The sequence below is a fragment of the Poecilia mexicana genome, unplaced genomic scaffold (genome assembly GCF_051168715.1).
Source record: "Poecilia mexicana isolate PSO_F unplaced genomic scaffold, ASM5116871v1 scaffold_14, whole genome shotgun sequence".
Lineage (NCBI taxonomy): Eukaryota > Metazoa > Chordata > Actinopteri > Cyprinodontiformes > Poeciliidae > Poecilia > Poecilia mexicana.
The window spans coordinates 4,012,242-4,219,050 of record NW_028263383.1 but is presented as its reverse complement, the minus strand read 5'-3'; the positions used below and the strand labels follow the sequence as shown (position 1 = coordinate 4,219,050).

The following is a 206,809-nucleotide window of genomic DNA, read 5'->3' as shown; positions in this document are numbered from 1 at the left end:
CAGGTTTACTCCAGTATCAACGCTTTATTACAGTTTTCTTGAAAACTATTACCAGTTAATGTTTTATAACTCCACCAAACTGTAGTAGAGTGATAAAGGAAAAGTACAAATATATAAGGAAAAATAATTCACTCTTATTTACAAAGCAGAGATCTATGATTTCCACTCAACAGTGTTTTCTAGACATTTGCAAGAATCAGAACAACAAGCAGATATTTGTTACAAGCGCTCTGATTCTGTTCAGTCTGTTCTAACAAGGCAACAAACATTACTATCTAATACACCAGGGTTAACACTTGGAGGTGTCACATTTCAGATTTTCCCCAGAGATCTGGGAACCGGCATCTCCAGCTCAGATAACCAGCATTGTAACTTTTCGATTAGAATGTTGACAAAGACCAAACCTTGAACTCCATCCTCATTTCTATGCGATATCTCTGGCATCTCTGAACCCTCACTAAAAACCAGCAAGAAATACAGTAGGCTCACACATAAAGCTAGCTGCATGCACTTTTGACCCTTCTTCACAGTCCAGTCTGGTAAATCCACTAAGCTTCAATTTGTCTGTGATGACACATTTGTCCACTGGGAACAAAAACACATGTTAGTTGTTCATGCTCCAGCCTCCTTCACAAACTTTGCAACAAGCTCACCAATAGCTAATCCATACACAAACACGGATTCATACACACAACAAAATCCTCTGTTGGGGCCTTTAAAGGCGACGGATGCCGTGTGGCATTGAAACGTCAGGTGGCATAAACCTGTCTGTGCTCTACTACCCACACAGGACCTGGACCTGTCACCTGGAAGATGAGTCATCATAACCTACGATTAATAACCTGTGTGGCTGCACACAGGTGATGACACATCACATCAGTGGCACATCGCTTCATGTGTTTAATAGTCTTCACTTTGTACCAAGATGCCCTATGGGTGTTTACTAGAACTCTGCTTCTGGTAAAGTTTCATTTTCTAACAAGTATAATTACTCAACACATTCTGTAAATTCAAAGTAAACACGGAAATAAATGTTCATATGCTCAAGGAATATGTTTTTTTCCTACAATAAAATATCCTCAGAAGGCAGTTGCAATCATATCAGAATTTTTACATGTCTTGTAAAATGCCATGAGATGACATGCTCTAATTTAACGCACAAAATGTTAAAATGCATGTGAAGGAAAAACTAATCAACAAAATTGTATTTTATAAAACATATGTTACAAAGTAATTATGCCTTATAGATAATTCTGGCTTTACTCTTAAGGTTGAAAACCTATTGTCAGGATTAATGTTTGCATTTTCTTCTGACATCTTGTGAATGTTTTCTAACAGGCCAAAAAAAAAAAAACAACAACAACAACACCCTGCACCTACTATTTTCTAAATGCACTATCTAAAGCAAATACCAAAAAGTATTTTGCAAAGATCGACATTACACTATAATGCTTTTTATGCACCAGTTAATAAAAGACGTATTTATTTTAAGCGCTGTTGATAGTACAAGTCCTAAAATCGTGTATTTAGGACTCAGTCGCTGGTCTCTCAGTCTGGCTCCGCCTCTTTGGTTGAGTGTGGTGCGAAGCGGCAGCTGCAGTGGTAGCTGGGCCCTCCCTCTTTCCCTGCAGATAAGTATTCGCAGCCCCGCTATCCCAGGCATGGATGTCGGTTGCAGCGAGACATGGCAGTGCGACATTATACTCTCGACATTAATCTCTCTACGCCAGGTAAGATGCTTGGAAAAAGACTCCAGAAATTGCGTGTTTATTCAGTTTACGGCCCCTGTAGCCAAGCAGCGTGTTAGCTAGCCGGCTGAACAGCTAATATTGACTCGCTAGTTTGTAATTGCCCTTCAAAACTGCAGGTTGGGAGTGATTTAGACGGAATTCAGCTCAAGCATGTTCGGTAAATTTTGGTTTGAAGGGTAAAGTTAACGTGGATAAACATTTTTACGTTTATGTGCTGCTGCTTGTTCACTTGAATGTTATGTGGGATTTTCTCGCAAATTTGCAAGGCACTAGTGAGCGGCTCGATGCTTGTCTTGCTAACAATGTGAATAAAGCATGTTCAATTCTGCGCTGTCGCAGAGGAAATAGTCCCTCTTCCGCCATTTTTGTAGTTTTGCTTGTGAAGGCTGAACTGACCCCAAACCCTCGCCGTTTAAAAAACATTTACAAGTACCAATGTCGCAACAACTGACCATATTTAAAAGTAAAAATAATAACCTGCCATTGTGCTATTATTGATGGAAATTTTTTAATTAAAGATATTAGAAATATTTTCCCCCCAGATTTTTTAATATATTTTATTAAAGTACATTTAGGAGACCCTTTTACATAATTTGATAAAAACTACGCATGGTATTTTATAGATAAAATACAAATTATGTACAATTATTCTTAAAGCAGTGCTTCTCAATTCCAGTCATCAGGCCCCCCTGCTCTGCATGTTTTAGATGTGCCTCTATACCAGAACAGCTGATTCAAATGATTGCATGACCATCAAGTACTGCAGAAACCTGTTAATCACCCAAATATTCAATCCAGGTGTGTGGCAGAAGGGAAACACTTAAAACATAGCCCTACAGCTGGCTTATGCCCAGCAACTGAAAACATGCACCATGAAATAAATTTTTATAAGTGAGTTAGTTATAAAATGAGGAAGGCATACATTTAAAACTGCAAAAAAAAAAAAAAACAATTTATTCTCTTCTCTCCGTAACTGCTTACCTGTAATTGAAAAGTCTATCTGACAAAAAGGTCATTATCGATTCAGATGTGACTTTATTAATCGTACTAATGTGCCAGACTGCTATAATTTTTTTCCATCTTTCTGTTTCTGTTCGTCTCCAGTCGACTCGGCCTCTGTAGTGCCTGGTCTGCTGTCCATATTTCATGAGCAGGAGCTGACAGAGACTATCCATGACACAAATGGGCATGGATATCTAGCTACATTTGTCGGCAAGAATGGGCGGTAAGGAAAGCAAGAAGAATATACGACACTGACGTTGAAGTATCCAGAGCTTTCTAATCTTCCAATTTTAAACCAAAAACAAGTTGGCAGCAATTTATTTTAACATTGTCAGAGTTTAATTAGCTCAGTTAGTCTAGTGAAGTTGAATGAAGTTTTATTCCTCTTACTTTTCAACATGCTTTTCTTTGGTGCCATCTGGTGGCCAAAAGTAGGAAGTCTAGCTTGAATACACAACTTACTCTGCTGCTTTATTGTGACTGCCTGAGGTATTGTCATTGTGTTGCTTTGAATATTTAGTTAAGATAAAAGAAATGCTATTATTGTTAAATAATCTTGATAAATGAGCTTTCCAACGATGTGCAGTAATTGGCTGTGTTTGACAGTCATTTATGTCTCAGTTCTAAATCTTGCAATAAGAAGTTTAACTCCCACTTAAAGTGGTTCTGACTTGGCTGTCAGTTTAGACTGATTCTTTCTCAGAACCATCTAGGAACGCCCAGGTTAAATACTTGAACTGTTTTAGTTACTGGGTGTTTGATCAACTTTTTAATCAGAATTGAAAAGTACAATTTAGAGTATCCTCTGTGAATGAAATCCTTGACTCTGAAGAGGATTTAGTGATGTTTGAGTCCTCCTCTTCTAGAGGGTATGTTCATAAATTGAAAGGTAAACTGAGAGGACTTTGTTTTAGATTTATTTTAAATATTTTCTTAAACCGATTGCATTAGTGGTAAGCAAGGTTGGTCCAGTGTGAATGTTTGAACTTAAACCTTCAGGCTACCGTCTCTGTTGGAAGAGTGATGGGGTTAGATGTTGTAGTTTTATGTTATGGGTGGAGTATCATTTCACCAATAAAAGGTTTTATAAGTTTGCTTTATTAAATCTTGTTTACCAGGCTCGTCGTTCTGCGTGTGCACTCCCATGGGCTGGTCACCGTCGATCTGCAGTGTCACGAAGATGATAACATTGCACAGCTAGACAATGTAAGTGATCAAAATGAAAAACACGTGGAGTTTTCAATATTATTGTATTTCAAGCTTGTCGTGGCATACAGTTTTAAAATGCAAGACTTGATGGGAAGAACAGCTATGCACAGACATTTATTTATTTTTTTTTTCATTTCCTCCACAGCTTTTAAATGCACTGGAAAATAAGTTAAAAGTTCTGTTAAATGGAAATATTACAAGGATTAAAAGGTGAGGGTCCTGGTTCTCATGATGTGTTTCCATTTGGGATGTTTGAAGACTTTATTTCATCAAGGATCTGTCATTATTTTTCATTTTCCCTCCAGGCTTCCAGCCTTAGTACGAGGAGCAAAAGTTGACCGATACTGGCCCACAGCTGATGGCAGGCTGGTGGAGTATGACGTTGATGAAGTGGTTTACGAAGAAGATTCTGCATACCAAAACATAAAGATATTGCACTCACGGCAGTATGGAAATATCTTAGTCCTTGATGGAGATGTCAGTAAGTATTTATATAATAAACTAGTACACACAAGAAAGCTCATTTAGACGTCTGACTCTTTTTAAAAATATTAACAGAAGGCAACAAAGGGGACAAATAGACGGCTTGTGTTATATTTATGTTCATTAATAAAAATATTTTTTATTGTGGACAAATGTGGCCATTATTAACTTCAGCTTCACTCAGGACAGCTTTACACAAAATTGCATCTTGTTATTAATTGTATGTAACTGATGTGTTAATGTTGCTGCAGACCTGGCAGAAAGTGATTTGGCGTACACACAAGCCATCACAGGTAATGGAAGAGAGAATTATGCAGGGAAGGAGGTGCTGATATTAGGAGGAGGAGATGGAGGCATCCTTGCTGAGTTGGTCAAACAAAAGCCAAAGATGGTCACCATGGTGGAGATATCCTTTTGAAATTTTTTCTGACTTTAACACCCTATATGAAAGTAAGTCGACATCTTAACCTGACTCCTCCTTGACGAGGCATGCACATTGACCAGAAGGTGATCGATGGGTGCAAGATGTACATGAGGAGGACTTGTGGCAATACCCTGGACACCCTGAGGGGCGACTGTTACCAAGTGAGTGCTGGGAAATTAATGATCTATTGGGGAAAATTCATTGCCATCTCACAACTGTGACGCAAAATAGTTTGGTACAAGTAATGTTTTATTTGCTTCTCTAGTTTAAATATTCTTTTTAGCATTGTTTAATAACTTTGAATAGAAATTTTCAACGATAATGTATTTATTGCTGTTTGTATAAAACCAGAAATTCTGACTGAAGTACTTTACAATAAGTTATCTGTAGAGCAAATTGCGAATGTTGAATACCTCAAAGTAAATGTCAAAGATTTTACCGTAGTCAACATGTGTTGTGCATTGCAGATTCTGATTGAAGACTGTGTCCCCTTGCTGAAGAAGTATGTCCAGGAAGGAAGAACATTTGATTATGTAATTAATGACCTCACTGCAATCCCAATATCTACTTCACCAGAAGAAGGTTCCTGCATATCCATTAATCCATTGCACACGCTGTGGCTACTTACGCATAATATAGAAAAGTCGGTGTTTAGTCTTTTCTCTGAAACTGTGTGCTCTCTGCAGACTCTATGTGGGAATTTCTACGTCTCATCTTAGATCTGTCAGTGCGTGTCCTGCACCCCAAGGGGAAATACTTTACACAGGTCAGTTGGGTTTTTTTTGCAGTATCTGCACAGTTTAGAGTGAAGCAGTCAAGCTTATCAGAGTCTGAAAGCTTTGTCAAAAGATGTACCATCTTAAGAGAAACTGGCAAATTTGCTCCAAATGACAAAATGTATGTCTAAAGACTTTTCTGTTTGTTGCGATTAGGGCTGAAACGATTCCTCGAATGATTCGAGTACCTCGATTACTAAAATTCCTCGAGGAAAATGTACCTGCCTCGAAGCTTCGTTAATTTATGTTTTATTAGTTAGCGCACCGTGTTCTGGCCGGGACTTCATTTGCGTTGCGCGGAGCTCTCACTTCCGCCTCTGAGTTGTTGACAAAAGCTAAGTCTCAGCGGCATAAAGTCCAATCTTCAAGATTGGCCCGTGGGGATTTTATTGATTGATGATAATGCCCGACTTTTTATCGTTTTTGGGGAACCAATAAGCATCCTTAAAATGACTGGGGGAATGCCTGGAGTACGGCAGCATTTCTCCTCCGGGGCTGCTGGTTGAAAGCGAACGGCGGGAAGAGCGCTGAGGTGAGCGGATAGACTGAGCAGGGCGGGCGGCTGAGTAGCTGATGCTTACCGTGTAAATGTAGCTTTACCGACGAACCGCACAATAAATTTCATATCCCGGACTAAAGAAACGGGTGGCGGAGCGCATCGTACATGGCTGGTAGATGAGTTTCTGAGTGTGACCAGTGAAGGTGTCGTAAATATCCCGTATTGCTTCCCCCCGTGTTCGTCCCCCGGTTTAACGGTTCGTCAGTCCGCTGGTCTATTTCCTCCCCTCCACCCCATCTTGCGTTCGTTCATTCGCCCTCTCCTCCCACTCCAGGCGGCATTTCCCGTATTTTCAAACCCAAAGCGTGACAGGTTAGGTGGCAAGGTGAGTTTAATTAATCTATTAAACTCACTGAAGATGAATACATAAACTAAAAGCTGGATTGTAGACATTTTTTATAAGCATATTTGTGAGCCTGCCTCTTTGTTATTAAATTCAATATAATTTCAGATTTTTCTATAACTTTTCTTCTGGTTAACTTAGAAAGTGAGCTATTATTGTTACAGGTTAGTTTTCTAAACTACAAAAAAGCAACTGTTAGGGATGCTCAAATATGAAAAATTGGACTGATATTGATATCTGATAGTAACACCGGTATTATGCCAGATTTACCAATATTTCATTTTAGAATTTTTTTTATCCGATTACTCGATTAATCGTAAGAATAATCGATAGATTACTCGATTACTAAAATATTCGTTTACAACAGCCCTAGTTGCGATTAACAATTGGAAAACAATACACAGTAAACATGTTTGACAAAAACCAACCAGCCAACTTTCAAGCATAATGGTGATGATTCAGGGTTGTTTAAAATCATATTAACACAATGCAGTCTAATCAGAGGCTTCAGACTTTAACCCAAAATGATCAGTTACTAATTTGTTCCAATGTATGTTGACTTCATGCTTTTTTTTTTTTTTTTTTTTTTTTTTTTTTTTACCCCCTCCCTTAAGCACAGTCAGGCAATTTTGCAAATGAAGTATAACTTCAAAGAGTAATACTTCAAAGTAGGGATGCATAAAATTTTACTGATATATTTCACAACCTTTTCGACAGCTTGAGAAAGACCACACACAATTATTCACCACTGTTTCTCCTTTTCAGTTAAACTCCCACAATCCTCCTCTTCATCACCAATACCGTCATATGACGAAACAAATAACATAACCAAACGCCTCCATTCAAATGGCAACAAGATGGAAATATCAGTTGCTAATATCGGCCCAATTTTATTTATCAGATCAATTCCGATAAATTGAAAAATGACTGATATATCAGCTGATACCGATATAGAATGCGGTTAATTTTTTTTTTTTTTTATGTGTGCATTATAACTTTTTTCCATTTTTATTCCATCAGGGTAACAGCGTGAATCTGAAAGAGGCGCTGAGTCTATATGAAGAACAGCTGGGAAAGCTCTCATGTCCTGTAGATTTCCAAAAAGAAGTGGTGTGCGTACCCTCCTACCTGGAGCAGTATCCTTCATTTTTACCGCCCAGTCATGGGTTTAAATCATGACATGCAGATCAACGCGTCATAAAAACAGTAGTATCATAAAGACTCTGTTTGTGGCCCTTAATAATCTTTTCAGATGGGTTTTCTACACTGCGTGGAAGAAGTGAAGACTTCCAGTTTTCTGAGCAGCTGGAATGCGAACGTTTGAATTCCCTTCTGCTTTTCACTTAGGCTTGAATGTGTGGTCTGACTGAACATGACATGAACACGGAAGGCTTGGAAAACGATTATTAAATAGTTACTGACTTGTTCGTAAGGTTTGTTGCACCAACCGTTAATGTAGATCTTAAAGTGTATCTGTTAACTGCCAACGTGCTGAGGGACTGTTTCTTGGGTGATTTATTGTGACTGGATCCAACTTTCAGGATCTTCTTGGATATAAACAGAAGATCCTGTTTACTCTTAACTGATTGAAAACATCATTGCTGTGTATGTTTATTTTCTTGAGTTAATACAATGAGTTTCGTCAGAGTCTGAAGGAATTAGGCTGTTTGAGGTCGAGACCTCATCTTAATGCTCTGTTCCTAAGCTTGATCATCCCAGTGAAGTAAAACATGGAGGAAATAGGCAGACCTCGGTGTGTCCATTGCGAACGCAGCAAACTTCTGTTTTGTGATGGTGAAACACTCCACCCTATTTTAAGCCGGTTAATGTGAAAAGGAACATGCAAAGGTTGCTGTAAATTCAGTCTATTATTTGAAGGTGCACATGAATAATTATCAATGCCATTGAATCCTGCTCCTTAGGTTTTGATTTATCACTGTTTGCTGCAACTATTTTTGTGTTAATGGATTTGACCTTGACTTGCATGTCTTCTGAAGAAACTTTTACAATTTATAAACACTGATCTGGTACACTGACAATGTTGTAACTTTGCCCACCATATGTGTGTGAATCTGATGTAAGTTTAAGCTTTTTTTTTTTTTTCCTCCTTTTGTTTCTGCCACTGAAATACGATGCAGCTCTTTCAGTCTGTATCAAGGCAGTGTGGTTCATCCTGATGAGTGCTAAGTGTTGTAGTCCAGGTGTGTTAAAGGGAAATTATTCCTCATTGTTGCCATCTGTGCATGTGCTGGTTTTGATCTGTTTTTAGCACCTTTGATTTCTCCTGATTAAGTATACTGGGTGCATGCTGAAGACTGTGAATGTAGCTTGCATAGATATACAGAACACAGCACATTAGATGGACCCTCTGGGACATTTATTTATTCAAACAAACTCACCAAATGCTGTTCTGATAAACTGTTTGACCATCTGCAATTAGTTTTGAGGAAAATGGCTTGTTTTTTTTTTGCCCCCTTATGTTTCATATGTATAGCAAAAATACCAAATGTTTGGAGCTGTAGAGTAAATATGTTGCAGCACACATTGCATTGTAACAACTGGGTGCTTCACTGCTTGCATTTATGTAAAGAAATGCTGAAATAAACATAAAAATGGATATAAGCCTCTTAAAGCCAAGTCGTGCTTCTGTCTTGGCTGCAGCTCTTGCAGACAGGAAATTTCCAATGTCATCCTACTTTGCTAAGCTTCTGTTGTGCTTCAGTTTTCTTCTGTTACTTTCAGTGAAATTGTAATTTAATATGCACAGAGAAATCGTTTGGTGTGTTTGCAGCTGGTGTTAAGGTTAGCCTGAGGACGGCATCACGCTCCAGATGGCTCCGTCACACAAAAGGTCTGAAGCATAATACGGTTTCTCAGCAGACAGACTTAAGTTGGATCCAACAAAACTTAAACAGAAAGCTTGTCTGAAACTTTAAACTTTATAGACAATTCTGGGGTTTACTATGTTTTTCTATTATTTGATTAACAAGTGGATAAAGGGAGATTTGAGTGATTTATCCACTATGTTTCAGTGTTGATTTACAGCAGCAGAATAAAAAAATTGTGAAGTCAGTTGACCAACATGACTTGGATTGACCTTTTTTGGCAAATATTTTACTTTGGGCATTCATATTTCAACTGTTTAATATGAGAACTTTTTGGATACGTGTGGGATTTTAAAATGTGCTGCTATTGGATTATCTAAACTAAAGGCATATCTCAGTGTCAGTTCTTAGATTTGAAAAGGGAACTCCATAAATCACAAATACTTCAATGACAAAAGAAATGTAGTCTATTTATTGCTATATGAACTTTAATTTGCTTTTTGAAAGCAACAGATGCAAGATCATTAAATCTAAGATACACATTAAAATGTTATATGAAGGTAAATAAATATGTATATTAAAGATTATGTAAAAAGCACAAAAAATAGCTTTAGTGTTTTAAAAAAATATATTCAACTTTAGACTTAGAATTTCTTAGAAATCAGTCAACTAATACATGTGACGGAAATGAACAATACATATTTTCTGGTAAATTACATTTTATACAGGCAGTTAACGGGCTGCTCTCTGGGTCAGGACCCCCGTCGACTCCGGAGCTGCTGTCTGTTGATCTCGTTGAGAACCACATCTGTCCTCGGTTCTTCGTCAGCTGTAATTATTCTGTCTTCAAGTGGATTTCCTGCAATGTACATGTTGGTAAATAATAGTTATTAAACCTATCCACAATTATAAAGATAGACAGGTAAAGATAGACAGAAGGCAATACTTCATCTCTTATCCAGCAGCTTATTTCTTCAAATTTGAAGTACAAGCAGAATCCTGTTCATACATATTCAACACATAATGATCATGTTGAACTGCCACCTGAATCTTGGAGCTACTCCTATTTTTTGCTAGTATACCATACTGGACCTACTGGTCATGTCTGGTACCTTTCTCCAGAGGTCATGCTCAGTGACTATCCATAGGACAATGATTCAAAACAATAAAATTATTGCCAATAACAATGGTAAATATGATTTAATGTACAATTGTTTTCCAGACAGAATGACCTCAGATTAATAATTATTTAATTCTGTGTGCGATTATTCAGCAGTAATATTTATTTTCAGGTATTTTACACATCCTTGGAAGGAATGCCAATGCATGTGGCGTGTTGGGTCAGTCAAGACCTATCACAGAAGGCATAACGTTGTTAAAGTAGGAATTCTTGCTTACCAATGCCGTTCATCTGCCCTGATGGCGTACTGGGCAGAAAAGTGGATCTGGATGGCCGACTGCTTTGTGAGGACGTAAAGGAGGTCAGAGGAGACTTCTTTGCGGTTTTCTGTGTTGCAGTGCGACTCCATTCTAAAAGAATTACGACATAAAAGAAAATGCAATATATAAGAATAAAAAAGGTATTTTATTATCTTTAAAAAAATGCATTGAAAACTAGCTTACGAGTCTTAGATACAGGTGCACATTTTCATCAGACTCACCTGAGTTTTCTGGGAGTCTCATACTGCCGCAGCACAGGTAGGTCCTCCACTGCCTTCTGACGGTTTCTTTCGCCGCACAGTGGAACACAAATATGAAGAATCCTGCAAAATGCAAGAAAAATCTTTGGGGATCAGCAAAGTTTTTAACTTACTCTTTTGGATACAGGACAGGTGTAGGGTTCAACAACTCACCTTGCAGGGAATTAAAGATGGCAAAGAGGTACATAAATGCCAGATTAACAGGACCCCACGCAAAAAAGGCAAATCCCCACGTGAGACCTAGGAGGAGGGTGATCCCGATCACGCTGCGTGCGTCCTGCGCCGTGCTGCGGTGCTTGTTGTTATGAGGATTCTGTTTTTTTATCCGGTGCAACTGGACTAAGACCACACCAAACATGATGATGTTGAAGATGAAAATCACACCGAAGTAGGCCACAACTGTCACGTAGAAAGCGATGTCGTTTCTTATCCAGCAGCTGCAAGACAACAAGGAGGAAGAGTGAATAAGCTACTCATTATTAGTGATTTCATATGGAAGTTTAAACAGGGTTTTAAAGGGTCTAAACCTTAATAAATTAGAGAAGTATTGTAAAGAGGAGAGGACACAATTCTTCCTTAATAATGTAGCTTTGGGCCTTATTTGTGTATCATGAACTGAGATTTTAAATCCAATGATGATAATGTAATTTTGGACTCCTGAGATCAAATTTGACTCATTTTAACTTTTTAAAGACCAGATCATTTTTATTCATTATGCCCTGACACATAAAAGCTACACTTGAAAGTGGCATGCTTTATTTTCCTGTGATTGTAGCTGTGAGTAAAACCCACTTTCAGCTTACTCAACTTACAAGTCGTCACTTGTTCCATCTGAAAACTTTCCATAGGACATGAGGCCGTAGTTGTTTTTGTCAATCGCAATCACAATGATGACCACTAGCATTGGGACTCCCCAGCCCACCAGCGAGAACTTCAGCATGTAGTGGGATATGTTGTCATTGAAGACTTTCACGAGCGCGTAGTACATGTGGACCCCCTCGAGCCCCATCCAGGTGAAGGAAACCAGTAGGAAGTAGTGAAGGAACCAGGCCGTGGAAATGCAGAGGCCCACGGCTTTGGGATAAAGAGCCAGCCAGGCGTCCACCAGGAAGACCAGGTTGAGCAGCAGAAGAGCCAGGCAAAGCTGGATCAGAATTTTGGATGGGATGTCTTTACGCAGCTTTCTGTTGGGGTGAAAGGATTTAGACGTCAATCACTGATACATAAGTTGTTAAAAGTTGTTTTACATGCTAAAATTCTTTTACCTTTCCGCATTTTCTTCAAATCAAACCGCTATTGTCAGTGTGATTTACTGAGATTTGACGTCAGACTAATGCTAATGGATTTGCTCTCCCAAATAAAAATCTGAAAACTTACACGTTGGCATTTAGCATCTTTCAACCCTGTCGAGAAAAGTCGAGCTCATCCCACTTCCCCATGCTGGAGATTTTAGTTTAATAATAACAATAAATAAAGTTATCTTTAAAACTAATTACACAGGTGACATCAAGACCCAACAGTAGAGTAAGACGGTAATAAAATTAATCTGGTTGTGTGTGTTGTTATTGTGTCCTGCAAACTTTGCTTTAATTCTACTTTTTTCTATTTAATCATAAAAAATCATAGTTAGGCAGAAAGAGAGTCATGGAACAGGAAGAGCAGGTTTCCTGAAGAAAGGGGAAGTTTCCAGCCCGCATGTGTTTAAAAATAGTTCAGTGCTCATTTCAAAGCATTAAAGGTTTAAAGAATAACATCTAAACATTTTGAGTAATTGGATAAAACCCAGAGTAAAATACTTAAATTAATAATGATAACTTATAATTAAGCCAATAATTAATATTGGTTTAACCAATGGTTGATATTGGTTTGATTATAAGAATATTTACACTTACTGTTATAGTACTTACGGGTGAAACAAGTAACTGTAACATGGTATCAAAATAATTAGATTTCCATTAATGTCTGTAACAACTCACATTATGATTATAATAAGAGTAACTAATAAGATATGGTTATTATAAAATTATAAATGAATGCTAAATCAGAGAAACTAAAAGGTTATAAATATGATTTTGACATTGAACTTGAAATGGAGTGAAATGTGTAACTGTAATTAAAGGTCACTGATGTTGTGTTGGAGGTAGATGGTAGGTGAAAGGTCAGGGGAAAAGAGGAACTGATAGGAGAGCAGAGGTGACCAAGGCCGTATTGCTAAACTTTAAACTTTCCTAAGAAAAGGTTAGATGCAAGAGGACTGTTGAGCAACCCTGGGACATTAGAACAGACATCATGTCTCCAAAACGGTGATGGATATGAGATCATCGGTCCAAGCAGTCAGCCAATGAGACAGGCACAGCAACAAAGCTAGCCAATGCAAATGCACCAAAAGGGTGGATAAACCCTTTATAAGGTGAGTGCAAAAGAGGAGTCTTTGGTTGGATCCTTTAGGCAGCTTCGAGCCAAGATCGAGATGGACAAAGAACTCTGCAGCTAAAGAAGAGCCGGGGCCACAGAGCCGAAGACTGTTCTGCACATGTGGACCAACCCGTTAGCCCGGCAACATGTGGCTTCAAATTGCACTTCTCTCACCAGCTGGGTTCGGGACTCTAAAGACCAAGGCAAAGATGAAGATGAAGATAAAGATGAAGATGAAGATAAAGACAAGGCAAAGAACAAAGGCAAAGATGAAGAACTGGTTTATTCTTTCCATGAGACCAACTCGTCTACATCTCAGTGGACCAGAAAGATCGTGAGACGAGAAGAAAAGAGCTACAGAGCTGCAAGACAAGAAGCTGAGGACCGCTACGCGCATGAGGAAGTCACCGTGAGGCCCGAGACCTGCCGCTCTAAGTCAGTACTCTTCCTGTACTGGGAGCCCCCTGCTGCTGCAACACCTTTCTAATCATCAGGCCAGTTCTGTGGTTCAAGATGCCAAACTACGTTCGTCTCTCTCAAAGTTTCCCTTTTTTAGTTCACAGTGTCAGCATTAGGGAAAGACAGGCTAGATTTTTGATTTTACTTATTTGATTATTTCTGTTACTGATTTAAGCTGTACTGACCCTTGCAAAATTGCCTTACTAATAAATAATTAGCATTAAGAAAATCTAAAAGATGTTGTGGACATTCAATTAATGAGCTACCTTAAAGGTCTTTGATGGTTGTAAAATAGCTATGAAGTTTGATTCTGGGAGGAAAAAGTGGAAAATGTTTTATAGGTTGCTTTTAGCCAAAACAACACCCTTGGGACTGGCTCGAGTCACTAAAACCTACCTGGTCAGTAACAAGTTTAATAAAGTTGTAATAAAGAGAAAGAGCGACCGTTAACAGGTGTGCTCTGTGAAACTAGCTGATTGCGGGCTGCTCGATCTGGCTAATTCACAGGGTGAAAAAGGGTGGGACATCTGGAGGCAGAGGTCGTTAGAAGCCAGGCTAGTCTTTCTCGCGGCCAGCAACCTCTTACACCCTCAGGGGGTATAAATAAATTTAAATCTTAACATTTTGGGCAAAACCTTTATGCGGAATAGTTTTTGAAAGATTAAAGCCTCTTTTAGCGGATTAAAAAAAAAAAATTTAAAGGCACTTGGAGCCTTTGTTTACAGAGCGAGCCGAGGTCACGTGGCAGCTGGACCCCCCGGTGGGTCCGTCGGGTTCTAGGTTAAACAGAATGTCCTCTATATTCTCATCTGTAGTAATACTCAGGAGTTAGAGGCTTCCCGGACCCGTTAGACGGAGAGCTGGGAAGCACATCTCCCTCCTCTCAGAATGGGAAGTAGAGAGACAGAGAAGAGGGGAGGGGGATGTTGCACGACAACAACCCTAAACTAAAAACCCTGTAACATACATTTACAAGGCCTTGTACTGGGTTAAACAATGTATCAACTCACCCAAATGCCAAGTAAGTGAGGAGAGTTACGGACAGGAAGATGGCAGAAAGTCCACAACCTATATATGTGATGAAGGTGAGGATGGTGGCCTGAGCACGACTGGTAACAGTCTCTCTGGAAATGTCCTTAAAGTAAAATCAATCAAATAGAAGACATCAGAATGACATGTCTGCTATTGTTATTAGACACACAGAGGTGTGAAATCTGCAACAGGTAATTGTGCTTACCAGTAAAATAGCAAAGCTGGTTAAATGGTTGCAGCCACAAACTGTCTCATTGTCGTTGGTTTCTTTGACAAAGCAGCCATCTGAGTTCCAGCCACCTGCACCTTCTGCAGGAACAACAACAGTTTCAAAAATGCAGCCTAATCTCAGTTTTTAAGCATGTGTGTTTATATTTTTAACTTACTGTTATATGTAAAGTCCCAGTAAACACACACTGCCACAAAATTAGCCTGTAGTTTGGAAAAAGAAGCAAGGTTTCAGTTTCAAAAATAAGTATTGTTTAGCTTAAGTCTGGAAAAAATAAGTATTCAGCAGCTTTTCATTCAAATATCCACCTGATCTCCTTTCAAAGTTTGTTGCTAATGAGCCTGTGAAAAATATCGAGCATTTCCTGTTAGAATTAGACTTACTGGAACAGGTTCCGTGTTTCTCAGGCGAATTACAACACTTTCCTGTAATCCTTTGATTGATAGATTGGCCACGCTTGCTCCCAAGATCCCACTGTTAAGTTTGCGTTGTCCTAATGAGTCATCCTGTGTTTTCATGCAGAGACGCATCAAATCGTTAGTTTGTGGGACAAATTCCACTGCACATTTAGTATATTATTCGCCAGCAATTTATTTTTTATTTTATTTGATATCAATGACACAGGTTGACTGTATAGACCTTAAAGACTGAGCTCTTCTGGTAGAAATTGAACTGGAGCCTGGAGACCAGCTTTTGTTCCTCAGCGGTTAGATTTTGAGTGAGTGAAGGAGGAAGAGTAATAGAGCCCTGAGGGATGGAGGAGTCCTTTAATGCGCTCCTTTTCAACCTTGGATTCCCCCGAACCTGCAGCACATAGGGGAACATACAGGGTGGAGAATAGATCTTTCTCAAGAATATATTTTTCACAATACAACAAAGCTATAATTTCACCAACAGAACCTAAAACGTGTAAATGTGTGAAAAGTCTTACAGAAGAGAATATAATTCAGTGCTTGGCAAAAGTGTGCTACACCTGAGTTATTATTTATGATTTTTCTCAAGCTTTTAAGGAAAAATATGCCTTTACTTGAGGGACCACAGTCTCACCTGTACATTAGTTGGATCTAAGATGGAAAAAATTGTCTCCTGAAAGTTGGCGCCATCTGCTGGTTTCACAGAGACAGCCAAAGAAGGGTACAGCAGATTCTCAGCGGTGTTTCCAATCACCAACTTTAATCCCACCGTGTCAACAATCCCAATAATCCTGTTGGAACAAAGGAACTGGTTAGTGTCATGCAGAATGATTGATCTATTTAACTATTAACAACATTTTACAAATAAAAAACGTATGATCATATGGGAAAAGTTGAATAAGTGAGAGTAACCTGTCAGAGGAGCTCGACAGCTTGTCAGGTGAAGCGTCCAACAGATTGCTGACGATGTTGACGGAGACGTCTCCCAGCTCCTTGCTGACAGTCGGGCCTGCCAGAAGCTTCTCCAGCTGTGACACCAGCTGATCTATCTGCGCTGCGGTCAGTTTTGACACGTCTTGAGCCAGTGCAAGAAGGTCTTTGGCTTGGCTTTCAGCTGCAGTGAACAAAATAGAAGAGAGGTTATGTTCTGAAAAATGATCACTGTTATCTTCCCAGAAACCAAAGGAGCAAACACAGAAAGAACATATGTTAATTAGTTATTAGTTGAAAGACTATTTTTGTCTGAGCAATCTAGATGTTGCAAAAACCAAATAATTCTAATCATTATATACATTACACCGTCATCTACAGTGCAACACGGTGGTGGCACCCTTATGTAGTGGGATTTTTTTTTTTTATTAGCAAGATCTTTTGACATTTATCAGAAATGAAAATACATTTTGAAAAGGACCAGAAAAGCACAAAACAATGACCACTCTGAAGATGTTAAAGTTTGCATATTTGGACTGGTTGAGTCAAAGCCCAAATGCAAGTTAAAATAAAAGTTAATGGTACAACATGAGCTGGAAAAAAAAATTATGTGGCAACAAACCTGATCCATTTCCTGTTGAACTCACTGAGGTGGTCACAGAAACAAATCCACTTGTTGTGCTTCTAGTTGTGTTTGATGACGGTTTCCCTCCAGCAGCAGTTGTGGGCACTGATGGGGCCCGTGTTGTGTTCTGTTGTGTGTTTGGGGTTGTTGTTGGAGTCAATGTGTTGTTGTTTGGTTGTACTGTTGGTTTCACTGTTGTCACATTCGTAATGATTGTCACATTTGGGCCAATTGTCGAGTTTATAGGAATTGTGGCATTTTGGCTAAGTGTCACATTTGGGCTAGCTGTTGTATTTAGGCTAGTAACATTTGGGCTAGCTGTTGTATTTAGGCTAGTAACATTTGGGCTAGCTGTTGTATTTAGGCTAGTAACATTTGGGCTAGCTGTTGTATTTAAGCTAGTAACATTTGGGCTAGCTGTTGTATTTAAGCTAGTAACATTTGGGCTAGCTGTTGTATTTAAGCTAGTAACATTTGGGCTAGCTGTTGTATTTAGGCTAGTCACGTTGGGACTATTTGTCACATTTGGGCTAGTTGTGGTAGATACAACACATTGCTCTTTCAAATGTACAACAACATTTTCTCCAGTTTGGCTGCAATGAAAAAGAAGTAAATCACTGTATTATTTGAAAGCATAGTTTCCATGGGATATGTTTCAGAAACAACCATGCAAAGATAACAGTAATACTGAGTTGGTAATTTTGTAAAACTTTACTTGTAGCCGAAAGTGAGATCATACGAACCATGTGAGGAGGTTAGATTCCTCTATTTCGGCACAAAAGTCATCTGGGCTTATCTCACTATCAGTATAATTGAACTGGAAGTTGAGTGAGTTGGCATTAACTTCTGCGCTTCCACAAATTGCTGCAACACAAAGCAACAGCTACATTAAATACACAGGTTATTTTTAACCTGAGTCAAACTGTAGTGAATAGATGGAGATACTTACCTGCTCGTCTCACTTGCCCGTCATACTGGATATTTTCTTCAAGCAGAAATACATTTAAAACAGCTTCTGCCACTGAACAAATTGAGACTTCCCGTGCAAAACCTAATATCACTCTGCAACTCAGCCTTCAATAAAAAGAAAAGAATAAAACAGTTTTTAAAAGGTTTCCAACACATGAGCATACAGGTGACTCTAAGGAAATTAGTATATCACTGAAAAGCTAAGTTACTTCAGTAATTCAATTCATTTGCACAAATGTTGACTTTCTGTTAAATATTTCCCAATTCTTTGCTAGAGCCTTCTTTTACACAGATTACTGCAATAAATTAGAATATGTGTTCAGATAAGGCTCATTTGTGAGCCGGAAAAACAAAACAAACTTTAGGCAGGTATTAAACATAACTTATATAATACCCACACTTTTGTATTGAAAATGTTTATTATTGGTCTGATGTAATATTCTAACCCTAAATATCATCTTTTTCTAAAAAATAAAGGCTTGAAAACATCAGTCTACGAGTAATTAATCTATAAAATCTGCTTTATTTTGTGCTTTGCTGAGTGACCTAAATTTAGAGTTTAAGTGATTTGCAGGCCAATCAACACATTTATATTAGTGTCATCAAATCAACTACATTTTGCAGTGTGGGCAGGTGACTAGTCTTGCTATAAAATGAAGGTATGTTAATAAAGCTTAGACTTACTTTGTTCCACTCATTTCACAGTCCACACTGGCACTCTGAAATTGTACAACGCGATATTAATAAACATGCACAAAAATTTAAATTATACATGTGATCTATTCATTTTGCATTGTTGGATACTTTTAAGTATTTATTATTCTGTGATACTTGTTGATTGTTATATTTTAGTTTCTTAAAATTATACCTGATAAATTTAGCACAACCTAACACTTTAGTGATGCTTATACAATTGTTTAGTCAGGAGAAATTCAGAACTTGACTTTTTGGTAGTATTATTGAACTTTGGCTTCTACTTACCCTGTATTCAGACGCAACCGTGGCCAATGATTGACATGTAACACTGCAACAAAACATTAAAAACATAACTTCAAATGTCAGTCAGCATGACTATGTTTTTCTGTTTTTGATTTTTATTGTTCTAAATAAATAAATAGATAATTTTGTCTTTGCGAACTGAAAATAAAACTTACAGAAAAAGTATTGTTACAAATCAAAAAGCAAAACATACTTTGTACTGATGGAGCAGTTTGGTCGTTGTGCCAGAGTTGAAATCTGTAAATGTAAGTAAATATTATCGTCTGATACATCACGAGTGTGTTGCAAGAGTGATTAATAAAAAAGGAGGTTACCAGAGATGAAAGAGATGAAGAGTTCATTGTTGGGTCTTGTAGTGAAATGGAAAAAGTGTAGAACGCATCTGAAAACAAAAACACGAATTACATCGTAAATTTTGTATTGATTTTGATAACAATTTTGACTGATGAAATACTAACCAGATCTGTTGCAGTAGGAAGGGCAGCTACAACTGTTCTCTAAAAATGAAAGAAGAAAAAATACATAAAAATCTAAATACTCTATGCATTTTAAATATATTTTAAATAAATACCTCACCTGTCACACAGTCTGTTAAGTTTATTGGTGGAATGACATATGCAGGCCCAGACTCCACACTGATAAAAGACAAACATCACATTTTGTTAAATTTGTTCATTTAACTTTATATGCTTATACCAGCTCTTTGCATATTTTAGAAATAAAAATATTCCGCCACTGCACGACACAGAAAGAACATTTTGGCTTTTTTAATGAAATTTCTTGATTTCTTCTTTTATTCAATGAGTCAAAGATTTGCACATTGAAAATAAATATTTTAGGTTCAGGACATCTGTAAAGATGATTCATCTGTTAATCTCAAATGCAGGAAAACATCAGGATGTTAATTTAGATTCAACACTGAAATCTGTAAAAGTGTCAGAGGACCTGAGGGTCTTTCTTTCCACATCAGTGTAGGAAAGTATGAGCCTGTTACTGGTATCAATATCAAGCACATACATTTATGCTTGATATTCCAGAAAAATCAAAATTTTATTTTTTTAAAGACATTTTCTGAATTATCAAGCCCAGTGAAGTCTTTGAAGTATGTGTGTCGATTTTGATGAATTTCCACTTAATTGTGCATGATTGTCGTGATCAGTTGCGTGGAATTGTTCTCCAGCAGGACTGCAACACATTGCTGTCGTAAACATGCTTAGCAGATACCAAACCCTTACCATGACGCGCCCAGTGGACCAGAATATATGCAGCTGTTTGGCTCCTCTAAGTTACCGCCGCACTTGTTTTGAAGCTGATCTGTTCAGAAAGATCAAGACTTTGTTACAAATGAGAAGCTTCTGAGGTTGGTAAAAAGTCCGATGTATTACTCACTCTGTTCGTCTATCCTGTTTCCCACCACATGGATGTCGGAGGAACGTTTGCTGGCTGCACAGAGCGTTTGGAGGATACAGCATGATGGTATTTTGTGACTCAGCCCAAGCATGATGGTGCACTTGGTATGACTGAAACATATCATCAGTTTTATCGAAAACAAGAATGGACATATGCATGTGTCAAATATGAGAGCTATGTTATTTCACTTACCTTATAGCAGTTTTTGTAGAGCAGGACACTTCCATTCCCTGTTAAAACACAAACCGGACCCTGTTATTCAATACTTCTACTCACCGTAAGACCTATTGCTGCATGTGATTATTAACTTACTTGAAAAACCAAAGCCGTGTCATTGCTAAAAAAGAAAAATAATAATAATATTAACACTGTAACAAAAGAGATGTAAGAATAATGCAAAAAAGTGCTGCCTAATTCAGCTGACAGTTATTTTGGAGAACATGTCACTTTGAATTACAGCCATTTATTTTTTTTTACAATTCATTACAAATGAAACATATACTGTTCTATGAATGCTAGAATATTAATAGATTATTTTCCCGAATCACTTAAGCTCATTTTTCATACCTGCTTTGCGTCAAACTGTCGCTGTTCTGGGGGACGGCACGCTTCCTCCTTGACAGTCCTGAAGGTGAGGCTTGAGGATTCAGTCTTAGAATAGTTGACTGGGTTAACTCAGGCAATAAAGTTGACAGGCTGGTGATCAAATGTGACAAGATGGGACTTGGTGTAGTTGTGGCTGGACTGTTGCTTTGTGACGCTGTAGTTGTTGTCACTGTGGTTGGAGTGTTGCTTCTTAGAGCTGTAGTTGTTGGAGTTGTTGGACTGTTGCTTCTTAGCGCTGGAGTTGTTGGAGTTGTTGGACTGTTGCTTCTTAGCGCTGTAGTTGTTGGAGTTGTTGGAGTTGTCGGACCGTTGCTTCTTAGCGCTGTAGTTGTTGGAGTTGTTGGACTTGTCGGACCGTTGCTTCTTAGCGCTGTAGTTGTTGGAGTTGTTGGAGTTGTCGGAGTTGTCGGACCGTTGCTTCTTAGCGCTGTAGTTGTTGGAGTTGTTGGAGTTGTCGGAGTTGTCGGACCGTTGCTTCTTAGCGCTGTAGTTGTTGTAACTGTGGTAGGAGTGTTGCTTCTTAGCGCTGTAGTTGCTGGACCGTTGCTTCTTAGCACTGTAGTTGTTGGAGTTGTTGGACTGTTGCTTCTTAGGTCTGTAGTTGTTGCAGTAGAGGTTGGAGTATTGCTTGTTAGGTCTGTAGTTGTTGCAGTAGCAGCTGTAGTGTTGCTTTGTGCTGCTGTAGTTCCTGCAGCAGTAGTTGTCATGTTGCTTTGTGCTGCTGTAGTTCCTGCAGCAGTAGTTGTCATGTTGCTTTGTGCTGCTGTAGTTCCTGCAGCAGTAGTTGTCATGTTGCTTTGTGTCGCTGTAGTTCCTGCAGCAGTAGTTGTCATGTTGCTTTGTGTCGCAGTAGTTCCTGCAGCAGTAGTTGTCATGTTGCTTTGTGCTGCTGTAGTTCCTGCAGCAGTAGTTGTCATGTTGCTTTGTGCTGCTGTAGTTCCTGCAGCAGTAGTTGTCATGTTGCTTTTTGATGCGGTAGTTGATGCAGCTGTTGATGTTATGTTGCCATCAGATGCTGTGGTTCCTTCTGCTGTAACTGTTGTGTTGCTGATTGATGCCTTTGATGTTGTCGCTGTTGTTTTGTTGTCATTCAATGTCGTCGTTGCTGCAACTGTGGTTGTTGCATTGTCGTGTAACACTGTTGCCGAAGCTGGTGTTGTGACGTTTTCAGTTACTGGTGTTGCTGTTGCAGCTGTAGTTGTGATGTTACTATTTATCACTGCTTCCATTGTTGTTGTGTCGTTGCCATTTATCGTTGTTGCAGCCGTAGTTGTTATGTTGAACTGTAACACTGTTGAACTATAGTTTTGCGGTAAAGTGTAAAATGCTGTTGTTGATTTATAAGTCTGTGTTGTTGCCACTTGTTCTGTCACATTTGCAGTTTGCTGAGATGTGGGTGCAGTAGTTGTTGCTCCTGCGATTGGAAACAAGCAGTGCCCCAGCTCATTTCGGAAAACCTGGCCAAGCTGAAAGAAAATAACCATGATCACATTTACTTACAGGATTCAGATGTCAAAATTCATAATCGGATTTTGGCCTCCAATTATTTTCCTTACATACCCAGGCAATGATGTCGGATTCATTCTTACTCGGTCCAGTGACATCCACGTTGACATCGAGGAAATAAAACACTACTATAAAAAAAAGTCAAATGACATTTAGAAGAATAATGTCAAAATCCATTTCGTAATGGCTGATTAGTATATTCCAAAAGAGATGTTCCTTCCCAAAGCCCCTTTGGGTAAAATATTTTTCTACGTTTGTACTGTTGGTGAGATATATCTGTCATTTGTTTACCTGGGGTCTGTGCGGTGGTTGCAGAAGTAGGAGTGATGGATGAAGCAGCAGAAGATTGACTATCAGGAACTTCAGCTGATTGGAAAAAATGGAAAATCTGTTAAAATGCATGATCAAATACAAGACGATAACCTCAAACATTATTGCTGTTGCAAAGATCAACTGCTGAGTTATCTTTTAAGTAATCTGAGTAATTTGATTCATAAAATAATTCACCGTGTTTGTATTACAATGACATAATTTGACCACTTACCCACCTTTGGGTTTGTTTCTCTGTTATACAGCTACATGTATTACAGCTGCGTCATATTTTTGCTGAGGAGTTGAATTTACCTGCTGTAGTTGTAGAAGTGTGAAAAGTAGAGGAAGCAGCTTGGGAGCTTGGAACAACAGATGTTTCACCCGCTGAAGAATAAAAAACTATTAATTTAATTTTTGTTTTCAGTTTGTGATCTTTGTCCTCTGTATTAAGTTGTCTTAATATGACAGTTTAATTTGTTGTTTAATATGCAGGATCTTTATTTTCTCCATCATTCTGTCTGTAAATATGAATCAATAGAGGTATAAAGAAATATTGTGGGAATTTAAAGTTTGCATTGTAAAAGTGATGGTAATTCCAATTATCCTTGTTTTGTCTTCAGCACTGTTGTTTTCAGTTCTGTCTTATTTCTGATTTTAGGTTGTACAAGCCGTAGCGTTTTATTTACCTGAGGTTTGTGGAGCTGTTGTTGATGTGGCGATGCTGGAGGGAGCAGTGGAGGTTAGTTGACCAAAAGCTTGACCTGATTAGAGAAATAAAACAGTAAGGAGTTAGTTGTATCTTTTGAGTTAGTCTGGTTGGGTTTTTCCAATGAGACATTCAGGCACCAGTCATTCACACCTTGTCTGTTTGCCCTAAATGGAGCAGTATTAAAGAGTTACATCACACCAATCACTAAAAAATATCACACAATAGCCTCAGTCTTAGTCACAGGTACAGGAAGAAACTTTCTGATCAAGAAAAGTTGCGCAACGACTGCTTCAAAAATTGCAAGATAACAGGCTGCAGTCCAGAGGTGTTGAGATATTCTTTGAGTCAGCCTGGAATCAATGTTGATAAACAGGTTACAGTATGAAAGGAAAGGAATTTAAGACTCAGGTACGATGAACTACGAGGAATGCAGACATGGTCGGTTATTAGTGGAGGTGGATTCAATGCTCTGTCACTTTGTTTGCCAATAACCTTTGTTCAAGTCTTCAGTCATACTGCGGGTGATGTCAGAGCTCACCTGATAGGAGGACAATAAGTAGATGTATCTTCAGCCACATTGCATATGTAACACAAGAACCAGGTTTCTTCAGTCTGTGAAATAATTTACAGTTAGTACGTATGTAATGGAAAGCTTTGATTAAAGCTAGACATCAGCTAGACATCTCTTCGTGACAAGAAACACCAAACAACAATAAAATCCCTGACAAGCTTATCTTTAAATTTCATCAGTCTGTCTGATCTTTGTCACAGAAGCAATACCGCATGAGACGCAAACTCAAAAGCCTTATGTAACACAACAAACACTCTTATTCAACCATATCAGTCAGAAGTGGAAGCATAAATATTGGTATCAAAAGATTGATGTCACTACATTCACCTCTTAGTATTTGTTATATGTTTGCTGCATGTTGCACTGAGATTTTGGGAGTTTTTTTCTTTGTAGTGAGAAACACCGCCTGTTTCTGTTTGCAGGGTCTGCAAGTTTGTGCTATGATTAAACTGAACTCAGACGTTCGTATATTTGCCCCTTTGCAGAACAATTTTAATATCACCCTTAAAGGGACGTGCAAATGAGTTCATTGATCAACCACACCTGAATTTGTCCACACAGTCTGGGTTTTTTTTTTTTTTCAACTTTTACAATGATACTCACAGTACAAAGAAGAAACTATTAGTAACTAATCTGGCGCTTTGCATGTGGTGATTACCAGTTTGGAAACGTTTATGCCTGAGCTTCAACCTCCTTATAAATGTCTTTAGATGTCGCCTTAATGTTTCCACATCAATTTCTTTCTTCATGACAGTATTAATTATGTCCATGTTGATCTAGGACTCGTTTTACTATGGATAATAACACTCCATTATTAGCTTAGGCCAACATCTAACACTTTTATCTGTGGGACAAAGACGTCGTACCCTTCCAGAACTGTCTGAAAGCTCGAAATCTCAATGGTGTTTATATCTGAGGGATCAGGTTAATCTGGCACCATTGGGAATCTGGAAATTGTACTTAAGGATAAATCAGATTGGTGGAGGTCCTAAAGTTCTCTTCCTGAAATGTTGCCATATTTATTTTATTATGCCAAACAAGGAATCTGTATTTTAGAGGTGTCGCTCTAAAATACATCCGCAGAGTGATTCTGTTTGATTTGAATGTTGTTAACCCGTTAAATTCATAAAGCCATCACACTGTCAACTGGGCTTTCCTATATACGTCTAAATTAAAGCACATGAATTTGAAATTCTATCAAAGAGACGTCTCTTTTGTTATTTTGTTATTGTGAAATAGAAATTCTTCTTACTAACCTGAAACAGGAATGGTTTAGTCTCCTTTAGTATCAGACAGTGTGGGGGAAATGGTTTCAAATGTTTGAACCAAAAATCTACTGACTTGCTAAACGCTTTTATAGTCCAAGAAAAAATGTCTCTGTGTTTAAAGTGATGAAAATAACAGTACGAGTGGAACAGCATAATTAATCTATGATGTTTATCTTGAAAGAGGACTCAATGACTTTGTTGTTCAATTCTTTAATATTTCCTTATACTGTTTCTAGCAGGAGCAGTGGGTCACTGTAGAAAAACTGCAGTTTCTACAGTAACTAATTTTCCCTGTTAGCTAAATTAAAACATATTAGGAGTCAGTAAAATGAATAATTTGTATTTTATCAAATGAAAAAATTAGTACAGTCTTTAAAGAACACTTACTAAATGTTTCATGGTGGCATCTAAACAAATGTAGAAACTACAACTTTGTTAAAAATACATTTGATTTTGGAACAAAACTTTTTACATTTTAATGTAAACTCAGAAGCATAAACCAATTCAGAATTTCTAAGTTTAAATTACTCTTAATTTTCCTGATTTTGAAACACATCATATCTTTTTAAAAATATTTTAATGCTGGTTTGGTTAAAACAATTTTATACATATGATTTTTAAAAAATGTTACCGATAAAACTTCCTTTAAGATGTTGGCTTTTGAGTATCGGCCGATGTTGTGGATTAGTATCGGGGACAAAAATAAAAAAAGTAAAAACACCCTGACACGGACATCAGTAATGGAAAGCAAACAGAGTTTGTTGTATATTATATTGTGTAGAAGTTTCCATTAATATGGTGCTCTGTTGCTCAGATTAGACTCCGTCACAGAAAGCTATGAAGCTGTATTATTATTCTTCAGTGAACCAAGTAAAGATTACTTGAAATCTGATGCCTCCATTTGCTGTGTAAGTTTTATTGCAAGCAATTCGATCTGGCTGAGAATTGGAAAGGGAAATCATTTGTGAAGCTTTGTGAACGAAGCTAATAAATGGAGCATGAAGGCATTATATTTCTGTTAAAATTCTAATTATTGCTTTTCAAAATATACAATTATCTTAGCTATGTTAAACCCAGTAAAGTCACCTGTTGACATTTTTCTCAGATAGAAGAACTGAAATTAGCTCAGGACCGAGTTTGAATCCTCAAAGAGCCATGGCTTTCTGGCTGGATAACGAACATTATTCAACATTCGAGATAAAATATTAATGTCTAGACTTTGAACAAATTTTCCAGTCTTTTGTGGATTGCTTAGATAATCAGAATGACGGCGGAGATCTTGTGAAAATCTTTAAACATAGTATCAAGTCTATTTTTTGGTTTGGGTTCAGCACAGTTGGTATTGGCTAGTAACCTCATTTGAAAGATATATGTGTTAACGTACTTGTTTTGAATGACATGTATCAGTACATAAAACACAAAAAGATGCATTGAAAAACTACTTATATGTTTATAAGTGCATGATTTAGACTTAAGATGAGCTGGTTCTACTCAAAAAGCGTACAACACCACCACCAGAACTTTTACCTGACAGAAGAGCCCAATGTGTGCTGGCAAAAAAGTCTGCCCAAATGAACTGATGGAGCTCCCATAATGTCTTCATTTCCATGGAACATAACTTCCCACAGCAGAATCCAAGGAAAGCTAAACCACAAAGCTAACCACAAACATTTTCCTGGCTGAAACAGACCCGACTCCAGCTGCTGGCGGCGTGTTCCTCTACTGTGATTTTCTCATGCAGAATCCAGACACGCCTTCAAAACGTCAGTCCCAGCAAGTGGACGTCAGCTATATTCGTTTTAGCTCAAGCGTGTGTCACTCAACAATGAAGAAAGTATTAAAAGGAACTTCTTGTTTGTGCACCAGATCTTAGATCTCTCTAAACCAGAAATATGTATTGTACACCAACAGGTTTCCTGAAGGGTTTCTGAAAGGCAAGAGACCTGCGTTTCTATTTTTGTTTGGCATTTAAGGTGTGCCTCAGGGTGTGTCCTCACCTTCTCAGTGTTCTCTTTGATAGACGTAAAACAAAAGGCGTCTCCAAGGTAACACTGCGGACCTCAAAGTGCCCTGGCTTTGAAACATTTAGCGCTGCAGGAAAATGTCAGGGACCGCTGTGTCTGTCATGGTATGAATGAGGTGATCGTCACTGTTGCAGAATTATCACTTACATGACATTGATTCATATTTGTGGCTTCTAGAGCTGCATTTAAACTAACACATCCTTGAGCAAAGCAGCACACTGAAGCGTAGGCGGTTGGTGTAAGGTGTGTTACAGAAGTAGCTGAACTTGGACATTTCCAACTGGTTCCAAAATTAACTATAAAAGAATCATATCAAGCTAGGCAGTTTTATTGTGGTTAAACAGCACACATACATTGTTATACAGAAACAATGCTTTTTCTTCTTTGACAAATACAATAAATCAAAGATAATGGAAATTATAGTACATGGCGTCCTTCCCAGCGCAGCAGGGAGTTTGTGTTTGTGTGTGTTTGTTCAGTAAAAAGAAAACATAAATAGGTCTTTTATTGTAAGGTAAGCTATACATGTTGAGTTGAACAAATATTTTTAGAATATTAGTGTTGTCCAGATCAGGTCCAGGTTTTTAAATTTACATTCAACTTGAACTGCTAATGGCCTATAGCACAGAGATGTGAATCATGACTGGAAAAATTAATTCCTGATACAAGCGGCTGAAGTAATGCTCCCGTCAGAGACAAGGTGCAGAGGTCTGTAAAATGAGGGGAGCTCAGAGGAGAGACCCAGTTTACCAGATCTTTTACTCCCAATACCCGATGTCTGATAAACTACAGAGTATGGATGGATAAATGATTTGTGGAAATAGTTCTGGAGTTTTTTTTTATTTATTTTTTTCCACCATTTTGCTTTGAATACAACAAAAACCTGTCTTATATTATTTATCTATTTCATTAGCTACTTAAAATGCTATCTTTGTGGCTTAACTGGTTAGTAACCCAAAGCATAATTCACTTCCTCAAGATAGCTCTAAAGATTTCCATGTTTTTGTAATATATTGCGAAATGCCAGATAAGCCTTGCTCTTGCAGTGCAGCAGAGCCGTCTTGTTTTCCCTGCATCACCGCTTCCGTCCACCAGAGGTCCCAAAGGAGCTCACCTGCTCATGCTCTCGTTCACCTGCTTTTGGGATTCAGCCTTCGCCAGATTGTGTTTTGGCATTCAACCAAGTGTTCCAGACTGGTTTTGTAATGCCTGTTTCTCAGGACTCTGGTTTTATTTTCCATTTAATCCATGCTTTTATTTGCAGGACAACCTGTCAACACGCAGTAATACCTTTAAGCTCCGGTTTTGAATCCATCTGAAAAGCCCCATCTGTCTGTCTGTTATTGTGAGTGTTTTGGATCTTTTCACAGTTTTTTGCACAACCCACCTTTATAGGTACAACTGCGACATAAAAATATGCTTCGGATAAATATGTTTATTGGTCAGGTAATACTGGTGGTGGTGTAGATATGCCTTTCTTTACTTGCTGCCTGTAGCAAAAAAGGTTTTCGTCGTTTAGACAGCAGGTTCTTTTGGGTACTCCAGCGTCCTCCCACATTCCAAAAACATGAACGTTAGGTTATTTGGTTGCTCTAAAACTGTCCTTAGGCATGAATGTGTGGTTGTATGGGTCTGTTCTGACCTGTGATGGACATGGGAGTACAATGAGGTTGAGAAAAAAATCACCAGAAGTGTTTCCAGGAAAGCCGTCGACAAAGATGACATTGCGTTTAGCACACAGCTAAGTTCCAAGTAATGTTGAAACACTGCTTTTGTCTTTTTGGTCATAACTATTTTATAAAAAGAAGAGTAAACTGATATAACGATCGGCCAGAAAGTAGCCTGACACATACAGTATTTAAAACTGTAGATTTATTTGTAAATTGCTTTGTACAGGTTCCCATTTCACTGAAGTGGCTTGTCTAATTTGAAATATCGTCTTGGTTTAATGAAGTCAGTCAAATATTTACGGTACTGTGATGAGATGTCCTTTTTGTAGAGCAAAACTGCCCCGCCTTGGCACACGCAGGCAACCATCTTCTTTATACATTACAAGTCAGAACACATGAAAATAGAAAAGAAAATTGCCTCATGCCAAATTATTCTCGGAAATAAAACACAACCACAACAACAACAACAACAACAAAAAAAGAAATAGAAATGGTTAAGACTTTTTTCCAATTCACGCTTTTTGAAGACACATATGAACATTCGGAAAGTTGCGGCTACAGATGCAGACAAATTCCCTGGCACCCTAGGTAAGGATTTGTAAGGAATCTTGAAATAACGCAGCGGATTTCAATCGATCAATTTTTAATTGAATTAAAAGCTACATTTTTCTAAAAGTGTCAGTCTGACTTATTTTCTGCAATCAAAGATTTACTTCACGTTTTTTTACACACCTTTGTGAAGGATACCAATATACAAGGTCGGCACTGAATTTGCTGCAACAGCTGATCTCGGCTTTTTGAATTTGAGACATCATAAAAGATATTAATGCTCAGCATCAAACACTGTGCAAACAAAAAGTCATCATGGCAGGATAGACCAGCATTTATGGTACTTAATAAGTCTTTTTAACAAACGTCCTAAGCATACAAACTCCAGTAAATGATGTTGAAGAGCAGATAAGCCATGGGGAAGATGACTCTAGAGTACGAGTCGATCATGTAGCTGTTGCTCCTGATGAAGCTCAGGTTGTATTTCAGTGTGTTCCTGCGACGGAGCCTGGTTCCCTCTGTGGGTGCAGAAACGGTGGAATTTCGAGACTGGGTGTTTCTGTCTGTGTTCGGGGTGATGGAGACCTCTGGGAAAGAAGCCAGGTCAATGTCGTTGTCGTGGAAACACCCATCAAAGGCCATGGCTTGGGTGGTGTCGAAGTTACTGGGGATCTGCAGTGAAAGGAAACCAGAGCGAACAACACGAGGATCAAAACAATTACAAAAGTTTTGAGAAGACGCGATGGGAGAACTGAAAATTGAGGGGGACCTTAGCATTCTTCAGCTTCTTCATCTCCTCCACCGTGGTGAAATAGTTGACAGCGGCGTATTCGATGACGGACAAAAAGACGAACAGGAAGCTTGCCCACAAGTAGATGTCTACGGCTTTGACGTAAGACACTTGTGGCATAGAGGCAGAGACACCAGTGATGATGGTGGACATGGTCAAAACAGTGGTGATGCCTGCACACACACGCATACACACACACACACACACACACACACACACACACACACACACACACACACGTGTTAAGACAGAAATAACATGAGTGTGCAAAAAAGAAAATATTTATGGATTATATGTACAACTTCATATGTACATGTGCAACTGAAACCCAATAGGTTGCATTTTGAAACTATCAATGCTTTTAAGTAAAAATTGTAATTAATTAATACTGAATCATTACTTAGGTAATTTCATTCATATTAGTACAGCTCTGTGGATATTTTGCTGTTTTGGACACTCAATAAGTTGTGGTGCATTAAAATCTAAGTAAACAGACAGTTTCTGGCACCAACAAGGATGTTAAAGTTACTTAAATCTCCTTCCAGAACCCTTCTCATTCCCAGTTTGAATTTCATCAAGTTGTCTTTATCATCTTCAACATCTAAATTGCCAAATGCATTGAGTTTACAATAAAGCAGAGATAAAATATGCAAGAAAACACTAAAAACCATCAGAAAGGGCTAGTCAATATACAAATCAACCTTCTGTTTCCCTCCTCTTCTTTACATTAAATCACAAGAAAAGTGATTTCCTTTGTGAATTTAACTGATCTTTGCAAAAGGTGTTTTTCCATAGATTGTGGTTCTACGTTTTCTCTTTACCCAATGAGACACGAGCAGGTACGGCTCTCCTATCTATCCAGAAAGACACCCATGACAGCATCACCATCAGCATGGTCGGAAAGTATGTCTGAAGCATGAAGAAGAAAATGTGCCTCCTTAGGATGAAGTTTATGTAGAGTCGATTGTACCAACCTGAAACAGTGCAAAAATGCAGAGCAAAGCAACCATCAGGGGAGGAAAGGAAAAAATGTGCCACCATAATTCTGAAAAACTAAAATATACATGTTGAATCTTTAGGCAACAATTTAAATGTTTGTGAGGCAGATGCCCTTCATTGGAGTGTCATCCATAGCTATCTCTGCAGTTATGCTGCTGGAGGTCGTACTGACCACTTTGCTGCGTTCTCCCCCTACTCCAATTATGCACAATCTGCAGTTGGTGTTGCCACTAACTTCTCTACATAGATGCTACAGCAGATCCAATGTTTTTGTATTCGGCTGCGACACCTTGCTTGGGATGTGGCGCATCAGCAGTTCCTGAAAAAACGTTTATAATTGCTCGCTACGGATGACAGATCTACAGATCTGTGTGTAGGGACTACTGCAAAGTCAACGACTCAGCTGGATATAAAAGAATGTGCTACATGCTAATTCAGGAGAAAGGATTACTGCAAAAGAAATTGACACAATCAACTGGGCTTCCTTAGAAAACTCCACAAAACAGAACCTGAATTCAGGAATTCGGTACTTTGAGATGAGTTTCCATATAACTCACCTGAACTGATGAAAATCAACATTGTTTAGATATTTACATCAATAATTTTCAACAAAGATCCATTAAATAAGTATTTTATGATCTCAAAGTTACAGCAACTCAGTACCTATTAGCATAGAACAATATTGATAGAAAAATAATCATTGGGGTGCTGTTTAGTGTCAGTTTTCCCACAGAGAGCTATGGAAATCAATATTTTTTCTTTTACCCGAGGGCTACGATGAGGCTTGCTGTATCCATTCATTATTCTATTTCATCTATACAGTTTTAACTCAATGTAATATTTGTTTTTGTGGACCTTCCAAGAAGATTGAAACCCAAACATGTCCTTAAGGGAATCGCTACTGAGAGCTTGAAAAAAAAAAAAAAAAGATGCTTGGCAAGATACATCGAGAAAAAATAAATAAATAAAACCATTACAGGAGCTCTCTGATTGTCTCTAAAGTGGACACAGCTCAGAGAGCCCCAGCCTCACATACCAGTGCTGCTGTAGAAGGCAAGCCCAAAGGAAGGCTGGAAGTCTTCAATAAAAAACTGAGAGAGCACTATCTCATCAGTCCTTAATGAATCGTTCCCGTTCTTCCAGTAGAGCATTAGGTCGTTCTCATTGTAAGCATCTTAAAGAGAGGAGAGAAGGAAGAGTGGGAGGAGAGCTTCACGTTTGGCCTCTCTTAGAAAAAAACACATGGCTGTTTTTCTCAGAGGAAAGGAGAGATTGTTTTAAGCTGGATGCTCTGCCTTTCCTCTGAGATCAAGCTCCATGATGTGAATGCATGGCAATGAAAAGACAATCATCTACAGTGTTTTGCAAAAGTATTCATTCCCCTCCAAGTTGTTCACATTTCATCAAGCTACACCCACAATCCCAATGGGAATTTTAAGTAATAACAAGTACATCTTAGTGAAGTAGAAGGAAAATGATACACTGCAGCTTATCCGGATGAACAGACATATTTTAGCAAGTTTCACAGTTCTGTCATACTGCTTACATTTTCAGATGAAAGACTGAAGAATTAATCAAAGTTTTGAAGATTGCTAAATGACCTAGCCAAGCTTTTAACTTCTCACTGGTCTTCTATGGTCTTCATGGTTTTTTTTTCGTTCACTAATATTTACTAATAGTCCTCAGATTACTTCAGAGAACAACTGGTTTGAGAGGTGACAGCGTAAAGGAAGCAGAAGCACTTTACACTGACGTTTAATGCCGTGTGCTTTTTCTTCCACTTCTCAATCATGCACTACTTTTTGTTGGTCCGTAAAATAACGTCAGTAAACTACAGCGCAGGTTGTGGTTGTAATGTGACAAAATGCAAGAAGTGTGCGAGTGCAAGGCACAGCGGCACAGAAGAAACAAAACAAACCAACATAGTCTTATTTACGCCAAAAAATAAAAGTTAGTTAGAGTTTACTTTCCGATTCCGTTCCACTGCTATATGAACCGAAACAGCGGCACATTCTCCGGTCCACATCTTTCAATGCAAAACTACGTAAATGCTTTACTAAAGGCTGTAGAATACTTTTATCATTAAAATAACTAATAACAGTGGAATCATGTTTGACTGTGAACGGCATTAGATGTCCAAGACGTTCCCTCGACTTCTGGTAGATACTCACAGCTCTCCAGCTCCAGAGAGCAGTTCTGTGTGTCCAGAGGAAAACTACTGAAGTCCATCGAGCACAGTGCGGTCACAGTGATCCTAAAACACAACTTAAAGTTACATAAACACCCACATCATTCAAATCACTCAGTCTGATCAACCTTGTTCACCCAAAAGCAAAAAGGAAAAACATTGCATGTGATTTTATCTGTAGCAACTTTCAATGACACTTTGTGAGAGAATGCCATATTTTTGATGTCTGCAGATGAAACTGATATTATCAATTCTGTGAGAGCTAATTTTCTACCTTCTCATGGTCCTCTTACTCTCGGCGCACTACTTCCAGCTTGTCTCATATTTTGTCCCCAAAAAAATGTCATAAAATTTGTCTCAAAATATTGAACAGCCAGCCTAAGTCAATCGATTGATCCTCAAGTCCTTGGGGGAAATATTAAGTAGACTGGTGAGAGGAGGAGAAGACCATGAGTAAAATAAATTTTATGATAAGTAAAGAAGAATAACAAAGGCAACTTGTGTGCCTGGGTAGTTCTTAATGAGAGTAAGTAGTCAATGTTTTGGTCTTTTTGGATCAATCAGGTGCCACAGTCTGGCACTAAGAGTCAAATAGCCCATCTATGAATCAGAATCTTTACCTATGCCAGTATGTATGCAAAAAGGGGGATATGTTGTTGCCCAGTCAGGGTGAATAAGCAGCAAGAAGCAACAGCAGGATGAATATATAGTTTATGATATAAAGTTTCCATCTAAATAGTGAGAAAAGGGTTGCTATCCAATGACTACAAGTCTTTTTACCTCACACTGTAGAGAATATTTCCATCCGGAAAAACCCTCAGCATGATGTTCTCCATAGTAGTGTCATGGATAAACGAACGTTTTGAATGGACAAAGAACACGTCTGGAACCCAAATTTTCTTGACGAGACGTGCGTCGAAGGTTCGACTTTTGTTGCTGCTGGAGGGGAAAGCCAGCCGATCGTCCTGCCAGTAATGCCTCAAGTAGAGGGTCATGGTGAAGTCCTGAAGAAGAGCGAAGAATAGTGAAAGAGAAAAAAATAAGTAAACAGCAGTCGGGCTGAACAGTTTGTGTAAACTAGAGGAATGACAGAAGTGCGTACCATGTTTACTTCAGATATGCTGTCGATGCTCTCCACCTGGACGTCTATTCCAACTGGAAGAGCAGAACCTGAAGAAATGTGGAAATAAGAAAAAGATTTGAGACAAAATATTCTCCAAATTATCTGCCTTTTCATTCCACAAAGTTATGTATGTCAATGAATAAATATTTTATAACAGACTCTGTATTAATAGTAAATCAAGTTTCTATTTGGGTCATCTGACTAAAATGAAACCCAAATCAATTTACTATTGGATGAAAAAAATAAGAGCGATGCTCATAAATACTAAAACTGCATATGAGTTATTTGAGAGGTTATTTTACCTTCTGTGGTAAAATTACCTCAACAAGTAAAGTTTATTTGTATTGCACATATTAGTAATGAGGCAGTACAAAGTGTTTTTTTTATAAGATGAATCCTCAACACAATAAACAATAATGACAACATAAAGCAACAAAAAAGTAACAAATCTTTGTCATCACGTACAGGAATGAAGACTAGAATTAACCAACATACCAGTTATTATTAACCAAAAGTGACTCTGATTTTTAGGTTTGATTTGAAAGAATTCGGTGTTTCAGCATTTTTGCAATTTTCTGGAGTTTTTTTTTTTTTTTTCCAGATTAGGAGAGGCTAAGAACTGAATGCTGTTTTTAATTTGGCTCTGGTCCTGGGGATTCAGAGTACATTTGAACAAGAAGCCCTCGATGTTCTCGAAGGTTGATGAAACAACAGTTTTTTCCATCTATTTTGTTGCTAAGCCATTCTGTGATTTATAAACTAACAGAAGTATTCAAGGACTTCAGAATTAGGGTGATTGGGATGAAGACGAAACTTTTAAACGGTTGTGTTTTGTTAGATTTGTCTCAATCTTATTCATAAATAGGATTGCCTGCATTCATCATCCAGCAGATTTGTCATCAACATGTTTTAGCAGGACCTTAGCTGCTGTAAAGGCCCAGAATCTGAAGGATGATGCATGAGTGTAGAATGTGTGACCTATTTTCCAGTACAAAATGTGTTTTCTGAAACTTGCTTAATCTGAGGAATGTACTACAAGATCCTCTCAAAAAATATTTGAAGAGTTATAGAGTTACAACTTGCATGGATTAAAATTGTTTTTTCTTTTGTTTAGTTTATGTTCCGTAGCTGTCTATTTCAGTTGGAGTTCTCCCATAATCCTGCATGCACCAAGAAAAAAAAAATAATAATCAGTGCTTATAACAATCCCATCAGTAAGACTTTCACTTCACATGACCTGAGTAAACCCTGGACAACAGCAGGAGCAAATGCTAAATGTACAGAGAGGCAGGAAAACAAACAGGACTGGATGAACTACAGCTGGTTTAACTCCATATGTCAGAAATACAACAGGGATGGAAAAACTACATAAAAGACATAAAATACTGCAAAAAAAACCCTTTGCATTACAGCTGTAGTTTCTTATTATGATGCTTGTTAAGTTATCATCCAGTAGCAGAACATGTGCAACATACTGTATGATGTGCAATTTGCACATGCACCTCTAAAAGTGCCATTACCTAATGAGGGTAAATACTCAGGGTACAACTGCAATCTAATAGTGGAATGGATTATATTTAGACAGAGGGGGGTCCACACACTAAGGTAATTTTTTATCAGCTTCAACGACCTGCAGCTGAAAAAATAAAGTACAAACTAAATGGAAATAAAGTATTATGACAGAAATTTGACAAAGTGACAGCGTTACATGGGAGCTTTATCACTATAATTATTATCAACATAATAGTCTGGTCCCTATTGTGTTTCTACTCTCAAATGCTTGATGGACTGTTACAGGTCTTAGCTATTTTTTCTTTAGTTCGTGCATAAAATCCTGAAGTTGCAAATACTCAAGAGTCACAATATATATATACGTTTTGATAAAAGTGATTCAAAATCATTTTCAAAAGAAACAAAAAGGGTTTCACATGTTTGTTTTATTTTAAAAAAAGACATGCAATGTTGCTGTTTTCCATTTTCTTGGTGTATTTTAATCAATAAGATTGAAATATGATTATCCCTTGTTTAAATATTCTTACATTATCTTGTCAAGTTTAGTGAGCGCACCCAGATCTGCTTTAGAATAAAAGTTGCTCCATGTTTGTGGTCCTAACTTCTACACAAGCTTTAAAAAAAATCATTGCTGATAAAACATAAAAACTTGGAGTTGCACCCAACCGTTTTTGTTTAAAGAAGTTTTTTTGTTTTTTTTTAATCACAAAAAGTGACTATCTGGATCAGTCGCACATCAGAGGCCACACAAGATCATTCCAAGGGCAGAAAATGCCCCCCATGTTCACACTAAATGCAAAATGAATCTACGTAGCAATAATAATATTGCTACTTAATAGCAATATTACGTAGCAATATTGCTACGTAATATTACGTAGCAATATTACGTATTACGAGAGAGAGAGAGAGAGAGAGATGTGCCGATCAGGTTTCTTCCTCCCGATACCGATACCGATCACCCATGAGGGCCGATCACCGATACCGATCACCGATACCGATCACATAATTATTATTATTATTATTATTTTTTAATCATAAACACTACTGGTTACATTATGGGGAAAAAGGAACCATGAATTCACCTTAACTTAGACAAAAACTTGTTTTTAATAACTTTTTTCAAGAAGAAAACTAAACAAAACAGGCATTGTGCAAATTGTACTGCTATTGATAATACTACCTTTAACAGACTGATAACATATGAAGGCTCTGAAGAGGCTAAATAACGCAAAGAGCCAAAATAAAACCTCTCAACATTGCCGAAAAAAATTCAAGTATAAAACTTAACATTCAAAGGCAAAAACAGGTTCCATTACAATAAACAATCCAGAGTTACTGAATGAAAACTTCCTGTTAGCATGGCGGCTAGCTGATTACTGCTAGCTCTGATTGGCTGTTTCTGACTGAGCGGAGTAATTATGCAGAACAGAATCTGTTTCATGTTAGGACAGCGAAAGTTTTAATACGTATGTAAAATGTATTTTTTTAGGTTAGATGCTGCAGCTTTAAGCAGGTTCGGTGTGAGAGTCACTACCAGGTGGAGCAGAAGCGGCGCTCCGTCTGTGAAATATTACTACCTGTAGTAGCAGCGGTTCAACAGGAGAGCAGAACCAGCGTCTTACATCGCAGCTCGAAGACTTAAATAATTTTGCGGGTTATTTGTTTAGCTTTCTGACCGTCATGCTAATCCGGGTGAGTGTTTGTAGCTGTGCGCTGCTTTACCTGCTGTCTGATCCTCCGTATGTCTTTTTTACTGCAGTGAGCCTCGATGTAGCCAATCTCCGTCAAGTATGGCATTGTTTTTATGTCGTATTAGCTTCGTTGTGTTGATGCATTTTGACCTGCTTCAATTTTCCGCCGCAACACGCAAACTTCCCCATTCACTCAGTGCGTTATAGTTACACATCGCTTTGGATTTGTTGCTGCGCGTTTGCGCAGAGTGAAGGAAAGAGGAGACCAGCTGCACAGGCAGGTTGGAAATGAGATGCAGGTGATCGGTATCGGCAACAAGAGCCAATGATCGCCGATCACCGATCATGCACTTTTTCACGAAAATCGGCCCGATTATGATCGGTGACCGATCGATCGGCACACCTCTAATATATATATATATATATATATATATATATATATATATATATATATATATATATATATATATATATATATATATATATATATATATATCATTATTGAACTCAGTCGGTTAGTTTAGGGGGAGAAACTTTGCAAAGTTTTTTGTGTTTTGCTGATTTGCTTCCATGATTCTAACACACCTGAGCAGCTCTGCACAGCAGCAGCAGGTCTCCTTCGCTGCCGCACAGGTGAAAACCCAGCTAGCTTCTTAGCGCTCATGTTGCGTTTAAAGGCGGCTCGGAGGATACTTGTTATTTTAGGAGGATTCATTGGTGAAATTCAGAATAACGTCACACTTACTGGAAATGTTTAGTTTTGTTCAAGTAACTTACTGGCTTTTAAAATGGGAATCTAGAAAACATGTCATTATTTCTTTGTTTTCATTTTTGTGTAAGTTGATTTTAAAAAACTGAATAAAATGTACGGTAATCACTTTTGAAACATAATGTTTTTCTTAATCCTGGAGGCTGAGTAAATCAGAGCATTTTAATGTAATAGTAAAATACAGTAAATAAAATGCAGTGTTATAGACCATATAGAAATTGTCCATTTGAACTTGTAGTAATCCATACAATGAGGGAATAGTATTATCACAGAAATGTATATTTACCTTGTTTACAACATGGACACATTCATTGCTATATTCCAGTATTTTTACTGTGCCAAAATACATTGTGAATGAAAAAAGTGAACTATCCTTAAAAGTGTAGAAAGGCGCAGAATTAGGAACACAGTTCAGATTATTTTCTCTGCACCGCTGTAGTCTGGTGTCTGGGACCAGACAATCCCAGGGACCAGACAATCTAGGTCAACAAGGTTTTTTGTGTTAGGCGCTGCTTGTTATGGTAGACAAGCACAATAACCCACATAGTCGACTACATTATCTGGAAAACAAATATTTATTAAAACAGAACAAGAACAATACATTTAAATGTTGAGCGGACCAGTTAAAATGTGTAGCTCCAAAGCAGCTTTTTGTTTGCTTTTAACAGTGGAACTACTTAAGAGTAATATATAAATAGACAGAACTATATTAATTAAGCCGAACTTTCTTACCTCCAAAGCCTGGACGCATGGCAAAATCATGATCTTCAATCCTTAGTAGCTGCTCAGATTTAATTAGCAGGGACTTTGTGCTGTCCAGCTTTTTCATCTTAAGATCCACCCGTCTAGAAAAATAAAAAGATTAAAAAAAAAGATCAAATGACAGATCAGTCAGTCAATCTCTAACAAAAACACACTCTAAGCAGAAGCAACATCTGGCTGGGAGAGCGAGTGGCGGCTAATTGCTCTTTAGCCCTGATTAAAACCGAGAGCCTTGGCCCAAATAAAATCAGTTACATTCAGGGTACTGGCACTTGTAATTGGGTCAAACATAATGTGGGAACGCTCTTTTATCTGCCTCCTGAGGTGATTAGTGTCTTCCTAGAAACAATCCAAAGCTGGCTTTGATAACATGCACAACAACGTCTTTGTGCAGAAATACATTTAAAAATACCTCCGGAGTCACATATTTCACTGCCAGTTCTGACCTCGATTTACCTGCATAGTACTGATGGTGTCACTGGGATCCATTATGCGAGCAAAATCTGAGATAACTACCATTCGGAAGAGAGTGGATAATTTAAGTTGTACCTGGAAAAATAAGACGAATCTTACCCTCCATGCTTTGCTTTAGTGTTCTCCCCAACATAGACCTCTTTGTGCCGTTTCTTGTTTGCAAAAGTGCTGCTGTTGAGCTGAGTGACGGGCCACAGCCAGGCCAAAACCATCAGTCTCAAGGCCAGGAGGGCCAGTCTCATGATTGAGCAGGGGCTTCAGATGCGAGAGGAACCCAAACGTCCCTCCCAGTATTTCAGTGTCTCAACCAGACACGGCCGTCCCGGTCTCCTAGTGACACGTCCATGTCCCAGGTGCACTCATTCTGTCCTGCCGGGCAAACACGAGGTCATATCTACCTTATCTTTTACTCTCATGTCCCATAACATGGTGAACATCGGTGGAGATATCCAGCAGCTCAGCGCCAGTGCACAAGCATCCTCCTGGCTGAGTTTGCCTGTCACAGTGCCATCCCTCTGCTTATGTGTCCTGACGCAACATGTTGCTCCGACTCCCCCGCTGCCCACACCCACCCCTCTGATTTAAAACCAAATATCAATTTGTTCCTATAATGACAAAGGAATACCATTAATTCCTCCCTAATCTTCTTTTCTGTGGGTGGTGAAATCTTTCAGTAACCTACAAACTGGAGGCAGTGCAGGGCGGGGGAAGCGCATAACACAAACACCAGTTTCATCATCGTCCAGGCCAGATGAAAATAAAAACCCTGTAGCCTAGTTTTTATACGTTGCAGGATTTTCCGACACTAAGTTGCGCTTGGCTGCGGTGAGAGGACGCAAATGATCCTATCAAGAGGAGTCAGATGTGAGCATATGTCTGCAGTGGCTTCAGTAAACACTGAACTTATGGCCTCTGGTTGTTTAGCATGTAAGCCTGATCATATGATCCCACAACTGTTCTCGCTTCATCTCGGATCAGAGAATTGAAGGATGTTCAACTGGAGACCTCTTTTAACATAGCTTTGTTACTTTTTGAGTTTGGAGGGGAAAAGATTAGAAAGCAAGATTCAGCAAAATGGAAGCAAACACACACACACAAAAAAAAACATCAGCTTCCTTCCTGGTGACAGAGTGAGAAAGATAAAACCACAGAGCATTTGGATTAATGTACATTAAAAAATCTGCTGTCCAATTTGCCCCACTTAGAGTTCCCAACCACAGTTGGAGATTTTTGTTTAGCTTGTGCAGCACTCATTAAAAACAGCAGTGATGCACACAGTGTATTAGCAGGTCTACCTGTTGGATGATGTTGTGCTTTAAAATTTCAGTTCATATTACAAAGGTTTACACTCTGCGGTGCTTTTTCTTGAGTAAACACATAAAGAAAAATGTGATTAAACAACACAAATCCCAACAAGGGTCACCACATATTTGTGACATTTGTACAAGCAAAACATTACGCATGTGGTGGCAGCAAGTTTGTGGTTATGTAAATGCATGAAGAGATGAGTATGAGAGACACAGTGAGACAATTTACAATCCATGAGAGTAAAAGCTTCATGATAAAGATTTAATGTGGAAAAATTTCAAGAAAATATATATGAAAGAAATTTTGAAAAAGCGAATGAAACAGAGCTGCAGCTCCACTGATATAACTCAGCATTGTTGGCGTGGCACTAGTAGCATGCTCCCTTTAATCTGGGATTAAAGTTGAATGAGGGCAGAGATGAGCAACGCCATCTTCAAGAACCAAGCACGTGGATCTTGGTACACTCAAACATGTGACCCTGCAGCTGCAGGACAGCTGTTCACATTTGACCTGACATCTCATCTCTGTCCCCTAGAGGTCATCAAAGGAGTATTAAAAAGGAGACCACCAGATCTAATATTTACAAATATGTTTTTTTTTTTTATCTATCTATCCATCCATCATCTAGTTGTGCTCCCATTTAGGGTCAGGAATATCTGGAGGCTATCTCAACTGTCACAGGACAGGAAACAGATGTCAGGGCAAATGATTGCTGCAGCATTTTTTTAAAGGATGTAATTGATTAAACTATATTTAAAAGTTCATGGAAAGTATTAGGACACAATGCAGGCAGTGTCAAATTAGTATATTTTTCAAAAAAGGATTATCATGTTGTTTTCCTTTTTCACTTTGGTTACCAAAAAAAACACAATTTTCTAATTTTATCCCCACCAAAACTGATATCTTCTATTTCTCTCCTTACTCACTAAATATACACTGTATTTGCTTTAGCTTAGCTGCTATGGTGTGAACTCATTTTGAGGACACAAAAGAAAGAAGGTGTTTGTAGCAGACTACTTCAGAAGAGGTGTGAAGTGTTGTGCCCTGCGCCAAGAAGCTGGTTAAACTTTTACCTTCTGGGTTAATTAGTCCATGTTTCATTAGTGTTAGGAAGGATGTAAAGTGGAATCACACAGAAACAGCTCACTGCACACCGGCGTGTTTTCACACACACCGCTGTGAAAGACTGTTACAGGTTTAACACCTCCGTGGAAAGTGACTGGCATGGCAGAAACGCAAGGACTTATCCTCATGCTGCTACTTTTCTCAGGGAAGTTTTTGTTGACAAATTCGAAAGGTATGTATTTTTTTATGACATCCTTTAATTATGAACAAAGCTACGTAAGCAGTGTTTTAACACTGGTTAAATAAATCAAATAAATCACCAGGTAAAAGACAAAGATGCACACAATTGCATTCGTGTTGTCCAGTTATTGCAATAGTGCTATAATTTTCAGAACAAAAATAAAACACAGAAATACTGTTTTGTTCTTAGTGAAAAAGCAAGTTCCTCCATTGTTCAAACTTATGAAATATTGAGTAAAAACAGCAAAAAAACAAAAAAAAAACATAAAATATCTTTAAAAAGTTGTGATTGAGATTCTAATCAAAGGAACTTGTAGTACCCCTTTTTTTGCATTGTTGTGTCATAAACACAGGACGAATGCTCAGACTTAGCTATCAAAATTATACACTTTCTAGTTTTTTTCAGCAAATTGTGAACACATCGAATCTTGCTTTAATCTCTTTAATAATTGTATGTTTTCAGTCTTGTTACCAGACTTGAATGTCACTTGCATCGTCCACGACGACTGTGTCCTGCCATGCAGCTTTAGACCCACAGGCACAGTGGTGATCCACTGGTACAAGCAGCAAATCCCTGTTCACAGCTACTACTACCACAAAGATCAGTTTGGACTCCAAAACAAGCACTTTAGCGGCAGAACGTCGCTCTTCAACTCCCACATCCCTCAAGGCAATGCCTCGCTTCTTCTAAGGAGAGTTAAAGTTCAGGACAAGGGCAGGTACAAGTGCTACACGAGCACACGCAAAGGCAACCAGGAGATGTTTGTCAATTTGGAGCTAAAAGGTTTGTACGGCTTGTGATGAAATTATGTTGCCTGTTTCAGTGTCTTTTTCTGTTGTAAATAGTTTAAAGATTGATAAAATCAACTTTATAAAGGGTCACAATGATTAATTACCTCAAAGCCTCTGTGTAGGCAGAATATTTTGCACTTTTTCCCCACAATTATTTCATCAGTTTTGTTGTGTTAGAGAGTTTGTCAATAACTACCCAAACTCTGGATTACCAAAAGAGAGGCATTATATATAAATTAAAGTTCTATATAGAATATGTGCTAAAACACTGGAGAGCTGATTTTCACTTCAAATTGATGTGGAGGGAAGGTGTAGTGGAAAGCCAACAGTGTGTGTAAAGTTCATGTTGGTTGTCTGCCCCATTAACCCACTGCAAAAGTAGAGAACAAGGGCATTGAAGTGCAGCAGAAAAGCACCATTAAGAGGCGATTAGACTAAAAACAGTTGTTCTGTTGAAAGCCAGCGCTGCTGCCATGAAACATATCACTAAGCTCTAAGAATAGATTAAATCTTTGTCCGCCCTTCTCTGTCTTTCTGCTCGCATTAAAACAACATCCTGGTTATTTCTGGCTGCCCCTTCCACAAACTGCACCATACAACCTGAAAGCTTAGACTGTTTTCTTCCACTTCTCACCTAGCTCCCATCCAGTCGGTAACCATGGAGATGAGCGATGAGACGGTCGCTTGCACCTCTCACAACATTTACCCCATGCCGCAGGTAATGTGGGCCACGGAGCCCCCCTCAGCTCAGGAGGCTGTGGAAAATTCCACCATCAGGACCACAGATCACAAGGGCCTGTTCACTGTGGAGAGCATGCTGAGAATTGTGGGTAACCTATCCGACCGCACGTATTTTTGCTCTTTCATGTCAGCCGACAGAAACCAGGTGTGGACAGCTTCTCGGAAGAACCAAGGTGCACCCTGTAAACTTTACCATAGATTAGACATAAAGAAACATTTTTTATATAAATGACAGGCCAATAACACCACGTTTCCTTTTGAATTCAGAAAATATAACTCACGAAGAGGGACAGCCCCTGTCCATCTCATGCATGGCTCCGCACAGTCTTGAGAATTTCTCCCTCACGTGGACCATCTCCTCTCTCGCGGAGCAGACTCTGATCTTAAAATACGACAACAGAACAGGACACATGGTCAACCTGTGGGAGGGTCAAGCTGTCCTTGACCTGGACCAGCTTCTGCAGGGAGATGGGTCACTCCTGCTCAACAGGCCAGACAGTATGGAACACTCTGGAACGTACACCTGCACCTTCTCAGGTTTGCAGAGCAGGCACGTCGTGCAGACCAAGGTCAACATCACTGTTGCATTAATCAGTGAGTTTGAGATTTTTTTTTTTCTCTGCGTTCAGATTGTTAATATCATTTATGTACCACAGTCAATGAGCAGAGGCATCTGAGTAAAAGAAATGTGTATTTCAGGTGTGGACAAAAAGAGCCAGCAGAGGTCGTGGTGGAGCACTGCAGCATCCGCAGCTTTCTTCTTGTTCACAGTTATTGTAGCTCTACCTCGGTGTGCTAGACAAAGAGGTATGTAAGCTCACAATTAATAACACCTTAGTGGATTCAACTCTAAAGTGTCTCCCAAACCTGAGACTGATATCATTAGTACCAAATACATGAGCTTTATATTATGTTATAATGTCATTCCCGCATCAAAGACATACCTGGAGTGTTGCTTTAATTCCTTCATACATGTTTGAGTTTTCCTTCAATCTCCCATGACAACCATTTGGGGCTGTCTAAATATTTGCTCATACAAAGTGCCTTCTGTTTACCCAAAGCTCCTTCTTGAAGCTTCAGTCTAATAAAACACCTCTATCCCATGTCTCCCCAACACAGCTGCTCCACTAGACTAGTGGCAGCAGCAATTAGCAAACACCTAGTGGAACTGCATGTCTGCTGAGCTCATCATAAGTACTGCATTGCTCCTATGGTTGTACACAACAAAATGGAGGAGCATTGGTGTGCTGAAGGGGGAGTGCAGAAAAGAGCAAGAGCTTCTTAAAGACACAGAGGTCAATTTCAAAGCATCAAATTGTGTTTTGTTTGATATATAACATTTTTTTTATAACAACTGAAGGTAGCGTGGACTTGATTGTGCTATAAAATGGCACTTTGTGCCTGCAAAAATATATAATACCACCCCTTTAATAAATTTGGTGCTGATTCAAAAGTTGGATCTGGATCATTAGAAAAATACATACTACTGACTACTGTGTTTGGAGAAGAAATAAGTAATTGTGAAATTGTCACTATTGTTGGAAACACAGTGGAACTGTGAGGTTAGTGTTTGTGTCAAATAAAAATTTTAATGAATGTAATTTTCAAGATGAATGAAGTATTACTGGATGTTTGCTCTTGACCCTCGTATTTAATTGTTATCTGTTAATTAATTTGAAATTGGACCGAGTGACTATTGTTGAAAATAGACTAATCTGTCTATCTGTCAGGTCAGTCTTGAAAAGAGACCTTGTGTCTCAGTGAGATTTTACTGTATAGATGAAGGTGAAATTAAAAAATAAATAAATAAATGGCCGTATTGATATACTGCACTGGAAAGGTACAATAAGCCTGTCTTCAAATCTTGCTTTAGGAGTGAAGCCAAGTGTGTCTGTTGAGTCAATCAACTTGGAAAATAGCATATATTTGACCACAAGGTGTCACTGTCTGTATCAAAACCTTGTCATAAAACAGATGTTTTACTTTGAGGGAAAAACTGCAAAGTAACTTCCAGTTTAAAAAACAATAATGTGTGCTTACTGATCCAAGTTCAACGTTTCAAACTTGAATATTATATTAAATATTAAATGTTAAAAACAAGAGCTCATGTACTTTTTTTTATTTTTATATATATTTTTTGCTTTGTTTTATTTTGTTTGTTTGTTGTTTTTTTTAATATAGCACTGGAGGCCAGAAAAGTCTCGCACACATTAAATGGAGCTGGGCTTGTTGAAGATGGACTTCGGCTTTGCAAAGATCTAAACTCCTTGACTTCATGCAAAGTAGAACAACCTGGTGCTGGACACAATAGACAGGCAGCACATTTTGAAGCACATGAGGAACAACTAAGTGATGTCCACAGAGCAGAAAGCTGCAATGGGACTTCAGGGACAGATTCTGACCATGAAAAAGAGGAAAACCCACAAGAATCCCCTGCTGAAGAACACGAGGTTCCACTGTCTGAATGCTTTGAAAAGAATGGTATAAAAAACACTGGGCCTCAGCTTTATTTAACAGAAACAAGACCCACACTTCAGATTTGAAGCATACTGGCATCTGGTTGTAAAGAAACAAGAAGGCTTATTTCAAAGAAATCCATCCAGTTGAGACAGATGGGAGTATTTATTGTTGTACCTTTCAGTTTATAGTAAATGTCTGACAGTGTGACATTATGTGATCAAAATTTGTACTTTTTCCTGTACTCTATAAAATAAAGATAACCATCTATTGCTTTTTGAGTATGGTGCTAAAAGTATTGTTAAAAAAACAATACTTTTTTTTTCTTGTGATAGAGGCTTTTTTAAAAAAAAAATAAATAAAAAAAAATAAAAAATGTGGCATGCTTTTGAATTTTAACCTCCTTTACTGTTGATACTATAAAATTCAATCCAATACAAGAGGTCACCTAATTAAAGTACAAATGTGTCTTGGGTGCATCGTGCCTGTTTGATCCTCTTTAATCAAACTTTGGTTCGTTTGCCTAGAAAGTCCAGTTTCGTTGGTGCAGGTATGAATGCGTAATTGAACTCTAATGCAAACTAAAAAAAAAAAAGCAAACCTTGGTCTGCTTAAAAACCTTTCGGTTCAATTGAAGTGAAATCTAGCTAGCGCCGTTGAAATACATTGGTTAATGCCAAGCGGACCGGAAATCGCTCCAAAAACAGGAAGCACAGCACAGGGCATTCTGGGTAAATACAACCAAAACAATAGCCTTCCACCATTACCGGGAAAATGGCTCGTGGTCAGACATGGAGTGAAGAGGAGGTGAAGGCCCTCATAAAAATATGGGCGGACGAAAATGTATTGCAGTTACTGCTGACCACTCACAAAAACAAACAGGTTTTTAAGCTAATTAGTGGGGACATGGAGGCTTTGGGATTCCCCCGCACAGCTTCACAGTGCCGCACCAAGGTAAAGAAACTTCGCCAACAATACGTGAAAATACGCAACATGCTTAGGAACAATGGCAGTACTGGCGACGCGAAGGAGCAGTTTCCTTGGTATGATGAACTAGATGCCATGCTTGGCAATCTGCCGACAAGCAGCCAATATGTTTTGGAGTCCTGCAAGGAAGAGCCTCTGTCGCCGTCCAGCCTGGAGCTGAGCGACTCCGAATCCACAGAGCAGGATCAAGACTCAGAAAAAATGGGTAAGTGTGTAACTAAACTAAGTGATACTCTTTTAGAAAAACTATTATGATATTAACTTTAAACTCTATTAGAAACCAGCAGTTACATATTGCCAGTTTTGCGGTTGTTTGTCCGATGAACACAGAATCATGAATAAATATAACTGTGGTGATTTGTTTGTAACATTTTTAATCAAGCAGATAAAAGAGCTGCCGACATTAAAGCTGAAGAGACGCCCATCACAATCTCCCTGCTGGATGAAGAAAGGAGCCGACCAAAAGTGACTGTACCCGGGGCTCAGAAAAGAAAGAAAAATACAAAGACTGATAAGTTTGAGAAAATGTTTGAGAGCTACATGGATGAGAAGAGAAAAATGGATGAGGCTGAATGCGAAAGAATGAAGCAGGAACAAGCCTCTTTTGAGGAGTTCTTAAAAATGCAGCAACAAGCTGAAGAAAGACGTTTCCAGTTGATGCAAGAGCAGCAGAAGGCCAACAGCAAGATGTTCTTTCAGATGATGACTAGTTTCCTTCATGCTGCAACGCCCCAATCCATGACACCATCTACCCTGCAGCAGTCAATGACCCCTCCTCCAGTCACACCTCCATTGTGGCCCTCTGCACATACTCTCACTGACGACTCACCTTTGTTCAATGGCCACCAGCAAAACACAGCAGGTAGCTCCCACACTGTAGTTGCACCAGCCCAAACCCCACAGGAGCCAAACATGGCAACCACATCTCAGCATTCAGCATCTTCTGATTCAGGTGATGCCAACAAAGATGTCTTGGAGTTTGGTTCATAATATTGAGAAAAGGCCTAATTACTAATTTGTGATGGTATCAGTTAACTGTTTTATTATATGTCAAAACTGTTTGAATGACTCATGTAAAAGTTATTCAAAGATGCATATTTTGTTGTTCAGAAGAATGTAAACAAAAAGGTTGAACATTCAACGTTGGACTATTTTATCCCAATAAAAATAAAGGATGAACAAGTTGTCTTTATTTTTCTTACAAAACTGCAACATGTAAGCACATGTCTGATACAAAGTTACCAAACTATCTTTTGAAATCTAAAATAGTACAAAATTGTGTTAAAACAAGAGCAAATAACACTCATTTACAAAACCATTACTGTGCCAAGTATGCACACAGAGCATCCCTAATTTGCTCCCCATTGTTCGCTGGAGGGCCAATCTCTGAATCCACAAAGTCATCCACATCATCTGCAGGTTCTTCATCTACCCACTCCTCGTTGGCAGTTTCACAATAATTATGTAGAACGCAACAGGCTGATATTATGTGGCTAACAAAGGAAATGTGGGCATCACACCTCTTGAGAAGGCACCTCCAGCGGCCCCTCAGTCGTCCAAACGCCCTTTCAACAGTCATTCTAGCCTGACGGAGTCGATAGTTGAAGTTTACCTGTGGTTGTGTTAAACCGTTCCCCTCTGGAAATGGTTTCACCAGCCAAGGCAGTAGTGGGTATGCAGCATCTCCGAGAATGTGTAGGGGTACGTCCACATTGTTCAGTCTTTCTGTCCAACCCGGGAACAGTGTCCCATTTTCACCTCTACTATACAAGGAAGAATTGATTAAAACCCTTGCATCACTAACTTTTCCTGGACAGCCCACATTAATATCCCAGAATTTCATTTTGTTGTCTACCACACCTTGCAGAATAACAGAGTAGACGTTTTTCCTGTTGTAATAGTCAAGAGGATTCTCATCTGGTGCCATAATGCCTATATGAGTCCCATCAATTGCACCCGCAACCTGGGGTAATGCCCATCGATCCCTGAAGCCCTGGACAATTACCATAAGCTCTGCCTCAGAAGGGGGTTTTATATACAGAGGTTTCATTACCACGTTAATAGCAGAAACAACCTGTTGTGTGACACTACAGGCTGTAGAAATGCCAATGCCAAACAGGTGGGAGATGGCGCGATACTCCAGATTTGTTGCAAGCCTCCACAGACATATTGCAACCCGCAGCTCAACAGGAAGTGGACTACGAAAGTTTGTGTGCTGTCGGGTCAAACTTGGTCGGAGGATGTCACAAAGATGCAGAAAGGAGGTTTTTGTCATTCTGAAGTTCTTTTGCCAATCCACTTCATCCCAGGATCTGCTAACGTCTTCCCACCAAGTTGAAGGGCGCGGTTGAACCCATATGGCCCTACAGGGAAAAAAATACAAAAGAAATAGGTAGTAAATCCCTGTAGTATTATTGATACAACAAAAGAAAATCATTTCACATTAATTTGAAGGTTTTACTTGGCAAATAACACATTCAAATCATTCATCCATTATTTGAACACATTTATCCTTGCAGGATTGCCAAGGGATCTGGTGACTATCTTCAGTGGCCAGTAAGCGAGCAGTGTACAAATTAAGTCAATAAATTCAATTCAGTTACAACAAATTACATCTGGAGGGACTTCACAAAAAGTATTTCTCAATTTAGTCACTATACATTCCAATTAATCCTACTTAACAGAAAATTAAGCTCAGTTAATTGCTAAAATTAGTTTCCAAAGTTTCCACGGAAACCTCAAATAGACGTGAGAACACGACATTCAAATTTGCTGTTGAATGTTTTGTGTATTGTTTCCACATGACATCACCCCTCTTCCATCAAGATGGTCTGTCGCCATCTTGATAGTATAGAAGCAGTTTTCTACTTCATTGATTGCAGGGAAGAGAACTGCAATGCTTGGATACTTTTGGATTCAAGGATGTAAAAACAAAGACGATAAAAGAGTAAAGAGAAGTTTTCATTACTTCCTGTGAAAGTGAGAAAACTTTGCTACTAAGCATCGACAAATGTGTTTGGCTAATGTGCAGAAGAAATACATACCCAAGGCCATCTAATAGCCTGTAGCACATATTTGCTCTGATCACGCTATTAGCGAAAAGGATATTTTCAAATGCTTTTAAGAATAACCAAAACTAGAGGTGCACCAATTTCACCAGGCAATTTATCGGCACCAATTTTCTTAATTTTGGGAGATCAACAATCTTCTCCGTCTCACTAAAAAACTAAAATCAATCACTGTCCTCTTCTGTGAAGGAGGTTTTACTGATATACCTTCTGCACATTTACAGTTAACAATTATCACCTCACTTTTAACAACTTGCTTGCTTTATTATGATATTTGATATTTCAGACAAAAAGAAAGTGGATATCAGCCAGAATCGGAATGGGCTTTTTAAAAATCGGCAAACAGCCAGAAAACTGCAATCGGTGCACCCCTAACCAAAACTCTAATCTCTGTTTGTCAAAAGTATATTGAACAGCTTGTTCAACATAAAGGATAATATTAATGGATTGTTACGCTCTTAAAATGCAACCACACATAGCAATTCTCGTCACAGTCGATCATATCACTCTCCTCTTCATTGTGTGGTGGTCGGCAAACAAACATGACTGACTAGTTTATAAGATGTGTTATTGATCGACACTGATCTGGTTCTCCCGAACAACAGAGAAAAGCCTTAAAAACAAAGTTACGCCTTGGTAATGCTCCTCCTTTTTAAAGTTATTTACAAACCAAAATGGGCCGTTTCCGGGGTTGCGTACTTCCGGCCCGGTGTAGCGGAAACTATCTTTTGTTTGATGTTGGATAACAGACTCAACAAGTTATTTTTGATATGTGTAACGTTATTGAGCAACAATTTTAACAAAATTACTCATATCTTGTACCTTTGTTGACGTCTGTGTAAGGTGGACATGATCATCACTACCATGAGGTTGGATGCACGTCGCCTCATGCGGAGCCGTTTCATCCGCCTTACGTGAAAAGCAGCCTTCTGCATGGTCTTCTGCCTCATCTTCCCCTCATTCTGAGCCCATTGTAGAAAAATGTTTGTTTGGCACATTTGCCAACGGCTATACAGAAATCCTAAAACCGCCAGAATCTGATGCCACTCCATTTTTGATCACAAACAAAGAAAGTTGCGCGCAGCGTCTTCTTCGGGGGTTTTTGTGTGGTCTCCTTCAGTAGTTCTTGATGCAGCGCCTCCAGAGGCGAAGGAGTAAAGAGGTTGACACAGTGCTGTGTGAATGCGAACCGCACCAGCTGAAAATGTGACCGATATTGCAATTTAAGGGTGTATTCACAGTCCGCAATAGAACCGTCTATATACTGGAAGATGCTGCATGAACAGGACACGAACCTTAGCATCTATCTAAACCAATTGAGTGGTTAAAATCAGAGAATAATATGTTAGAATGATCCATTTGGACTTAAACTAATTTAAAATCTATGACAAGATTAAAAATTTAGGTTTGCAGAAGCACTCCATCCAATTCAAACATCAATTTAAAGTGACAAACTGAAAAGATTTAAAGTAAGTGAATATTGCTGCAAAGCAGTGATTGCACATGTCAGGGTCACAGTTTGCGTCAATAGTGAAGCATCTATAATGTGTCTGTTCTGTTCTGCAGCAGTTATACAACAGTTATTACACATTTAAAAATTGGGCACAGATCGTCACAATAAACAAAACAAATTAAATGGTCTTCACAAACAAACGATGGCAGCCCTGTAATTACAATGTCTTTGGTTTAGCAAAGACTCAAACAGCTTGTTTTGCGGTTCCAAGCTGACCTTAGCCAATCTCCTTCTTAAACTGAGATTGGCCATCTAAATTTAATCTGTAAGCATCTCTGACATGGGTCACGTTATGCTAATTAAGCCATGAGCAGATGTAAGAACTGCTTTGTCAAAGCATGCATCCTTCAGTGACAGTTTTCCAACTGCATGAGGATGGAAAAGAGAGCTGTAGTTGAAACAAATAGTAAAAAAAATAAATCAGTAAGACTTAAGTACATTTTAAAGAAGACTAACAAAACTTTCCCATAAGTTCTATTGTTCTTTTGTGTGTGTGCATGTGTGTGTGTGTGTGTGTGGATGAGTGGCACACATTAAACTTGTTGCTCTATGACTCAGATTTCCCTACAATTACGAGAGGCGATCATACAACCCCGTCTGCAATCTAACACAAATCTCCCCACACACTCCTTTCTTCTCTTCCTTCCTTCCCCCCTTCTGCTCTGAGTTCTTTTACAAATGGTTTTAGTTTGCATATTTAAAAAGCTCATGAAACAGTCTGATCAAGATCTGTCTGGCAACTTTCAAATCATGGCATCTTTCAATGTTTTTGGACAGGAAGTTGTGTAACATTCCAAAGCTATGTGACAATTAAACCTTTGTTTTAGCAATAAATTTAGTGTCCCGGTACATTTTTTGCTCTCGTGAAGCTGTAAAGACTGCACGGCTGGTCAGGGTTGAGAGTGTGTGTGTTTTAATGACAAAGACCCCGGCTCTGTATCTGGAAGTAATCATCTCGTCAAGGCTGCGCTCCACAACCCCCTCCCTATGATGTAATTGGAGTTTTTTTTTTTTTGCATTATGGTTCAGGGAGGTTTTAGGGGATTTTTCTAAAAGTTACTTTTCATTCATTCTGCTTGCTTGTTGTAACCAAAAGAAGATAAGAGGAGGTTAAATGAGAAGGTTTGCTTCATGTTGTATATTCCTCTGGTGTTTTTTGGGTGTTTATACCCTCCGTCTGTAGTCTGGGGGAGCGAGGTTGGCCCTGATTCAAACACAGCAACGGGGGCCTCTACCCGCCTCCATACATACTGCTGAAACAACAGTCTAACATCAAGAATTGCAGACACCTTTACCTCATTTAAACACAATGTGGGAGGGCTCCACTGCGTGGTGAAGGTCTGGCAAAGTCTAACTTGTCTGCGGATTAAAAATACTCAGAAACTGTTGACAGGAGATTTGGTTTAGATAGGGAAATTTGAAAACGACGGATGGACTCTGTCACAAGACGTGTGCACATTTGCAGTAATTCACTCAGTGTCTCTGTGCTGGAATATGATCTAACAGTCACATGATATTGATCAGTGCGAGGTCAGAGGTCAGAGCTAGATGTTTAGAGGAACAACATCTCTTGGTAGGAGAGATTAAACGTTGGTACCTCCTAAAAGTCTCTACATATTTTGATAATGCTACTTCTCAGTCCATTTCTTCCTGTTTATTTTTGTTGTGGTTTGTGAGTGATTCCCTGCACAACCAGAGAGGGGCAGCAGCTGTGCCTACTCCAGGAAAGTAAACACACCCGCTGTCCCCCCTCTCGCTCCTCTCTTGGAGAGGAAAATCTCAGCAGAGAGTTGAAGGTGGGAGGGGAAAGGGTCTCCTGTCTGATCCTTTGTCATGGGAAGACTTTCCTCTGCTGCTTCAGAGCAGAGAGGCAGGCAGAAAGAGGACCTGAGCGTCAAAACTTATAACCGGCCAGCAGAGGATTTTAAACTATGTAACCTGGGCAGAAAACAGAGGTCAGTGATTTTTTCTTTTTTTTTTTTACCCCTTTTCATTATATGTAAATTCATTATTTTCTGATAAATCTATTTGATTGGGACAGTGATGCTCCTGGAAAGTGACGGAGTTGTATCAGATTTCATGTTGGGCTGCTCTGCTCTGCACTGTTTATGTTAGTGCGAGGTTCACAGCTGCCACCAAATGTGTTTGGAATGTAAAACACTGCAGAAAAAATGAGCTGAATTTGATTATGGCATAAATTAGCCACAGGGTTAGGGTTCAGACATTTTTGCAAGAAATGTACAAAAGGTCACAAACAATGAATTTTGCTCCAATTTGATGATTAAAAAAATCTTCATTGTTTCTCCTTCATGACCACTGGACTTTGCGCAAGAAGAAGATAACTATATAAAAACATGCGACTAAGCAGTGTTGTGGAGATTTATTGAGATTACATTGCATGCAGTTAAATTATAAACATTTCACAAATGAATATTTATATGTTTATTTAATTTCAAATTAATTTGGAACATCAAATAAAAAACTATTGCATTTTCTACATACTTATTTGGTCAAATACTTAAATATGACAATGACACAAATCTGTTTGTCCACTCAACTCTTCTGTGCCAATAGTACTAAGCGCGTTTGTTCTTATGTATCAGGTATTTGATTTGAAAGTTTTAGTTTCACTAAACAACAATTTGTTACTTTGTGTCACTTTTATTTCTGGAAACTGTGTATTAAATCACATTAAACACATCAGAATTTTGTGGATAGTTTCAGATTTTCTTTTTTTTTGTAAAGGCATTACTGATTGTTGGCATTTCTGTTTGAGAAACATCACACAGGTAACAGGAAGAACAGCATGTATAAAATGTTTTCTGTCCTTCCTGCGTTAAGCTGTTATTAATTATTTATGTAAGGAACGGAGACAACATCATGCCATGTGTGCAAGAAAGCAGTCACAGGTTCTTACTATTATTGTAAAGACAAAAATTAATTGTCCTCAGGTGAGAAATTAGTGCTGTTAGCACACCTTGCATCACAAATACAACAGTGTCCATGTAGAATGTCAAACCTTATTTTAACTCTGAGATTTACAAAAGTTTGCCACATTTCTAAATTCACCATGCTCCACAACGTTGTTGTAATAGGTCAAGGCTTCCTGTAGTTTGGTAAAAGTCTCACTGTCTCTTGCTTTTTAGAGTGAGCTAAGGACAAAACTGAGAAGGACATAAAGAACACAATTTACTTTTGAATATCTTCATAATTTTTTTTTACCTTCTCTAACTTTGGTTCTCTGATAGTGAAAATGGCTAACTTTGAGTCTTCTTTCTTTAATAAGAAGATCCACAAAAAAGTGTTTCTGTTTAAAGTTGTGTCATTCACAATTGATCCAGCTCTGTTGACCAGTTCTTTATTTTAAATTATAGAAACTAAGTTGCAGTTGTGTATTTATTTGCTGTGTGTCTTAGAGATGCACACACAAGTTCCTGTTTTGGTACTCGGAGTGAGGTGGAGAACAGGCACAAGGGGAGGAGGACAGTGTGTGTTTATTTGATATATGAACATGGCATATATAAAGAAAGATGTTGTGCAGCAAATATTGTTCAAAATCGTCTCAGTTGTCTATACTGCCTTCATGTAAATGTCTAGGACACTGTGGTCTAAGGGAAACAGAGAGACATGCTTCATTACAAGAAAGTGACAAGGGACTAAGATAAAATGATGAGTCTGAACCAAAAAAACAGATCTGTATCTGCATGACAAAGTAAAAGTGATGTCTGCTTGAAAGATATCTCATTCAAGTCTCAAGCAAAAGCATATCAGTTTACTTTAACTATTTAAAAGAAACAGATTCACAAGATCCGACTCTCTGCAGAGTGCCTTAAACCCAACACTTTTGGAGTTTCTGCGATCTGGTAGTGACTCTGTATGGTCCGTTCACTAACTGCAAAAGTGCTTATGCATTTTCAACTTCCAAAGTTTTTCCATCTGTTATTCTTTTCTTAGCATGGAATTGTAATTGTAAGACAATTATTGAGAAATGCAAATCGACTGCGGTTTGGGCTTTGCTCAATGTAAAAATACTTTTCTTCCCACACATTAGATGAAAGCTGTCTTATCAAAGGGGCATTTCTCAAACTCTGTACATGTGCACCACCCTGCTGACCTGAAATGTGAGTGACGGACCAAACACCCTCTGCCTGTGATTTGAAAGGGGTGAATGGGGGGAGTTCACCCCCTCTCTCTTTTTCTTGGAGGTCTGGAGAATGAACTCATGCTGACTGGATGCTTGACGGTGTAAGAGGATACCCTGTTTCCTGTTGGCGCTCTCTCCAGACAGCAAGACCAGAAACTCCTCTCAGATCAGCCATCTCTTGTCTCTCTGTGTGCTGTGTGTGAGTGAATGCCTGTCTGTGGATTCAGGAGCAAGTCATGTCTGACTTATTCAAAATAATGGTCTTGGGTCTCTGGAACTAATTACATTGTCATTTACTAAAAAACTCAAAGCTGAAATGATGTGGTGATGGATTTCTCACTCACATATGACCAAAAGTTGTCATTTGTATTTTTTAAGGATACCTGAAATAACATTCTCTGCCAGTTTTACTGCAAAAACCATAATGTTACTAGTGTCACTAATTAAAATCTAGGAGTGAAGTAAAACAACCAAGAAGACAATAAATTGCATAATTGTCAGCAGACCAATTAAAACAGCTTTTCGAGATTTTATTGGGAAAACAGGCTAGACCAAAAAGTAAACCCTGTTTTAATACTCAGGCCTTTGGAAAGTTTTTTTTCCCCTTTTTCCTCTAAAATATGCACATCTGGAATATCAGATGGACTTCAGGCAATAGTTTTTCTAGTATTTTCAAAGGCAAATCGATGGGGGGGGGATTGTTTCGTATATTCCCTCCATTGATAAAACAATGTTGTTGATCAGTATTGCAGAAATAGTGTTGAAACAAGTCAATAAGTAATTAGAAAATGATTAACCTCAATTTTTGAGTGGGTTAAGGTATTTTGTTGCACTCTAAGGTTTTTAAGAGCTTCATAAGGTTTTTCACTTCACAGATATTATGGTAAAGTGATGTTTAGTAAATGTCTCTCATGTGAACTGAAATATATGTTGATGCAACATCAGCATGCACATCATTAGCGACAGACGTGCATGTCAAGAGTGCAGATTAGTGTTGGTATGCCTCGACTGCCAGCAAGCATTTGCGGTAACTAGTAATGAGGATTTTTCACTGCGATGGAATTTCGCACCACTTTTCTCTGTGAAATGGAGGGCTTTTGAGCATGAATGCCCTGTTTAGATTTTGACTCGGCCAATCCAAAATCTTTGACTGATGTCCAGACATTCTCCTTCAGGATTTTCAGAAAGCAAAATTCTTGGTTCAGGTCATCAGGCCATGTCTACCTGTCCGTATGACATCCATTTTCTGAAATGCCGTCTTCACTTCCAAAACCATTAACATTCGTCTCAACAATCTATACATTTGTTCCCCCAACTGTGTTGGAGGTCATCAAGAGAAATGTGAGATGAGCTTTTGTGTTCTTTTTGGTAAACAGATACTTTTGTCTTGGCTGCAATTTCTGCTCAACCTGTTATTGTTTAGCAAAAGGCTGAAGTTAGCTGAAAGTGTTTCAGATGTTGATGAACTCTTGAAGTAAATTACTCCAGGGAAGTTTCATTACTGCTCTGTGTTTTGTGGATTTGTGGATAATGGTTCAATAACATCCCAAAGCCTTAGAAATAGATTTGTAACCAATTCCAGCTTGATAAAAGTAATCAATCTTATTTTATATTATGTTGGCTTTCTAATGTCTATTAGATTTTGAAACTTTTAAATCTTCTTTGTGTTGTCGGACAGCTTGTTAGTGAGTTTGTTATCAAGACTGGTTGAGGTTAATTGGTTTAAATAAAAAAAACAGATATATCACAGGTTTATTTAATGATGATAATAACCACTTTTCATTTAGGGACAAATTGGAATGAGAATTGTTTTTTAGTAAAATAAACATTTCTTTATGTATTGGCTTGAGTTATCTATATCTGATACTGAAACTGTTCAATCATCTGAAACATACATAACAATCAAAATTAAAGAAATCTGTAAAGGTAAATGGTTTTTACAGCACTATAAATGCACACGCTCACAAATATTTTTAAGTTATAGAGAAACAAACTACGTTTAATGACCATCAGCAATCGTCTGCCATAATCCTGGCCGAGTATTTGGCTTTGCTCTGAATTGGTAGAGCTCATTTCAAATGTCTGGTTTTTAGGTTTTCACGAGCCATAAAATGCCTATTAGGTTGAGTTCAGCTCCCTTTCCACAAGCATTAACATCTTTTAGCCATTCCATCCAGTGCTTGTGTTGAGTGTATATTTATTCCACTCTGGAAAAAGAAGAAATGCATAATTAAAATGACCAAATTGCTGGGATTTTTAAGGTGACGATGAGTGCATGTAAACGTCTGAAACAAAGGTGTCAAACTGATTAACACTTTGCCAAGAAAATCTTGTCTTATATCCTTACCTAACAGCTTTGACTCAGTAGTACAATAATATCCATTCCTGTCTGTTGTTCTTTCACCCTGCATTGAGACTTTTCTGTCTTTTCATTCACAGGTCTCATACTTCGCTCTGATTCATCCGAACGGGCAGGTCATTGTGATGAACAGTATGCTTCCTCAAAGGAGCGCCGTCGCCACATTGGGCTACGCTTCTGGTAAGACAAATGACAGAAATCGTATTTGTAATCAATCATTTGAAACAGTGACTCTCTATCTGAAAATAAAATCTAATAGTTAACATCCAGCAAGGTGACACCAATTACAAAGATATGGCTTGTAAGTTGGAATTTCTCAACAGGTTGTTAGTACTGTCTCAGAAAAAGTTCAATTGTTGCTCAGGAATGAGACCTTTAGATGAGTTTAAGCTGATAAACACTCTCATGCTCTATATATTTGATACATATGATACACAGTATGTTTTTTAAGAGTTCAATACATTATATGGGGCAGCAGATCTCTTCTGTCATTAGCAGTAAAACCTAAAACTAATTTCTGAAACCCATGTTTGAGGAGAGGCTAAGAATTTCAATAAGATCAAATGAACTAGGAATAACTTATAGTGTATGTTCAGCGTCTTGCCATGCTGACTCAGACACTATCATCACTTTGCTTGGCTTGGTATTTGACTCTCCTCTGGATATTATTTGCAGTCGAGACTATGATGTATTCTGCCCTGTCTCACGAGCATTCTTCCATTTTTAGAAGAGACCAGACCAATGACTGAGCCAGTGTTTGTATTGGCCTCAGAACTGCAGCGTACATTCTTCAGTGGTTTCCCCCTCTTCTTACCAAGCACACAAGATAGCAGATCATGTAGCTCAGCTTCTGCTTTGTAGGTTAAAGACATTTAATATGGCTGACTATATAAAGTAGAGAGACTGTTTATGTTGAGTCCAAAAAGGGGCAGGATCTCATGCTTTGTCGAACCTCTGTTTTCTTCAGACTGTTTGAAGATTGAGCACAGCAGTGGCAGCTCTGTAGGGGGGACACTGCTGAGGGGCTCTCGATCTAAAGCTGAGCTTCAGGAACTGATGGAGACTCTGCAGCGCAGAAAAAGTGCTCTGGAGGCCAGCTTGAGGGCAGCTGAATGCAGTCGCAAGTACCTTAGCGTACCTTCATCTGTTGCTGGCCAACCCAGCAGGCCACTGTCCATCCTCAGCAACACAGAGAGACCTCCATCCGCCTCCAGAAACTTTTCCTACATCAACAGCAACAGCGTGCCTCCATCGCCACGTCAGGGTGACCGCCAGTTTAGCACCAATGGTTTGTTTCGTCATTCCTACTCTCGCCACCAGTCACAAGACAGTCTGCTGCTTTCTAATGCACCTGACGGAAATTCTCTGCTGTCCTCGTATGGGGAGCCAGTGCCTCGTTCTCCCAGGGTCAAGAGCGGGGCAGCCAGTATGCCATCCAGTCCCCGGATGAGCCGCAGACTCAGCTCTCAAAGCAAAGCCGTTGGAGAGTCAAGGCAGAGGAAATACTCCACCGGTTCCCTCAACAACCTGGGGATGCATAGCCGTTCTTTGCCACGACTTCACAACGCGGCAGATCCCCCCGTTTTGTCGCTGCCCTCTCGTCACTCAGTGGGCTCCCACAGGGTGGTGGTCTCAGCGGGACAGCGGCGCAGTCTTTCCTCCCTTGAGCAGCCGCCAGATGTGACAGTGCCTGCAAGCATGCCCAGCACATCCAGGAGGTCCAGCCTTGCTTCACTGAGCTCCCTAGGTATAGAGATTGACGGAACGGGATTGGATCTGGGCTTAGGAGAAAGGAGGTTGTCATTTGGGAAAAGTGGGCTAAGTCCAGGACAAAGGGTGGGCAGCATCAGTTCTCTGAATGGCAAAGAAGAGCTGAGAGACTATCACCAGCATCAGAGAGATGAGCGACTCAGGGAGCAGAAAGTGCAGAAATTGGTGAGTTGTTCTTTTCTCACTTTTTCTTTGGTTAACTGTAACGATTGATTGATTACAAATACACCAAATCTCCTGTGTGCAGGAATGCCAGCGTCTAGAAACCATCTTAAGCCTGTGCACTGAATTGGGACAGGTGGTGAGAGAGCCGACGGGCTCAGCTGTTTCTGATCTGCAAAAGATCAATAAGGAGCTGGAGAAGCTGCAGGTGTCGGACGATGAGTCTGTGTTTTCTGACTCCCCTAGCAGCACTGCTCCAGACACCTGTTTTGGGGCCAAAGCCAGAGATCTTCAGCTTCCCGAGGAGCAGCAGGCCATCCAGCGTCAGCAGGGAAACTACAGGTCTCACTCACCTGCTATAAGTCTGAACAGCAGCGCCCCTTCTCCTTCTACGCACCACAGAGCCAAAGTAAGCAGCATCACAGAATAAAGATGGAGCATATGGAAACAGTCAACAGTTTGTGGCATTAAATAAACCCCCAGTTGTGCGTGTAGATTCAGCCTTTCTACAGCATAACCAAATGTCCATTGATGACACAGTCAAAATGTTATTTGTTCTGAAGTCACTTCACTGGTACTCAGAGGAAGATCTGTTACTGTAACCTGCTATTTCCTGTTCCAGAATGATGAGAGAAACCCTCACTGCAGTAAAAACCCTGTTGTAAAAAAAAAAAAAAGTAATGAGGCTCTCCCTCTTCTGTGGAATGTGGATAATCTGAGTGCTGACATTCTGTTTATCTGTGTCTGTTTACCTTTTTGCCATATCTCAGTTTTTCTCAGTACCAAAGGTACCAAACAAGGTTTCCAAGAAACTATGAACTATGAAAAAAGCACACTATTATTACATTATTTTAAATACACACAAATTTTGTTGATCGAAACTGGAAAGCTGGAAATGTGTATAGCCCTCAGAGCTCTGCTTTGTGGTATTTTCCACATAATTTCTATGCATAATTTCATTCACTAAAGTCTTTTTTAAGTACTCTAAGACTCTACACTTAGCAATTTGCACAGTTCCTGTTTATGTAAGTTGGAAAGACGTATAAACATGGAAATCAGAGTTGCCCAAGACTCCTCAGGCTTTGAAGTGACTACAATCTGACCTCATTTTTATTCCACCACCTTTTTTGGAGACGTTAAACTGGAAAGCCTCACCGCTTTTTATCAAAAATAAATAAACGTGTTTAAACCACAAATAAAAATAAGCTACCCATATACCAAATTATGAGAAGGATTTTTTTGCTGCCAAAGAGGCCACCTTTTCCATTCTACATTTTCTCTTTCAGTTTTTCCACTCTGGAGCCGTAACCTAGCAGTGTCTGGTTTTAATGAAGAAGTTCAAGTTTTGTTGAACCATTCAAACTCCTGAAGGAGTGGGGGGGGGACAGGAAATGACTTGATCCCGCAGTGAATTATAGTGTGCATGTGTTTGTGTGTATGTTCGTTCAGCTGTGCACGGATGTGCACGAGGAGAATGCAAGACTGCATGCACAGCAAAGACATGCACTTTTCCAGATGTTTATAGCATCTATCAAAGCGATAGAGACGAGAAATTGAAATGTACATAACGCAGGTAATCCTTTTTTATCTTAGAGGTGCATAGTTTTGTTTAGATATGGCTCTCATAAAATTCTGAATCTGAGTTCAGTCTAGATTTGTATGTTTTGCTTGAGTTGTGACACTGTTTTATAGTCTCCAAATAACCAATCTCCATTGCTAACATTCCTCAGAGTAGTGTGTGCCGGACAAAATGCTGCTTACAGCACATCTGACAAAACTATAAATCAGGAAGACTTGCTAAACATACAAGTGTCCCATGAGAAAATAACCCACCTGGCTCCTATAAACAAGAATAATTAAATTCTGAGACAGCTTGCTTAAATTCAAATGAGTGTGACTGAATATTTAAGAGATGTTGCTTGATGGTGCAAGATGTGGGAGTGCCTTGGCATGCCTTGCATTGCCCAGCTCCAATAGCGATTTCCATTGCACAAAGTGGAAAAGAATCCTGCCCTTGTTGCCAGTGATCCATTTTTGGATGACTTAGACAGCAGCTGCTGTTGTGTAACTGAATACAACCCAAAGCCAACCTCTGACAAATGATTGCAAAAGCATAAACACAGAAAACTATCTCTTATCTTGTTTAAAACTTTTTTTTTTTATTGTGATGGTGATGACATTTTGAACAGCTTCAGTTGTGTGTTTACATTTGAAGCCGGTGATTTATTTCCATTCTCGGTGTCGTTACAGGCCTTGGAGAGCATGCAGTTGAAACAGGAAGTATCTCATTTAGAGGAAGAGAGAATCCAGGTTCTGAACAACATCGAAGAGCTGGAGCAGAAGATCAAAGACCTGGACAACCAGATGGAGGAGTCTTTGCGCGAGGTACAGCCAGCACAGAAAGCACAGGCACAGAACCGACATCTCCATGACTCTTTTCTTAAGATTGATGATTAAGACGAGCTGATGATTTCTTTGGCTTTTCCTATTTTACTCTGCATCTACCTACTCAGACTCAAACTGAACTAGATGTGTTTAGCCTTAAGAATCAGTTGCAGTTACAAAGCATTAAGAGCTTTCCATCAATTTTCTTTTTTAGTTTTTTTTTTTAATTTAGGGAATGTAACTCTTCTGACAACTTACATATTTTTGAAGAACAGAGGGTTATGTACAATGCAAGAAATCGCCAGGTGCCGTCGTCCATCTGGTTTAATGTTTGATGTTTTGTGCATTCAGAGAAGATATTCTGCATAACTGGTTCTGATGATGGGTTATTTGAGCTACTGTTGCCTTTCCATCATTTCAGTCCATTCACCTGTGATCTTTGACATCAACAAGGCGTTTTCATCCAAAATGAAGAAATGGTTGTGGGTGGAAATCCCAGCAGATCAGCAGTGTCTGAAATCCTCAGACTAGCCAGTCTGACACCAACTATGAGTCTGGGGATCATATTCTCCTAGGCATATGTTTCATTTGGTAAACATTTATAGAAATGCTATATAAATCTATATTACAAAAAATGTGTAAGTAATCAAAAGCATATTTTCCAAAATGCTGTCAGCTTATTTTATTTTTTTACTAACAACCCATATGATGGCAAAGCCATGTCCAGTTACCAAGGTGACTAACAAATAAATTCATATCCGTGACTCCTACCTATGTCTGACTCTTCCTGCAGATGGAGGTGGAGTGCGCCCTGCTGGACGGAGAACAGGAGTCTGAGATGACCCAGCTGCAGAGGGAAAAGGAGCTACTGGACGAACTCAAAGAAAAAATGCAAAGTATCGAGAGGACAAGCAAGCCTGAAAAATCTCAGGTGGAGATGCACAAAAAGTGTTTTAAATAAATTAACCGTTGTAATATTTTTGGTGGACAGATAAGTATATTTATGGTTGTTTTATTATAAATTCATTGCACAGTAGTAATAGTTCGGAAATAGAAAGCAAGCATGAGCAGGTTTTGTTGTGAACATAAAGCCACAGCAACAGACCATTGGGAATCGGTCCAGTTAAACCACAACATCCTAAAAAAAAGGTTCTGTTACATTCCTTTGAAACTAAATTAACTGAGCTTTCCAAAGTAAATGATAAAAGCCCTAATTCAAAGGAGGGATTAGCACAATTATCACAGCAGCTGAGAAACCTTCTAGAGCTCTCACCAACTGTCCAAATAAGGAAGCATAAGCTTTTCCAATTGAGGCCATAAAAATATAGTCCAGTTTAAACAGCCCAAGAGACAATGGTTGGCTGAAATGCCTCTTACGCACCTGAACTAACACAAAGCCCAAACACTACAGTTCTCATTTTTCACATTGGTCTCCTGCCCTTCCATTCCTTTCCCAATGCGTCTGTTTTAGAGTTATTACTCTCCTTCCTGACCTTGTTCTGACTAATCCCGGATCATGTTGTTTCTAATCATTTCATTCTCATCAGTTTAGTATGACTGAACTGTGCGATATATTCCACATCTGCATACGTCTCTGATGTCACCCAGGAAAGTGAGGAGCAGACAAAAACCTCAGAGGATTCGGAATTTCAAAAGCTGGAGAGAGAAATCAAGCAGGAAGAGGAAAACGAGAGTCAAAGCCAAGAGCTGCTGCGGGACATCGCCGAGTATCAGCGTCTTAGCATCACGCGCAAGGTAGAAGCAAACTTGTTGAGTTTTTCACGTAGCACAGGTCAGGGGTCTCAAACTCAATTTACCCGGGGGCCTCTGGAGGCAGAGTCTGGGTGAGGCTGGGCCGCATAAAGGATTCCACAAAAAACATTTAAAAAATATCCTCAAATGTCATCAACATTTAATTATTTCTCCAATACATGAACTGCAGGCTTTGGCTTTGACAAAGACATGATGAGGGTGTGAAAAAAATTTAGTTTATTCCACTTGGCGTCGCTTTTGTTCTACATTTAGGGTTGGCACCCGACCCGTAAAATACAAAACCGTCCCGTAATTGGCTGTTAAATGTAGCATTTCGTATGGAACCGATACAGGACAACAATTTATTCCGTCTTTTACAAATATGTATCTATAATAACTCAAAAGGTGTCACCGAGTACTTTATATAGTAGGCTGCCCCAGTCATTGTTTAACTCCCGGTGTTGGTGTTGCGGTATTGTGCCCAACTGCTTTCTGGGTAACACACACTAACTGACACGCTGCCGCAGTACATATATAGGGACTGGTCCTTTATTTTAATTTCTGAAAGGTGGCAGCCCGATCTAGGTTTCATAGAAGTCTTTAGCCAGCTGGCAACTATGGAGAACGTCTCGACGTGTGGCGTCACCTACTTATCACAACAGCGCGGCGGATGAGTCGCCTTTCTCTGTGTTTGATCGTGGCATTTGTTAATGTTAGAAAGTACCGGAATGGCGACTGAAAAAAAACGCAACTGGTACCGGACTGTTCCATCATCCGCCACACTATTGTTACAAGCATAGTGTGCGTGAGGTCAGTGTAGCTTAGCCTAGCACCGAATGTCAGCCATGACGAGGAACGGCAGGCGGGACTTCCTTCAGAGGTCTGCTCACCCTGCGGGCCGCACTAATGTTATACCTTCATATCACGGCGGGGGCCACGAGGCATCGTCCTGCGAGCTGACCTCTGACGTAGCATGTTGACACTGTTGCGGCTTTCGCTTCTCTACAGGTTCCTGTTTTAAAGAGCTGTTGATGTGAAGTCAAGAATGAAAGCTAGCTTTTGCTCAAAATGGCTAACCTCCTCAAAGTCACAAGCAGTTTCTGATGATGGTTTACAATGAAAATAGCTCAATGGAAATGTTGTTTTTTTTAGCTTATAATTGCCTTTCTGTGTTTGTTATTAATCGTTCTGCAAGTTTTGTATAAAAGCCTCACAGTTGTGAGCTCAGTTGCTAAACAATGTTTGGCATAGTGTAGTTACAACAAGCCTGCAAAACCAAGGACATAAGAAATGAGCTAAATATGACTAAGTTAAATGTGAAAGTGTGACAACAGGATGTTTGATTAGAATTTTAAGTGAAGTAATTTGTAAAAGTTATTATGTCTTGGCTTCAACCTTTTTGCATTTGTGTGACCAAACAAAAAATTTTGTACATACGTAAGTATATCTTATTGGAGTTGAAATAGGTAAACGGCTCATGGTCAGGTTTATTCAAGTCCCAAAGGCCAAATAATATTACAGCAAATGCATATAAAAAATATATTAAAAAATCAAAGTTAAGGTTAGAAATGAAAATTAGGAAAGTGTGGTAGTAATTTGCATTGAGCCCTCCTTGGTCAGTACTTTTTGTAGAACCACACATAGTGAAATGGATTTTGGTTCATGCCTCTCCCACCTTTGCACATCTAGAGATTTTTTGTCCATTATTCTTTGCAGAATAACAGTCAAACTGGATGGACTGGACTTTTCACTTCACGGTTATGTAGTCGTTTGTAGTGGTTTGTTACATAAAATCCTGATAAATTATTGAGGTTTGTGTTCATAATGGGCTAAAGTGCAGTAAAGGTAAGAGGGTGTAAACATTTTTGTAAGGCAATGCATTTACAAGGCACCGTCTGCTCTGACTTTGCTGCTAATTCTTCAACCTACACTACATCTCTCAGCCACACCGCTAATATATTTTTTCCTGCACTTTGATAAAGTCAGCAGATATTTTATACTGATGCCACCCTGTTGATTTTTTTCCCCCACAGGAAAGAATCATGACTCTGAAGAAACAGTCCTCTCAGATCACTTTACAGGCTCAGCAAGAGAAAGAAAACTTCCAGAGAGAGAAAAACAACTTGCTTGTCATGCTTCAAAAGGTAAAGAAAAAAACAACCTCTGCATGCTGACAACGCAAATGTTTCATTTTAATGAAATAAACACTATGTGGCATCTGCAGGAGAGAGACAAGCTGCTGTCTTTGGAAGGAAAGTACGTGGAGTTGTCTGAGGGCCAAACTTTGACCAACAACCCTGTTGCCATCAAAGAGGTAGGAGCCGGTTACAGTAACGCTGCAGCACTTTCAGAATAATTTCCTGTTTTGCAATTGCTCTCATTTGTGTGATCGCTGCAGCACTTGAACTCCCTGAAGGAGAGGAGAAGAAGTAGCAAAGAAAGCTCTTCCCATCCTATCGAAAGCATTCCTCATAAGAGAGGCCAGCAGCTCCTCGGCTCCTACGGCAGATCTCTGGGACGCACGCTTCCTCCCAAGGTCTGCTATCTAAACCAATCAAAAAAAAACATAAAGGTGTAAAAAGTTAAATAGAGTGCATAGTGATGTTAAAAGGCGATATTCTTCAAAGTTAAAGTTAACTGCAGTATACTTGACCGAAGAGTAAAATGCAAAATGACATTGATAATTCAGATTCCAGGCTTTAGAGGAGGGGGTTTTATAGCCTTATCGTTTTTAGCCAGACAACTCCCTTGAGACGGATCCACCCAAAGCAGGAATTCTCACTTCCACTCTTGCTTGCGACGTCCATTGAGATCAGGAGAACTTCCAGGAGTTGGGCTCCAATGTGTGGACCTAAACGTGTTGTGTGCTTTCATATTGTTCCTCAGGCACATCTGCCTTTATCCCAAAGCTCCAGCTGTGGCAGTGTCATTCCACAAGGCTTCAGCTTCTCCCCCCGGGAAGTGAACGCCCGTCGACTGCCCAAGGGTGAGTCAGAGTGACACAAATGCATCTTGTTCCAAATAAATCCTAGCAATAGTTGTAGTCAGTTATATTGCCCCGAAGGTCTACGTGTGACTGGATTCATAGTTTTGGGATCACAGAATGCTTATTCTCCTTGAAATAGTCTGCTTTTTCGCATGTTACAACTACAACCTTGCAATTTTTTCATTTGATTTTTTTACACAATGAAATGTTGTGCATCATTTTTTTTTGTGAATAGAAAATGATGAAGGAATTACAAAGGTGTTTATAAACAGGATCCTGATTAGGCCAGCAACATCTCGAGCTTTGATCATCGAGCACTGTTCAAATTATCATTCAAAAATAGAAAAGAAAGTGTGGCACACCTGCCTACCCATCAAGACAAGGATGACGTACATGACAACATAAAAACGGGCATAGGTATTTTTTGAAGTCCCTGTTTTAGCTGTAGTTACCATTTGCTGCCAGGGCTTCATTGCCATGTCGTTGTTTCAGCAGGAAACAGCCATACTCACATGAACGACGACAGACAGAGGCAGAGTGATTTTTGCAGCCGGATGGTCTCTGAGCCCAACGTGTTCCTGGATTCCTTCTCGTACCCGGACAACAGCCAGGCATCGGACACCGTCAGTGTGGACAGTTCGGACAGCCTGGAGACCAGCTTCTCTGCGTGTTCACCGGACAACATCTCCAGGTTAGAGCGGAGCCGCTGCGATGGAAGATGGGAGCTCTTTTACATCAATTTTAACTAAAGAGCCAATAGGAGAGTCATTGTAATTTAACAAAAGGATGTGTTTAAAGAGAGTGAGAAGTTCTCCAAGTGAGCCTTTGTGAGGGTTTTATTGCAGTGTTTGAAAGAAGAAGGAGAAATTATCTTGCTGGGTGAAAGCTAAAGGCTAATTAGAGAGGATTTGAACTTTATGAAGGAGCATAAAAGAAATAATAAAGCAGAGAGAGAATAAGAAACTCGAGAAAGATGGCTATTTATGTGGTGGCTCTGAAATTCAGTAGCTTTGTTTTCTGAATCACCCAGCGTGCAAAATCCTGTGTTTCTGAAATTCAGTTGCTTTAGTGACATTCTTTCCTTTACCAAAGATCGTGAAAGCAAAAAAGCTACAGTTAAGCACGATTTGAAGCTACAGTTAAGCACGATTTGAAGCTACAGTTAAGCACGAAATTATTAATTTAGATTGGATAAGAGAGAGGTGTCTCTCTATGGATAATAAGACAACATCAAAGGAATGTTAGGGAAACATTGTTTTATTTAGATTTAGAAGAAATAAAACTAATAAATTGAATAGGCAATAATGAAATTAACATTTATGATAGCCAATACCCAATGATCAATGCAAATCAATGGAAAAATCTTTTTTTTTTTTGGGAGAAATTCTGTTTCTTTTGTGTTGAACTGCACGCTTCTTCTCCTAGTGCCAGCACTTCCAACATGGCAAAGATTGAGGAAATGGAGCGTTTACTCCGAGAGGCCCAGGCTGAGAAGCTGAGACTCCTCGAGCACAGGGTAAACGGAAAGACCCGAACCGAAACGAGGTGTCCACATGCGAAAAAGCACGCGATTTATTTTCCAGCCGGGTTGTGCAGGAGCGGGAGATGGAGATGCGTAGGCAGGCCCTGGAGGAAGAGAGGAGGAGGAGAGAGGAGCTGGAGAAACGTCTGCAGGAGGAAACGAGCAGGAGACAGAAACTTGTGGAAAGAGAAGTGAAGCTCAGGGAAAAACAGAGATCGCAGGTGATTCACATTCTCGACATTGATACGTCGCAAAAGGGGTCCGATTAATATTTTCAGAAACTTTCTCTGTAGTCTCGGCTGCTGACTCGCTACCTCCCCGTGAGAAAAGATGACTTTGACCTTCATGGCCACATCGAAGCAGCCGGGCACAACCCAGACGCCTGCTTCCACCTGGCCATCACCGACAAAACCTGCCGAGGATTCCTGGTCAAAATGGGCGGAAAGATCAAGACGTGGAAGAAACGCTGGTTTGTCTTCGACCAGAATCGGAGGACGCTCACATATTACGCAGGTAGGGACTTCTGTGTCTAGGGGGAAACTCTGAAGACACAAAGCTTTCATCATGCTTCTGTTCATGTGCTTTGCTGCAGACAAACATGAGAACAAGATGAAGGGAGTCATTTACTTCCAGGCCATTGAGGAGGTGTACTACGATCACTTAAAGAATGCACACAAGGTACGTGAGCAAATGTGCATGTGTCTTCATCCATAGTGAGGGCCAAAATCCAGCAAATAAATAGATCTGTTAAAGAAACATTTTTTGCACGTGTAAAATATTAAACTAATTTTAAAAAATAGATAAAACTGGATCTATATCAATTTAGATGTGTCAAAAGTTGATGAAGCACAAAATTAAATATTTGAGTTGAACACATGTAACGATCATATTATTTTTATTGCTTTGTGCCACAATTGCTCATGAAATTATTTAAATCGTCAGTGTGGCTCAATAAGGAGAACTTTGCATCTGATTGGTCAAGCTCAGACCAATCACCTTAACTGTTACTGTTTCTCCCCTTCTTACTGATCCACCATGTTTAGGTCCAATTTTTATAATTCTCTTTTGAAAAATGTTTAAATTATTAAAATTGAAAATAAAACCATCATATTGCAAAAACTATTCGGTCTCCCTCACACAATATCGTGTTTTAATTAAAGATTTATATATGCAGCTATTTGATTAATTAATTAATTTACCATGGATGAGAAATATATTTATTTAATGTTTTTATTTCCTCTTTATTTAAATTACCAGTAACTTATTTATTTGTTGGAAAGCAACGCTTTTGGCCCTCAGTACTTCCCGTCAGATCCCATTTCCTTGAACTATCTCACATCTGTTTGTCCTCTTCTTTTCTCACTCCCATCCCTCTCTCCTCCTCCCTCCACATATTCCCGAAACCCCACCCACCACTGCCCATCAGAGCCCCAATCCTTCTCTGACTTTCAGTGTGAAGACCCACGATCGCGTGTACTACATGGTGGCTCCGTCTCCTGAGGCCATGCGTATCTGGATGGACGTTATCGTGACGGGCGCTGAAGGACACATGCACTTCATGGTGTAGCACACCCGCTTTCACTTTTATTTTCTTTGCCGTTGGGTCAAGCAAGTTTCAGTCCTCTGCACATGTCAGAATAATGGCAAACACGTGTGGATCAGAGACGGATTTTACCTAAACAGTTTCTGTGTTTATGATCACAGAAATTTACAAATGAGCAGAAAGGAAATCTGCTCTCATGTGCAGGCTTTATTATGCAGCTGTGTATAAAAGTCAAAAAGTGTTTGGTCTCAGAAGTAAGCTATGTGGGCTGTTTTAATCCAGTTGTTTGTGTTTTGTGAGCACCTGAAGTATCTCTTAATCTCACAGCAGGTAATTTTCTTTTTTTTTCTCAATCAGGGAAGCTTCTAAATGACGGAACCTTACATATGCCCTGATGGGTTGGTCCCAGAACAAATTAGTTTCCTATTAAAAACAGTATTTTATCAACATTGGATGATTTTAATAAATACAGGTTTTTGCATTCAGTGTTTTTGTGTAAAAGTTGTAAACCGTCCCTGTTTTCACATCACTTTCAAAGATAATCCTCAACATATTTTAGTTTTCCACCCTTTCTGAAAATTCCTTTAAAGCTTTACTTTGTACATTATGAGGAAAATACATTATCAGCAAATAAATAGTGTCCAAAAGTCGTGTTTTCAACAAACAGTAAACGTGGAACAACACAGTACCTCATCTGTTATATGAAAAGGTTCCAGCTGGTAGCTTGTTAAAGTATAATACTTTCCATTTAGTTTTTGTTAAAGTGTTTTGACTTTCTTATCTTTTAGAGATTCAGGTAAAAATAAAATTTAAAAAAAGTTGAACAGTGCTTCCAACAGGCTGCTAAAGATCTGATTTTCTGAGAAGTTTTCTGTTGTGCCTTAAACACAAGGCACCTAAAAGAAATTCACCCAATTTAATTTAGGTAAAAAAAAAATTTTAGGATTTTTTCACCTAAATTTTACGGTTTTGAAAGTCTTTCTTTTTGTGGTTTAGTAAGGAAACAAACTAAAAGCACTATTTTGAAAATCTTAGGTACAAAATAAACAGGGAAGAAAATAATCCTCCATGCCAGTTTTGAATGCTACACAAAAGGCTTACATTGAATACTTACAGGAGGCTGAACACAAATACACACCACACTTTTCAGATTGTTTCTCATGAGACAATTTAAACAGCATGTTCCATTTTTCTTCCACTTCACAGTTACATCCTATGTTGTGTTTGTGAATTCTGACAAAAGGACTAGAAATTTGTGTTTGTTATGTGACAAAATATGAAAAAAGTCCAAGGTATGAATCCTTTTTAAAGGTATTGCATATAAAGAAAGGAGGACTCACCAAAGATCTTTGCACAACACAGCCCTTTTCTACTTCTGATGGTACTTTTCAGTGTTTCTACGTCACAGCATCACAGCCAGACTTATCCTGGGCATCTTATCTGCCCATCCACTTTCTCTGAGTGGTCACAAAACACACCTTCTGTTCAGCTGAAGATTATGAATCAGAATTTTTGTTATACTTGTTTCAACTGCTGCTTTCAGACGACCAACATAAGCTGACCTTGTCTGCTTACCTTATGACAGGATTGAATGTCCACTGTTGTTTTGTTTTATTCTTTTGCACCTCTTTCATTACCAAAGAAGCATTTTTTTATTTTTGATCGCAGAAATCGGAATAATGAAAAAAAAAAAAAAGATGATAAGGAATTATTTAGAAATGCTGACTAGACATGAAGCCATGAAGCGGCTACAGTCATAGTAGCGCTTTGTTTTATGCTGTTCAGCTAGCTCCCTCTGTCTGCAGCAGAGGCTCTCATGACGAGGCCATGTTGTGCAGCAGTGATGCTGGATGTTCCTGCGTCACCCATGTGTTATTAACACTAATGCATTTCTCTGCGTTTCACCAGCAGAGGTCCTCAGCACAGAGTGATTGCACAAGAATGACGTAATGCTCTGCCTTGAAAGCCCAGTCATTTATATTAAAGAACATATGCTTTATCATCAGTATTTCTTTATGCCATGTAAGCAGTTGATCACATGTACACCATGTTTAAGAATAGCTTTTGTGTAGGTTTTTTTTTTTTTTTTTTTTGGCATTTTTGTGTATTCATAAACGGATTGCCATAGTGAGAAATGCTTGACCAGCTGATGGTTAACAGACTGCAGGGTTCGCTGTTTATCCTGTGCTGATTAAGTGTTAATTAACTCCTGCAGAGGGCAGATCAGAGAGCTGATAATGTTGTTCCCTTCAATATCAGTCACTTTAACATCTCATTCTTATCCAAGCCTTGAAACACAACAAACTATAGCATTCATATATTTTGTTATTTTTTTTGTATTGTGTATATAAACACGTTGCAATTGTAGCTAATGCAATAATTCAGGTTTTTATACTCAACTTGTGTCACGAATAAATACTTCTGACCACAAAGATTTGATGTCTTTATTACGCTTTTGGCTATAGCACATTTTAGCAAATAGAGTATTTTTTTTTTCACTAAACTGAAGCATATATCAGTTTAGTGACCTATTTTTGTAAATATTTCTATGTGAAAAACAAGAATCAATAGTTCTGTTGTGCACTGTTATATGTATCAAGTTCTTCTTTAGAGACTTTATCTCACTATTATTGACTCACTTTACTATAATACCCAGCTCAAACTATCTTTAAAATAAATTCAAATGAAATATAACATTTACAAAACATACAAAATAAATTACTTAAGAAATTACCTAAGTAATATACATTACTATTTGTAACAATATTATATTATCAATAAAATAAAAACAAATTGATATAGATATTATGTTTGTTTTGCAGCAATAAACCAATATCTTTTAAATTAAGGTATTCTGTAAAATACTAAATATTAAAAAGAGTTAAATGACAAAAAGTTAATCAGTATAACTTTTCTTTTCATCTCATCACTGTAAGTAGACAATGTGCATGTGCTCATTAGGGTAGTCATGTTTTGAACTCCTCCCTCCATAATTTGCAGCCTTTCAATTGGTTGACCTAGTGAGGTTGGCATGGAAACACAGACTAAAGCATGCTAAATTAAATCCTAAAGAAGCACGTAGACCCTCCAGAGGCAGAAACAGACACAAACACATCCAGACCACAGAAAACCCGTGTGCCCCCAGAGCATTTTTCAGTGCTTTAATTTGTGTAACATATTTAGGGCAAAGGGGTTGGCCTTCAAAGATGGCACGAATGTAGTTAAGCAATCTCACTCCTGTAAATACAGTGAGTGAAGCATAAAAGTTTTCTGGGTCTGTGGTTATGCTGCATGGCAGGATGTCACATTATAACTTACAGGCATGAAGGCCACATTACGGCAGAATCATGTGAACGAATCCTGACAAAAGGCAGCATTCACTGAATGTGTGTTTTCCTGCAGGAGTCACACCAACAGTCGTTTTAGATAAAACAAAGTCATGATATAATTTGCCACAATGTTCCACAGAGTAAGTCCTTATTACCAGTCCGAATTCCTGTGCAAAACACATGAATCATCGCACATCTGCAATCGGTTTGTTTTTAAAAACCCTGTAATCCTGAAACACAGGTGTTACCTAGAAGCTGCAGAGCGTGTTGCGGCAGAGCCTGCAGGTAGAGCCGTTCTTTGTCTCGGGGAGATGCAGGCTGTACCGGCGCCTGATGTGGAGAACTCCTCGTGTTCTTCTCAGACCGATGGCGGGCCTTCTATTCTCAGCTCGCAGCCTTTGGCTTTATGAAGCAAACAGAGGTCTTCTTGTAAATGTAGGAAACATTTAACCTTTGTTTTTTTTTTTGCTTTTTTTTGCTTTTTATTTTTTTAACATCAAAAGTTTTCAAATATCGCCCCATGACTAGATTCAGGTCCCTCATTTAAAAGGATAGTTCAGGGGGTAAGATTATGTCAAAAGGTTCATATTTTACCTGAAGGAGATAACTAGTTTCATTTTGTACAAATTCAGATTAGATGGGTTGAGGCTGAAACTGACAGTGGAAAATAGCAGGAAACAAGACCAAAGCACATTTCTATGGTGCAAATGCAACTCTGATCTCTTAAACCTTACAGTGGTTTCTTCTGACGTAATTTTATTGTCATTTAAACTTAATGTTTCAAATAGATAGTTATTTATAAGGAAGTCAGTAAATAGTTTCACAGGAAATGATGGAAGGAGACGTTGCGCCACCTATGATTTTCCTCTGTGAATCATGTAGTGAGAATGAAGCAGCTAAAGAATTTCCAAGAAGTTGTTGACAATTAAAAAAATATATCCAGTTTAAATTTTACAATGTTTCAATATTCTTATACTAGTTTGTTTCGTTAGACAGTTACCTCAACCATAATGATAGTTAAAAAAAAAAAACATGTTGGAAGCTTACTTCCCACCTCTCTCCACTCCAGCACTATTTACCTTGTAAATAACCATCAGCTTTTATGTAAACTATCTCATGCAAGCACAAGGACGGTTTAGAAATGTACAAAGTAGAATTTGCATGAGCTGACATATCTTTTTAGAGATCACTGCTTTCTGCCTGTGTATGAAATGTAGTACATTTATCTCTACTTCTGACATTAAACGCACTGTATTTGTGAACATGCAGTCCCTCTTGTTTTCTGTCTTGATACAATAGCGTGCTCTTTCTGAGTTTGGCTTCACTCCCACATCAGGCACCAGTGACAAACTAAATGCACCATCGTACAAAATGACACTAAGAGAGTTATCTACAGAACCTCCTTTATAAATCCTGATCTATTCCTTTAGTGGGGGCAGCTTTGGGGACGATCAGACCACTTACTCTTGCCTTTTTGGAAATTTCTGAATAATTCCACGCTCCTTCCTAGCTGTAATGAAATTAAAATCTTATCTAAAGCAGAAGAGTTATTCAGCAAATCCATTTTCTTCCAAGAATAGCATTGACACACATTCCCAAGTCCTTTTTGCTGATAATAAGGTATGCATGTTAAGTGCTTTTCCCTTGCAGCTGATTGGCTGATCCGAGCTGACATTCACAGGCTCGCTATTCAGGTCAGTGAGCTTGGAGTGCGAACGATGTTGGAGCGGTGCTCCTGTGGGGGTAATCCGAGTGAGTAACAGAGAGGCAGGAAAATGGGCTAATTCCTGTTCCGCTCTAAGGCTGCGCAAAGGACAGGATGCAACGGCTCACTCATATTGTTTTATTGATTAAATAAGAAACAGAACAACACAGATGCTTCTCTACACAGAGATATTGTTCTCATCTGAGAATAACTGAGTTTAAAGTAGACATGTGCCAGTGTTATGAGCTGGAGATCTCATCTCGCCACTCCCTCTGTCTCAAATGTCCACGTCGCCATTCATAATGGCCTCATAATGTCCTTTTCTCTGGAAAGAGCGATTTCCGCTCACGACCACAACAGCAGTTCACAGTAAGATCTCAGAATTTTACATATGAGCAGGCAGGCTGTACAGTCCAATGTCTTGTCCAAAAATAATGGCACATTTATTTTTTTTGCTACATCAATCTGTAAAGAGATGTGGAATGTGAGTTTCGTTGTTGCAATCATTTTATACTGATCTGACATAAAGTAAAAAAAAAAAAAAAAGTAGAAGGGGCTGGTAGCTGGAAGGAGAGTCAAAAAGAATAAAAAGCACAGAAGGTTCCTACAAAAAGTGGGAGTAACAAAAGTTAAAAGCAGTGTAGAAAAGACTGAAGAAAATCTGAGTCTGTAGGAAAAGCACCCTTGAGAAAGGCACTCGCCCTGTTTGTGTGTCTGTGACCCCCACATGTCCTTTCCTCTAGCTGTTCATCAGCCAGGTGTCCAGGTGTGACCACTGAGCGCGTGTCCGACCAGCTCAGCACCAAAGATCCAGATTGTTGCTCCAGCTCCCCGTAGAGATGTTCGCTTGTGCTTGAATGCTGTCTGACCCATTTCTTTGATACTTCTTGGTGTGTTAAAGTAAAGAAAGAGTTACAGTATTGAAATGTGGATTAAAAATGATGATTTACATTATTAATCGTTTCCGTCCAGTGTGTTTTTTTGTTGTTTATTTTACTTTCTTATCTGCGTGCTGCTTCCTGCAGTGGCAGGTTTATTACCAGCCCTGCGGACGGGCACCTTGGACACAGGGATCTTTGTACGAGGGGGCTCTTTCGTCTGAGAGACCTGCGATGCAGTGTGAGACCCGCTGCCGTGCTTCAGAGGGATTTTTGAGTCACGCGCTGAACTTGTAGGAACTTTTGCTTGCTGAGGCTGCTGATGCTCCTCCTGGAGCTGTTTTGAGATCAGCCCAATTGCCTCCGGTGAGCTGATTTTATCTTTTCCCCCTGCATTATGTGAGTTGAAATAGTGTTTCTCTTCTAGCACAGGTGAAGTGAGGTCCTTGCTTGGTTCGTCATGCTGGTTTTCCCGAACAGGCTGCCTGCTGACTTTTCCTCCACCAACCACAGGTATTTTACTTAAGCCCATTGCTTTTGACTGTGGCGTCTTCTTTTCTTTGGGGGGAAGCTCGTGGTGCTGTTCTTTTGTTTTTGACGGCACACCTTGGTTCCTCTGTCCCCCTTCTCCATCCAGACTATCAGTCGATGCCTGCACAGAACCCCTAACCTTAGCAGAGGACGGTGTATCTATCTGACACGACACAGGGGGAGGAGGACAGGAAGCAAGTTTGAGCTCAGGAGTTTTAGTCTGGGAAACGGGGGCGAGTGTGGCTTTCGGTGGAGAAACAGGGAAAGACTGAGGGTGGGGGGCGTCTACAGATGATGCCACGGGGGTTTGAGATCCAGAAAATTTGGATGTGGCAGGTGCAGGGGGAGTTTTAGATACAAAAACTGGGATTTCATCAGAGGAAGTGGCAACTTTAGACAAAGATTCCTGCATGTTCACATGAGCAGACAGACCTTTAGAAACAGAAACTGGGATCTCAGCAGGAACCTTAACTAAAGAGTCCTGCGGTTTAGCTAGACCAGATGGATCCTCAGATACAGAAACTGGGACTTTAGGAGGGGCAGAGCAAACTTTAGGCTGAGAAGTTTCAACGTGAGTTGGAGCAGAAAGTTCTTTGGACCCAGGAATTGATGTAACAGCAGGAGAAACTTTCATCTGCTCCACGGCAGATGGAGTCAGTGATGATAATGAAGCAACATGAGTGGGGGCAGCTGCTGTTGCAGGCTGAGCTGGGGGCATCTTATCTAAAGAAAGTGATGTTATGGAGGCTTTGGTCGTGGGAGGAAGTTTGCCTAATGAAGCTGAAGACGGAGCTGGGGCAGATGCAGAGCTGAGCTGGGTTTTAATTGTAGCAGTGAAGGTTGAATAAGGGCCAGGATCAGAAACTGTTTTATTAAGGTCCAGATGGTTAGGGGTCAGGGTGGACTTGGATGTCGAGCCAGAAGTTGTGGTTAACGTAGAGGTGGATGTGATCTGTGAGGAAAGGATTGGCGCAGAAGATGAGGATGTAGTTGCAATCGTACAAGTTGCCAATGATGTGAAGGGGACGATGGAAGTTCCCACCGCTGAACTTTGAGAGGGTTTGAAAAAAGTGGACTTGTCCTCGTTAAAACTACAACTGGAGGGAGGTTGGGTGACGGAGACGGGAGGACTGTGAGGTACTGGGACAGGTTTAGGTGATACAGACACACGATCAGGTTTACTTACAGATGCAGAATTTTGAGGAGCCCGCACAATCTCTGGAGCCAGTTTGTCAGCTGTACTAGTCAAACTTGGACTGAATGAAGAAGCTTTGCCTACAGGGGCTGATGCATATGGAGGAGGTGCGGTTGTGGCAGAGATGGAGCTCATTGTGGACTGAGTCGTCTTGGGAAAGGAAGATGTCACGGATGTTGAGGGAACAGTTGAGGACTTTGCTGAAGTGGGAGCAGAGGATTGTTTACCTTGCATGCTGGCAGGAGCACAGTCAGAACTCAATTCGACCGAGTGAGAACTCAAAGAAGAAGAAGAGACGGCTACGGACGAGGCTTTTACAGTAGCCGCACTGCTGACTGTTGAGGAGGTTGTAGGAGAGGAGGAGAGGGTAGATTTGAAGAAAGGAGATGTAGATGATGGAGGGATGTCAGCACTGATGGCACTGCTAACTTTACCCCACTCTGCTTCCACATCAGCCATGATGTCTCCACCCCCTGAGATTGAGTCAAAGGTCAGGAGAGAGGAGATATCTGCCAGCAGTGAGCTCAGGCTGTTATCACCTGGTACCAGTGGGGGCTCGGGGGTAAGCAACGGGGACACGTGCTCGTATGTCGTACTCACGTTCTCGGCAGATGTCACCTGGGCAGCTGAGGTCTTTGTCGGGGTCGTGGCTGAGCTCTGGACAGGTCCTGTGCTCTCGGTTTCAGGGCTGTCCAGAGCACGAGGGTGGCATTTGGGTGTGAGTGTCATGTCCTCTTTTATGATTTCCACGCTGTTAGTGCGAGAAGACTGGAGAAGTGGGCTCGGAGGGGCTTCCTCTTTGTCCTCCTTATCCTTCGATCGGAGCTTGACGTTGCTGAAGAGGCCCTTAAGACCACGACGTTGCCGAGCCACAGGCTGCGACACTGTGTGCACTCTTCGGTCCCCCGCTCCCCTTTTCCCACCCCTCAGCAGTGAGAGGAAACCAAGGGACTTGGCCGAGCTGGCTGAAGAGATGGAGGTGCGAGCAGGGGCAGTAGCCAGAACGCCATCTTCACCGAGCGCTTCCTCCTCTGGCTGCTCCCCATCTTCTTGTTTCACGTCTTTTCCATTTTCCTTATCCTGCTCCTGCTCTGAATCTTGAGCGGGAGTCTCGTATAATCCCTCTGAGGTTTTACTCCTGATAACAGGTGACTTGTTGTTTCCGTCTCCTTTGTTTCTGATGGAAAAAATGCTACCTGGTTTACGTTTTCCAAACAGTTTGAATCCTTTTCTGATTTTTCCAGAAGGCTGCGATTCATTAGGCGGGGGGTCCGTGTTTTCTGTCTGTACATCCATCTTCTCTGTAAATCTCCCCCCACCTATTTCTGTATCCTATTGTCGCTTGGTGGAGTTATTATTCCAGAGCTTGAAGACTGAGCATTTATATCCAGCGCTTTATCTCCGTTTGTAGTCGTACACTATCTGCTGCTCTCACTGCGTTTCTTTATCAGCCTCCTGTATCCCTCCCTCCCTCTGTGGTTCCCATCCAACCCTTTCTCCTCTACTTCTCCCTCCAAAGCACCTCCCCTTTGCTTTGCTCTTTTTTTTTTTTTAGTCTGGCTGCTCTCCCTGGCTGCCATGGCAACTGAGGAGCTCAGCAGCTTTCGTCACCAATGCGGAGCCAGGGGCTGTCATCAGCTCGGTCTGAACACAGCCTTCTCTTTTTCTCTGTCTGATGACTGTGTTTACATAAACAGCAAAGACAAATGCTCCATTAATAGATTCAGAATCGGACAACCTGGCTTTATATATATATATATATATATATATATATATATATATATATATATATATATATGTATACAACAAAAAACTCTCAGGCAAATTATTGCAAATAACCTAAGTGCCAATGAAAAAAAACTGTAAATAGCTGAAATCTTACACAAATTTGCTTTTTTCGCCTGCATCATACATAATCATACTCTGAAAAAAAGAAAAATTAAATCAAATGTACATTTGTTAAATGCAAAAATATTTAATCTACAGAAAAGTTGTGTTTACAATTATTAAAAATGGGGAAATAGTTTGCATTTGACCTACTGTAAGTTTCTTGCAAGTTCATTGACTGTACATGTTGCCTAAATAAAGGCATAACTCTGAACTAAATCCAGATATGTATATAACTTTAAATTTATTAAAACAAAGGGGCAAACAGAATAAAATAAAACAATTTATTTTGATTTTAAAATGGATATTTACTGGAGGAAAAGAAATATACTAGATTTTAACAAAAGGTTTTGAGGTCAAACTCATGCGACCTCTTGTGGTTGTATTGGGAACAACATGTGGCACAGTTTGCAAGTAAAGGGTCCCAAAATAAAGCTGCTGTCTCATCCACATGTTCTGCCACGCCTTTATGAGCCTGTGTAAGTGGGTCAGCAGTCCTTGAACAAATCTGTCTGCTGTTTCTTTGCATGATTCTGTACATGCTTGAGAGCAGAACGTACGTATGTATATTTGTCAATTGAACTCAAATGTTAATTTATTTCAAAAAGTGAAACTCGAATTTCATACAATCATCACAGTGATGTTTCAAGTATTTTTTCGTCTGATATTTATGGCTTGCTGTTAATAAAAATCCAACATTTATGTGCTCAGAAAATTAGATTACATAAATCCAAAAAAAATAGTCTTGTTACTCAAAAGTCATGGCCTGCAATAGGGAAGACAATCGAATTGATACTTGTCCAGTAAACAGTCCCTGACTCTGTCTTTATGGAACGAAAGCCACAAAAGGTCAATGAAAAAGAAGCTGGCAGGTTTCAGAGTACATCAAAGTTAAGTTAGGAGAAAGAAAAAAGCATGGCAGAAATAGCTGTAGAAGCAATAATGATTATTATTGCTTCTACAGTCCACACAGTCCATAAGCCGTGGATTGTGTTAAAACAGGACTTGAAGAGACACCACCCAAGATGTATCCAAGACCTGGCCTAAAACTGTTGCCTTAAAATCAGAGGCAAAATAACAGAAAAATATTGAAATGTATCACTGATTTGATTCTTTAAGAGTTTCACATTTTTGGAACTAAATCAGCCTTTTAATGATGCACCTGCAAATGATGCAATGCAGCGAGGGAAACAGATGTGAGAAACTTTAAGCTTTAATGAACAAATAAAATAAAATAAAAAAAGTTTTTCAGTACGTTTCCCACTTTGATACAAAATTAGTCGCCATTTTAGATCAGACCTCATAGTCGCATCTTCTTACTGATGCTCAGACACATAACTAAATATAAATACATTTTAGATAAGTAATCTTTATTCAAATGTAAACCCAAACGTCGTCCGTTTATGAACTTCAAATAAAGACTTCAATATCACTTAATAATTATCTGAGAGAAATTTACATAAGAAGGGATAAGGCAAAAGAATCCAGTAGATCAATATGATTGGCCAAAATACTTTTCCCACTTTTAATGGGTGTTTTTGACATGAGTGAGATGGCTTTTTGCCCTGGGCAGCATGTCCTGGGGGAGGCAACATTCACCGTGAAGTCATAAAGTGAGCTGCCCACGAAACAAGTTATTTGTAAAATTCGAGACTAAATACAAAAACAAAATTTTTAGTTGGTCTGATAAATTAGTGACTGAAAAGTTACTGTTTTTTTTTTTTTTAGAGTAGTGATATTTGGGTAGTGGGTTTGTGTTTGGCTGTAGGGGGGGAGACTCAAACATACTCAGAAGTAAACATTCCCCATTTAGCACAGTCGTCAGGACTTTGTCCTGGGTCCATATATTGTAATTATGAAGAAAGAAAATTCCATCACCTAAATACAAAGATAATAAACTACAAACAATTCACTTTGAAAAGTGCCCTGTAAGTTGTTTTTAAAATTACTCGATAAATAATAAGCACCCTGTCCTTAAACATCATAAGGTAAAATATGTAAATATCTAATTTTCTAACTTATACACCTCCTATATTCATGTCAGACACGGGCGCTGACATTCCGCCTTCCTCTTTCAAACGTCGTGCTCCTCCAGAGCAGCCTTCAGGGCCGCCTTGTCGTTCTGCTCATTGTCGTGCTCCTCAGAGGGAAGTGGGTCATACAATCTGCGGTACAAAGACCGGGTGAAGAGGCTGATGATGAACATCTCCATAATCAGTATCTGCTGACTCAACACTGCAGGGACCACACAGAAAAGTCACACAACGAGAAAAAGACGTGACACAAGTTGCAATGTTTCAGCTGAAGTCGCTGAAAACCATTTAGATTTTGTCTCTTACTGGATCCGCGAGCATAAGAGGAGAGGGGAGGGGCGCAGGCGATGCATCCGTTCAAGGCCAGGATGTTGATGATGGACGTCTGGAGCTGACACAGGACAAGTGTGAGCTGAAAGGAGCATAAATAATTCACCTGATGTCCATGCCCGTGGAGTCACAATATTTACAGTGTTGTAGCTCTTGAAATTGATACGGTGTCAGGCAAAACTATTTGTACCCCTGTCTTCCACTTGTGGCCATATAACAATGTAGTAATCGATGAGGAAGAATGCCAGAAATTGATATTATGGTCTACATATGCTACTAATATTGCATCCCCAAGATGAAACATGAAGGTGGCAGCGTAATGCTGTGGAGATGGTTTCCTTACAGCTAGTCTGAGTTGACTGTAAGATGGGTGGAGCTAAAATCAGAGTAATCCTGTGAGAAACGTTGTTATGGATTAGAAAAGGGTTGGGTGTGGGGTGCAGGGTCACCTCCCAGCATGAGGGTGACCCTTCAATAGACTTAGAGCTCCAGTTGAATGTTTTAGATCAATATATGTATTAGAATAATCAAGTCAAACCCAGAAATGTTCTATTTCTGGGGATAGCCTTAAAATTGTGTGCTTACAGACATTCTCCATCAAATCCAATGAGTTTGAGCTTTACAATGAAAGTTAGCACCTGAAGTGCTTCAAGTACTAAATATTTTGCAAATCCCAAAAATGTCGGTTTTTTATGGAACATACACTCAATTTTAACGTAACTTTTTTTGGATTATCTTACAGAAACATGTCAGCGTTGGAAACACATTTCATTCTCTACCAAAAACAACAAAACTAAACGTTTTAAAAATATTAAACCCGCATTTTTTTCGACTTTATTACAAAATATGCATTCCATAAATCTGAAGAAGTGACTCACTTGGTACAGAGCATACTTGGGAATAATTTTCAGACTGCGCATTAGGATTTTGGTGTTCATGAAGACGATACCAATAGGCCAAATGGAGATGACGAGGAGAACACCAACGAATGGGTTGATCCAAATCATTGCTGAATTGATTTTTAGCTAAAAAAAAACAAACAAAAAAAAACACACACACAAATGAAAGAACATCCTTAAGTGTTCACTTGTTTCTCTTCTCTTTCTTTATTTTTTGTGTGAAGAGAATCGATTCAAACTCTTACGTTGGTTAGGTGAAAGGTGCCGTTCATCCAGAGAATAACAGAAAGGACAGAGAAAACTGTTTTTAGGACTGCATACTGCATAGATCCCAGCTTCATCAGGAATAACATCCCCCTAAGCAAATGCAATGCAAAGAAAAACCAAGATTATTGTTTACAGTAACGACATATTGCCCAATACAGAAAGAACAGTTACTCTGAAAGAAACAAATAACTAGAAAAAATACTTAAATTAACAAAGGCTGGACATAACGTAAGTAACAATAAGAAGGAGCAAAGGGGAAAAAAGTAAGAGTACCGTGACACGGGGACTCGAGGTAAGCAGGCGCAGCAGCAACAGCAGGGTCCTGTGTTGATCCTGAAGGTTTTCCCAGAAAATCGTTGTAGAAAATCTCTCATGCCTCCAAGCTCCTCAATCAGCAGAACCAGAACCTTGTACACCACAACTGCAAAATAGCTACAAAAAGAGTCCATTTAGCAACTGATGCATAACTAAAGTCAGAATTGACTTGCTTTCTGCATCCAAGCAGCACACGAGGTCAAAGTGAAAACAGGTATAAATGAAACTTCCCTCACTAAGCTTTTTCAAAGAAAATAAACATTTTACTAACTAATTCATCAAATACGTCTTTTTCTGAACAGAGGTAAAATGTACAAAAATCGTGACTATTTTTGCCTGTTCTAGTGCATGTTAATTCACCTGCACCTTCTGAGACGTACTTCATCTTTGTTGTTAAATATTTTGTTTTAGTACTTAATGCACGCAGATCAAGGATGGAAATACAGCCCTACGGATACAGCCACAGTTAAAAGTTCCATTTAGAAAAATGATTGCATCTCTTCTGGTCATGCAAAAATTAACATACTCATAAACCATCAAACCACAATAAATCTCTTGAAAAATAATTGTCTTCAACAACATAGCAGTATCTGTCAACAAATCCTGCCATGTTTAAATTTAAAGACTTGTGCAAGAAAAAGTGGTTGAAATCTTGAGAGACAAAATCTACTAAACACAAACATTGTTCAGTTTATGAAAAAAAAAACATTATTTTGCTCTACTAATTATATCCACTGGCTTTGATTCAAGCTGAATCATATGTTTTTTATAGAAGAGGCAAGAGAAACTTTCTGTTCTCCATGCAGGTTGAGCTTTGATCTTTGAGTGTAATGGTCCATCAAGCAGTTAAAATTACACTCTGAACTCCAGGTGAGGTTTCGTGACTTTTATATTTATTGCTCTGCGGCCATTCACCCCAGGCAGTCTTCTAGCAACAAACACAGGCGCCAACCTTGGTATGCTACAGGAATGCAGATTGTATATGTTGCTGAAACTGCTCTCCTTCAACTGTTGTGTAAAGGATTATAGTAAAACTTAGGTAGAAGGGATAGTGACAAATCTAGATCTTAAGTGAGTGTCATGTCGTAGAAATTTTATGAAAATAAGACGAGTTGCGTTCTAACTTCCATCCGGTGGATCTGGGATCCATGTGGGAACACAACAAGTGAAAAGAGAGCTCCAAACTGGCGTGTCCACATTTTGAATTCTTTGTGCTAATTTAGTGCTTATGACTCTGGCTAAAAAGTGATCTGTGTTGAGAAATGTAAACATTAAGTTTTGTTTTTTTTAAACCTATTTGAGGCCCATCTGCGACTACCTGCCTTTCTTGATATGAGTTGTATTTAACCAGCCCAAGTGGGCCCCATTACAAGAGTCCAATTTTGAACAAAGGCCCACTTCTTGGCCTGAATGGTCTCATATGGGACCTTCGTGACCATGCTGGGTCGAAGGAATGGAAAGAAAACACACCAGTTTGATGTCATGTCTGTGATCATAATGGCTCGGGGAATCCACATCCCACAGCAGGCCATGGTGGCGACGACCTGAGACACAAAAAAATATAGAAACACACACAGATGTGTCACACACGATCCGCATTACTTTAATGTGTTGGTTTTGTGTTCTGTTTTTCATGCTTCAGGTCAAAAAGTGTCCGGTATTCAGTTATTGTATGTGTGTCCTTAATGCTTACTGGTGAAGCACCGCTTATACAGATAATGCTTATCTTCTTGGGATAAGGCAGCTTTTTGTAAATGTACACACACTGCTCCAGGTACAGCAGCAGGGTAAGTAAGGACATGAAGGAGAGCATGGAGTAGAGGCAAAGCCCAAACGTTTCTAGCTCTGGTGTGGAGAAACAGAGAAACAAGACAAGCAGAAGGAGATTGGATTATTTATCAGTGGACAGTAAATGGGCAAGATAAGTCAGTACTTTCAGAGTTAGAGACTAATAAAGGCCAACGTTCAGTTACGAGTTCATACCATTAGCTCACACTGATTGATAAGAAAACATAATCAGCAAGCAGGATGTTGTCATGCGGATCACTTACGCATTATGATGTCCAGAGCCAGTGGAGCCTCCAACCGTAGACACGCCGGATCAACGGTGATGTTCAATTCTTTGTCCATGGTGGCCAGATGCTCTTCCTAAAAACTTCTATTAAATGACTGCAGCTTGGAATAGAACCAGGGGTAAAAATAAAACAAAAAAAAACAACAAAACAAAAAAAAAAAAACGTAAGAGGCGATCCGCTGCTCCTTTCACATTGCAAGTAGATTCTGGTTACAGAAACAACCTTGCCTTTTACACGTCAGGCATGTGCGATGAAATGAAGGAGGACGACCAACAGCTCACAGGTTAGCGTAAAAACACCAGTTACCGTTGCTTATTCATTCACAGTCTTGAGTCATAGTAATTAGGGAAACATCAAGGACAGGGGGTTAGTGAATAGGGAGAGACGGAGCATTAAAAAGGAGGACTGGACTTTGAGTGGGTGTGTTAATTCCTCAGCTGAAAACATAAAAGGAGTATAAAGACATAAAAGCAATTTTCTCCAGCATTTTACAACTCACGTTTATTACGCCACAATAATTTGGAGTCACATTTTGTCCACACTTTTCAATAAAAGATTAAGTTTAAATTAAGCAGCATTCTTAAGAGTTCCAGTAAATATGAGCGATGGGATTGCAAAAGTGTTTAGAGAAACAAACAAACAAAAAAAAACATTTTAGCCTTTTCCCATTACATTTGTAAGCACAGCAATAATGGGAGCTGATTATTGTAAAATCTTGGATAATGTGTAAACTGTTATTCTACTTGCTATTTGCAGCTGTTGTCAAAAGAACAGTATTGAGTGACACTGGGGCCATTCACCTGATCTGGTTGTTAAGTTTGTCCTGTTAATAACTCTCCGTGTACCTTTTTTCTGGAGGAAAGGTCAGTTTAACACACCTTGCCTGTGAGAATTGTGAATGCTTATATGTTTTAAATAAGTTATCGATTAAATTTTTACTTAAAGCTAAGGTCCAGATTAAAGAGCAATCAGGTTTTGTGTGAACCTGTGAGGAAGTGGGACGCACCACTTTGGACAAATCACAATCAAGGGAAAACCTGCTGATGCCAAAACTATTACAATAGTCCAATGGTGATGGAACAAAGAAATAAATAATTATCTCAAAGTCCTGGAAATAGACACAAGGACCTGACATTAAACCTTAGATTTTTTTTTTAATGGTGTGACTAAGATAGTTTCAACATGTCTACAAAAACCATTAGCAGCCTGGTTTAGCAGGTGATTAAATTAAAGTTTGTGTTAAGAGTAGGGCAGTGATCCTGCAACAATATTTACCAAAGGCAGCTTCCAATGGCAATGACATCCAAGGAAGTTGGGTAGTTGTGTGATGGGTTTCAAAAAATAAAGATGCAAAATTGTGTAAAAAGTGTACCTTTACTATACAGTTTTAGGTACTAGATATACCCAACACATGCTTAGTCCTTCATACCAGTTGTATGTTAATTGTAAGTAAAGGTTAAAACAACTTTGAGACCAGTGAACATCAACTAAAGTAGATCCAATTTAATATTTTTAAAAACAAATCTCGCCATAAATTGCAAATAATTCACCTTTTGTCTCACTAGTACAATTTATAGGCAGTTGCTTAGAAATGTTTGTCCAGTCAGCCATTATAGCACTTTTCAACCTCAACACAAAGCAATAAGAAAAAAAAAAGTTTGTAAAACAACAAAATATGTATGTAAAATAATAAAATACCTGAAAAAATGGCAAAGAACAATGTCAACCCCCCAAAAAAATTGCACAAGAAAAATACCATAAATGAATTGGCATGATAAAAATATATTACCTCTGATGAGAGCTAAATCTTGACACTCTGTTATCTTCAGATCTCCACATAATCAAACATCCCATAATTGAACATCAACCATCAGATGAAGTGAATTCAGTTGCAAGTTTGAGGAAGTAAACTTTCTAAAAAAAAATTTTAAAAAGTTATTTTTAATTTAAGTGTCAAATCGCTCAAAAATCAATACCTTAACTGAAAGTCAAAATTAAGTAAAATGCTACTTTGGTTGCCAGGTTGGTGAATTTCAATATGGATTAAAAAAAAAATCATCATCTGCCATAGTTCTTGTGCAAAGTCATAATGAAAAACAATTGAATACACAGATTAAAAAAAGAAATAATAGTTTATCCGTTAGGTAATTCTTGTTAATCTTGGATCACAGATGTCATGAAACGCACACACACACACACAAAAAAAAAAAAACCTACTCAGTCACCTGAGGAAGGGCAGTCACTTTGTCTGACTGGGATGTCAATAACCTCGGCTGCGTCGCTGTGATAAAGATCTGAAGACGTCAGACTCTCACTATGAAGAATGACACCTTAAATGTGCTTTAATAAGATTTATTGTTACAAGTCCAAATTATTGTCGCATCAACAGTTGGTGCAATAAAAAAAGCAGTTATTTACAAATTTAAATACATTAGCAGCTGAAGCAAACAAATTGTGCTTTAAATATTCAGTCAGTGAAGTTAGACATAAACATCAAAAAGCAATCTACAAATCAATTATTAGTCAAAGCCCATAAGGAGCTGTGCATCATTACCACTAAAAGGAATGTACTCGTGAAAAAAGGACCGGCAGGACGGAGTGGAATATAATTGTTTACACGCTCGAGGTATAAAAATCTTTCTTCATCTGTCCCTACTGGTTTTGATTCAAGGACACCTTGAACCAAACGCTCCTGACCTTTCACCAAATTTAATTGTGCCTTAGTATTTTCCCTTGCTTTGTGCTTTCAAATAAATAAACGTTGCACTATAAAAACATGAAAACAAACAGTGGAATGAAAAGTTGTAGTCACATCAATCACCTTGCAGCACAACGAGGTCATGCTGCTGAAATCATTCAAATGTTCCTGGGTTTGGCTTTTGCATTTTCAACCATCATGAGTGCTTCTTCACCACTTAGGAAGAAGAAAACGTATGAAATGTGTAAACAAGACAGGGTTTTAAATATTTCCAAACATGTTGTAAACTAAAACCATCCGACCGTGTTTGGAGTGAAACATTTATAACGCGTGACAGACACAGATGACGTTAGAGTCTCTTATCATTCAAAACTTGTAAATCAAATCATACTTTAGTGGCTCTACGAAAAGATCCTGATTGAAGCCTTAGCGTTGAATCGTTTGGTTAATACTGAGAGAAGATGATCCTCTTGATGAAATGTGTGCTGGTTACTATGTGCAGGTAGTGAAAACGTACACTAGCTCTCAGAGATTTGTTTAAGATTAAACCATTAATAAAAAATAAAGTCTTTTAGCCGATACAAAGACATCTCTGACAAGCTTCAGACTGTTGCAGTCTACAAAGTTGCTGTAGAGAGTTCGTTGTCATGACAACAGTATTGTTTTTGGTGCCACGGATGGTCCTGGAGGTATTGATGTTCCTCGTTTAAGGCAATGCCCCTGATATAATTACAGAGGAGTGTGTGACCTGCAGGGGAGTGAGGCAGAATATAGGTTAACACAGCAGGAGAACAAAACACCTTGAAAGGCTAAAAAGTATCAACCTGTACCTGTTAAGGCTCACTGTCCATTGTCACGGCAACCATCTGACCTCCATCTGAAACAAAGGCATTAAAAGCAGATATGTTCAGCTTTTTTGACCCATTTTTGTTCTGCATGTGGACTTGTTTTTACAATTATAAATTCTCTCATGATGATTAATCATTTCACCATTAAAAATTTACATTTAGCATTTAATCTAAATTACAAAACAAAAACAGTGGCTTTATTTAATGGCTTTTAATTGTCCAATAACTAAATGGATGTTGGTTACAAACTCCCAAAAAAAAGAGTAATAATAGCCGTCCATTAATCTTGTTTGTCGACACCCATAGCAGCTCAGGTTATTTAATTTATTTAAATTGAGTTGTGTGGTTGTACTACAATAATGTGGTCAGCTAAGTTGATCAAAACAAACTAGAAAAACCTGAAACTAAAGTAAAAAGAGAAAGATAGAGAAGTATGAAGCCTCACTTTTTACTCATCAGACAAAAATTAAATCGAAACAGCAGTTTTCCTCCCTGTTCTCAGATGTGGCCATTTATAAATCAGACATGTTTTGTCCAGCAGTGATGCAGAAAAACTAGGCCTTACATTTGTTAAAACTAGAGTCCTGTTAAAAGCACATTAAAATTCAAACTTCTCCTCATGTATAAACATCAAGCTCCATCCTACATTAGAGATCTGATTGTTCAACATGTAACAAATGTAGCAGAATTACAAATTATTTGTTTTGCAAATATGAAAGCAGGTGCAAAAAAGTGGCAAAGTGGAAGATTGACCTGAAGTTGAATAAAAAAAAACAAACAAATGTAATCAAAAAAACCAAAAAAGAGACACATACCAGTTTTCTCTTTGCTTTTGCCCTCTGTGTGAGGCTCATCATCAGCAACCATAGAAAGGTTGGTCTCTCCAGCAACAGGACTGTGATTAAATTCACAACAGAGATTAGAACAATTGTCAAAAGGAAAAAGATCAAAATCTGAATATCAGGGGAAAAAAATACAAACATTTTTCCGTTCTGTTGGAGGACACTGTTTGCTTGTTCAGGATCTATGTGCACCAGTCTGGTGACAAAGGAATGGCCGTCTCCCTGACTGAGGAACATAAAAAAAAAGAGAAAAAGTATTAAAAAAAAGTTGATTTCTGATCACAAATAAGAAAGGTACCTCTAAGAAAACATTAAAACAATGTAAATGAAGCAAACATTCTGAAAAAATGTTTTAAATCAAGAAAAGCTTCATGTTGGCTGTTGCCAACAAATGTTGACCTACAGCTGAATTTTCTACGTTTAATACCAAACTGTGACAAATGTGCTTATAGTGGACAGGAAATAAGATAAGCCGTGGAAGAACTTAATTTAAGCCCAAACGTTTCATTTTTTCTTCATTGTGTAATACTGTAATAGGCTGACCTGGAGAAAACTGGAAAAATCCAGTACTTTGCCTCTTCTCCAAACACGTCAGCGATATTTCTTTTAATGCCAAGGGAGAAGCCATTTTTGTCTGGACCATTTGCAAAAACAGGAGCTCTGAAAGCCTCTGGAAAAAAAACAAAAAAACAAAAAAAAAATAACATTTTTCTTATTCAGTCAGTGATGAATATTTAAGGAAGGATCAAGAAGATGAATGAAAGCAAAGCACTGGTTTATATTTTTACCTATAGTGGTTCTGTTCTTCCCCACAAGCCACATGTGATAGCTATAAAGTGACACTATGCTAATGAAGAAGAGGGCTGCCACAAAAAACAGGAACAAGATGTGGAACTTGGCGTGTGTGTCAGGGAGCTGTTTCTGAAAGAGGAGAGGACAAAAAGAAAACGGTGTGAGAAACTTCACTTGTGCAACTTTTTCATGTTTAAAATTTCTCTAGTAATGTTTTTGAATTCCTAATATTATATCTTTAATAGAAACATTGCTACACGATCCATCCACAAAAGAACAGCCCATCAGTTTGATGAACAACTAGAGCAGAAGTGAATTGCTAAATGGGTATTTTAGAGGAAGCTTCTCTACTCACTGTCCAGAATTTGACGAAGTACTGCACAACAGTTGCACAAATAACAGCACAGTAGAGCGTTGCATAGGCCAAGAACAGAATGAAGAACTTGTAATTTGAGAACCCAACACAGTTATTCACCCTGAAAAAAAACAAAATCAGTGACAAGTTGGAGAAAACCAGCAGCTTAGAATGGATTTATATTTTTATATGTTTATTTTTCCACATTTAATAACATGTTTGAAAGATAAAATGTAAAAAAAAGAAAAAAAAGAAATGCATCTGTTGAATCAAAGCCTCACCAGGGGCAGTGATGGTCCATTTTCAGCACACACCTTGACAAATGGAAATATAGAAAAACAGAACGATATGAGCATTGAAAAAAGAAAAAACAATCCAACTTAAATATTTCTTCTACTCATTAATTACAATAAGGATATATAAAAAGAATAATCAAAGAAGAGCAAAATAAAATATCACAGAAGGTTTCAAGTACACAATCAGCTGTTGAAACATATTTATCGTCTCAACCTAACAATATATATATATATTTTTTCCAACAGGTTAATTTACATTGAGGCTCTTTTTTTTTTTACATTATTTGATGTCAGATACTCAGAACCGAATCGTTGGAGAGTGTTTGCCTTATGAAGAACTATAACAGAAACATTTGACAAAATTAAGTTTTGCAACTTTAACAGTGTGTGAGAATGACAATGTTTTGTTGTTTACAGATACAAAAAAGAAACAATAAACAATCAATTAGCAACATGTGTTGATTCACAAATTTGAATTTGTAAATTCAATTCTTTTGAAGTTACAAAAATATGAGTTTCTTCCAGATGAGTTCATTATAATTAAGTTCAAAGAGTAATTTTCCTAATTACGTTGGAGAATCTCAAACTCCAACATAAATATCGATACACAGTCCTGTTGAAGGTGAAGGCCATAGCATTAGATTTAAATAACCTAGGTTCATACAAGGACTTGTCAGGTCTGGAAAGATGTTGAGCTTTGAAATGTAAAAATCGGTAGGAACCCTGAATGACAACATATTCACATCAGTTCTTCTCAAAATTAAAAAAAAAAAAAAAAAAAAAAAAACATTAAAAATGAGCTAACTTGAAACACACTTTTTCGGATGAATCAAAAACAAACCTGTACATTTAAAGGAAAGACTCACTTTTCACACGATGAGCAGTGGTGGCAGCGGTCAGGTTTGATAACTTGACAGAAGTTACAGTATCTGATGGCTATTCGGAGACAAACACAAGCAGGATAATGTCAGCCTGATGAAATAGTGAACGTTAGTAAGCTGATAAAATATTATGTAATTGAAATTCTTGTATCATTTAAGTCTAACAATTGCTAAGTGCTTTTTTTATTTTCTTTTTCAGTGCTGTAAAACTCAGCAGGAGGAATGACATGTGACTAAACTACTCAGGCGCACGTCCACAGAGAAAACAAGGTGCACTGGAGTCCAATTAACCCTCCGACGTTTCCGTAAACAAAGGAAACTCGTGAGATATTCAAAAAAAGAGGAACATCTTGCAGTCTGCATGAGCTGCACTCGTACCCTAAACAGGAAGACAAGATGTGGCAATGGGTGCTTGCCATTTCATCTGTTTTACTATGTATTGTGTGCACAATTCTTAGCCAAGTGATTATTTTGACTATCATTATTTTTAGGCATATTTTCTGACTCCAGGCTGGATAAACTTGGCGACTTTTAAGCATAGCGGCTGATGTGTATCTGTGTAATAAGAGAGGATGACCTAAGGAGGTCTATACCCTACAAATACTTGTGGATAGTTACTAGGCAGCTGTTTTCTCCCTTTAGAGAAATAGAAAAAGAGAGATTTAACTGACTTAAAAAAATACATAAGAAATAACCAAAAGTCTCTCAATTCTTCAGATTGTTCTCAGATCATGTCTCAATATCTTCGCAATAAAACGTTTCTATACTGATCGAGAAGCTGCCTGACTCCATGAATGGAAGGGGGGCTGTATCGGTGACTGAATTTACTGTATTTTAAGAGTCAGAAATATTTATTGGAAAGTTTTGAACTATTTACAATCACTCAACCAGGTAAAAATAAAGTAAGATAGGAAAATGTATGTCTTTCACTTAGTTGCATAATAATTTTGCAAAAATAATGGTAGCCCAGTAATATTGCACGTTCTCTTCTAAAGAATGCCAAAACCCCACTTTTACTTTCTGAAACATTCATGTTTGTGGTTTGTTGAGATTTTGAATTCACCAAAATATTCAAAAAATAATCTGAAAAATTAAGTCTGATCTAACAATTAAGCCCATAGTTTATGTCGGGGGAACTGCTTTCTTCCTCTATTAACAGCACTGATAGCCAGCAAACACCAAAACACAATCAGCTGTGAAGAAAGGAGAGTCTCACCTCCCCCGGCAGTGCATGTGTACACGGGTAGATTCCTGGCCACTTTCTTCAGGATCTCTTGCTGCACTTCAGCTCGCTGCTCCTTCTCGTACAGTTCCTTCTCCGCTCGGGGCAGCGCAAACTAACATCCAGACAAAGCAGGAGTCGGGAGAGTGAGCGACACGTTGCGATTTGCAAAATTATTCAAACCACGTGGACCTTTCCAAATCTAGTTAAATAGGAATCTCAAAAGTGAGATGTGTGTTTGTATTCAGATACACCGGGTCAATATTATTTAGATAACCTTTTTTTTTTTTTATGCAATTAACAGAGAATCAAGCTTTAAGTGTGCATAGAGTGCATGAAGAGTTTACTTCAGTATTTTCCATAAACTCTGACCAGTTTCCTCGTCACTTTCCAAACATCTCAGCTGGTTTTATACTGACAATAGATCACACGAAGATGGTCGACTGTCGTTTGCTGTTTTGGTGACTTCTGAAGGCAATTGGCCACAAAATAGTTTATTTAGATGTACCAGAGTGAAGCTGCTGATTACAAAAACACACCACACTTTCAGGTTTTCATCTGCAAATATATAGAGAATGATCGTTTGCTTACTGCTGTTGAAGGGCTGGCTGGTTTGGACCAGATCGTTTTCCAGTAGGACCATATGAACATGGCAAAGAAAATGTGAAAGATGACCAAATAGCTGACTGTTGAGGGAAATAAAATGATTTATTCTTGGTTATCTTTGATATAATGCCACCAATAAAACATGTGGCATTAATAAACAGACTGAACATGTCTGTGTGTGTGTGTGGGTGCACTTACTTCGTTCCGCATTATTTGTTTTGGGGATTGTATCTATACAAGACAGGACAAAATATAATGTCAGAGAGTGTGAATGGATGCTATTGGAAATGCATGAATTCATCTCGCACACAGACACAGCCTCCTCTCTCGCGCCATGCGGCTGCAGCCTGGCACGGGCAGCAGTGGCCCACCCATCACAGGCCGCTTTGTCTAAAGACCACGGATGCCCCGATCTGACCACAGCTGGTAGATCTACGCTTATAAATGCATAACTTATAGATTGTTTCTTTTTTCTTTTCTTTTTCTTTTCTTTTTGTATGGTATAGGAGTTCCTAAAAACATAAATAAATAAAAATGTGCTGAAATAAAGCTGGGAAAATTAATAAGAACTAGAAAAACAAATTTCAGTATTAGGCCCACTGTAAAACTTGTTTTATCTATGGGATGGCAGATAATTTTCTAAATCTTAGAAGGGACATTAAAATGACTTTAACAGTAACAAATGAAAAAAAAAAACATCATATGGGGAAAACATTATGAATTGTAGATTCAAATCACTTAAAAAATAATTTAGAAAAAAATCTGCAAATGTTAAAAAGCAAGAAAGCAAATAACATGTAATTTTTATTATCTGCCATGGTGTAAACTCAAATAGCGCCTGGCTTTGTGTTTTAGAATTTTAGTCAGGGGAAAAAAAGCTATAAAAGACAAAAACAATAAAATATAAAATCTTTAAAATGTTTAACTGAACTAATATCTATCCAACTATATGAAAATAAACTTAAATAATTAAATGAGACAAAAAATCTTATATATAAAAGTTAGTCCTTTGTAAAATGTTATAAAGTGAAAAAAGGACAGCTAAATATAAAGACAATTTCAAAATAAGAAAAAATAAGGAAAAACAATGACTAAAAGTGATCGACTTAATATGTAATGTTGCACGGTAATTTGAAACTATTTTTAAGTTCCTTATCAATAGGTCAAAATGTCCCCGTTATACCAAAGTTAGTTACATTTCCGCTAGAGTTACACGCATATTTTCGAGTTGATCATTAGTTTCACAGAGTAAAATCGGCGTTTTATCATCTCGCTGACCTTTTATTGCTGTTCCTCCTAACCCTGTCTGACAGACGTACACGCAGTCTGATTGTAAATCTCAATTCAACCCGTTCATCAAAGTTGAAAACCCTGAAACAGTCAAACATTCGCACATATCCGACCCGAAGGCGGCTAAACACTCAACAACATGTAGCTTACTTACACACACAGAGTTCCACGACATAGGCATAATAGGACCAGGCGACAACCAGGTTAATAAACAGAACAGGTACCCAATTTAGAGCCCGTTTACAGCACCTCAGCGCATGAGAAGGGGCCATCTTTAATCCGTGTACCTGACGGTGACGTCATAGTTGAGATTTTATATGCTCTGGTCAGAGACGCAACAAGAGCAAGATGACTCACTTCAGAACAAATCGATGGCTTACTCAAAGAGAATATAAGCTCAAGATGGTTCACTCCTTCACAGATTCCGCGATATGACAGATGGAAAGCGTTTGTTTTGTGTTTTTTTTTTTTTCATATGCGTTTCAATCTCAAAATCAATGAAGGAACAACGGAAGAAATCATATTACGTGGATTTTCTGTATTATTTGTGTTTTTTGTAAGCTTCTTAGAGTTTCACTACCTCTTCCCCCCTCCCCACCCAAAAAACAGTAAATGTTGAACCATTTAAAGAGAAGTAATGTAATTTTTTTAATTAAATATCACTTGTTCCTATTTAATACCAAGCAACCAAAGATGTTCAATACTGAAGCTTCATGTGTATTGGGACAGTAATGCAGTCCTGAGTTCGACTCCCAGCCTGGGTACCTTTGCTGCATGTCTTTGTCTGCCTGTTTACTTGCAAATAAAGACTAATTGACCCTGGAAAAACATATATTTAGTATTTTCCATAGCACACACACACACATTCAACTGCAAATGATTTACAAGACTTGGAGCTCAACCAGAACCTAAATTTGTTTGGATGTAATGATCATGTGGATACACCATTCACTCAATTTATTAATAAAAAAGTGTCCTGATATCTAAAAAATGAACAGCTTTGGTTTGTTATTGTAACAAATTATGAGGCATGTATAAAAGTGTTATTTTTTTATGTATGTCTTCTATGTAGAAAAATGTAATTAAGAAATTGTATGCATAAATTAACCAGCATGCAGGCTGCATCAATATTATAATATACTCGAAATTAATGGTAATAAAAACATTGTTTTGCTAAAACTTTCAGTGTCATTGTTATTATTCAGTTTCACTGGTAAATAATATGTAATGCAGAGCCTAATCATGGAAACCAGTGGTTCCCAACCCTTGTCCTCCTCAGGGGTCATCCTCCAGCTAGTTTTAGATGTCTCCCACTCCAACACAACTGATTCAGATGATTGCATTGCCTGTTATAGTTTGCCATTGCTGCAGGAGCTTGTTAATAACTGCCATGTGTGCAGCTTCTAGGAAACACCTAAGAAAAATGATAGTGGGCCTTCAGGACTCCTGATAAACATTATCTGTTAATGCTGATTTCACTTCAGAATCTGAGAAGTTTTTATATCAGTTAATATTCATATCTGTTGGTATTACAGCTTTTAAAACATGTACTTTCTTTGGAATGCAATGCTAGCTTTAATATTTAGCCACCCCTAAACACCTAAAACTTAGTCATTATTGTAGTATATGGAACTTCCGAAAGAGGTTTATTCCAATTTTTAACCTATTTTTTGTTATGTGAGACAAAAACTGTGGCTAAGGTGGAAGGAAAAAGTTGCATTCTATCTTATGGCCAGCAGGTGGTTGCAGTAAAACGTTCAGAGGAGCAGTTTTATGTCTTTTCCAGGCACATAGTGCCAGCACAATCAAGTAACTATGTCAACTTCAGTTATTAAAGAATTTTATATATGTCGAATGTGACACCTTGAATTTGGGCCTTTGTCGCTATAAAAACTTCTGCTCCTTCTGAAACTTCTCCTTCAGAAAGTCATCACAACAGCGCCCTCTATTAACCCTTTAGCAACGTTTTTGCCAGCTTTTCACAGAGAAGCAGCTGCTTTAATGAGTTCAGAAGGTTCTATCAGGTGTTTCCTAATTGCTGCTGGCAAGTCTGAAGGATCAGGATGGAGGAGTCTTTGGGAGGGGTGCTCTGTGAGGCGGACGATTGGAAGCATGCATGAAAGAATCAAGGCAGCACTCCAGGTATGATTGTGATGAGGGAATAACAACATGATGTAAGGCTAAAAAAAAAAGTCAATTCACATAATACTGCCAGTTTAAGCTGGACCCATTGAGTTGCAAGTTTAATAATAATAAAGAAAAGATGAAGAATACATTTATTTTTAATACTGCATATTGTCAAAATGTCAATTCTATTAAAAAAAAGTTGCAAGACCTTTCCAAGGAAGAGGATATCATGTATTTTCCAGACACATATGAAAATATATCAATATAGCAAACACAACTTCAAAGAAATTTGACTTTCTGCACTGAAATTGGCCTATCTGTTTAAGAAGCTCATTCTTTCTGATGCTCTGCCTTCAGCACGGCATCACAACAATGTTCCTTTAAGCTATTTTCAACAGTTCTTAGAAGCCTTGGACTGAGAAATAGTTCATATGATAAGGTCAGCAGCTAGAGGTCTGGTGGAGCTGTGTGGGGAAGGCATGAAGGAGGGGTGCTCTGTGAGTCATAGCTCAGCTCCAAGGAAGAGGTATGTGGAAATGGCTTTGTATGAGCAAGAGTTTAAGCACCCCCGAATGGCTGCCACAGTAGAGTTTTCTCAAATATGCATGGAAGAATTAAATTCAGGTATGTTTATGATGAGGGAGTAACATTATAACATGATATAAAACTCAAAAAAAGTCAATTTTACATAATATCCCTCCTTTAAGTCGCCAGTAAACATCAAAGATGAATGACAAAAGGCAAACAAATCCAAGTAGGCAAAAAATGGCATTTTTGTTTGGTTTTTATTATGTACAATATAATCTCACTTCCCATTTAGCACACTTATAATAAATTAAGGGACTCAATCTGTACACATTCCACGTTTGAGACACAGTATGTCCCAGGATAATAACTAATATCCAGAGGCCGCTTTGACAGAAGAGCGGTTCCTCTTTTTGGGAGAAGATGGGGAGGAAGGGGGTGAGGCAGAGGACGGGAGTGAGTCAGGTGAAACTGAACGTCTTCTGGTCGGACTGCTGTGGGGCGATCCGCGGGGCGAGGAGTAGGGAGACAGGGCCTGGAGCATGCGGCCGCTGCGCTCCTGGATGGCATGCTAAAAGAGGAAAAAACAGAATTAATTTTTTCCTCTTTCAGATGTTAATCTGCATTTCAGAGGACATTGATGTATATCTTTAGACCCCAGCAGAGCTTGATTGTGTGAATTGAGCTATTATCCCTTGTGATTAAAATATTTCTTTTTAATCAACCTAACACGGCTGCTTGATTTCAAAACCCCGTACTTTCCTTAGAGTCTGAATTTCAAATGAAACCAAGTTTAGCTCAGAAGTCAGAAATGTGCCTAAATCTTTTGCAGCACTGTTGTTACCAGATATTTTCTCCCCAGACATTTTGTGTGACTTTTGATCTAAAACACAGAAAACTTACCCATGTACTATCAGGTCCAAAAAGCTCCAGGAAGTTGCCAATGAATTCCCGTGACTTCTCCTCCCATTTGTGGATCAGATCCTGGCTCTTCTCCTCCACCCTGTTCACAAAGTGCTTTGACTTTTCCTCCACCGTTCGCACAGTCTCTTTCATCTTATCCACCTGATTCTGAAGACGATACTTATTCTCCTGCCAGGAAAGAAAAGCTTGTGTTCATTTTTTTATGGTATTGCCATATGATCTAATGTGAAAGATTTTTTAAATTATTTTTTTACCTTAATAAACCCCACGTTGAGTTCACGGGCTGTGTAACCTCTCTGCAGGTTGCGGCGGACGTAGATGTCATAGTCCCGGACAATTCGGGTGATCACATCAGAGGTGGAGATACCCTCTGTCCTCTGAGTGGCCACAAACATTCCTGATGTGAATAAGAAAATTCTGTATTTTAGTTCAGTGACAAAAGTAACTGCACAACTTGCAACGATAGCATTGATTTCTTTCTACCTGCTTCCTTGATGTCCTTATAAACGTCCTCTGACCCAGCAGATGTGTAAGGAATGTCATCATGGGCCACAAAGTCAATCTATCAGTGGGAGAAGGGAGTGTTTGGACTTCTTAAGCTCATATATCTTTATGATATGACTTGGTGTGTTTCTGTGCGACTGTCTGATACTATAATAGTATTCCCTGCCACAGCACAAACTTTGACCTTGTGTTTCTTGAGGAACTCTGGGGTAAGTGTCCAAGGAGCATCTCGCACCACCTCGTCAACGTAACGACAGTGCCTGAGAGCTTCGTAGCGCTCGTCCTCTGTCATTACAGTGTAGCCTTTCAACTTGTGGGTGAGTTCATCACTGCACACTAGTCACAAAAAGAAATGCATTTAGTGTCTTAAATTAAAACTGCAAAAGATATAAACTGGTGTTAAAATAAATTAATAATTGGAAATTTGACTAAGCTTCATTTCTTTAGATTGGGATTTATGGTGAAAACAAATAACATCAAATACTTTGATGTATTTTACTGGGATTTTGAAGTGAGAGATCAACATAAGAAGGAGCCTAATTATGAAATAGACATGTTCATGTTTAGAAAACTCCATGAAGTGTTTAACAATATCCAAACTTCTGAACATATCATGGAAAACTGCTGTTCAGAATAGTTTCCATCCAAACAAACAAAAAGTTAATGTCGCAAGAATCACTGAGTCGCAATTTTATATGTGCAAATCTGTTAAAGTGTTAACTGAGTGGCTGAAACCTACAATTAGATGTCCGATATTCCTTCCATTTCACAATTATGCACTCCTTCGTGTAAGTCTATCACATCAAATCCCAATAAAATACCCTTACGTCTTAGATTGTAAATGCACGAATATAAAAACCTTCAAGAGGTACATTTTATATCCTCCAAATAAAATCCTAGTCTTCACCTCCAACTATCAGGTAAGTATTTGGGAAAACATTTTTGGCTTGCATCAGGGCCCGAGCGTGTCCCGAATGGAAGAGATCAAAGATGCCATCAGCATACACTCTCACCGGCCGTTGAGCTGCAAAAAAGCAACATGGAGGCATGAACCTTCACATTGTGAGCAGAAACTGAGATAAAACTTTCAGACTCTCCTTTCTTTCTCTTCCACTCGTATATCATGATCAATTATTGCAGCACAGATAGAATCCACTGATACTGACGTCCATATCTAGATTTGTAAATCAATAAAATTACAGCATTAAACAGTTTGTTGCTTTCCCTTACGTCTTGCTTCCACTATCAAGTGCTACTTGAATTTTGGTTTCAAGACATCAGTTTTCAACAAAAATACAAATCTAACCTGGGGTTCCCTTCCGTGCTTGAGCAATAGTCAGCTTTTCATGTGGGATCTCTGTCTCATAACCAGTTTGTCTTGCAAACGGTGCTGGTTCCCGCAGAGCCTGAGGACACAGAGATGATATGAAATATGATATAAATGCTCGTTGTTTTAGATGGTAGTTATCTTGCTGCACGTCATACCAAACATGCATTTCCTAAGTTTCAAGCATGCCTATCTGGAATAAGAAGGAGGAGCAGTTACTAAGAAAGAACAGAGTGAAGGGGCAGAAAAGGGATAGAAAATGTTCTGCAAACTGGCAGGTTAGGACTTGCCTCTACTGCTGACGTTAAAGAAAAAACCCTCAAATTTAAATCCAGATAAACTTTTATAGTATCTCCAGGACAATCCTCAATCTCTCTCCCAAAGCAACACATTTCTACTCCCTGTTTCTGTCTGCCATGAACTTTGTGTTGTGAGCAGGTACACACATACACACCTTTATCAGTTGTGATGTAAGATACACTTTGAACCTCTGCTCCGGTTCAAATATACTGGGTGTAGAGTCAGTATAAACATGTTTCCACACGTGCTAGATAAATCCTCAAATTTTATATTATAGAACACAAAAATACATGCATGCAAGGACTTTTCTGACAACAATAAAACGTGACAAAATAAAATAACTTCACCAGTTTATTTCAATTATTTGTTTCACATTCCTTAAAGTTATTGTGGCTACGACATTTTATTTTAAAAATTCAAGTCAAATAGCAACACATATGTCTATATATATATATATATATATATATATGTATCTTATACTGAAAGCTATTCACATGAACACTGGTCATTTTTAGTTGTTAGGCATAAAAAAAGTTTGATTTCATGACTAAATCTACCTTGCGTGGGCCTCCTCCTCCTCCTCCTCTTCCTCTGCGGTTCTGTGGAGTCTCCCTGTGCTGGTTGTTGTTGCTGCTTCGGCCTCGTCTCCTTCTAGCCATTGCTGATCTTCTGCTGTGAATTCACCTGCTGCTCCTCTCTGCCGGTCTGACTAGTCAGCATGGGAGATTTCTGAGCCTGTGCGTCTTTTTAAGTTTACATCCCATCGGTCTGTCTGACCCCGATGACGAGAGAACCGTGTGAGCAAAGTTCATGCCTCTCTGCTGAAGGTATTCGGAAATGTAGAGTGTGTTTGCGATCAATACAGATATGTCTTCCTCTGACAGAAAGTTTTTTTCTTTTCCTGTGTGTGTAGTGTCACTTTGTACAAGCTGTTTAAGACTTTTTAATATCTGGGTAATGCAATCCTTGTAAAAGTCAAAGTCTTAGAATATTTTCCACATTTAAGGGCCAGCACAAAAATGCATAATTGTGAAGTAGAATTAATATTATAATCAATAGTAGCATGTTTTACTTAGTGAATTGAGTTACTGTTATAAATTAACCTTTGTAATTTATTGAATATGACAGTATTTGCCTTCCAAAGTCCCCTTCTTTATTATAGTCTCAGTTTAATGCAAATGTTCTTCATAAGGGACACACCAGGAAGGTTGGAAATTAAGGTGCAGAGAAGTTTAAAGTAATAAATCAATGTTCAGTCTCACTAACCACTAGCAACCACTAGCCAGGTTGGTTTAGTTACAAGGTTGGGTCCTACATAGACCTGGAGCTTGAGGATGTTACAGAGGGTATGAGCTGTGATTGTGTTTGTTTGGACAGAGATTGCCTCCGGATTCTAATGAAGCTACTTTTCCTTTTTAGGGATCAAAGTTCTGAGTCCTTCAGTAAACACTGTTTACACTCTGGATTTCTCCTTCCTAAAACATTCATGCAGCAGTTCATCAACCTGATGCACTCACTCGTTTTTGGACTTCCTCCTTCTGCAGGTTTATGATTCTGGAATTTGGGTGAAACCTTTCGTCCGTATCGTAGAACTTTCTAGTCTTGATATTAGTGGGTTCTATCGTTTCTTTTGAACAGCTGGTTGTGTCGGTGCTCTGCTAAATTGGCCCCAGTTTCATTGAACATTTATCCATGGTCTCCATGAGTGCTCTCAGTGTATTGTTGATATAATAAAGTCCCAAGCCGTCTTACATCCATGTTTGGTGTAGAGTCATATCAATTCAGCTGGGGCACGTCTTTGTTTTTATAGTCTTGTGATCTATACTGACAAGTCATTCAACTGGTAGCTGGTGTTTGGCATGTCTGGTGTTGCTACCACTTCCCTTTCGGGACCTGCTCATAAATCCGTCTTAGAACTCATCCATTTCAAAGAAGTGAGTGGGATGTGTGCTTAGAAACAACTACAGGCTAGGGGATCTCCAAAGGGAGATTTTCAAGAAAAACAGGAATCCTTAAAGAATTTGTAAAGCAGGGAAACTACAAATACTAACACCACAACACATGTTGGAAATAACGTACTTTTTTCATGTTATTTTGACATTACGTGTTAGGTTTTGAACGTGGGTGGGTAAAGAAGTGGTACATTACCAAGTGTGCCGTTCATAAGTGATTCATTTTTGCTACCCCACATTAAATCATTCCTTCTGAAGGACAAGGAAAGGATTGGCACACCTTAAAGGCGTCATTCAGTTTTTCAAGCAAGTTTAACCTGTAATTGCCAGTACTGTAGCAAATTGTGAGACAATTCTTACATTAATTAAATACAGTATAATATTGGTATAGTGAAGCTCTGTCTTTTGGACAGCCCCTATAATTTTCAGTTTCATTTTTGGCTTCGTATAAAATCTGTTTTATAAATGCATTTTATGCTGTTTACCGTTTTTTCTTTGAGCGGTTTCAAATCATTGTAGCTAAAAAAAACCTACAAAACTACTCACAGAACCAGTTTAAACCAAGACTGACTTCATAGGTATTTTTTTCACCTTTAAGCATAATAATCCTCGGAAAGGGGTGTGGTTATCTCACAAAGACAAGTTGCCAGGCGGGAATATTGCTCTACTGTTCCACCTCTCACTTCCTGGAGTAAATATATGGAGATCAAAACAGAGCAGCGCTCTGAACCTTTGACACAGCTCTCCAGAGAACACCACAGCTAAAGGTAAGGTTTAAAAACAACACTTCCCATCAGGAATGAATCTAGTGAGAGCAGGGAATAGTCACTCAATATGTGGTGTCAGTTGTTGGTGAGAAAACCAGAGTTTTAAAAGCCAGGGAATACAGGCAGGAGAAACTGAAGCTGTCAGTTTCAGCTGTCATTGGCTGTGATGATCACTGTGGGTGGAGACCGTTAATTAAACTGATTTCTTTGTCCTTAGGTTGCCTAAGCTGCACTCCCACTGTAAATAAGTAATACATTTTATGTTCCTGTCCTTGCTTTAATTACATGAAGGAGTACTTAGATAAGAGAGGCAGCTCTTGCCTTCCCTCTGTATCTGTCTGAGAGGATAAAACAATCACTTAAACAACAGTTGTGGTTTTATGATATATTAAATACCCAGTTATGCTTAAATTGTTTATATCAGATTATTTTTAATATCAGTGTTTCTATCCTTCTAGATTTCACCTGCTGCAGCTCAACATGTTTCTGTGGTCTTGTCTGACACCTTTCCTGCTGATAACAGTTCAACTATGCAAAGGTAGTGTGCAACATGACACAGAAATGATTAACACAAGTCTTAGCATCATACCTTTGACTGTGGACGATATTTAAACACAAAACCACACTCATGCTGATTTTTGACCTTATGTGTATCATAAGTTAAGCAGCCACAGCTGTGGCACTGAGATTTCTTGAGAAAAATGTGCCTTCTTGTTGCAATGGCCTTGATTTGTGGTTATACAGCTCTTTTTCCGGGGAATAAAGGAGTCGTACTACTGTTGCGCAAGATAACTGACAATGTGACTAAAAGTTCCCAACTGTTCTGTCTCAGCAAATAAGAAGAGGCAAGTTCATTTGCAAAGGCCAATGAGAAAACCACAAACATAAACATTTTAATCACTTCAAGTGGAATAGGTATTTTTTTGTAAGATCTTTCAAAAGTTTTATGCACTTTGCTCTGTCAGTGTGTTGAGGCCGATGCTGTTATTTTGCTGTGGTACATGAATTGTTATGCAGGGCTATTTGTCCTGAGGCAGAAGTATTTATGCCTACAGCTACACCTAAAATTAAAATATTCATACTTCTTGGGTTGTTCTCACCTGTTCACATTGCAACTACACATGTTTGTGTGTTCTACTGTGACGTTTCTTGATAACCGAATACAAAGTAGTAAATACATGTGAAAAAGAAGCAGAGAGATGTATGACTGAGAATTTTTACGATGAAAAATCTGAAAATTGTGACATGCATTTGTATCCTCCATTATATGATTGTCTTGTTTTGCTGCTGAAAGAAGTACCTCTAGTCCGGTTACAAATCTGTAGCATCCAACATTTCTAACCAGCTTCCTGGACTCTACTAAAAATAAATCTATGATGCTGCCACCACAATGTGGAGCATCATACATCAGCTACAAAGTAGCTAAATACTAAGCATCATACATCAGCCACAAAGTAGCTAAATACTAAGCATCATACATCAGCCACAAAGTAGCTAAATACTAAGCACCATACATCAGCTACAAAGTAGCTGATGTATGATTGTTTCCAAAACAACAATAAATGATATTTATTGTTGTTTTGGAAAAAGTAAATGGTAATGGTAATGGTCTTTGAAACGCATATTAATTTCTTGTTTTCATCATATCATATGTTGCTCCATACCCTAGCTGATGTGAACTTATGGCAACTTTTAGTGAAAATCTTCAACCCCGTAACGTTACAAAAATGGCGGTTTTGTTACGGGGTTGAACGTTGGACTATTGTTAAGCCAGGCAGTGGGTTCAACCCCATAACAGTCTGGTCAACTTTTACAATGGGTTCAACCCTGTAAAGCGATGCATTACTGTAAATTTTTTATATAATAACAGCAAATATTAGAGTAATATTTGTTGGACTGTATGCAAAGTTTAAAGAATGATTCAAAAACATAAAAAAGCCTGATGTAATTTTTGTTTTTAAGTGTATTTTCATGATTTATGAGAAGCGCTTTTACATCAAGTTGCCATATTCTACTTATCAGTCTAATTATTATGATACAGAAACAAATCAAATATACTTACAATTAGTTATTTTAATCAAGGGACAGGTGATGTCAAAGGAACTGGAAGAATTCATTTAATTTTGTTATGCAGTTATACTTATAGAGGAATGAAATAGTCCCGTTACGGGGTTGAATTTAAAGCAACCTGAGCAGCAAAGAAATTTGTATTAATGTTTGGGATTTCATGCATTAGGTGGGGAGACATATTTTCTTGGAGGTTCAAAGAGTCCTTCAATAGATGCAGTGTTCAAAAACACAATTTTTTGTGGTAGATTTTTAAGTAACCATAGACCCCAAAAGGCACTGAAATCAGAGAATCACCTTACAAAGTAGCTAAATACTAAGAGTCATACATGATCAAACATATCAAGATCTCCTGAAATAAAATCTTATCGTCTTTAATTTTTTTCTTTGCTTGTTTTTACTAGGATCCCCAGACCAAAGATGTGGGAAATTCACAGATCTAGACATAACTCATTCCATCATCGGCACAAGCCTCAAAATCAAGCTGCTGCTTTACACCAGGGACGATGTCAACTGTGGTATCGTCCTGTCCCACACCAACCTGGCAGAGCATCCCGAGTTTAACATGTCCAACCCCACCACCTTCATCATCCACGGCTATCGGCCCACGGGATCTCCCCCACTGTGGTTGAGCAACTTCACAAAGTGGCTTTTGGACAGGCAAGACATGAATGTTGTGGTAGTGGACTGGAACCATGGAGCTGCTAATATTAATTATTTTAAGGTGGTTGAGAAAACATACGAAGTGGCAGACAACCTCACAGCTTTCATTAAAATAATGCAGGTACAAAGTGTCTCTGATCCTCTATAACCAAATCTGCTGTGCCTGGAGAGAACAACATCCTTGACAACTTTGTTGAACTTTTTTAAAAACTCTGTTTCAGGAGCACGGCGCTTCTCTAAGCTCGATTCACTTGATTGGAGTCAGTCTTGGAGCCCACATTTCCGGTTTTGTGGGAGCAAAACTGAACAGTTCAATCGGAAGAATAACAGGCAAGTTTTACATGTCAGGACATGATTTTATGTCAGTTTGATTGAGGGTGAGATAAACACGAGCCAAGATGAAGTGAAAACAAAACCTGCAAACAATCTGAAACTTGGTTGCAACAACTGAGTTTTAACAACTAAGTGAATGAAATAGGTAAAGTCTCTTCTGTAGGTAATCTTTAATGCACGTTTTTCAGAATATCAAGCCTTTAGACTGAAGTCCTGATAGATTCATTAGTATGCATGTGTTTCTGAAAAAGAACCTGTACAACAATGGTACAGCCTGTTTTGGTGCAATATGCTGCACATATTCTGTACATTTACCTCTAAACTATTTTCTGTCTGGTTTGTACTGATGTGATCTTTGCAGCTCTTGATCCTGCCGGACCTACGTTCACTGACAAACCTCCAGAACAGCGACTGGACCCGACAGACGCTCAGTTTGTCGACGCGCTGCACACAGACATCGACTGTCAGCCGGTTTAATTGTTGCCTTAAAATCTTAAGTGATGTTTTTTTTTTCTTTTCTTTCAAATGTGTCTTTATAGTGATGTTTATATGTTATATGTCCTATTGGTTTTCAGTTCTGGGCTTCAGGGCACCATTGGGCCACATTGATTTCTATCCTAACGGAGGAACAGATCAGCCTGGCTGTCCGAAGACTGTGCTATCACGTAAGGTTTGAGGGACTGGCCAACATCTGCTGCTGAACAGTGAGCTGTGATTTTAAAATGACAATATTTCCCTTCATTAACCCTTAAACAGCCGGTGGCTACTTCAAATGTGACCACCAGAGGTCAGTGTTCCTTTTCATGGACACTATAAATGATTCATGCCCCAGTCGAGCATTCCCCTGTTCCTCCTATGAAGATTTTCTGGATGGAAGATGCATGAGCTGTGACCGCTTTGGTGAAGCTGGTTGTCCTGTCTTTGGTTGGTGGTTTTATTGATGAACTTACACCTATGTTGTTCTACTGCTGTACTGGTACACAACAGTGTGTGTACACTGTGCTTAACATTTAGACTGATGCATATGTTTGTACTCAAATCAGGCTACGATGTTATACGGTGGAAGGACGTCCTCAATCAATCGAACCAAACAAAGTTCTACTTTAACACAAACTCACACTCTCCATACTGCTGTAAGTAATTTTAGTATTTAGCAGAATAACTAGAATGATGGAAAACAATGCTTTATCATATGAAAAGGGTGCATGTAAGTACATTAGAATGTCACAGAAAAAATGTTGTTTAGCAAAATGGATAATCATATTTAATAGAGAAAGGTATATTTGTTATGTTTATTTGAGTTTGTTTTTATAACCAGGTTACAGTTAATAAAAATAAATTATTTTCTCAAATCACCATCTCAGTAGACGGAAGTGTGGCATGCTCTAAAATAACTTGGTAAATGGCTGAGCTGGTATTGATTCACTGATTAATCAATACCAGGAGATTATGGCTCCCCCAATCTGAACCAGCTTGGATTTTGTGCTTCTCCGCTCCACACCCAGATTCTGGAATAGTTTTACAAATGAAATGCAAAATTTGCCTTCAACTAAAAAAATGACTGGGTCACTAAGAGTCCAGTCATTTTTTTCCCTTAGCCCAGTCCCCCAACAAGTAATTGTTTCTTAATATTTGAGGGTGAAGAAGGCACTGTAACAAACCAAATGTCTGATTTTTTTTTCCAAGCTACATTGTCAAGCCTGTGTACTTAATTCTGTAAGCAATTTCTTTAACAATGACCCTTGGTGACCTACCTTTACTGTGGAGGGTCACATTAATAGTTTGCAGGGCAACCCTCAATTCAGCAGTGTTTCATGTGATTACAAAGACCATGCTATACCACTTTTGTACTCAAATTCTTGTGTCTATTTTACATCAGATATATATTTTGTAAGAAGCTACATTTTGATTTTGATTTTCTTTAAGCCACAACCATCAAACTGGGAATAAATAAGTATTTTAAATACATCACTCTATAAGGAATGAATAAACATTTGATTTTTCAAATGCATTCTAATTTACAGAGATGCACCTCTTATAAAAATCTGATTTGAATCTGCACGATTTTGTTTGCGTCCCCACCTAGTGGCAGCACAAAGACTTTCATCAACGGCAGAAATACATTTTAATGTTCCTGCACATTCCTGCACATTGCTGAAAGCAGCAAAACAACAGTCACAAAAGGATGTGTGGGTTTTCTGCAATATATGTAGTTTTTTGCATTTTCCACAACATAAAACAGAGAAACGAATTAAACAAAGTTTTCTAGGTTACTGCTTTTCTGTCAGCAGCATTGTATGTTTCCACTCTCCACAGATGTTGTCCACAATAAATAAACCATAACACGAGTACTATAGCAAAATGACAACAAAAAAGTAGTTTAGTATTTGGTTTAGTATTTGAAATAATTTTGCATAAATACGTTCTGCTCTTTCAGTGACAAACTACAGAGTAGATGTGACGACTTGGAATCAGAAGGAACAGAAGGGATACATGGATATTAATATCAGTGACGGTACTCATGAATCAGCGGCAATCATTGAACAGTAAGGCCTCTTTTTTCATACTCCCAGTGCTGCCCAAAAATCAAGTCCAAAAATTCTTCCATAACTTCTTATGTCTGTGTGTTTCTTTCTTTCTTTTTAACCAGTAAAGCAATCAAGTTCACGAAGGACAAAAAGACCACAATGCTTGCCATGTTTGCTAGAAACATTCAGCCAGTGAAAACAGTCTCTGTCAAATACTACTCCGGAGTCGGGTGTAATTCCAATAGCAAGCTTCGGGTCCTGGGAATCCGTCTCACACCCCTGGATCACAAAACGAAGTACGCAATATTTATAGATTTTAGAACATTTTAACTGTGTCCGTTCAAAAAAATTATGTTTTACTTTTGTCTCCAAATTCATAGTAGCTTTTTTTTTTTTTTTATCTTGCAGGCCTCTTTGTCGTTACGACATTCTTCTTGTTAATAAGAAAGAGTTCACATTCAGGCCTATTCCATGTGCATAGACGCCGTCCTGAAATCGAGCTGAACCCTGAATCAAGAACTTTCATGAGGAAGAGTCCTCTGGTTCCTCAGTTTCTTTAAGGACTGGTTGGGAAATTAATAAGCATCCCAAATGAAAAGGCGCCACTCGGTCACTCAAGTTTTCTAAAAGGAAAAAATAAACAAACAAATAAAATGTGACATATTCTGTAAACTGTATATTTATTTCAAAGGAAAAAAAATACTACATAGTTGTACAGGGTGTGCATAAATATTTTATATAAAGAAAACCAGGACTACATTCATGTTTCACTTTTAAAAAGTCGAACTAAATGCATTTTTATTTTCTCATTAAAAATATCTGACCTCTGAGTTTAATTTATACTTTATTATATTTTATATTAAGTGAATGTTTCTTCATTTCTTCGTTTCCTTTGATAGCTTCACCAGGATTCTAACTTCGTATTAGGATGCCACTGACTGACATTGGCTGACAAATAAGCTGCTGGTAGCGCATCAGAAAGACTATTTCAGTCCAGCTTCTTCTCCATCAATACTGGTTTAACTACTTTCTCCGTTTCATCTTATGATGGCAAAAAATATTTTTCTGTGTTTGAATGAATGCTTTTATTTGATCTTGCTACAAACAAAAATATAATAAGCACCTTCCTCACATCACAACATTGGTTACATTAGCAAAGAAATAATAAACTGTCCATTTTCCTTTAAAAAAAAAGCACGAAAAAGATTATTTTCATGGTCAGTTTCTTTAAAAAGTTACATAAAGCCTATGTAACAACAGAAACCCTTGCCCTTGATCCAATCCTTCTTGTTCATTTTGACATGTGTTTCTTCATCCGCTGGATTTCCATCTTAATCAAAGAAAGACACAGTAACAGATATTAGGTATTATTACTTCAAACCTAATTTCAGTTTCATTAAAGAAACTATTTACAGACTAAGATGTACTTCTACCTGTAGAGTTAAGCGAATCCTCTTCTCCTCATCAAGCTCATTCATCAGCAGCTTAATTTCTTTGCTGAAACAAAAGATTAGTTTTAAATAAAAAGTTCAAAAACAGTTCAAATGTATGTTGTTCTGAGCACTTGACAATAAAGGTATCTAAGTATTTAAGAAATACAATGCATTACTTAGGCCTACTGCTAACTGTTAAGGTAACATTTGCATTAAAGTAAATTGAATTGCCAAAATGCCTGTAAAAATTGTTTAGTCCTACTTGTGTTGACTCTTCATCTGTTCAAACTGGTCCCGGAGGTCTTTTAACTCGGCCTGCAGCTGTTCAACATTTGGCTTGATATTTTTCTCTGGGCTTCTTGGTCGGGGATCTGAGTTGAGGGTTGGGGGCACTGCTGGATTTAGCACAGCAGAGAGAGCCTTCGGCAGCAGCGAGGAGAAAGACTCCTTCGACATGTTCTTGTCTGCAGCCTTCGGGACATAAAACGGCAAATCAAAATTACACTTAATTTTCCAGTCTGTGTAATAAGTAATCAATAAACAGCATCCCATTAGGACTCACTTGAAGTGGGGAACAATTCTGACTTATTTCCTGAGTGCTCTCTTCATTTGCTGAGGAATTCATTGTTTCACTTTGGTTTTCTCTTCTTTCCTTCTCAATCATAAATGTTACCTGTAAATAAAGTCTAGTTTGAGTTTTCTGCTACATACAACGGCTTCCATGATTATTTGCCCATCTGATTGTGCAAAATGCTTTAAAATAAATTTGACATTTGATACCACAGGAAGTCTGAACATAAAAAAAGATCCAACCTGTACTGTGAATACTTGCTTTCAGGTGGAATCATACACTATGAAAGCAATGTTTTTAACTAAATCACAATTGTTGGCACCGCTAGCAATTCTCATAGCATACATGTGAGGGAAACATATATGTATCCAATGGAGAATCAAATTTTCTCAGCCACTCTTCAAAATGAGAAAGATAAAAAAAGTATGCCGCAACAGGATCCACCTAACTGCGACTGAACTACACAAAAACACGTCTGACACTACGCAGGTTGTTCACTCACTTCACCATGCAGGATGCTTAAGCTAATTTATTCAATAATAATTACCACTTTCATTAGCCATGTTTTCTTGCTTTCATTTAATGTCATAATAAGCTGGCCCACAAATATTCAACAATATTTTTTATTAATCAATTTATGTCAGAGCAGCATAAAGGGAAAGAATTCAAAATTAATTCATTTGTGTTTTTAATTGTAAAAAAATATATATATGGATGCTGATGACTTTCAACTTGGAAATGATGGACTTGCAGCGCAAAAGGTTTGGACACAATCAATTTAGATCCTCATGTCATGCATTTTTCAGCACACTGACACACAGGAAGATGAGTATGACAGCATTTTTAAAGAAAAAAATTCTCAAGAATAGAGCAGAAGCAAAGAAAAAGGCAATAAAACCAGTAAATGCCACCTTATTTTAGGCGGTGTAACAGGAAAAAGCTTCTCCTGTCCTACCATGACAAACATAACCATGTGAAATGTGCTTGAAACGTTAGATACCAGTATTACCAGCAGGGGTGCGAATAAGTGTTGTAATCTTGTTTAAAACAATCCTTAATGTGAGATTTTTCCCTTTCCTAATAATTGTACTCAAAGTAAAGGTTGGATTTCATGTCTGAGATTGTGCTCAGATTGATTTATTTTAAAGCCTTTCACACCACTTTAAGACAACCAATATTTACTTAATCCAAACTGAAGAGACATTGTCTCAGTTTGTCTTCAATAAAGTCGCCGAAGAGAATTTCGATTCTGGTCAAGTTATTAATTTCTGTGACAGAACTCATCTGTTTCTGGGGGGGAAAGTAAGTGCCTTTGTCACAAGTAAGGAGCCAAGGTAGATATCTTCAGCTGCAATACATGTCTGTGTGTGAATGAGGCGGCTCAGGAAAGCTAAATTTATCCCAAGGACAGTGGGAACACAAACACACCAGACACACTTTTCAAACAGGGCTGCAAGTTTTGAGAGCGGCGTTGCAGCACAACGCAAACACTTGTCTTAATTTTATACTTCCCAGAGAACGGAGCTCTGACTGTAGCGTCTCATCTGCAGCAGGAGCTCTCTGCTCGTTCAGACTCGACCATACAATGGAATCAAACTCTTCTGCGTCTTTGAGAGAAACAGAGGACAAATAACAAAAGTCTCCTTGAAGAGAAAGAAAGTATTTCAAAAGTTTCAGTCCATAGTTGCATGGCTTACCAGGAACGAGCGCTGAGTTATAGCTGCCCATCATATCACAGTTGAGCACAAGCAGAAAAAAAGCATGGCTGGACTACATCTCCAAATGACAGGCGAGAGCGAGTGAGCAGAGAAGAAACATGCAGAAATCAGTGCAGCCTCACGTCAAGTTTGATGTTTCTTGGATGTAGAAATTCTTCCCAGTCCACTAAAGAGCAAACAACTCCATTTGGGACCATTAGTTCATCAGAGTAGTAGAATCTAAATGCCGGCGTGACTGTAGAAGCAGCTGTTCCTCATACCACAAGGCTGAACAGATGAGTAACAAACGTTGGCTTTAATGCAGAAACGAATTTCAAACTAATTGAGCTAAACAGTCAGCGAGAGCAATGAAGAACCCCGAGCACACACTCACCTTATTTTTTTACTGCGTCACGACTGATATGCAGCAGCATCTGAGGAAACTTGATCCCATCTTTTGTACTCCAATGCATGTTGTGATGAGGAGTGGTTCTGTCACAGCTAAGTTTAGAGCAGGGCAACAAATATCATGGGATGGGGGGGAGAGGGGGCGGGTGGCGCTGGGGGCAATGGCTCCCACGGACTGAGAGACCAACAGTGATGATTAGATTTTAGTCTAGAGATACTGACGCTAATTTTTCCCCCTAAAAATTGTAAGAGGCTATTTTGTTATGTGGTTTAATATGAACTGAAACTGCAGTTCTATTTTTCAGGGAAAAGCAAAAAGCATGTTTATAAAAATTAAGACCGAAAATTATCAGTTTCTCTGATTTTACTTTTTATAGGTATGTGTTTGAGTAAAATGAACATTGTTCGTTTATTCTATGAACTACCAACATGTCTCTGAAATCCCAAGCAAAAATTTTGCATTTATCTGCAGAAAATGAGAAATGGTCAAAATGACAAAAAAGACGCAGTGCTTTCAGACCTCAAATAATGCAAAGAAAACAAGTTCATATTCTTTTAGAAACAACAATACTAATGTTTTAACTCAGGAAGAGTTCAGAAATTATTTTGCTGGGAATAATCAGGTTCAATCTGCACTGAACCTTATTCAGGTTCAGTGCAGTGGACTCCTAATTGTTTCCACAGCTGTATCAGCATCTTGCATCGACAGTGTTCCCTTTTAAAAACTCTATGAAATAAAAACACCCCAATTTTTATTTTAATGTACTTAAAATGATAAGGAAGCAGGCTGCACTTCACCGTCTCATAAAAGTTAGGTCAATTGCATCACCCAATGTGAGCAACCTTAAATAATAGCGTCTTGTGAAACTGAATTCGTATAACTTTTTCATTGTCACCACATAAACAGATTTTGATTTTATTGGCACATGATGAGGTAAAATGTCTTATAACCTAATTGTTTGAAATTTCTTCACTTTTTCTTATATTGCGGTGCTCCTTGATCTTTATGATGCCGTCCGTTTACTAATGTTCTCTCAAAATCCTCACACACCTGTATAAATGCTGAGATCTTCCTTTACAGTTACATATGTTGAGATCAGGATGAGGCGTAGTTAGATTCCTGCCACAGATGTAACTTTACATACTGGCCAACAAGTCCGATATTAGTCTGAAAAAATACTGTACAGAAATGGGATCTGTTTATGAAGGTGTCTTGAACAATATTTGATGTGAATGGAAACTTTATAAGTAAATTAGATTGAATGGTTAATATAAAAATCACAAATTTCACTTTAAAAAAAAAAAACACAAGACATGCTATTCAGACAGGAAAGAGTGAATAATATGCCCACTTTGAGCTTTATTTTATTTTGTAAACAAAGTAATACTGATCTATCAAGTCCATATCGAACAGATTTGTGAAAAAAAACAGTTACATTTCTAGTTTTATTTAGTGAATCTGACATGATCAGTACAAGTTTATAAAGTCACATATCAAAGTAAATGTTTGATTGCTGCTTGTAAGCAAAAAAAATAGCATATTTGAAGTAAAACCAGGACTTACAAGGACTTTTAAAGCAAACGTTCCCAAACCATAATACACACACACACATATATGTGTATATATATATATATATATATATATATATATATATATATATATATATATATATACACACACATATACATACATATATATTTTTAAAAAATAGGTAACAGTTAAAAACGTTGTAAAACTGAGTACAGCAGTAGTTAAATGAAGCGAATGAAACACCAGGGACAACATCTTAGAAGGAACAATTTCACAACATACAAGCTGATCAGGTATGAGGTGAAGCTGGACAGGTTTGTGCAGTCCACCTTGACAGAGCAGTTCTGTACTGGAGGTTTCAGTGTTTCTAAGCTCCACAATCACTATTTGGTGCCTATATATAAATTAAAAAAAAAAAAAAAAAAAAAAGCAGAATACAGTTTAACTGAATACAATCATTAGGAATTTACTTGCTAGATATTTCTTATCTAAACACAAAATACAAAAATATTTTAATACCAAAGTGTATTGAAATTTGCATAACTCACCAGTTTGTCGCTAGCGCTGCTGGTTGGGTCCTCTGCCGTAAGGCGCACGCTGACGCATCACCCTCATGTTGCGGTATTTAGACACGATGCTGTAGCTTTTCCTGAACACTGGTCTCTGATTCGGAAAAGGACGCGGCACTAAAGTCTCCTTTTAAAGAAATAAAGAAATCCAATTATTAGTCGAGGAGATTTATGACCTTTCTAGATATTTAAACAGGAAGTCAAAGATCTGCAAACAGTCAAGAGTTCCACATACCATCAGAGGTCTTCTGATATTTTCCGACATGTCTGGGCCCGTATTCCTTGAACCACCAGGGATCCTCGGCCGCTGTAATAGCAGAAAGTGAGCATATACATTTACACAATTCTTTACATGGCTAAATTCAACAATTACTATTGTGAGGCATTCACCACCTCACTAACAGTTGATGTATTTCTTGTGCTTTCTATGAACAAAATTAAATTTATAAATGCTTTTATTTTAATTAGTGTTGAGGAAAGGTTTAAACCTTGATGATTAGTTTATTAAATTAACTTTAAGATGTTTTGCTCATCACTATCTTTTTCAGGTCACCTGACCATATGTTGCCATGGAAGCACACCCTTAACACTGTTGGTTGAGAAGAGGGAATCCCAATGTAAGAAAAATCATTTTTAAAATGTATAATAAATAAAAAAAATTATGTGCTCTGCAACTTGGATCCTGTCTGATTTTTTCTTTTTGGTGTTTGTTTGTTTGCTGCCCTTGCCACTTTTAACCCCAAAGGACTTTAAAAAAAATCTTACCCAGTCAAGCTAAAATATGTAAAAATTGTCTGCTTCAGCCTTTATTCGCTTACTTGTATTGGTCCTGGTCTCCTGAAAGACGGTCTTTCAGGTCTGTCATGCATCACATTGTCGGGTCTGGAAAAATAAATAATGATCAGATGTTGAAATGAATCATTTCTATTTAGTTACAATGACATAAAATAATTATGGTTGCATTATTTGTAAGCATATTAACACAAAGTAAAGCACATCAGAGAATGGGGAAAGAAATACATGGCTTCATATTTTTTTCACAAATGGACCTGAGATGTATGTGGTGAACATGTATTTAGAGCTCCTCTTAGTGCAATTACAGCTGGACGTTCTTCAGGTCTCTCTTCAACTTTCTACATCTAGACTGAACTTTCTGTCCACGCTTCTTAGTAAAATAGCTGAAGTTCGGACAGACAAAGTTTGTTTTCAAGCATAAGGTAGTTTTCCACGTAGGTTAAAGAGTTTGACCAGAACACCTTCTTCCATGTTCATCTTGTCTCCAATACGGTCACAGCAAACAAAAAGTGTTATCGTTTTCTTAGGGTGATGGTATTCTTGTTGTGCTTCTTTCGTAAAGGTCAAAATAACAAAACGAAACAATTCAAGTGGGTGAGTCTACAAATTTTCCCCATCTAAACTCTGGATCTCTGCAGAGCTCTAGCTGCTTCTTTGACTAAAGTTCACATTTTCCAGACGATCAGAGTAGGTGAAAAGTCCAGTTTGCAGCTAGGCCACTTTCTGCACAACTTTATCCCTGACCTGCTGTGTTCCTTGGGCTTCATGATACTCATCGTTCTCTCATTTTCTTTAACAAATAGCTGGATTTATACTGAGATGAAATTACAAACAGGTAGATGATTTACTAATTAAGACGATTAGTGAACTTTTATTGATAAACTTATTACACACTGTTGAGATTTTAATTAATAAAAACGGCAAAGTATTTGTGCTACTGTCACTTCAAATCTGAATTTCAGACAATTAAGTTTATGTGTAATGTGATATTTATGGTACCTAAACACTCTTTTATCCACATATCCATGTTTTCTGTCTTCGGGTGATCTGGACTCGGTTGAGGGGCGTCTATGCGATGTGCTTTCCCCATCTGAACTGCGGTCTGGAGTTTAAAGAAAAAGTGTTAATACCTCAAAATTTCAAGTGTAAAAATCAAAGTTGAGTAAATCATGTTAACCCTGTTGACTGAAATTTGGTTTTTATAATACTCCGGACCACAGATGGAAACCACATACCTGTTCTCGACTTTGGGCTCTGACCTTTTGGAGGCGAGCCGTCTTTGGACGAGCTTGGTCCCGGAGGCCAGTGGGACAAAACAACAAGATCACGTTTCTCTATTGGAGAAGATCTGGGGAGGGACCAACAAGTCGACTTTTAGCTTTGCCGATTTATACAAGCAACAACATTATTGGCCTTTAAAAAAAATCAAGTGGAAAAAATATATACTACCCTGACTGGATTTTAGAGGTAATGCACAATTAATTAGAAAAGAATAGAACTGTTTTGAAGGCAGATATTATTATAGAGCAGAGGTATTCAACACGAGTCCTTGAGGTCTGGTGTCTAGCAACTTTTAGAAGCGTCTTTGCTTTAACACACCTGATTCCAATAATCGGGTAATCAGAAGGACTCTGGAGAACTTGGCTGCACACTGAGGAGGTATTTCAGCCATTTGATTCAAGTCTGTTGGGCAAGGGACATGTCTAAAAGCTGCAGGACCCCAGCTCCAGACCAGAATTGAATACCCCCGTCATAAAGCCACACATTACTTAGGTACTTACAAAAACCCAGGAATGTCCATGCTTCTTTACTCCTATTTTTGTAACCTGAACCAATCTGAGTTGTCTCCATTTATTCATCAATTGTTACAGCAGTCAAATCCAGGCGGGACGTTAAAGTACTGGACTTCATCATATCAAGTCTTCTATCTTCCTTTTTTACAATCACAGCATGGGTGTTTGGACACTGAACATCAGATGAATTTATCAGCCAATCCTTGATGTTTCTCTTGTTTTCTCCAGTAATGATTATCATTCCAGGGGCTCTTAAAAGATGTTTGTCTAAATGAAATTGTCTTGAAGACTTTTGCAATCTGAGGGAGATGGGAAAGCTTGATTATTTCTTCTTCCGAGTCAGAATGTCAAGACAGTTCACTGAGGACTTTGCAAGCCACTCGATAAATATATTCCTCTTCGGAATAAGCTGGTCGTTCATACTCTCGTTAGAGTTCTTCATCCTCTTCTTCTGGAAAGCTCATTTATGTTGAATAGTCATGTACGGTATAGGAGTAACTTGGGCTTTAGTTCTGCAGGGAGGGGTGGTTATATCTTCGTTGGATTAGACGGCATGAAAATGGATTGATTTCCATATGGCTTGATGATACGTTCTGTTTGAACAGATCTAGGTCACATAAGATGTGGAGTACAGAATAATGGAAAAAGACCACCAATACGAAATCTCTGTAAAAAAATACAACATGGTGGTGCGGTTAAGTGGTCCCCATGCATGCATCTCCATGTCTCAAATTAAAATACATCAGACTTGCAAATTTTCTTTTGGGTTTTCTCATACTTGTCCAGTCGATTATCCACAGTCCATTAAACTTTTGCCATGTAAGTTCTCCTTTGAGTATTTTTTTTGTGGTCATCTCTGGGTAGTTGAAATAATGCATCTCGAAACATCTGAGTTGAGCAGAAAAATCCAGCTCCAAAATGGTTAATATTTGGAGAGCATCTGAAAATATGGAGCAAGAGAAAATCCTGGTGAAATTCATATAACTCAGAAGAAGCAGAGCCCTCCATCTTAAAGATGACATATGAAGTCCAAATGGTAGGTTTTGCGATTCCTCTTCAATGTATGAATTCTGAATGGTACTGATGGTTAAACATCAAGCTTCCACACATCAGCTGATGGTAAAGCTTTATAAATGGGGACTGGGTTACTGATCCTTCTTGGGCGATTCTTCCCTTTACTTGTTTTTCCTCTTCTTTAAATAGATATTTTGTTTCTTCAAGAGGACAATATACGACTATAATTCCAGAAGTCAACAATTTTTTATTGAAGTTTTGCTTTGCCATGGTTATTATTTTACACTTAAACATAAGCATTTGTTGCATATTCCATGGACAATTGGGTCATGATTAAGAATGCATTTTTTTCTTGTTGGGAATCTCTTATACTGGCATGCATATTATGGGATTTTTCCAAACATTTCTTGTAATCTTTTAAAATGGCTTGCTGTCTCTTGGCTATGGGCACATTTCAACTTATGGTATTAATTGCAGATTGATCCTCACTCATGGGAATTTGTTTTTCCAGCATGCCAGTTTCTTGAAAGATTAGTGTCTAGAAGCCATGAATACTTGCTGGCAGAGCACAGCAAGCAATGTTGATGCATCTCTTATTCAAACCTTCATTTATGGCTGATTGACTTCCAGTAATTTACAAGCTGTAGAAGATAGTTTGAGTCATGGTTACATCATCCTGAGTCCTCTCCTTGCCAAGCACAAATGGAGTTATGCAAGTTTGGGCTTTTTAATGAGACTGAAGAATTTTCCACAGCATGCAGAGAGGCTTTAGGGTCAGAGAGGATTCCCAATTTCTCCTCTTCATAGGGTTACTTTACATCTGTTAGGACTGACAAGCCAGCTTTAACAATGTGGTTTGTAATTGGAGAATAAACCTTCTCTTCATCCAACTTCAGAGGTAGGTATTTTGAGACGTATGTAGCACGCAGTTTAGGGTGTCATTTCAGAATAATGGTGGCTTTGGCTGTTGCAAATTTAGCTCATGACATCTTCACTTTCCACTGCTGGCACCCTTTTCACACATTCTTTCTTGACCTCTTAATCATCATCATCATCATCAAGCCCCTGCGAACAGTGCTACAAGGAGAATACCATACCTGTGTTTGCTCAACGACCGGCGTGATTCCACCTGTTCTTTTCCTGTGTCAGAGTCTCCTGAAGATTTGCTGGCTTTGTCATCCTCTTCTGATGGAGACTGTTGTGGGTTCAGCCTTCTCGGTTCCTCGTTTTTTAAGGGATCAGGCTTCATCTGGAAACGTCTCTTCCTGATGGCAAGAACAGAGCTGACATGGCCCCGTGAAGCAATATCGCCCAAACGAGGTCTTGGTCTTATAGTTGGAGGAATTCTCAGCCTCATGAGAGATGCTGCTCTGAATCCCCGTCCTCTGGTTAGGTAACTTCTACCCCTAAAGGAGAACGGTGGGCCACCAAATGGCCTGGGAATACTCATCAGCTGGGGTCTCTCTCTCCTAGGGTACTTCGGGTTGCCATAATACGGTTCAGGGCCTGAAGAGGGCATGCTGATGTTTGATATTCTCCTCTTGCGGGGTCCTGAAACATTCCTCTCAGGAAGGTTCCTGTAGTGTGATGATGGTGGTGGAGGGCCGCTTTTCCATGGGGGGCCTCTGTAGGCGGGCGGGTGAGGGGCATCTTGTGCCCTCTCTCGACTGTGGGATCTGCTGCCTTGCCTCTCCATGGGACCGCGTTGCCTCCTGGAATCTTGTTGAGTTGACCACCTGCACATCCATCAAACAATAGAAAAATCATTATAATGACAGATCCATTGCCATTTTAAGTGGGACGCGGAAGGTTTAACTTTTATCTTTAAAGGTAGGCCTCTTTGAAGCCATGACAGAATGAAACGGGTAGGGGGAAGGTACACTTTCAGAGATCAATTACAGAAGTAATGCTCCTCTTAATCCCATTTACATCAGACCCAATTTAATCCCATGTAATTAATATAATCGGGAGCAGGGCAGAGCTCATCATTACAACTTCTGTGACTTGGAGAAGTGGCCAACCTCAAGCCTCCTCCTGACATAATTTTACCCAGCTTGGGGTGGTGCTTCGTGCTTGTACCTCTCTGTACATGAGCCTCTCCCTGGCACCTCTCTGGGGCTCCTCTGTGGCCCAGAGGGCCGATGCTCTCCATTGTGCAGATGAGAGAACGATCCAGGTTCATTCCAGCGCTTCATGCCATGACCTGACTGTTCATAGGCTCTTTCTCTTGGATGAGGATCTCGAGGAGAAAAAATTGACTGTCTTCTGGATCCCCTGAAAGATCCTCGGTAGGGAGGCGCAGATCCTGGTCTCCTGTCAGCTGGGTGGCTACGAAAATGTCTTGGGGAAGGTGACCTGTGACCTGAAGGGTGGCCGTGAAAAGGTGGACCCCTTTGACTCTGGTGTATGTGTCCAGGGCTGTGAGGGGATGAGCGATGCTGAGGGGTACGGTTCAGCCGCAATGGAGACTGCCTGCGATGGCTATGATGTTGGTCCATTTTATGAGGGTGGGATTGGAAGGAATCCTGACTGTGAGACCTCCAGTGACTAAATCGTGGCTCCCGTTGAGGTCCCATTTCAGGAACCCTTCTGCCCACTGGTGCTGGTCTGCCTCGTCCTCTGCCTCTGGATTCTCGCCAGTTAGGAGGGGACTTGTTAGGATATCTCTGGTCGTCTCGTCGACTCTTAGAGTTTGGGTTGTAACTTCCTTCATTGTGTCGATGAGAATCTTCATAGGGTCTGATAGTGAACAAGAAATAAAAAGGTGGTTTGCAACAAATACTTTAAATCCTTTCGATTTAAGAATAATAATCAGTAACGAATATATAACAAAATACCCAAAAGAAAAACAAACAAAACAACATCATTTGAAAGTGGTTACCTGGGCTTCAAGCGTGGTGGTCCATAATGTGTTCGCACCATCTTTGGAAGAGAGTGTATAACCTATGGACCGATGGTGAATAAAAAAAATTATGAAATTATACTACTGGACTATTGCAGACCTTTACTGAATGAGACTCTTCTATCACAAAGAAACTCTTAGATTTTAGTTTGAATGATAAATCAATGACAAAAATTGTAACATTTCCTTTAAAAAAAAGTACCAGTCAATTAGTTTTTTTTTTAATTATTGTCAGTGTTTTTGAAATGAATAGTCTGCCAAAGGTTAACTATTCAGAAAAAATTAATCAGAGTACAAACTGAATATCATTACTGCTGGGTATCTGCAAGTTCCAGTGAATTTAATTTAACACTTTTGACATTAATTAATATCTTTATATTAATTGGTATATAAAGACATTTATTCTATTTTTTTATGTTAATGTTTGTATTAACATTTAAAAATAAACCAAAAAAATAACCTGAGTCAGTTAACATAATAATTTACTAAACTGATAGAGAATGGATAATGTTAGCTAACGTAACAATAATGTTCATTGAAAATTGGGATAATTTAATTTATGGTTTCTTCTCCTGGTAATCAGATGGGTGCTGTCTTTCATTACAGGAAAAGTCAATGCCTAAAAAGAAATACAGACAATTTTAACTCAGCTGCCAGTCTCCAATAAACTGAAGCTGAACAATGGTTCTTGCTGCCTTGGCAGCAAGCAGATCAGAATATTCACCCTAAATCTTAGCTAGGCAAATCATTCATTTTCAAACCTATTGTAACAACCTTTGCTCAAAGTTCTTGTCTCATCTCTTATCAGTTGTACTACTACAACACCCAGTCTGATTTGTCTCAAGGACTAGACTCAGGATTCTGCTACTGAGTGCATCTTCCCCTCAAAAACATTGAATCTGCTTTAAAAAGTGGCAAGTTATAGAATCCTTTTTGATAGCATAAATATACCAGAGACATAATTTGTTTTTGTTTTAACTCTTGTTAGCAACATAACTGGGGCTTGTCTGTAAAATTTTAGTTAGACAAAACATGTTTGATTTCTAAAAAGCATTTCACAATAAACTGACATTTAACAACTGAAAAGGCAAATTATAAAACTGACTATTTTTTCCAATTAATTATTTCTTTAGGAAAAAAAAGATATTTTGAACATTATAGTTTCAATGTAAAACCAAGACTTATAAAATATCCCATGCTTTCTAACTTGAAAACAAACTTTTTAAATGTTTTTTTATCTGCATAATTTAATTTTGCATCATTTAAAAGAAAATAATGCAATTCTTTCTAGATGCAATATTTTAAGTAAATTGTTTAAATTTAAATATCAAATAAAATTTAAGAATAAATTTTTACCATGCCTTAATTTAGCAAAAACAATAGATAGATAGATAGATAGATAGATAGATAGATAGATAGATAGATAGATAGATAGATAGATAGATAGATTTTATTGCAGACTCAAAGTTCAAATCACATAAAAGAATAATCAATAAAAAAATAACTAAAATAAAAAAAGAATAAGAGTACATACAAAAAGCATAAAAGACGCCTAACCATTCATGATACAGAATGCAGTCATACCCATGTTTTCAAAATACAGACGTATATTTTACTGGACTACTTTTAAAATTAGTCAACAACATGTTAGTCAAAAACATGTTACAAAATGGGCACTAAAGCATTTTAGGAAACATTCCAACTCCCAGTTATTTCACGTCCAACGCAAGGAACTGCATACTCGGTCAGCTGTACTTTCACTCAAATCTGTACAGGAACGTCCTATATATTAGTCACAATCGCCATCATCAGTAGCGATGAGTCCTCGTTTTATGCGCATTTAAAATGTCACCTACTGTAATTAATTTAAGCTAAATTTATCATCACCAAGGTAAAATACTACGAAGGAACCAATGTGCTCAATATGGTGGCGGCTTATTATGTTTCTGCTCTCATTATGGTGACGAGGGTAGGGCAGTCTTCGTTTCCATTTTTAGCTTTCGACTCTGGACAGCTGTTAAAATATATCCCATGACTCTGTGACGGAATTTACGCTGGTAAAGATGAAAATCAAACCCAGCTTGCTTGCGGCTAGTTTAAAGCTGAAATGTTACGTTCTCTTCAACAATAACCGTTACATATCGAGCTGATAGAAAGCTAACAACGACTAGCCGTTAATTTAGCTAATAGAAGCTAGCTATTTTAACCCTCGACGAAACGGTATTCACAACTTTCATGTGTGTTATTTAAATATTTTCACACCATGTTAGACCTAAAACAGAAACGTCCTTTTGTTTCTCTGGCAATAAATGAATTTATTGCAAGTAAAAGTGTGCAACTTACCAACTGCCAACCGATACCTAAGATGAAAAGCTACGTGCGACACTGATAGGCTTTAGCTCGCCTCATTCCAACGTATTTCGACACAAATGTAGACAGCGCCACCTTAAGTCTGGGAGGAAAATCTGCGTGTTAATGCCACTGCCGCAAAATCGATTAAAATACTTTTATATTATTCTCTCTAAAAGACAAGCACCAAAATGTCAATAAGAAACTCATTAGGTTTTAGTAAAAATAGAAGATAGACTATTCGTATGTATATTACAGCAACATTTTTTATGAATTTTATTGGGATTCCAAATAATAAACTAACAATGCAAAGCACTTTTATGGAGTAGAATGGAAATGACAAATAATAGAAGACCAACAAAATCATGAAAGGCAAGAAGGCAAGGGTAAAATTATGGTGAAGAGGGGTTTGGCTTTAAAACAACATCCTAATCTTTAACTAAAAAAACACTGCTTTATTTGCAATTAACTTTAAAATAATCCATTATTTTTTTCTGTCTCCCACTTGATTATGCAATACTTTCTAACAAATCACCTACACCCAAATAAAATACACTGAGGCTTGTGTCTGTAACGTTACAAAAGGTAAGTTGAAGTGTTACTTCAAAAATGCAACAAATCTTAACATCCATATACCAAAAGTTTTGTTTATTTTCTTTACTTATGTAATTTTGCATTTTTGCAGTTATTTTTGTGGAATTGTTCTGCTACCCTTGTGTATTTCAAACACAGAGACACTCTTAGACATGTCGTGCCTCTCTCTTTCAATACTGCTTTATCTCTGCAATTTCCACATCATTCTTCAGTCATAACCAACAAATTCTTCAAACAGGAAATAAATTATCAGCAAATAACTGTTCTAATATCCAAAATAGTCCATAGTTAAGGGTTGACAACAGAAACTAACAATTTTACTGAACTAAGGTAAGAGGGCTTGTCATTGTATTTTGCCCTTTTATTTAAATAACTTAATATTTGCTATATAGTCCAATATAATTCAATGATTGAATTTGTGTAACATAATCAGAAAGATGAGTGAGTTATATTTGCACTATGAAATTTATTAGAGCTTACAGATCTTGCTGGATGCAATCAGTTTCACTTGTCAATAATTTTGTTCTTTGAGCTTTTGTTTTTCTAAAGATGAACTTAGAGAATCATTACAATGTAATTGCATTTTGAATTTGATTACATTTTCTTTAAACTACCAGCTTGATGAAAAACTCACATTAACACACACAGAAACTCAAAATTCCTATTGTTACTCTTTATTTGTTATATTCCTATTGGATTACATAGTGATGACCATGCTAACCATGCACAAACAAGGTCTACAGTGTTTGCATAATGTAGGCTGACCATGACACAATTGAGTTATGGTATATGAGCAGACCTGAAAATAGTATTTTTCTACATCCATGTTTTAGTTAGTAGTCAGAATGCACATGTTTATAAGAAGATGATTTAATGTGCAAAACAGTGCAAATGCAATGGTTATGCTATATATGTTTTCACCTGGGTAATATCACCTTATAACTTTTGTGTTCAAGAAGTTTAAATAGCTCAAGAGCCTATAGTCTATTTCCAAGAATGCTGCACACACTTGCTGAAAAAAAGAATAATAATAACATGAATAACATGAACCAGTCACTTCTTGTTAAGGCATGTTTTTCTAAAATTTCAATTCCAAATCTGGAATATAACACTTGCTATGGTTTATTATTTCACAACTTGCTCAAACAGGTTTTTGCTGAAGCAGGATCTTGTTCTTGCACTGGACAGTGTCAGTCCAAAGCCAGTCTTTTGATTCTGCATGACAGATTTACCATAACAGTGTCTGACAAAGCAGGTTGCTGCTACACATTGCTTTTAAAGTAACAGGAAGTTTTCTCAGCTGTCAGAATTTTTCTCTGCTTTTATTTTTATTCATAAATAAAGGGTGCCTGGCTTGATTATTGTACCATCATAAATTCACCCATTTCACCTAAAAATATATATATATATATTTTAATGTGCCATTGTTTGAAAAGTGGTGCAACATCTTCTTGTGACAGCCATAATTTTTGCTCTGTGACATGCGCTTAGGGGAATTATTTCAATAAGTGAACAGTCCCATGATAAGGTTTTATAGGGTGAAGAAGAGAATGGTTCTACCAGTTTGGGTGGTGCCTTACTTTCATACTTTCATTCATTAATACATGCATGGATAACACAACTTGACACAGCACATTTCTCCACCAAGTCAGTGAATATAATCTAAACATTCAGGAAGATGGTAGAGTTTGAAATGCAACAAGAATAGTCATTCTTAATAATTCAATATTGTGTCAGGTCTATGAGAAATCTGTGCAATTTGTATCAAGCTAATGCAAGAAAGGAGACCTGTGTTTTCTAGTTTCTATCCTATCTAGAACCCTGATATTTAATGTTTGTTTGATTTTTTTTTGGTTGTTTTCTACTTTGTCATATATACAAGCACTTTTGAGTCAGCCTACATATTTTTGTCTTTTAAATCAAAAAGAAATCATTCACAGATAAATTCACAAGCTCCATCATTAGCTTACAGTGTGCATTTTTCAGTCAGTCTCTATGGCTCGATTCCTGTAGCTACAATCACACAGGTTGTAAAGTCATAGAAGAAAGTGTGTACAAGCAGAAGAGGAAGAGCTAAACAGACAACTAGACGCTTAGCTTGTTTGAGGATGGGGGTGCTACCCCTATGAGCTTTGAATCTGTCATTGGACTAACAACCCCGCGTATCAGGTTCTTGTTGCAGTCGCCTATGGTGCTCTCAGAAGGGAGCTTTGTGTGTGTGACACTCCCTGTCAGGTCCATCAAGTCCTTAAGAGCCTGGTTGTGGCTCATGAAACCCTGTTCGATTTCATTATTTGGCGAATACTCAGGGATGGATATTAGTTCCTCCTTCGAAGCTGGGCTGAAACACATTGTGAGAAAGAAATAGAATTTAAATGCACTTTAGCTGCTTAATTTTCCTGAGGCAGCCTACATGTTGTGTCATGTCTCAATGGCACACCCTAATGATAGCGTAAATACAATCAAGAGCATAGAGCTACTAAATAATAGGGGTGCACCGATTGCAGTTTTCTGGCCCGATTACCGATCTTTTAAGAAGCTTGAACCGCTGATTCCAAATTTGACCAATACCAAATGTGCAGACATGACCTGATGAGTGGGTGTATCAGTCAAACCTCTATCACAGCAGAGCAAAAGAGGACAGTGGTTGTTTTTTAGTTATTTGCCCAGGTCTATAAGATCGGTGGAAAATCGGCTTCACATGTAAGTATTGGCTGATCACCCATCTCCCAAAATTAAGGAAATTGGGGCCACTTTATTGGTGCACTCCTACTACTAATTTGACCTTAGCTTAAAAACAGATTTTCTGTGACAGCCTCAGAGGTTTGTTACAAAACATTAGTGATTAAACAACATCAAAGACATCACAAAACGTTCTTGAGCCATTTTGCCAAGAAGATTGGGCAAAAATTTCAATCGCTAGATGCGCAAAGCTTGATTGAGTTCGTCCATAGTATAAAATCAAAGCAAATGCATTAAAGTTTTTGGTTCTAACACAAAGTTCATAGATTATTAATACTTCTGCGAGGCACCGTAAGTAAGGACTCACCTAACATCCATCGATTGCACATCATCACAGGATTCAGTTCTTTTCACATCTAACGGCTCCAGCTTGATGACTGGTGGTGATAAATGGACCAACGGTACCATCGTCAAAGAGGATCTACCAACTCCATCGACAGGCCCCTTTTTGGCCTTTTCATCAGCTGAGATTGATACGTTACTTTGCTGTTTGCTTCCTTCAGAGGTCGGATGGCTGCATTTTAAGGCACTTCCTTCACCCTTCACCGCTCCATTCATCACACTCCCCTGTCTTTGCGTTGCTTTAGCGTCTCCTGTCAGTTCAGTCGACTCTGTGTGAACTTGTGTGGTGATTTTGACAATGGATCTGTGGTGCGTGTTCAGATTCAACTCCATCTCTCTGCTCTGCTGCTTGAATGTGCTGGCGCTGGCCTCTTTGCTGATTTGGCTGCCACAGTTCTCTTTACTGGTTTGTTTTTTCTCAGGTCTCTTTTCAGGAACACTGAGTGCCTGTGTGACTGGGTGAGTGTTATTTTGAACTTGTTTACTCTTATCACTGTCCATCTGTGCTGCTGCTGCTGCTGCTGCTGCTGCTGCTGCCTCTTTCTTGAGGGTAACACTTTCCTTTGTTTCAACCTGCACCATTATCTCTTCTTTTACCTGAAACTCAACCTTTTTGCATGCCTGCTTGATGACATGAGCTTTGGTAATTACATCCCCTGTGAAAAATACAAAAACATTACAGTGGACTTGAAATGTTCTTCCAATGTCTCTGGGTATTTCTTTGATCTTGGTTAAAAATGCAGAGATTATAAAGGTAACCAAAGTCATGGAGAGAGAGCAGGGATCGAAAATAGCCTTTCTTTCATTCTAAAACTCAACAATAAAATTGTGTTAAGTTGCACATTGCAGGTCAGTTCCCTCCACCATGCTGCCAAAATATTTGAAGGGCATTTTGAAGAGAGCCCTGGCTTTACAGTCAGCTCCCATGATACAGCTATGCAGTGAGGGATGTCCAATCAGCATCAAGAGGAAAAAAAATCCTTCACTGCTGCTTCTTCACCTCCACAGGGAGCCACATTTAGCATGCACAGTTATTAGGCAAGTAGCTTTTCTGACATGAGTAGCAAGTAAGAAAACCATCTATTAAAATTATTAAACTCAAAGTCATGCAGTTTTGATTTTTGTTATTGGATTAATTGACCTGTAGTGGATCTCAAAAGTTTTCGCACCTCATTTAAAATGTCACTTTTTTCACCTTGTATACTGACATATGTCATTATCTGAGAGATTTGGAGAACCTTCGAAAGGCAGAATGAATAAATGTTGCTTAGACAAGAGGTGGAATTCTGATTGACTTCTAGCAAATAACTGCACACTTTTTACTTTTTCTGTAAACAAATACATAGCAAAAAAAAAGTTTTATTAAAAAAAAGTAAAAGTGTGCAGTTATTTGGTAGAAGTCAGTCATCATTCCACCTCTTGTCTAAGCAATATTTATCCATTCTGTGTTTTGAAGGTTCTCCAAATCTCTCAGATAGTGAGGGCACATCTTGTCCAGAGTATTCATCAAGAAACACAACATATTTTCTCCCAGATTTAGTTCTGAACTTTGGCTATTTTATTCTAATTGCCTTACTTGCCTAATTAATGCAACAACAACAACAACAACAACAACAACAACAATAATAATAATAATAATAATAATAATAATAATAATAATAATAATAATAATAATAATAATAATAATAATAATAATAATGTTGGCATTCAATATTTGCAAAGTAAAAAATAAATAAAGCAACTTTAGGGTAGTTTATGACAGTGAAACCAGTGCTGGTAGCTACTTATGTTCTGTTCTGTTTATCCCTGAAGCTGAAACGTGGACCTGGGAATGACATCAACCCCAGCTAAACTGTGTTGCTAACTCATAGGTTTGGAGGCCAAATTAACTACAGCTAGCTGTACAAGCTATTAATAAATCAGTTTTTTTTCTGGATTCATGTGTAAAGTGTTTGAATGTCCAGTTTTGAACAGCGGCGGTTTTTGAGGCATTGGCTGCTTCTGGATGTAAAACCGATTACAAAATGATCAAGAAACAAACCCTGAAAAATTATTAGCAAAATTTATCAGAGTTTTGTGACAACTATTTCATATTATCTAAAATAAAAATAATGGGACAATATTTTGCAATGTTGTGTAGTAATTATGTAAACTATTTTCCCTAATAACTGTGCATAATCAGTCATTCTTGCTGAATGCAGTTTGCAGTCCCCATGCAAAGTCTGATCTTCATCATGAGACTAAAATGCACAACCAGGAGCACCAATAGAGTTTGTTTTTTTGTTTTTGTTTTTTGATTGTTGGATTCTTTTTTGCACATTCTGAAGAACCAAAGCCAAAGCATCAGAAGTCGCTGCCATCTGCGAGGCTTAGACAATCCAACTCAGAGAAATTAAGATTGCTGTTGCACATGCTTAAGATTTGCTGATAGGAAAAATGAAATCAGAAACCACACATGCCCTGTTTGCATTTTTACAGCAGCAAGGCATACAGCCAAGGGGCGAAATAAGCATGGACAGCAAGCAAACTTAAACGCTTCTTCAGGCTGACCGGACGTATACTAACCTGGAGGTGAGACCGGCAACGTCTGCACCTGCTCCTCTTTCTGATTCAGTGCACAACAGAGGCAATGAGGACACAAAACCAAAGAGTCATTAATAATAAAATTTAATAATAATAGCAAAAACAGAAAGTCAAGCGGTCGATAAAAGGAAGTTAGGAAGGGGGGGGAAATAAAAGCGTAGCTGCGCAATCTGCAGGCGATAAAGGCCTCTCACAGTACCTTCATGTCAGCTTCACTCTTCCTGGTTCTCTTCATAATCTCCTCAATTCTCTGCAAAACATTTTAAATGGAGATTTACTTCCCAACTGTTGAATTAGAATATTTACAATGGAAACTATAACCATGAACCTCGGATTGCTTTTGCTAATTTCTGAAGATAATTCTGTTAAACTAAACCTTTTTCCTGAGTTGCCGCTCTTCCTCTTCCTGTTGTGTCTGCTGTTCTCTGCCTTGCCTCTGACGCTCTGCATCTTCTTTAGCCTGGACCTTTGCTTTTTCTTTCTATTTGTCGTAGAAAACAAGGGAGTTGTAAAAAAAAAAAAGTGAAACATCTACAAAATAAAATATCTATAAAAAGTGAAGATAGTGTTTTCCAAAACTATTCATACCCTATATACCTTGTAACATTTTGCCTGCATTCTACAAATCTGGCAAGAAGACAATCTTTTCTGAAAGGACCTCATAATCCCTCTGGTCAGATGACAGCAAAATAGAAATGTCTTTAGGGAACTCAACTTTATTCTATTAACACCATTCTCACAAGGAAACAGGGTGGTGGCAGCATAATGCTTTGGGGATGTTCTTTTCCTACCAGACACAGGGATGCTGGTCAAGATTAACAAAAAATGGATTTGGCTAAAAACAGGAACAATGACCTGAGACATATATCCATAGCAACAATTCAATGATTTTAGATCAAAGCACATCAATGTATTAGAATGACCTAGACAAAGTCCAAACCTAAATCTAATGGAAGACTGAGTTTGACATTTATTTCCACTCCAGTTACAGCAAGAGTTACGGCTTTAACTCAGTTTAGCAAAATAAGCTGAGTTATTTTGTTAAAACTCACAACAAGTGAGTGGCAAACGTTTGTTGTAGCATCACAAAGTATGAAATGTATTCAATGAGAAGGAATATCCTTGCAAGGCATTGTACAACCATCAAGTAAAGCTCTATATCTGCCTCGTTGTTGTGACTGACCTCTGCCTCAATCTGGACCTGCTGTTGCTCTTCCTTTCTTTTGTCTTCCTCCAGCTTGAGCCTGTGGTGGTCCATCACATTGTTCCGTCTCACCTCCTCTTGTTGTGCCTTCGCTTGTTGCCCCTGTTGCTGTTGGGCAAGCTGCTTCTTCTGTTCCTCTTCCCTCATTCTGATCAAAATTGTCAATATCATTAGCAAGGATCAAAACTCTATTTTTACAAGTTTAGTCTACAAAGACTCGCCGTCCGAATCAGTTGTCAGAACTCCAGCTTTTTACGAGGGACTCACCTTTCCTCTTGCTCTTTTTCCTGTTTCTTCTCCTCCAGCTCTTTCTGAGCTCGAGCCTTGCGCCTGCGCTCTGCCAGCAGCCTTGTAGCCTCCTCTGCATTTGTCGTGCCAGCTCCCACTTTTCCTGTGGATGTGTTTGCGGCAGCTTCTGAAAAAACATGGAGGAAAGATGTCGTTAAAATCCTTACATGAAATGTGAGTTGAGATCAATTATAATGCAATTGCGGGTAAATCTAGCTTTACCTTTGTCTCCATTCTGTCCGTTGACACGCAATCTTCTCTCTGAAGGATCCGCTCTTGGTGACATTTGGTTCCTTCTGTCAGGCGAATGATTCTTCTCAAGCGTATCTCTGTTCAAATTCCTAACAAATTGGCTTTGTGAAGATGAGTTTAGGTTTTTGGTTTCTGCACTGGTTCTCGCTGCTGACTCAGCTTTGGGTTGTTCCCCCTTTTTTTCCAGCTTCTTATCCTCTCCTTTCCTGTCATCATTCTGGTTTGGGTGACATCTGGTTGGAGAACGGTGATACTGAGGAGAACTGCCGGGAGACTGGGTACGGGTCTTAGACGCTAATCTGCAAAAAGAGAGACTGACGATAGGGAACGGCATATTTGACTATGCGACCTTTCATTTCTGCAACAAATAATCTTACCTGGAGGCAGAGGGGGAAGTCAGCTGCCTAGTGACACTTGCTGGGGATTCAGATCTTCGCACAGGGGATCCACAAACAGGGGAAGCAGTTCTTCTGTCTCGGCGCAGACGCTCTTTCTGAAAACAGTTTGAATAAAGCTTAAAGCCAACGTTTATCCAACTGCTGCTCATTTACGTACGCTTAGCATGACATGAAGATCTGACCTTGGGGGTACTGGGAGTGGACTGGGAGCCTCCCTGAAGTCCAGCTCTGTTGGGAGCTGCAGCATTGAGTGCGTTGCAGAAAGGTGACCTATGGGGGCTGCAGGGTGCTGCACAACAGCACACACATTTGAATCAGTTTCTACAGCTGAATATTATTCAGACAGAAAAGATTTGCCCGGACAGTCTAAAGTGAACTCAGCTACAGAATATATAACTTGTATGAACTCATATTTAGAGTCTAATTTGTTGGTGACAAAATGGTGTTATAAAACCAAAGGAAACCAGATGTTTACATACAATGTATAAAAAGACACATAGGCTTTAATTTCTCATTTTCTGTGCCACTATCCACAGGTGTTTGTGTGTTTTTTGTTTTTTTTAAATAAACTCTTATACTAATCTGACATCCCGGAAGAAACCCGGGATTTATACTTGAAATAAAATATCCTCCCTCACATTTCACTGTATAGGTCATGCATTCAGTCCCCTGGAAGGCGCCACGATGTACAAGAATCAGGAGGGGAAAATAAGATTTAATTTCTGTGAATCAATTCTTGCATCATAGAAAGGACAATAATATTTTACCTTGTCAGTGTTTTGTCAGTTTTGTGTAAGGGTTTAACATGAATACTTGCAGTTAGTAAATTAACCTTATTTTTCCTTAATAAATGTGATCATGTAAAAACAGAAATCCAGAAACATTGTTTCTGAACCGCCACACTTTAAACTGTCAGAAGATTTTAAAAAAAGACAAAGACTTGCTGTAAAAAGCACAATCACAAAAAAACAAGCCCTAAATATAGGCTTCATTGAAAGACACCAGAAATAGTCTTTGTAACTCCCCGACATAAGAGCAATCTCTGAGGAGTGCAGAAGTCATCTCATTGGGCTAACAATATCTGTGTCTATTTTTATTCTTGGTCATGTGTGATTTATCTCTGCATCCGTCTGCTGTGAAAAGCCAAAGTCAGCACCACATGGCTGCTGTCTTTTTATAATCCCAATCCCAGGTTAAAAATGTAAAAAAATAAATAAATAAATAAAAACTAAACAAACTCTTCAACAAACTCTTCAGACCACTGAGATATCCAAGACATCCTGATCCAATTCTCTTTAGCATGTTCCTAGTTACTGAGGGGATCACTAAGCTGGGAATATTAATCCAGAGGCTGGCTTTTAAGCAGTCTGCGCAGAGTTTTAGTCACTGAAAGCATATGTTTACTAGAGCAAATAATCTGGCCATGGGAGATGGAATAATGCAGGACAGCATGTTCCCATCAACAATTATAAAGTCACCGATGCTGGTCCATTTTCCAATTATTATTCCTGCATGGTGGTGCTGTTGCACCAATACAAATCTGAACAAAAATGAGCTCATCACCAAATGATCAATAGGACTGCATTTGCATAAATTCAGTTCACATCAAGGTCAGAAAATCTGAGTGAATGTTAATCAGTGAAGGATTCTGGAACAGCATCCGTCCCTATTTGAATCATGGAGACGTGTGTCCAAGTTTTTGTGGCTCCTCATTTTCTCTAACTCAGTGATGGAGGCTTCCGCTAAGGAGACCAAACAGAGAATAATGAAAGCAGGCTGAGCATACAGATTATCACACATGTACAGCGCCTCGCAAAAATGTTTGTACCCTTTGAGGCTTTCCAAATTTTGTCACGTATCAAGCAACATTTGGATTTCATTTATGCAAAGTAGAGCAACATAGCATCTCTTTGTCTTTCTGTTCAGATCTTGGTGTGGACTTTGACTGAGCCGTTGATGCATAAATATTAGGTGACTAATAGTTATCCTGTCAACAGATTCTCCTACCTGTGGATGTCTCACTGATGTCCACTAACAAACAGTTTACTGAAGCCTTCACAGAGCTGCACTGATAGTGAGATTTTAACAATATATTTTATTTTAGCAGTGTCTCAGAAAAGGGGAATTTTAAAAAAGCATAGCTTTGCAACAATTTTGACACACAATTTTGAAACATATTTGCAGAAACTAAGATGTGATAGAAAGTTCACAGGGTATAAAAACTTTTGCAAAGCACTGCATCATATTATATCACAGACCGACACAAAAAAAAAAAAAAGAGAAGCCAAATCCTCCTGCTACACAGGAAGAGTTCGCATATTTGTACTCCTGTTTCAATCTAGAAACAAACATGGTCACACAGACACTGTAACCGTTGGATGAACATGGGGAAGATGCATTTGGGAGGTTATGGGTGGGGGCTTAACTTTACCAGATCCGCTGACAGCAGGATGGGGGGAGGCAATGCCATGGGAAAAGGCGGAGGCAGCAGAGAAAGGGAGTGGGACATTCTCACAGTCACCTATAGGCAGCGGGCGGAGCAGAGCAGAGCAAACAGAGCATTATGAACAGTTTCTTTGATAACGGTCTCATCCAGCTGTGAAGAATGAGTGAGAATTAACATACCAGCAGGGATGTGACGATGCAGAGAGAACTGGAATATTGTGTGAGTTTGAAAATGTTTTGAAGTGATGAATTCAGTGACAGCAGAAATGTGAGTGATAATAAAAAACGTTGCTGGTTTTTGTTAGCATTTACCAGCACTGGATTTATTCACAGAGGTTCAGAAGGTGATTTCTACAGATGGAGAAGAGACACCCATGCCGACATGTAATTCTATAATGCTTCTCTGGGAAAAGAGATACAGCGGGTAAAATAAATATTGAAACCATCAACGTTTTTCTCAGTTTGGAAAAATGTCTCATAGGGTCTTTGACATCTGGTAAAACTCAAGCAGATCATGCAGGTAATAGCGGTCAGAGCAAATTAGTCCCCAAACAAACATACTGATTACTTAGAATACATGTTGAACATGATAAGCAAAAAGAAATAGAATAGATATAAAATTTTAAATGCAGAAAAGTATACTAACAGCAATGCTACAGGTGTATTTCTAAGCTTCTAAATCTCCAGTGAGTGCCATTCGAGTGACAATCTGAAAAGAAAATTATTTGTCCATAAATAAGTCACCGCCAGGTACCTCTTTAAGATTTCTGACAGAGAAGTCAAAGAAACATGCAAAAAAGTGGTCCAAGAGTCCAAGACTCAAGTATGGAAAGTCGCCGCAGTGCTGAAGAAAACCACGCTGAAGCTTGTTTAAAGTTTGATGCTGTAGATTTGGACAAGCCAGTTAAAATACTAGGAGAATTTAATCTCGTCAGATGAGACCAAAGGTGAACCCTTTGGATGTAAAGCCAAAATTTTGCCTAGGAAATTCTTTGTGGATTAATTTGTGTGGATCACTTGAGTTGTTATCGACACGTGGTAAATTCCCTGTTGATGCCCCCATTAGAAATATCTAAACTGAAAAAGAAAACATTGACATGTTCCACACTTATTTTGTCTGGTGTATATGTTCATGCAAACTTCAATAAGCAGGCCACAAGCAATGGTCACAGCTCTCATGAAAACATGCACAGTGTTGCGTGTGTGTGCTAAAATGGCTTGGGCTAATTTATTTCTTTTTGTTGTTGTTGCAAAATCTTACAATGAAAACTTTAGAAAAATCCAACCTTTACTTTTTTATATTGAGAGGGGAAAAGAAGGAACCCTTGATGTCGTTAGTGCTTTGTAAAAAAAAAAAAAAGAAACCCTTTTGTTAATAAGCCAGCACTCAGTGTTTGTCCTAAAACATTTCACAAGGTTAGACCATGTAGACAGTGAGAGACCTTTGCCTATTCTCTTATTATAATCTTCCTAAAAAAAAGTCTGGAGTCCTGGGTCTTTTCTTTGGTCTCATCTCTTCTTCTTGAAGATTTTAGATTTTGTGTCAGCTGAGCCATTGCTGTGTTGTGAATATTTCTCCTGCTGACATTATGACCATTTTAAATCAAATGGAACATATTTGTCCAGAGAATATGCTCAAAATTTCTTTACAAAATACTGATTGCAATATCCTGTAGCTTTCTCCTGACTTATCAAGATTGATATGTTTCTAGTCTTATTTTAATCACATGTGCTTTTGGCTTTCTTATTTTAATTAGAGGCCTTTTGTAGACATTCCCAGATACTCTAATCAATTTTAAAATATGTTTTAGTTGTAATCAGTTTTAATATATTTAGTCGAACCAATAAGTGGGGAATGAATTGTTTTGCAAAAAACAAACTGTTCTTAACACGAGATGTTTTATTTCTGGATAAATGTAAGAAAAGGTTGAATTTTTTTTCCGATTAGTCACAGTGAGATTTTGCTTCTCTGTTAGGCTTTAAAGCTTTACACACATGTTTAGTAGGAGTCAGTAAGTGTGCGAGTCTTACAGAACAGGCGACATTTATATCTGAACCTCCGTACCTGCTCCAGGAGGATAACCCCTTCCCCAGCGTTTTGTTCTCTGCTCCAGCTGAAGGCTTCTCTCCAGAGAGCGTTTCATGAGGGCCTCAAGCCGCTCCTGCATACAACATGGATAAACTTACGTTGTTTTAAATTCCCTCAGACTTTGGCGTTGCAAAAAAATATCAGCAGCTACATTCCAAATACTATGCATGAAGTCAAAACCGATCAAACTTGACATGCTTTTTAAGTCTGGTACTACACAATGTCAAGGTCTTAACACAAAACTTTTAAACTCATCTGACCCTCTCCTCCTCAAGCTGCTGCCTCCTCTTCTCCTCCACTGCAGCTCTCCGGAGCTCCTCTTTCTGCCTCTGCTCCTCCAGCCGTCTCCAGCGCTCCTCCACGGTGCGCTCATACTGCAGTCGAGCCCTGCGCTCCTTCTCCCTGATCAGCTGCTCCCTGGCCGCTGCAAGAGACACGGATTTAAAACCTCAATTTAAGGTTTTAAATTATGTTATGTAGTTAAACATTAACATCAGTCATGCAGTGACTGTGGAAAACTGTACACATTCTTGTTAAAATGCCAAGATTTTTTTTGTAATGTATAAACATGAGACCCGACAATAAATCAGTGATAAGCATTTTGCATCTGACTGTGGCGTAAATCTCGTAAAAACGTAAAACAAATCTGACAGAGCAGATGTATGTCAAAAACAGAAATAGTGCAAGTATTAGTCTAAATGTTACTTCACACATTTAGACTAATAAGTAAAGTAACGTTTGATTCATTTTCAGCTCTTTAGTTCACACCTTCTATTAGCATTGTAAAGGATTGCAAGACATGTTCTCATAATCTGGAACATTTGGCAAACTTTTGGACAAACGAGTGAAGATGTGGCATGATGACTAAGATCACAAAAATCTTGTTTTTATGTTGGAATACTCTTTTTTTTTTTTAAGTTTATTGTCGTTTGCACCTATGAGCCAGACCGAGTTTGATTTCGCCTGTCTCTCTATGCTCAAGATTAAATCGCTGAGATAAAAATCCTTGTCACCATGGGCCAACCACTGGAGAAGCAGGATTATCTCCTAGTCGAAGACCTACTTTTGTGGACCATTCGGTGTCGCTCTCAGACATTCCATGATGACACAGCTCATCATATCAGAAACCCGGTGAACTCTAAATGAATCTTCTCCAGACAAGAAGAGCCTCATACAACCCATTAAGGTCCACAGATATTATATCACAAGCAAACTTTGCAAAGGAAGCTTTGAGCAAAAAAAAATAAAAACAAGACATCAGCCTACCCAGACTCCTCTCTCTCTCCTCTCGTCTCTCCTTGGCTAAACGCATCCTGTCGTCAGTCTTCATGTAGCCCTCCTGACCTAAAAGATTAGGAGTGATGTCAGAAAAAGTCGGCAAGACTGCAGTGGGGACGGCATCGTCGGGGAGGAACACTCACTTTGTTTCCCTCCATGATTGTTACTCGTTAGATGTGAGGGGGATGCATGTCCGTTCATGTGTGGCCTCTTCTCTGCGTTAGATGGAGCTGGAATCAAAACAATCACCTGGGGGTTAAAAAGCATTCTCGGATTGTCCTGAAAAGGACTTCAGCACCAAGCTGCAGCACTGCTTTTCTACCAGCAGGGGGACACATGCATTCAATTGAATGAAGCTTATGTGTGTTAAATGCATTGTGTTGCAAAACGCCTTATGTCAAGGACGAACCGCGACACCAAAGATGTGCTCATCACTTTACATATGCTGACTGTCCTTTCTTGTTAGCGTTGCTGAGTTGTAACCAGCTCCTGACAACAATGAAACCCGACATCAGGACATCCAAATAAAGCCAACAGATAAAGTTAGTGGGAACCTCCTAGAAATTGGATAGGAGTCTAAATCTTTGTACTTTAAGGGACTTTTATCCAGATGACATGATGTGGAAATAAAGTGGGATTTATGTGACTGAAGCACGAGAGACAGAGAGAGGATTACTCACTTGTTTTTCCCGTCCGACCAGGAGAGCTGTGACCGTTTGTCGGCGATTTCTTGTCAGGAAGGAGAGTAATGGATGGTGGTGCCATCATTTCACCTAATGCACAATGTAATGAGAGTTCACAGGGGTGATTTTCTTGCATTAACAATAAAATGCATGGAGAAAATGCTCTGGAGCTGTAAAGGTAAGCCGTATGTTGACGATGAGTGTGAGCCAGCATTCAGGACTGACAGATTAAGGAAATGCTCCCTTTCAACTCATAACATGTAGTGAAACAAGACTATAACTTGACCTGGGTCAGTGTTAAAACTTAAGATTTTAAAAACATAAAAAAAATGTCAATTATATCATTGGGATGATTTAAAGTCCCTTTGATGATTTAAATACCTTTTGACTTTACAGAACACTGCCCCTCCCCTACCTAGTGCTGTGCATTGCTAGACTGTTTATTAAAATCTATATAGAAACAAATGCAGAAGCAATTAAATGTTTTTATATTTTAAAGTTTTTGTAAATGCTGTGAAACTGTTTTACTTAATCTGCATTATCATATTGTAAAAAAATCTCACATCGATCCATTACAAACAGGCACAAAGAATAAAATCATTCACAGTTACAGTCAAATATTTCTCAATAAAGCTAATAAACATGTAATAAATTTTAATATGGCAGGCTGAATCTTGTTAGAGCCTTCCTGACAAAAGCAGTGTAAACTGCCATATAAAACATTTAATCCCACAAATTCACTGAATCAATATGTGCATCGCAAGCTAACCTGTCAACAAACAGTCACTTCACTCCATCAAGTGAATTACTTGGTTTACGTCAGAGGTCAAACCTGGCATGTAACACTGATGAGGTCCGAGCTTGAAGGTGCCTTACCCAGTGCTGCTCAGGTCTAATTTCAAAGTTCTCGACTGGCTGGATTAAACACACTGATTACAACATTTGTACAAAAACACATTTTATTGATGCTTCTGAGGGCATGATGGGACCCATTAGGTAATGAATCAGGTGGTTTTAGAGAAGCCTTTACGTTTTTGAAGCACTGGCGCCCCCAAGAGGGGGAGGAGGGGGGCAATGGCCACCCTGCTCCGTAAATAAATGGAAACATTTTAATTTGTTTAAACACATAAATATCTGCATTTTTAGTCTTTAGAGCATGTGACCTTTTAATAACAAAATATTAAGAAAGAAAGAAAGAAAGAAAGAAAGAAAGAAAGAAAGAAAGAAAGAAAGAAAGAAAGAAAGAAAGAAAGAAGGAAAGAAAGAAAGGAAGAAAGAATAAAGCTTCCACTAATCCTAAACTCTATTTTCTATAAACTGTATTGATAATACTGTAGTTCAGTTTACACTGGACTGTTGTAAGTACCAGATTTCTAACTACTGCATTAATTTTACCATCATGATAGTGAGGTAATCCAGCCCTTTGACATTTTTCCGTATGGTATTTGAGGCCTAAATTTTTTGTCACACAAACCACATTAGAATTAAAGTTGAAACAAAATGTTTTTAATTTTATTGTTTTGGGGTTAGAGCCTTAACTATGGCTGTAAATCGTAGTCCTTGGTTTTCAGTTTTCTCTGTTAGAAGCAGTGAGCACTGAAAAGGGCCAATCTGCTCTCATTATATCTAATTTGATCTGGCCTGCAGGGAAATGTCCCCTTTTACAGGGTGGGGAGGGCGGAAACTCACTTAAAGTAAAAGATTAATCTTAATCGAGTTTAATATTGTCTCATGCTTCAGTCATCACAGATTTGATGACGAGAATATAATCCATGAGCATGCCATGTTTATAGGAAGTTGTCTTTTCTTCTTTTGTATTTCAACGCTTTCATTGATGTGCATGGCATTGTCTAAAATGATCAGCTGAATTCACGTATCAAGCGGGAAAACAAAGAAACACACATTTGACACGTTTCTTCGGCGTCTTATTAATTAATTTTAGGAAGCTTTATTATAGAAAAACACCAGGATCTGCACAACAAAACGGGTAAGTGCAGACATCACATAAAGCGGTGATCAGTTGCGTCATCCATGAGTCTGCTTTTAATCCGGGCGTAAATACAACAGCGCCGTTTCAAACCTGTCCAAAACTAACCCTGCGTGAAGCTTACCTGTCACTGCAATGGATGACGCGTTCGTTTTCGCCATGGATTTCTGCTGCGATCTGAGCCAGAAAACAAAGAAATGAATGAATTAGCTGTTGTCCCACCAAATCAGTCCGCAGTGATGCTGATGCAGGTACCCGTTTTCCTCCAAAACAACAGCAGCGGCAGGAGCAGCTCCAAAAAAAAAAAAAGCAGGAGCAGCCACGGCCGACAAAGACAACCGAGACGTGCAGCTCTAGAGACTGAAGGTCGTTAGAAAAGGCTGAGAGGATGTGGATGAGGAGATCGATGCTGCTGGATGATGGAGCGCATGCGGTCGGGTTTTGGAGCAGCCAACCGTGCGTCACAGCGTGAGCGCGCACTGTTACCACGTTGCACGCTGCTTAGGTCCAACTCTAGCAGTAAACATAACAGAATGCGCATACTGGCCAATAACTCGCTGTCATATCCACATCATTGAACTATCATTGTTCATAATATTTTACCGTTCTAGTAAACGTCCATTCAGTAATTAATTTCAATATTTTAAGCCTTCTATTAATTATTTTTTGTAGTTTTTCCGCTTACTGCTAGTAAATTTAATTATTACATCTGATTAATAAACATTTTGAATATAGAAATGTGGGCTCAACATGAAGTATGTTTTATACCTCCTTAAGGTTTTAAAAGGTAGATTTATATACACTTTTTTTAAATATATATCTGATGGTGTAGTGGCGGTAGCGATTAGTTCTCGATCTTGAGGTATGAAGAAAAAGTAGACGAAGAAGAAGAGTGGGCGGAGCAAGCGGCCCCGGAAGGACAGAGCCTTAGTTGGGTAGAAGGACGGGTACGTGTTGAACCGAGCTGTGTAGTCTCTGTGGAGGGAAAGATGCTGACCAATATCTCCAACGTACTGAGGGCCTGCGCTCAGAGAAATGTAAGCTAAACTATTTTTTAAACCCATATTGTGCCCCAGTTAGACTCTGGCTAATCTGCCTTGCCTTTGAAATCGCGCGTTGTTTATCCTAAATAATCTGTCAGCTGTTTTCTGACCTTGTGAGGCCGGTGCTGGTAGCAGGTCTGGCTAACGAAGCTAACTCCTGCAAACATCCACAATAATTTTATTTCTCAGCGCTTTGGCCAACAGAGACTCAATTATTTAGCTTTTCGTGCCTTGACTTTTCTGTTGCTGTCTGTTGTAAAAACGAAAAAAAAAATCAACAACAACTTCAGCTAGCTGTTTTACAAATCAAGAAGTTATGCTTCGGTATGCACTATAAGAACTGTCAGACTTGTAAAATATGGGTTTATTTACACAACAACACAAATACACGTATTTTGCATTTTAGTAGAATCAAGTAAAATTAGTTTGTTTATAGATTGACGTTCATCTACGATAGTGACATTAGAAATGTTGGCAAAAATCTGAACTGAAAGAAGTGTTAAATGAGAATAGGATTATATATAGCGTTTTATAACTATGTTTTTTATCTTTACGTAACTTTAGATCAGCTTGAAGCCTGCAGAAAGTTATGATCCACAATTTCAAAACTTCTGATCTAAAAAAAAAAGGAATAAATTAGACGTCACTCTGGAACGTCCAACAAGCAGTATTTCTGTCTCTTATTAGTGAGTAGAAATTAATGCAACCAATTTACTTGTAGCCATTGTTATTCATCCAAGAAGGCCACACCCGTTATTGCGATGCAGTGTTTAAATAGTTAGAAACAGACTATTCTTACTAAACAAATACATTGATTCAACAAATATTCGTTTAAAAAAAAGGAAGCATTTAAAATTAAACATAACTATCTAATTTTTGATGAGGTACAGTTTCAGGGGGAGGACGTTGGAAATCGTAATTTTTAAGAATATCTGGTATCTCTTAGTGACACCGACAGTTACTGACAGTAGAATTGATTTTATTTTGAGTGATGTGAGAAAGTTACGAAACATTTGCTGATTTTTTTTTTTAAACCTGTTATGTCCTCTTCTTGCCCTACGATAGGGAGCTGCAGCTGTCGTGTCGGCACGGACCTATTCTGACTTCACAACCCAGGCAACGTTTGAAATAAAGGTATGTTTCAGAAACTAACTCCTGGTTCCCAAAGTTTCGGTCATTGAGATTAGGCTGTTGAGATCCTCTCCAACAGTAAAATAATATTTATGTTATACACTCTATCAAATTGTCCAATGCATGTTTAGGTTTCCAACTTATTTTCTTTTTCTTTCAAGAAATGTGACGTCTTCAAGCTGGACGAGGCCCCTGCAACTCAGGTGGTTATGACGCGGGACGAGGGTCTGCAGTACTACCGCACCATGCAGACTATGAGGCGGATGGAGCTGAAGGCCGATCAGCTGTACAAGCAGAAGATCATCAGAGGTTTCTGTCATTTATATGACGGCCAGGTGAATATAACGCTTCATAGCTTATTCGCACCAGTCCACACAGTGCAAATACACAGATTTGCTGCACTATTCAGGAATAATTTATGCTTATCACTAGAAACTGTAAGAATTTGTTAGGGTAAAGGATTCTTTGAGAAAAATAACTGCTGAAAAATTAAGATTATGTTTCAGAATACATGTCTATATGTGAATTTGTCTGCTTTCCATGTGCAGGAAGCTTGTGCTGTTGGTATCGAGGCATCGATTAATCTAAATGACCACCTGATCACAGCATACCGCGCACACGGCTACACTTTAACGAGGGGAGGAACCGTCAAGGAGATCATGGCTGAACTCACTGGTGAGTCTGCAGTTCCAGCTAATTCATCTCAAGATGGATTAAGTTCCTGCATGGATTCAGCACTCGACCCTAGATTATAGTGTAGAAGAAGTTGTTTATTTCAGGGTCTGTTGGAAATGTTTACTAAGACAATTTAAATTGTTTTTGTGTGAAAAACACACAGGACAGATCTATCCGCTGATACTGACGAGAAAATAAATCCCACAACTATGGTGAAAGCAGAAGCTGCAGCAAGATAGAAATCGTAACTTTCTGTAAAGCAGACCGGATAAATTTATCAAACTAGTGACAGTCTAAAATCTAGGTTGCATAAGAGATGAGCTTCTGTGTTCTGCTGTGCTGAGAAGTGGGGTGATAATGGGGTAATCATCTGCAGCTTTGAGGTCAGCCCAGGTTACAGGGTCACCTGTGTTTGCCCATGTTTAATTGTGAAATGCTTGAACTATAGATAACAACTCCCTCCCTTGTTTTTGATGTCTGTTTATTTTTTATATGCAGGCAGAAGAGGCGGTATTGCAAAGGGCAAGGGAGGCTCTATGCATATGTATTGTAAAAATTTCTATGGAGGAAATGGAATTGTCGGTGCCCAGGTAAGTTCCTGAACTATTGGACAAAGTGTGTGACACCTCAAGGGGTAACCTTTTATTTTCTCACACGCTGAGTAATTTCCTACTGATTTTGGGAGAAAACTAAAAAAAAAAAAAAAAATCTGAAAAAGCTTTATTCTGCATGTTAATGATAACTTTAACTGAAGTGTATCTGTTTCTTCAGGTTCCTCTGGGTGCAGGTGTGGCGCTCGCCTGCAAATATAAGGGCACGAATGAGCTTTGTGTCTGTTTGTATGGTGACGGTGCTGCCAACCAGGTATAAGTCACAAATCCCTGAAGTCATTAGAATTTGAAGCAGCTACTCTCAAAAGCTTTTTTTTTTTCACTGTAGCATTCATCACCTTCTTTACAGGATGAAAAAAATGCTGTGTGACCAATAGTATATATATTTTGCGTCAAAGTTTACATATGTTCATAAATACAAGTGTGTTTAATTTTGGGCTGTTTCTTCTCTCGAGAGGAGCAAATGCTTAAAATGTCAATGATTTTTAAAAACTGGTTGATGGCTGTACAATTTTAAACAAATATCATTGTCTTTTATGCATATTTTTGAACGTGTATAAATAATTTTTTCCCTTAATAATTTTCAGAACACGGGAAATTCAAAGTTATTCAGCAAATTCCTGTTTTACAATGTATTAAGTGGATCTCAGTATCTGACTCTAGCCTCCCTCGCGTTATTTTTCCAAATGTTTTCTGAGAAACATTTAATTTGAAAATTAGTCGTGTAAAAACAATCAGACTACATTTTGCTGGATTTCTTCACTGAGCAAAAAAAATAAAAGAACGTTTTCTTGTGTGTGTTTCAGGGTCAAATCTTTGAAACCTACAACATGGCAGCTCTTTGGAAATTGCCTGTTATCTTCATCTGTGAGAACAACAGGTACGGCATGGGGACGTCAGTGGAGCGAGCCGCAGCCAGCACCGACTACTTCAAGAGGGGAGAGTTTATTCCTGGTCTCAGGGTACAGATTTTCACTTGCCTACATAAATCTTTTTTTGCCAGCATAATTCAACACAGCATGGATCACTATATTATTATTTTTGGGGAAGTTTAAAAGGCAAGGCCGGTGTATTTCTATACCCTCCTACATACAGAGTATTTTAAAGAGTATTACAGGAAAACACCATAAATAAGATCCAGTAAAGACACATACATTAACTGAGCAATAGTACAAAATGTAAGTATCACATAAAGTTAAAATCCAATTTTAAATTAGAAAACGTGGGCATGAATTGATAAAATAATTAACTCTTATGTAAAACCATGTTTACAGAGTAATGTATTTATTTCTGACATAAATCTGATCTGAGGAGTTTGATACCTGACCAACAACAAGATTGTTCAGTGCCCCATACACCGTCAATAAGAATTCCAATTATATTCTTTTACAAACAGGGAGTAAGTGCAGTAATACTTTGCATTTCAGGATTTTTGATGAGATTCTGCTGACTTACTGATGTTTTTATCATTTTCTTTTGCAAAATTCAGTAAATGTTCTGATAACGTTGCCTAAAGCTGCAGATCAGTTGTACAAGTTTAGCAGTAAAAAGAACAGCTGATAATATTTTACTTAGAATAAAAGCATATAGTTGATATGACACTTTTTAAAAATATTTATATTTGGGTTAATACTGATATATGAATATTAAAATAATGTTGTAGATGGAAACCAGGAATATTTTTTAATAAAAAAAATAGATTTGAGTTGCTCAGTTATTGTAAAAACTGAAATTATTATTTAATGTCAACTTAGTTTAATTGTCAGCATCGCTAAGACAGCAGTACAAATAATTCATTCATTATTGAAATTTTATTACTACAGGTTGTCTGGAATAACCTACCTTAAAAGTAAATAATGAGTCATGTGGTTAAAAACTAGTCTTCAAGTTGGGATTTTATGCTTAATTTTATCCAACCTGTAATGACTATTTGTTGCAAGCATAGATTCTTTCAGAAGAGCTTATACTGATTCATTAAAATTACCTTTTTGCCTCCAAGGTTGACGGTATGGATATTCTGTGTGTTCGGGAAGCAACTAGATTTGCAGCTGATCACTGCCGGTCTGGGAAGGTTAGTCTTAATAAAATGCTTTAATAGTTATTACTGCCTCAGTTTTTTTATTTTTTCTGCTAAACGTTTGCTACTGTTCATCAGGGTCCAATACTCATGGAGCTACAGACATACCGTTACCATGGACACAGTATGAGCGACCCCGGTGTCAGGTACTCGACCACAGCACCTCAACTGTTTTGCTTTTCTTGTTACTAATATGAAAATGTTAAATGTCATGTTCTCTGTGCTGCTGCCCTTCTTGCTTCTGGCTTGTTTGCAGTAGTCTTCATATACTTTCCTTCCCTCCGTAGTGTCCTTTCAGTAACAACACCCGGGGAGAAGCTGAGCACCCGCTAATCCTGCTATTGGCTGTTGCTGATTAACCTCTGTAGAATAATAGAAAATCAGAGATAAAATCCTCCTAATTCTAATTAGGATCCTGCAACATTGGTACACAGAAAGAACAGATTTTGCACAACAGGTCCAAATATGACTCATTAGCTGCTATATGTTGCAGGAAATCATGGTTTTTTTTCTCAAATCCTTATATTTGGATGGAGTGTACAAATGTGATTATTGTAGTCAATCCCTGCAACGTCCCTGCACCAATCTGCCCTTCTAGCTACCGCACACGTGAAGAGATCCAGGAAGTCCGCAGTAAGAGTGACCCCATCTCCCTGCTGAAGGACCGCCTTCTCAGCAACAACATGGCCAGCGTGGAGGAGCTTAAGGTAGCAAATACTTTGAAGCTGAACAAGTTTGTAGCAGATTTTTTTGATCAAAAAAAATGTGCAGAAATTGTTTATTTTCACGTAGCTGCATAATCGATTGTCATTGCTTGAGTAGCTGCTCTGTGCGTGTTGGTTGCCACTAAGCTTTTTGTTTTTTTGTCTGTGTTGCATCTGTAGGAGATCGATGTGGAAGTGAGGAAGGAAATCGAAGATGCAGCTCAGTTTGCCACCACGGATCCCGAACCCCCCCTGGATGAGCTGTGCAACCACATCTTCTCCAACAGTCCACCAGTGGAGGTGCGCGGCACCAACCCGTGGACCAAACTGAAGTCTCTCAGCTAAAGTCTGAGTTGCTTCGTCAGTTCAACTGTAACTCAAGCCCCCATACTGTTATGTGAACGCACTTCACATGATGCACCATATTTGAGTGCATTATGTGTGAACTCACATAATGCATCGTATCCACAGCGTTAACCATTATTTTATTGCCACTTTTTAACGATGAGGGCCATAATTTACAAACCTGTTCTCAGAATTAAACTAACATTAATTGGTTCAACTTTCAAGTTTCTTCTTATTTCACCACTCTAGTCTGTATGGGGTCTGCATTCAAACACAGCTAAAACATCTGGACTTATTTATCGCTCTTATTTACTAATGGTGAGTGGGTTTTTTTTTTTTTACCCTTTTCAAATCAACTTTTTCATTCTTGATACTTGGATTACACCGTTTCTGACATTAAAATTAAAATGAATATAGTGAAACAAAACAGTTGGGAGATGGGTAATCTGAAGAACACTTGGTTGACATCATTGCCACATTCTCATTGAAAATTGTATTTATATTTTTAAGATATTTTGACTGTGAGCCATATGAGCAAGATACAGTTTAAATTGCCAGTCCCGATGAATTATTTGAAGTTCCCATCTATGAATTTAAAACTTCAAACAAGTACCTATGATGCTTTTCTTAAGTTTCTGTATTTAAAAGTGTTTTTCTTGAGCGTTAAGTTCTTGAACTTCTGTTTGCCCCCATGGGAGTATGGATAGTGTATTCCATATTTACCTTTTTGTTGTTACGCTCTGGACATTGTTGAGGCGCAATAAATGTCACTCTTCATGTCAAACCCTGCTGCATGTCTTTGGACTCTTTTCTCCTTAAGTGTAAATGATGATAATACTTCCTCAGACAGTTTGTACCCAGATGTTTTGGACCTTTCATGACAAAAATACCTCAAAAGGTTTGAGTCAACCAGTATGTTTCCATTAAAAATGCCACATTAAATAAGAAGGGCAGAGGTTTCTTGTATCTGTATGTACCTGACACTTCTAAACATGCGCCTGACGGAGCTGAATGTGGCTTCTCATCTTTGCTTTACTCCATAACCAGAGATATGAATTTACATTTGTTGTAGCCTTCCATTGATTTTAGAGAGAAATTGATTGTGGGTGTAAGGTATGTCGTGCATATCCTATATTCTGGGAGTCATGATTCCAGTGAATATGTATTTATAGAAGTAATAAATCTTACGCCGTCGATATAAACTCATCTTTCCAAATTGAACACTTGTTTAAGTATTTCTGACCTTGCAGCTTTTTATGACATTGCGTTATTCACTGAAGATGGTTATTTTACCAGATGCCGCAAATGTAATAGTTAGAAGGTGGTGCATCAGAATTTCCATTTGGTTTCAATACATAACAAACATATTTGATAACATACATTGTTGTGAACATGCTGCATGTCTACACAAGCTGTTAGCAGCAAATACAACTTTTAACTTTCAGCTGTTTTTAAACACTAGCAGCCTTTTTATAAGATCAAAGTGTCTTGTATGGATGTATTATAACTTGAATAAAAATGGCTGATCAGTTATGGAAAGCTTACATTTGGAGTAGCAAGTAATTCAAGAAGAGTCTGTATGGACACTGGATCTGGGTGAACCCTGGTAATAAAAAAATATTAAGCTTTTTTGTTTGTGTGCAATTTGTATTAAAAATTACCTTTAATCTCATTTGCTACATGGCTGATATGAAGTGCAATCAGAAGTTTTCTGGCCTGTCTTTCAGTAAATGTCTTAGATTTGTGATGTGCATGACTAACGCCCTGTTAACAGAATAATCCACGAGTTGTATATCTGTGTAGCTCCTCCAGAGTTAAAATGAGCAGTTTTTCATGAAGGGGTTTGATTCCAAACATTACTGTGGCGTGACCAGTGATGCTTGTAGTCATAGCAGCTTGTGGCAGCTTGTGCTTCATTGGTTTGAAACATTTTAAAGCATTTCATTGGTTGAATTAAGAATGTTTTTCTGATTAAAGTTTTATTTAGGGGTATAAAGGTAATGAGGTTGCAAAAATCTTGAAAACTATGCTTCTTTCAGTACAAATAGAATAAATTCTTCTACAAGTATGTACCTGGTGGCTTAATGTATTTTCACTAACAATTAATCTGAAATCTTAATTAGCTCCAGAAGATGGCGGTAATGCAGCAATGAGGACGCCAGCTGCAGGAAATCTCCAAATGACGAAGAAGAAGAAGAAGATAAGGAAGGAGGCTTCATTCCTGCTGAAAGTCTGAAACTCTACGTGCACACGGGGAGACCACACAATGGAGTCTGGTTTCAGCACTGATGCAAAAAAGGAGCTGCTGTGCGCCTTTTGCGCTGCCTTGCTCCTTGTCAGCGCAATCGCCTCTGCAGAGGAAGGCGCTCACCTGAAGAACTCCCAGTGTCACAACTACGCTGGAGGACACGTCTATCCTGGAGAGGCTTTCCGTGTGCCCGTGTCCGACCATTCCCTGCATCTCAGTAAAGCCAAGAGTGAGTTCCTTCCTCCCCTTACTGTTTTTAACCCCACTGGTTATTGAACCGATGCTTTGCACGCTGAAAGTGCGCGTTTTCAGATGCGTCGCTTGTTGGGAAGCCACTGCTGTGCCTGTGAGAAGATAACAGATGCGCACTGACGCAGCCTGCGGATGAGCGTTTGATTGTGTTGCTTTGTGTCCCTTTGTATCCTCATAGGTTTTAAACTCCAATTTAGATTTCACCCCAGAGACGTAATTTTATTTCCATGCGTTTGATTAAATTTTGTAGGACACGTCAGTGCATGACATTGATTGGGCAGTTTGTCTCTCTCCGCCCCTGACACATGACCCAGAATAGCGGCACACCAACACACACTTATCCATAAAATCTTACAACATGCAGCTAGTGCGTATGTTCTAGTTGCTTCTGCTTACGGTCCTTGGTTTGCTTTGCTTCTCATATGGTCCATGGCTTGCCCTAATGAAAGCCGTGTCCTCTATTCTTGCTTTAGCAATTACTTATGGCACGTTGCTCGTTTTGAACGCGAGTAATTTGAGACCGACATCAAACATGGGGAAACCTGTCCTGGCAGTCTGATTGGTAGGCAGGCACAGAGTATGTTCACCAAAACTGAGGGCAACAGAAAAGGATAAAGGAAAAAACTTGGATGGAGAGTATGTAGCATAAAATAAGACAAACTACTGTGCCACAACCATATCAGATGATGTTCAACATTTCTATCTTTGTGAAGAAAATATGTCCTTAAAACCATGGCTCAAATTATGTTTAGATGTCATGCAAAGCATAAAGCCCGTTTATATTATGTTTTTTATACAAGTACTCAATTTGGCACTCTTTGGTTCTTTGAGTCAGTCCATAATTTGTAATCCCTCTACTGTGGAAATGATAATGTTTAGAAAAGTCTGGAACTTGAAGTACTTTCGAGGTCAAAGTAAGCATGGAAAAAGTAAATTAGTTAATTATTCTCTATTCCCTCTCTCACTTTGAAAAGTAATAAGTTATATCAACACAACTGTTCATCTGTTTTTTCCATCCATCTGTTCGCCATCATCTGTCAATTTATAATGGTCTAGACTGGGAAAATTTGAGGAACTGAGTCTCAAAGTATGGAAACTGAGATGATAAAAAAAAATGTGTAAGACATCTGAAATCTGATGTCTCTGCAAGTAAAGACAGCTAATTCTTAAGAAGAATATGTAATTTCTTCAAGCCCAGTAAAATAAACTGATTGTTCAAATCAGTAGTGGTTTAGTATCAAAAACCTAGCCACTTGCCACGACTAGCAAAGTGAAATTACTAGTCTCAGACAGGATGGGAATATGCAAGTAAAAAACATTTCAAAGAAAATAATTTTTGTGTGCATTTTTTTCTATTTCAGTTTCAAAGCCTGCACCCAACTGGGAAGGAACTGCTGTCATTGATGGGGAGTTCAAGGAGCTCAAGCTGTCCGACTACAAGGGGAAATACCTTGTTTTCTTTTTTTATCCTTTGGACTTGTACGTATGTCTTGAATATATTATTGTAAAATCACATTGTCTTTACTGGAAAGCATGTAAAATATGTCATGTTTTTTTTTCCTGCAGCACATTCGTCTGCCCCACTGAGATCATTGCTTTCAGCGATCGCGTGCATGAATTTCAGGCCATCAACACTGAGGTGGTCGCCTGCTCGGTGGATTCCCAGTTCACCCATTTAGCTTGGTATGGAAACCACTTCCAGTAGACTTATAAAGTGCAAACCACGCTCAGTAAATGGCATGATTACGTATTGATTTCCCTAGCTCTTCCGTAACTTTAGTGATGATTTGTCTAAAGTGTTTTGCTCACTTTTTCTGTTCTGAACAGGATCAACACCCCCAGGAAGCAGGGTGGACTCGGACCAATGAAAATCCCTCTGCTGTCTGACCTCACACACCAGATTTCAAAAGATTATGGAGTCTACTTGGAGGACCAGGGTCACACGCTGAGGTGCAATTCAAATTTAAAATCACCATCATGGTTCAAATAATGCTGGAGAAGTGAAACGGACCAATCGAAAGAAAAAAAATTGGAACGAAATTTATGTTTTGTGTTTTTTTTAATTTTTTTATTATTTATTTGTTCTGGAGAACTTCTCCAAACTAGACCTCTATCATCTATAAAAATATTTGTGACTTTTAAACACTTTTTATAATTTGTCATAATTATTGCAATAATTACCATAACATATGATACAAGGAATATTTTTTCTTATGCTGCAAAACCTATTTTTAGTTGTTTTTTTTTTCTCAATTTTTTTGATACAGGGACTAGATTTTGAGACTTGAGTCAAATCCTACTTCATAGGGGGGAAAAAAGGACTAAAGTGGGTATTTGACATGGTGAGCCCTACCCTGATCTAACATGTCCATGTCTTTGTCAGAGGTCTTTTTATCATCGACGGCAAAGGCATCCTGAGGCAGATCACCATGAATGATCTTCCCGTGGGAAGATCAGTGGATGAGACTCTGCGGCTGGTCCAGGCCTTCCAGTACACAGACAAACATGGAGAAGGTACTGGAAGTGCTTTTCATTCACCTTTGGAAAGATTATTTATCTATTGGCTATAATGAGATCTGTTTTTTTGAATAGACACCTGGTTTTGTTTAGTATTTTATTTATTTTTATTTTTTCCCTACAGTGTGTCCAGCAGGATGGAAGCCAGGCAGCGACACTGTAAGTATGACTGGGAAGTTGGAAGTATTTGAAATTTGGTGTATTTGAAAGAAAATCACTAATTAAATCATATCTTCCTCCACAGATCATTCCTGACCCCTCAGGCAAGCTGAAATATTTTGACAAACTGAACTGAACAACTTTTCTGCTTTCCCTCCCAAACGTTTTAATTCCAACCAAGTTCAAATAAAATCTTTTTTTTTTTTTCTAATTTTTGGTGTCTCGTGTCATTATTTGATTTCATGATTACATGTTGATCATCCAGTTGCTGACTGGATGATCACCATAAGTCACTAGTGAAGGAATTGGTACGTTATGCTGCTATAGGATTAATATGAACACTGCTTGTTTAGTACTAAAATAAAAAAAAATGTCCTAAATATAGAATTATGTTGGGGCACATATGATTAATTCCAGGCTGTGTATTTATTAGCCAACAGGTGATAACTGGTAGTTAATATTTTGTGATCGCTCCTTTGTTTTCAGCAGCTAATTGAGTATTAAAGTGAGGCTGATCAGACAAGTTTTCTGGGATGGGAGAGATTTTTTTTTCCCTCCTCCTTTTTAAGAGGAAAACTTCTCACTCAACTTTATCGCCGCTAACGGGGTCATCGCCCAGGTAACCGTTAAACAATTCTTCCTGGACAATAAATCTGGTCAAAGTGAAATTTCCCAGCAACAGCCACATGCTTACTATCACTAAGTAGCATTTTATGATCAGAATATTTATTGTATATACTGGTATATAGTTTTGAGATTTAAAATATTTTTACATATTCTTATGCCATACCATGTGGCTTTAGACTCAGCACATTTTGAAGGCCTTCTTCATAATTTGAAGACATGTGAAGAAGACCTTTACCCAAACTATGACATTTTGCACTAGGAATAGTAAGTTAGACGATGCTATAAAACAGAAAATTTCAATAAATAAAGCATTTTCAGTATCGGTATGTGGGAGCATTCCCTCAGTCAGGTGGAGAATAACTAAAGTCGGCTCAGACCCAAACAAGTCTGTTTACAATGTAGAATAGATTATGGACAAAACAATGTTGTTGGCAGATGAATCACAAATCTTATAATGCAAGTGCACCTTGAACTGTCTGCAAGCAATAAGAGACTTGCTCTACCGGGCAACTTTCCAAAGAGGAAATTGTTCATATTCCAATTACAACCTGCAGAAAAGCCTCACATTGAGTATTGTAAGAGACACATATTTGCAAAAATCTTCATTCTGATTTGTGGTTTGTCTGGTCTGTGCTGACTATAGCACTTATGTGTTGTTAGGGCTGGTTAATATTTCTCTTTTGATCAGTACTCAAGTGAAAAACGGTGATGTACAGAGATAAGTGACTCGTACCGAAAAGAAACAGGACGTGCGTCAATATGTGGATTTACAATCAGGTGTGTCTTTTTGGAGGATGCATAAAGGGAAGGCTTCTGCCGACATACAACTCTGTGAGCGGCTGATGTAGAACTGTATGCGCTAGATTTTCTAATTCTTTGCCGGGGGGGGGATACTCCTGAGGAGCGAATGAAGAAACAAATTTTGCTCTTGTTCACATTTCGAGGAGTGGTAAGAAAAGGGAAAAAAGGAAAAAAGAGAAAATGGCCAATTTTGTGTTACGGTCAGCTGAGCCAAAGGATGTATCTGATATCTTGCGACTCATAAAGGTAAGGTGCTTTATCCGCTTTCTCAACAAGTTCTTTCTAGTTCAAATTTAAATTCAGCTCATGTCTTTATGCATTGTAGGAACTTGCTAAATTTGAAGAGATGGAGGAGAAGGTGATGCTCACTGAGAAAGGTGCTGTGCATTAACTTATTTATGCCAAAGTCTACTATCCAAACAAGCAGTAACCTCTATTTGTAAATAAATAAACCCATTTTTGCTATGGAGTCCTTTAACATTAGTATCTTACTTTAACTTAGATCTGCTTGAGGATGGCTTTGGGGATCATCCATTCTACCATTGCTTGGTTGCAGAAGTCCCAAAAGATCAGACTACAGAAGGTAAAAAAAAACAAAAACATCTTGCCTCGTATTTTTAGATACTTTATAAATAAAGCCTTTAACTTCTAGTGTCTTTTATCAAGGATTTTCTGTGATTGGCTTTGCAATGTACTACTTCACATACGACCCGTGGATTGGAAAGCTTCTCTATTTGGAAGATTTCTATGTAATGCAGGCGTTTCGAGGTAAGATTGCTGAATAGTTCAGCTGTGGTCTAATAATTTACAGCAGTGTTGCAACATTGGCAAAAAACTGTTGTAATTGCTCTGCCTGTTTAATGTTTCACCAGGCTTTGGCATTGGTTCACAAATCCTGAAGGTGCTGAGTGAGGTACAGACACTTTATGTGTAATTGCAACTTATTTGGTCACACATTCACGTTGATTTCATCTGCTTGTTTTTTAACATCCATTTTTCTGAAATATCTTTCCTTCAGACTGCTGTAAAGACCCGCTGTAGCAGTATGCATTTCATTGTAGCAGAAAACAACAAGCAGTCTATTGAGTTCTACAAGAGAAGGGGCGCCGCTGACCTGTCCTCGGAGGAGGGCTGGCGTCTCTTTGAGATCCAAAAGAAGGACCTGATGAAGATGACTTCAAAATAAAACATACTAATCACTTATAAAGAATTTATGGGGTGGAGGATGTTTTTGAGACAATTTTAATATTTCTGTGTCTTTGATTTTTACCTGATTTTGCAACATTTACCTCATTCACATTGTAAAGTAAGCAGATTAACACTTATTGACAAACTGCTTACTAGTAAAAGCCATTTTAGAACTTTATGAAGACAAATTACTCAGTCTTTGAAGTTATATTCTTGTGATTTATGAACACAATAAGTCGATAGAAAGTAACCTATGCATTAAAATTTGCAATATTGGTATGCAGTAATGAACATCTTTGTTATTTTAATATGCAATGTTAACGGTTATCTTGTAAATTAAATCTGGTATGGAGGTTTTTGGTTTCATTAATAGGAAATGAGTGATACTGTAAAATGTAACAGTAAATATGATGATTTGAAAATGGTAATGAATAAAATATGAAAATCTAAGTGCATAATTTACTATTTTCAGAAATAAGTGTAAATTAAATATACTTTAAGAGAGAAACAACCACCACCACCAGCAAACTTTGTCAGTTTAAACTTTGTTCATGACAGATTTCAAATAATAAAAATGTTACATTTTCAAACATATGGAGTGCCATTTTTTTTAAACCAGGTAGTGTATTTACTTGGCTGACGACTTCTGCTTTATTTTAATTCATCATTGCCATTAATCTACAGATATCTTGAATCAAATAAACATTTAACAAAGCAAAGTGTATGTCTGTAAATCATGTGCTATAGTGACTTTGTGTCTTCATTGTATTATACTTTTGCAGCTTTGTCCATTTCATAAAAAAAACTTTCGGGGAAAAAAAAAGAGCAATACACAACAGGACATTTTGTACTGAACACGTGTCAATTTCATCTCACCAGGGAGACAATTTGAACCTACTTTGACAACTAGTAACTAATGAGTAGTTACTCAGGACAGCACATAGCAGAAAATTTAAAAAATAAACTTATCTGTTAGATGATCAAGTTTTCTATTGCTTTAATTTATTTGAAGTCAATGGAAAGCTGGTGCCCCCTGCTTGCTGGTTATAAATATTTTATAATTTTTGCTTTCAGAGATGCGCTTCATTTTATTCCATCCTATAATTTTTTCTAAGTCGTTCAGTTTGATGGGTTGGTGGCTGGTAGAAGTAGGAGATTGTTCAGGTGCCCCTGGTTTGATCATAGGTTCAAAATCTGTCATATAAGAGTCTTCTGGTCTGTCATGTGATACTAATCGAGGGAAAGGATGTAACAGAGACAGATGGAGCTTAAATCAACTGAGGCAAATGAAAAAGAGCACATACCTATATAGATTGACTTGGCCAAAGAGATGCATGTCAAAACTATAAAATGTTGCAATACTGTTTCAAAATGTTTCTCATTATTGTAGATCAAAGAAAGCTTGGTATTTACTGAGTTGGTACTTTTTAAAATAAGTTTTAAGAACAACCAGCTCAAAGCATATATCTATATTACAATGGCCCAGTCAAAGTCTAGATTTAAATCCAAATGAAAATTTGTGGCCAGACTTGAAAAGGAACAATAAGCAGACCTTTTTGCCTCTGGACATACAAAGCTTGTAGGGACATACCCCAAGATGTTTGCAGCAACAACAGTTGGTTCTAAACAACATTCAGGGGATTGTATACAGATATATGCTATATTTTCACTTTTTGAGGAGAAAAATAAAAATAAAACCACTTGCTCTTTTTATTTTACTTCACCTTTCTATGCTCTTTTATTTTGTTCTGTTAGTTACTTCCCATAAAACATGTTTTGGAAAAAGTTCAAGGTGTGTGAGTACTCCAAGAAGATATTGTGAGATATAGGTGCTTCTATTTAAAAGCAGTCAGTTGTAGTTTAAAAGTATATTTTTGTCTTAAAAAATGAAAACTAAAACGTAAATTAGGTCCCTTGTTTGCCCCACTGATGTTTGGTGAAAGTAGAATGGTTCTAGTCAAGTTACAGTCACTTTTGGTTTTATACTAAAGAAACACCACGCAAAGCTTTGTCACAATCCAGCAGACAGGTCTTCACATCATGGCCTTTTTGGTAGCTTTCGGGTGATTTCCACCTCAACTCTTCCGCATTTTCCTGCCGCTCTCGGGCTGTGACGTGTCGTGCTGACGGCGGCCTCGGAGCTGGAGAAGCGGGGGGCTGTAGCAGGACACTGTCTGGCTTCAGACGTCCTGCTTCGTTTTTCAGCGGTGTTCCAGAAACTACCCCCTCACCCCTCCTTCTCTGCTCGTTCGGGGCCCGCCCAAATCACACAAAATTCCCGACTGAATCCTGCCCGAGTCTGGGGGAACCAGGCGGCCTGGGAAGCCGTGGAGCGGACAGAGGCCATCCCTGCAGCATAAATCTGGTACGCGGCTTTCTTTTGCTCCCGGATCGCCTCTTACCTGAGCGATGTCATCGTCTTAGTGCGTTTGTGGCTGTTTGAGTTTGTTTGCATTTTATATTTTAATTAAATTATTTAATGTAAACGCGAGGCCGCTCAGGGCTGGGCCTCTTCTTCCCGGGGCCCGGGCCTAATTGAGGCCGTGATCGGTAAGGCAGGCCTATGTTGTTAGCCAGCTAGCTAGTTAGCCATCCAGCTCACCGAAAGTTCAGTATCTGCACTCGCCATTTTTCGTTTTTTTTTGTCTTTGATAGATAAAGAGTTCTACAACTGTGGAGTAAAATTTACTTAAATTTAAGTATATTTAACATAACCTTTACGTTAGTAAGTAATTTTATTCAAATTCAAGTTAGCATTCCTCAGACACAAGGCTAACAAAAATGGCGGACGCTTGTGTGTTGAACAGTGGTTGTAGAAAAGGTGTGTTTAGCACTTCTCTTGCTAGCTGCAAACCTGCAGAGATATATACCCGTGAACAATGAGCTTAACCCGATTTTCTTCGGGGTTTTTTGTTCTGCTATTGCACATGTATGTTGACGCTGTCAGCTATTTCTAAATCAGTTTTCTCTGTGGCAGTCGGACTTTGCATTTAAAATCAGTGTCAATGTTGTTCCATGGGTCAGTTGGGCATGATGCCTTTATTTATCTCAAAGGTTTTGTGTTTGTTTTAGACTCGTGCACGAAACTAGCAAAATTAATCCAACCACTCGTGTGAGTTTTAATGCATAGTGTTGACATCTTTTAAAGCGGAGTGATGCCCTGTTGTGTTGCTCTCCACGCATCGTTGTCACCTTTTTTTGCCCACCTAGAGGTGGGGGATGGTACATTCAGTAAAAATTGGCACCTCAGTTACACCGCTTTTTGTTTACATCTCTGCGTCTTCCTTCTTTGAGCAGATTTCTATCCCATGTGATCTCACCTTCTTCCCAGTGTTAAAGATTACACTTGTCATCTTGGTGAAATTTACTTTGGGAAATAGAGTGGAGATTGTTTAATTTACTAGCTTACCTTTGCAACTGAAACGTGGTGTCTGTCTTATTAAACCCACTCTTCTAATTGTGTTATATGTTCAAAAACTGATTTGCAAGGAAATTGACACACTGTTTCAATTTACTAATCTATATGGAAACCTTTATAATATATATTGGATGTCAAAATATTTTTGACAAGTCTTAATTACTTTTGCATTGATTTTGTTTTCTTCGACATTGCCCTATTACATGCCAACAATGCCTAAGTCTTAGTTACTCTTTTTTTAATAATAAAAATATCTACTCAGGAAAGCAGTGGCATATTATTTTTTGTTTCTTTTTACATTGTAAACACAGGTGATATATGAATGGTAAATGCTTGACATATTAAAATCACAAAGGACTTATCAGATGCAAGATTTGGTTGGCTATTATATTGAATGCTCAGCATTTGTAGGCTGCAATCCAATAATTTAGTTTTAGGTCTAGGTGGTCTCTCTGTCTTTGATGTCTAATTTTGCAGTAGTTGTCCAGACCAAAATCATGCAAACACAGGTTGCCCTGCTACCATTCATCTATAGTGATTTTTCTCAGATGCTCCTGAACCAATGTGGTTTTCAATGATACTAAGCGTTTAATCTGTTGAGAATGTTTAAAATGCCAATGTTTTAATTTGCCCATGGTTTTAGTTTTTACAGCATTTCATAGGTTAGATACAAATATAAACATGTACCAGCATTTTTATGCATACACCCTGTTGCTTAAAAATGGCAATAAAAGCTTATTATAGTCAACTGACAATATAAAAAAAATGAATTATCTTTTGTTCCCAATACCCTATTAACAGGACAGCTAATTGACCAGTCTTTGTTGTAAACTATATTGTATTAAGTTCTCAAACATGTTTCAGCAAAAATTAAAAAGAACATGTCTTCGCCCCTCTGGGTTTTGATATTTTATTTTCATAATTCATTTTACATTAGGGTCTTGTGTTAAAACATAACTTGTGTAGTAAATGAATAATCTCCTAATATCTGGTAGAGTAAGTTAGGTTTCCATTTACATTTGCTGAAATAAACATTTCGGGGTGAAACAGCATTTGAATGCTGGCTGTCACTGAACATAAGGCAGCTTTAATGAGATACTAATCTTGCTTCATCATATGAGCTCCAGGGGGTTTTTGTGAAAAGGGCTCTGGCCAAACCCCTAACAGTGGTAAACAATGATCCGATCTTTTCTGTAAATTGAATTAATAAATCTCTGTTAAAACATGTCCTGTCCTGCAGTGGAGCATTACAGCTTTGACAAAAAAAGAGAAAAAAGGGAAGTGAGCTGGGGTAAAAAGTTAAAAACGATGGAGAGATTAGGACAGAATAGAGGAAGAAAGGAGGATAGATGGTAAACTGGAAAACATGAGGAATCTGTTTCCAGGTCTGTGGGAAGAAGAAAAAAAAACACCTAGGCTGAATTTACTGCAGGAATTGCACAAAAAGTCATAATATTTCATAAAATATTAGATTGCCAATATTATATAGCTATCAGTATGTTAATCGACAACAAACCTGCTTATATTTATTGTTTGCAAGATAAATCAAAACAATTATTGATGGTGATGCAGATGCAGGATGAAGATTCTGCTTTACATTTTACCTCGTCAAGTATCTGAAGTTTTCCTTTACTGTTGTCCGTAGAGAGAAAAAAAATACTTGATACAGAAGTTCACACACACTAGTCACATTAAAATCTGTCAAATGGGTTCAGTTGACCTTGGATGCATGACCAATGTTTTTTTTCCTGTTCCAATTAAGTTTCTATACTTTTTAACTGTAACACATATAATTCTAAACTTAATATGATGAAAACTTTTGGTTTTACGATGGGTTTTACTCTTATATTTTGATCATTTGGGTGACTCATTTACAATGCCACTGAGATGCAAAAAGACTTTAGGGCATATAGATTTTCTTAAGGCACTCCTAATGCAGTGTGATAATTATTTGTTGACTTTTTTTTTTTTTTTTTTTTTTTTTGCACATGAATTGCTCTTCTGCACATATTTTTCCAGCTGCATTTTAACTACTGTATGTTCTGCTTTCAGCTCCTCAGTAACAAATGCAGCACGAGGACAATGGATGAGGATGTCACAAGGCTTGCAATACATGCTGAAGAGCCTAAAATAATAATACACGGATCGGGTAATTAGACATGTTTATTTGTTTTTATATATATATATATATATATATATATATATATATATATATATATATATATATATATATATATATGACTAAAAGTACTTTAGGAATATTGTTGCTAGTTGGAGGATGTACATATCCATTTTGATTTGTAGCCTCAGAACTTGTATAAGAAGATCTTTGGTGTTATCCTGTTAAATGATTATCTTCTTGCAGATGACGGTAGTGCCGGTGGGCAGGAGTTTGTTGTGGAGCTTCAAGAGACTGTCTTGGTATCAGAAGGTGAGGGTGAAGGCATGGCAGTTCACAGATTTGCCCCAGAAGAGCTCGTCATCCAGGATGCAGTCGAAGACGTAGTTTCTGAGTATGTGCATGGAGATGAAGATGAAGATGTTGCTGTAGAAACCTGTGTGATGGCTCTAGAAGGCGAAGAGGAAGGCGTTGCCATGGGAGACATCCCGGAAGATGGGCTGGACCCAGAGCAGCAGGATGACGACCAAGATGGCTGTGGAGATTATCTGATGATATCCTGTAGGTTTGCTGCTCTGCTTTGCATTTATTAGAGATTCTGATTTTTGCTTTGAGATTTGATCAATCCCCACTTAAGTTATTTATTTATTCATCGATTCATAAATTAAACTTTAATAATGACCATAAAAATAAGTTCAAGGTTCCTTGAACTGTTTTAATTTAACAGGATATCAAGAAATTACAAACTTAATCCCATTTACACATTAAGGCATATTTCCCCAACCTTTATCTGTTTTTCTTTTAAACTCCCAACAAGAGCATGGTGTTTTGTTGAAGGCTGAAAAACATTTTAATTTCTGAAACACAAAGAAAATACATGTTTCAGTATTTGACCCTCTACTTACATATTGTCATTGGAAAGTTGTCTGATTCTAATCGTTGCTGGGTTTTTTGGTGTAACATGTAATATCTATATTACATTAATGTTTTATGTATTTATGTACCTAGTGGACGAAGCTGGAAAAATGGTCTCTGAGGATGGAACTGAGGTAACTGTGGAAGGGGCCGTGGAGGACCAAGAAGTGGAGAAGGACGAAGATGGACAAGAGGTGATAAAAGTGTACATCTTCAAGGCGGATTCAGGAGAGGACGACATGGGTAGGAACTTGTTTTTTGTTTTCTGTCTGAGCAATATTTAGAACAAAAAAAAACATGAAAAATTATTTGCGTCAAACAAAACTAGTGAATGCAATATACCTTTCTACAGGAGAATCTGTTGACATCAGTGATGGAGATGCAGAGAGCGTCGCACTAACAGAGTCTACAGGCCAAACACTCAGAGAGAAGATGGTTTACATGTCTGTCGGGGATTCTCATCACAATCAAGGAAATCATGGTGAGTCTTATGGATCCACTGAGCTTGAACCGTGGAAGTAAAAAATTAGCAGGTTTTTGTGGACACTACTCATCTTTTGTTTGGCAAAAAACAAAAACTGGGTATTGTGCGTTCGCCATGTCTCACAGTATTGGCTTTGTGTAAATGAGGTGTTGTTGGTCCTTCAGGTGTAGAGGACAGCGAGGGCTGTGAAAACCGAAACGGCGCTGCCAGTGCACTGCTGCACATCGATGAATCAGACGGTGTCGATGAAATCAATAGGCAACGCAACAAGAATAAGAGACGATCAGAACATCGGCAGGTCCAGACAGGTACGGAGGAAAAAACCGAATGTTAATTTTCATTAACATTCAGGAATAGCCAGGTTTTTCACTCATGGAAAAGATAAAACTGGCTACATTTTAAAGAAAGATTTTTTTATTTTAATCATTCAGGTCTTGAACTTATTCTGTTTTACAGTTCTGTTTTAGTTTTTAGGGATATGATTTTATTAATTTACAATTGATTTTTAACATTGATGGAGCGTCTTAGTTAAATGCAATAAATTTTTTTTAGTCGCTTATCAGACTTTGAAAATAAACTGTTTATTCAGATATGTATATAGAAAATGTATGCACTGCCCTGCAAAAGTATTCATCTCCTTTGAACTTTTCACATTCAACGACAATATAAACACAAACCTCAGAGTATTTTATTTGGTGTTGTATCATAGGCCAATACAAAATGAATCGTGAATTAGTGAATCGTCCTGCCTCGTTCAGTTGAACTTCAGTATAAATGGAGCTGTTCTGCGAAACCCCAAAGGTTTGTTAGAGAATATTAATGAGCCAACGGCATCATGAGGAACATGGAGCACACCCGATAGGTTTGATTGTAAATTTATGTTTTGGTTTGTCACAAAACTAAATGTATTAAAGAATATGGTTGTAGTAATATGGAAAATGTGAAAGGCGTATGGATGCTTTCATAAAATTCAATTTTATGAAAATGAAATGAAAAAGTGGCTGTTCTCAAACAAGTATTTGACCATGTTGTCATTTGTCTGTTTTTTTCCCCCAGCCATTATCATTGGTCCATACGGCCAGCCGCTGACAGTTTATCCTTGCATGCTCTGTGGTAAAAAGTTCAAGTCGAGAGGTTTCCTAAAGCGACACACTAAGAATCACCACCAGGATGTTCTGACCCGCAAAAAGTACCAATGTACAGACTGTGAGTTCACCACCAACAAGAAAGCCAGCCTCCACAATCACATGGAGGTGCACGCACTGAGCAGCAAAGCCCCTTTTGAGTGCGAGATGTGCGGTAAAGAGTTCCACCAGCAGGGGGCGCTGTTCTCCCACAGGCTGCAGCACCACCACAGGGAGCCCAAAGCCCAGCCACCTCCTCCACCCACTAAGATGCACAAGTGCAAGTTTTGTGACTATGAAACCGCTGAGCAGGGACTGCTCAATCGACACTTGTTGGCTGTCCACAGCAAAAGCTTCCCTCACATCTGTGTGGAATGTGGGAAAGGCTTTCGGCACCCGTCGGAGTTGAAGAAACACATGCGCACGCACACCGGCGAGAAGCCTTATTCCTGTATGTACTGCGACTACAAGTCGGCCGATTCCTCCAATCTCAAAACGCACATCAAGACTAAGCATAGCAAAGAGATGCCGTACAAGTGCGAACGCTGTTTCCAGACCTTCGCAGAGGAGGAGGAGCTGATGCAACACGGACTGACTCACGAGGAGAATAAGACCCACCATTGTGCCCACTGTGATCACAAAAGCTCAAACTCCAGTGACCTGAAACGCCATATCATATCTGTTCACACCAAGGACTATCCACACAAGTGTGCGGTGTGCGGAAAGGGCTTCCACCGGCCATCTGAGCTCAAGAAGCACTCTGTGTCTCACCGCACTAAGAAACTCCACCAGTGCCGGCACTGCAACTTCAAAATCGCCGACCCCTTCATCCTCAGCCGCCACATTTTGTCTGTCCACACAAAAGAGCAGCAGGCCTCACCTGAAAAGAGTGAGGCGAAAAGGACAGAGACGCACACTCCCGTTGCGGCGCCTAAAAAGTCTGCACCTAGTGGCTCGGGTGGGTCCGGCCCACCAGCCAGGGTCAGTGCGGCCAGCTTAGCCAGCAGTGTGACTGTTGTTATTGGCAAAGGACAGAAAGAGAAAAGGATTTACCAGTGCCAGTACTGCGACTACAGCACCGGGGACGCTTCGGGGTTTAAGCGGCACGTGATCTCCATTCACACAAAGGACTACCCGCACCGCTGCGAGATCTGTTCCAAAGGGTTCCGACGACCCTCGGAGAAGAACCAGCATATCATGCGTCACCACAAGGACGTAGTGAAAGCAGAGTGACTCTGACTGAGCCAAATACTGTGCCAGAACAAAGACCAACATCAGAAACGCCCATCACACACCCGAGTCCTTGCACACTCACAGAAACTGTGTGGTGTGTTCGCTCTACTTTTGTCCAATCTGTTGTTTTTGCTCTTTCTAATCCTCAGCCTTATGTTTCTTCGCAGACGTATACTCATGTACATACCATTAAGTCTCTTACAAAGTTAGCACCCTCCTCTTCCCCTTCTTCATAGACTTGCACTTTTTAACTGCATGTCCCCTGCTGGTGACTGTGTGCATGGCAGTTTGTCTTTTTGTAGATACACGTTTTTGGATTTGGCAGGTAGCAATCAGTTCTCGGTCAAAATCGGTCCTAATTATTTGTCTTAATCAAAGTGTAATTTTCAAAAATGTTTGCATCATTCTTTTAAAATATACTTTTAACCCAACAGAGGTATGGATTAGCCACATGTTCTAAGTAGCACTTGTGAAATTCAGTTCGTTTGTGTGTGTGTGAATGAAAGGGAGAAAGAAGGCCATAAAAAGTCCCCCTATGTTGTGCTTCCTGGTGCTTTGATCCCACCAATATGTAACACAATGGTTTTGTTGTGGTAACAAAAACAGAACGGTATCAAAAACCATTCTGTGTCCACCACAATCATTCAATTTACCTGTAAAAGAAGTGGATGCACTGTGGTTGTGATTTAACGTCGACACATGCACATGAATCGCTGTGCAATCAATGCTTTACTTTATGTCCAATATTTCTGTTTCTTGTCTGTAAATGTGCTCAGTTGCCCGGATCAAGCGGAGACTAAGCCCAAAATTTCAGTGTTTCAATCTTTTAATTCAAACAAGGGAGAGAAACCCAATGAATTTCAAAGTTGATTTGAGTGAAATGTATGTTGGGAATCATACAGTATACGTGGTGCTGCAAATCTGGATCTATGGACTGAATTGTGTTTTCACCATCACAGATGTACTTTTGCCAGTAGAAAAGGGAAAATGTATATCTTTTTAGATGCAACATTCAGATGCCAGGTGCTGGTGGTTTATGCGTATTATGGCTTTTTACATCCTTTAACACCTGTGATCATTTCTGTTTTTATATTTATTTCACTTACAACTTGTTGTATAGTTAAGTGTAACTAGACTTCTATGGGACGTAAATTATTGTTTTGTATACAAATCTGTACAAAGCGTGTAGATGTAAACACTTGATAAAAAGGAAATCCGAATTGTGTTGTTATGGATGTACGTCTGCGTATTTGTTAAAAAAAGATAATAAAGCAAAGTATTTTAGCCGTTTCTTTTATTTTGCAAGTAGAACTCTATTATGGTGCCAAGGTAAATGGAACAGTAGAGTCGTTGCAAAGCGAAGTAACAGAAGATGACGTTTTAGCCAGTAGCTTTGATAGGCGGATATTTCCACAGCAAAGGTAATGATCTGCCGCTTGAATCACCGACATGACTGGGGGAGGAGATTAGGCAGGTGGGCACGGAGCTGAGGAAAGCAAAAGAGATTAAATTGATTAGTGTTTGCATCACTTTAATGCAGTTGGATACTAAAACAGGATCCATTGATTTAAAAAGTACCGTTTTTAGGAAGAAAAAAGATGTTTTCAGTCAGAGTGCCAACTCTATAGGCGAGCTGTCTGAATTTCTCCTTCACTTCGTCACTGGCCTCATCTGTACGGCCTGGAAAGGTCACAAAGGATTAATCTGCTACTAAAGATACGGCGACACAAAATGTAGCACTGCTAGTGAGAACTTTACTGTAAAGTCTGACGATTTTAGTGATGGCCCCCTTCTTTTTCTTCTTCATGTCGTAAATCAGTGCAAAGTTATCATACTTGATCTCCACCATAATTGTGTGTTTTTCACTGCCCCCACCTGACAAAAGCAAGAAGATGTCAGTGTGTCTGTTAGAACCACGTTACTTTGGTGTGTGCATTGTACTTACGCCTACTGACAAATACAAACTTCCCAGGTATGTCGGTCTTGTTGGCCCGGTATTTCTTTCTAGAGCAAGAACCGTCTTTGCTGCAAGAAGATACAACTTTTGTGATTCGTTTTCGATGTTCCTTTCTCTCTCTCTCTCCCTCTCTCTCTTTCTTTCTCTCTCTCTCTCTGTGTCCTCTTACTTAAGACTGGCGTATGACACACGCATGTGTCCCTCTGCAGTTGAAGTTAGCGTGGCAATGCCCATTTTTATTTTATCTCTGTTGTTGATGTACCACCGGCTGTTGGTAGCGAATCCGATCAAGTACCACTTCCCTTCTGCCTGTTGAAGCAAACAGAATATTAAAAACCATTTGTTCAGCATAACCTTGAGATGTTATTTTTGCTTTTAAAGTGTTATACATTTCCAAGGGATAGTCCCATTTTATAGCACAATCAAGTTACTATGATACCTTCTGATCTAAAAATGCTGTCTGTATCAAGCATCTCTTGAAAAAAATTTGACACCCTGAAATTGGGTCCCTGTCTCTTTAAGAAACTCCTGTTGCTGACATTCTGCGTTCAGCATGTCCTCACAATGCTTCTTTATTATGTCATTTACTACAGTTTTTAAAACAAGAAGTTGGTATGATGAGCTCAGAAGATGCAGTTTCAACAGGCTAATTGCTGCTGCTGCTAGTCTGAAGGAGCTAAATGGGGAAGGTGTGGATACAAATCCAGGATTCAGTGATTTACATGTAGGAGCTATGTAAGAGCAAGTGTTGAGGCACCTAAAATGGTAAAGGATTTCTCAAACATACATGAAAGGATCAAAGCAACATGCATGATTTTGGTGAGGGAATACCAACATGACATAAAACTCAGAAAAGACTATTTTACATAATACTCCCATTTAAAAGTATTAATATTACCTATAAAGCGTGTAAGTACATTAAGTTTTAATTTGTCAAACATTCATAATTATTTTGTGCCAATAATAAAATGCATGTAACTAAATAACTATACTGTATTTAAAGTTGTTTGGCTTTAAAATATAAATTTACTCGTTGTCCATTGCTGCACAAAAATATAATTAATTTACGAATCTATTGGGGAAGTGTTCCGAATGATGTCAATTTATTGATTTTCTTTTCAACTGACATTGAAATTTTGATCATGCATAGTAAGTCTTTATGATATTAATGTGATGATGACTGATAATTGCATCTATTGCTGATAATGTGCCTGTTTTAATTTTTTTTTACACTTGTGTTCGAATACCAGTTCCGAATTTTCTTTATTGTCTGAAGTAAAACTTAAGATAGAAAAGCACACATTTTAAATTAAAAAAGTAAAATAATATGCCCAGTATTTCATTTCCTCAAAATTCCAGAAGGTCAACCTTCAGATCACTGCAGAAAAAAAAAACATTTACAGATTTTCTATATAGAGAGTATAAATCCGCGTGCAATAACACGCAACGTTAATTCTGCAACGTCTCTTACCTCCTTTAAGTCAAAGCCTGGCTGAGGGACGATTTCCGTGGACATCGTCAGGGAGCAGAGCGCGGCTCCCAGCAGGACCAACAGTGGAGTCATGGCTACTGAAGACAAGGTATGCTGCCCGGAGCCTGTATGAAGTTCTGAAGGGGTGTCGAAAAGTCGGCCCGGTGATTATTTATATAGCAGATAGAAGGGGTGATGTAGAAAACGGGGGAGGGGAGGCGGGAATGTATCTTTTCCCTTCCACTTGCCACACACGCTAACCCAAAGTTGGCCAGGTGTTATGACGAGAAACGCATACCTACCATGCCCTGTCGCGGGAACGCGCATCGCTCTAAACTCTCACAGATTGATGAGAAAACGGACTGAAAGATTTTCCTAACATTATCATGTTTCTTATGCATTTTCTGGCAAAGGAAATTATTAGCCTATCAATATCTGCATGCCCAATCTCCAAATATTATCCTATTGGTATTAAACTCATACCAGCAGCTCATAGAACAAGTGTGATTGTGTAGAAAAAGTTATTTAACTCTCTTATTTCTTCAAGTTTGGAGGGGAATATACTTTTTTTTTTTTTTTTTTTTGGCAAAGCAAATTATTAATTTGCCGATATTTGCATATCTATTTTCCCCAAATATTATCCTGTTATTCCGAAACATGATAATGTTACGAATATCTTTAGAAGTTGCCTCTTCGGTCATATTTCAGTTAGTTTTCTCATCAATCTCCGAGAGTTTAGAACGATGCGCGTTCCCGCGACAGAGCATGAGTTTTTCGGTAGAACACCTGTAAACAAACATGTGAGGCTTCAGGGGAACGCAGGTACATATTGACAACTTCAACGTTTGAGCCTGCCAGGACTCAATCCCGTCAGCTCTGTGTGAGAGAGGGAGGGAGGTAAGGAACAAGTTCATTTCTCCTTACGTTCAGTTAGAACTTAAATGTTTTTTGTTTTTTTTTAAGTTGATTTGTTGAGCTGAAAGGAGAAAAACAGCACTGTTTTTGCTAAACAAGGTTGCAGCTGCCCTCCATTGCTTTCTGCGGCTGAGGCCATAGAATCAAACCAAAATGTCTGTCAGCAGTTGTGAAACACAGACAAACACACCTGCAGACTGAATTCCTAATGATGCTCCAACATGTGCTGAGCTGAGGTGGATAGATGGGGAACTACAATGTTTATCTTCCCTGTCAAAGTTCTCCTCCAATACTTTATTGCTGTCAAATTTGCAGAACTGCGTCCTGGTGTTGAATAATGAATAGAAAGAAAGATTTTGCTAACGAACATTTTACCATATAGGGGGACTTAATTTAGTTTTGCAATAAAAGAACAACTTGCTCATACCGTGTTCCTGTTGTAACAAATAATAGTTCAACATTTACTGTGGCAAATAATAGTTCAACATTTATTGTGGCAAATAATAGTTCAACATTTATTGTAGCAAATAATAATTCAACATTTACTGTGGCAAATAATAGTTCAACATTTATTGTAGCAAATGAAATGGAACATTCAGCAGTTTTGTACATGTTGCTCTCAACTTTTTAACAAATGTATACTTTTTTTTACTAATTTTTATGAATTCAAACTGCTTTCATACTTAATAAAAGAAAAGTGTTTCAAAATAGTTCACTCTTATCTTTTCTCTACAAATCAAAGATGACATCAGCGAGAACAGAAGACGCCGAATGCTGAGAGGAAGCTGACGTGTTTGGCTCCTGTGGGGCTTGGGCTGCTACAGGTACTTTAACCCAGACAAGGAATTAGATCAGTCACTCTTTAGCTTATTTTATCAGAAACTGTAGAGTACTCACTATTTAGAAATGGTAGATGCTTAGCAACCCTGAACAGGAGCACTTAGTTTACATACTTTAGAACAGTAGATTAATTTTCTTTCCTCTTTTTTTCTTTCCTTTGGTTTGTTATTTTGTTTGTATTAACTTTTAACTCATGTAAAGCACTTTGAATTGTCTTGTTGCTGAAAATGTGCTATATAAATAAAATTACCCATAGGTTTAAATGGGAGAAATTTTACAGGTATTTTGTAGAGGACAAAAGTGACCTGATGGGGGCAGCAGAGGACAAACTATTCTGGTGCACAGGGAACAAGAAGGTCTGAACTGAGTTTTGCAAAGGAGATGGAAATCTATTTATTTAAAGATTTATTTAAAATACTGTTCTGTCAAGAAATAACAAGAGAAGCGGATGTTGAATGTTGCATTGAAATACTCCCGAGTCATTTTTCATTCACTACGTTAAGAGTTTACAAGTCGGATGCTGCACATTTTGTAACATCTAAAATGTTACAAAATGTTACAAAATGTAACACCAGCAGCTGGTGGAATCATCACTTCCTTTGGATCGTAGAGCCACAGCGTTCTCCAAAGTCTTGCATCTTTGAAGATGTATCATAAAACAGACATTTGTGAGTTCCCTTCTGAATCTGTGGGGGAATGAAGATTAAAAGGTAATATAAAATTGAATTTCATTAAAAACATGACAGAACTTTACAGAATGCTGCATAAATAAAAGAAAATATCAATTGATACTGCGTTCACTTTCCAGCTTTGAGAACAGCTAACGCTGTTCATATGCACTGAGTATTAGAACTGCATTGTGTTGAATGCTAAATACTCGAACACAATATGAAACTAAAATGTATTTAACCATCTTAAAGGTAAATGTTACACAGCTATTACCAAGTAAACAGTCTTCAATCTTTTCAAAAATTTTTTATTGAATTAATCTTCACATCTTTGCTTCTGAAACATGCGTTTATTTAGCTTTAATGCTGAGAGGTACGTAATAAATAATTTCCCTTTTACAAGCCATGAGCAGAACAATTGTTCATCAAATTTAAACTCCAAAACATGCACGTTTGTGTGTGCACTCTATTTTTACAAGAATGTTTATATTCTCCTGCAGTCTTCTGTAAATTAAAACTACTGTCAGAATCATATGCCGAATCATAAGGTCTTTATGATTCGGCTGTACTGGGAGTCTGAAGTGATGATCAAGTTTTAATAAGATTGTAGAAGAAACTAGACCAAGTCGGTGGGGCTGGAGTGAAGAGTCACAGAGGAGTCTGCCATTGTGAGAAACTCAGCCCAGTTCTGATAGAAGCCACGTGAATACTCTCCGGTGTCGATGACAAGTCCCCACAGGCGGCTCTGGCCCTTCTTGTTCCTCAGAGCCAGCTGAGCCTCACGCCCCGTCACGTTGAAGCTGATGTTCAGAACCTGCGCCACCAGGAGGTAGAGCAGTCCAACTGTGATTATGCTGCTGTACCAGCAGCAGGTGAAGCAAAGGGCTGTGCTGTAAACACACACAGAGCAAACATCAACACAACATGTTTTATTATTATTACATGTAATGCCTACAAACTATGATTTAAGTTTTTTTTTTTAAAAAGTAGATTTCTGCCTCTGCTGTGTCATATTACAGCTTTTTCCTTATCATACAAAAATCTGTTGAGTTTGTCTTTTTTTTTTTTTCTTCCTGTTTTTGAAGAGTTTGCAGCACCTTGGCTGGCTGTAGACGCCGGGGCAGTAGAAAAGGGCCGTCACCCGATACTGACGAGGACAGAGGCTGCGGAGCACCAAACCGATCCCGTAGACGGAGGTCAGCACAAACACACAGAGGGTCTGCAGGAAGCTGCGGTGGTTTGCTTGTCCCACGCAGCTGTTTATCCTGCAGTATCTCAACATGCAACGCAGACAGAGAGGTCAGAGGATGGAGACAAGATGCTATTCCACATTTTGTCATGTAACAAACAGATACCTCAATGTGATTTACTGAATCAAATTAGTGCACAATTGCAAAGAGGGGGGTAATTTTCCCATGGTTTTAAAAAATTTGTTGATGAAGAAAAAAGTGTTACCCTCCTCTGATAGTCCAACATCAAAAAAATGAGTGCAAATAATTGCCTTTGCTATTTACCTAATTAGTAAACAGAGTCCTGCTGTGAGTAATTTATTCTCAGTATAAATAGAGCTTTTCTGTGATGATGTCAGAGCTTTGTCAAAAGTAACCAAGCAATAAGTTTGCATTCATAGAGATCTCATATATACATGCTACACTTTCTGATATCTTCCTTATTTTAGATAAAATAAAACAATTTTTTTCCACTTCTTGAATCATTTTGGCAACGGGACCGCAAGATTACTGCTAGATGTCATGCTTTATAAAACACCTACTTGACAACTGAAGTGTGTTTTCCCAGTTTTAAGCAATTTTTAAAGACATGATTCAGTTCCAGATTTTGCATCATGACCATAAACTGCAAATTCTTTGATAATTTTTGATACATCAAAATGTGACCAACGACGTTGACTTTCTACTACTATATGTTAGAATGACTGATCTGCAGCTTGTTTGTTGCACAAATACTAACAGAAGTTATTACAGTTAAAAGATCTGTAATATTGGTTGGGAAAATCAGCAAAAAAAAAAAAAAAAAAAGTAAATAAAAAGCGACAGATAAACTTCTTTAAAGGAGACTCACCAGATGCAGTGGTGGTCCAGACGCTGAACACACGATCCACATGTTCTGCAGTGTCCGGCACGCGGGGGCCGCATTATTTTGCACACAGGGCACAGGCTCCATTTTGTTGTTGGGGGATGTTTTCCTGTCTGTTCTGCGACTGTTGCCTGGATAAATCCATCAGAACGAGTAGAGTCATCTTCTGCGACCATCCTCTGACGGTTTACTTCATGGCGAGAGGCAGGGACAAATCCTGGACCTCTCTTAGTGTAAATGAGTGAAACTATAGTAAGAATCATCCCAGTGGTCACAGCACACGTCTGCAGTGGGCTGACGTCCCCGCGGGGTAAAATCTCCACAATGAAGAGATAATACATGTAGGCCAGGGAGTAGAGGGCAAGGGTGAGGAAGAAGAGGGTGCGCCTTTTCCTTCGATGGGTGGCGTAGTAGTAAGACAGCACCAGGCCTGGCAGAGCAGTGAGGATGGTGATGCCGAGCAGGTAGTGCAGCGCTGCAGCTTTCAGCAGAAGAGGCAGCAGCAGCAGAGCCGGGATCATGGAGATCTCCAGGTGGTTGATCATGGTCCTAAGCACAGGAGACTGGAGCCCACATGAGAGTGGTTTCTCCTTCAGCCACCTAAGAAAACCACAAGAAATCAGACTTAAACAACATACATTTTACTGTACTTTGATATGCTGCACATTTTCAGGCTAAAATCAAGGTATTTATTTCCCTATCCACTTTGTTCTCAAATGAAAATGTTCCATCTGTTGAAAGCTACAGCAAAAAATGCCAATTTTCTATAATTTTGATATCATTTTTAACATAATTGACATATTTTAAAACTATCAGATAAAATTCAAAAACAAACACGGTGTCAGTAATCCTAGAAACGGCTCAAAACTGATTTAAAATCAAAGAACAAAGGAACTGTTAAATTTTTGTATAAACTATTTCTCAAATACAGATTTTACGCAGTGAATAAATGTGCTGGAAGCTTTTACAATTGCTAAGTTATGCTGCTGCATAAAGAAATGTTCGCATAATTTTATGTTTTATTTTATAATTTGGATAATATATGCCAAAGGAAATTGTGAAGGATGGTATATCTGCTTCCTGTTCTTCTTATATGCGTCTGCATAAAGCTGAGATAAACTGGCAACCAGCCCAGGGTGCATCCCAAAAAGGAACCAGCGTCTCTACAACCTTGAACAGGATTAAGGAGGTATAAAAAAACCAATGGAGTGTTATTTGTCAGGGTGGGATGACAAATAACAGTCTGTAAATGAATGTACGGGAAGTAGTAGATAATCAACCGATGGGCTCTGCTTCAGTAGGAATGAAAGGATCACTTCTAATAATCAAAGTATTTCAAAGACTTTCTTGACTTGCTGGCTCGTCCTCACAATTTTTCGGCACCGTAAAAGCAGCTTCATCCCATGCCGTACCTATTGAACGCTTCGTCCAGATCTTCACAGTCACAGCAACACCTGTACTGGTAGATGTCACATTCACAGCAACACATGGGATCATCCGGCTCTGGAGGCTTCAGCTTCTCCCATTTCATAGTGACCCGCTAAAGATCCCACCGATGTTTAGCTACTTTAAAAGAAAATGCAATCATGAAAGCAGAGGCAAAAGCATATAGATAAAAATGTGTCATCTAAGTGGCTTAAAAAAAATCAGGAAGCAACGTTTCTTCCAAATAAAAATCTAAAAAAGCGTCACAATTACAAAAGACTGACTTCAGAAACCACCTACTTAGAAAACATTAATCACCTAAATTGATAGACACACATCTAACTTGACTGTTGGATAGCAAACTCTGTGCTTGTCATGTTCATTTGAGAAGGATGGCTAATGTTAAAAAAATAACGCTGAAAACGAAAGCTGTGAATTTCATTTTGGGTGTTGTCATGTCAAGGAGCTGAAACAAGAAGTGATCTTGTTTACACTACATTACTTTACGCGATACATTAGATAAAAATATATGTAATGTATAGCTGTTTTTTTCTGACAGAAAAAAAAAAGGTTACAGTGAGTGAATGGATTAAATGCATTCCAAGCTACTATCAGAAGATTAACTAGGTCTTGTTTAAAAACTAAAATAAAGCATAAACTTCAATTACTTCTGATCGCTTTCACATCCTGGGAGATTCAAATATAATTTGTTAAAACAAGGCCACTGTGTCTGCAGAGACTAGCTATCTGGGCCAGCAAACCTGAGACCCTAACACTCCGAGATGTCCTGGAGTTATTGTAGGTGCAATGTATTAAAAAAAAATACTCAGTGAAGAATGCATCCAAAACAAAAGGATAAATAATAAATATAGACCAGTTTTGAACAATTTCAAATCTGACTGCATCTAATGAAGATCAGTGCGAGTCGATTATATTTTAACGGCGTTGAAATGCCAAGGAAGACATTCACAAACAAATCAACAGTTTCTGTGTACTTACCTTTTGTTTCTGAGCAAAATGTAAAGCTGGACAGAGTTAGATTCACTTATTCCGAGTGTAAACGATGAGTGACGATGAAGAAACAAAAATGAGAAATGACCTCTTGTCACCAAGCTCCTTCTGTGAGTGATTGAAGGGAAAGATGAATAGAGCAGCCTAGTTTCTCATCAGTCATTTGTGTTGGAGAGAAAAAAAAAAGAAACTGGCATGTTTCAGCCCTGCCTGGTGGAGCAGCAGCAGCAGTGTGTCAGTGCAGGGAGATGGTTTCCATTGCTCGGATTCCCATGGAGGAAGTGTCCCAACAGAAGGCAGCTTTAATTCCTCTTGACAAGTGGTTTTAATATCATGTTGCATCTACCGGCTCACGTAACTTTGAATACTTTACAAGTCGTCCTCTGGCATACGCGGTCCCCTGTCAGTTGTCGTTTCAGATTTTAATTCTGGCATGCTTGGCAAATATGGAAGCCCCCCCGTACGGGTTTGGGCCGACCAGAAAGCCGGCGGAGCCTCAGCTGAGCAGGGGGGCAGTGGGGCTGGTCTCTGCTGAGGTGTTTGAAAGCTGCAACGGCAGCCCTGATGATCCACACCCGGCTGGATGAGGTGAGCATGAGGAACATGACAGGCACTCATACGATGAGAGAGTGATCGTTGATCCACGAGCAGCCCCACCCTCACGGATCACATTTCCTCCCACAAGATGTTTGACCTTGCAGCTCCCACATAGAAAACTATGTTGAGAGTGTTGGCGTGTGATCTGTGCTCTGGTGTGTGTGTATTCTTATACATTTTTGTGTGTGAATGTTTCGCTCGTCGCACCTCTTTTCACTTAAAGTGACAATGTGGTAAGTGACCCCTGCAGCGAAGTCGGCCTCTGATCATCCCCCTCCCTCCACCCTGCTCTGTGGTGTTTACAAGATGGTTCGGCTTCACGCTCGTAAACACCTCAGCGGTGAGCTTGCAAAACTATTCGTACCCCATTTAACTTTTTGACGTTTCATCACAATACAGCCACAAACTTTTATGGCTTAATTGTTTTTTTCATGTCGAAGTTACAGGGGACAGTCCAACAAAAGCACTGTGTCAGTTTAAATGGAAGTGAAATGCTGCATGTTCGCAAATCTCAAACAGTTGAAGACCAAAAACTCCTATGCGTTTTTATACTACCCCCCCTCACTGGATAATATGTCGAATCACCTTTTCTGACAGCTTTTTTTTTAGGGGGGAAGGGGGGTATGGTTGTTGCATCTAAAAACTTATGTCTTTGTCAGTTTTTATTTGGGAATCAGTTGTAGCTCAGTCAGACTGGATGGGAAGCATCTGTAATTTGTAAACATATATGTTTAACCTTTATCACGTTTTTAATTGGATTTAGATCTGGACTATGCCTTTCTAATAGCTGCTCTTTGGCCTCGGACAACCATTTATAGCTCTTGGTTTATGCTACGGTGGAAGGTAAAATTTTGTTCCTGTTGCTTCCAACAAGTTGTCTTGTCCAGTATTTGCCTCAATCCATCTTCTAATCAAGTTTGACAAGTTTACATAACCCTCATAAAAAAAAACATCCTCACAGCATGTAGAAAACCAAAGGAACTGCAAAGACATCGTCAAGTAAACAAGCAGATAACTGCAATTACCAAAATGTCAGTAGTTAAAAACAAGATGGCTGATTGGGGATAATGGCTTTAGTAACTGCAGCATTTGTCCATAAAAAAAAAAGTAATAAAGTTTTAAATTCCTGCACACTATGTCATGCTTTTGTTTGTTTAACAAATGAATTTCTCTATAGAATCTCTCAGGCCTTCACCAAACTGCTGGGTTTATACCGAGGTAATTTGAGATAGACTCTTTTTTTTTAAGCACCATGTCAGTGGATTTTATTTTGCAATATCAGAGTGAATGGAGCTTAATTTTAGATTTTATTGTTAATAAAAAAAACAAAAAAAAAAACGTGTAGTTTTCTTCCACTTCACAGCTGTGTTCTACTTTATGTTGGTCTATTGCATAAAATCTTGAGAAAATACACTGAAGTGGGGCTGTAACGTAGACTCTAAATAAAGTCAAGTGGTAAAAAGATACTTCGGCAAAACGCTGCATCCGTCTAGCTTTACATCACCACTGAACAGGGCAAAAGAGGAAGTATGGATCATAAGTGTTTAATGCAGGCCTCACTGTGTTAACAGGCAGCTGCATAAAAAAAGAGAAAGCACTTTGGTGCCTGGAGGATTGAGCTTCCTGGAAGCTACTAGAACAAATCAAAGTTATTAACTGGTCTCTATAAGAGACATTTTTCCATAATGTTTTCTAATTACTTCAATTTAGCAGCAGAACTACATGGTTTTCACAGGAGCAAACACATGATTTTTTATTTTATTTTTTTTTCTAATTTTCCCTCCATAACTTCCCCCACACAATCATTACAAACCAAAGAATCGGAGGTGGAGATGCAGGTGCATTACGACCTGCAGGCTGGTGTATTCTGAGCCCTTAATGTCTATATAAATGTGCGTCTAGACAAACTGAATCAATGCAGGCGAAAAGATGCTGCTCTTGGCTTTACGGGTTGCGCTTCCATTAGTCTTAATGGAGGCCGGAACCTGACATAACAGCTCTAAACCAATTTGGAAGATGCTATGCTGTGGCTCTGAAGCAGCAGAATGTGCTGAAGTCCACCGCTGAGATAAAATGTTTACTACTGTACAGTATAGTGCAAAGATCTAGATGCATGTTTCTTCTGTATTATCGGTTCTTATGATTGTTCACAAAGCTCTTGGAGAGTTTTTTTTTTTCTTTTTAATAGAACACACAAGCCTTTTTGAAGATTTCTTTCTCCTGATCTTCTCCTAGGATTTTTTTCCAGTGTTAGACCACGACAAGAGAGGGATCTTTGACCATTCCTTTCTGCACAATCTCTCTGGATCACAGAGTCCTGATTCCTCTCTCATGCCCTCTTCTCCTAATCTCACCCCACAGTTTACTAATGGATTTTAGATCTGAGAAGAAGAGCTTTAGATCTTTATTTCTCCTGATATTTCTGAGATTTTACCATTTCATGAACTCTAACAAGGTTTCTAGGTCCTTAAGAGGAGAAGGACCTTAGTTTCTCGAAATGAGTTTCCACTTTGATGTTAATGTTTTGATGATGATGGATTCAAAAAAGCAAAAACATCCAAGGTGGTGAGTATTTTTTTTTAGGGAATGCAGACATTGTCTCATTTGGTTTACTGATAAAGAAAGACAGCCACTGTCAATTAAATCTCATCAAACAGTGGCCTATTTTAAACAAATGCATGTGAAAAGCGAGTTCTTAATATGTTAAGCTACCGTGGAGGATTTTTCAAGTCACAGAGATATAAAAACTGTGTGTATGCCACCTAGTGGGAAGATCTGCAATATGTATTTGATCCCAAAAACAAGTTTGAACTTGTCTGAAAAAACATGGTGGTGATATTAATTACAACCTCCTCCTTCTTACAACTAGTTAATATTGATATTAACTGGAATGTGACAAACAAAACGCCACTTGAGACAAAGAGTGACTCCTGACTCAAAGGAATCAGTCGCTGCTGTTTTAGTTTGTGAACTACGACTGCAGATTTAAAGAAACTGAAAATACAAAACATCCACAACCTGATCCCATTTCTCAAAAACTCAAGAGAACGTGATAAAAATCTCACTTCAAAGACAAACTTGGAGGTATTTCTTTTGTATTTATTTTAAAGTACCACCAATATAACAGACACTTGTTTAAACACAAACTAAAAGATTATTTCATTATACATTTTTTACACATTGTATCAAGTGTAGAGTCCACACCACAATCACCCTCAAGAGGTAGGAGGCAAAAAGATTAAACCCCACTGACTGCACCCTGAATATTCTGTCCCTTTATTCATCTGCATGGCTAAAGTTGAGTTTTTAAAAAAAATCTGCACTTTGCACCATTTCAAGAAAAAAAAGAGACATCTTCATTTTCACTCTGATAAGAGTTTGATGCAAGTGCGACTGCTGATGAAAGCCCACAGGTTTTAACCTTTGGCCAGAAGCAGGCGTGAGAGTCTCTACAGAACACAGCAAATGTTCCAGCAGCAGGTTTTAAATCAAATCCAAAAGACCAAAACGAGATCAAGATGTATGATAGTCCTGGAATGTTTGAGGAGATGTAAACACAGACAGAATGTTCACACAAATGAGGAGGACAAACACAACGTGGGCCAACGATTCTGGGCTAAATGCTTCGGCTACTTTGGTGTAGAGACAAGAAACTGGAGGCTCATTCCTCGAGGGTCCGGAAGGCATTCTGCATGTCCTCCAGCAGCTGGGCATACTCTGCCTTGATCTTAGCTTCTCCATCTTTAACAGGGTCCTGAGGAAGACACACCACAACTTCGTGTTTCCCAATGTAGCTCCAAAAATACGTAACAAATCAAACAGAACTGAACGTACCTTGAACTTCATGGAGCTGACCCTGTACAGGATCTCGCCCATGTGCTCCTTGATCATGGCCCAGGTGATCTTGTTGTCGCTCTGAGCCGTGGACTCCACTGCGTGTCGGGCCATGTCGTAGAACGCAATCATGTTTGAGAGGACGCCGACGGTTTTGTAAAAGGGGCAGAACCTGCGTGTGGAGGCCGGAGGAATGTGTGAACCTCATCAGTTATGTAAGAATCGCATGAAGGAAACATTCGTAGACTTGTTCCCGCCGTTTCCAAGAAGATCAATTTGTCAGTTTATTTGTGTAGGACAAATCAGCAACAAGGCAGTTCAAAGTGCTTTATATAATAAAAACATTATACGGTCATCAAATATGAAACATCACCAAAATCATCAAGAATAATCATCAAATATATTGGTCAATGTTCCTTTTCTTATTAATCCAAGGAGGGTTTTTACCTTTGATTTGATCAGTATCTGTGCATCATTAGAAGATTTTTATATTTAAAAATAAAAAGTAAGCAACTTTAATCATGTTCAGAAGCACAGAAAAAGTATGGCACTCAATGGAAAAAAGGAAAAGGAACGTGAAATAACTTACTGGGATTAAAGGGTAACAATGATTTACATCATGCAAGTTCAGAAAAGTATTCAACTTGGAAAAAGTTGAATACTGTGCGTGGCAAAATAAGTACCCATAAAAATAAATGAAAGTAGGCGGTCTCACCTGTCGTAGGGGGTGTAGCCATTCTGCTGCAGGAAGTCATCCTTTATTAGCTTAGCTACTTCCAGAGTGATTTTATCAGTCTCAGCGAGAGAAGCCTGCAAACAAAACAAGATCTCGTTACGTTCACACTGTCAGCAGCCATAATTGCACTAAAGGGATTATGTATTGCTTCCCTTGCCACACAAGTTGCAATTCATAAATGATCAACCGTTTTTAATCTGAGATTTGGTCACATGTTCTTCCCTCTCGGTCCTCCTCACCTTGCCTACAAGCTGCACAATTTCAGCCAAGTCCTCCTCCTCCTGCAGGATCTCCTTCGCTTTTGTACGAAGCGGGACAAACTCTGGAAAGTGTTTGTCGTAATATTCATCCAGCGCTCGTGTGTACTTGCTGTAGCTGATTAGCCAGTTTACTGAAGGGAAGTGCTTTCTCTGAGCCAGCTTCTTGTCCAAGCCCCAGAAGACCTGGGAAGAACAAGCAACGTCTCACACACGTTGAATCAGAAAGAGGAGGAGGATCCACGACTGAGGCACCGTAACCGGCCGCGTACCTGAACTATTCCCAACGTGGCTGAAGTGACTGGATCTGAGAAGTCTCCACCAGGGGGCGACACACTAACAGGAACCACCAAATTAAAACAAGAGTCAGCCTGATGACTGATGCAATGCAGATCAGGACTTTATATCAGCTCAATGAAAAACTAGAGGTAAAGATGATCATTATAAACATGATGTCAAACGCTCCTTTTAACAAAATTTCTGATAAAAAAAATTAGTTTCTAGCAATCTAACATAACAACAGAAACATGGACTGACGCTCCAACGATGCTGACGCTGCCTTCTCGCTCTGGATTTCCCAGGCACTTCACACGTCCAGCGCGCTCGTAGAAGGAAGCCAGCCTGGCGCCCAGATAGGCAGGATAGCCGCTGTCTGCAAGCAGGAGCGTTCACATCGTCAGCGTTTTTAACAGTTCGCTAAAGATAGAGGCAATGCTACATTTTTCCTGGTCTTGGTTATCTATGTCGGACAGAGAGTCTCTGCACATGCAAATTAATAAATACCATATGACCAGTGAACTCACCTGCAGGCATTTCAGCCAGTCTTCCAGAAATTTCTCTCAGTGCCTCGGCCCATCGGGACGTTGAGTCAGCCATCATGCTCACATTGTAGCCCATATCTCTGAAGTACTCAGACAGCGTGATCCCTGCAGAGACGTGAACAATATTATTAAATCTAATGGGTTTTTGGTCTGCTAACCGTGAGCCACAATACACTTTTTAGACAATATCTGTATATTTAAATTATAAAAAAGAAACACACTTACACACACTTATCACTATCTGACTTTAAATATTACATTATCCAAAACTGTGCAACTTGGGTCAAGGGTTTCACGTATTTTTCCACAAGCAAAACTTTCTCCTACCGTTCTCCAGACGTAACACTGATCATAACGGTCAAACTCTTCAGTTTATAAGAACATGAGATATGTGTCCAAAAAGTGAAGTCCTTGTCTGTGAGCGCATTTGCAAACTGTGATCTTGCTTTTGAAGTGGTGGCTTCTACCTTCCTGCATGGCCTTTTAGCTCAAGTCGTTAAAGACTTACTTTATTAACGATGAAACTCTCGTACCAGCTTCAAACAAACACTACCTGCACAGGGACTTGTTTTGGAGGCGACATGCACACACCTGTATAGATGGAAGCCTCTCGAGCGGCCACAGGCATGTTGGACGTGTTCGCAACCAGTGCTGTTCTCTTCATGATGCTCTCAACTTTGCCATCAACTTCCATTGTAAGCTGTTGAGCAAAGGAAACGGTAACATTACGTCAGTTTATGTCGTCTTAACATGACTTAAGTGAGGACATTTCTGATCCACAGCCATCTAAAGGAAACCCAACACGTGTTCTATCATATTTAGTTCCCATTTGCTTTTGGTGATCCAGAGTGTTACTTCATATATCTTGCAGTATTGTGGCCACAAAAAAATAAAAATAAAAAATGTAGATGCTTTTTTCATATTCAACCAAGTGACAGTTTGCTTTTTATTCTTTGTCTGCAGAATCTCAAAATTTAAGGCTCAAAAGATAAAAACTATGAAGCAAACAAAAGAAATGCCATAAATGTAGCTACTGAAAACTGAAAGTGGCACATTTTTCTGAGTTTAAGAAGTCTAAAAAGTGTTCCAGTCACAGAAATTACACATTAAAATGTAAAAGTTGCTCCACCAACCTCTGGGAAATCCCGCAGCACTTCAGACATTTCATTGCCACGTTCCCCACAGCCCACATAGATGATGACGTCACTGTTGGAGTACTTTGACAGCGACTGCGAGATCACGGTCTTTCCGCACCCGAAGGCTCCAGGGATAGCAGTGGTGCCACCTTGTACACATCTATGAAAAGTAAGAATCATGCAGGTGTAAACAGTTGACAAATAAATATTTATATAACCAGTTAAAGTGATTAATTGTGACATAAATCAATATCCAAAGAAGCTCTCACGGGAAAAGGGCATCAAGAACTCTCTGTCCAGTCAGCAGTGGATGATTGGCAGGTAGTTTCTCTGTTACCGGCCGGATTTGTCGTACTGGCCACACCTGGACCATGGTAAACTTCTCCTTTACTCCTTCGAATTCAAGCTCCAAAACAACATCCTACATGCATAAGAAGAAGATCAAATTGAAACAAATACATCATTTATTTCAAAAGCTCTGAAGTGCATTCAGCTTTATGAGCAGCACTCACAGAAAGGTCGTAGTTCCCAGGTGGGGCCAGGTAGGTGACAGTGCCTCTGTTTCGAGGTGGAAGCATGAGTTTGTGCTTAATTAAGGAGTTTTCAAACACAGTCCCGTAAATATCTCCGCCTGTGATGTGACTGCCAACCTATAGCAGGGAAAAAGAATAAAAAATGAGTCAGACTAGTTGAGAAATAGTCATTAAATCCAAAGTAGTACTGGGAAGATTTCCCACCCGAAGGCTCTGGCCGGGAGAAAACTCCCATTTGATGTCTCTGTTAAGAGCGCCGATATTTACTCCTCGCGGGATGTAGATACTTTGGGTCAGATCATTAATGTCTTTTAGAGGACGTTGGATACCGTCAAAGATGGAGCCCATGATTCCCGGCCCCAGCTCTACGGAAAGGGGTTTCCCCGTTCGGAGGACGGGGTCACCGACAGACACACCAGCTGGAGCATAGAGTTAAAGAAAAAAAAAAAAAAAACACACCCACAAAGCCAAGGTGATCGCAAGATGCTTTTAACACCATTCCATATGTTCCTTACTAAAAGCTGTAAACAGACCAGTGAAATTTAATATAATAGGAGGTTTTGTGGCAGTAGAAAGGATACAGGTCTCTTCATACACCTGGATAGTCGCCATGTCACCCTCTAAACGGATGATTTCTCCAACCAGCTCGCTGTGGCCGACACGAACCAGCTCATACATGGCAGCTCCAGCCATGGCAGTGGCCGTCACCACTGTCAGTTGCAGAAGCAGGAATGAAAAAACAAAAAATATTCACAAAAGAACAAAAAATAATAAAAAAAAAATCTATTTCTACGTCTACCAGGATTCCCGCTTAAGTTTTTATATTTTAAATAACACAAAAACGTAAACTAATCCAACTGATCACTGGATTAAAATCCAACAGTTTTATGGTCATATTAAAAAGGATTATTTAAGCCTGGTTATTATATTTGCTTTTGATAAATAACTTGTAGCAGAATTATTAGACAAAACACAGCTACTCTTTATGACACCATTGTAATCGTGTTTGGAAAACTGGGCAGACCTGGTCCTGAAACTCCATGAACATAGCCGAACTGGCTTTCTCTCTCCTCATCCTGGATCTTAGGAAGCTTTGACGTGTCCATGGTTTAATTTACGTCCTGCAAAGAAACCCGGGGAGGTCAAGAGATGACAAAGTTTATTTAATATGACACACTCAGACAACACCTTTACATCATTTAAAATATGGTAAAGAAAGTCATGCTAAGTACGGGGAGGCTGAAGTCACACAGTATCTGATCACTTGTTTCATTTTTTTTTTACTCATAGTACAGAATAGCAGAAGGATTGAACAGCTAAACTTCTGGAGTGTCTGAAAAATGAATAAACAAGTTAAGCAGATCACAAACTAGCCTTAAAGGACATATGGCTGTCTCATGTTTTGACTTGAAAGCTGATTTGTGCGTGAACGAGTCAGGTGACAAGCTAGCAGAGTCCCGAGACTCATCACAGTCACAGATACTCAGATAAAACTAATTTACACAGCGCTGGGGTAACACATCACACAACGCTTGACGAAAGACAAACATATCTGTGAAACTCTCACCAAATAACGCCAACATGAGAATGTTACCTTAAACTGATATGAAGTTATGCCCAGGTTTGTCTCTGCTGTCGCAAGATAAGGAGGAGCTTCCCTGTGCTAATCACCTGCAAAGCACCGGGCTGTCACGGGAAGAAAACGTCTCCATTTTGGCTCAAGCAGCTTCGTATTTCCTCCAATAGTGCTGGCTGCGTCTTGAGCCAATATGGCGTCTGAAGATAAGCAGTTTCTCACCCTGTGAAGTTCCGTCTGTCCACTCACGTATCACAGACGCATTACTGACCTCTGCTGGACAGAAGTGAAAACGCACATAACTTACAGTGCCTGTAAATGATATTCAATAAAAAAACAAACAAAACATAATGAGCTGAAGAACAGAGTTAAAAAAACAACAACAAAAAAATCAAGAAAGATGTGCATTTAAAAGATGTAATATTAATTTAAGGATGTGGGGAAACGGTTTTGGATTGATGATGAGAAGGTGTTAAAACTACATAGAAAGAGAAACAAAATAAAATTTACATTCATTAAAAATGGCTAGTGTAAAAATGAACCATTATCTGAGTGAGATACATAATAATAATAATAATAATAATAATAATAATAATAATAATAATAATAATCAATATAAAGCTGCTTAACTGTTGGGAGGGCCAAAAAAGAGAGAAAAGGGTAGAGAAAGATGGAGTGAAGGACAAGAAATTCTCATAAACTCGTTTATAAAATATTTATTGGTATTTAATTATTTTTCCAAAACACTTCAGAACAAACATGCACAGAAACATTTAATGGAGCGTTATATTTTATACATACAATAATGAACATATAAACACCTATTTCTGTAAAATTTAGATGGATTTGATCACACACACATTTAAACTTGTAACATTGACAGCGCCTCTAGTCTGTACAAGTGTTCAGTTTCCTGTTACCAAGGCTGCGGCACAGAAAGAGACCATGACTGGACATGGATGACAGCCAGACATGGCATGTATTATTTATATTGGTGTTTACTTTCCTGCTGAGGATTTTCAAGATTTATTTAGTTAAAAAAATGGGTCTGATGATTATAAACTTATAATTCTCATTGATAAGATAAGCTTTTTTTTTATATCGGTTTTGATTTAGAAGACATTGGAATAAAAGACAAACATAAAATTTTTTTTAGCTATAAATCACACATAATTTTGTCTTTTACATGCAGAAGACGTAAATATTCATCTAATTCATGCATTTTGCTAGAGGTGCAAAATAAGCATGTGAGATAAATAGCTCTGTCTACACTAGATGGAGCCAAACAAGTTCAAGCACAATTCAATTTCCTTTTTTAGAGGCTTCCCAAAAAGTACATATAAATCACATGCTTCAGCTTATGCAGGGTCAGTCTGACCAGTCATTTTCTTCAAACTCAGAATCATCCTCAGAGTCACTGTATTCAACTGCAATGCGTCGGGACAGGATGGTGGCCACATCGTTCCCCACGGGCTCCCTCTTGTTCTGCTGCTCTTGCTGCTCTTGAACTTTCTTTAGCTGGATGCCTAACAATAGAAGAAAACATTAGCACACCTTAAATCAGCAAACCTCTTTCACAAAATGACATCAGAGAAGCCATGCTCACCCATCCGAATGGCTGACAGCAGATCACTTCTGGCATCTTTAACCGGTTTGGTTTCATTGCGTCTTGGTGGGTGTGAGGGCGCGGCTGGGGGAGGCAGAGGTGGAGGAGGGGGACCCGGAGGTGGAGGCGCCATATGTGGCCCCGGAGGAGGCACCGGCGGCAGTGGGTAACCTGGTCCGATGTGCACAGCTCCATTATTCAGTGGTGGTGGTGGAAAGCCAAATGCAGTCTGGGAGGATGGGATGGGTGGGCCTTGGGGGGGAGGAGGAGGAGGAATGGAGCTGTTCAAAGGTAAGAAGATTAAGATTAGAGCCACAAACCTCAGCAGTATGAAGTTACATTTTGAAACTAGCTTATTTTGGGGGCAAAGAGTGCAATCACATACACTCTTTGCGGGCATGAATGTCATATTAATTTGGGGCTTTAAACTAGTTTATTTAAATAATTTTTTTCAAAGTTGTATGATAATTCAAAATACAACGTGGGTGATTTTTAACATGGGTGATTTTTGTGGAACATTTCTTAAACCCACCAACAAGATATAATTAGATTAGATTTTTTTAACCATTTCTGATAAGAGTAGTAAGTTTATTTAATCTGGTTTATTTCCTAAGAGTAGTAAGTTTATTTAATCTGGTTTATTTCCTAAGAGTAGTAAATTTATTTAATCTGGTTTATTTCCTAAGAGTAGTAAATTTATTTAATCTGGTTTATTTCCACTCCTTTCATTTTCAAGCTATTCCAGAAGCTTGTTGTTAAGCTAATTTATTTTTACGTGCACTGTGCCTATTTTAATTACCCAGCTACTCATCTGAGCTGCTCTTTGCAGGATCCCCAACTTGTCACCCTTAGATGAAAAGGAATTGGTTCAGTTATTTAAAAACAACCCAGTTAATGATAACTCAAGCCTATCATTACCTGAACACAAGAGTCACTATTGAAACATTTGAAACCTTTGGTCAACATAGATTTAGATGTTATTGGTGAGAAAAAAAAAGCTCCCACTCGAAAATCTACACTTTGAAAGTTAGCTGGCATTTGCACCTGCCCACATGAATAAGTTAAGTATTTGCTCAAAAACAGTTTCTTTGTCAAAAGCGATGAAGACTGAGCCGTCCGACCACAATGACAAATAGGAATCAAGTGAAGCATTAAAATGTAAAATGCTTTACCAGCAATAAAGCAAGGAGTTGGCAGTAACATGCTGAGGGTCTGTTACATTTCCAGTTGTAGTGGTGCATTGCAAGAATATTGAAGGAGAAGAATGACTATCTACATGTGGTGAGTTAACCTCAAATCAACAGCTAAACTGAGAAATCTGCACCCATATCGATGTTTTATAAAATATCAAACACACATCAAAACAAATTTAAGAATGGACATGGCATGCAAACATTAAACTTTTGCATCGGCCCTGATTTCAACTTGACATGTTTGCTATTCCCTGAATGCACACTACCACAAAACTCTGTAGGATGAATTCATCCACCACAAAAACATGCCAGGACACGACAGAACAACGTGAAAATATGAGCTGGAAATAATGTGTTTTCACTTTCACCTACTCCTTTCCACACATTTTGGTTTGCATGTCTGATCAATTTTGTTAATCTGACATCCAACAAATTAATCTGATATTCCTGCTGATGACGCGTCTAGCTCCTGAACAGCACAACACGTACGTGCAGTCTGCAGCCAGACATGCAGAACCGTTTAATCTGTCTGCAATGCGGGGCTCTGCTGCAGCATAAGTTGCTCTCTTGTAGTTGACATCGATGCTGTGGTATTCGTGCTCCACAGGTGGTGAGGGATGTGCGTTTCCTGGGATGTAATCATGGGACCTGGCATAGTTGCAAACAGCGTGAGCAGGTACTGGAGGGATTGGGTAGTCCAGAAGGTCAGGCCTGGATAAACAATGACAGTGAGGGAGATTATGATGCAGATGCCTTTGCATATCCAGATGGTCCCTCTTTTTTCCCCAAAAAAATGCCATATCACAAGTACAAAACAGAAGGGATGAAAAACGCTAACATGCTGTGTAGGATGTTGAAAAGTATCCAGTTTCACTCTGCATTTCTGGAATTTTTCACTCATAACTTAAGTGAACATTTATTTTAAATCCTACAGCGTTAACATGAATGGGGTTTTTTTTGGAATGGATTTAAGTGATAATGAACATTTAGAATAGTTAAAACTAAGCCTGTCACATAAAAGCAATAAATTATCATGATAAATTGAATACTGCTCAATAATTTTCCATTTGCATGACTGTTAGTCTCATTTCTGTCAATCTTTCTATCAAAGACTGGACGACAAAAGGTTTCAGTCTGGTGCGTTCCCTTTTTTCGAACAGCAATTTGGTTTACAGAGTCTTTAGTATCCACTTCATTTGTTGCTTCAAGTGTTTTATTTATTCTGGATATTTAAAATATGACAATGGTGTAATAGTTTCCAGTTATTATTTTTTTTTCAAGGTGATATTTTATAGAATATATATGTATACATATTATCTCCTTTGAAGGATATAATCCCAAAAAATCACTGAATAAATCTGGTGAAATCCCTACACAAAAGAAACAAGATTTAAAACCCATCCTACATGAGGTGCTGTATTAAATACAGATCTGATTATGATGAGGGATTTATTGCATGGGTTCAGAAGCCTTTCGAAAACATTTAATTTGTGCAAATACAAAATAAAGGAAAGGATTGACTGAAAGAAATCAAAACTGGTTTTCGTGCGTGTATTTAAGGTAACAGTGCATAAATGTTTATATCACCAGATATAATAAAAAACTTTTTTTTTTTTCAGGATGAAAAACATCGTTTGTCATTTATAAAAAGCCTCTGCAACAAGAAACATTTGGCACAATGTAAAATGAAGTAAAATGCAACCGTGAATTTGATTTTTCACACTTGCAGCATCTCGTCTCCTGAATTATTTCAAATGCGTTGCATCAAACTGAAAGGATTCGGAAAGAAAGGAAAATAACAGTTTGAGTTTCAAAAGTTAAATGTACTATTCTTTAAACTATAACGTCAACAAATCTGCATCTTTATCTTTAAAAAAGTAAAATTACACCACACAGAAAACTGAACACAACCAACATTGAAATAATGTAAGAAGATGAATAAAATCCTTTCTTTTTAAAATCACAAACTTGTTTGAAAAATGGAAGGAAAAGGGAACCCTTGCCTGCCATCAGGAGAGAGAGAGCCTTCTGACGATGCTCCTCGTCGAAGGGTTTTTGGATGGCGGTGATCTGGACGGAGCTCTTTATCAAAAGCCATAATGTTCCACTCTTGTCTGCGGTTTCGCGCCTTCCTCACCTTCTTCACCTCCCGCTGGAGGGTGCTGCTCTCCATGCTCCTCTTCTGTTCCTTTGAAAGAGTAATTTAAAGACAAAGGAGTGAATATTTCCTCAAAACGTAAAACACATGAACAGAGCTCTAAATGCTGTTACCCGTTGTCTCCGCCTTTCTTTCCTCTTGTCCTCGGTGTCCTGAAGCATCTTCTCCTTCCAAAGATCAAAAAAGTACGACGGGTCCGAGTAGAATTTCATTGCGTCAGTGGAGTCCTCCCTGTAGTGTATCGAATAAAACAGTTTGCAAAGACTGAAAATATAAAGTGAAAGTGACGGTTGGCGTGGAACACGTGCAGAACCTGTAAGCCGTGAGGGCACCAAGAGGGGGAGGCCTGTCACAGCCCTCATACATTTCAGCAACAGAACTGGGAGTGCTGCCTTTGGACAAAACCTCCTGGTCCTGGACCGCAGCGCCTCGATAGGCCTTCCTCATGTTTATGTCCTGGAGAGACACTGTGGAGCAGCAAGAGCAGAGGTAGAAGTCTGTTAAAAATCAGCAACAGTAGGAAAAAGCGTAGGTTTTCAGTGAACTGACCTTCCTCCACGCTGGAGTCCAGTTGGGTGACTTTGACTGCCAAGCGGTCAATACGGTCCTGCAGAGAGTTTGCACGACTGTAAAATGTGTTGGCCTCGTTAAAAAGCTCCCCAAACACGTTTTCTGCATGCTTACCTGCAACAGAAACACAAGGAAGGGAAAAAGGTATTGAATTACTTCTTATGCAAACTGTGTCATGCTCTGTGGGCTGTTTGCATGCTGCCACTATCACAGCACCGATCCACTTAGTGTGAAAGCTATCCTTAGACTGTCAGTGTTTAGGTCCCCACCCACCTACTCTCCATCTTATCTGCCTGTTGGACAGAGCTTTACGGTAAGCTGTAAGCCTGAGTTACTTCACTTAATCCACACACACAGAAACACACACACACACGCACACGCACACACACACACACACACTGTGATCAGGCAAGCCATGGACCAGATGTCCATGAGAGAATTTGCCCCGTCTAAATATTTCTTTCTTAATCCGTCATATTGCAAAGGGGCAACCCTCACAGCAGAAAAATGTCCCTGCTACCAGAATTGGGTGATAACTAGTTACAATATTGTCACTACGTTGTACTTTTTACTTTTACTTGAAGATTTTGTTGCTCTTACTTGAGAGACGTTTGTGGATTCTCTACCCACTGAATGAAAAAGAAACACGTTTTAACCAAAAATGCACCAGACACAGACACACACCCGCAGTTTTTGTTAAAATTTCCTAAGGTTTTTTTTTTTTTTTTTAGGAAGAAACTGATTTAGAGAACAATTCATGTCCACTTAACTTTGTACTTTGGTCTGTTTGATTATGTAATTTTGAAATATTAAATGATTGATAATTTGATCAGTTACTCTGTACTTTAGTAGACTTTTTACCAAATACTTTTTAACTCTTACTTGATAAATTTCTTGGGTGGCTACTTTTTACGTTTACTCTAATAAAAAGTAGCCACCAGCCAGGTGGCGCTAGCCTTACTTGATGATAATTTTTGTGTACTCCGCCCATCTCTGTCTGCTACATACTCTGGGTTACATCCAATACGAGTCATCAGTGTCCATTACTAGATAAAAACCGTCAAGTCCTCCAGCAAATTTCATTTTGCATCTTGTTGGTCGACAGTCTATGATTTTCTGCATTTTTAGCTTTCATTGCCACTCAGAGCAATGCAATACCAGGAAGATGGTACATTACGTGTAGGGTATGATCTATAATGTATGTAGTTTTCCTGTTTTGTGTGTTTGGAACTTGTATGCAAACATATAACATTAAAGACAAACTTGATTAGAAGTTCCAGGTTGTGTTTCTGAGACATAAACAATCCTGGAAATCCACTAATTCAAGGTCAAGATGGCCTCTGAACATATATTGTTAGCATCTGGGACCTTACTCAGACAGCTGAGCTGACGGATGATGGCAGACAGCGAGTTATTTGTCACACATTCCAGCTCGTTGCCAATCCCATCAGGCACTGCACCTTGGCACAGGTGACGAGGGTCGATGTTTCTCTTGATCAGAGGCATGACCCCTTCTCACATCTCGACGACTGCCTGGTGGGGATGGAAAGGAGGGAAAAGTCAGCTCTCCAGACAAAAACCTGCGGAGGAGGTTTTGTATTTATAACATCTATGTTCTTTGTGGAAAAAAACAAAAAGTGTTTTGGCACAATTTGCTTTTTTTTCAGTAAAACAATAATCACTTATTGTACATGCAGCTTGTAAATGCACCCAATGAAACGATTCATTTGCAAACAAAAGTAAGATAATGTAAGTAAATCGACCTTGAAACTATGTAAGTCAAATGTTTAATACACGAATACATCCAAGTTTATTCCACATTACCTATAGTTTTTTGCTAGAGATTTAAAGTTTTAATCAACATCCACTGAGTCATTTTGACCCATTAGCCTTGAGTGGGGTCAAAATCAAGGTTAATGATTTTTGACTTATGCAGTTTTGCATATACTGCATAAGTTTAACAACTGCAGTTTGGCTATTGCTTCCTGACAATTAATACTTTTTACTTGATGAATGTCAGACAAATATTGTGAATTTGAACACACAAACATTTCTTATATAAGGAATACAAACATGGTGGTTCATAGATGCACCTTAAGAAAAATTATCAGCCATAATGCTAATGTTCAAGCAGTTCTCTGAGCTCTTACTGAAAATTCCTCATTTTTAGATTGTTTTTTAGATTAACAGAAAAATGTAAAGTTTCTTTGTCTCTCCAGATTCAAACAATTATGAATTATTGAAATATAATTTTATGATTTCATAAAAATCTATGGAAGGTAAGACATTTTTTTGTACTTAAAAAAATAAATATTTATTTTTCTTGTTTGTCCTTAATAAAATAAGGTTGATTAATGCAAGATTTTTTTCAAAAGAATTTGAAAACATGATTTTTATTGTATAAAAAATTTCAGATTTTACACACAAAAATATCAATGAACAAACAAACTTCCTTTTTTTTTGAAAATACGTTATGATGATAATATTTAATATGATATTTTTATGTTTCCATCTTTTTTCCCTTTTTCTGTTATACTTGCTTTTTATATCTATTCTATTCTATTCTATTCTATTCTATTCTATTCTATTCTATTCTATTCTATCCTATTCTAAATAATATAAAATGTCAGCTTGCTTTTTTCTGTTAAGCTTATTTACAAAGCTCCCAAAACTTTCACTCACATTTCTTAAGTGTAGTAGTTATTACATCTCCCTGACTTTCAAAAACACACAACTAGCTAACTATTTGAACACTTTTAGTCAAAGGAGCTCTTCAACAACAAGACTTCCTACCGGTGAACTGCTGACATTTGCCTCTATCCTGGAAAAGTATTCTCGATGGGCCAGATTGTGGAGGGCTGTTTATCCTGTTTTCTATCATCAAGCGAGGAAACAACTGTTAGAGGAAGAGCTGTTTCAGCCGAGTCAAAGGAACCATCCAATATGTGAACAGCAATAGTCGTCCTCTGCAGCACAATTCACCAACAATAAATCCCCACGTCCAAATAACAGCATGAGCCAGGAGAGGATTACCCAGTAGATTTACTCCCAGCGTCCAATCACAGGCGTCACGGCTGGCCATGTTGCATCCAGCTTCATTACAGGATGTATTAGTAGTTTTTATATATAGCATAGTAATGCAATCTATGAATTTAAGGGCACGGAGCAACTCAATATTTTTACATAACACATGAAATGAAGTTGGGATCTACTTGTGGTACTGCTATTATTTCTACTGCTGCATGCAATAGAACTTTGTCACAACCAATTATCCGATTTAACATATAACATATGAAACATAAAAGGTTTTGACTTCAGTACTTCACATTGTGGGACCTTCAAATCTTTCTGCTGTCTTTGCAGGAGCAGCAGGTTGTCGCTCTAATCTGGTCTATTATCATCTCAGTGGGAATGACCTGGATAAATAAAGAAACCAGACACTTTTAGTCTGATTTAGGAGTCTGCCTTCCCTCACATCTGGCTCATGCTATATCCTTCTGTATGTAGGATTTGCAAAACATGACCCTTAAAACCTATTTTAGTTAAGATGGCAAGGACAATTATTAACTTGAAAAAATAGTTTAGCTGTGTATTTTCACCTTTTAAAAAAATAAACATGCATGTAGTATCTTAATTAAACAAACCTAATCTGAATGTTGATAATATCTATTAAATATTAGATAAATGAATTATTTAAAGATAATAAATAACAGCGATACTGAAATTGTCCTTTGCTTTCTATCTTCCTTTCTGTGTTTGTTTCCTTCTTTCTTTTTGTTTTCAATTAGACCTTTTCATTTAATGTAATGCAAGTTTCTAAATTTTACTGACGAACAAAACAAGCACAGACACATTTCAAGTTGAGCTGCAGTTGCCATGGCAACATATGGTTACCACTGAAAAACTCCAACTGTTAATTTTTTGGTCCAGTGGTTTACAGGTGAGATGAAGTCAAATATATAAGGAGGTAGGTAATACCTTTTCTATTATTTTTGATATCAAAATGATGTTTTTTCTGATTAATATGTATGTCCATTGACAGGTGGGCCTCGATTAAATTGATTTTGCAGTTTGTGACAATTGTGAATCCGGCAAAAGCTGCTCAAAGATGGACTGCGGCTCAAACGGTGAAACAAGCAGTGTTTTTATTATGTTTGCATGAAATGATGTACTTTTCTTGAATCCTGTAATCCTTTTTAACATTTATAGACGTTTCAGAGGGTAGTTTGAAGAAGCATTAGTTAATGTTTTAGACTAAACAAGATTTCTACCACAGCACCCCACCTGAAAGATCCGATAATGGAAATGTATCTGGGAAAGGAGAGGAGAATCTCAACCCTAAACATACCGTCGGTAGAGTTTTGGACTACGCTGCCAAGTAAGTGCAGAGAGAGTAATCGAGAGCAAAGTAAACTGTTGCATGTCAAAGAAATGGCACTAATGTGCCTCTCTCTCTTTTGTTCTTGAAAGATTCTCTGACAGGCCGAAATGAGTTCACAGATTACAAAGAAAGGAAAGTAGAGATGAGGGTAACTGAAAAAAAAAAAAAAAAACTTCTATTAAAACACAAAATAACCTCAAAAATGAATCAAACAGATAAGCCCAATACAGTAGAAAACATGTGTTGAATGAAATCCAACCTGAACTCTCTGTAATAGGGTTTTAAATAAAAAACAAAGTCTTAGCTTTTATGTTATGGAGTCAAAATCAATGTAATGCATAACCTGAAAGATTTATATCAATATCTTGATTCAAGCTCACATTTGATGTATTTCAAAGTTTTATAAAATAAATGCATTCGTCACATTCGCATTAAAGCCAGCAAGAACCCCTTTCCCCCTAAAAAAAAACTAGCTTTAATGGAAAACAACTCCTAACTGGCCTCAGCAATGATTCTGCGCCTTCTCCTGCTTGTCATTAAACACATTAAATGCTGATTTTGCTGACATCCACATGTCCTCAGAATGAACTGGCAAACCTTAAGAAAAAGATAAATGACGTTGAGAAACTCATCAGGCCACTGGAGACAGAAGTGAAATGCAATCAACATTTCTGTGAGCGAGAACTGAACCACATGAGGAAGTTCATCACACGAATTGAAAGAAAACCCATTGATGCAAAAAACCTGTGAGTAACAAATCTTTTGTTGGTACCATGCAATGTTTTTTCAAGATTTGCAGAAACTGTGACCATTGTTAATGTTCGACAACAGATTTGAAAATGCCATCAAGTCCAAACAGGAGAGCAGAGGTGCACTGGTGAAGCGTTTGGAGGAGGTGATGGCTGCGAAAAGGTAGAGATGAGTAACTTTTACATTTTTATTTTTTATTTTCTAGAATTCTTGCTTTAAACAGATGCAATCTCCCGTGTGTGATTCTAAATCTGGTCTTTCCTCTTTGAAGTGAATTTGAAAGGGTTGAGCATATCCTCAATAGACATAAGTGTTACGCAAACGTATTGTTCAATCTTGCACCTCAAGAGTGGCAGGAAGCCAAGGAAGCTGAAATATTGAAAGCTAAAGAAGCTAAGAAGGAGCACAGCACCGAGCCTGAAGAAACTGCAGACAGCAAAAGTAAACGTTTTCTTTTTTTTTTTTACTTGTGCTAATTACCTTCCTTATTGGTGATAAAAACACTAGCGTTCCCAAACTTGTTGTAAATGTGTTATATCAGTGATTCTTGAGAATAGGGACAAAACAGGTCCTATGGATAAAGCATGAAATTTGAATAAAATATACACAAAATATATTTTTTTCAAATATCTAACTAAACTAACCTGGGTCATGTGAGCACAACAATGTATATTTTTCTTTCTTTTGCTGAATATTTTTTTATTTTAAACATTGTAGTCGGTGGATGATGCCTGTAAAAGCCCTTGTCCAGGAGCAGAATTCAACACATTCTTATAGTTTAAAACAATTAAAGAAATACTAAAATTATATATTATGACAATTAAGTATAAGTAGTCATATAAATAATTATAAAAGTATCGATAAATTGAATTAAAAATAATTTTTAGATATTTTCCAACTCCGTTGAAATTTGTCCTTAGTTTTTGTCAACACCGTCAGAAATGAAAAGAATGTAAAAAAAATCAGGCATTATTGGGGGCACCAGAACTTCTGAGGACCCCATGACGTTGTCTTTTCTCTTCCTTTGCTAGGAGGGCTAGTTAGCTCCGGTTAGCTTAAGTTATTCTTTAGTTTTTTCTTCTGTTTTATTCCTAAGTTGTTTGTCACAACCATGATGTGTCAACTCCATAACTGACAATTTACAAAACTTTGATGAAATTTTGCGAAATAAAAGCTTAATTTTGGTAAACTGTAAAGATTTCATGGACCTGACGAGCTACAATATGGCCTCCTTCAGAATAACATCATATAAATTGAGGTAGTTTGGCATTTCGTCAACTCCGTCAGATGTCAACTCCGTCAGAGTTTTTCTGACTCTTTCAGTGAAATTGTTGTCAAATCTCACTTAATTGCGCAACTAATTCATTTTAATGTATTTTACATGAATTGCATTACTTCACATGTACCAAGTTTTTCATTTTACTCACTAGTTTGTCACCACCTTCAGTTCTGTGTCAACTCCGTCATGCACTGTCAACTCCATCAGATGGACTTTTTCTTGTTTTTTGTTTTAAATAATATTTATTTTATTTCTTGAGAAGCATTTGTCTGTAAATTGAGTAAAAATATCACTAATGGGGTATTTTAAAAATCATTTTAGATTTATTTTTGTCAGATGGTGATGACAAAGTTCTGGGTCAGGTCGATTAAAAATGTAATTTTTAAAAATAAATTCGCAACTGGGAGCCTGTACCTTAGCATCTTCATATTTTCTAAACATTATTTGTCATATTTGCACACATAAGGTTGAGAAATAATTTTAAAAAAATATGGGAAAATTAAAACCCATTTTGTCCCTATTCTCAAGAATCACTGATATACGTCTAGTTTTTGTTTTTCAAGTTCAAATGATGCAATCCGCTAAAGTAAAAATTTTGAGGTTTCATTATACACACCCAACTATACACACCCAACAAATTTTTAAGACGCACGCCGGAAAACAGTAACCAAAAGAAAAGAGGGATTGGCGCCATCTAGTGGGTATAAAATAAGAACAAAAACTCCTGACAATCGATATAAAACAACTAGTTTTTCTCTTCAAGAATAAATGTGTGGATTCTTGTGTAGCTTAATTTCTTTAGGCTGATTTCAAAACCTGACACAACAATTTTAAATTTTGTTCAGCAAATGTTCTCTGGCAAATAACACACTGCTAAATAGACTCGAAAATAGTAGCAAAAAGTATCCCTAAATTCTCCTAAGGGTTAACTTTGCAAGTACATTTGGGAAAATTATTTGTACATATATTGATTTGAAGTCTATGAGGATCCCTGAACTAGGAATGAAAATCTCTTCAGACATCAAATGTTCTTCAAGGCTCAAAGTAAAGAACAAAGTACAAACAATGTTGTATTTTCTTTGCCGCACAACAAATAATTGTTGTACATCTGATGCTAATTTAGGTGTGGAAGCAGATCCGACATGCAGTTCAGATAAAACCCTGCCTTCAGAGTCCACGCCGTCCACGTCACAGACAGACACACAGTAAGTTAACACAGTTAATCAACTTGTTTAAGTTGTTATGAATCTCTGCTTCCACACCTATAAGCTAGAGTATACAGTCACATTTATCATCGTTGTGAATCAAAAACAACAAAGAAGTTAATTATTCAGGGCTTAAAGTAAAGCCTTACTGAGACAAAGTTTTCATATCTGGTACATGCTGTTAATTAAGAAAAGGATATTTGCATAAAAGCAAAATTTAAAGCAGAAAGTGCACAGCAAAATTATATACATTTATTATTAGAATGAATTCAGTATAAGACTGAGTAGTATTCTTCGAATTATATTACAATATAAAAAGGCAGCTCATTTAAACAAATAAATCCATTGTTATCATTAGTGGTAGTAATTAGTGTCATTCAGTAATCGTGAACAAAGTGTTTTAACAATATTATTATTGTAAGGAGTTCTTAAAATAATTATATAATTTTTAAACATCTAAAAATTAGAAGTCTAAACATTAGACATCTAATTTTTAAACATTTTAGAAATTATGGTATGTATTATGTATTGTGTTTTAAAATCAGAGCATCAAAATTGGAACCAGGAGGAGGCTTAAGTAATATTACCATATTTTCACAGCATGATAATTAAAATTTTTGCCTCACTATCTTTCAAATGGTGAGGCACATTTATAAGCTCCACTTATTTACTATAATTTTTACTGGCTGATTTTTTATTTTATTTTTTTTTTCTTTCATCAATTTGATTTCTTTTGCATTTTCAGATCAACAGATTCAGCTGTGCCTGATGACAGCGACGGCGACGGTGACGAGGTCATTTACAACCTAAATCGAAGCTCAAAACAGAAACACTTGCTGTTTTTCATTGTTCAGTGATGCAGTTTGGTTTTCCTCCCCTTCTCTTTGCAGAGGATAGTCGAGATCTACTTCTCTGATCCTTTTGAGGTTGTGGTTTTACCATCGGAGTTAACCGACCAGATCCTTTCTCTGATAGAGAACGCCACTGAAATGGATAAAACACTGGAGCAGACCTTGGAGACCATCGAACTTAAAATGTGAGAATGTGAACGTTTTACTTCAAAGAAGAGGCATAGGACAGTGGCGTGTGGTGACATGTTAATTTAAACCAAATGGCAAGCAGATGATAGATATGAAAGACACACAACTCCAAAATCTGCCTTCTATTTGTGAAGGGCAGAGGATGTGAAGAAAATAGCACAGCAAGAAAGCAACTTGGAGAGCAGAATTGAAATGGAAAGGAAGAGAGCCGTGGTGCTCAGAAAGCAGGTTCAGCTCCATAACTCATTAGAAGCAAAAGACGAGGTAAAGAATCAGCATGGGGGGTTTAGAGCGCTGCAAAAAAATAAAATAAAAATGTCCTGTCAATGTCAAGTATAACTCTCTTCTTGTTTATCACAGGATATTCTGTTAGAAGTTCTGAGTAAGAAGGTAACAGAAGTTTACCTTTGCTGCTTCGAGAACCGGCTTACCAAACAAGCAACTTTGGAAAAGCTCTGCCTTGTTGAGCACCGTATGAACCTGTTGCTGCAGCAAATTGAGAAAATCCCTAGAGATATGTTTGAGACACTGTGGGAAATCAAGGATGGAGAGAGGAGAACCAGGTTTGTTTCCCTCACTCTGGGGAAGCATTGTTAAGTCATATTTATGTGCAAATGTCTTCCAAAAATATTTATTTCTCTTGCAATGTTACTACAGCAAGCTTGGATGTTTCTGATTGGGATTTTATTTGATAGAAAAACAAAAGGAGTGTCCATTTTCCGAACACTCTTATCCTCGTATCGTTCCTATCGGGGCTGGTGCTGATCTCCAGTGAATTCCTATCCACTTAAACCTTAGTTTGAAATAATTTTAATATCAGGGACGAAAATTTGCCATCTGGGATAAGTGATCTTATTTGTGCACTTTGGTTTACTTTAGTGCTTTAGTTTAACTGTCTGGTTCACCTCTTCATGTTCCAGGGCGCATGAGGAAAAGCTCCGGGAGGAGAGGGAGAGGCAGAGAGAAAAGATGAGCAAGTGCATGAAACGAGCTTCGGGCGAGATCAAGAAAGTTGTGAGTCACTCTAAAATGACAAAAAAAAAACAACAAAAAAAAACACTGATACTGTCTCATGAGTTTATATCAGTATAATACGCAATACCAGAATTTATTTAGTGTGTTATATATAATCCATTCAACATAAATATACACGTTGAGAGTTATCTACTGCTCAATAGCTGTCACCAGACAGTTTGTCTTTGGTACAAACATTTCTCAAGCCTTCTAGTTCGACCCAAAACATACATTCGGTCTTATTTCATTCATATTAACTGTAAAAACTAAGCGTTTTTTTTTTTTTTTTTTTTTTTCCAGCCTGGAAGAAAGATCATGCAAAGATGGATTCCTCTCAAAAAGAAGGCGCAAGTTACCGATGCGCCGGTTACTCTTGAGGAAATAGACCCGTACGCTGAGCTCTATATTGACTGTGATTAAAGATTAAACTCCTACTGAACCCTCTCAGAACAAAATAGAACAAATTTGTTTATCTCAATTTTTTTTGTGTGTGTTCTGACCTGAAAATCAGATATATCTGCCATGGATTCAGAATGAACATGAATATTTAATATTTGGAAAAAAAATAATAAAAAAAATAAGGAAAAGTTAAGCTGAGAATGTAATGCAATTTTGAATGAAAATGTGTTTAAACTCTGATTATCAGTTATAGCCAAGTAGTTTCTTCAAACCTGCAACCCTCTCACTAAATTTGACATGAGATAATTTCATGGCTGTTTTTGTAATGTCACTTTAATGTTCTCTGTTGATTGTTCACCGATTGTGATTTTGTCTCAGGTTTCACCCAACTGAACCCATAAGTTGTAACACCTAAGTGTAACATCAAATCAAACCGATTAATTTAAGCAACTAATTTGTCTAGGAGATTGTATAGTTACTTGAGACAAAATGATTTTCTTTTTAACAAAATATTCCCAAGGAGAAGACGTTTCTATGTGAATGTAGGTCTGGACATGGGATTTCACTTGGATTTTGCAGTCATAATTTACAGTGAGCGGTACTTATTTTTGTTGTTCCTTCTGGAAATTTGCAGGGGGGCAGCTCTGGAATAATTTAAAACATCACTTTTAAAAGCTTAATATGTTGTAAGAAAGCTTGATTTGAGTTTCTGTTGCTCTGTTTCTCAAAAAATGTCCAGTTCCTCAGACACGTCCCCCAGGATGTTCATGCAGAGAGATATCTGGCAAGGCATTTCAAGTCTGTGCATGACCTGGGTACACATATGCTAAGTACATTACAAAAATATCAAAAGCAAAAAGAGAATAAAACAAAACAAAAAAAAAACACATCACTGCTTGAGGAGAACATTTCTGAACAAAGTTTCATGGTTAGTTCCAGTTCTGTTTCTGTGCCGTACTTTAAAAGCCATTGTCTATTTCTGAGAGTTTTGCTGGCATTAAACCTGGAAACAGCATTTTACCTGTATGAGTCTTCCATACTACAGAACACATCATAATCTCAAAGCCAGCTCAGGACTATTAACCCCTGTGCTACAGTGCTTACAGTCCTCATTATCACCATCATTGACCCTGCCGGTGTCACATAATGTCGCCAACAACCAGTTTACCCACTTACTGCACATTGGCATTAACACATACACCTCTACCCTCCATTACACACTGAATGTCCCTCTTCTGATATTTGTCCTCCTATTATGGCTTTCTAGTGCTATTTTATAATGACCACAGCCAATACCTTTCCCAGTTATTACCAGTAAAGACTGAAAATTACACACAAAGCTCTGGTAGGATTATCGGTTAACACCGTGGTCTTCTTTTCGTGTTTGCACTTGCCAAAAATGTTTTAATGTATATCAGTGTATAACATATTCAAAAATGTTTCCAGCGCCTTGAAGAGAGAGTAACCCACACCTCTGTTTGCCTTATCAGGATTTTAGATGATAGACATCAGCAAACTAATGTACAATTAAAGTGGAAGGGTGAGAATACATGATTTTCATAAGTACATGAGCATCAATTCAATTTCAAACAATAAAAAGAGCATGACACAACTGGAAACCTTGCGGTGGACTGGGGACATGTCCGGGGTGTATCTTGCCTTTCACCTGATGACCCCTGGAGGCAGGCACCTGTCTCCCTGGCGACCCTCCAAGGACAAATGTGTGACATTACAGATGGACGGACAACTGCAAACCTAACAAACATGGCCAATATTTATTATTTTGTGATCATTTTATGTGGATGATGGATTTTCTGCTTTTACGAACCACTGAAATTCACCAAACGTTATCATTACAAAGCTATCAAGAAGTTTCCCTAACTGTTCTCTTCTCAGTCTGTTGACAATGGCTTTGTGCAAAACTTTAAATTTTCCCATAGCAGAGCTCGGCACCAGAGGAAAAAATAAATAAAAATCAGCAGCAGCAGCTTAAGGCTGTATCAAAAGCCTCACAGTTCCTGAGCAGCCGTCTTTATAGGGGGTGACTCTTAGAATGCCTCAACTTGTTTGTCTCATGGTTTAAGTGGTGCACGTAGCCATGGAAAGATCATTAAATCTCTGTTTTACCACTTGGCTTAATCCCCGCAACAAAAGGGGGAGATACAAAAAAAGAGGGAAAAACACAGAGAAAAAAAAAGTGGTGAGCGAGATTAAGTGAGAACTTGATGGATCTAAACTGACGGCTCTTCTTCCCAGCGTTGCCAAGGGGAGTTAAGAATCCCGATATCACATCTCCTGAAGAGTGCCTGCCGATCGGCCTTCCCCTGCCACTCCCACAGTGGCCGGCCTCTCTTGTGGTGTCCGCAGCCGAAGCCATCTGCCGGATTACCCAGCAGGATGTGTTTTTATGGAGAACATCCCATTCATATCCTGCCTGCAAAGGTTTGCATTAAGGTTGAACTCGGGTGCACTTACAATGGCAGATGAAATGGGCTCTGTCCTCCTTACAGCACCCCTCCCCGTCTTCTCACTGTTTACGAGACTGATAGCGCGGGGCTGAAAGGAGCTGCTTCACCGTGGCATGAAAGAGGATCTCATGCAATGCCACTGTCTGCTGCTGATTCTTTTTCAGCCTGCTGACAATGACGTGATGCCCAGCATGAAAAAAACACTCGTGCGTGCCAAGTGTGATTGTTTCTCCTAATAGGCATCAACAGGCCAACTTCGCCGTGTTACCATACAGGTGAACTCATTCCTGGGAAAATGTTTTTTTCTTTCTTAGCCTCGTAGGCGAGATAGCGTCCCCCTTTTTTCCTCAGCCTAAAGGGATTAGTCGTACCAGTGCTACCCCGGCTGTCACGGTACTGTCTACTTCCCATCTCTCTTCTGGGCCTCTAATGTGATTAACCCATTCCCTGTGGTCCAAATGGTTCTGGATAGTGGGTAGAGGCACAGGGAGGTGGATAGAGCGGAGGGGGCTCCTTGGCATGTTCTTCGCCATGCCTCACTCGCCATTATTGCTACCTTTGTTGGACAGGAAGGAGTGAGGTCGAAGGTTTGTTTGCACGTAAAGAGGAGTACAAGTGCATGAGGAAGGAATTCATAGACTTAGGCATAGACTTGGTACTGAAACAGTTTAAATCGTTATCCCGTACCTTTAACCCCGTTAAAAGCTGAGTTTTACTTTCTCAGCTACGTTTGTCTGATCAAAATCTGTCAAAACTTCCCAGCTGATGGTTCAAATCTCCTCCATTTGATCAGCAGAGTGACTTTGGCTTGAACCAGACCTGAACAACTGGTGCTTGTTTAAGTGAAGGCCTTAATGATTACCTACCCCCATCATGTTGTCAAATGTTTTGCCTGTTTAACAAATGTCACGCTTATTTCGGACTCATCTGTTGCAGGTCTTCAGAGCATATGTTGCTCACAGCAGACAGTAAGCTCTTTGCCAAATCTTTGGGCCAAAGACAGCGCGTACTATTGTACTCATCTGTACACTGGTTAGCAAGGGTTTAGCTGTTTTAACATGTAGCAACTTAAGTATTACTTACTATTAGTTATCAATGTAGAATATCACTACATTTTTTAAGGAAGTTTATACAGTAAGCAAGAAAACACAGTCATTTTTTACAATCACAGTATAATATTAGTAGATATTTTTTTTTGTGATTGAATATGATCAATTTTACAATTGGCTGATCATGATCTTTTATCTCTCATCAGTGAACCCATCCTAACTCAACTCTAACCGGTCAGGTCACTGCAGAGATATTGGTGGTGTCGGGGGGGTGGCATGAGAATTAAAAATAGGAAGGAGGAATTAAAAAAAGGAGGAAGTAAAACTGTGATTATTTAAAGTTGGGATTTCCATGTTGTGGACCAGAAGGCGCTCTACTACCACAGTGTTGTCTGCTAAGCCCTGGGAGATTTTTTTTTTTACTGGACGAAATCTCTCTAATACTTTGAAAATCCCTGTTATGGACAGTTAGGTTTTCCGTTTATGCAGAAACTACAATATCATTCTACACAGGAATCCATTCAAATTGTAAATTGGGATGTCTGAACTTTACAGTAGCGGACATCAGAACTTCTCACAAATGTTTCTGATTGGTGCATCTCTAAATATTAGCTTACCATGATTTGTTTATTTTTTTCTCTATTAAACTACAGGGGAGAAAAAACAACAACAACACTGTATTGTTGATGTAAGTGTCTTCCCTCATGCTGTTTCAAGCAGGCCTTCACGTGAGCTCACAGCCACAGTCAGGCGACGGCATGGAGAATTAAGGGTCTTAATTAGGAGTTTACGCATGCCGCATGTGATCATCAGTTGCAAGACAGCAGGTTGGGGGTTAGGGTAGAGTTTCAAACGACTCCGCCTGAAATTACAGTCAAAATGAACAAAATGCACGTCACTCCTGTCTTTTCTAAGAGCGTGTACACCAGAGGTGATCCGTTTTTTGTGAGAAATCTGTTTGCGCATTTACATGTATGAAGATAATATGTTGAAATTTTAAAAAAATGTAGTCAAGGAGAATACAATTCAACATTGTGCCTGAAAGACAATACAGTGCATGAGGGGGGCATGATGCCCATCTTGAGCAGACTTGGTTAGTTTCCAATCTTGATATCAAACACAGCACCATGAAATGGAAGGTGACACTTATTGTATTAGCAGGGGCTAATGAGTGTCTAAAAGCCTGTGTGACTGCGTGCGCTGAGGAATCTCATCGTGTGTGCTGGGTGGCAGGAAGAAAGGGCAACGTCTCTACAAAGTTGTGGAGGCCGTGAAGTTCAGCGTTGGAAAAGAAAGAAAGGCCGTCGCTATCAGAGAAGATTTCAAGAGGCGTGGTGAGGTCTTTCTGCAGAGCTGAGACCTAATCTAGATCTGAAGAGGAGACAATTAGGGGCCAGTTTTATCAGAATCTCTCTTTGGATTGGCACGGCAGGTTTTACTCTACTCAAATAATCGACTAGTGGTATCTTAAGGCGACAAGTTAAGAATTTTAACACTAAACATTTTTTTGTTCTAGGGTACATTTATGTATATTAAGAAAAGTAATTTGGACAGGTTAAGTTAATCATCACCTTAAAATAATTTGCTGTGTTTCCTGCAGATATTGTTGTGTATTTGCATCATTGACTTTGCCATATAGTTTTTGAGGCAAAGACAAAATGCCTTTTTACTTAATCTGTCCTGTTTACCTGATGTCCTGATTTATCCAAACTCCCACTTCTTTGCTAAACAGCTCTGATTTATTGTCCTTAACATAAAGGACAATGATGAATGTTACTATGCTTGTTCAATCAATCTTAGCTTTTCAAGGAAAACCAGCAGTTTCATTATTTAATTTACACGAAATAATACAAAATAATATTCTAAAAATGGTCGTATTCATATTTTGGTAACTTTACTGACTTCAGAAAATGTAAAACATTAGGAAAGATAGGATGTATAAATCCTTATGTCTGAAATAGTAAAAAGACAATGTAGAGGAGATACAGTATGTGAAGAAGTAATGCAATGCACATAAAGTATGCAGTACTCTACTTAACCACAAGGT

The 206,809-nt window shown here is 38.5% G+C and overlaps 22 protein-coding genes across 27 annotated transcripts; 9 read left to right on the top strand and 13 right to left on the bottom strand.

Annotated features, from left to right (window-relative positions):
- Positions 1–1,568: 1,568 nt before the first annotated feature.
- sms (spermine synthase) lies at positions 1,569–9,179 on the top strand. The gene is made up of 11 exons (XM_088012656.1): positions 1,569–1,730; positions 2,856–2,976; positions 3,872–3,959; positions 4,108–4,172; positions 4,268–4,443; positions 4,697–4,853; positions 4,943–5,030; positions 5,337–5,451; positions 5,556–5,635; positions 7,568–7,683; positions 7,800–9,179. The coding sequence occupies exons 1-11, from the start codon at positions 1,685–1,687 to the stop codon at positions 7,828–7,830; spliced, it is 1,083 nt and encodes a 360-aa protein (XP_087868782.1). The 5' UTR covers positions 1,569–1,684; the 3' UTR covers positions 7,831–9,179.
- A 663-nt stretch (positions 9,180–9,842) lies between these two features.
- On the bottom strand, positions 9,843–27,385 carry LOC106921775 (uncharacterized). Its single transcript, XM_014993662.2, has 32 exons — positions 27,053–27,385; positions 24,225–24,298; positions 23,664–23,738; positions 23,290–23,361; positions 22,957–23,031; positions 22,720–22,793; positions 21,121–22,625; positions 20,866–20,890; positions 20,746–20,783; positions 20,533–20,663; positions 20,379–20,457; positions 19,720–19,778; positions 19,602–19,640; positions 19,458–19,525; positions 19,337–19,380; positions 19,126–19,168; positions 18,829–18,863; positions 18,125–18,249; positions 17,919–18,039; positions 17,173–17,768; positions 16,533–16,734; positions 16,255–16,411; positions 15,847–16,011; positions 15,591–15,713; positions 15,365–15,410; positions 15,184–15,287; positions 14,957–15,081; positions 11,885–12,256; positions 11,226–11,509; positions 11,034–11,135; positions 10,771–10,902; positions 9,843–10,231 (listed from the first exon to the last, which is right to left on the bottom strand). Exons 1-32 carry the CDS (start codon positions 27,139–27,141, stop codon positions 10,125–10,127), a joined length of 5,286 nt encoding a protein of 1,761 aa, XP_014849148.2. The 5' UTR covers positions 27,142–27,385; the 3' UTR covers positions 9,843–10,124.
- A 2,721-nt stretch (positions 27,386–30,106) lies between these two features.
- On the bottom strand, positions 30,107–40,614 carry gabrr3a (gamma-aminobutyric acid type A receptor subunit rho3a). Its single transcript, XM_014993685.2, has 9 exons — positions 40,176–40,614; positions 39,573–39,685; positions 34,848–34,915; positions 34,526–34,749; positions 33,729–33,811; positions 32,594–32,731; positions 31,380–31,532; positions 30,538–30,731; positions 30,107–30,440 (listed from the first exon to the last, which is right to left on the bottom strand). The coding sequence occupies exons 1-9, from the start codon at positions 40,316–40,318 to the stop codon at positions 30,138–30,140; spliced, it is 1,419 nt and encodes a 472-aa protein (XP_014849171.1). The 5' UTR covers positions 40,319–40,614; the 3' UTR covers positions 30,107–30,137.
- A 6,593-nt stretch (positions 40,615–47,207) lies between these two features.
- Positions 47,208–48,848, top strand: LOC106921802 (uncharacterized). Of its 2 annotated transcripts, none has more exons than XM_014993720.2 (2): positions 47,208–47,871; positions 48,052–48,848. In XM_014993720.2, exons 1-2 carry the CDS (start codon positions 47,454–47,456, stop codon positions 48,654–48,656), a joined length of 1,023 nt encoding a protein of 340 aa, XP_014849206.1. In that variant the 5' UTR covers positions 47,208–47,453; the 3' UTR covers positions 48,657–48,848. The 2 variants fall into 2 exon arrangements, with proteins under 2 accessions (XP_014849206.1, XP_014849197.1); XM_014993711.2 differs by having other exon boundaries at positions 47,209–47,871; positions 48,049–48,848.
- Positions 48,849–52,750: 3,902 nt separating this feature from the next.
- On the top strand, positions 52,751–73,302 carry phldb2a (pleckstrin homology-like domain, family B, member 2a). Of its 3 annotated transcripts, XM_088012654.1 has the most exons (18): positions 52,751–54,206; positions 54,377–54,388; positions 58,831–58,930; positions 59,718–60,685; positions 60,768–61,091; positions 62,933–63,067; positions 63,861–63,998; positions 64,676–64,822; positions 66,853–66,963; positions 67,044–67,133; positions 67,218–67,355; positions 67,706–67,805; positions 68,298–68,496; positions 69,231–69,321; positions 69,402–69,548; positions 69,621–69,840; positions 69,920–70,005; positions 70,754–73,302. In XM_088012654.1, exons 1-18 carry the CDS (start codon positions 54,081–54,083, stop codon positions 70,892–70,894), a joined length of 3,273 nt encoding a protein of 1,090 aa, XP_087868780.1. In that variant the 5' UTR covers positions 52,751–54,080; the 3' UTR covers positions 70,895–73,302. The 3 variants fall into 3 exon arrangements, with proteins under 3 accessions (XP_087868780.1, XP_014849227.2, XP_014849218.2); XM_014993741.2 differs by lacking the exon at positions 54,377–54,388 and having other exon boundaries at positions 54,116–54,202; positions 68,301–68,496; XM_014993732.2 differs by lacking the exon at positions 54,377–54,388 and having other exon boundaries at positions 54,116–54,202.
- Positions 73,303–76,028: 2,726 nt separating this feature from the next.
- Positions 76,029–80,109, bottom strand: LOC106921829 (uncharacterized). Its single transcript, XM_014993772.2, has one exon. The coding sequence runs from the start codon at positions 79,802–79,804 to the stop codon at positions 76,898–76,900; it is 2,907 nt and encodes a 968-aa protein (XP_014849258.2). The 5' UTR covers positions 79,805–80,109; the 3' UTR covers positions 76,029–76,897.
- A 1,481-nt stretch (positions 80,110–81,590) lies between these two features.
- LOC106921840 (organic solute transporter subunit alpha-like) lies at positions 81,591–86,372 on the bottom strand. The gene is made up of 8 exons (XM_014993795.2): positions 86,291–86,372; positions 85,933–86,084; positions 85,710–85,783; positions 84,198–84,356; positions 83,903–84,014; positions 83,637–83,783; positions 82,735–82,840; positions 81,591–82,630 (listed from the first exon to the last, which is right to left on the bottom strand). Exons 1-8 carry the CDS (start codon positions 86,367–86,369, stop codon positions 82,470–82,472), a joined length of 990 nt encoding a protein of 329 aa, XP_014849281.2. The 5' UTR covers positions 86,370–86,372; the 3' UTR covers positions 81,591–82,469.
- A 2,278-nt stretch (positions 86,373–88,650) lies between these two features.
- Positions 88,651–96,802, bottom strand: LOC106921835 (palmitoyltransferase ZDHHC20-B-like). Its single transcript, XM_014993781.2, has 13 exons — positions 96,299–96,802; positions 95,053–95,085; positions 94,840–94,934; positions 94,243–94,363; positions 93,012–93,081; positions 92,131–92,163; positions 91,850–91,970; positions 91,491–91,623; positions 91,246–91,372; positions 90,842–90,928; positions 90,676–90,755; positions 89,843–89,889; positions 88,651–89,760 (listed from the first exon to the last, which is right to left on the bottom strand). The coding sequence occupies exons 1-12, from the start codon at positions 96,414–96,416 to the stop codon at positions 89,846–89,848; spliced, it is 1,062 nt and encodes a 353-aa protein (XP_014849267.2). The 5' UTR covers positions 96,417–96,802; the 3' UTR covers positions 88,651–89,760; positions 89,843–89,845.
- A 2,235-nt stretch (positions 96,803–99,037) lies between these two features.
- Positions 99,038–102,812, bottom strand: LOC106921850 (choline-phosphate cytidylyltransferase B-like). The gene is made up of 8 exons (XM_014993823.2): positions 102,409–102,812; positions 101,531–101,630; positions 101,132–101,248; positions 100,409–100,560; positions 100,204–100,282; positions 99,975–100,117; positions 99,700–99,888; positions 99,038–99,367 (listed from the first exon to the last, which is right to left on the bottom strand). Exons 1-8 carry the CDS (start codon positions 102,508–102,510, stop codon positions 99,167–99,169), a joined length of 1,083 nt encoding a protein of 360 aa, XP_014849309.1. The 5' UTR covers positions 102,511–102,812; the 3' UTR covers positions 99,038–99,166.
- Positions 102,813–104,435: 1,623 nt separating this feature from the next.
- lipia (lipase, member Ia) lies at positions 104,436–110,833 on the top strand. The gene is made up of 11 exons (XM_014993809.2): positions 104,436–104,570; positions 105,029–105,108; positions 107,042–107,421; positions 107,522–107,630; positions 107,995–108,096; positions 108,209–108,298; positions 108,390–108,557; positions 108,677–108,766; positions 110,071–110,179; positions 110,284–110,457; positions 110,570–110,833. The coding sequence occupies exons 2-11, from the start codon at positions 105,051–105,053 to the stop codon at positions 110,640–110,642; spliced, it is 1,353 nt and encodes a 450-aa protein (XP_014849295.2). The 5' UTR covers positions 104,436–104,570; positions 105,029–105,050; the 3' UTR covers positions 110,643–110,833.
- Positions 110,825–114,654, bottom strand: LOC106921857 (SH3 domain-containing kinase-binding protein 1). 2 transcript variants are annotated; one of them, XM_088012653.1, is made up of 6 exons: positions 113,863–113,998; positions 113,657–113,772; positions 112,157–112,267; positions 111,857–112,065; positions 111,595–111,658; positions 110,825–111,491 (listed from the first exon to the last, which is right to left on the bottom strand). In XM_088012653.1, exons 1-6 carry the CDS (start codon positions 113,894–113,896, stop codon positions 111,453–111,455), a joined length of 573 nt encoding a protein of 190 aa, XP_087868779.1. In that variant the 5' UTR covers positions 113,897–113,998; the 3' UTR covers positions 110,825–111,452. The 2 variants fall into 2 exon arrangements, with proteins under 2 accessions (XP_087868779.1, XP_087868778.1); XM_088012652.1 differs by lacking the exons at positions 113,657–113,772; positions 113,863–113,998 and adding an exon at positions 114,006–114,654.
- Positions 114,655–115,590: 936 nt separating this feature from the next.
- On the bottom strand, positions 115,591–125,303 carry LOC106921885 (uncharacterized). Its single transcript, XM_014993889.2, has 10 exons — positions 125,218–125,303; positions 122,854–122,915; positions 122,052–122,711; positions 121,070–121,708; positions 118,401–118,513; positions 118,165–118,267; positions 117,189–117,252; positions 116,606–116,677; positions 116,350–116,497; positions 115,591–116,195 (listed from the first exon to the last, which is right to left on the bottom strand). The coding sequence occupies exons 2-9, from the start codon at positions 122,892–122,894 to the stop codon at positions 116,360–116,362; spliced, it is 1,830 nt and encodes a 609-aa protein (XP_014849375.1). The 5' UTR covers positions 122,895–122,915; positions 125,218–125,303; the 3' UTR covers positions 115,591–116,195; positions 116,350–116,359.
- Positions 125,304–126,407: 1,104 nt separating this feature from the next.
- Positions 126,408–140,207, bottom strand: map7d2a (MAP7 domain containing 2a). The gene is made up of 16 exons (XM_088012651.1): positions 140,119–140,207; positions 139,582–139,668; positions 139,427–139,504; positions 138,421–138,584; positions 138,137–138,233; positions 136,058–136,147; positions 133,809–133,915; positions 133,606–133,721; positions 133,199–133,542; positions 132,956–133,103; positions 132,668–132,836; positions 131,861–131,965; positions 131,684–131,734; positions 131,467–131,506; positions 128,867–129,557; positions 126,408–128,158 (listed from the first exon to the last, which is right to left on the bottom strand). Exons 1-16 carry the CDS (start codon positions 140,204–140,206, stop codon positions 127,903–127,905), a joined length of 2,631 nt encoding a protein of 876 aa, XP_087868777.1. The 5' UTR covers position 140,207; the 3' UTR covers positions 126,408–127,902.
- Positions 140,208–142,986: 2,779 nt separating this feature from the next.
- Positions 142,987–149,478, top strand: pdha1a (pyruvate dehydrogenase E1 subunit alpha 1a). The gene is made up of 11 exons (XM_014993897.2): positions 142,987–143,145; positions 144,217–144,285; positions 144,444–144,617; positions 144,831–144,957; positions 145,456–145,547; positions 145,729–145,821; positions 146,375–146,530; positions 147,568–147,639; positions 147,724–147,791; positions 148,244–148,352; positions 148,530–149,478. Exons 1-11 carry the CDS (start codon positions 143,098–143,100, stop codon positions 148,692–148,694), a joined length of 1,173 nt encoding a protein of 390 aa, XP_014849383.1. The 5' UTR covers positions 142,987–143,097; the 3' UTR covers positions 148,695–149,478.
- Positions 149,479–150,871: 1,393 nt separating this feature from the next.
- prdx4 (peroxiredoxin 4) lies at positions 150,872–154,081 on the top strand. The gene is made up of 7 exons (XM_014993907.2): positions 150,872–151,171; positions 152,556–152,673; positions 152,761–152,877; positions 153,022–153,144; positions 153,578–153,708; positions 153,836–153,870; positions 153,956–154,081. Exons 1-7 carry the CDS (start codon positions 150,961–150,963, stop codon positions 154,004–154,006), a joined length of 786 nt encoding a protein of 261 aa, XP_014849393.2. The 5' UTR covers positions 150,872–150,960; the 3' UTR covers positions 154,007–154,081.
- Positions 154,082–154,180: 99 nt separating this feature from the next.
- Positions 154,181–157,078, top strand: LOC106921914 (diamine acetyltransferase 1-like). Its single transcript, XM_014993917.2, has 6 exons — positions 154,181–155,544; positions 155,624–155,675; positions 155,801–155,881; positions 155,965–156,066; positions 156,171–156,211; positions 156,317–157,078. Exons 1-6 carry the CDS (start codon positions 155,479–155,481, stop codon positions 156,482–156,484), a joined length of 510 nt encoding a protein of 169 aa, XP_014849403.2. The 5' UTR covers positions 154,181–155,478; the 3' UTR covers positions 156,485–157,078.
- Positions 157,079–158,517: 1,439 nt separating this feature from the next.
- Positions 158,518–167,063, top strand: LOC106921921 (zinc finger Y-chromosomal protein 1). 2 transcript variants are annotated; one of them, XM_088012650.1, is made up of 8 exons: positions 158,518–158,851; positions 161,957–162,053; positions 162,270–162,335; positions 162,477–162,584; positions 163,032–163,181; positions 163,291–163,419; positions 163,587–163,730; positions 164,479–167,063. In XM_088012650.1, the coding sequence occupies exons 2-8, from the start codon at positions 161,987–161,989 to the stop codon at positions 165,777–165,779; spliced, it is 1,965 nt and encodes a 654-aa protein (XP_087868776.1). In that variant the 5' UTR covers positions 158,518–158,851; positions 161,957–161,986; the 3' UTR covers positions 165,780–167,063. The 2 variants fall into 2 exon arrangements, with proteins under 2 accessions (XP_087868776.1, XP_014849415.2); XM_014993929.2 differs by having other exon boundaries at positions 158,519–158,851; positions 162,270–162,584.
- Positions 167,064–167,170: 107 nt separating this feature from the next.
- Positions 167,171–170,902, bottom strand: LOC106921927 (lipocalin-like). Its single transcript, XM_088012595.1, has 6 exons — positions 169,208–170,902; positions 167,906–168,045; positions 167,721–167,804; positions 167,538–167,683; positions 167,358–167,459; positions 167,171–167,265 (listed from the first exon to the last, which is right to left on the bottom strand). The coding sequence occupies exons 1-6, from the start codon at positions 169,298–169,300 to the stop codon at positions 167,246–167,248; spliced, it is 585 nt and encodes a 194-aa protein (XP_087868721.1). The 5' UTR covers positions 169,301–170,902; the 3' UTR covers positions 167,171–167,245.
- A 1,020-nt stretch (positions 170,903–171,922) lies between these two features.
- On the bottom strand, positions 171,923–177,268 carry LOC106921936 (palmitoyltransferase ZDHHC23-A-like). The gene is made up of 5 exons (XM_014993956.2): positions 176,149–177,268; positions 175,137–175,290; positions 173,710–174,324; positions 172,728–172,895; positions 171,923–172,520 (listed from the first exon to the last, which is right to left on the bottom strand). The coding sequence occupies exons 2-5, from the start codon at positions 175,253–175,255 to the stop codon at positions 172,247–172,249; spliced, it is 1,176 nt and encodes a 391-aa protein (XP_014849442.2). The 5' UTR covers positions 175,256–175,290; positions 176,149–177,268; the 3' UTR covers positions 171,923–172,246.
- A 2,567-nt stretch (positions 177,269–179,835) lies between these two features.
- Positions 179,836–186,001, bottom strand: LOC106921950 (V-type proton ATPase catalytic subunit A-like). The gene is made up of 15 exons (XM_014993985.2): positions 185,669–186,001; positions 185,099–185,195; positions 184,656–184,784; positions 184,279–184,493; positions 184,054–184,191; positions 183,811–183,962; positions 183,539–183,701; positions 182,997–183,105; positions 182,388–182,510; positions 182,122–182,236; positions 181,857–181,920; positions 181,567–181,770; positions 181,307–181,401; positions 180,592–180,763; positions 179,836–180,511 (listed from the first exon to the last, which is right to left on the bottom strand). Exons 2-15 carry the CDS (start codon positions 185,178–185,180, stop codon positions 180,419–180,421), a joined length of 1,854 nt encoding a protein of 617 aa, XP_014849471.1. The 5' UTR covers positions 185,181–185,195; positions 185,669–186,001; the 3' UTR covers positions 179,836–180,418.
- Positions 186,002–186,350: 349 nt separating this feature from the next.
- Positions 186,351–192,703, bottom strand: wasf3a (WASP family member 3a). The gene is made up of 8 exons (XM_014993998.2): positions 192,551–192,703; positions 191,157–191,291; positions 190,921–191,074; positions 190,721–190,838; positions 190,453–190,637; positions 188,939–189,160; positions 187,257–187,537; positions 186,351–187,176 (listed from the first exon to the last, which is right to left on the bottom strand). The coding sequence occupies exons 1-8, from the start codon at positions 192,681–192,683 to the stop codon at positions 187,019–187,021; spliced, it is 1,386 nt and encodes a 461-aa protein (XP_014849484.2). The 5' UTR covers positions 192,684–192,703; the 3' UTR covers positions 186,351–187,018.
- Positions 192,704–195,205: 2,502 nt separating this feature from the next.
- On the top strand, positions 195,206–202,707 carry LOC106921964 (cilia- and flagella-associated protein 100-like). Its single transcript, XM_088012594.1, has 13 exons — positions 195,206–195,219; positions 195,431–195,555; positions 195,648–195,706; positions 196,141–196,304; positions 196,390–196,470; positions 196,580–196,749; positions 198,711–198,792; positions 199,538–199,586; positions 199,683–199,828; positions 199,967–200,096; positions 200,193–200,395; positions 200,753–200,846; positions 201,147–202,707. Exons 1-13 carry the CDS (start codon positions 195,206–195,208, stop codon positions 201,264–201,266), a joined length of 1,437 nt encoding a protein of 478 aa, XP_087868720.1. The 3' UTR covers positions 201,267–202,707.
- The last annotated feature ends 4,102 nt before the right edge of the window (positions 202,708–206,809 follow it).

Coding starts and splice junctions, on each gene's coding strand:
- sms (XM_088012656.1), top strand. CDS start 1,685: ATGGCAGTGCGACATTATACTCTCGACATTAATCTCTCTACGCCAG. Junction 5,031..5,336: donor TGAGGGGCGACTGTTACCAA/GTGAGTGCTGGG, acceptor TGTGCATTGCAG/ATTCTGATTGAAGACTGTGT. Junction 7,684..7,799: donor GTACCCTCCTACCTGGAGCA/GTATCCTTCATT, acceptor TAATCTTTTCAG/ATGGGTTTTCTACACTGCGT.
- LOC106921775 (XM_014993662.2), bottom strand. CDS start 27,141: ATGTTCCATGGAAATGAAGACATTATGGGAGCTCCATCAGTTCATTTG. Junction 11,510..11,884: donor GATGGAACAAGTGACGACTT/GTAAGTTGAGTA, acceptor GTTGTCTTGCAG/CTGCTGGATAAGAAACGACA. Junction 10,903..11,033: donor GAGACTCCCAGAAAACTCAG/GTGAGTCTGATG, acceptor TAATTCTTTTAG/AATGGAGTCGCACTGCAACA.
- gabrr3a (XM_014993685.2), bottom strand. CDS start 40,318: ATGAGACTGGCCCTCCTGGCCTTGAGACTGATGGTTTTGGCCTGGCTG. Junction 34,916..39,572: donor CATGCGTCCAGGCTTTGGAG/GTAAGAAAGTTC, acceptor ACATTTCTTCAG/GTTCTGCTCTTCCAGTTGGA. Junction 32,732..33,728: donor CTCTCTGGAGCTGGAGAGCT/GTGAGTATCTAC, acceptor CCTCTCTTTAAG/ATGCTTACAATGAGAACGAC.
- LOC106921802 (XM_014993711.2), top strand. CDS start 47,454: ATGGCTCGTGGTCAGACATGGAGTGAAGAGGAGGTGAAGGCCCTCATA. Junction 47,872..48,048: donor TCAAGACTCAGAAAAAATGG/GTAAGTGTGTAA, acceptor TTTTTAATCAAG/CAGATAAAAGAGCTGCCGAC.
- phldb2a (XM_088012654.1), top strand. CDS start 54,081: ATGGGAAGACTTTCCTCTGCTGCTTCAGAGCAGAGAGGCAGGCAGAAA. Junction 64,823..66,852: donor GTCTTAGCATCACGCGCAAG/GTAGAAGCAAAC, acceptor TTTCCCCCACAG/GAAAGAATCATGACTCTGAA. Junction 66,964..67,043: donor TGCTTGTCATGCTTCAAAAG/GTAAAGAAAAAA, acceptor TGGCATCTGCAG/GAGAGAGACAAGCTGCTGTC.
- LOC106921829 (XM_014993772.2), bottom strand. CDS start 79,804: ATGGATGTACAGACAGAAAACACGGACCCCCCGCCTAATGAATCGCAG.
- LOC106921840 (XM_014993795.2), bottom strand. CDS start 86,369: ATGGACAAAGAATTGAACATCACCGTTGATCCGGCGTGTCTACGGTTG. Junction 85,784..85,932: donor GTATAAGCGGTGCTTCACCA/GTAAGCATTAAG, acceptor TTTGTGTCTCAG/GTCGTCGCCACCATGGCCTG. Junction 82,841..83,636: donor CCAAGTATGCTCTGTACCAA/GTGAGTCACTTC, acceptor TGCTCCTTTCAG/CTCACACTTGTCCTGTGTCA.
- LOC106921835 (XM_014993781.2), bottom strand. CDS start 96,416: ATGGCCCCTTCTCATGCGCTGAGGTGCTGTAAACGGGCTCTAAATTGG. Junction 94,364..94,839: donor CAGCCAGCCCTTCAACAGCA/GTAAGCAAACGA, acceptor TCTGGATGTTAG/TTTGCGCTGCCCCGAGCGGA. Junction 90,756..90,841: donor CTCCAACAGAACGGAAAAAT/GTTTGTATTTTT, acceptor ATTTAATCACAG/TCCTGTTGCTGGAGAGACCA.
- LOC106921850 (XM_014993823.2), bottom strand. CDS start 102,510: ATGGCTAGAAGGAGACGAGGCCGAAGCAGCAACAACAACCAGCACAGG. Junction 101,249..101,530: donor AGCACGGAAGGGAACCCCAG/GTTAGATTTGTA, acceptor GCTTTTTTGCAG/CTCAACGGCCGGTGAGAGTG. Junction 99,368..99,699: donor TTGGACCTGATAGTACATGG/GTAAGTTTTCTG, acceptor TTCCTCTTTTAG/CATGCCATCCAGGAGCGCAG.
- lipia (XM_014993809.2), top strand. CDS start 105,051: ATGTTTCTGTGGTCTTGTCTGACACCTTTCCTGCTGATAACAGTTCAA. Junction 108,299..108,389: donor TCCGAAGACTGTGCTATCAC/GTAAGGTTTGAG, acceptor ACCCTTAAACAG/CCGGTGGCTACTTCAAATGT. Junction 110,458..110,569: donor CCCCTGGATCACAAAACGAA/GTACGCAATATT, acceptor TTTATCTTGCAG/GCCTCTTTGTCGTTACGACA.
- LOC106921857 (XM_088012653.1), bottom strand. CDS start 113,896: ATGATGGGCAGCTATAACTCAGCGCTCGTTCCTG. Junction 112,066..112,156: donor AGAATTGTTCCCCACTTCAA/GTGAGTCCTAAT, acceptor TATGTCCCGAAG/GCTGCAGACAAGAACATGTC. Junction 111,492..111,594: donor GGATTCGCTTAACTCTACAG/GTAGAAGTACAT, acceptor TCTTTGATTAAG/ATGGAAATCCAGCGGATGAA.
- LOC106921885 (XM_014993889.2), bottom strand. CDS start 122,894: ATGGTGCGAACACATTATGGACCACCACGCTTGAAGCCCAG. Junction 118,268..118,400: donor GAGCCCAAAGTCGAGAACAG/GTATGTGGTTTC, acceptor TTTAAACTCCAG/ACCGCAGTTCAGATGGGGAA. Junction 116,498..116,605: donor ATATCAGAAGACCTCTGATG/GTATGTGGAACT, acceptor TTTCTTTAAAAG/GAGACTTTAGTGCCGCGTCC.
- map7d2a (XM_088012651.1), bottom strand. CDS start 140,206: ATGATGGCACCACCATCCATTACTCTCCTTCCTGACAAGAAATCGCCG. Junction 139,505..139,581: donor CAATCATGGAGGGAAACAAA/GTGAGTGTTCCT, acceptor CTAATCTTTTAG/GTCAGGAGGGCTACATGAAG. Junction 138,585..139,426: donor GGAGAGAGAGAGGAGTCTGG/GTAGGCTGATGT, acceptor TGTCTCTTGCAG/CGGCCAGGGAGCAGCTGATC.
- pdha1a (XM_014993897.2), top strand. CDS start 143,098: ATGCTGACCAATATCTCCAACGTACTGAGGGCCTGCGCTCAGAGAAAT. Junction 143,146..144,216: donor GGGCCTGCGCTCAGAGAAAT/GTAAGCTAAACT, acceptor GCCCTACGATAG/GGAGCTGCAGCTGTCGTGTC. Junction 144,618..144,830: donor GTCATTTATATGACGGCCAG/GTGAATATAACG, acceptor TTCCATGTGCAG/GAAGCTTGTGCTGTTGGTAT.
- prdx4 (XM_014993907.2), top strand. CDS start 150,961: ATGGAGTCTGGTTTCAGCACTGATGCAAAAAAGGAGCTGCTGTGCGCC. Junction 152,878..153,021: donor CAGTTCACCCATTTAGCTTG/GTATGGAAACCA, acceptor TGTTCTGAACAG/GATCAACACCCCCAGGAAGC. Junction 153,709..153,835: donor CACAGACAAACATGGAGAAG/GTACTGGAAGTG, acceptor TTTTCCCTACAG/TGTGTCCAGCAGGATGGAAG.
- LOC106921914 (XM_014993917.2), top strand. CDS start 155,479: ATGGCCAATTTTGTGTTACGGTCAGCTGAGCCAAAGGATGTATCTGAT. Junction 155,545..155,623: donor ATATCTTGCGACTCATAAAG/GTAAGGTGCTTT, acceptor TATGCATTGTAG/GAACTTGCTAAATTTGAAGA. Junction 155,676..155,800: donor GGTGATGCTCACTGAGAAAG/GTGCTGTGCATT, acceptor ACTTTAACTTAG/ATCTGCTTGAGGATGGCTTT.
- LOC106921921 (XM_014993929.2), top strand. CDS start 161,987: ATGGATGAGGATGTCACAAGGCTTGCAATACATGCTGAAGAGCCTAAA. Junction 162,054..162,269: donor AATAATAATACACGGATCGG/GTAATTAGACAT, acceptor ATCTTCTTGCAG/ATGACGGTAGTGCCGGTGGG. Junction 163,420..163,586: donor TCACAATCAAGGAAATCATG/GTGAGTCTTATG, acceptor TTGGTCCTTCAG/GTGTAGAGGACAGCGAGGGC.
- LOC106921927 (XM_088012595.1), bottom strand. CDS start 169,300: ATGACTCCACTGTTGGTCCTGCTGGGAGCCGCGCTCTGCTCCCTGACG. Junction 167,805..167,905: donor GTGTCATACGCCAGTCTTAA/GTAAGAGGACAC, acceptor ATCTTCTTGCAG/CAAAGACGGTTCTTGCTCTA. Junction 167,460..167,537: donor TAAAATCGTCAGACTTTACA/GTAAAGTTCTCA, acceptor TGACCTTTCCAG/GCCGTACAGATGAGGCCAGT.
- LOC106921936 (XM_014993956.2), bottom strand. CDS start 175,255: ATGAAATGGGAGAAGCTGAAGCCTCCAGAGCCGGATGATCCCATGTGT. Junction 174,325..175,136: donor CTGGACGAAGCGTTCAATAG/GTACGGCATGGG, acceptor TGGTTTTCTTAG/GTGGCTGAAGGAGAAACCAC. Junction 172,896..173,709: donor CTGGACCACCACTGCATCTG/GTGAGTCTCCTT, acceptor GAGATACTGCAG/GATAAACAGCTGCGTGGGAC.
- LOC106921950 (XM_014993985.2), bottom strand. CDS start 185,180: ATGGACACGTCAAAGCTTCCTAAGATCCAGGATGAGGAGAGAGAAAGC. Junction 184,494..184,655: donor CCAGGTGTATGAAGAGACCT/GTATCCTTTCTA, acceptor TCTATGCTCCAG/CTGGTGTGTCTGTCGGTGAC. Junction 180,512..180,591: donor TCAGCTCCATGAAGTTCAAG/GTACGTTCAGTT, acceptor TGTCTTCCTCAG/GACCCTGTTAAAGATGGAGA.
- wasf3a (XM_014993998.2), bottom strand. CDS start 192,683: ATGCCTCTGATCAAGAGAAACATCGACCCTCGTCACCTGTGCCAAGGT. Junction 191,075..191,156: donor GGACTCCAGCGTGGAGGAAG/GTCAGTTCACTG, acceptor GCTGCTCCACAG/TGTCTCTCCAGGACATAAAC. Junction 187,177..187,256: donor GCTGTCAGCCATTCGGATGG/GTGAGCATGGCT, acceptor TTCTATTGTTAG/GCATCCAGCTAAAGAAAGTT.
- LOC106921964 (XM_088012594.1), top strand. Junction 196,305..196,389: donor CCCATTGATGCAAAAAACCT/GTGAGTAACAAA, acceptor GTTCGACAACAG/ATTTGAAAATGCCATCAAGT. Junction 196,471..196,579: donor GAGGTGATGGCTGCGAAAAG/GTAGAGATGAGT, acceptor TCCTCTTTGAAG/TGAATTTGAAAGGGTTGAGC.